The sequence below is a fragment of the Myotis daubentonii genome, chromosome 12 (assembly GCF_963259705.1).
Source record: "Myotis daubentonii chromosome 12, mMyoDau2.1, whole genome shotgun sequence".
Taxonomy (NCBI): domain Eukaryota; kingdom Metazoa; phylum Chordata; class Mammalia; order Chiroptera; family Vespertilionidae; genus Myotis; species Myotis daubentonii.
The window spans coordinates 35,480,085-35,744,961 of NC_081851.1; the positions used below are offsets into that span (position 1 = coordinate 35,480,085).

The 264,877-nt window shown below is 42.5% G+C and overlaps 4 protein-coding genes, 1 long non-coding RNA gene and 1 other non-coding gene across 17 annotated transcripts in view; 3 read left to right on the forward strand and 3 right to left on the reverse strand.

Moving 5' to 3' along the window:
* Positions 1–14,776, forward strand: part of DUSP11 (dual specificity phosphatase 11) — a 20,585-nt gene extending 5,809 nt beyond the window's left edge. The window contains exons 3-9 of one of the 3 annotated variants that reach the window (XM_059659408.1): positions 824–955; positions 5,277–5,400; positions 7,969–8,029; positions 9,889–9,935; positions 10,190–10,265; positions 11,023–11,205; positions 14,304–14,776. In XM_059659408.1, coding sequence (XP_059515391.1) covers positions 824–955; positions 5,277–5,400; positions 7,969–8,029; positions 9,889–9,935; positions 10,190–10,265; positions 11,023–11,205; positions 14,304–14,502 — 822 coding nt within the window. In that variant the 3' untranslated portion in view covers positions 14,503–14,776. Of the gene's footprint in view, positions 1–823; positions 956–5,276; positions 5,401–7,968; positions 8,030–9,888; positions 9,936–10,173; positions 10,266–11,022; positions 11,206–14,303 lie in introns of those variants that run through there. The other 2 variants (XM_059659409.1, XM_059659410.1) reach the window with 2 other exon arrangements.
* Positions 14,777–24,186: 9,410 nt separating this feature from the next.
* On the forward strand, positions 24,187–40,270 carry TPRKB (TP53RK binding protein). 8 transcript variants are annotated; one of them, XM_059659411.1, is made up of 5 exons: positions 24,187–24,629; positions 29,636–29,795; positions 31,831–31,953; positions 33,506–33,682; positions 39,270–40,270. In XM_059659411.1, exons 2-5 carry the CDS (start codon positions 29,655–29,657, stop codon positions 40,041–40,043), a joined length of 1,215 nt encoding a protein of 404 aa, XP_059515394.1. In that variant the 5' UTR covers positions 24,187–24,629; positions 29,636–29,654; the 3' UTR covers positions 40,044–40,270. The 8 variants fall into 8 exon arrangements, with proteins under 8 accessions (XP_059515394.1, XP_059515397.1, XP_059515401.1 ...); XM_059659418.1 differs by lacking the exon at positions 39,270–40,270 and adding an exon at positions 34,400–34,526 and having other exon boundaries at positions 24,204–24,629; XM_059659413.1 differs by lacking the exon at positions 24,187–24,629 and adding an exon at positions 24,666–24,960.
* A 7,114-nt stretch (positions 40,271–47,384) lies between these two features.
* On the forward strand, positions 47,385–49,404 carry LOC132213209 (putative N-acetyltransferase 8B). The gene is made up of 2 exons (XM_059659419.1): positions 47,385–47,511; positions 48,115–49,404. Exon 2 carries the CDS (start codon positions 48,177–48,179, stop codon positions 48,879–48,881), a length of 705 nt encoding a protein of 234 aa, XP_059515402.1. The 5' UTR covers positions 47,385–47,511; positions 48,115–48,176; the 3' UTR covers positions 48,882–49,404.
* A 16,668-nt stretch (positions 49,405–66,072) lies between these two features.
* Positions 66,073–227,043, reverse strand: ALMS1 (ALMS1 centrosome and basal body associated protein). 3 transcript variants are annotated; one of them, XM_059659421.1, is made up of 25 exons: positions 226,632–227,043; positions 210,182–210,307; positions 193,353–193,548; positions 186,000–186,117; positions 184,370–184,845; positions 183,068–183,190; positions 182,697–182,812; positions 182,456–182,590; positions 179,055–179,196; positions 162,326–166,495; positions 159,703–159,833; positions 143,480–145,065; positions 132,832–133,070; positions 128,106–128,288; positions 123,180–123,350; positions 117,703–117,831; positions 115,686–115,856; positions 104,648–105,774; positions 79,565–79,685; positions 77,953–78,156; positions 77,487–77,713; positions 73,510–73,693; positions 72,250–72,313; positions 67,392–67,491; positions 66,073–66,420 (listed from the first exon to the last, which is right to left on the reverse strand). In XM_059659421.1, exons 1-25 carry the CDS (start codon positions 226,983–226,985, stop codon positions 66,376–66,378), a joined length of 10,638 nt encoding a protein of 3,545 aa, XP_059515404.1. In that variant the 5' UTR covers positions 226,986–227,043; the 3' UTR covers positions 66,073–66,375. The 3 variants fall into 3 exon arrangements, with proteins under 3 accessions (XP_059515404.1, XP_059515403.1, XP_059515405.1); XM_059659420.1 differs by lacking the exon at positions 117,703–117,831 and having other exon boundaries at positions 184,223–184,845; XM_059659422.1 differs by lacking the exons at positions 117,703–117,831; positions 123,180–123,350 and having other exon boundaries at positions 184,223–184,845.
* LOC132214115 (small nucleolar RNA SNORA81) lies at positions 114,513–114,663 on the reverse strand. The gene has a single exon (XR_009448208.1). It is a non-coding gene; the product is annotated as a small nucleolar RNA SNORA81 (small nucleolar RNA).
* Positions 227,044–237,562: 10,519 nt separating the features above from the next.
* LOC132213803 (uncharacterized) lies at positions 237,563–243,571 on the reverse strand. Its single transcript, XR_009448065.1, has 3 exons — positions 243,527–243,571; positions 241,902–241,962; positions 237,563–237,748 (listed from the first exon to the last, which is right to left on the reverse strand). It is a non-coding gene; the product is annotated as an uncharacterized LOC132213803 (long non-coding RNA).
* Positions 243,572–264,877: the final 21,306 nt, after the last annotated feature.

Below are 264,877 nucleotides of genomic sequence, written 5' to 3' on the forward strand. Positions count from 1 at the left end.
GGGCACGTACAGAAGGCAACTGATCCATGTTTCTCTAACATCAATCTTTCTCTCTCTTCTTCCCCTTTCCCCCCTTCTCTCTAAAAATATATTTGGGTGAGTATTTTTTAAAAAATGGGTTAAAACCCATAGAATTACAATGCAAAGAGTGACTCAATGGAAAATATACACATTAATTGGTAATGATGTGTCTGTATTGATTCATTGACTCTAACAAATATACTACACTGATATGGAATGTTGATGTTTGGGAAGGCTGTGTGGAGTGATGGAGAGAGTGTTTAAGTGAGAACTCTTTACTTTCTGCTCAGTTTTACTGCACCGAAGCGTGCTCGTGTATTTATTTAAAACACACACATACACACACACACCCCTTTATTGTTGTCATTTGAATAACCAATAAGATCTGTGGAACAGAAGACACAAATAAGCCAAATACATAAAGACCATTTAGCAATTAAAGTCTTTTTTCACGTATATACACATTTAAGAACTATTATAAGTGTCTCTTTATAGGCACTTCACTTGGAGCTGAGATACATGGGACAAAATTGATGTGGTCCCTGCCTTCTGGGAGTTCTATGGTCTGGTTAGGAGACCAACATGAAACAAACACAGAAGTAAATATATAGATACCAGCTTATTTTCTTACCTCTAGTCTGTCTGGAAGAAAGGATTGTAATATTGCTTCTAAATTGCAGAAACCTGAAAACTTTCCCTTGAATCTTATTGTATATCAGCAGCACAGGGCTTGAATAAATGGGTAATATAATGAAGAATTTTTAACACCCTTTGCTGTTTGTTGTTTTATTCTCTCTGACAGAGTTTTGAAGAGAAACTTGCTCCAGAAGAACGCTTTTCCCCCTTGGACCTTTTTAACAAAATCCAAGAACAAAATGAAGAACTTGGACTGATTATTGATTTAACATATACTCAGCGCTATTATAAACCAGAGGTAAATTGAAAAGAATCTTCTTTTCTGATACTATAATAGTTCATAGTAATTAGTAGTTATCACCTTATGCCAAGGTGAATCCATGCCTTCTTTCATGGGTAGTAATTGAAAAAGGGAACCAACTGGTTTCCTTAATTAAACATTTCTAATTGCGGTCTCAAAATGAGATGAAAGACATGAATTAAACTAATATTTGGCAGTAGGTTTTGTATGTGATTAAGAAATTCTATAAGCGCCCATGTTCTGTATTTTGAAAAGGAAGTAAACTTTTCGAAGAACAGTAGAAGCCTAAAAGAAAAGAAAGGAACGTTCATCATGTCTTTAGCCTTTATTTTAAGCAGTTGCCTAAGCATGTGTAAGCATCACAGTACAAGACAAGTTGTTCTCAAGGTTGTGTACTTTCCTTCCTACAATCTTTTGATGTAATACAGAAACTCAGATATTCTGTTGGTCCATTTGGCATATCAGTGAGAAAGACTTATGCTCCTTTTGACCAGTTCCATGGCCTTGGGAAGCAATAGCACCTAATGTTTGTCAATGCTTGTGTAGCACTTAGCCATTGGAAAAGTACTTTCACATACCTTAACCCATAGTTGATCCGCACAACAGTCCTCAGCTAATGTAGTAGTAGTACTGATATTTCCTATTGAGAACTTACTCTTCACTAAGCTCAGAAGATAAGTGATTACAATTACGAATTTTACAGATATTGAAACAGGCTCAGAAAAAAAAAAGAAAAATGAACTCAAATTATTCCTTTTTCTTACCAATGTGTAAATAATATTTATTTTAACCATTCACAAGTGTACAAATTCAGTAGCACTAAGTACATTCACAATGTGTATAACCATCACCACGGTCAATAACCAAAACTTTCATCCTCCTCAACAAAAGCACTTGTTACTAGAGAATCATGCTTCCAGGTCACTCGTGGGAGCGAGGTTCTTGTGATAGCGTCAGAAACTGAATTTTCTAAGATCTGCATGGGAGGATGGGATGTGGAGAAGGCATTTGCATGAGGTTACATTTCTTGGGTTCCAAAGTCTCTGCCCCCTTAAGCCAGCCCTGGAACGGGTGCCGCTGGGTTCCAGCAGAGCCAAAAACAAGAGCAGTGTCTAGAGTTTTCATTCCATGTTGCAGCCAGATGGGGCTCAGCGTTCAAGTTAATTCAAGTCCATTAGTCCATGTGTGTGGAGCAGGAGCCCCTGCAGCAGGAGTCCCAAGAGGACCTGCATGTGAGAGAGAGAGCACACGCTTCCTTTGGAAGTTTAAATATTTAGGTATTTTGTGCTTGCAAGTGGCCACACCCATCTTGGCCATTAATTTGTTCCGAGGTATGACTGGCAGACAGGTAGGCACCTTCCCACGTCATTCAGACCTTACTAAGCTTGCATCTAAACTGCTCTGTCCAGTCCCTCCCCCCATCGATCAGCAGGGAACAGACTTGGAGAATGTTAAATGTAGCTTTATGGCAAAGCTGTGCAAATGGCATGCCTATATCTAGTCTTCCCTTTCCTCCTTTCTGTTAAATACTAACCAGGCTTTTACAATGACATCACACTGAACCATTAAACAATAACTACCTCCTTTCCCCTCTCCTCAGTCCTTAGTAACCTCTTCTATTTTCTGTCTCTATGAATTCGCCTATTCTAGGTATTTCATATAAGTGTTCATACATTTGTCTTTCTGTGTCTGGATTACTTCACTAAACAGTGTTTTCAAGGTTCATCCACGGTATAACATGTAACAAAATGGCATTCCTTTTTGATGGTGGAATAATCCATGTGTGTATATACCATATTTTGTTTATCTGTTCTTCTGTGATGGACCCTTGTATTGTTTCCACCTTTGGCTATTGTGAATCATGCTTCTATGAACATGGTGTACAAGTATTTGTTCAAATCCCTGCTGCCAATTCTTCTAGATGGATAGATAGGAGTGGAATTAGTAGTCTGTTTATCCTTTGACAATCTGCCAGACTGTTTTCCACAGTGTCTTCTTGTTTTTAAATAATTATAAATTTTAAACATATATAGTAGTAAACATAATACTGTGGGTGTTCGTTGTCCACTGATAAACTCATCCAGCTTTCATATTTGTCAGCAGATACTGTGTTTCATCTGTGCTTCTACCTGTTTCTCTCCATTCCATATTATTTTGAAGTAGATCCCAGATATCATAGTGTTTTACCTTGTACATTTTTGGTATGTATATTTAAAATAGAAGAATTTATTCCTTAATATCATTCTTTAATATTAAATATCCAATCTGCATACAGATTTGCAGTTATCTTCTCAATCTCATTAAAAAATTGTTTTTAAGAATTTGAGTTGGATCCAAATAAGGTCCACACTTTACATTCAATTTTTACATCTCTGCAATCTTATTTAATCTCTAGGTTCTCCCTCCATGTCTCTCACTTTCCTTTATTTCCCTCCTTGAATTTTATTTTTTGGAGAAACTCGTAGTTTGTCTCACAGGATTTTAATGATTCTGTCCCTAGGTATTGTTAAAATATTCTCCAGTGCTTTTATTTTAAACTAGAGGCCCGGTGCACAAAATTCACGCACTCAGAAGGGTCCCTCAGCCCAGTCTGCACCATCTCGCAGTCTGGGAGCCCTCGGAGGATGTCCAGCTGATGGCTTAGGCCCACTCCCTGTGCAGTTGGACATGCTTAGCACTGCCACGGAGGCAGGAGAGGCTCCCGCCACTGCCACTGCACTCGCCAGCCATAAGCCCGGCTTCTGGCTGAGCGGGACTCTCCCTGTGGGAGCACACTGACCACCAGGGGGCAGCTCCTGGTGTTGAGCATCTGCCCCCTGGTGGTCAATGCATGTCATAACGATCGGTCATTCCGCCATTCGGTTCATTTGCATATTAGCCTTTTATTATATAGGAGGATTAGTAGTTGGACCTAGAGGCTTAATCGGATTCAGGCTTGGTTTTTTTGTTTTTGCTTTTATTCTTTGTAAGAGAATTTCATAGGTGATGATGTGTTCTTCTGTAGAGCCATATAAGTGATGGCCTCTTTCTGTAATAGTAGCAGTCACTGATGATTGATACCTACGTCCAGTAATTCATTTGGGGCTTCAAAAATGGTGAATTCTTTTGTTCTTTTTTCACTTATTAGCTGGGTATGTTTCTGTCAAAAGCAGCTTTCCTTCATCAGCAATTTGGTTGCCCAGTTGTAGAGCCACGATTCTTTCCTTCTTTAACAGTTTTTAAAATAATGAGTTGATTCACTAATATCCTCCAGTGATGACCAGTTAGATTTATTTTATTTGTTTGTTTGTTTTGTTTCATTAGGAACTTCATTGCAATTATTCCTATTGAGGCACAAATCGAGGTCCTGTCTTTGGCAGTTGGAGCTTCTCAGTGTGGCCCCTGACATGTCATGATGCCATGACATCAGTTGTTCCTTTACTTTTCAGTTGGTCACAGTTAGGATATGTGTTTGTATGGTTTTGTTTTTAATGTTTTTATTGATTTTGGAGAGAGAGAGAGAAACATAGATTGGCTGCCTCCTACACCCCCCCCCCCTACTGGGCATTGAGCCCAAAGCCCAGACAAGTGCCCTGCTCAGGAATGGAACCTGAGACCCCTTGGTGCACAGGACGGTGCTCAACCAACTGAGCCACACTGTCCAGGGATGTATGGTATTTCTTTTAAAAAATAGTTTTTATTGATTTTAGAGAGAGAAGAGGGAGGGAGAGAGAGAGAGAAATATTGATGTGTGAGAGAAACATCTTAGATTGGCTCCCTCGTGCATGTCCCCTACCAGGGATCAAGCCCGCAACCCCAGCATGTGACCTGACCAGGAATCGAAACGGTGACCTTTATGTAAAATACATCACAGGCTCATACTGATATTTTTTCTTTTAAGTTCAGAAGTACAGAATTTTCATTTAACTTTCTCTGGGTTTTAATCAGTATCACTTTCTCCTACCCAGTTCTCAACAGTGTCTGAAATTACCTCAACCTAACAATTTAATTTCAAGTATTCTGATTCTTTTATACTTAAATCACAGTTGCTTTATGATCCTTGAAATGTAAAATATTAGGTAGAATTATTTATATAAATTTTAGTTACATATGCATTCATTCACATGAATTTTGCTTTCAGTGTTGTATACCTATTGACTAATGAAAATCTAGTGATACTTCTTGGTTGAAGCAGCTTTGGAAAAAATGGTTCTTTCATCAGAATTACTGGCATACTGTTTATTATAATCTCTTGATTAATATTTTGGTTCTTCTAATTACTTTTTAATTCTTTCCCTGCAAATAAAATAATATACATTTTAATGGTTTTGCCTTATAGGACTTACCAGAAACTATTCCTTACTTAAAAATTTATACGATTGGTCATCAGGTGCCTGATGATGACACTGTTTTAAAATTCAAGTGTGCTGTTAATGGGTTTTTGAAAGAAAATAAAGATAATGGTGAGTTGTGTTTTGTTTTGTTTTTTCCTTACCTAACTTTGGTATTTATTTTTAATTAGGTAGGGAATTTTAAATATTTTTAACAATTCCTATATTAGGCCTATTGTATTTGATAATGTGGACCTACCAGGTGGTGGTAATAGGATAAGATGTTTGTTCTTTTAAATTTTTTTTTGTAAGAATGCGGAATTCTTTGTTTTTTCTTTCCTTTATTGTTTTTTAGAAGAAAAGAAGGGAGAGAGATAGAAACATTGATTAGAGAGAAACATTATTGATGAGCTGCCTCCTGCATGCCACCTACTGGGGATTGAGCCTGAATCCCGGGCATGTGCCCTGACTAGAAATCAAATGATAATGACCTCTTGGTTCCTGGGTCAATGCTTAACCACTGAGCCACACCAGCTGGGCAAGATGTTTGTTCTTTCATGGTTAAAAATAAACAATTTAGTTTGGAAAGTGGTTTTAGTGAGAAATGAGCTGAACCAGCTTATCTTTATTTTTTTAGATATTTGAATGGGAAATATATAATAAAACTAAAATGTTCTTTTGTGTTATTTATTAAGAGGTGAGTGGTGGGTGGAAGAAAACATAGAATCTTGCCATATTAGAATGGGTAAAAGAGAAAATAAAAGGTAAAGGTTTAGAGTGAGACAGACCCTAAGAAGCAAAATAAAACGGAATGGACTAGTGCAGTGGTCGGCAAACTGTGGCTCACAAGCCACATGCAGCTCTTTGGCCCCTTGAGTGTGGCTCTTCCACAAAATACCGACTTCTGCACATGGGCCACGAAGTTTCAATCTCACTGTACGTGCGCATCCGCACGTGGTATTTTGTGGAAGAGCCACACTCAAGGGGCCAAAGAGCTGCATGTGGCTCGCGGGCCACAGGTTGCTGACCACTGGACTAGTGGAATTGCATCCTTATCATTTGTATTTAAAATATTTCTGCTGTTTTTCCAATTTGGGCACAAGTAAGGAAGGTCACGGTCACCTCGTATTGTTAGTTTTCAGATGGAAAGAACTTAAAAAGGCTGGTTTTCTTGTTCCTGCTTTAAGATCTACTTTCCTGTGTTTGAAAGCAGATCTCAGTAGCTTTTGAATTTTAAAGAATCAGTTTACTTCTAATGGCATGTAGTTATCAGAAGGAACATGGTGTCTGCCACATTTTAAGACCGAGGAATCTTTTTTCCTTTGGAAAGCCACACATCCACAGGACAAAGTTTTCACTTTGTCCGTTTTCTAAATTTAGCATAGGGAGTGTACACTTTATGAAGTAAATCTGACGTATTTTAAATATATATTTATATATATAAACAGGGAGTAGGGGAGGAAGAATAGAGATAGATATGGGAAGGTAGGGGGTAAGAGGAAAGAGATAGATGGGATCAGTGGGTTTTAAGATAAATTTTCGCTTAATGTAGGCACTAGTTCTTAAACATCTTAAGCCCTGTCACAGATCTCTGTGCTTTAAATCTTGAGAGGCTGGGCTTTGCCTGTGATAAGCACAGCATCTTCAGAGGAGGCAAATGATCTTATTTGTATAAACTGTAGTCACAGAAACATCACCTCTTTTTTTTTTTTTTTAAATATATTTTATTGATTTTTTACAGAGAGGAAGGGAGAGAGATAGAGAGAAACATCGATCAGCTGCCTCCTGCACATCTCCTACTGGGGATGTGCCCGCAACCCAGGTATATGCCCTTGACCGGAATCGAACCTGGGAACTTTCAGTCCGCAGGCCGACGCTCTATCCACTGAGCCAAACCGGTTTCGGCGAAACATCACCTCTTAAATGTTAGGGTGGCACTGCTGGTCTGCTCACTGCTTCCAGGCTTGTGTGCGTGGAACTGGTATGCAGTGTTCCATCTGTTTCCGTGAGGCCTAGAAGGTCCATATGAATGCGTGAGACCGTGTTTGTAAGTCTTGGTGCACATGTTACACCATGTGTAGTGTGCTGCATAGACTGACCCCATGTTGGTCTGCTTGCATTGTGCTGACTTCACTGTGTCTTGCAGTGCTCCCTGCCTAGTGATCTCAGGACCTGGCATACAATCCATTCTTCTACCCCTGCTCTAAGCCCCTCCCACAGATACCAGACTCACTGATGGAGAGGTGCACCCTATACAGTCCACTCCCTAGACCTGGTAGACTCAGAAAACCAGTTGATTCAGTAAACACTTGAGAGCCTATTGGGTTTATTGTTAGGGTATTGGTATTTAGAGGTGAATAGCAGTTTTTGTTTTTCGCCAACTCTCCTTTTCTATAATTAAATCAGTTAAGACAAAAGAATTTTGTCTCAGCGGAGTTTTACTGTATCTAACCAGGCCTTCCACAGTCTATGCTACTACATCTAATTGGGGACTGTGAAAAATTTCCTAGGACAATGAATTTTGACTTTATAGTAGATCATTCTTTATAGTATATTCCTAAAAAAACTACGTTTCTCTTCAGTCATTTATTTTCAGGTAGTGGTACTGCTGTGTAACTAATAAATGTTACTCTTCACAAAATTGTATAACTTGTTTCTAGGACATTTCATTTGTTTAACGCTACATTCCCTGTTTTATAGATAGACTTATTGGTGTCCACTGTACCCATGGTTTAAACAGGACTGGCTACCTCATCTGCAGGTGAGTTGCCAACCCCAAGCGGCAGATCGTGTCTAAGTTGTTTTATTTAAATAATATAAATTATTTGCAAAAATGCAATCAGTATAGAAATGTATGATGTAGAAAGCAATCTTGTCCCCCACCCAGAGATTACCACCAGTAATAATTTAGTACATATTTTTTCAGACTTTAAAAATGCAGATCTAAGCATATACGTGTAATTTAATGGTATCATATTTAGACATTCTATTTTATAATTTAATATATGGTGGACATATTCCTGTGCAAGTATTTGGAGACCTCATTTTTTTTAAGGCTGCATTGTTCCTTTGCTTACTGATGAACATAAGAACAGAAGATTTTCATATTATAAAACATTAAAATAATGAACATTCTTCTATGAGCATCTTTGAATATATATGTTGTCTCATTTCACTCAGAATGGAATTTCTGAATCAAAAAGTTTATTATGCTATTTTGTCGATGTTGCTACAGTGTATTGATTTGTGTTTGTTCATTCAGAAAATATTTATTGAGCATCTGTTATATGTAAGCATTGTGCTGGGTGCTATAGCAAAAAGACTTGTGAGACTTTGTGAGCAAAGAGTCTTGACCTGCCCTTTGTGGATCCTAACAGTCTAGAGGGGGAATATCTATTCAAGAATCACACATATGCATATAGAATTACAACTTTGGCAAGTGCCAAGAAGGAGAGGGGCATGCATATTAAGAGAGCATATTAATAGGAGAATTTGACCCATCATGGAGGTCAAAGAAGGTTTTATTGGGAGGTTTGATCTGGTATATGAAGGAATAGTAGGTATTATCTTAATAAGATAGGGACACTGGGGAGAGAATTCTAGGCATGAGGAAAAGTAAAGACTTGTAACAGGAAAGCATATGCTTTGTTGGAGGAACTGGCCAGGGAAGCTGGGCCATTGAGGAAGTATGGCATTAAAATAGACTAGAAGAATAGGTAGGACCTAGGTTGTGCAGGCCTATGTTTAAGAGTTTAGACTTGCCGAAACCGGTTTGGCTCAGTGGATAGAGCGTTGGCTTGTGGACTGAAAGGTCCCAGGTTCGATTCCGGTCAAGGGCATGTACCTGGGTTGCGGGCACATCTCCAGTAGGAGATGTGCAGCAGGCAGCTGATCGATGTTTCTCTCTCATCGATGTTTCTGACTCTCTATCTCTCTCCCTTCCTCTCTGTAAAATATCAATAAAATATATTTAAAAAAAAAAAAAAAGAGTTTAGACTTTATCTTAAAAGAAATAGAAAATCATTGAACTCTCTTCTTTGAAGGTGAGTTAGTATAGAACATAATCAATTTGCCTTTTCAGCCTATTTTGATACTGAGTGGAGAATACACTACGGGGGCACAAGCATGGAAGCAAGTAGACACATTAGGAGGCTTTTGTAGAAATTGAGGCCTAATGTTGGCTTCACCCAGGGTGTGATGGTCCTTTTGGTGGACAGATGTGAACATATTCTAGAGAAATGCAGGTAATAGATTGTTAGGATTGGTGGTGGATTGAAAATGAGGACAGGGAAGAAATGGCTGGCAGTGAAGGCGACTTCTAAGTTTCTGGCCCATACAGTTGATTAAATAATATTTTTTAGATAATACTTTTTAGATATGATGTTAATTTTTCCCCCCAATTTGTTTTTTGCTGTTTGTTAATTGGCTCATTCCTGCATCCTTGGAATAAAGCCTTTTGTGACCATAATATATCATTCTTTAATAATCATTGGATTAGATGTGCTGATATTTTCTTAGGGTTTTTATATCTATTTTTGTAAGTGAAATTGGACCTTTTCTGGAAAAACTTGATTTTTAAACTTTTATATATAAATGACTCAAATTATATTGTTTTGTTAGATATTTGATTGATGTAGAAGGCATGAGGCCAGATGATGCAATTGAATGTAAGTATGAAGGTTATCTTTGTTTTCCTCTTTTAATAAAAGTTGGAGGTGGGAATGTAGATGAGTTTCTCAAATTGTGGAAAAAGAAAAGTTAGTAATTCATTTGTTTTGACATAAAATAATCTTTTGCCAAAAGTTTATGCAGGGATATATTTGGAAGTAATGCGGTATAGCAGCCTGAATAATTAGTCAATGGATTTCAGCTCTGATTGCTTTTTGTACAATTAATTTCTAACAGTTCTTCCACTCCCCAGTATTCAATAGATGCCGGGGGCATTGCATAGAAAGACAAAACTACATTGAAGACCTTCAGAATGGTGCCATCAGAAGGTGAGTTGCATTTTACATGTGAGTTTAGGGAGATTTGTTTTTATGTCATTAAGTTGCACATACCCATTCTTTTTGTAGCTTGTTTACTTGATCAGGGAAACCCAAATAAATAGAGATTGGGGGAGGATGGGATGGTTACTTTCATGGGCCGAAATATCCTATATAATAAAAGCCTAGTATGCAAATTGTCCCCTCGGGCGGTTGTTCAACTGGGAGTTCGGCTGCTCGCTGTGATGTGTGCTGACCACCAGGGGGTGGTGTGGAACATGGCAGATGTCAGCAACACAGTGCTGGCAGTGGGCAGCAGTGGAGGCACTGCCGGCCCCGATGGGCTCCAACGAGAGCAGGACTGCGGAGGGATGGTGGAGCAGGTGAGCGGGCAGCACCAGGCCAGGGTGGGTGTGAACAGGGGCCCAATCGCCCCTCTGATCACCCTGCAGACAGTGACCAGCAGCAGGGAGGGCGGGGCTGTCACCCGGCCCTCAGGCGCTGAAGGAGCCAGGCAGGGGGCCTAGCCCGATCCATCGCCCTGCAGGCAGGATGGTGGAGTATGTGAGGGGGCAGTGCCAGGCAGGGCTATGAGGCTGGTGGCACAAGCTGGGGCTGTAAGTCTGGGGGCATGAGCTCCGGCCCAATCTCCACACCCAAGGGACCCCACCCATGCACGAATTCGTGCACCTGGCCTCTAGTAGACACAATATTGGCTACTAAATTTGGAAGGTAGTAATATTGTATGTAAAAAAACATTCTCTTTAAGGGATCGGAATTCCCGTATATCCAGATCGAGTGGTTTTGAATACTCACCATATATGATGGAACCAGCCCACACCACTAATAACGCTGTTCACCAAGGACCTAGGAATAACGTACATTGGACCCAAGGTTACCCAACACCTCGCCATTTCCACACCCAGACCCAAGATTTACAGCAGTCAGTAAGGTATTTTTGCTTTCCCTTTTTCTAGAATTGAAATAGAAATGAATAGTATTGCCCTAGCCAGTTTGGCTCAGTGGGTAGAGAATCAACCTGTGGACTAAAGAGTCCCAGGTTCGATTCCGGTCAAGGGCACATGCCCAGGTTTCCGGCTCGTTCCCCAGCGGAGAGCGTGCAGGAGGCAACCAGTCAGTGATTCTTTCTCATTATTGATGTTTCTCTCTCTCTCCCTCTTCCTTCCTCTCTCAAATTAATAAAAATATATATTTTTTAAAAAGTGAATAGTATTGCCGAAACCGGTTTGGCTCAGTGGATAGAGCGTCGGCCTGTGGACTGAAAGGTCCCGGGTTCGATTCCGGTCAAGGGCATGTACCTGGGTTGCGGGCACATCCCCAGTAGGAGATGTGCAGGAAGCGGCTGATCGATGTTTCTCTCTCATCGATGTTTCTGACTCTCTTATCTCTCTCCCTTTCTCTCTGTAAAAAATCAATAAAATGTATTTTTAAAAAAAAGTGAATAGTATTATAAATTAGTGCAAACATATCTATATATATACTAATAAAAGACAAAGATGCTAATTGACCATACCTTTGCCACGCCCTAAGCCATGCCCACCAACCAGTCAGAGCAACTATATGCAAATTAACCCAACCAAGATGGCAGCTGGCAGCCATGGAGCTGGAGCAAGCAGGAGGCTTGGTTGCCCAGGCGATGGAGGAAGCCAAGCTTCCCTCCTGCCAAGAGCTGGCTGTGGCCTCCGCTCATGGCAACAAAGTTTCAATTATAGAAGATAAATAAATCCCAGATACCTGCTTCCAGCCAGCCTCCACTGGGAGCTTGGGTGGCTGGGGGTTGTGGCCAGCCTGCAAACAGCCATCAGTCCCTCACCCAGGCTGGCCAGGCACCACAACAGGACCCCCACACTGAAGGCGCTGTGGCCAGCCTGCAAACAGCCATCAGTCCCTCACCCAGGCTGGCCAGGCACCACAACAGGACCCCCACACTGAAGGCGCTGTGGCCAGCCTGCAAACAGCCATCAGCCCCTCACCCAGGCTGGCCAGGCACTCCTATATAATAAAAGGGTAATATGCAAATTGACCCTAACAGCAGAACGACTGGGAATGACTGGTCACTGTGACACACACGGACCACCAGGGGGCAGATGCTTAATGCAGGAGCTGCCCCCTGGTGGTCAGTGCACTCCCACAGGGTGAGCTCTGCTCAGCCACAAGCCAGGCTGATGGCTGCCAGTACAGCGGTGGTGGTAGGAGCCTCTCCCACCTCCTCAACAGCGCTAAGGATGTCCGACTGCAGCTTAGGCCTGCTCCCCGCTGGCAAGTGGACATCCCCCGAGGGTTCCCGGGCTGCCAGAAGGATGTCTGACTGCCAGCTTAGGCCCAGTCCCCCACGGAGCAGGCCTAAGCCAGCAGGTGGTCATCCCCCAAGGGGTCCCAGACTGTGAGAGGGCACAGGCCGGGCTGAGGAACCCCCCCCCCCCAAGTGCACAAATTTTTGTGCACTGGGCCTCTAGTCTTATCTAATAAAAGAGAAACATGCAAATTGACCATACCTCTGCTACACTAACAAGCCACACCCACAAAGCCAATCAGGAGCAAGTATGCAAACAAACCCAACCAAGATGGCGGCGACCATGGAGCTGGAGCGAGCAGGAGGCTTGGGTTACCCCTGGCAATGGAGGAAGCCAAGCTTCCCGCCTGCCCTAGCCAGGTGTGGGCTCCACTCAAGGCTATGAAGTTTCAATTATAGAAGATAAATAAATCCCAGATACCTGCTTCCAGCCGCTGTGGCCTCCTCTCAAGGAAGTGCTGGGAGCCTGGGTTGCCCGGGGCATGGCCAGCATGTAAACAGCCTTCAGCCCCTCACCCAGGCTGGCCACATCCTCATGGGGCGAGGGTTCCTGCTGGGGGGCTTGACTAGCTTGCAAACAGCCATCAGCCTCTCACTCAGGCTGGCCAGGCACCCCAGCAGGGACCCCCACCGGGAAGGGGGTGTGACCAGATCATGCACTGGTGGGGTCCCTCCCTCTCCCTCTTCCCCTTCCCCTCCCCTCCTCCCTCCCCCTCTCCGTCTCTAAAAATCAACTTTAAAAACACAACACATTTAAAATGTTACTTGTGTTGCCAATGGCACTGAAAATTGGTACGGTCCTTTTGAACCATAACTTGATAGCTGTAAAAAATGCTCATACTTGGTAATTCCACATTGAGACTAAGGAAATACTTCAAAATATGGAAGAAGTTACGTTTATTTAATCATTCAGCACATTTCTCAAACCTCCCTACTACATATCAGGTACATCTAGGTACTCAGGATACAGTAGTATATGTTTTGAGATGTTAAACCCAGAGTTATTTAATGGTGAAAAAGTAGGTAACATCTTACATTTCTAACAGTGAAGAATAGCTGGGTAAATTATGGCCATACTGTGACATTTTATAAAGCCATGAGGAGTGTTAGCTCACTTATGCTAAGTAAAGATAATAGGTTATGATTTAACAGTAAAAAAAAAATTCTAGGGGAAAAGGATCAAAAAGGAATTATTAATCTAACTAGGTTAGGTAGGATTGAGAGTTAGGGGGCAGAGAGCATTATTTTTCTTTTCTCAGATTTTAAATTTCTTTTGTATGATTATATTCGATTTACTGATCTTTTGAGACAGATTTAAATCTTAATTTTCTAAATTTGTTGCATGTGCCATAGTTAGAGTTTCTATGCTTTATAATTAATTTATATATCTATTTCTTTATAAAGTGAAAGCAGCTTTATGTTTTCAGAAGTAAATAGCTTGTTCTGTCTCGTGCCAACCTGCCAGTCTTGGAAAGAAAGTATCTGATTAGAACAGTCGGGCACTTACCTCTGTAGTAAAAGGTGGAAAGGCTCCTTATGGTAGGTAATTTAACCGCATTGCTTTTAATGTACCTTCTAAATAACTCAAAGACGGATTTCTTAACTAAAAATCCAAAGATTAAGCAGTTCATTTGCTAAGGTCACTCATGTAGAAAACAGTAGATCAATGCATTATTTTACAAAGCTCATTATATAGTTTATTAAAACTAATAATAATTTATTACGTTTTGTTTAAGAAAATTTTCACAGAATCAGAATGTTTACCCGAGAGGCCAAAACCCTCCTCCGCCTGGTCCCCCCGGAGAGGACTATTCACAAGGAAGGTATTTTTGGAATGTACAGCCAAATGCCAGTCCAGCAGTCCAGAATCAAAGGTGGTATCCTGGCAGTTACTGTGGACTACCCTACCCAGCCTATTATGGATGGACCCAGTGACACAAACCTGTCCTGGAAATCTATCGGGAGACAGCAGGACTGAAGATAGTTGGAGGGACTTTTTATACAATCAGGTCAAATGAGGTTTATAGTCTATTTTTTTCTACCTTAAGTTCAAACCTAAGGCAAAATTATATTAATATTTAACTCTTTGCCATTAAATTTGCAGTATTTGAAATACTGAAGGAAATAATCTGTTGTTCCAGTCTTAATATTTTCAAAAGTAACGTATTTTAGAACTGATAAAGTAATAAAGAACATCCATTGTACATAATTTTTACAGATTCTATCTTTTCTATTCTATATTTTCTGAAATTGACTAAATTTGTGTTATGAATGTGTGTATACAAAAATTTCTAGTCATTTTCTATTATTGACCAATCATTAACAGTATTTTTGTTTTTGTTTTTGTCCTTACCCCTAACTGTTCAAGATTTCTATTACCATCTACCTAAGGAGACAATCTCTTTGAAACCTAATCACTATTGGTAATTAGTGGTGGTATTTTTGTGATTAGGCATTTCCTTCTTGGGTAATCTCTTGTGGGATTTGACCAACTTCCTTTCACTGAATTGTCAGGTCTGCCATCTAACACCGGAGTGGATAAACATTTAGGGATTGATTGTCAGTTGGACAAGAGACTGATAAACCAGAATGCTGGGTAATTTACCAACATTTGTAATTGTTACCAACTGGGTAGAACTACTCAGGAAGCTTGAAAGCTTATGTAGACTATAAAGGTTGCTCAGTGAACAGAAGAGTAAACAACACAAAGCCTGGGATATCTGGGAAGACTTGTATGGCTCCTTGCATTTTTGCTTCTCTGTTGAATGTAACTTGCTGGGGCCTCTCTGCACTTGCCGCTCACAGTGCAGTAGTGCCTCGACCTCAATGCTTTCTAAGTGTTCTCTTATGCTGCTCTACCTCAAGACCACACAGATGGATCACGTGGGAGATGTTCATTATTTTTGGTTGCAGAGGAAACCGAAAACCTTGGTTTGCCTAAGAAGATGTCTCAGCATCATGACAACAAATGCCTTGGTAGATAGTTGATGAAACTTGTGTCACTTGGCTTCCTTTTCTTAAAGCCTCTTGCTTTGAAAACGTGTATCAGAATGTCTTATACTGCATGTGAGAGTTATTTTATCTGCTCTCTTTTATATGTGAACAACATATTGAACCTGACCTTAATGAAATTAGCTCAGCCAAGTTGCTACCCTTCATTTAAGTGACGGCTCCAAAGTTTTTCTTTGCCTGCCACATTTAACAGATGCAAGAGTTGTGGCTGCTAAAAGGTTGGTCCAGGGGGATTGTTCCCAGGATACATCACGAAGGCCCACTTGGAAAGCAATTGGAGCAAGAAAGCTGGTGAGGCAAAAAAGAACAAGTCGGGGCAGGTACGGGGATCCAGCTGGTCTAACAGTTCTAAGGAGTTCTTTGGCAAGCAGTTTCTCAGGGGGACATTGCCCGCAGAAGTGCCATCATATAAACATTGCCACCTTCAAAATGCTTTCTTTACCCTATTGTTCCCTCTGTCCTTTTCCCCTTTTATTTCAGTTGTTGGCATGGCTTGTTAAAATCTAGACTACATTTGTTATCTTGTGTCTCACTTATTCTTCAACACACTGTATGCCTGGCTTCTGCTTGCACCCACCATTGAACATTTTCTGGCTCAAGGAATCAGCAACTCCCTTTTTAAAAGTTCTTCAGTGTTCTGTTTAAACTTAAAATTTATTTATTTTTTTTTAAATATATTTTATTGATTTTTTACAGAGAGGAAGGGAGAGGGACAGAGAGTTAGAAACATCGATGAGAGAGATCAATCAGCCGCCTCCTGCACACCCCCCACTGGGGATGTGCCCGCAACCAAGGTACATGCCCTTGACCAGAATCGAACCTGGGACCCTTGAGTCTGCAGGCCAACACTCTACTGAGCCAAACCAGTTTGGCTTAAAATTTTTATTAAAAACACATAGGAGCAGTTTAAAATTCAAATAGTTCTACCAAGTTTACCATGAAGAATAGTCCCAGCCACCACCCCTGCTTACCCGATGATAACTCCCCAAAGGCAGTCACTAAGTAATTTTTACATTATCTTCCAGTATTTGCTTCCTTATCTATATATATAAAAGGCTAATATGCTAAGTGTCCCTCCGCCCATCCGACCAGTCGCTATGACACGCACTGGCCACCAGGAGGCAGATGCTGTACACAGGAGCTGCCATGATGCACACTGGCCATTTACAGAGAAACGGCAGCATGGACCTGGCACTGATAAAACAACACTCGGCTTCCCCCAAGTGGTACACAGGCCCCGCCATCACCCCGGAGTGACAGCCCACCAAATTGCAGCTGACGCTGCCAAGACTCCATGGAGCAAAATGCGGCCCACAGCCCAGCCCAGCCTGGAAATGGTGGCTGTGGACGCTGGGTAATGATGTCCTGTCGCAGCTCCCGGCTTCCTCTCCCGAGCCACGGGCCATCTATATATATAAAAGGCTAATATGCTAAGTATCTGTAAGTGTCCGTCTGGGTAATGACGTCAGGTAGCAACGCTCGGCTTCCTCGCCCTAGCCCAGGGGTGGGCAAACTTTTTGACTCGAGGGCCACAATGGGTTCTTAAACTGGACCGGAGGGCCGGAACAAAAGCATGGACGGAGTGTTTGTGTGAACTAATACATGTTAACACTGCTGCTGGTGAAGGAGCGGAGGGGAGAGCAAGAGAACCCTCCGCTCTTTCGGCTCCGCGGGCCGGATAGAACAGCTGAATGGGCCGGATCCGGCCCGCGGGCCGTAGTTTGCCCACGGCTGCCCTAGTGACAGCTCGCCTCCTTGCAGTTTCTTCAGCCCAGGAACACAACTTGCTTTATAGCCAGTTGCTGTGTTGCTGACAATTACCTGATAAAGAAGTTGGGGTGCTTCACTGAGCTGGAAAAAGTTTAGCTAAATCAGAAAGCAGGTCTACCATAATTAAGTTTATTCTATATAAAAGGCTAAGTTGACTTGCCCATGTGCAATACATAGAAAGCTCTCGCTGGCTCCAATCGCACGCATGTGTTTCCATCTGTCATTGTCAATCGTGAATTTGGTTGACACTTCTATATAGAGAGGGCGAATAGCGATATTAAAATATTTCTTCTAATTAATTTCCTTTCAATGTGCATGAATTCATGCACCGGGTCACTAGTTTAAATATATGCTTATGTCACCAGTTCTTGATTTTTCAATTTCTGATATTATCTGTTGACTTCTTAAAGTGGGAAGATAAGGATTTAGCTTTTTCACCTCATCTACCCATACATAGAATCTACTTTTAACTCTTGGTCGAGGCCTTCAGTAATCAGACTCCCAGCTGGTTCTTCTTTTAATTTTTATTTATTCAAAATATCTTTAATTTTAAAACACCCAGCATTCAATACCAACTTAGAATCCAGATTTGTTTAAATCTCCCTGCCGGCTGCCCTCAGAGTGCTCGTAATCAGGGACAAGGCCACTTTGAGAGTGGCATGGAGATGGGAAGCCAAGGGGAAGTAGGGGCTGCCAAAGACCCGGACACAGGTCCCGTTTTTGGGGAGCCACTTGGGGTGCCTGAAGGGCTGGCAAGAACCTAGTGCTGTCTTGGTTGCTGGTTGGCCCCCTGGCCTCCCCTCAGCATCCTGTCCCTCCTGAGGCACCATTACACAGATGCCAGGGGGGGGGGGGGGCTGTGTCCAGGTGATGCCACGTGGGTCCTCAGCCCAGGAAAGGCAAATGGGCCGCTTGCCTTGGGGTCCAGCGGACCAGAGGGTAGGTTTGCGTGCTTGAGCACATTCCCACAGGACAGGCTGCCAGCATGCTAACTGCCCAGGTAGGGTGGTCGCAGTCCATTTGTCTCGCCCAGGGGCTGTCGGGTGGTAGGGTAGCTACTGTGCCAGCCGGTAGGTGATGTGCCTCCCGTGATTTCCCTGGGCCTGATGATCTTTACCACTTGCGTCAGGGTGAGAGCAGGGCTGGGTGAGGACTCCCCAGGCACCCAGGTGTGTGGTGGTGGTAGGGGGGCAGGGGGACAGCAAGACAGGTGGCCCCAGGATCCTGACCTTGGGTGAGAGGAGACCTGGGGGCACCCCTGACTTCAGCTGCTTTTTCTTTTCTTTTTTGTTTATATTGAATTTGTTGGGGTGATACTGGTTAACAAAATCATGGTTAACAAAACCTGTTAAGAAAACAGGTTTCAGCCGAAACCGGTTTGGCTCGGTGGATAGAGCGTCTGCCTGCGGACTGAAAGGTCCCAGGTTCGATTCCGGCCAAGGGCATGTACCTGGGTTGCGCGCACTTCCCCAGTGGGGGATGTGCAGGAGGCAGCTGATCGATGTTTCTCTCTCATCGATCTTTCTAACTCTCTATCTCTCTCCCTTCCTCTCTGTAAAAAATCAATAAAATATATTTAAAAAAAAAAAAAAAGAAAGAAAAAAAAAGAAAACAGGTTTCAGATACACAATTTCATGTCCAGCTGATTTTTCAAAGCCTCCGCGATGTAACACTCCACTCTTCAGTGAGCCGCCATTTCCCAAACACTGTGTTGTACATATTTATGCCACTCTGTCTTTCAGATGGTGCACAGCTGTGAGGGCTCTCCTGTGGTCTCTGAGCAAAACGTTCTCGCTTTGGAAGCCCCATCCCCTTAGTGAAGCCTCCTCTCCCAGCTGTACTTCCCTACTGGTTCATTTCTTCTTGTACAACATACCTTATGTCGCTGTTTGGCATTTATTTCATTTATATCTCCTGTCACATGAAACAAGTTCTAAGCCCCCTCTCAGATTCCTTCAACCCTCTCCCTCTTCCCTGAAGCCATCATCCGCCACTTGGACCCCAGTCTTTTTTTTTTTTTTTTTTTTTTTTTTGCATTGCCAGCTAACCTTCTTCGCTCCCTGAGCTGACTAGAGCCCGGGTTAAACTGGACCGGCATGGCCCTTACGACCTCCACATCAAGCCCACTGTCTTCTCAGTCACCCTTCCACTTTAGAGATAGAGGAAATGTCACACTACAGGCCACAGGGCCTGGCTTCTGAGCTGCTACTGAAGGATGAGATGATCAGAAGTGTGGAGGCATCAGTTCCCAAGTGGGGAGCCTTGGTTAATGGAACAAAATACAGGAGGAGCCTGGCAGGCTGACTCCCCCTTTCCGTCCCCCTGCAGTGGACGACTCTCAGGCACGGTTTTTCCTTTCAAGCCGTCCAGAGAAAGGCAAGCCTGCTGAGCGCGCACACATGCCAAACCACCGGGTGTCTCGGCTCTGGCTCCTTGTGAAGTCTCCAGGGAGGTAATCCCTGGTGCCATCTTGCTTTGCCTCTTTCCTTGCTTGCCTTTCCCGATTTCCTCACCCTCACCTTGCTTCAGGCTCTGCTTTCCAGAGTGTTTATTCATCAACTTGGCAGAGTCATAGTTTTGAGTGTTCAACCATGCATATGAGAACGGAAACCACCAGAGCGCTTCCCTGATTTGACATTGAGATCCTACATATATTTATACCTTCGAGGCATATCGAAATGTCACTTACATCTGAGGTAACAGTTTTTCAAGAAGTACACATTATTTTCACAACAGGGCAGTAGTTTTTGGAGTCTGGGTGTCTTCCATGACCCATTTGTTCAGGTAACACTTCCATGGTTAGATTCACTTCAACAGATGGTGACAGTTATGCGTATGTATGCAAGTCAATGTATTGCAGAGAAGGTTGATATTCTTAGGGAAGTTCTCAGTTAACTCTTCATCAGATCAGTTTTTTAATTAATTTTATAATGCATAATGATCTCTATTCCTCTGCAGCTGTAGATAAAGGATCATGTTCACCTCTGAGATGACTTTTTGAAAAACAATAAAATTTATGTTTTTTTAGTGTACAATTCTGTGAGTTTTGACAAATGCATTCAATTTTGTGGCAACAATTAAAAACAGTTTTATTACCCCCACAGCCCGAAAATTCCCTCATGTCACTTTGTAACCAATTGCTCCCACCAAGGCAGACCCTGGCAACAACTGATCTGTTTTCTGTCCATGCAGTTTTGGCTCTTCTGGAATGTCAAGTGAGTAGAATCAGACAATATATGTAGCCTGTTGAATGTGACTCTTTTCATTTACCATAATGCTTTTGAGATTTATCCATGTTGCCAAGTGGATCACTCGCTCATTCCCTTTAATGCTGCTAGTATTCTATTATATGGATACTAGATGCCTGATGCACGAAATTCTTGCAAGGGGCTTGGCCTCGCAGCCCCGGCTTCGTCCAAAAGGTCATCCAGAAGGTCGTTCAGCTGTCCGGTCTAATTAGCATATTATGCTTTTATTATTATAGATACCCCAATTTGTTTATCCATCTACCAGTTGAAGGATTGGATTGTTTCCAGTTTTTTATTTTGAACAAAGATGCTATAAACATTTGTGTACAGATTTTTATGAACATACATGTTTATTTTCCTTGGAGTAGGATTGCTGCTGTGGGATAAATGTGTGTCTAATTCTATAAGAAACTGCCAAACTTTTCCAAATGGCTGTACATCTCCATCAACAACGTATGAGTTCCAGCTAACTCTCACCAGTACTGTACTGTCAGTTTTTTTCTTTTATTCTAGCTAATCTAATACAGATGTTGTGCGGTCTCATATTTTTAAAACGACTTAGATATAATTGGCACACAATATGCTGTACGTTTTTTAAGTAAGCATTTTGATATATTTGACACGTATACATCCATGAAAGCATTACCACAATTAAGATAGAACATATGTATTACTCCAAAGTTTCCTTGTGCCCCTTTGTAATTCCTTATTTCCACCCTAGGCCCCTTAACCAAGCAACCGCTGACCTGCTGTCACTATAGAGTCATTTTATATAAGTGGAGTCATACAGCATGTACTATTTTCATGTCTGGGTTTTTTCATTCGGCATAATTATTTTGAGATCCATCCATGTTGTTGTATGTAGCAACAACTGATCCTTTTGACTGCCCAGTTAGTCCATTGTATGTATATACCATTTGCTTATCCATTTACTAGATGAATATTCGGGTTTCCAGCTTTTGGCGCTTATAACAGCTGCTATGAACAGACAACTTTTTTAAATGTCTATTTTTAATCAACTTTATTGAGGCACAATGTATAGTCTATCAAATTTACTCTTTTAAAGTGCATAATTTGATGATTTTTAAAAATATTTTTACTGATTCCAGAGGAAGGGAAAGAGGGAGAGATAGAAACATCAATGATAAGAATCATTGATGGGTTGCCTCCTGCACGCCCCCCACTGGGGGGCCCACAACACGGGCATGTCCTCTGACCAGTAGAACAGGAATCGAACTGTGACCTCCTGGTTCAAAGGTCCATGCTCAACCACGGAGCCACGCTGTCTGGGTTAATTTGATGGGTTTTGACAAATTCATACTCCCTGATAGCTAACACTACATCAGGATATGGAACACTGGTTCACTGCAGAGGTCAACCTTGGGGTCCTTTCCAGTCCATGTCCCACTTCCCCATCCCTAGCAACCACTGGTTTTCTTTTAGTCTCTCTAGAATAAATTTGTATTTTCTAAAGTTTTGTAGAAATGGGACCATACAGTAACATAATTTTAGATTTTTGTGCTTTTTTTTTTTGCTGAGCATGTTTTTAGATTTATCTATGTTGCAAGTATTGCAAATACCAGTAGTTCATTCTTTTCTATTACTGAGTAGCATTTCATTGTATGAATTTACTCTAAGTTGTTTATCCATTGATGTGTTGTTGGGCATTGGGTTAATTTTTGGCTGTCATGAGTATATTTGTTATAAACAGTTATGTGTAAACCTTTGTGTGGACACATATTTTCACTTCTGGATAAATTTCAGGAGTGAAATTTCTAGGTACAGTACATTTTATAAATAACTTTTATTATTAAATATATATTTTAAAGAAACTGCCAAATTCTTTTCTAAAGTAGTTACATTCAGACCAGCAATATGAGGGTTCTATATTCTGCATGTTGTTCAACACTTGATATTATCAGTCCTTTAAACTTTCGTCATCATATAGGTGTATAGTAGTATCTCATTGTATTTTTAACTTGCACTTCCCTGGTGGCTAATGATATTGAGCATCTTTTCATGTGTTTATTGATCTTTCATATATCTTTTGTGAAGTGTCTGTTTAAATGTCACCCATTCTTGGTTGTTTTGCTTAGTTGTAAGAGTTCTTTATACCAGACTTGGCAGAATTATTTTTTCTAATTAACTTCATTCCCACAGTTCCACAGTTCTCTTTGCTACTAGTATTCCTTAAATAGGCTAAGGCCTTATGTGCCTTAGAGCCTTTGAATTCTCTTTGTTGCCTGGACTGCTGCTCTCTCAGATACACAACTTGCTTCCAGACTTCCTCCAGTCACTGTTCAAATGGCCCTTTTTGTGAGACATTTCTTAAACATCCTATTTAAAAGAGGCACACCCCACCCCACCCCACCCCACCTGCCCTAGCTGGTTTGGCTCAGTGGATAGAGTATGGGTCTGGGGCTGAAGGGTCCTGGGTTCCATTCCGGCCAAGGGCACATGCCAAGATTGCAGGCTTGATCCCCAGCAGGGAGCGTGCAGGTGGCAGCTGATCAATGATTCTCTCTTATCATTGATGTTTCTATACTCATTCCCTCTCCCTTCCTCTCTGAAATCAATAAAAATATATTTTTTAAAAACCTATTTCCTCTGCATAGCACATATGCATAGGACAGCTATATTTGTTGTTTGCGTGTCTTCCTGTGTAAAGAATAGTACTGGATAAGATGAGCCCCGACCATAAAAAAAAAAACATGTAAAATACAGCCTGTTGCCCTAGCCCTGTGGTCGGCAACCTCATTAGTCAACAGAGCCAAATATCAACAGTACAACGATAGAAATTTCTTTTGAGAGCCAAATTTTTTAAACTTAAACTATATAGGTAGATACACTGTTATTAACTTAATTAGGGTACTCCTAAGCTGGCCTTTGCTAAAAAGTCCTCAGTCTGATTGAGGTACGTTCGCTGAGGTCCACCCCTTCCAACTCTCCCATCCACACTCGTCTTGTGTACTTGTTTCGTCTATCTCCTTTCGTTCATCCTCTCTATATGTCCAAGCCATCTCAACATACCTTTCTCAATCCTCGACACTACAGCTTCTTTCACTCCACAACGTTCCCTAAAATTAACTTAATAAACTTTACTTAAAGTTTTAAGTCAACTTCTCACTGTACGTGCGGCCGGCTCGTGGTATTTTGTGAAAGAGCCACACCCAAGGGGCCAAAGAGCCGCATGTGGCTCGTGAGCCCCAGTTTGCCGACCGCTGCCCTAGCTGGTTTGGCTCAGTGAGAGAGCCTTGGCCTTGATTCGTCAAGAGCACCTGCACTTCTCTCGGTTGCAGGCTCCTCCCGCCTGTGCCCTGGTCAGCGCACCTGCAGGAGGCAACACAACACACGGATATTTCTGTCCCTCTCCCACTCGCTCTAAAAATCAATGGAAAAAATATCCTCGGGTGAGAATTAAAAAAAAAAAAAAAAGGATAAGAAAATCACTACCCCGATTCAATTTTTAAAAAACAATAAAATAAAATACAGCCGGTGTAGGCGATTGCCTCCTCTCTTGGAGGCTGATACATTCAGGGATGATTTCATTAATTTGTCACGATCTCTTCTTATCCAAAGCAAATCTGAGAGCTGACCCCTAGGAGATCCTCCCTAAATGGCCCGCCCAGAGCAAGAAGGAAACCGAGTCCCGCTTGCCCCCAGGAAGAACTGTTGAAGCTCGACCGGCGGAGGCGTGTGGAGTTCATCTTGGCCAGTGCTTTGCACAAGAAGTGGTGACAGCTCGTCCAAGACCCAACCAGGGTTAGGGACGAGGCTGAGACTCGCACCCAGGCTTCAGCTGCCCACCCGCGGGTCCTTGCAGCCCCCTCGCCGGAAGTGACGGACGGAACCCGGCTGTCTGCGTCTGGGGACCGCCTTGGGGAGAAAGATCTGCGGAAGGGCGGGTGGGACCGGAGGCCGGAACCTTCCTTCCGTGGGGACCCGGAGAGAAGCTGACCGGAGGAGGGCGGGGAGAAGGCGCCGCTTTGTTTCCGAGGGGACGATCTTCCGAGACGGACGCGGGAGGCGGCGGTGAGTCCCCGCGGGAGCGGGTCGGGCGGACTGGAAGGAGGCGGGCTGGGGGTGGGCCGGTGCTGGGCCGCTGGGACCCGGGACCTTTGAGGCGACGCCTGGCGTTCCCCGCGCCTCGTTTATGAAGCGCCTCCCGAAGCCGGGCCCTGGGATGCAGCCCGGAAGTGACGGACTCGGTCCCCCTTCAGGGAGCGCACAGCCCGGGACGCGAGACGCCCCCGCTCACTGCCAAGTGTGACGAGGGCCGAGAAGGAGCCCGTGTAATAGAGTCCAGCTCGGGGTCGCTGCTAAATGGACTCCTGACGGCGGGCTGAAGGGAGGGAGGAACTGGGTCGGTGGCCCCTGTCCCAGAGGCAGAGCGGGGGGCGGCTCGGGGACGGCCATCGGCCCGGAGGGGAGTGCGGTTCTCTCTCAAATCAATAAGTAGACATATCCTCAGGTGAGAATATTTTTTAATTACTTTTATTTTTAAAAATATATTTTTATTGATTTCAGAGAGGAAGGGAGAGGGAGAGACACATCAATGATGAGAGTCATTGATCGGCTGCCTCCTGCACGCCCCCCGCTGGGGACCCGGCGGAGCCCAGGCACGTGCCCTTGAGCGGAATCGAACCTGCGACCCCTCAGTCCGCAGGCCGAGGCCCCATCCACTGAGACAACCCAGCCAGGGCGAGAAAAGAAAAGAAAATCACTACCCCTGCTTCAATTTTTTAAAAAATAATAAAATAAAATAGAGCCTGTGTGGGGATTACCTCCTCTCTTGGAGGCTGATGCGTTCAGGGATGATTTCATTAATGTCGTCCCGATGGTACGATGGTACCTGAGGCTGAGCGCGGTCCCAGGGGCCAGGAGGTCCCGGTGGGGTTCCCTGCTGGACCCTGATGGGGCGTGTGCAAGAGGCAGGCAATCGGTGATTTTCTCATCATGGATGTTTCTCCCTCTCCCTTCCTCTCTGAAATCAATAAAAATGCATTTTTCAAAAGAGGTAAAATTGGCAAGACTTTATGGATTAGATATGCTGTTTAAGTGATAGGATTCTAAGTTTCTGGCCTAAGTGAGTGAATTCAAAGCAATTTCCTTTTCCTCTAGTGTAAACACTGAAACCACAGGAAGTATTTTTCCCTCCATGATTATATGTACTTAATAAATTTTGTGTGCTCTCTGTAGAAAACTCAGAACATACACATGTAGGACAGTAAAAAATGTATAATCCAACTACCCAAGATGGCCATTTTTGGTGTATTTCCTTCATGTTTTTGTCTTCTGCATCTTTTTGTGTAACTGGGAATATATTCATTATGTCTTTTTGTATCTACTTTTTCCCCATTGGACATTATGACAATAAAGATTGAACTGGTATGTGCCAGAACATTATTTACAGATTTTTCTTTTCCTGATTGTAACAGAAAAAGTCAGATGTAATTCCATCAAGTTAGAGATAGCTTTTTGGTGTATTTTCCTTTAAATTTGTGTGTGTGCACCTTTTATAAAAACCCATGATTTATGCTGAATTCTATGTTTTGTTTTCCAATCAGAGGTTTTTATTTAATGTTATTTATTACTATTTTTGTCTTTACTCTTTAAGACTATAGGCGTTTTTTAAAAAAATATTTTATTGATTTTTTACAGAGAGGAAGGGAGAGAGATAGAGAGTTAGAAACATCGACCAGCTGCCTCCTGCACACTCCCCACCGGGGATGTGCCCGCAACCCAGGCACATGCCCTTGACCGGAATCGAACCTGGGACCCTTCAGTCCGCAGGCCGACACTCTAGCCACTGAGCCAAACCGGTTAGGGCAAGACTATAGGTTTTAATGGTTGTTTCGTCATAACCAATCCCCTGTTACTAGCTAATAGATTTCAACTTTTTAAAAAATATATATTTCTTTATTGATTTCAGAGATGAGGGAAGAGGGAGAGAGAAACATCAATGATGAGAGAGAATCATCGATCGGCTGTCTCCTGCACACCCGCCGCTGGGGATCGAGCCCGCAACCCAGGCATGTGCCTTTGGCCGAAATCAAACCTGGGACCCTTCAGTCCACAGTCTGACGTTCTATCCACTGAGCCAGACCGGCTAGAGCAGGTTTCAACTTTTTACAGTTAGAATGAGAGGGACCTCTTATTACATAAATTCTCAGATGTCCAATTTATTCCTTGAGAAAGAGTTCTAGAAATGGAACCTACCAGATGGAGAGAGAACGTGAACCTATCAAATTGCCTCACCCAAATATCTAATTAAGGCTTTGATTGAAATTGTTTTAACACATTGTTCGCAGGTAGTTTTTATCTCGCGCTAACAGGTGGCGAGGGCCATTTTTGCAGTTGAATAGATTGATTACCGTTATACCTGGAAGTACATACATAATTCACCATTGTATGTGTTAGAGACCCAAATTTTGTCCTTTGGAATTCATATATCTGCATGTTAGCATCCCTTTAGAGCAATAAAAAAGTATAAAAATAAACGTATTTATACGTTACCTGCATTCTACCGCTAGTCTATAAAAAATGTATTAATACGTGTCCCGCGCCCTACTACCAGTCAACGTAAAACGTATAAATACGTTTCCCGCATACAATGTGTTAAAGATCAAATTTTTGCAAGACTTTGTTTTTCCATCTAGGTTATAGTTATGTCTTTCTCATTATTCAAACTGTCTCATGCTTCTTTCATGTCTTTGTATATACCCTTCCCTTTCCTTGTTAAATTATGTCTAAGAAAGGGCCAATATTACTGATTATTTAATAACTAGAGGCCCGGTGCACAAAAATTTGTGCACTGGGGGGGGTGGTCCCTCAGCCTGCCCTGTGCCCTCTCGCAGTCTGGGACCCCTCGGGAGATAACGACCTGCTGGCTTAGGCCTGCTCCCGGGTGGCAGAGGGCAGGCCCAATCCCTAGGTGCAGCCCCTGGTCGGGCTTAGAGCAGGGCTGATTGAGGAGTTGGGGCGCCGCCCCCTGTCACACTCAAGGCAGGGTCGATGGGGAGGTTGTGGAGCAACCCCCTGTCACACACAGAGCAGGGCCCATCAGGGGGGTTGGGGCTCTGTACCCTGTCACGCACAGAGCAGGGCCCATCAGGGGGTTGGGGTGCTGCCCTCTATCACCCACAGAGCAGGGCGGATCAGGGGGTTGGGGCGCCGCCACTCTCACACTCAGGGCAGGGCTGATGGGGAGGTTATGGCTCTACCCCGTCACACACAGAGCAGGGCCCGTGGGGGGGGAGCTCCCCCCTATCAGGCACAGAGCAGGGTGGATAGGGAGGTTGTGGCTCCGCGCCCTGTCACACACAGAGCCGCAGGGCGATCAGGGGGTTTGGGCGCTGCCCCCTGTCATGCTGATCCTGGTGCTGGGAGGCATATTACCCTTTTACTATATAGGGTAGAGGCCTGGTGCACGGGTGGGGCCGGCTGGTTTGCCCTGAAGGGTGTCCTGGATCAGGGTGGGGGTCCCCACTGGGGTGCCTGGCCAGTCTGGGTGAGGGGCTGAGGGCTGTTTTCAGGCTGGGGGTGACTGAACTCCCAAACGCTCCTTTTTTCCTTTTTTTTTTTTTTTTTTTTTATTCTGGGCCAGCTTTAGCTTGAGGCTTGGCTCCAGCTCTTAGGCCTCCGGCTGAAAGTAGGTTTCTGGCCTTTGCTTACAATGTTTCCAATCTGCTGGCTGAAGTTGGGCGTATTTGTTACAGAGTTTCTTAAACTGCCAGCTCAGAGGCAGCGGCAGGCGGGGAACGTTGGTTTCCTCCGTCACTGAGGCAACCAAGCCTCATGTTAGTTTCAAGCTGCCTGGCTGCCGGCCGCCATCTTGGCTGACAGTTAATTTGCATATCTCGCTGATTAGCCAATGAAAAGGGTATCGGTCGTATGCCAATTACCATGTTTCTCTTTTATTAGATAGGATGTGCCTTCTCTGCTGAAATTCCATGTGTGAAATGACTTTGAGTCATGTCACACTTTTATTTACAAAATTATTTTCTCCCTTAATATGTGTTTAGGTTTTGCTAAAATACAAATAAGAAGGTGAGATCAGAAAGTTTTAAAAGGCCGTGTAGAAGACAGGCTTTGAAACCGGACACAATGGGTCCGAGGCCACCTGTCACTGCTTGAGCCAAATTATGCAGAGACAGGGTTGGATTACATATGAGCGTTCATTCCTTAATGCTGGCTGTATGGGGAGACCAGTCCGTCACCCTGGAAATTCTGCTCTGACCCCCCCTTGTCAGGTGGCTGTTTATATACACACAAGGAAGAAGATAGCTAGCAACATGCAGCCGTGAGCTGCACGTGTAGCATGAAGAGGGGAGGATAAAGTCTGCTGTCCGGCCTTCAGGAGCTCAGAGTCCGGTAACAGGGTGGCTAATCTTTTATGATGTTACAAACAGCTCAGCCTGTCCTTGGGGCTGGAAAATGGTCAGCGTTCCTGAGATAAACTCCCAGAGGGGGTCAGGGTCTGGGCACAGCAACCAAATCGAAGCATGTCCTGTCCTTGGTCTGTTCTCAAAATGTATTTCTTTTCTGAGTAGTGGGCCCATCGAGGCAGCTCATCTCTTTATAGCCTTGTTTCATCCTCCAGTTTCCCAGGGTCTGTAAGAAACCTTATGTATAGTTAGTAAGTGATTAACTTTTAGACAGCTGTGGCTCTATTATTACATGCCCTTCCCCACTCTCAGTTTGGTTAACACTGTCGGTAACTTACAGCCTACAGAGTTCCTGATATTCTGCTCCTCATCAGCTGCTGGGGAAGCTGCCCTCAGCCACCCCTCTGAGCTTCCTCACCTGCACAACAGGGCGTCGGGCCGCAGCCACGATCCTTTCCCAGTAAAGGCAACTACAGAGAGCTCAGCAGGGGAGGAAGAGAAGATCCCATGAGGAAGCCAGATGTGCTTTTGGGGTGGATTTTTCTAGTTTAGCAGTTGTATCATTAAATTTATTAGCAAGGATGTTTGTTATGAATGCTAATGTTAACTTTTAAACAAAAGTTTTTTGGTCTTTTTGGTTTTATGCAATAGAATCCTGTTTATCTATGAAATGCAGTTAACACATCAGCTGGACCTATTTCCGGAATGCAGGGTGACCCTTCTGTTATTTAAAGATGTAAAAAATGCTGGAGACTTGAGAAAAAAGGCCATGGAAGGTGCTATTGATAGTTCATTGATAAACCCTACAGTGGTAAGTACAAGTGAGAATGAATGAGACATACGGGCATTTAAGAGTATGTTAATTTTTCATGATGTAATAGGCTAGCCTAAAATCGCCATCTTCGGGTAAAAAGTTCTTGTCCAGGCTGTGGAGTGGAGTCAGACTTGGGCAGCCTTGAGTTTAATAGTGAATAGAAGCTGAAGTTTCAGGCCCTGCACTAGGAGGTGGGAAAGGTGTGGTCTGGCTTCATAAGGCAGATGCCTGGATCTCCGTTTCTCACCTGAACCGGAAAATCTCTGCAAAGAGGCATCGTATAGCGCTGACGAGCACACGCTGTGGAATCATGTTGCAGGACTTCATCCCAACTCTGCCAGTGGTTAGGACTTGGCACAAATGGTAGCCAACGTCTATATAGTGTTTACTCTGTTCTGGCATCATTCTAAGTGCTTTACATATACTAACTCACTTCACAACAACTCTGTGAAGTAAGTACTATGATTACCTCCACCTAACAAAACACTAAGGAATTTGCCTGAGTCGTTGGTGACACAGCTGGCATTCAAACCCAGAGATTCGCTACTTTTGTTTCATCTACTGCAGGTGAATAAGTATACTGATTTCATAGGGTAGTTTTAAGAATTAAAGGATAATCCTATATAATAAAAGAGAAACGTAAATTGGCCATCCCTCTGCTGTGCTCACCAGCCCATCAGGAGTGAGTATGCAAATTAACCCAACAAAGATGGCAGGTTAATTTGCATACACAGGCGCCAAGTGGAGAGCAGTACAGGAGAGCCGGAGGCTTGTGGGGGGGGGGGGGGCGGGACATGGCTCCCTTGGTCGCTCCCAGTAACTGAGGGAGCCACGCCCCCCCAAGCCACCAGGCAGAGAGCAGAGAGGGAGAGCTGGCGGCTTGGAGGACTTGGCAGAGAGGGAGGCCAGGGATGGAGACAGCAGGAAGGGGAAACCAAGACCGCGGGGAGCACCAGGAATTCTGGGAATAATAGTTCTGTTGGCAGCCCCAGGACCGGAAGCGAAAGCACAGAGTGCGGGGAGCACCAGGAATGCTGGGAATTGTAGTTATGGTGGCAGATGGATCTCCTAGACACTAGAGCAGCGGTTCTCAACCTGTGGGTCGTGACCCCTTTGGGGGTCAAACAACCCTTTCACAGGAGTCACCTAAGACCATCGGAAAACACATATATAATTACATATTGTTTTTGTGATTAATCACTATGCTTTAATTATGTTCAATTTGTAACAATGAAAATACATCCTGCATATCAGATATTTACATTTCGATTTATAACAGTAGCAAAATTACAGTTATGAAATAGCAACGAAAATAATTTTATAGTTGGAGGTCACCACAACATGAGGAACTGTATTAAAGGGTCGCAGCATTAGGAAGGTTGAGAACCACTGCACTAGAACAAAGTGAGCCTGGAGCAAGTTACTGTTGCTGTGGGTGATGGAGGGAAAGCAAAAGTAAGAGACATAAGTAAAATCAGAGTGTCTGGGAAAAATTAAAGGGAAGATATCCTAAAACTTCCAGGAAATCTCCACCAATGAAGCAAAGAAAAAAAAATGCCTCTATTATTCTGTGAGCAACAAACCAAACTAAGTTGGGGTCTCAGACAGTTCGCTCATATGATTGGAAAGATAGACAGAAACTCCCAGATTGGAGAGGGTGCAGGTCGGGCTGAGGGACCCCCACACCCTCCAGTACACGAATGTCGTGCACCAGGCCTCTAGTAGAAGTATAAAATGTTTAGAATATGACCTTCCCCATAATATTAGCCCTTGATAAATGTTATTTTTAATTTGTTTTACTATTTAAGTTCATTGCAACTTTAAAATTCTATGATTTTCTGAACACCCAGGTCCTTGAGATAGCAATTTTGAAAGTATAGTTTATAGGAATTATGATGAAGTAAAACAGCCTGACCTTGGAGTTATCATGAGATAGGGCATGTGACTTCAGAGTACTCCAGATTCTCTGTGTGTAATTCTTTTTGGTTTGTTTGTGTTGTGTTGTGTTGTTTGTTTGTTTTTTTTTTGGTAGATTGTCGATCCATTTCAGATACTTGTGGCAGCAAACAAAGCAGTTCATCTCTACAAACTAGGAAAAATGAAGACGAGAACTCTATCTACTGAAATTATTTTCAACCTGTCCCCAAATAACAATGTAATTAATATGGATTTACTTAACTTTATTTCTGCTCACCTTGTCATGATAATATGAGTGTTCCCCAGAATTCCTGTAAGTCTATTGTTAGTAGCAAACCAAAGGAGTAGTGAAGAGAGGTCTGGACAGAGAGTTGAGGTTTAGCTCTGCCTTTTGCTAGAAAAATAAGCTTTGGACTCACTTTGCATTTGAGCAAACAAAAGTTTTGCTAATTTTTTTTTAAAAATATATTTTTATTAATTTTTTACAGAGAGGAAGGGAGAGAGATAGAGAGTCAGAAACATCGATGAGAGAGAAACATCGATCAGCCACCTCCTGCACATCCCCCACCGGGGATGTGCCCGCAACCCAAGTACATGCCCTTGACCGGAATCGAACCTGGGACCTTTCAGTCTGCAGGCCGACGCTCTATCCACTGAGCCAAACCAGTTTCGGCAAGTTTTGCTAAATTAAGTGAGCATAGTTTTATCTGTATAGGATCAGGAAGATCCCTGTAAGTGACATCTGAATCTACATGATAAAACAATAGGCATGGATATTTGAGTGCTATCGTATGCATTTTTAATTCTTCCTGTAAACTTGAGGGTAGAACCCATGTCTTTTCCATTTACAAGAAGCCTGCCTGCTACCTAGAACAGCCCTTAGCACATGCTCATTCCCACACTCAGTGTGTAGAAAGAGTTTGTGATTTGAGATACTAATAGTAACTCAAAAGTTTTGAGCTAAAGACATTCCACATGTGGCACATAAAAATAAAAAATAGCTGAAATTTTGCTGATGAAGTTTTAGTATTACCACTACTATTAATAACACAGCCAGGTACTAATGTCATCAAAAGAAAACTTAGGAAACCTGTGGTATGGTTTAAAATACAGATGTTTGAAATATTCATGAAATGCATGATAATAGAATCCCCCAGTACCTGGAGGAAAAATTACCAGGTAATTATTGTTTCTTTGAGAACATTTGAAATAATTCAAGAAACTATTCCATTCAGTGGACACCTGTTTGTCCCTGTGCCATTCAGTTCTAGGAACAGAAGGAACAGATACGTCCTGAGGAAGGCAGGTGAACAAGACGGAAATCCGAATGCCCCAAGATCAATGATACGATGGGGATGATAATTCACATCTGTGGGAACAGCAAAGAACAGTTTTTCTATAAGGAGGAGGGTGCAGGAGGGAATGACATTTAAACTGCACCTTGCGGGTGAGGGCACTCCAGGCAGAGCACAGTGAGCACACAGGCAATGAAGTGTGACATGATGGGATCTCCAAACAGTCTAGCCTGGTTGGTCGGCAGGAGTGCAGGACTGAGGGTCACCAGCCGGAGGAGGGGTGATTGGTGTGCCTTGCAAAGAAGTTTGAGCTTGATTCCACAGGATGAGCAGAGAGTGCTGTAGAGGCAGAACTGGTAGATGTTGGGAAGGGATTATTGAAGATAAAAACTAGGCAGAGAGAACTCCCAGGATATGAAAATACCCTGAGCAGGAAGAAAGATGGTGAGGTGCTTCAGACATAGAAACTATTGCTTTATTGTCTTTTCCCCCCAGATTTCAGAGGCTTTGAAAAAATTCGGTATCTCAGCAAATGACACTTCAGTTCTAATTGTTTACATTGAAGATGGAGAAAAACAAATAGATAAAGAAGACCTAATAGCTAAGGTAGAAGGTCAGCAAGTTTCCCTGAAAAATCTTCCTGAAATAACAAATATTACAGAAGTCAAAAAGGTTTGTAAATCCAAAAAGGTGATAGATAAGGAATGATACCAATGCTGTTTGCTATTGCTAACCTATGCTGCTTTTTTCTTTTTCGAACTTTTTTTTCAATCCATTTATTATTTTTTTAGACAAAGGAAGGGAGAGAGAGAAACATTAATCCCTTGCCTCCCATATGCTCCCTGACTGGGGATAGAACCCCCAACCTAGGTATGTGCCCTGCCCGGGAATCGACGCTCCAACCAACTGAGCCACCCAGCGTGGCATTTTTTTGAACTTTTAAGAAAGGTTAACATAATTTAAAATTACTTGAAAAATTATTATAGATGCGAAGAATTGGAAGAGGCAGGTTTGTGTAAAATATAATTAGAAACTTGGTTGATAAAAGCATTTTCTAATTAAGAAAGAATAGACAACTTTAGATGTCAAGCTTACATAGTTATATTACATTTGTAATATAACATAAATTTAGTATGAAGCTAGTGTGTATGCCTTTAAAACTGGTACAAATTTAGTTTCTATGTTTAGAGAGCTACTACCATAATTTCAATTTAAAGGGCACTTTTGACATATGTGATGCATCTACTTTGCATATTTTAGTCACGTTTTAATTTCATACTGTTATCCCAATAATTGAATGATAAATGATTTCACTTACAGGTTTGTGTAATAAAAGTTAGTAGTGCATGAATATATTAGAATGCCATAATTTGTATTTTATTTTAATAGATATATAAACTATCTTCACAAGAAGAAAGGATTGGGACATTATTGGATGCTGTCATTTGTAGAATGTCAACAAAAGATGTTTTGTGAAATGTCAGAAACATTAAAAATGTTCAGCATTTATAAAAAACGTTGCTTTTTCTTTTCTTATAATAAAACTAGAGGCCTGGTGCACGAAATTCATGTGGGGGTGGGGGATGTTCTCAGCCAGACCTGTGCCCTCTCACAATCCGGGACCCCTCAGGGCATGTCCAACCGCCGGTTTACAGGCCTAAACCAGCAGTCAGACATCCCTCGCTATCTGGGATGCTGCATGCACCAGTGACCATAATTTCATACAGGTGAAAGGCATCTTGCCGCCCTAGCTGGTTTGTCTCCATGGATAGAGGACATGATAGAGGACAAAGGGTTCCCAGTTCGATTCCAGTCAAGGGCACATGCCTGGGGTTGCGGCTTGATCCCCAATAGGGAGCATGCAGGAGGCAGCCAATCAATGAGTCTCATCATTGATGTTTCTATCTCTCCCTCTCCCTCCCTCTCTGAAATCAATAGAAATATATATATTTTTTAAGAAGGCATCTTGCTGTTGTATGGGCAGCTACATTTTTTGCCCTGATTATAAAAAGTGGTACATAACATGATCCTTCTGAGGCAGTAGTACCATTTTCCCCATCTTATGGGTGGAAAAAACTGAAGCAGAGAGAAGTTAATTGGCTTTGTCACACAGTTATAAGTGTCAGAATCAGGGCTGACCACAAAATGTGTACGCCAGAGTCCATGCATGTCATCGCTGCATCATCCTGTTTTTTCAGTGTTAGAGTGGCCTTGCCAGGTTTTAATTTTTAAATATAAGGCTGTACCCAATACATAGGGTAGGGTCCCTAGGCCCGGCCGGTGATCAGGGCCAATCTGTGGGGTGACTGGTGGGGTGAGCCCCCGCTGGCACCTGCCTTGGCTGGTGGTACTGCTGCTGCCTGCTGGCTGGCCCCGCTCCCTGCTGCCGCCACCGGTTGCCTCCTTCTATGGCCCCGACTGAGGGCAGCTCCTCCATTGAGCATCTGCCCCCTGGTGGTCAGTGTATGTCATAGTGGCCGGTCGTTCCATCATTCAATCAATTTGCATATTAGGGTTTTATTATATAGGATTTATATGTGTTTATTATAGAAAATTTTAAAACAATGTTATAACGGGGGGAAACCTTCTATTTCTACCTGTTAATATTTTCAAAGATAATCACTGTTAGTGTTATTTGTTATTCTAGTCTTCTATTTCCATTCAGATATATTTTATCTATATATATAAAAGCCTAAGCAACCGGTCGACCATTTGACCAGTCAACCGATTAACAGTAGCTATGATGCACACTGACCATCAGGGGACAGACGATCCAACCTGTAGGTTACCTTGCTGCTTGGGTTCGGCTGATCGGGACTGGGCAAGACGGGCCACACACGCCTTGGAACCCTCCCTCAATCCCTCCCCAGCTGGCCAACCTCCTGTGGCCCCTCCCCAACTGGCCAGCCCCATTGGCCCCAATTGGGACTGGGTGAGACGGGCCAGATACGCCCTGGAGCCCTACCTGGCCCCAATCTTGCACTGATGGGGTCCCGGATTGCAAAAGGGTGCAGGGCAGGCCAAGGGACCCCACAGGTGAATGAATCCAGCACCGGGCCTCTAGTTTTTATGTAATTGGAATAGTAATTGCAAATATTTGTTGGATGTCTACAAGGTACTAGGTTTTTGCCTTAGTGATTTTTTTTTAAAATATATATTTTATTGATTTTTTTTACAGAGAGGAAGGGAGAGGGATAGAGAGTTAGAAACATCTATCAGCTGCCTCCTACACACCCCCTACTGGGGATGTGCCTGCAACCAACGTACATGTCCTTGACCGGAATGGAACCTGGGACCCTTGAGACCACAGGCTGATGCTCTATCCACTGAGCCAAACTGGTCAGGGCTGCCTTAGTGATTTTATAAACACTAGCTCATAACACTTTTTGGGATAGATGCTGTTATTACCCTCATTTTACACTCGGCCACTAAAACATGGTAACTTGCCCAAGGTCCTACCGCTAATGTAAAATCATGTTTTATAAGTGATTTGGGTTTTTTTCTCATTTTGATTGTATCAGTCAAGGTAGACTAGGTCATGGTTGGCAAACCTTTCTGTGAAGGGCCAGATAGTAAATATTTACAGCGTTGCAGGCCGAATGGTCTCTGTTGCATCTACTCAGCTCTCACTGTTGTAGTGCAGGGGCATCCACAGTCCGTACGTGAATGACGAATGTGGTGGTTTTCCAGTAAAACTGGAAATAAGTGATGGGCAGGATGACCGAGGACTGTGGTTTGAGGAGTTCTGGGTTAGATTGGGCTGCAATTCCGATCCCTAAAGCCCATTGGCTTCACATGACACAGCTCCTTGCTCACTCTGTGTAGCCAGCGTGAATCGGCAGGAAGACTTGCAGTGACTCTGGGACCCGGCCGGCTGACGGCCTCGTCTCAGCGTGCGCTCTGTGGGTCACTGCGCAGCTGGAAGGAACACCCTCAGGGCGGCTCCTCAAGTGCAGAAGCACACAGCTAACGTTCCCTGCGTGCACTCTGCTCAGCACTTTAATGCACTCCCTCACTTAGTCTTCATTGCAACCCCAGGGGATTTTGCCAGCGAAAAACCAGACTTGGTCTCTCAAGTCTATTTCAAAAAATTTCAAGTGTACAAAACCATTGCAAATATTATTTGAAAGTAAGTTGCATTCCTTGAGGCACTCACCCTGCATTGTGCTTGTCGTGGCTCTTCGTCTCCTTTAGAACAATTCTTTTAAAAAAAGTAATGTTGAGATTGTTTTAAGAGTACTCCAGATGTCTTTCAGAATTCCACAATCTGGAATTGTTTGTGATTTGAATCAGTTTAAATATTTTTGGGCATAATAGATCGATTTTGTGTCCTTCCTGTGTATTTTAAATAAATAAGTAACTGCATGTTTCCCCTGAAGCTGAGAGATGCTGCTCCCCTCAAAGCTCAGAATGCTGTGGTCGGGGTTAAGTTTCAGATCTGTGGGACCCCAGGTGCTGTGCTCCTCTTCCCGTGCCCCCACAAACACGTTCGTTTTATTGATGTGTAACATTTCGCATATGTAGCTCCTTTATTACACATTTGTGTTGCTTTCAAATTTTTGCCTCCCCTTTTCAAGTAAATCTTGGTACATGTTTCTCCTTTATTTTTTAAAATGTATTCTTACTGATTTCAGAAAGAGGAAAGGAGGGGGAGAGAGAGGAAGAAACATCAGTGATGAGCGAGAATCATTGATTGGCTGCCTCCTCCACGCCCCACAATGGGGATCAAACCCACAACTCGGCCATATGCCCTGACCAGGAATCCAACGTGACGTTTTGATTCATAGGTCAACACTCAATCACTAGCCGCGCTGGCCAGACTGTTTCTCTTTAGAACAGCTTCCCGGAAGTGGAATTACTGGGGATGAGGATATGCATTCATTAAAGGCTTTTAATACAAGACAGGAGCTATGTGCAGTTTGGTAGGTCACATGATTTGCCTCCTTCATCAAGGGTTACATATTAAAGCTACAAACTGGCTGTCTGCCCTGCGCACTGGAATAAGGTGGGGAACGGACTCTGTTACCCAGGAGGTCATTGTCCCACGTCTCCCCATCCTGAACTGAGCCATCTCAGGGGAAGGGTCTTTAATCACCCATCACTACCCCACACACACTCAGAACTACAGGGACTGCTTATAAGCCTGCTGCCCCTTCAGGCTGTCCCGGACCCTTTCCCCGCTCCCAGATGATGACCCGTATTCCAAAAATGAAAGGAGAACAGGCTCGCTGCCCAGCTCCCTGACACGGGTTGATAATTAACATGGCCAGGAGCCAGCCAATGAGTGGCCTCCAGGGCCTGGTCCCAGAGCTAGAGCCAGCCCTGCACAGTCTTCCCAGATGCCAGTCAGAGGCTGAGGGAAGAGGCCGGGCTGAGGCCACCCTGGACATTCGAGGCTTTTGTGGTGACAGGTGAGAGGACGTGGGTGGAAGGACGGGGCTCTGAGTGTGGCCTGCAGCTCCGGACCCTCCTCTGGCCCTCAAGGCAGGGCCAGGTTGGGTGTTGGGCTCTCGGGCAGGCTCAGCAGCCTCCACCTTGGCAATCGGGGGAAGGAGCCTTTGCGGAGACCTGTGCTTGGGGACACAGGCTTCCCTCAAAGTGCGGACCCTGGCAGAGGCACCAAGGGTGAGGGGCACATGCTCTGGCTGCTGCACGGTGGCACCAATGTAGCAAGGGGCTGAGAGGAGAGGCAGGAAGGGGGGGAAGAGGCCCAAGCCGGTTTGGCTCAGTGGATAGAGCATCAGCCTGCAGACTGAAGGGTCCCAGGTTTGATTCCAGTCAAGGGCACGTACCTCAGGCCCAGGCCCTGGTTGGAGCACATGCAGGAGGCAACCAATCGATGTGTTTCTCTCACATTGGTATTTCTGGCTTTCCCTCTCCCATGCTCTCTAAAAATCAGTGGAAAAATATCCTCAGGTGAGGATTTTTAAAAAAAGAGTGGGAGGGGAAGTGGTGGAGGGGAGGGCACATGTATCTGTTGTTTTATCAAATTCTCAGAACAACCTCAGAGGCAGGCTTTGGTTTTACACTGTTGTACAGATGAAGAGGCTCAGAGAGGTTAGGCAACATGCCCAAGGTCACACAGCTAGAAAAGAATGGAGCCAGGTCAAATGCAAGTCTTTCTGACCCTGCACCTTCTCCCAGTGGCTGTGTCCTACTTCCTGGGGCAGCAGCAGAAAGACAAGCCCTTGACAGGGGCTCTGTGGTTCCCGGGAGGTGGGAGATGGGGGTCTCACTTGGCTTCCTCTCTCTTCCCCAGGGCTGTGGGAAGGGTGCAGGGACGCCTAGCTCTCTCTGCTGGACTTCGAGGCTCAGACCCACCAGTCCCATGGCTCCTTGTCACATCCGCAAATACCAGGAGAGCGACCGCCCATGGGTCTTGGACTTGTTCGCCCGGGGCATGGCTGAGCACGCCCCCACCACCTTGCGCCACATCCTGAAGCTGCCACGAACTCTTGTGCTCTTGCTTGGGGGGCCCCTCGCCCTGTTTGTGGTCTCTGGGTCCTGGCTGCTGGCCCTCATGGCCGGCCTCACCCTCCTGGCTGCCCTGAGGTTCCTGGCCAAATACCCCTGGACCCAGTATGTGTCCAACTGTTTGCGCACAGACATGCGTGACATCAGCAAAACCTACCTGAGTGAGCCAGGCTCCTGCTTCTGGGTGGCTGAGTGTGAGGGGCGGGTGGTGGGCACGGTGGGAGCTCTGCCCGTTGGGGAGCCCACCCTGCGGAAGGAGCAGGTGGAGCTGCTTCACTTAAGCGTGGCCTGGGAGCACCGGGGCCAGGGGATAGCGAAAGCCCTGGTCAGGACCGTCCTGCGGTTTGCACGGGACCAGGGCTGCCGTGAGGTCGTCCTCAGCACCAGCATGCTGCAGTGCTCCGCCCTGGCCCTCTACCAGCGCCTCGGCTTCCGCAAGACCGGCCAGTATTTCCCCTCCATGATTAACAGGCTATCTGCTGTTCATATAGTTCATTTAACCTACTGGCTCCCCTCTGCTCATGTGTCTCAGGCACCAGGGCAGAGACAGGGCCTGTGATCTGTGTCCTTGTGGATTAGTCAGGACAGGACAGGCTCTGCCGCAGTAACAAGCTCACCCGAGCCTCCTGTGACAGCACAGTAAAGCTTCTGTTTGTGAACGTCTGAGCCCCACGGGATGGTGGTGGATCTGCTCCATTTAGTCTTTTTCAGATGCCACTGTTCCGTTTATCTACTGACACAGATAAAATCAATCACAAAAGAATAATAAACATTTCCTTAGCTGAATTCTGTGAGTCAGCAATGCCGATGGGGCTTGGCTGGGCAGCTCTTTGGTCTCGGCTTTGTCCACACGTCCTGGGTGGCTGGTTCCCGAGCCGTGGGGTTGGCTGAGTGACGGGGTGCCTGGGCTTTCCTAGGTTCCCGCAGGCTCGCTCAGGCATGGCTTCCAGGTGATTGAATGAGCCCAAGAGAAGCAAAAACAAGCAAATGCATTTTCAAGCCTCTGCAGGTGTCACACCTGCTAACATCCCAGGCTCAGCGGGAAGAAAGGGACCCACCTCTTTAGCGCTGCAGGGACTCCTGGCAAAGGGACTTGGAGAGGAGTGGGGTGAGTCCAGGTGAGAAGTTGGGGTGAGTCCAGGTGAGAAAGTTGGGGTGAGTCCAGTTGAGAAGTTGGGGTGAGTCCAGGTGAGAAAGTTGGGGTGAGTCCAGGTGAGAACTTGGGGTGAGTCCAGGTGAGAAGGTTGGGGTCAGGGAGGCTCTGCTGACGGGGAAGAAGTCAGCCAGGGACAGAGTGTGGGATGTTGACCTCCAGGCTAGACCTGCCAGTCATGGGACCCTGGTCGCACTGGCTGGGACCAGTCACATGGCCCCACAGGTCTGAAGGGCGGCTGGGAAAGTGGTGTCCTGGAAGGGAAGTGGGCCTGGCCAGTTCCTCAGATCTGCCACCCCTGGGACCCCGCCTTTGTCCCCGGATGCCCAGAGGCTCCAGATTCTCACAGGTGCCTTAGACTGAACTGCCTCATCTGGTGAGACTGATCCCTTGTGAGGTGGGCCCGGGCCCAGGACGGGTGGGTGCAGCCCCCTGCACCCTTCCCAGCTGGCGCATCACCGGCATGGGTGGCTCACAGGTGATCTGGAGCCTCTCACTGGGTCCCCCCAACCCAGAGGCTGCTGTTCAGGAGCTGGTGAGTCCCTGATGACCCAGGAAATCCAGGTGCCCTTTCAGGTGTGCCTTGTGACACACAGGCCTCCATCCCTGCAGTGTGCTCTGCTCCTGGCTGATCTCTGATGGTTAGCCAAGGCCACAAACCTGCTCACTCCTGCCAGCTCCCTTTGTAACAAGCACATCACCTCGAAATGGGGACCAGGAGCAAAGTGGCTCCAACATGCATGTTCTTGCCCAAAACCCTGGGCCCCAACCTTGTCCCTTTATTTAGGTCTCTTCTCCCTAGTCTGGGGTCCCACACAGGCCCCTCTGTCAGCCCATCCTCCTCCTGCAGGCCTGCGCCCTACAACTTCCCCGTGATGCTCAGAAGACTTGACCACTGTTTAACTGGCCCCTGATTCTGGGTCTTAAACCAAACGTCTGTGCCCCCTCATGTGTTCCAGCTTCAATAGGTACCGGCAGGGACTGGGGTCCATCTCCGGGAGGGGGCAGGAAGAGGCAGGGACCTGCTCCCCTCAGCTCCCCTGGGCCCAGGCAGGTGGCCCCGCAGGAGGAGTTCCCGTGTGGGCACTGGTGCTCGAGACCAGGGAGCTGAGGAGGGACCAAGGAGGGGCAAGGGCAGATCCGTGGTCATGAGTGGAGGGATGAGGGAGTTACTGACAACATGGTAGGACATCAGAGGGGCACTTAACCCCTAGTTGGTGAGGGCTTCCCAGAGCGGCCAGGGCTTCTGCTCCTAAAAAACAAAGCCAGGAATGTGTCACCCAGCCAGTGTGGCTCAGTGGTTGAGCATCGACCTATGACCCAGGAGGTCACCATTCAATTCCTGGTCAGGGCACGTGCCTGAGTTGGGTGCTCAGTCCCCAGTGAGGGGCATGCAGAATTCTCATCATTGATGTTTCTCTCTCTCTCTCCCTCTCTCTTCCTCTCTGAGATAAACTAACATACATATACATGTACATATACTTATACATATACATATACATATACATATACATATACATATGAACGTGTCCATCACCCGCTCCAGTCCCCTGCACGCGTTGCCCATCTCCCGGTCTTTCAGTGAATGGAAGCTCTTGCCCTGGCCTGGTGGCTCAGCTGGTGGAGTGTCGTCCGTGCACTGAAAGGTGTGGTTTCAGTCCTGGTCAGGGCACATACTGGGTTGTGGGTTGGGTCAGGAAGCAACAGGAGGCAACAGATCGATGTTGCTTGCTCGCTCTCTCACACCCTCCCTCTCTCTCTAAAACAGCGGTTCTCAGCCTGTGGGTCGCGACCCCTTTGGCGGTCGAAAGACCCTTTCACAGGGGTCGCCTCAGACCATCCTGCGTATCAGATATTTACATTACGATTCATGACAGTAGCAACATTACAGTTATGAAGTAGCAACAAAAAGAATTTTATGGTTGGGTCACAACATGAGGAACTGTATTTAAAGGGCCAGAAGGTTGAGAAGCACTGATCTAAAATCAATAAACATCATCCGGTGAGGAAAATAAACAACAATTGGAAGCTCTCTTTCTGCTTGAGGCCTTCGCACATACTGTTCCCTCTTCTGGAACGCTCTCGTTCAACCTCTCCTCTACCCATCATCCTCTATGTCTGTTCAATTCCTACACTTTTCAGCGAGGGGCAGGGATAATGGGCTGAGGAGGCAACCCTTGAGGAAGCAGTTCGTCCTGCTGTCATGCTGGCAGATACAGCTGTTTATTCTTGCTAATCAAAGGGTGGTTCTCAGCCACAGTAGGACATTGCCTGGATGCTTGTGAAAAATAAGTGGAAAAAACAAGCGTGGTTGAAACCAAGATGGCGGCATAGGTAAACACCTGAAATTGCTGCTGCACACAGCAAATTCAAAACTACAACTAAAAGACAAAATGGACATCACCCAGAACCACCGGAAGGCTGGCCGAGTGGAAATTCTGCAACCAGAAGGAAAGAGAAAAGCACACTGAGACCCAGAGGAGGTACGGAAGTAAAGTGCAGAGGTACGGAGGCGCACGGGGGAAGGGCTGGCAATGGAGGACGTGGTTGTCTTTTTCAATCGGGAGGGAGACACAAGCTCCCGATGGCCCTGAACTCCAGTTCCGGGCGAGTCTCTGGGGACCCAGACTCATACAGGGAGAAACAGGACTGTCTGGCAGTGGGCGGAACTTGAGGGCGGCTTTCTCTCAGAGGTGCTTGTAGAGATTACCTGGACACTGAGACGCGGGGCCTCTTAGGGCAGGGCTGAGGATCAGCCATAGCTGTTTGCTCCATCCTGTTGATTCCCTGAGACCCCACCCCATCCAAGCTGTGGCAGAGGCTTTTGCATATGAATGGCCTGGCCTTTTGCAATCTAAAATTACCTAACTAACTGCAGCTGGGCCAGAGAGACCCACAACATCCAAAAGAAGGTCCAAGGCCCCACCCACAGCCACTTGCCTGCGGACTGAAGCGGCCCCAGGTTCAATTTCGGTCAGGGGCACATGCGCGGGTTGTGGGCTACGTTCCCAGTAGAGGGCGTGCAGGAGGCGGCCGATCGATGATTCTCTCTCATCATTGATGTTTCTATCTCTTTCCCTTCCCCTCTGAAATCAATAAAAATATTTTAAAAAAAGAAGTCCAGATTGGTAGTCACAAAATAGTCCCAGGACTGTAAGTACAGCATAGGGAATATAGTCAGTGACGCTATAAAATACAGTGTAGCTATGTCTGGTGCCGGGTGGGTACTGGAAATAGCAGGGGTGGGGGAGCATCAATTTGTAAAGTATGTGATTGTTTAACCACTATGCTGTATGCCTGAAACTAATACAAAATCATGAACGTGAACGTGAACTGTACCAGAACAATAAAATAACATAAAAAGACTCCATTGGCAGGGAGTGTGGATTTGATCTGGGGAAGATGGGCCAAGGAGTAAGCAGCCTGGGTGGCCTGGCCTCGGTCCCGCTGTTCGGCCACATCAGCCCCCTCGCCAGGGAGCAGGGAGCTTGGATCCAAGACGGAGCAGCGGCCCCTGGGAGGCCAGTGCCATGCTGCATTGAGAAGAAAACTGCCCAGGATTAATGCTAATGTGTGAGATTAACCAGTGGGCGCAAGAAGCTTCGTAACCACGCTTGTTTTTTTATTTTATTTTATTAATTAAATCTTTATTGTTCAGATTATTACAGTTGTTCCTCTTTTTCCCCCCATAGCTCCCCTCCACTACGTTCCCACCCCACCCTCTGCCCTTACCCCACTCCCCACACACACACACTGTCCTCATCCATAGGTGTACGATTTTTGTCCAGTCTCTTCCCGCACCCCCACACCCCTTTCCCCCGAGAATTGTCAGTCAGGGGGAACTGGATTGTCAGTGCACTCCCTTGCTCAGGGTAAAAACTCTCAAACAAGCTGCAGCTGGGTCAGGGGTTATAAACTGAGTGAGTGAGGCAGGGTCTTACGGAATCACCAGGGCGGAGCGAACAGAAATGGCTGCCAGTCAGCCCTGCGACCAGGGAGGTCCCAGCATAGGACCAATGATCCCTGCAAGCCGCCCCCGAGTTCCTGTCCTGATGCCAGACAATCCAGTTCCTCCTGGTATGTGAAGGTGTCTCCCAGAGCCTCGCCCGGCACTGGAGCTCAGAGGACGCCGAGCTTGTAAGTTCAGTTGGTGGTGCCGACCTTTTAAGAGGAACCGCTGGGTCTCTGGCAGCTTCTGTGCCTCTGCGCCCCAGTCCACACTGGTTTTTACAGCCCGTAGCTCTTTTCCCAGCTCTGGGACCCTGGGCTGGGGGCCTGGTGTGGGGGTGGGACCACTTGCTCCTCTGGGTCACACGTGGGTGCCGGCCCAGCCTCTTCCGAGCCACCGCACCTCCTCCCAGCCTCAGTGAGCTTTCCTCTTTACGTCTCTAGTTGTAGGACTTCCATTCAGCCAGCTTTCCAGCGGTTTTGGATGATGGTTGCTCTGTATTTTAGCTGTAATTTTGATGTGGTTGAGGGAGGCAGTGAGTACAGACACACCTACGCCGCCATCTTCTGAGCTCCTGTACCATGGCTTTTTATTTTAAATTCGTTACTGTTTAAAGTATTACATAAACCTCCTTCCCCCGCCTTGAACTCTCCCTCCATGGCTTGGTAAGAAGGGGTGCAAAGTCAGGCGGATGCATCTGTGTCTGAACTGGAGGAGGACGGACACTTGCATCCGGCTAGTGGCCTGTGGGTAACGAATTAAACTGCAGCTCAGATTGATGCACCAGATGTGATAGATAAGCAATGTACTGTGAGGTCGGAGACCACAACAGAAGATTATCAAGAGCGTTTAGGGGCAGAGGTTCTCAGCCTTGGCTGCACATTAGAATCACCTGGGAACCTTTTAAAAATCCTGATTTCTGGGCCTCGTCCTCCTGAAATTCTGTTTCTTTGTTTACTAATGTTGTGGCCCCACCCCATAACAAAGAAACAGAATTTCCTGAGGACGAGGCCCAGAAATCAGGATTATAAAAAGGTTCCCAGGTGATTCTAATGTGCAGCCAAGGCTGAGAACCCCTGGCTTAGGGGGTTTGCCAAGTGCTGTCAAGGGGGGAGGGGAATGGGAACTGGTGATTGACCGTGTGCCTGTTTCCCTTGGGGGCGATTAGCATGTTCTGAGACATAATGTAGGTGGTTGTACAACAGAATGAATGTGCTAAATGCCACGGGACATTTTAAATAATTTTATGCTGTTTTTTAAAAATCCGGTAAAAAAGGGTGAGTTAGATCAACGGTCGCCAACCTTTCGGACCTCACGGACCATCAGTGGTCCAAGGACCACCGGCTGGCTCCTTAATTCAAAAGGAGGATAGAAAAGTTTGGGGAGAGCAAAGATGATGAGAGGCTTTCACGGGAGAGGGGCTACTGGGCTGTGTCTGCCCTTAGCAAGGCGGGGGGTGCGGGGGGGGGGGAGGTGCCGTGTTTAAGCCCAAGCCCCTGACAGGGGAGGCCTTGAGGGCACTGTGCCTCGTCCTGCAGTGGAGCAGGAGCACCCACCTGGGGATCTGGGTGAGAGTCGGGGCCCATGGCCTGGGCTCTGGCAGAGGGAGGATGTTGGTGTGTGTATGTGTGTGCGTGTGTGTGCGTGTGTGTGTGCGCGCGCGCTGGGGGGAGCGCTTCTTCTGAACGCAGGCCCGTGGGATGCAGACAAAGGTGAGGCCGGGGACCCAGGGAAGGCAACGGACAGAGCTGGGCAGGGACCCCCTCGGGCAGGTGCAGGAGACTGACTTTTCCAGAAAGTAGAAGCAGGGAGGGCATGGTCCGTGGGAATTTTAGAGCTCAGTGACTGAACCCAGCAGGAAGAAAACCTGGAATGCTGACTCCAAATGTCCCTTCACCTGTCTTTAGCTAATAGTTTGTTTAATTTGATGGATGAGGTTTTATGTAACAGCAAGAGTCTCCCTTCTCCTCGGCTGTTGCTTGCGTTTGGCGGGCAGGCTGGCAGGGGGTGGGAACACGACAAGGTAACTAAAAGGAAGGAACAGACTGGTGACGTGTGCCAGATGAATGAATCCCAAAATAATAACAATGTCTGCGTTCTTACCGACTTTGGTCAGGTCTGTGGACAACAGAAAGATGAGTGAAACCGTTTGTCAGGGGACTTGCCCCTGCCGACGTGAGTGAATCAGTTGTAGGAAGTTAGCAGTTGCTTGTTAAGAAATAGCAATTTGACAGCAAGTCTTCAGGAGGGAAGGGGCACCGGGAGCATGTGGCTGGGAGCGGCCGGGAGTCTCTGTGGAGCCGAGGGCCCACACCGGTCCCGAGGGAAGAAGAGAGCCCGTCACACATTGGAATTTGGCCAGGTGTGGCCTGCCCTCTGGGGGGAGGGGCTCGAGGGGCTCGAAGGATGAAGACGCACCAGACAGAGCTGGCTTTCCTCACAGGGAGCCTCCCACTCCTGGGTGTAGAAAGCAGGTGTTCACATAACGACTTGTCCGTGAGCGTGCTCACCGCAGCAGCATCCACAGGAGCCCCGAGGGGAGCCACCCGTACGTCCACCAGCGGATGAGGGGATAAAACCCCCTCGCCCGGCCGTGTGGCTTGTGGGTGAGCGACGACCTGTAAACCAGGAGGAGGAGGTGTAGACAGACCCCAAATGGGAAGACCACTGAGATGTCCCAGACCCTTTCCCCGCTCCCAGATAATGACCCGTAATTACAAGAGTGAATGGAGAACAGGCTCGCTGCCGAGCTCCCTGACACGGGTTGATGATTAACATGGCCAGGAGCCAGCCAATGAGCGGCCTCCAGGGCCTGGTCCCAGAGCTAGAGCGAGCCCTGCACAGTCTTCCCAGAGGCCAGTCAGAGGCTGAGGGAAGAGGCCGGGCTGAGGCCACCCTGGACATTCGAGGCTTTTGTGGTGACAGGTGAGAGGATGTGGGTGGAAGGACGGGGCTCTGAGTGTGGCCTGCAGCTCCGGACCCTCCTCTGGCTCTCAAGGCAGGGCCAGGTTGGGTGTTGGGCTCTCGGGCAGGCTCAGCAGCCTCCACCTTGGCAATCGGGGGAAGGAGCCTTTGCGGAGACCTGTGCTTGGGGACACAGGCTTCCCTCAAAGTGCGGACCCTGGCAGAGGCACCAAGGGTGAGGGGCACATGCTCTGGCTGCTGCACGGTGGCACCAATGTAGCAAGGGGCTGAGAGGAGAGGCAGGAAGGGGGGAAGTGGTGGAGGGGAGGGTACATGTATCTGTTGTTTTATCAAATTCTCAGAACAACCTCAGAGGCAGGCTTTGATTTTACACTGTTGTACAGATGAAGAGGCTCAGAGAGGTTAGGCAACATGCCCAAGGTCACACAGCTAGAAAGGAATGGAGCCAGGTCAAATGCAAGTCTTTCTGACCCTGCACCTTCTCCCAGTGGCTGTGTCCTACTTCCTGGGGCAGCAGCAGAAAGACAAGCCCTTGACAGGGGCTCTGTGGTTCCCGGGAGGTGGGAGATGGGGGTCTCACTTGGCTTCCTCTCTCTTCCCTAGGGAAGGGTGCAGGGACGCCTAGCTCTCTCTGCTGGACTTCGAGGCTCAGACCCACCAGTCCCATGGCTCCTTGTCACATCCGCAAATACCAGGAGAGCGACCGCCCGTGGGTCCTGGACTTGTTCTCCAAGGGCGCAGCCGAGCACGCCCCCACCACCTTGCGCCACATCCTGAAGCTGCCACGAACTCTTGTGCTCTTGCTTGGGGGGCCCCTCGCCCTGTTTGTGGTCTCTGGGTCCTGGCTCCTGGCCCTCATGGCTGGCCTCACCCTCCTGGCTGCCCTGAGGTTCCTGGCCAAATACCCCTGGACCCAGTATGTGTCCAACTGTTTGCGCACAGACATGCGTGACATCAGCAAAACCTACTTGAGTGAGCCAGGCTCCTGCTTCTGGGTGGCTGAGTGTGAGGGGCGGGTGGTGGGCACGGTGGGAGCTCTGCCCGTGGGGGAGCCCACCCTGCGGAAGGAGCAGGTGGAGCTGCTTCACTTAAGCGTGGCCTGGGAGCACCGGGGCCAGGGGATAGCGAAAGCCCTGGTCAGGACCGTCCTGCGGTTTGCGCGGGACCAGGGCTGCCATGAGGTCGTCCTCAGCACCAGCATGCTGCAGTGCTCCGCCCTGGCCCTCTACCAGCGCCTCGGCTTCCGCAAGACCGGCCAGCACTTCTTCACCAAAAGCTGGGAGCTAATTGCTGTTCCTGCATTTGAATTAACCTACTGGCTCCCCTCTGCTCATGCGTCTCAGGCGCCAGGGCAGAGACAGGGCCTGTGATCTGTGTCCTTGTGGGTTAGTCAGGACAGGACAGGCTCTGCCGCAGTAACAAGCTCACCCGAGCCTCCTGTGATAGCACAGTAAAGCTTCTGTTTGTGAACATCTGAGCCCCACGGGATGGTGGTGGATCTGCTCCATTTAGTCTTTTTCAGACGCCACTGTTCCGTTTATCTACTGACACAGATAAAATCAATCACAAAAGAATAATAAACATTTCCTTAGCTGAATTCTGTGAGTCAGCAATGCCGATGGGGCTTGGCTGGGCAGCTCTTTGGTCTCGGCTTTGTCCACACGTCCTGGGTGGCTGGTTCCCGAGCCGTGGGGTTGGCTGAGTGACGGGGTGCCTGGGCTTTCCTAGGTTCCCGCAGGCTCGCTCAGGCATGGCTTCCAGGTGATTGAATGAGCCCAAGGGAAGCAGAAACAAGCAAATGCATTTTCAAGCCTCTGCAGGTGTCACACCTGCTAACATTCCAGGCTCAGCGGGAAGAAAGGGACCCACCTCTTTAGCGCTGCAGGGACTCCTGGCGAAGGGACTTGGAGAGGAGTGGGGTGAGTCCAGGTGAGGAGTTGGGGTGAGTCCAGTTGAGAAGTTGGGGTGAGTCCAGGTGAGAAGGTTGGGGTCAGGGAGGCTCTGCTGACGGGGAAGAAATCAGCCAGGGACAGAGTGTGGGATGTTGACCTCCAGGCTAGACCTGCCAGTCATGGGACCCTGGTCGCACTGGCTGGGACCAGTCACATGGCCCCACAGGTCTGAAGGGCGGCTGGGAAAGTGGTGTCCTGGAAGGGACGTGGGCCTGGCCAGTTCCTCAGATCTGCCACCCCTGGGACCCCGCCTTTGTCCCCGGATGCCCAGAGGCTCCAGATTCTCACAGGTGCCTTAGACTGAACTGCCTCATCTGGTGAGACCGTCTGATACATTGTGAGGTGGGCCCGGGCCCAGGGCGGGTGTGTGCAGCCCCCTGCACCCTTCCCAGCTGGCGCATCACCGGGACATCCTCCCGACAGGTATTTTGTTGCTCATGACTACGGGCCTCTCACACGTCTGTGCCCCCTCATGTGTTCCAGCTTCAATAGGTACCGGCAGGGACTGGGGTCCATCTCCGGGAGGGGGCAGGAAGAGGCAGGGACCTGCTCCCCTCAGCTCCCCTGGGCCCAGTCAGGTGGCCCCGCAGGAGGAGTTCCCGCGTGGGCACCACTGGTGGTGGAGGCCAGGGAGCTCACAGTGAAGCTGATGAACTGAAAGGCTCTTCAGGTAACAATTCAATGGCCTTACTGATTCCAGACAGACATGGTCCATGCCCTGCATGAGTTTCCAGACCCAAGGGAGCTGAGGAGGGACCAAGGAGGGGCAAGGGCAGATCCGTGGTCATGAGTGGAGGGATGAGGGTGTTACTGACAACATGGTAGGACATCGGAGGGGCACTTAACCCCCTCGTGGGTGAGGGCTTCCCAGAGCAGCCAGGGCTTCTGCTCCTGCACAAGAAAACCACGGACAAGCGTGTCCATCACCTGCTTGCACTGCCCATTGCACTGCCCAGCCACACTGCGCTGCTCTCGTTCTTTCAGTAAAAGGCGCTGTCCTTCTGCTTGCGGCCTTCGCACATTCTGTTCCCTCTGTCTGGAACCTTCTCCTTCAACCTCTCCTCCACCGACCTCTTTCTTCAGCTGAGTCGCAAGGGTAATTGTTGGAATGATCATCTCTGAGCAGGAAATTGTACATGGTGAATATACTAACTGCCACTGAACTGTACACTTTCAAATAATTTATGTGAAATTAGACTTTAAAAAGCAGAAGAGTTTAGATTGTTCTAAAACCACAAAGAACATACAAAAGGTTAAAAAGAGCAAAGATGATGAGAGGCTTTCACGGGAGAGGGGCTGCTGGGCTGCGTCTGCCCTTAGCAAGGCGGGGGGCGGGGGGGGGGGAGGTGCCGTGTTTCAGCCCAAGCCCCTGACAGGGGAGGCCTTGAGGGCACGGTGCCTCTTCCTGCCGTGGAGCAGGAGCACCCACCTGGGATCTGGGTGAGAGTCGGGGCCCGTGGCCTGGGCTCTGGCAGAGGGAGGATGTTGGTGTGTGTGTGTGTGTGTGTGTGTGTGTGTGTGTGTGTGTGTGTTGGGGGGAGCGCTTCTTCTGAACCAGGGCTGTGGGCAGTGGGTTCCGCAGGCCCGTGGGATGCAGACAAAGGTGAGGCCGGGGACCCAGGGAAGGGAACGTACAGAGCTGTGCAGGGACCCCCTCGGGCAGGTGTGGGAGACTGACTTTTGCAGAAAGTAAGAGAGAGGGCATGGTCCGTGGTAACTCTGAGGTCAGCGACTGAACCCAGCAGGAAGATGCTGAGGCCACACTTCCCCTCGCCCGTCTTTCGGTAATAAGTGATTTTTTCGATTTGAAGGTTGAGGTTTTATTCTGATCTTGGTATAAATCTTAGACATCAAGGTTTCCTTTTCTGTAACAGCATACAGGTGAACTAGACTTCCTTACTTTTTATCTGCGTTGCCTCCTGTGCACCGGCCTCCGCCAGGCACGCTCACAGGTCCCCCTGCCCGCCCGCCCCCTCCTCCTCTCTTCCTCCTTGTGTTTTATGGTGGTAGAATAGACATAACACTATCACTTTAACAGTTTAAACGTGTATAGTCACATGAACTACACTCAGTGCTGTCTCACCATCACCGCTATCCACAGCCAGGACTTTTCAGCCCCCGAAACAAAAACTGGACACATTGAACAGTCTCTCCCCATCCCTCCATCTTCCAGCCCCTGCAACCACCGCTCGCTTCCTGTCTCAGGATTCGTCTGTTCTAGGTCCTCTTCTAGGTGGCGCCAAACACTCCTGGTCCTCTTGTGTGTCTGTCTTATTTCCTTTAGCATCACGTCCTCAAGGTTCATCATGTCCTAGCACGTGTCAGGGTTTCAGTACCCTGTGAGGGGCCGGCAGGACGCTGTGGTGTGGATACAGCACGTGTCGCCCATTGGTTCATCTGACGAGGGACACTTGAGTTGTTTCCCCCTTTTGACAAAAGTTAGTTTTTTTTGTTTGTTTTTTAAAAATATATTTTATTGATTTCAGAGAGGAAAGGAGTGGGGGAGAGAGAAAGATCAATGATGAGAGAGAATCATTGATTGGCTGCCTCCTGCACGCCCCCCACTGGGGATTGAGCCTGCAACCCAGGCATGTGCCCTTGGCTGGAATCGAACCCGGGACCCCTCAGTCCGCAGGCCGATGCTCTATCCACTGAGCCAAACTAGCTAGGGCCAAAAGTTAGTTTTTAAACCATCTAGGAAAACAACAGCTAGGTTAAAATAAGGACAGGGTTAATTTTTAATTAGGAGTCATCATGCCACTGTGGGGGGTGTTCATGAATAACTGTTTTGGCATGGATTACAAACCTCACCGTTACCTTCTGGAAAAAGTCCACGTGGACATGCTCAGCTTCATACACTGAGGATCACAGTGTAGATTTTGTTAAAGATGAGCCTTATTATGAGAAGTTTATTTTAGGAACAGCTGTTCAGGAAGCACAGACTGTGGCCAGGTGGCTGACAGGTTTTCACCCTCGTAGCTGACAGGACAAAATGGTAGGACCTCTATTTTGAGCATCACAGGCACTTTAACAGGGGCAGTGCCTGTGGGCCAACCACCGAAAGCCAGGGTTAAAGGGCCATAGGGAGGAGCAGAACCTGAAGGCTGCTCTCTCCGGCCAACATCTCCCCTCGGGGAATCTTCACTCAGTGGCGTGAAGCAGCGACAGGGACAGGTTGGGTTAGGGATCTGTTGCCTGAAGAGCAGCCCAAGGAAGTAGGGAAGCACCCAGGGACAAAGGTGAAACCCCCCAGGGCTTGTGGGCCTAGGAAACAGGAGGCCAGAGCGCCTGCTGGGGTGCTGGGATGGAGCCCTGAGGCTCCCGGAAGCATGGGCTCAGGGGAACTGAGCTCGGCAGGAAGGCCCGCTCCAGCGGAGCCCTCGCCATGCCGCATTCTGAGACAGGCGGGTGGGACAGAGGGGTCTGTTGTCTGTTGGGTACAACATGGGGGTTCCCTTTCCTCCAACCACTGAAGACATGAGTGGCTTCTCCTTGGAAGCAGCAAGAGGCAGCTGGTGCCTTGATGATGTTTGTAACCTGGAGATCCTTGAACCTGAACCGGGTGGGGAGACAGACAGGAGGGTGAGCAGGACACAGCCTGCCAGGCACATCCTTCCCTTCTCTCCACCCGCTCTTCCAGGCAGCACGACCTTTCATGACCTTCATTTTCTCTCACATCTCACTCTTATTATTTTAATCCTCTCTGGAGGTTATGTTTTTTTAATTGACTTTTAGAGAGAAAGAGAGAGAGATTGATGGGAGAAACAGGTATCAATCTGCTGCCTCCCGTACACGCCCCAACAGGGGATGGAACCTACAGCCCAGGATGTGCCTGATGGAGAATGGAACCGGCCACCTTTGGTGCATAGGATGATGCTCCAGTCTACCCAGCTACCTGGCTGGGACATTGCATCACACACTTAAACTACCTCTTTTTCCCTTTTAAAGACTTAGTTAATTTTTTTAAAAAATATATTTTATTGATTTTTTACAGAGAGGAAGGGAGAGGGATAGAGAGTCAGAAACATTGATGAGAGAGAAACATCAATCAGCTGCCTCCTGCACATCTCCCACTGGGGATGTGCCTGCAACCCAGGTACATGCCCTTGACCCGAATCGAACCCCGGACCCTTCAGTCCGCAGGCCGACGCTCTATCCACTGAGCCAAACCGGTTTCGGCAAGACTTAGTTAATTTTGTCCTCACTATTGACAGATTGTAGTTTGTCTTTTGAATTGTTTTAGCCTAACCTACCTTCTCTTAGGCTTCCTGATCTAGTATTTTTATCTTTCCCTTTTTTTTTTAATTAAATCTTTATTGTTCAGATTATTACATTTGTTCCTCTTTTTTTTCCCCCCATAACTCCCCTCCTCCCAGTTCCGGCCCCACCCTCCGCCCTCACTCCCCACCCACTGTCCTCATCCATAGGTGCACGATTTTTGTCCAGTCTCTTCCCACATCTCCCACACCCCTTTCCCCCCCAAGAATAGTCAGTCCATTCCCTTTCTATGTCCCTGATTCTATTATAATCAACAGTTCATTCTGTTCATCAGATTATTTATTCACTTGATTCTTAGATTCACTTGTTGATAGATGCATATTTGTTGTTCATAATTTGTATCTTTACCTTTTTCTTCCTCTTCCTCTTCTTAAAGGATACCTTTCAGCATTTCATATAATCCTGCTTTGGTGGTGATGAACTCCTTTAGCTTTTCCTTATCTGGGAAGCTCTTTATCTGACCTTCAATTATGAATGATAGCTTTGCTGGATAAAGTAATCTTGGTTGTAGGTTCTTGCTATTCATCACTTTGAATATTTCTTGCCACTCCCTTCTGGCCTGCAAAGTTTCTGTTGAGAAATCAGCTGACAGTCGTATGGGTATTCCCTTGTAGGTAACTGAGTTACTTTCTCTTACTGTTTTTAAGATTCTCTCTTTATCTTTTGCTCTTGGCATTTTAATTATGATGTGTCTTGGTGTGGTCCTCTTTGGATTCCTTTTGTTTGGGGTTCTCCGCGCTTCTTGGACCTGTAAGTCCATTTCTTTCACCAGGTGGGGGAAGTTTTCTGTCATTATTTCTTCAAATAGGTTTTCAATATCTTGCTCTCTCTCATCTTCTGGCACCCCTATAATTCTGATGTTGGTATGCTTGAAGCTGTCCCAGAGGCTCCTTACACTATCCTCGCATTTTTGGATTCTTTTTTCATTTTGCTTTTCCGGTTGGATGTTTTTTGCTTCCTCGCATTTCAAATCATTGACTTGATTCTTGCGCTCCTCTGGTCTGCTGTCGGGCGTCTGTATAATATTCGTTATTTCAGTCCGTGTATGCTTAATTTCTCGTTGGTTCCCCAATATAAGATCGAGGGTCTTATTAGTTTTCGTGTAGATCTCATTAAGTTTATCGGCAGCTTCTAAACAGTTCTTGAGAGACCTTAAAAGTGTGGTTCTGAACTCTATATCTTCCATTGACAATTTTGTCCTGTTTCTTTGTCTCCGCATTTTGTTATGCTTCCTTGGTGCACCCCCTAGTGGTCTTTGTTCGCAGTCTTATAGTTAAATCTTGATTGTTGTAGCTAATTCCAGGGAGGGTTTGACCTCCAGGCCAAGTGGCTATGAGAATCAGCTGTGTCAGCAGTGAGAGAACTTCTGTCCTCTAGGGAGGTGCTAATCTAGCCTTTGCCTGAGGCTATCTGGCAAATGCCTCTGTGCAGGGCTTGGGCGGGGCGGGTCGCACAGGATCAACAGGGTGGGCCGGAGAGAGCAGTTATGGCGGCTCTCAGTCCTGTCCCAAGGGGCTCTGCCTGAGTCCCAGCACCCGCTGCAAAGCTCGGAGAGAAAGCTGCACTCGCTCTGACCGAAGCCAGACAGTCCCGCTTCTCCCGTTTGAGTCTGGGTCCCTAAAGACTCACCTGTATCTGGAGCTCAGAGTCTGCGACTCCCTCCCGATTGAAAACGCCAACCGCGCCCTCCGCCGCCAGCCCGCTCTGCGCACTCCGCACCTCAGAATTTGACTTCAGCACTGCGCCTCCTCTGAGTGTCCGTAAGCGTTTCTCTTTCCTCCTAGTTGTAGGACTTCCACTCAGCCAGCGTCCTGTGGTTCTGGGTGATGTCCCTTCCGTTTTTTGGTTTCACTTTTGAAGTAGTTGTTCAAAGCAGCAAACTCCGGCGTTAACCTATGCCGCCATCTTGGTTCTCCCGATTTCACCTCCTCTTTCCCTTTTTTTGTTGTTGTTTTATCTTCCCTTTTTAAAAAGTTTAATTCATAAACTCTTAGTTTCATTATATATTTAAAAATTATTTTGTTACTTAAAAAATCATGCACTAAATTTTTTTTTTTAGCTGAGAAATTCTTTTATATTAGTTTTAGGTGTACAGCACAGTGGACATTATATAATTTACAGAGTGAGCCCCCTGATATTTCCAGTGCCCACCTGGCACCATACATGGTTATTACAATATTATTGACTATACTAGAGGCCCGGTGCACAAAAATTTGTGCACTTGGGGGGGGGTCCCTAAGCCCGGCCTGTGCCCTCTCGCAGTCTGGGACCCCTCGGGAGATAACGACCTGCTGGCTTAGGCCTGCTCCCGGGTGACAGAGGGCAGGCCCAATCCCTAGGTGCAGCCCCTGGTCGGGCTCAGAGCAGGGCCGATTGGGGAGTTGGGGCGCGTTCCCCTGTCATGCACAGAGCAGGGCAGATTGGGAGGTTGCGATGCCACCCTCAGTCACAGTCAGAGTAGGGCCAATAGGGGAGTTGGCACACCGCCCCCTGTCACACTCAAGGCAGAGTAGATGAGGAGGTTGTGGCGCCACCCCGTCACACACAGAGCAGGGCCAATCAGGGGGTTGGGGCGCTGCCCCCTGTCACGCACAGAGCAGGGCCCATCAGGGGGTTGGGGAGCTACCCCCTGTCACGCACAGAGCAGGGCCCATCAGGGGGTTGGGGAGCTACCCCCTGTCACGCACAGAGCAGGGCCCATCAGGGGGTTGGGGAGCTACCCCCTGTCACGCACAGAGCAGGGCCCATCAGGGGGTTGGGGAGCTCCCCCCTGTCACTCACAGAGTAGGGCCGATAGGGGAGTTGGCACACCGCCCCCTGTCACACACAGAGCAGGGCGAACCAGGGCGTTGGGGCGCTGCCTTCTATCACCCACAGAGCAGGGCTGATCAGGGGGTCGGGGCGCCTTCCCCTGTCATGAACAGAGCAGGGCAGATAGGGAGGTTGTGGCCCCACCCCCTGTCACACACAGAGCCGCAGGGCGATCAGGGGGTTTGGGCGCTGCCCCCTGTCACGCTGATCCCAGTGCCAGGAGGCCATGCGGCTCCGCTGATCCCAGAGCTGGGAGGCATATTACCCTTTTACTATATAGAATAGAGGCCTGGTGCATGGGTGGGGGCTGGCTGGTTTGCCCTGAAGGGTGTCCTGGATCAGGGTGGGGGTCCCTACTGGGGTGCCTGGCCAGTCTGGGTGAGGGGCTGAGGGCTGTTTTCAGGCTGGGACTGAAGCTCCCAACTGCTCCTTTTTTTCTTTCTTTTTTTTTATTCTGGGCCAGCTTTAGCTCTGAGGCTCCAGCTCTTAGGCCTCCGCTCCTGAAAGCAGGTATCTGGTTTGTTTCGGTTCTCGAAACTGTATCAACTCCAGCTCTGAGATCCCAGCCGGCTGAAAGCTGGTTTCTGGGGTTTTGTTTAGTGTCTGTATTTATTACAATGTTTGAAACTGCAGGCTCAGAGGCCTGCAGCGGCAGGCGGGGAACGTTGGAGTCCTCCGTCACTGAAGCAAGCAAGCCTCATGTTAGTTTCAAGCTGCCTGGCGGCCAGCCGCCATCTTGGCTGACAGTTAATTTGCATATTGCCCTGATTAGCCAATGGGAAGGGTAGCGGTTGTACGCCAATTACCATGTTTCTCTTTTATTAGTGTAGATTCCCCACCCTATACTTTACATCCCTGTGACTATTTTGTAACTACCAATTTGTACTTTTTTTGAGGATATCTTTTCCATTGATTTTTAGTTTTTTAGAGAGAGTGGGAGGGAGGGAAGGAGAGAGCAGGGAGTGGGGGGAGGGGAAAGAGAGAGAGGGAACAAGAGAGAAAGAGAGGGGGGAAAACATTAAGGTGAGAGAGATACATCAATTGGTTGCCTCCCTCATGCGCCTGAGACCTGGGCTGGGATGGAACCTGCAAACCGAGGTATGTGCCCTTGGCTGGGTATTGAACCCAGGAACCTTTGGTATGTGGGCCAATGCTCTAACCACTGAGCACACTGACTAGGGCACCAATTTGTACTTCTTTTTAAAAAAATATTTTTATTGATTTCAGAGAGGAAGGGAGAGGGAGAGAGAGAAACATCAATGATGAGAGAGAATCACTGATCGGCTTCTTCCTGAATGCCCCTCTGGGGACCCAGTCTGCAACCTGGACATGTGCCCTGACCAGGAATTGAACCGTGACTTCCTGGTTCATGGATCAACATTCAAACCACACCAGCCGGGAAATTTATCATATTTTTACAAGCCAGTTCTCTTCTTCTTTGAAGTTGCCTGCCTATGTATTTTGAGCCCATCTTCCTATAGATTGAGCCTTTTTTTAAAAAATGGACTTGCCCGGCCAGTGTGGCAGACTTGGCTGCACATCGTCCCCTGCCTCCAAAGGGTGCTGGTTTGATTCCCAGGCAGGGCATATGCTCGTGTTACAGGCTCAATCGCAGGTAATGGGCATGCAGAAGGCATCTGATCAGTGTTTCTTTCTCCCTTCCTCTCTGTAAAAATCAATAAACGAGCCCTAGCTGGTTTGGCTCAGTGGATAGAGCATCAGCCCTCGGACCAGGTTTGATTCCGGTCAAGGGCGCGTTACCTCAGTTGCAGACTCATCCCCAGTCCCAGGTCAGACACATGCGGGAGGCAACCAATGGATGTGTCTCCCTCACATTGATGTTTCTGTCTCCCCTTCCCTTCCACTCTTTAAAAATCAATGGGAAAATATCATTAGGTGAGGATTTAAAAAAATCAATAAACTATTCTTTAAAAACATAAACTTAAAAAAATAGACTCACAGGAGTTCTTTATATATTTTGGCTACAAATACATTGTTGGTGACATATGCTGCAATTATCTTCTCCCATTTGTGCCTTATATTTTCAGTCTTTATGATGTCCTTTGGTAAACAAAATTTTTACATTTTATCAATTGAATTTATCAATCTATTTTTTTTAAATCCTCACTTGAGGATATTTTTTCCATTGATGATGTTTAGAGAATGGAAGGGAGGCAAGAGAGAGACATCGATTGGTTGCCTCCCAATTGGGGCTGGGGATCAAACCTGCAACTGAGGTATGTGCCCTTGACCAGGAATCAAATGTAAGACCCTGCCCTAACCGGTTTGGCTCAGTGGATAGAGAGTCAGCCTTCGGACTCACGGGTCCCAGGTTCGATTCTGGTCAGGGGCATGTACCTTGGTTGTGGGCACATAACAGAGGGGAGTGTGCAGGAGGCAGCTGATCGATGTTTCTCTCTCATTGATGTTTCTGGCTCTCTATCCCTCTCCCTTCCTTTCTGTGGAAAGTCAGTAAAATATATTAAAAAAAAAAAATCTAAGACCCTTCGGTCTGCAGGCTGATGCTCTAACCACTGAGCAAACAGCCAGAGCTACCGATCTTTTGTTTATGCTTTGTACTTTTTCGTGTGCCTTAAAAGTTTTAAAAAATTTAAATTCTTTATTGTTGAAAGTATTACATATGTCTCTTTTTTCCCCCATTGACCTCTCCCCAGCACATGCCCCCACCCCCTAGTGTCTGTGACCATTGGTTATGCTCTTATGCCTGCATACAGGTCCTTTGATTGATCCCTTAACTCCCCTCCCCCCGCCAACTACCCTATTAGGATGGGCAGTCTGTTCCATGCTTCTGGCTCTATTTTTATTCATGAGTTTATGTTGTTCATTATATTCCACAAATGAGTGAAATCATGTGATATTTATCTTTCTCTGATCCGCTTATGTCGCTTAGCATAATGCTCTCCATGCTGTTGCAAATGGTAAGAATTCCTCCTTTAAAAAAAAAAAAATTCTTCTTTTTTACAGCAGTGTAGTATTCCATTGTGTAGATGTACCAGTTTTTTAATCCACTCATCTGCTAATGGGCACTTAGGCTGTTTCCAAATCTTAGCTATTGTAAATTGTGCTGCTATGAACATAGGGGTGCATATATCCTTTCTGATTGGTGTTTCTGGTTTCTTGGGATATATTCCTAGAAGTGGGATCACTGGGTCAAATGGGAGTTCCATTTTTAACTTATTGAGGAAACTCCATACTGTTTTCCACAGTGGCTGCACCAGTCTGCATTCCCACCAGCAGTGCAAGAGGGTTCCTTTTTCTCCGCATCCTCGCCAGCACTTGTCGTTTGTTGATTTGTTGATGATAGCCATTCTGCCAGGTGTGAGATGGTACCTCATTGTTGTTTTGATTTGCATTTCTCAGATGATTTGTGACTTTGAGCATGTTTTCATGTCTCTTGGCCTTCTGTATATCCTCTTTCGAAAAGTGTCTATTTAGGTCCTTTGCCCATTTAAGAAAATATATATTTTTATTGATTTCAGAGAGGAAGGGAGAGGGGGAGAGATAGAAACATCAATGATGAGAATCATTGATCGGCTGCCTCCTGGATGCCCCCTACTGGGGATCGAGCCCTTAACCAGGACGTGTGCCCAAATGGAATTGAACCTGGGACCCTTCAGTCAGCAGGCTGACACTCCAAACTAGCTAAGGCTGCCCATTTTTTATTAGATTATCTTCCTTTTGTTAAGTTGTATAAGTTTCCTGTAAATTTTGGAGAGTAAATGCTTATTGGAGATAACATTGGCAAATATGTTCTCCCATGCAGTGGGCTTTCTTGTTTTGTTGATGGTTTCTTTTGCTGTGCAGAAGCTTTTTATTTTGATGCAGTCCCATTTGTTTATTTTCTCCTTAGTTTCCATTGTCCTAGGAGCTGCATCGGTAAAGATATTGCTATGACATATGCCTGATATATTGCTGCTTATGGATTCTTCTAAGATTTTTATGGTGTCCCATCTTCTGTTTAAGTCCTTTATCCATTTTGAGTTTATTTTTGTGTATGGTGTGTGTTGGTGGTCTAGTTTCATTTTCTTTGCATATATTTGTACAATTTTCCCAACACCATTTATTGAAGAGACTGTCTTGACTCCATTGTATGTTCTTGCCTCTTTTGTCAAATATTAATTGAGCATAATGGCTTGGGTCAATTTCTGGGTTCTCTGTTCTGTTCCATTGATCTATATGTCTGTTCTTGTGCCAGTACTGGGCTGTTTTGAGAACAGTGGCTTTGTAATATAGCTTGATATCTAGTATTGTGATCCCTCCCTCCAACTTTGTTCTTTCTCAGGACTGCTACAGTTATTCGGGGTCTTTTTTATCCCAGATGAATTTTTGGAGAGTTTGTTCTAGGTCTGTGAAATATGCCATTGGTATTTTAATGGGGATTGCATTGAATCTATAGACTTCTTTGGGTAATATGGACATTTGAATGATGTTGATTCTACTGACCCATGAACATGGTATGTTCTTCCATCTGTTTATGTCTTCCTCTATCTTTTTCAATGTCCTGTAGTTTTCTGAATGCAGGTCTTTTCCCTCCTTAGTTTATTCCTAGGTATCTTAATTTTGTTGCAATGGTAAATGGGATTTTTTTTTTAGTTTTTCTGAGTTCATTATTGGTGTATAAAAAAGCCATAGGTATCTGGGTGTTACTTTTGTATCCTGCTACATTGTCGAATTCATTTATTGTCTAGTAGTTTTTTTTTTTTTTAAGTTTTAAGTTCTTAGAGATACTCTCCTATATTTATTTCTAATGTTCTGTTTTGCCTTTCACACTAAAGTCTTTAATTTTTTAAAGTTATATATATATATATATATATATATATATATATATATATATATATATATATATATATATATATTTTCAGAGTTCTATGGATTTGTGGTGGGAAAGAGCAGCCCTTACACTTCCCCTTATGCACTCACTTCCACCTCTTTAATGGGCTCGTGTGGCTCCTTCTTGATTGTCTGGTTTTGCCACCTCCTTCTTGATTGTCTGGTTTTGCCATCAGGAGGTTGATGCTGTGTCTCCACCACGCATATGCACCCTTCCTGTTCCCCAGCTTCTCAAAGTGGTTTGTCACCGTTTGGGGTACATCAATATTCTGTGTTTAAGCTAAGCTACATGGCAAAACATTAGTTATCTTCTCTTACAGATGTTTGTTTTGTCTCCTTTTTCTTGGAACTTTTAATGATCTCTTACTTTATTTTTCTATTTATTTAACACTTATTCAACTCCAAACTCTATCAGATGTTTCTATATATCATAACACTCAGGTGCTTCATGTAACCAACCAATTAGATGTCCCTGAAGTCTTTCCACAGCCTCTGCCTCCAATCTGGACTGACCACACTGTGCCAGTCGACAAATCCATACTGAGTTAACCTGTGACCAGTGTGCGAAGCCCTAGCAAAGAAAGCGACCAAGAGAGCTTACTATCTCATGGTAGATCCAGGAAACGTTTTTGTTACTATTTTCTGGGGTCTGGAATTGATGCCTGTTTTTCGTTAAGATGGCACCAGGTGTGTGTCTCCTGAGAGGGCTGCTACAAGTCACCTCCCTGGCCAAGTCGACAGTGGCAACTATATGAACATCTTCCCACTTTTCCTCAGTTAGCCCCTATCTCGTGAAATGAAGTCAGAGTAGGCAGTTTTTTTAGGCAGCCCCATTTGCTCCATGGTTAGTTGAGGTTCTGGACTTAGATTCTGACATCAGGCTGTCTTGTGTGGGGAGCAATGGTGAGGTTGGATGAACACTGTGCTGAGAATGGGTCAGGGATTCTAGAAATGTGTGAATCTGGCCATGCCTCTTTGAGGACATGCTGGACCCAAACCTTGGGCAGAAGTCTAGAAAGCTGGGATGACCTCTGAAGGGCTCTGTTTTCTCTAAGTCAGTGATGGTGAACCTTCTGAGCTCGGCGTGCCAGCATTTTGAAAAACCCTAACTTAACTCTGGTGCCGTGTCACATAAATTTTTTGATATTTGCAATCATAGTAAGACAAAGACATATTTTTGATATTTATTTTATATATTTAAATGCCATTTAACAAAGAAAAATCAACCAAAAAAATGAGTTTGCGTGTCACCTCTGACACGCATGTCATAGGTTCGCCATCACTGCTCTAAGTCCAGAACAGAGCCTCAGATTTTACCTGTGCAACAAGACCACCCAGAGTAATGGTACCTGCAACAGAGGAAATGGAGAGAACAAGGAGGAAAAAAAGGAAAGGAAGATAATTTACTCCAAAGTCTAAGGGAAGCTGTGAGATGACCCAAGAGTGCCCCCTAAAGGCCAATAGTTAGTTTTGCTATTATTCAGCCTAGACCTCCACCCAACCAGAATTCATGAGTGTTTAGTGAGAAATTGGGACAGGACTATAAGCAAGGGTTCACAGCCAGTCAAAATAAAACTAACATTATAAGTTAAAATCATCCAGCTCCAAAACAGGTAAAGATGAAGACATCAACCATTCAGCTTGGTCTAGCTTTCTTTTTTTAAAAAAATCTATTTTTATTGGTTTCAGAGAAGAAGGGAGAGAGATAGAAACATCAATGAGAATCATTGATGGCTGCCTCCTGCTAGATCCCCAGCTGGGAATTGAATCATGATCTCCTAGGTCAGTGGTTGGCAAACTGTGGCTCGTGAGCCACAGGCGGCTCTTTGGCCCCTTGAGTGTGGCTCCTCCACAAAATACTGACTTCTGCGCATGGGCCACAAAGTTTCAATCACACTGTACGTGCGCTCCCGCATGTGGTATTTTGTGGAAGAGCCACACTCAAGGGGCCAAAGAGCCGCATGTGGCTCGCGAGCTGCAGCTTGCTGACCACAGTCCTAGGTCCACACTCAACCAGTAAGCCACCACGGCCGGGGCTGGCCTAGCTTTCTAACTACTGGCCAACACAATCATTTGGGACACAAAATGCTTTGTGATTTATAGTGAAAACACTGTGCCTTCCCCATACACTCCCTCAGCCCACAGAGCATGTGCTGACGGTCACTGGAGGCCTTTGTCTGGGGGGTGTGGGCAGAAACAGAAGCTGCCCTCAGGGAAGAGGAGTGGCCAAGGAGGCTGGAGCCTAACCTCCCAGGAAAAAGCGGGCAGTGAATTCTCAGATTAGGTGAGAACTAGATCTAGGACAAAGAAATTAGAGTGAATCCCCAAGGTCAGAACCAGGTGCCAGGGCCTGGGCTTTTTCATCTGTGCAAGAACAAAACATAGAACAAGATCCTGGTGGAGATGGAGAGTGGGGCAGAGCAGCCTCATGGCCACAGGAGTGACAGCAGAGGTGGTGACTTTGCGGCTTCTGCCAGGTGCTCAGTGGAGTCGATGTGGGCGGAGTGGGGAAACTGTCCTGAGCTCTGGGGGCAGAAGAGATTTTGATGCCAATACTTAGATCCAGCAAGCAGCAGACTCGGCCATGGAAAACGGCATGGTGAGAGCCCTCAGCACCCCTCCCCCAGGCTGTGCTTTGATCTGCTCCCTCACTCTGCACCTGGGGCTGGGGAAATACCATTCTAGTGCGAAAGCAAGTCTATCTACTGTTTAAATAAATCTTCCCCAGGGCACCCCCAAGGTGTATTCTGGCTGGGCTCGGAGGAGGAGGGGCTGCCCGCTGCCACCTGTGGCTTCCCAGGCCCTGAACCTAGTCAATGCTCTGGGAAGGTGCCTGGTGGACACTGCCAGGTGTGGAGAATCACACTCATTGCTCCTAAGAGGACTCCATCCTGCCTGTGTCCTTGCACACCCAAGTTTCCAGACAATGATCACTTTCCGTCTGAATTCTAATAACTTCCCACATGTAAACAGCCACAGCATGACAACCAAAAGGGGCATCACATATTAATGCTCTCATTTTACAGATAAACTGGCCCAACGTGGTTACCCTGCACAGCACGACAGGGAAGAGCGAGGTAGTTCCCCCACACGCACCGTCAAAGGCTTCTTCACAGCCTCCTTGTAGGTTAGGCAGGTAGTTTAGGTGGCACCACCTGAAAGCCCTGAGCAGTGCTTGGTGGCAGGGCCTGCTCTTTGCCACAGCCTCTCAGGAAACAACTGGCCCCTACAGCCCTGATGGAGCTTCGCAGAACTTAGAATAAGGCTGCTGAGCATCTTCCCTGCTCAACTTTGGGCCTTAGCTTTAATTCCAGGTCACAAGATTAAGTGCTTTATGTGCATTATCATATATATATATACCGAGTGGCCAGATTATTATGACCACCTGACGTTTGTAGGCACATTAGCCGTACACTGCATCGTATGGGATATGGAAGCCGAAGGCCTGTTTGAACGCCTTTGCTGTCTGTAGTTACCAAGATAAAACGTCTCCAATTCGCACAGGAACACAAGAATTGGACAGTCGAGCATTGGAAAAAAGTCATGTGATCTGATGAATCACGTTTCCACTTGCATCATGCAGATGGCAGAATGAGAATTTGGCGGAAACAGCATGAAAGCATGCACCCCACATGCATGAGTACAACCCTTCAAGCTGGTGGGGGCAGTGTTATGGTTTGGGGCATGTTTTCCTGGCATGATTTGGGCGCTTTAATTCGTGTGCAACAACATCTGAATAGCACAACATACCTAAGTATCGTTGCTGATCAAGTTCATCCTATCATGTTGATGGCGTATCCCAATAGAGATGGCTTCTTCCAACAAGACAGTGCGCCACGCCACGGTGCTCGTATTGTGCAGGAGTGGTTTCAAGAACATGTGGGAGACATTACCTTCTTAGGTGGCCCCCACAATCACCAGATCTCAATCCAATTGAGCATTTGTGGGACGAAGTTAAAAGAGCCATCAGGCAGCTGGTTCCACAACCATCAAATCTCACAGAACTGGACAGTGCTATTCATCAGGCACGGTGTCAGATTCCTCACATCACCTTTCAACATCTCGTGGAGTCAATGCCAAGAATCACCGCAGTATTGAAGGCAAAAGGTGGCCCAATGAAGTACTGATGGGGTGGTCATAATAATATGGCCACTCAGTGTGTGTGTGTGTGTGTGTGTGTGTGTGTGTGTATAATTTTTTTTTTCATTATCACATATATTAACTCCTGCTTTTCAGAAGTGGTTTTCCAGATTATAAGCACTGGTTCCATGTGAGACGATAAATGCTCTGAGGCTTTAATCCTGCAAACAAGGGGGCAGGTGGAGGAAAATTCACCAAGATAGTGGCCTTTCTTCCCGGCCTATAGCTCCCAGGGCAGCTGCGATGAGACTAAGGGGAGTTCTAGACCTGAGATGCCTATGTCTGCTGGAGTCTCTGGGTCTGCCCGGAGGGTACAGACACCCTCTCCACAAAGCCCATGACAGGGCTCTTGGCCTGTCCCCTGTGTTTCCAAAAAAAGGGCCACATTTCAGCCTCACAGCCCATTTCCCTTGACTGACCATTTTAGATTGCGGCTCCCCATGCACTTCAGGGGAGACACGGCACAGCTCCAGATGGGAAAGAAATGACCCTCTATGGCTTGTTTTACGCAGAGTCAATAAGAATATAAAAAAAAAGAAGTTATTTATTTCCTAAAAGTATAAAAACACAAACAAAAAGGGACTCTTATCTAGAATAAGAAATAATAACGTTATAACAAACACTCCTGTGGGCAAGGCCACTGTAAAGAAAGTATTGCTCCCAAAACATTAATAATCTTACCACTGTGCCCCGGACTCCTTAGAAGGTTACTACTTCTAAATTACACATGGACAAAGAGTTTGTTTTATTGAACCAGACTCAAAAAGTAAGGGTTACGCTTCTTCAGGTTGATAAAATAAAATTCCACGGCTCTGAAGAAAATAATCTTATGTCAGTCCCAGGGAACTTTTCTCCCCAAGAGTTGATTGGTCACTTTCTGTGGAAGAAAAGACAGGCAGGAAAGAAGTTAGCAACCCTTGTGACCAGGCAGACAGGCACTCCTTCCCGCGGACATGGCACTGAACACCAGTGGGTTCTGCCCAAACCTTGTTCACCTTCCCCAGCCAGAAACTATGGTAACTATATGAAAAATACTTCCTGCATTGTTTAGGAAAGATGATCTATAATCAATATCTATTATTTCTGTATCAATGCAGATACTCTATAATCCTGATAGACTAATCCTTCCATCAGTTCGCAAACACACAAGCACAGTGAGAGCCTGAGCAGGCCCAGCCCGGACTCTGGATGTGCTCCAGAGGCATTTTCCACCCCAGCGGTCTGGGATGAATGGTCTTTTGGTTTCTGACTTGCAGCGTCCTCTTGGGTGAAGTAAGGGGGTTGGGAAGGAAACCAGGACAATGAAGGATGTGGGCCTTTAGGCACTGTAGCCCATTTCATTTCTCAAGGAGTAAATTGCTAGCAAGTGTCCTTGCCTGTGAGGTTCTGGGACCCACAGCACCACTGATTCCAGGGGAGCGATGGGCAGGACACGGTGCTGGCGTCGAGGCTCTGGCAACTCTTAAGCTACACAGACGTTTATTTTCCAGCCTTTTAAAGGAGTTCTAAAGTGTAAAACTACCATCTGCGACATTGGAATAAAAACACAATTCTACTGGATTTGACCATTTCTCCCATAACGTACATCTAAACTGACCCCTAAGGATGAAATCTGGTTTCCTTCCAAATGTATGCCTGGAAGGGGCCTTTTTTAGGTTTGGTTTTTTTTTTTTTAGATTTGAAATCTAGTCATAGGTGCCTCTATCTTACAAATTTCAGCAGCGGTACAACGCATCATGAGCTTAAGTTCACCCCCCAAATGCAGTTAATTCAAACAGGTCAGGTGTGTTTCACTCAGTCTTTTCTTCCTTGATAAACCTGACCAACCCCGCTCTGGGACTGACTGACCTTTTTATACAGCTGGGCTCGCAACCGGTACGACTTATATTCCAGTCTCCTCCTTTCCTCTTCTCTCCTTTTCTGTACTTCTGGAAGCTGCTCATAAATCCTTAGGAAAGACAGGAAGCAGTGAGGTTACCAGACCATAGAGGCACATGATGTCTTCTCGCCGGTCTCCCTACATCCTACCCTCTCAAGGCATCCAGTCCCTCAGACAAGCCTGGCCCATAATGAGCCCAGCTTCCTGTCAGACACTTGAACACAAAGAACTCTGGCCCGGGGTGTTTATGATCTGGAAGGGGAGGCAGATAAGGAAAAATACATTAGCCCGGCAGCGTGGCTCAGTGATTGAGCGTCGACCTATGAACCAGGAGGTCAGGGTTCAATTCTTGGTCAGGGCACATACCCCGGGTTGCAGGCTCAATCCCCAGTGTGGGGCAGCCTAAACATAAGGGAAATGATAGGGGGAAAGTACAATCATGGTCACATCTCCAAAAGGTGACACAATATTACGGGAAAAGAAGAAACTTATTCTGAGTGAAGTAGGTCAGGGAGGGCCAGAGAAGACATTAAACTTGAGGTGGGTCGTGAAAAATAGGAGCAGAAAGGGGATGGAAGGAGAAGGGAGCACGGGCAAGTCAAAGCTGCTCAGAGTGTGGGGAGCAGGTGGGACGCAGGTGGGGAGGGAGGTGGGTACGGAGGGCCTCACTGCAATGTGCAAGCCTGGGCTCTGTCCTCTCAGGGATGGGGAGGAACATGGTCAAACATGCACTTGATGAATGTACTCTAATTAGAAATAATCTAAATTTCTAATAAAAACAGCTACACAGATGATGGACTATAATGGAATTATCACAAAGCATAAAAAAGGAACAAGTATACACTTTAAAAGTCACTGTTCATTAAAATACAATAAAATATCACCTCACACCTGTTAGAATGGCTATTCTTAAAACAACAACTGAGAGGTAACAAATGCTGGTGAGGATGCAGAGAAAAGGGAACCCTGTGCACTGTCAGTGAAACGTAGGTTGGTGTGGCTACTCTGGAAAACAGTACACACAGAACTACCCTATGACCCAGCAATGCCACCGCTGGGTGTTTATCCAAAGGAGAGGAAATCACAATCTCAAAGAGATAGCTGCACCTTCATATTCGCTGCAGGATTATTACCGAAGTGAAGACACGGAAATAACCCAAGCATCCATCAATGGATGGATGAATAAACGACATACATGTATACACACACACACATATTTATAAAAATATAAAATGGGGTATTATTCAGCCTCAAAAAAGGTAATCCTTCCATTTACAACAGCATGGATGGACCTGGACAGCAATATACTAAGTTAAATAAGTCAGAAACTGTGTGATCTCACCTATGTGTTGAATCTAAAAACATCAGACTCAGAAACAGAGACCAGCATGATGGTTGCCAAGGGCTGAGGGGATGGGACAATGGGGAGATGTTGGTCAAAGGGCACAAACTTCCAGTTCTAAGATGAAAAAGTTCCTGGGACCTATGCACAGCAAAGTGCCTCTAGTTAACAATACGGTGCTGTGTACTTGAGAGTTGTTCTGAGAACAGAGCTTTAATGCTCTCAGCATAACAACAACAAAATGGTAATTATGTTAACTAATCTTATTGTGGTAACATTTTCATATATGACATTTTCAGCTGCCTCCTGTACACCCCCTACTGAGGATGTGCCTGCAACCAAGGTACATGCCCTTGACCGGAATCGAACCCGGGACTCTTCAGTCCCTAGGCTGACGCTCTATCCAGTGTGCCAAGCTGGCTAGGGCCCCTTTATACTCGTAAAGCTTGAGGCCAATATTGGTCAATGTGAATTTTATCTATTGAGATCTACTGTATTAGAAATTAAAACTGAACATTTTAAAAGTATTTATTTATTTTTAATCCTCACCTGAGCATATTTTTCCACTGATTTTTAGAGAGTGGAAGACAGAGGGAGAGACAGAGAGAAATATCGATGCGAGAGAAACACATCGATTGGTTGCCTCCTGCACGAGCCCCGACCAGGGCCCAGTCCAGGGAGGAGCCTGCAACCGAAGTATGTGCCCTTGACCAGAATGGAACCAGGGACCCCTCAGTCCTCAGGCCGACACTCTATCCATTGAGTCAAACCAGCTAGGGCAAAAGTACTTATTAATTCACTTAAAAATAAAAATAATAAGCCTGTTGCATGCTAACACATATAATAAATATGTTTTCCAAAACTAAAATGTTTAGTAAGAGTGGTACTGTTTTACATATTTTGTAAATCTATTATTTTATAAATATTTAATGTCTGGTTTAATAAAAGACAGCTAGATTTTTACATCTGCTTCTGTATTACATTTGTTGTAATATACTGTTCTAGTTAAAAGATACATTTTTAAAAATCCAGTTTACACACATATGTAGTTGGACAAGAGAGAAGTATTTTAATATTCTTTTCAGATAATTGCTGATTTTCTTGATACTGCACCAAAACTTGACAAGTGGTAGTTTCTTAAAAAGTAGTTGCAATGTGGAATCTAAAACCATATCAATGAACTTTTTGTACTCTCATATAAAGAGAGGTCACCAGCCTACCTTGCACTTTGAATGTATCGTCTATCCATGCCTGATTTTGTAACACAATGCAACAGTCATTGGGAGAATACTGGCCCAGTGACTTATGCAGAGCTTCCAAATGCTGACATATTTACTTATATAACAACATCTTACTTGTTAATATCATTGCTGATATCAGAAAAGTCTCAGTACTGGGAGGTAGTCAACCATATAGTGGTAGACCAAGTTTTCTAGAATTTGATTCTTTGCTTGAAAGCTCAAATTTTCTCTTTGGCAGTAAATACTGTCAGCTGTTTTCCTTGAAGTGACAGACTCCCTTCTTCATTTTCAAGAAAAAGTCTGTCATAGGCCCAAGTCGGAATAATCAGTTTACCCACCATTCCTTCAGGTAAAAGCTGTGTTCTACCTCAGCTCGCTCCACAAACCTCGGTGTGAGTGCTCTTCCTCGAACCAGTCATTGGTCTTGCACGCAGCCAGTGCTCTGCGTGTACTTCTCTTACACTGCTGGCATGTGGCTGTAAAAATACAAAGCTTTCTGCCCTGGCCAGTATTGCTCAGACGTTAGAGCGTCTGTTGGCACCTTTCTTGGTTGCAGTCTTGATCTCGATCCCTGGCCCCGGTCAGGGCAAGTGCAGTAGGAAACCAACTGATGTGATTCACATCGGTATTTCTCTCTTTCCACCCCTCTATCTCCCTTCCACTCTACTCTCTCTATAGATATCAATGGAAAAAATATCCTTGGGTGAGGATTAAAAGAAAAGAAAACAAAACAAAACCTTCTAGACCAGCACAGTCTCAAATAGTGTTAAGGCATCAGCAGTTTTATTCCTCCCCCATTACTTTTGCATCATCAGTGCAAATGTCAACACACCGAAAAAGGCAGTAACATTCTAGTATTATTTTGAGATTCATTTTGACCTGGCAAATCCCCTGAAAGGGTCTCAGCAAATCCCAGAGGTCTACAACCACACTTCAAGAACTCCGTGACTAAAGCATCCCTTTGAAGTACCTATAAGGAAAGGGTTTACTAAATGGAGAGTAAAAACAAAATTTTAGGAGGAATGCTTTAAACATCTAAGATAAACTGTTTTCAAGCATTCTACTGGCTATAAAACTGTTCTTATTTAAGGAGGTAGCTAATGAACCCCTAAATCAGTGATGGCGAACACGCGAACTCATTTTTTTGGTTGATTTTTCTTTGTTAAATGGCATTTAAATATATAAAATAAATATCAAAAATATAAATCTTTGTTTTACTATGGTTGCAAATATCAAAAAATTTCTATATGTGACACAGCACCAGAGTTAAGTTAGGGTTTTTCAAAATGCTGACACGCCGAGCTCAAAAGATTCGCCATCACTGGCCTAAATGGTAACTCTTAATTTAGTTATTCCATGGCATTCTCATGATCAATATATGCATATCTCTAATGAGTGGCTAACACACACAATGACACAAAATTTAAAAAGTATATAAAGGCAAAAAATTAGTCTTTTTCCTACCCAGTCACTCAGTTCTTTTTCCCAAAGGCAACCACTATTATCAGTTTTTTGTGGTCCCTTCCAGAGATATCCTATGCATATAAAAGCCCGGATACTTAAAGACTATAAATAGTGGCATGTACACGTGCTTCTGAAACCTAACTTTTTTTCAAGCTTAACTTAATGTGTATTGACAATACTCCATTATTTCTTACTGAACTGAATAGATTTCTAGAAACAGGATGGCCTGGATAAAAGGTAAGGCCCCAAATAAATATTTCAAAATACTCTATATTTAAGTTTCTAATAAGGATGAGCTTGACTAAGGCACACAAATTAGTGGGAATTCTTTCTATCTTTTTTTTAAAAAATGTATTTTATTGATTTTTTACAGAGAAGAAGGGAGAGGGAAGAGAGAGGGATAGAGTCAGAAACATCGATGAGAGAGAAACATCGATCAGCCGCCTCCTGCACACTCCCCACTGGGGATGTGCCCGCAAGCAAGGTACATGCCCTTGACCGGAATCGAACCTGGGACCCTTGAGTCCGCAGGCTGATGCTCCATCCACTGAGCCAAACCGGCCAGGGCTCTTTCTATCTTTGGTAGATGAATCATTCATACCATGATCTGCTACCTATTCTTCTCTTTTTTAGTGTCATACATGAGGAACTACTTTCACAACTAATTTTTTATGTTTTAACTTGAGCAGAATGCCTTTATTCTGAAGGCAAGCTAGAGCTCTTGAGTACTTGCTGGCCTGATTTGTACTTCTCTAATTACTCTTATTCTTTTGGCCTTACCGTTTAGACCTCTGAATCATTTCCTTCTTTCCAACAGGCTTATACTTCTGGGCAGCCAGGAAACCTAAGCAAGAGAAAAAGGGGTTTACAGTGAATAGTGACATAACAAGGAAGGGTGTGGTATGCAAGAGCTGTGTGACAGAGTTGCTAGGACTCTGAGGTCCTACTATGAGCTGACAGTGCTAGGTGGTCACCAACGGTGAAGGCCAAGGCCAAGGTTAAACTGTGATAACTGTGACAGCAGCCTAAGTCTCCTGAAGGCACAACACTGTGGCACAGACTAGACTAGGAATTGATACACTGCCCCGTTTACAGGTAATGTGATGAAAGTGTTGGGTACTTTATAGAGTTTTCACAGCTTTCAAATATTACTTTCATCTTACACCTGAGCATAACTGTGAAGAGCACTGATTCTGGAGCCAGCCCACCTGGGTTCAAACCTCAGCTTAGTAGGTACTTAATCTCTTAGCCTTTGTTTTCTCATCTCTAAAATAGGGATATTAATAGGATCTACCTCAGGAAGTATTGTAAATATTAAATGCCAACAATGTCTGAGTAAAACATAAGGGCTACATAATTATTACTTTTTATTTTTTAATATATTTTTATTGATTTCAGAGGGGAAAGGAGAGGGAGAGAGAGATAGAAACATCAATGATGAAAGAGAATTATTGATCAGCTGCCTCTTGCACGCCCCACACTGGGCCTGCAACCCAGGCATGTGTCCTGACCAGGAATTGAACCGTGATCTCCTGGTTCATAGGTTGACGCTCAACCACTGATCCATGCTGGCCAGGCCATAACTATTATTTTAATTACTAACACTGCTACTTCTATTATTATTATTATTTTTATTATTATTATTATTGCCACCCTATGAAGTAGACAAGCCTGAAATCAGCCCCCTCTTTAACGTAAGAAACGAACAAACATAATACTACTTTTGGAACTAACTTGCTCACAGACACAGAGATTGTTTATAAAAACACCTTCTTACTGTACACTCTCGTTTTTAAGATGCAGTGATAGGGCAAGAGTAACTGGGTTCATTTGGATCATGAAAGTACTGAGAGCTAAACTGGGTTCTGTGACCTCAGGAGATGTAAGTCTCAGCAAGCAAAGAAGTCTGTCTGTCTGTCTGTCCATGTAACTGGCCTGGCATTGAGCAGTGCTTCTCCCAGCAAGAAGCAGACCTTAGAAAAAAGAAAACAAAAGCAGACCTTGACCTCTGTACCCAGGAAAGGAAAGTGCAGCATGTACCTCTCTTAGAAAACAGGTGCACGGCGTCCCCCTGGCCCTGACATTCGCGCCCAGTGTTGAACAGCGTCTCCCGCTCACTTTGTAACACGTTCTGTAGCTTCCTCTCCTGGACTATTAACTTCAGGCGTTTTATTCGTTCCCCAGAGCGGGAGATGAAGTCAGGTCTGTGAAACAGAAGTGATTCCTGAGGAGAAAAAGCCCCCATCCTCACATTAATGATGCAGTCTGCTCTCTAAGGGCATAGAAAAACAGGACCTGACCAACAGATTTAAAGAGTCTATTTCTAAAGCTACTTTCTATTCTATTCTATTATTGAAAACTAGAGGCCTGGTGCACAAGATTCGTGCAGGGGGGGCCCTCAACCCAGCCACGCCCTCTTGCAATCCGGGAACCCTTGGGGGATGTCCAACTGATGGCTTAGGTCTGCGCCCAAGCAGTCAGTCAGACAGCCTTAGCGCTGTCATGGAGGTGGGAGAGGCTCCCGCCACCGCTGCACTTGCCAGCCATGAGCTGGCTTCTGGCTGAGTGGCGTTCCCGCTGTGGGAGCGCACTGACCACCAGGGGGCAGCTCCAGTGTTGAGTGTCTGCCTCCTGGTGGTCGGTGTGCATCATAGTGACTGATTGTTCTGCTATTAGGTCGATTTGCATATTACCTTTTTATTATACAGTGGGGCCTTGACTTACGAGTGTCCAGACTAACGAGTTTTTCGAGATAAGAGCCGTCTCTCAGCTGATTTTTTGCTTTGAGTTGCGAGCTAAAATTCGGGTTATGAGCCAGCTTCAGATACCCCACTGCTAGTTGGCGCAGCGAACGTCACAGTGAACGCCACAACATCAGCCCAGCATCACGTGTCTCACTCGTTCACTGTTTTTTTTTTAAATATGTTTTATTGATTTTCTACAGAGAGGAAGGGAGAGGGATAGAAAGTTAGAAACATCGATGAGAGAGAAACACCGATCAGCCGCCTCCTGCACACCCCCCACTGGGGATGTGCTCGCAACCAAGGTACATGCCCTTGACCGTAATCGAACTCGGGACCCTTGAGTCCACAAGCTGACGCTCTATCCACTGAGCCAAACTGGTTCTGGCAATCACTGTGGATTTGACATACGAGTAATTTGAGTTACGAGCTCCATTACGGAATGAATTAAACTCTTAAGTCAAGGCCCCACTGTACAGGACTAGAGGCCCATGCACAAATTTGTGCACCAATGGCCTGCGGGATTGGGCTGAAACCAGCTCTCCGACATCCCCTGAGGGGTCCCGGATTGCGAGAGGGTGCAAGCCAGGCCGAGGGACCCTACTGGTGTATGATCGGGGCTGGGGAGGGACACGGGAGGTTGGCCAGCGAGGGAGGGGTCATGGGAGGGCTCCAGGGCGTGTCCGGCCCATCTTGCTCAGTCCTGATCGGCTGGACCCCAGAAGCAAGGTAACCTACCAGTTGGTGCATCTGCCCCCTGGTGGTCAGTGCATGTCATAGCGACTGGTCGACTGTTGTCCCCTGGTGGTCAGTACACGTCATAGAGTGGTTGAGTGGCCTTAGCATATCATTAGCGTATTACACTTTGGTTGAACAGATGATCAGACACTTAGTATATAAGGCTTTTATTATATAGAATAATCTAACAAACTCTGTGCAGGAGAGTTCCAGTAGGGAAATCAGAGGGATCACAGAAATGCCTTAGGAATAAGCCAAGAGCTAAGATGTGGCATTTACAATTCTCCCAGATAGGATGGAGCTTGGCCCATTGTGCTATATTAAATTTCCCTTCAAATACAGGGTGGGGCAAAAGTAGGTTTACAGTTGTTGGTACACGACAGTTAATTTTTGTATTGTTATTTGTTAACTATTTATTGTATTATTTGACATAGGAACAACTGTAAACCTACTTTTGCCTCACCGTGTACACCATTAAATAACATTTCCTGTAGCTCCCAAACGACAAATAAAGAGACTTAGTGCCCTTTAAACCTCGTGTTATATAGCAGTAGGAGTTCTGGAGGAACAAATATAAGGCTGAGCCAACATGAGACTTCCAGGCCAACATCCTATCTAATAAAAGAGAAACATGGTAATTAGCGTACGACCGCTACCCTTCCCATTGGCTAATCAGAGCGATATGCAAATTAACTGCCAGCCAAGATGGCGGCCGGCAGCCAGGCAGCTTGAAACTAACATGAGGCTTGCTTGCTTCAGTGACGGAGGACTCCAACGTTCCCCGCCTGCCGCTGCAGGCCTCTGAGCTGCAACTCTAAGCAACTACGTTACAAATATAGAAGCTAAACAAAACCCCAGAAACCTGCTTTAGTCCACCGGGCTTCAGCCAGCAGGATCGCAACATTGTTTCAAATACAGAAGGTAAACAAAGGCCAGAAACCTGCTTTCAGCAGCGGAGGCCTAAGAGCTGGAGCCAAGCCTCAGAGCTAAAGCTGGCCCAGAATAAAAAAAAAGAAAGAAAAAAAGGAGCGGTTGGGAGCTTCAGTCACCCACCAGCCTGAAAACAGCCCTCAGCCCCTCACCCAGACTGGCCAGGCACCTCAGTGGGGACCCCCACCTTGAAGGGTGTGTGACCAGCTGCAAAAAGCCATCATCCCCTCACCCAGGCTGGCCAGGCACCCCAGTGGGGACCCCCACCCTGATCCAGGACACCCTTCAGGGCAAACCAGCTGGCACCTACCCGTGCACCAGGCCTCTATCCTATATAGTAAAAGGGTAATATGCCTCCCCGCACCGGGATCAGCGGAGCCGCGAGGCCTCCCGGCACCGGGATCAGTGTGACAGGGGGCAGCGCCCAAACCCCCTGATCGCCCTGCAGCTCTGTGTGTGACAGGGGGCGGGGCCACAACCTCCCTATCTGCCCTGCTCTGTTCGTGACAGGGGAAGGCGCCCCAACCCCCTGATCAGCCCTGCTCTGTGCCTGATAGGGGGGAGCTCCCCAACCCCCTGATCGCCCTGCGGTTCTGTGTGTGACAGGGTGCGGCGCCCCAACCCTCTGATCGGCCCTGCTCTGTGTGTGACAGGGGGCAGCGCCCCAACCCCCTGATCAGCCCTGCTCTGTGTGTGACTGGGTAGAGCCATAACCTCCCCATCAGCCCTGCCCTGAGTGTGAGAGTGGCGGCGCCCCAACCCCCTGATTGGCCCTGCTCTGTGGATGACAGAGGGCGGTGCCTCAACCCCCACCCCACGGGCCCTGCTCCGTGTGTGACCGGGTAGAGCCATAACCTCCCCATCGGCCCTGCCCTGAGTGTGACAGTGGCAGTGCCCCAACCCCCTGATCCGCCCTGCTCTGTGCGTGACAGGGGGCAGCACCCCAACCCCGATTGGCCCTGCTCTGTGCGTGACAGGGGGTGGCGCCGCAACCTCCCCATCGACCCTGCCTTGAGTGTGACAGGGGGTGGTGCCCCAACCCCCCAATCGGCCCTACCCTGAGCGTGACTGAGGGTGGCATCGCAACCTCCCAATCCACCCTGCTCTGTGCATGACAGGGGGCGGCGCCCCAACTCCCCAATCGGCCCTGCTCTGAGCCCGACCAGGGGCTGCACCTAGGGATTGGGCCTGCCCTCTGTCACCCGGGAGCAGGCCTAAGCCAGCAGGTCGTTATCTCCTGAGGGGTCCCAGACTGTGAGAGGGCACAGGCCAGGCTGAGGGACCCCCCCTTCCCCACCGAGTGCACAAATTTTTGTCCACTGGGCCTCTAGTGTGTCTATAAACCCAATGAGCAGTGGTGTCATGACATCCTTCCTTCTACTGCCTTGTCTCCAGATGCTGAGGGTGATGCATGATTTAAAATGGTTAACAGAGTAAGGCAGCCTTTGATTAATGATGACAGTGAGAACAGATGAACTCTGGTGGTGCTAGAAATGAGGGTCACATGACTGTGCTTCTGAAGGCCAAGTCACAGATTTAATTTCTTTGTACTTCACCCCCTTTTCCCCCCTGAAACACAGGGCTAAAATGCACTCGATGTCCCTGTACCTGTAAGGTTGCTTTCACCAGTGGCTTCAGTGGGCTTCTGCCTGGGCCTGCTAGTGACGTGTGGCTGGCCGTGTGCTGGCCCTGCGAGTTCTGCTCCCGCAGTGGTTCCCTCCAGGGTTTGGTGTTGGTTATCGGTGCAAACCAGGCGATACCAGGGCCACGATGATTGAAGTTTTCCTTCTTAGGACCAGACTTCACATTTTCCACAGGAACAAACCATGAAACTTCTACAGGAAATATTTTTAAGAAAGGAGATTTTTCATATTTCTCAGAGACATGTGCATAAAATAGACTCTCAGCAGATTGAGCTGTTAGAGGCCATCATGATGCCCAGGAGTCAGCTTAACTGCAGGAATGACTCTGTAACTGTAGTGCAGGGGGTGGAGATGGGGTCAACACAGGGTCATTTAGAAAAAATAATCCAAGCATAGCTTTTCTGCTATAAAACCGGGAATTAGAAACTGACCTTCACAGCAACTCTGCTTGTTCTTCTTTAACTTTTTGTCTCCAAGATTTCTGGTAAGGAGCTTTTTTTCTTCTACTTTTTCTTCTGACCAAGAAGTCACATCACTGTCCTCTTCCATATTAACCTCACTAAGACTTGGAGTTGGGAAAATCACCCCAACATCTCGAGTGTTTTTTTTGACACCATTCACAATCTCCAAGTTTCCTGAGGGGAAAGATCACAGATGTCTCTGGGAGCAGCCTTGAGACTTAGTTGGCAGGTAATATATTCAAATAAGTAAATGAAAAGTTTTTAAGGCTTCAAAAATGCAGGCTATGGCCTTTGTTGGGTGGGTTGGAGTGTGTAAGGGGGAAGAGAGGAAGGGAGGAAAGGTGGTAGGGGGAGAAAGGGAGGGAAAAGAGAAGAAGAAAAAGGGAAGGGAGAGGAAGAGAAGGGGAGAGGAAAGGAAGGGGGGACAAGAGAAGGGTTTTTATCTCAGTCAGTTTAGATATTAGAGGGAAAGAACTACTAATATAGATTCAGTTCTGCTCCCAAGTAAGAAAGACAGAAAATGCTTCTAGTCCTCCTGGAAGTCACCTAGGTAAGGAAGAGGTTGACAGATGTAAAGGCATGACTTGGGAAAGAAAAAGCCAATGCAGAAGTTTATTTTTGTTTTATAAAATCAAAAGATATAAAAAGGCATAAAATGAAAAGTATCCTTCCCACTCCTATTCTCCATTCACCCAGTTCATAACCCCATTATTCCAGAGAATTTTCTGTGTACATTCAAACAATTATCTTATTTATTTATTTATTTATTTATTTATTTATGTAATCCTCACCAGAGGGTATTTTTCCATTGATTTTTAGAGAGAGTGGGGGGAGGGGATGAGAGAGAAAGAGAGAAATACTGATGTGAGAGATACCCATTGGTTGCCTGCCATACACTGGATTGAGCCTGCAACCCAGGTATGTGCCCTTGACCAGGAGTCGAACATGAGACATTTGGTGCTTGGGCTGATGCTCTAACCACTGAACACACCAGCCAGGGCTCTTCCTTATTTTTTAAATACATGTAGTAGCATGCTATACACTGTTCTGTACATTATCTTTTCTTTTTAATTATATGTCATGGAGATTTTACCATATTGGTAGAGAGACCTTTGTCATCCTAAGTAGGCTTTCATTATATAGATATACAGTAATTTATTTAACCATTTGGCTATTGGTGAACATATAAGTCGCATTTTATTTTCTGCTAAACAATACTTCAATTAACTATATGGTTAATTCTACACACTTGTCATTTTGCACATATAATGCACAGTATATCTAAAGGCTAAATTCCAAAAGTCAAAGTGAGGGTGAAATAAATTTTGATAGAAATTGCCAAATTGCCTGTCATAGGGGTTATACTTCCAACTTATACTCCCACTAGAATGTATGAGAGCACTTATTTCTTTAGACTTTTGCCCACATACTTGCTATGAAGCTTAGATTTTTGCCAATCTGATAGGTGAGTAATGACATTTGAGTATAGTATTAATCTTCATTTAGTATCATTCCGAGTATCTTATATTTAAGAGCTACTTGTATTTTAGTAGAAAGAAATGTTTAAATTCAAGTAATTTACCTGCTTGCACGCCCTTGTTTAACATATGTACATTTTGTTTGTCGCAAAGGGTAGAGTTTGAGCTCCAGAAATTACCGGTAGAAGATGAAACAGAGTCAGAAGAAATCATATGGTTTACCACCTAGAAAAAATAAGAGACCCTGTTGTCATTACCTGCAGTCAATGGCACAATTACCCACAGAATAAGAAAATAGTCACCAACCAAAGAAAGCCCTTTCTTATCCAATTCAAACTGCTGAGATGAAGCTTGTGACAGTGTGAGCATGCTACCACAGGATTTATGACAGGGAGGAGAATGCTGCTGTGGTTGAATAAGGGCTTGAGCTGTTTCCTGAAGGTGAGACAACACACAGACAAACAGACAAACTGGGTATATTCCTAGGACTTGAGAAAATGGAAGAAGGTGTTAGCCAAAAATCAGCCTGGTCAGTCTTCAGAATGAAATTTTGACTGGACACCTGCCTAAGTTTTGATGAGAGAGGAGAGGGCCAGGGGCAATTACAGAGAGCGATGAGCAGCAGAGTGACTTCTAAGATCAGGCTCAGATACTCGCAGGAGGGTAAACGCTGCAGAGCTGAAAGGCCCCCGAGAAGTCACTAACTGACAGACAAAATGAATGAGTGCTGCAAAAAGCATTAAAAAGCCCAAAAGGCCTTTTTAGTTAAGTTCAGAGCAAGGAGAGCAATGAAGGTTGGAAAAATTCATGGATTTAAGGTGATGGTGGAATATTAGTGGATGACAAAAATATTATCAAACTGTAGTTGAATAAATACAGTATAAAATAGTCTTTCTTAAGCTTGCCTATCGCAACAACCCCCTTGGGGAGTGGCCCTGACACAGAACGATGAGCTGAATCTCACTGGGAGGGAAGGAACATCTTGCTCATCTCCTTAAGCAGGTTTGGTAGAGGTAAACTGAAGACCCAGTCAGGAAAGGAAACTGCAGGTACTTGCTCCCCTGAGCTAGATAAACTAAACTACATTCCAGGGACTTCAGGAAACTTAGCAACAGAATCCTGGAGGAGGGAGCTATGTTAGATGTCCCGGGCCAGGAAATGTTGTAATTGGTGGGTTTAAAACTAATGACCTGAAATATTTTAGAATGGATCACCAATCTGATAACTTCAATGAGGGCTCGTAAGGCAGGCAGAGCAAGCCCTGCCAGGTTAGCCTCGTTTCCCCTAGCAGACATCGTCACTAACTGGCAGACAAAAGAATTGTAGTAAGTACTTGATTTGAACAAATGACAGAAATTCTCCTGACATCTTTGAGGGAAAAATGGAGTAATATGGGCTGAATGGTAATATAATATTCTTATCAACACAGCAAGAGGCCATTACTGAGCGACAGATCTCGCATTCAACACAAACATTTCCTCAGCGCTTTCTGAGCGGCAGTCACTTGGTTTACTCTGGCTATTCCTTAACATTTTACATATCAGTGTCTTAGAGATATGGGAAGCAGATCTCCCCTACAATGCACATCTGGGAGGGCCTAAAGGGTTGCCACAATCCCAAATAACAGGAACAATAGGCCAAATCAAACAAAGGTGAACTGCAAAGTCCCACACGTTAGGCAGGAGGAATGGCAGAAACTTGGATGCAGTAGAAAAAGCTCTGGGTCTGAAGCCCAAGACCTACGCCAGTCTCAGATCTTCCCTGCACTGTTTTTACTCGAGTAAGCCATAACCTCTCTACACCAGTTTCCCATCTAGAAAGGGAAACTACATATCTGAAATTATCAAAGTGTTAGAAATAACAAATGATTTACATTCTAAACAGTAAATATATATATATATATATATATATATATATATATATATATATATATATATATAACTATGAGATTATTAAAAAAAAAAAAGTATAAGCTCAGAAAGGGTGGTGAAGATGTGACTGACCAACAAACACTACACCTTTTCTGCAACTGTAAAAGAAAAAAGAAAAAGCAGCAGCAACACTTTAGGTACTGAAACAGACTGATTCTCAAGATAGATTATATACTTTACAAAATGTAAAGTATGCTGCCATTTTTGTGAAAAAGGGTATAAAACATATGTAGGTATTTGCTTTTTAATATATAAAATATCTATGAAAGAAAAGAAACCGGGTTGGAAAGGGAGAGATAAAACTTTTTATTTGCAGATGGCATGATCCTATCTGTAGAAAATATGAAGGAATCCATAAGGAGGTACTAGAATTAAAAAAAGTTTAGCTAGAGTACAGAATATAAGATCAATAGAAAAAAATCCATTGTATTTTTATATCTAGCAATGAGCAACTGGAAATAAAATCAAGGAAACAATTCCATTCATAATATCATCAAAAAGAATAAAATATTTAGGAATAAATTTAGCAGAAGGGCAAGCTTTGTACTCTGAAAACTATAAACCATTGATGGGAGAAACTAACAATCTAAATAAATAGTGAGATATTCCACATATATAATTTAAATGTGGGTAAAAGACAGACATTTCACCAAAGAGATATGAGTGACCAATAAGCATATGAAAAGATGTTCAACATCGTCAGTCATTAGGAAAATGCAAATTAAAAATCACAATGATATCACTTTATATCCACTAGAATAGTTACGATAAAAAAAAAAGATGGATAATACTAAGTGTTGAGAAGGAAGCAGAGAAACTGGAACCTTCACATATTGCTGATGGGAATGTAAAATGGTACAGCCACTTTGGAAAATGCTTTGGCATTTTCTTAAAAATTAAACATAAACTTAACATATTACCCAGCAATTCCAATCATAGATACATACCCCAAAATAAATGAAAGCCTGTCTACACAAAAACATTTACACAAATGTTCACAGCACATTATTTATATTATCCCCTCAAATTAAATAATCCAAATGTCTAACAACTGGTAACTGGATAAACAAAATGTGGCCTCTATCATATAATGGAATACTAATCACCAATAAAAAGAAACTACTGACACAAATTACAACATGGGTGAACTTTGAAAATATGCTAAGCAAAAGAAGCCAATGCAAAACACTACATATTACATGACTGTATTTGTATGAAATGTCCAGAAAAGGCAGGGGTGGGGTAAAAGGTGTCTGGGGTTGTAATGCAGATTGATTGTAAACAGTTGTACAAGGGACCTTTTTGGGGTGACAGAAATGTTCTAAAATGGAATTGTGGTAATAATTGCACAACTCTGTAAACTTACTAAAAATAATTGACTTGTACACTTTAAATAGATAAATTTTATGTTATGTAAATTATACTTCAATAAATCTGTTTACAAAACAGGAGTGGGAATGTCACTATCAAATACTCTTTTACACATTTTAAATTTTGTATCATGTGTTTGTATAACTAGTTTAAGAAGTGAAAATAAAATAAAACCTTACAGAGAAGAGTATAGCAATAAAGGTCTAATGGCTCTGGAAGAGTTCAACGGGAGTAAAATGTTAGGTCATAGAACTGTTCTGGCCACAGAGAGGAAGGTGATCGATCTGTCAACATGCTCTATCTGAAGTACATGCAGCATGCTTAGTTCAGAGACGTTTACAAATAGGATACCGACAAACTTCATAGACCCAGGAAAGCTGCCATCTTGGAAAAGGGGAGTAGAAAGCATGACCTGGGAGGAATAGTTCAAAGAGTGAAGATCAGAAAGAAAACAAAAGAAAATAAAAATACTTCAGGGAAGGAAGAGGGGACCCAAGAGGTAGAAAATTAGATCTATTTTCTGTGCCTTTGGAGTGCAAAACTGGGAACAGAGCCAGGATATCAATGCAGGCTGATCTTGGATCTTTGTAAGTTATATCCTTTAAAAACTGGAGCCTTAGACAAATGGGATGAGCTGCCCATGAGCAGTGAGTGGAGGAGCTGTTGAAGCAGAGGCTGGAGCACCTTCTGGTACAGGTAAGGCAGAAGTGTTAATGATGGTCCCTTCCAACCCTGAGTCTGAACCTCCTGGTTCCGAAGCACACACCCAGTCGTGATATGCTCTGCTGGTGTGAAAGCACATTTACATCTGATTACATGAGAAGACTTGGTGTGTGTGTTTCCATTTCTAGGGTAAGTCCCTGCCTAGAAAAAGGTTAATATTTAAAAATAGAAAGTAATCTAAAATAAATTTCCTTTCAACAAAACATACTTAGTTAGCCCTCTAGAATGGTGAAAATAAAAACATACAAAAGCAAGTGTTTTCAAGGATGTGGAGAAATTGGAACTCTCATACATTGCTGTGGAAATGCAAAATGGGGACAATACTTTGGATAACGGTTTAGTAGTTCCTCAAATGGTTAAACATAAAGTTATATATAATCCAGCAGATATCCACTCCTAAGCATATGCACAAAACAAAACACATGTCCACACAAAAACTTGCCCATGAAAGTCCACAGAAGTTTTGTTAATAGCCAAAAAGTTAAAGAAATACAAATGTCCATTAACTGGTGGCTGGATAAATAAAATGTGGTGTATTCATATAATGGAATGGTAGTATCCTATATAATAAAAGAGTAATATGCAAACTGGCCCTAACAGCAGGGCAACTGGGAATGACTGGTCACTATGACACACACTGACCACCAGGGGGCAGACACTCAATGCAGGAGCTGCTCCCTGGTGGTCAGTGCACTCCCACAGAGGGAGCTCTGCTCAGCCACAAGCCAGGCTGATGGCTGCCAGTACAGCGGTGGTGGTGGGAGCCTCTCCTACCTCCTTAGCAGCACTAAGGATGTCTGACTGCAGCTTAGGCCTACTCTCCGCTGGCAAGTAGACATCCCCCGAGGGCTCCCGGGCTGCCAGAGGGATGTCTGACTGCCAGGTTAGGCCCAATCCCCCGGGGAGCGGGCCTAAGCCAGCAGGTAGTCATCCCCCGAGGGGTCCCAGGCTGTGAGAGGGCACAGGCCGGGGTGAGGGATTCCCCCCCCCCCAGTGCACAAATTTTTGTGCACTGGGCCTCTAGTCTCTGTATATAAAACCCTAATATGCTAATAGACCAAATGATAGAACAGAACCGGTTGCTATGATGTGCACTGACCACCAGGGGGCGCATGTGGAACATGGTGGGCGTTGGCAGCAGGTGGCAGAGCGCGGAACATGGTGGTCATCAGCCATGGATGGGATGGCGGAGCAGGTGAGCGGGGTCGCCAGACCAAGGTGGGGCACCGGTTGCTGTCATTGGGTGAACCTTGGGTGGTTACTGAAAATTCTTTGTTCCTGCATGCCACATTCCCACCCAACCCTCGCACCTGTTGCCAGTGCCGGCTCCAATTGCTCAGCGCCATCAGTGGGTATGAGTGGCGGGTGCCAGCCCTGATCGCCCCTGAAGGTTTCCCCACCTCCCCCTGCTCCTAAGGGGCAATCAGGGCAGCAGCCACTGCTCGTTCCCGCTGCTGGAGCCAGCCCCAATTGCTCTGTGCCATCAGCAGGTGCAAGCAGGGTCAGTGCCATCAGCACATGGGAGCAGCAATGGTGGGAGTGGGGCTGCTGGCGGATAGGGGACTGGGGGCCATGGCGGGAGGGGCTGGGTGGGGGCTTGGAGAATGGGCCGAGACTTGCCCCTGTGCCCACTGCAGCCTCGTTCCTTTCAAGGTGCAGGAATTCATGCACTGGGCCCCTAGTTTGGTAATACAAAGGAACACATGCTACAATGTAGATGAACCTAGAGAACATTAAGTGAAAGAAGCCTGTCTCAAAAGATCACATATTGTATGATCCCATTTATAGAAAATGTCCAGAATAAGAAAATCTATAGGCAGGAAGTAGATTAGTAACCACAGCCAGGAGCTGGAGTGGGGGTGGGAGAAATGAGAAATGACTGCTAATGTATATAGGGTGTTTTTGGGTGTATCGGAAATGTTTTAAAATTAGAGGGATGGTGCACAACTCTGTGCATACACTGAGACCCAATGAATTGTATACTTAAATATGAATTTTATGGCCTGTGAAGGATTCAATAAAGCTGTAAAAATATATTTATTCATGTGTGGCCAACTGAAGTACACGTAGATTACAAAGCCTTATTTAGAGGAAAAGCATCTCATGCTTTATGGTTCTGCATCTCCTGTTACTGAATCAGAGATGAGAACAATGGAAGGTTATCAACAGTATCATTTTCACATAATAACGAATAGACATTCCTAACAAAAATGTAGGTGCTAGATGTTGTAGATACACTGAAACACTATACACTCTATGATTAGGGCCAAGTGCAAACTATCAGAATCATGCAACCATGCCATGTTGACTTTCAGTTTCACAATAATCGCAACATACAGGCCTGCACTGTGTATGACAATTTGTGCCGAGAACCCACTATGGGGTAGAACATTTTTTGCTAAAGTCATTTACTGATGCTGTTGGTAAACCACAACACTCCACTTTCCTTGGTCCATGGGAAAGGCTAATGATTCATCATCTATCCCTCAGGGCCTGGGATTAGCCAGGTGTGATCAACCCATTCAGTTCTCTGTAATGGGGCTTATATATAAAGATTTAGGTGACTACAAGTCAATGACATTATCAGCTATCATGGTCTTAGCTTGCTGTTGTAGAGTCTTGGAAGGAGATAATGGCTTTTTAAAAAATATATTTTTATTGATTTTAGAGAGGAAGGGAGAGATAGAAACATCAATGATGAGAGAGAATCATTGATTGGCTGCCTCCTGCATGCTCCACACTGGGGACCGAGCCCACAACCTAGGCATGTGCCCTTGACCAGAATTGAACCTGGGACCCTTCAGTCCACAGGCTGACGCTCTTTCCACTGAGCCAAACTGGTTAGGGCTACATGGCTGTTTTTGTTTTAATTTCTATTATTATGAGCAAACTCACCTGCTGATGCCTTACTCTACACTGGGAAAAGGAAGTAACTGCCACCATTTCAGAGATGTTTCAGGCCTTTGTATGTTTTAGTTTAACTAAAATCTAGGTGAGACTCATTCTCATATTTGATCAGAGACACCATCAGATCCAGAAAAAGAAAAAAAGCTTTTCAACTAAAAATTTACTTTTTAGGTGGAAATAGGAAAACATATCTAATATAGGAAAAAAGGTCATGTTTCCTTATATGACCCTATATGGCTATTCTTCATGTAGATTGTTATTGCTGACCTTCAGGTAGTCAGGTACCTGCAAGATGTTTTGCTTTCCCCCCAGAGGAATGGGTTTATGTTAATTCATTTATAACCATTCAAGTCTAGGAACAGAGATACACAATGATAAGTCAGAGTCAAAATTTGAAATATATTCAACGTCATCAAAATAACATTTTTTGTTGTTGTGAAAAGTTTTTAGTTATGTGGAATTGTAGTTTCAATAATAAAACTTACTAACCAGTAAAGGGTGACACAATCACAAAGTACCTGTCCCAAAAAGAATACTTTAACATAGTTTCAATTCCTAGAGACAAGATTAAAGCTTAAATAAAAAGCAGGAACTCAGGTGATAATTATTATTCAGAACTGGTCCTTTATTTCTGCAGGTATGGTAGATAATTATGGAAAATCTTCCCCAGAAAATTAAAAATGCAGTAGCTCCTCAGAAATTTTGTTACATGAATGAGGAAATACTACAGAGATGGAATGATTTTGAATGATGCCAAAATTCAAAGTATGGTCACAAGACTGGATGGTTAAAATGATTAACTGAGGTCAAGAAACTAACAACAGGATAGTAAAGTTTCCCAGATAATGACAGGGCTTGGGGTAGGAAAAAAAACAAAAAACAAAAAACAAAGTCCTCAATTAATACATGGGAAATACCAGGTTAACAAATAATCATGAAAATCTTGTAAAGGGTGGTCAAGCTAGACGACAAGGGTCCCAAAAGATTTTCTATCAGGTTTTTAATTATGTTTTGGAAGTGCCTCCTCTTTCCCTCTCCACTTTCTCTGCATTCTCTCAAGTCTTTCCTCTTGGTTTTAACATTTATGAAGGAAGATGACTCTACATGATGACTCGAAAATCTTTATTTCATTTATGATACACTCATGAAATCATATATCTATGTCTGTTAGATATTTTCATTTGTATATTCTGATCTAACTTCAAGGGCATGTACCTTGGTTGCGGGCACATCCCCAGTGGGGAGTGTGCAGGAGGCAGCTGATTGATGTTTCTCTCTCATCGATGTTTCTAACTCTCTATCCCTCTCCCTTCCTCTCTGTAAAAAATCAATAAAATATATTTAAAAAAATAAATGAAATGGCTTCATATTTTGGTCAGAATTAGTTTTCTCTTTAGATCTCTCCAATTCTGTTAAGGTGTTCACATATTATTTCAGTTATTTTGAGTAGAAATTTTAAAAGAACCATGGCTATTAATTACCAAGTACAATTGATTAGAGTCCAGTTTAACCAAAGAATATTAGATTTTTCTAATAATTTAGGAATATCACTTTATTTAAAAATCTCTATTGGCAATTAGTTGAACATAAAAATAAAATCACACCAATGCACACAAAAATAAATTCCATGTGAATTAAGTGTTTAAGAGTGTTGCCTCCTACCCTTAGAACGATGCTTTTAAGTTTTCATCTGTTTAGTGAAAAATAGTAGCTGTTAAGGTTGCAATGTTACTATATTGTGGTTAGAAAGTAAGAGCTTATAAATCTTCCACTTTTGGGATTTATCAACATCTTGTCTAAATGTACAATTACTTTTTAAAAATATGCCAAGTGGGCATTTGGAACAACTGTAGATGCTGTGTTTTGGAAATGAAGTTTTATATAGATATTTTAAATCATGCTTGTAAATATGGGTATTAAAATCTTCTACATCTTTTATCTGTTATTATGTAAAAATCAAAGAAAAGCAATTCAAGTATCCCACTCTTATAATGTTATCACATTCTATATTATAATTATGTCTAGATGAATGAACAAATGTTTGTAGCCTGGTTCAAAGGACAGTAGTAGACGAGATTAATCAAAGTACCTGTATGCATATGTGCATAACCCATGGACACAGACAATAGTGTGGTGAAGGCCTGGGGTGGGGGCAGGTGAGGGCTAGAAGGGGTCAATGGGGAAAGAAAAGGGGACACCTGTAATACTTTCAACAATAAGGATTTTTTTTAAAAAAACCACCAGAGTAAACAGGAAAAAAAAAAAAGGACAGCAGTAATTTTGGAAGTCTCTAAAAGACTCTCTCCTCTCTTGGAAATTACAAAGTGGGGGAAAGATAGATTCTCAACACAAGTAACATTTAATAAAAACAACACACAAAAAACCACCAACAAAGATAACCCCTACCTTCGCATAGTATATGAACTTGTATTTCTAATCTTCCAGCAAAACTAGAAATGGAAATATAGGAATTTTCATGCATTGTAGGTAGGAATAGAGACTGGAAAAGTAAGTATACATCTAGCTTATGATCCATGATTCCACTTCTGGATATATATGCCAAAGACAGTCTCACACAGGTCCATTAGGGGATATGCACAAGGGTGTGCACTGTGGTGTTTTGTGGTACCGGGAGTTGACAGCAACCTAGGTATCCATTACAGGGAATATACATAAAAGAGGCCATGAACCTAGGAGCACATTTAACTCAACCCTTAGCACATGGAGTTAAAAGAAAATCCCACTTTACTTTGGCATAGAAACTGTGTATAATACTCCTCTAATCCTAATATTTTACTCTGCTTCTAGAAGGATTTATTATGACATTCCAATAGAAATTTCAGGCAGAAACTAGAATGTAATGAAAAACCTGAAGATTCTCCTTTCTAACTCAAAACTAACATTTTGTGTGTGTTTGATCTGTTTGGCTTACCTCACTTTTTAAATGAATGTCAAACAAAAACAACCATAATAGCTTATTAGAAAACACATGCTTTTTGTAATATGACATAGAAATTTATAAAGAATCCCATAATTTTAAGATAATGTCAATATTTATTTTGATTCAGTTGTGTGTGAATATGTATAGGTAAAATGTTTAGAGAATATAAATACAGTTTTACATCTTGCTTTATATTTCTTAATATATCATGAAATGTATTCTTTGGGTTCCAAGATATTGCTTTTTACTTGTTTCTCTCCATATATGATCATAATTGTAAAGACTAATATGAAATCAGCCAATATTATGAAAATATGTAAGAAATACTGGTAAACATTTGATTTGACATTGAGATAAAAAATAGAGAAATAATTGATCTCCAACTTTTTTCCCTGAACAAAAACTGAAAAAACCTGACCTTTTTTTTTGTACTGACAATAGTACACTATCCCCCTTCTTCAACTCCAATATACAGCCAGAAACTGAGAAAAAGAGATAAGGAATGTTGGGAGAAGGAGTAAGAGAGAAAACACAGAGAGCATGAGGCAAACACAGCAAGAACATGAGAGAAAGGGAGGAGAGAAGGAGTAACCAGAAAAACAAGACACAGTGAGACAAGACAGTAGGGTGGGAAGGGCAAGAGCGCAGTGCACAGAGTATGGGTGTACAGAGGCATAGAGGAAAGCAGAAAGCATGAAAAGATACAGTAGTGAGAGAAAAGCATGGCCTGTAGAGACTGCATAAATACAGAGAGAGAGGCACAGAAAGACTGAGTCAAAGAAAGAGTAGGTGTCATCAAAGGAAGGAGGGGAGGATGAACAGCAGCTGCAGCTATTCCTACTGACTCTTAAACCTTCAAGTAACAGGTAAAAAATGTGCTGGACATACAGGTTCAGGACAAAGAAGCATGAGCATATCTGAGGAAATCCAGGTTAAAGACAAGATAGGCAGCTCAAAAAAGAAATAGAAATGGTCAATAAACATACAAAAGAAAATAAAAATCTCAGTGGATGTGATTTAAAAAATGTAAAGCAGAATAGATACCATATTTCAGACCTATCTGCTTGGCAAATGCTAACAAGAATGCCATTGTCAGGTACTGACCAAGTTATTATTATTATTATACATTGCTAGTGAAAAAATAATTTATTTCAGGAGGACAACTTAATAGTGTAGACTAAAATTTAAAAAAAAAAAATCCTCACCCAAGGATATGTTATTGATTTTTAGAAAGAAAGGAAGGGGGGAGAGAGGGAAAGAGAAACATCTATGTGAGAAACATCCATAGGTTGCCTCCAGTATGTGCCATGATCAGAGATGGAACCCACAACCTTTTGGCACACAGGATGATGCTGGATTAAACATTTTGAATGTGCATACTTAATAATCCAGAAATTTTATGTTAGAAATGTATCTCAAGGAAACAGAAAAAATCCATAGAGATGTAACACGATAATTCATCAAACTGCAGATAATGATAAAAATTTCAAAACAATTTAAATATCTGTCATTAGGTAACTAATTAGATAAATTTTATCTAATTTTATCTTGTATATTTATACAATGAAACCCATAAAGCCAGTAAAAATGACTACATTAATCTGCATCTGACATAGAAAGATGTCTATGATATATTAAGTGTAAAGTTTCAGAACAATATACATGATTTCTTTTACTTGTTTCTCTTCATATATGAACATGAGTGTACAGACTATTGAAATCTGTTTTGTAAAAATGTAAGAAGCACTGATAAATACTTAATCTTATTCTCTCATTAAAGTCTCTTCATTAGGTATTTAGCTACATTAGAACATGGACATAATGAAATAGATTCAACATAAGAAGATATGTGAATCATAAAATACAAACCTGGAAGCTTATTTATGAAAATGTTAATCGATTTTGACTATTTCAGGACAGTGAGAATTTGGGTGATTTCCAAGTTTTTTATATCTTTTGTATTATCTGAACTCTTTACATTTAGTTATCTTTTACCTTTATGCTCAGAGGAAATAAAGAGAAATCTTTTTTTGATAAAATATTTGGTAATAAAGAGGGACAAAAAATAAAGTGGTAGAAGCACCAGGTCAAATCATTCATAGTCTATGAGGAACAAAGATATAAGCACAGTTCTAGTTGAGAAGAAGCCTAAAGAAAAGACAGAAATCCAAAATAAAAGATAGAGAAACACAGAGAAAACAGATGAATGAATTTTAGAAAATATGACAGCATAAAGGCAGGCTTAATGAACCTCTTCTTCAATAACCGAAAGACAAACAAAAAGCAACAAAAAGTGAAAAGAATATTCAGAATCTAGGGAAAGGACTCAACTTAGACCAAAAAAATTCCAGAAATACTGTCTAGAGCAGCCGTGGGCAAACTACAGCCCGCGGGCCGGATGCGGCCCGTTTGAAATGAATAAAACTAAAAAAAAAAAAAAAAAAAAAAAAAAAAAGACCGTACCCTTTTATGTAATGATGTTTACTTTGAATTTATATTAGTTCACACAAACACTCCATCCATGCTTTTGTTCCGGCCCTCCGGTCCAGCTTAAGAACCCATTGTGGCCCTCGAGTCAAAAAGTTTGCCCACCCCTGGTCTAGAGAAACTGTTACAAAGGCAGCTATGAGGTAACAAAAGAGAAGGATAAAAAACAAAGAAAAAAAATAAAAAAGAGAGGGGAAAAAAACAAAAACAAAACAAAACAAAAAAACAAAAGAGAAGGGAACTAGACTGGCTGGGCCTGATTGAGTCTGGAAATTATACGTAATCAGGTTTAAGTCTCAAAGTTACAACTTCAGACACCCCAGGGGATAGCCAAATCCCTGCAAAGGGTATTAACCCTTTGCGGTCGTTTGTCTACTCTCAGCCACCACAGCAAGGAACCGTACGAATCTTAACTCTATTCATTCATGTATCAGTTCATAATTTCTCTGAAAGCTCTTAAGTGTCTAAGCGACCTTGTCACGAACCAAAACATTGCCCCGACAAATAGGAGATATCGAAACTCAATATAATCAAACGCAGTCGTTCCACACTCGCCATGCAAAACACCATGGCGAGTCAGCCACCTTTTGAGGGTGAAGAAATCGACAAGCTTCGGAGATACTTCACAGAATTTCAAATAAAGCTTTACAAATTATGTTTAACTGTAATTAGGCATTCTCGCTTGTTTAGCTATTTCAAAATAATACTCCAAAATGGCAAAAAGAAAGTTACCGAAAGAAGTGTACTGCGAATCTGAAAGTAACGATGAAGAGTTTTATTTTGGCACCTTGAATACTGACTCTGACGTAGAAAGTGATAACGTTTGCAGTGATTCTACTAGTAGTGACGTAGTTCCAAAAAAGAATTAATAAATCCTGTTTATCCTTCATAATCTTGCATGTTATGTATCACTGCTCTTTCAATGGAAATTAATTCCAACTAGTACGACACCCATGTCCAAATTTAATACGACTGCAAAGGGTTAACACCCCTCTGCCCTCCATATAGGGATGAAGGAATGCTTTTCCAATCTCCCAGGGGGACAACCAGTCCACAGAGATTATGACCTGGGTGAGAGGTGTAGTTGGGGGAGGAATCTTACCTAATAATAGGCAAACGTAAATTGACCGTACATTCGCTACACTAACCAGCCAATCAGGCAAGTATGCAAATTAACCCAACAAAGATGGCGGTTAATTTGCATACATAGGCTCCAAGTGGTGGAGCGATGACTGAAGGCGAGCTGGAGCAGCAAAGACGGAAGACTGAAGGCGGCTCCGGCCGGAATGAAGGCCTGGGTCCCGGGTGCCGGAGGAAAACCGGTGCTGGCAGCCAGGAGAAGGGAAGGCCTATTGCATGAATCTCTTCGTGCAACAGGCCTCTAGTCTATATATATAAAAGTCTAAGTGGCCATTACGACCGGTTGATCACTTGACCAGTTGTTATGATGCAGTGACCACCAGAGAGCAGAGGCTCAACGCAGGAGCTTCCCCCTGGTGGTCAGAGTGCTCCCACAGCCAACCTCCTGTGGCGGGCCAACCTCCCGCGGTTCCTCCCCCTGGCCGGCCAGCCCTGATTGGCTCAATTGCAGGCCAGGCTGAGGGACCCCACCCGTGCACGAATTTGTGCACCAGGCCTCTAGTAAACAATAAAGGGGAAATTCTTTTGCTAGATACTGGGCAGTAGAAGCCAAGATGGCACAGGGGGAGGTCCTTCTACTTTGAGGCATGTGCAGCAGGAGCCAAATGGTGACCATAATGGGGAGATGTCTAGCCTGGGAAAAGGATAAGATTGGATGAGGGCATGAAACCCCAGAAGATCTAAGAAAGAGACTGAATAGGGGCAGGACCCAGCACAAGCCCAGGAAGGATTAGGAAAGAGAAGTTAGTTTGAAAGAAAGCCTGCTTTCTCTTAAGCCCAAGGTCATATAATCAAAGCTTAACAAAGGCCAATCTGAGTAACACACATGTACCAGTCAGTTCAAATGTGTTCTCTCTCTGTAGCAGCTGTGAGGCTCTAAGCATGGGCCTAGGTGCAGCAGTGCAGTGCCTGCTGAGTACAGTCAGGGACAGAGACCAAGATAGCTAGATGGGGACAGAGACTGAACTGAACTAAGCTTTAGCATGGACTGAACAGAACTACGAAGTTTCAGACACCTCTTGGCCAATGGCATAGAATTTCTGGGCCCTGGTCCTCCTGGGCTCAGTGAGGACAAGTGTGGTCTTGCTGCCCCAGAGGTTGGACTTCCCCCATAGCGAGGCAGAACTTAGCCATCTGCTTGTGGATGAGACACTGGGCACCTGGAAACAGTCTATTGCTTCTACTCCAATAAATCTTACCACTACACCTCATCTTCCTATGCATAGGTCCCCGAAATGCTTTCCTCATGACTCTGTGGAAGAACCCTATTTCCGCTGGCAACAAAACAACTGGGCCCAAATTTAAGGAGCCTTCACAAAGCTCTTCCTACACAAAGAATATACTTAACACTAAATTGTACACTTAAATGGTTAAGACGATAAATTTTATGTATTGTGTTTGTTTTAACACAATAAAAAGGTCATTTCCCCAGTCTGAAATGGAATTTTGTATAATAAACACATAGAACAGGAAAAAAAGATGATAAAATTTAAACCAAACATACTTGTTATAATTTTGAACTTAAGCAAAATAAATTCACTTCAAAAGAAAACCCTCACATTGCGGGTGGAGGGGCAGTTAAATTCAACTAGATGCTAGTAACACTGGAGCAAAATGACTTAGAAGAGCCAAGAATAAAAAGATGAGCAAAGATCAATTATGCAAATGTACATTTTAAAATTGCATTGGATGAAACAATCAAAGACAAAATATGTTAAAAATGGAAAATGAACTTACATTGGACAATTTACAGTGTAATTTATAGTGATTAAAAACTGTTATCTATATTGTATGTGCCAGACATAAACTTATACATAAACCTTCAATTACCACAAAGATAAATCAACTTTCAATTATATTCTTTGAAATCCTTAATGGATCAAGGCAACCAATATTTGGGAAGAATATAATAAATATAACTAACAAAGATGATATGCTACACAAATTCATATAATTAGAATGTTATACTCTGTATGAAGACTCCACCTCCTTTATAACACCCTCGGAGTACTTAGTCATACATTAAGTTACAAGTCTCTATATATCCTTAAAACAGAAATAGAACTGAGCACAATCTCTAGTCACGATACAGCAAAATTAATATGCAGTGAGATAATAAATCTAAGCAATGGAATTAAAAAAAAATTCTCTCCTAAACTCCTCTTGGGTCAAACAGGAAATCCAAAGCTATATTATAAAACATCTAAAAGGTACTACTTATAAAAATACCATGGGTCAAAATCTACCAGTTATATACATTTTTTCCCCTCTTGGATATCAACAGAGTTGAATAAAGCAGTGCTCCCATCCTTATAACCACTACCACCATCAACAACAACAAAAATATACCAACTTTAATTTCATGAATTTTCTTGAAGCCTCAGAAAGTCGAGGTCAGAGGCCAACTCTGGTCCTAAATCTAAGAAGAGACTGCTGGTTACCTGGAAGAGATATAACTGGATAGGATTAAGAAGGTTTGAGATTGGATTAAGTGCTGGAGACCAAGTGTGCCCTGACAAGACTGTGAAGCCCTTGGGGGCTATAGAAATTGAGGGAGTCTGCACCTCTTTGCTGACTATTTTTTTATGAACTCCACCAGGAAAACGATTGAAGAGTTTTATGAAAGTGTCCATTATAGTGCAGACCCAGGAAAGTGAAACAGCAGCTGTTGCGGGAAGGGCACAAAACTACCTGGGAGGGATGTCAGCAAAACTGGCAGAATAGGGAGCTCCAGGAACCTGCCCCTTTACTAGGACCAAGAATCTGACAGAAACTGTCAAAATCAACCTTATCAAAACTCTGAAATACAGTCAAAGGTACATGGCAACTAAAGAAAAGCAAGAGCAAGGCCAAATAAAGAAAGTAGGAGAGCGCTTTGTGGCTTTTTACTTAGCGTTGCTTGCCCCACTCCTATTCCCCCTTCCCTGGCAAAGTATTTCTGGAATGCAAGGATGGTTTAACAGTGGTTCTCAACCTGTGGGTCGCGACCCCTTTGGTGGTCCAAAGACCCTTTCACAGGGATCGCCTAAGACCATCCTGCATATCAGATATTTACATTATGATTCATAACATAGCAACATTATAGTTAGAAGTAGCAATGAAAATAATTTTATGTTTGGGTCACAACATGAGGAACTGTATTTAAAGGGTCAGAAGGTTGAGAAACAATGGTTTAACACATGATTATCAATATACACCGTATTAATAGAACTTAAAAAAACCCACCCATATGATCATCTCAATAGGTGCTGAAATATTTGGCAAACACCAAAATCCTTTCATGGTAAAAACACTCACCAAAATAGGAAAAAAAGGTAACTTCCTCAGCACAATAAAGGTCATATGTGGAAATACACAGCAAAACCATTCTCAGTGGCAACAGACTGAATGCTTTCCTAAGATCATAAACAAACAATGGTGCCTTGCTTTTACCACTTCTATTTGACACTCTACTGGAAGTTCTAGCCAGACCAATTAGGCAAGAAAAATAAAGGGCACCCAAATCGAAAAAGAGGAAGTAAGACTATCTCTATTCACAGATAATATAGCTTTATATATAGAAAATCCTAAAAAATCTGCAAGAAGTCCTAGCCGGTTTTGTTTAGTGGTTAGAGCATCAGTCCATGAACTGAAGGATCACGGGTTCGATTCTGGTCAAGGGCACATACCTCAGTTGCAAGCTCAATTTCTGGCCCGGTTGGGGCGTGTGCAAGAGGCAACCAGACAATGTTTCTCTCTCACATCGATGTTTCTGCCCCTCCCTTCCACTCTCTCTAAAAATCAATGGAAAAAATACCCTTGGGTGAGGATTAACAATAACAACAACAACAAAAACCTGCAAAAAAAACTATTAAAATTAATAAATAGTCAGGTTGCGTAATACAAGACCAACATGCAAAAATCAGCTGAGTATCTATAACACTAACAATGAACAATGCAAAAATGAACAATTACATTTAAAATCGTATCAAAAATAAAAATAAAAATCATATGGCATACCAAAGGACCCCAAATAGCCAAAATAGTCTTGAAAAAGAGTAAGGTTGGAGGTCTTATACTTCCTGATATCAAAATTTATTTTAAAAGATAGAGTAAACCCAAACAATGTGTACTGGCATACTGTAGACAGACACATAGACCAATGGAATAGAATAGAGAGCCCAGAAATAAACCCTTACATATATGGTCAAATGATTTTTGACAAGGGTGCCAAGCACATTCAACAGGGAAAAGACTGTCTTTTTTCAACAACTAGTGCTGGGACAATAAAATATCCATGTGCAAAAAGATAAAGTTAAAGCCTTACCTTAACACCATATACAAAAATTACTGTGGCTCATGGATTGGTAGACTTAATATTGTTAAGATGGCAATAAATCCCAAAGCCAACACAGACTTAATACAATTAATATCAAAATCATAATGACCTTTTCAGCAAAAACTGAAAAGCTGATCTTAATATTCACATGGAGATACAAGGGATTTAAATAGCCAAAACAGTGTTGGAAAAGAACAAAGTTGGAGGAATCACCTTCTCAGTTCTTTCCACAAAGCTACAGTAATCAAAATAGTGCAGTAATGGCATACAAATAGGAATACAGATAAAAAGAATAAAACTGAAAGCCTAGAAATAAACCCTCAATTATATGGTCAACTGAGTTTTGACAATGAAGCCTAGATCATTCAAGGGAGAAAGAATAGTTTCTTCAATAACTGGTGCTGAGACAATTGAATATCCATGTGGAAAAGAATGAAGTTTTGACCCTTACCTCATATTATATACAAAAATTAACTCAATATATGTCAAAAATGCAAATGAAAGAGCTAAAAGTATAAAAAATTTAAAATAAAAGGACAAATCTTTATGACTTTGGACTTAGCAATGGTTTCTTAGATATGACACCAAAAGCACAAGCAACAAAAGATAGGGATACTGGGCTCTTCATCAAACTGTAAACTGTTGTGGCCTAGCCAACATGGCTCAGTGACTGGGCACTGACCAATAAAGCAGGAGTTCACGGTTTGATTCCTGGTCAGGGCACATGCCAGGTTGCGGGCTTCATCCCTAGTAGAGGCGTGCAGGAGGCAGCCAATGAATGATTCTCTCTCATCATTGATGTTTCTATCTCTCTCTTCCTCTCCCTTCCTCTCTGAATAAAATATATATATAAATTTTTTTAAAGTAAACTGTTTTGCCTTGGACAGTAACAAGTGAAAAGACACCCAGACAATGGGAACAAATATTTGCAAATTATACATCTGATAATAGTAATCAATCCAGAATATATAAATAAATCTTACAACTCAAAAACAAAAAGCAAACAGTAATTAAAAAGTAGGTAAAGACTTGAATAGACATTTCCCCAAAGAAGATACAAATGACCAACAAGCACATGAAAAGATGCTTAAATGTCATTAGTCATGCAGGACAGGGAAAGGCAAATCATAACCACCATCAAAATGACAATAAGTATAAAATACCATCTCATTTATACTAGGATGCCCCACCCGCCCCCCAAAAAAGGGTGAATAAAGATAGTTGGTGAACCTAGGGACATAGTAATCCTCAAACATTGCTAATGGAATGTAAAAAGTGTAGCCACTGTGGAAAACAGTTTGACAATTCCTCAATAAGCTAAACATAGAATTACCACATGGCTCAGTATTTCCACTCCTAGGTATATTCTCAAAAGAAATGTTTACAGCTATTCAAATAAAAACCTGTAGCCTGGCTGACATGGCTTAGTGATTGAGTGTCTACCTATGAACCAGGAAGTCACGGTTCGATTCCTGGTCAGGGCACATGTCTGGGTTGCGGGATCGACTTCCAGTAGGGGGTGTGCAGGAAGCAATCAGTGATTTTTTCTTATCAGTGATGTTTCTCTTTCGCTCCCTCTTTCTAAATAAAAAATACTTTTAAAAACAGAAAAAGAAAACTTGTACAAAAATGTTCATATCAGCTCTACTCATAATAGCTAAAAGGTGGACACACACTCAAATATCTATGAGTGGATGAATGGATAAAATGTGGTATATACATGCAATGAAGCACTGATTCATGCTACAACATGGAGGAACCCCAAAACATTAAGCTAAAGGAGCCTGACCCATAGGTCATATATTGTATGATTCCATTTATATGAAACAACCGGAGCAGGCAAGTTCATAAAAATAAGCAAGTTAAGTGGTTCTGAGAGGCTGTTGGGAAGAGAGAATAGAGTTTGCTTAATGGGTGTGTGCCGGGAGCCGGTCCATCCTTGCTGTTTCAAGGGACCTGGCATATATGGCATACGGTTCTTAATATGTTTGCTCACCTTCTTGGCACTATGTGTTTTAACCAAGGTCTCTGAGAAAGGTTGTTTCCCCAGGTAGGGATTTTCCCCTGAAGTTAGGGAGGGAATAAAACCTCTTAACTAAGTGCCAGGCGGGTAATTAATCACTTTACGAACAATCATCCTTAAGCTACATAATCTTTACTCCCTGGAATGGAGATAAGAAACGCCCTAACCTTTGGAATAGAGATTGATAGGATTGGAATCAACTGGTATAAATACAGATGTAACAAGACAGAACTGAGAAGAGAGAACCTACAGACATAACCTACACAGAACCTACAGACAGAAGAACTTCGCTGGAGAGAACATGGCAAAAGATCCTGGACTGAACCTGGCTGGAGAACCTGGAGAACCTAGCAAGAGAACATAGACACAGAACCTGGCTGGAGGTCCGAAGCAGACCCTCTCTGGAGATCCAGACCAGAACTTGGCTGGAGATCTGGGCTAGAGATCCTGGCTAGGCTGCTGATCAACTGAACGCTGTCTCCGTGTCATTCCTTCTTCGCCGACTCCGTCCACACCTTTGGGGACCCCTGGACCTGCTGGGGTTGGACCCCAGCAGGTGTGAGATTTCCCCTGGGTGATGAAAAGCTGTTGAACTAGATCAGCCGTGAGCAAACTATGGCCCGCGGGCCTTGAAATGAATAAAACTAAAAAAAAAAAAAAAAAAAGACCGTACCCTTTTATGTAATGATGTTTACTTTGAATTTATATTAGTTCACACAAACACTCCATCCATGCTTTTGTTCTGGCCCTCCGGTCCAGCTTAAGAACCCATTGTGGCCCTCGAGTCAAAAAGTTTGCCCACCCCTGAACTAGATAGTGGTGATGATTATAAAACATTGTGAATGACCCTAGCTGGTTTGGCTCAGTGGATGGAGCGTTGGCCTGTGGACTGAGGGGTCCTGGGTTCGATTCCAGTCAAGAGCACATGCGTGGGTTGCGGGCTCTATCCCTGGGGCACGTGCAGGAGGCAGCCGATCAATGATTCTCTCTCATCATTGATGTTTCTCTCTCTCTCTCACTCCCTCTCCTTTCTTCTCTGAAATCAATAAAAATATTTTTTAAAAAACCTCAAAAAATCATTGTGAATATACTCATTGCCACTAAACTGTGCACTTTAAAATCATTAAAATGATAAACTTTATTTTTTAAAATATATTTCTATTGATTTCAGAGAGGAAGGGAAAGGAAGAGAGATAGAAACATCAATGATGAGAGGGAAGAATCATTGATCAACTGCCTCCTGCACGCCCCCTACTGGGGATCGAGCCCGCAATTGGGCATGTGCTGTAGACCAGAATCAAACTCGGGACTCTTCATTCCACAGGCCAATGCTCTATTCACTTAGCCAAACCAGCTAGGGCAAAATGATAAATTTTATGTTATGTGTATGTCTTTTACCACACACAAAAATCCCTCCTTAGAGCCTTTTCCCTTATCTCTTCTATGGAACAAAAAGCCTTAATCTGTGCCATTTCCAATTCTTTTTTTACTTAAAAAAAGTCATATTGTACTATTTATATATGTAATCACTATCATTTAATACCTACCAAACCTCAATTATAATATTTATGATAAACTATCTGGACGTCTTATGCCTTCTTTTGTCTAGACTAGCAGTCTCTAAATTATTTAATTATGCAGTCCTACAGGAAAAAAAAAACATGTATTTTAATCTTTACCCAAGAGTATTTTTATTTATTTATTTATTTAAATATATTTTATTGATTTTTTTCAGAGGGGAAGGGAGAGGAATAAGAGTTAGAAACATCGATGAGAGAGAAACATTGATCAGCTGCCTCCTGCACACTCCTTACTGGAGATGTGCCCGCAACCAAGGTACATGCCCTTGACCGGAATCAAACCTGGGACCCTTGAGTCCGCAGACCGATGCTCTCTATCCACTGAGCCAAACCGGTTAGGGTTACCCAAGGGTATTTTTAAAAAATGATTCGAGAGAGAAAGCATCAACTTGTCTTCACATTTCTTCATTTATTTTTAAAAGTCATGTTGTAGCTCACTTCTCTCTGGCTTCCATAATTTTCTTTCACTCTCTATTTCCTTTAAAAAAAATAATATTTTTTATTTTATGTGTGTGTGTTTAAAAGCACACACCTGAACTAGATAGTGGTGATGAAAGACATGGGAGAATGTCTTGAAAGACAGGGAGAAATGAATCAACAAAAAAACGAAACAAAAAACCCCAGGCAATATTGGTTAGAATGGAGGTCATTCTAAACTAAAAGCTCCCTGATGGCAGGGATGCCGGGAGCCGGTCCATCCTTGCTGTTTCAAGGGACCTGGCATATATGGCATACGGCTCTTAATATGTTTGCTCACCTTCTTGGTGCTGTGTTTTAACCAAAGTCACCTCTCCGAGAAAGGTTGAATCCCCAGGTAGGGATTTTCCCCTGAAGTTAGGGAGGGAATAAAACCCCTCAACTAAGTGCCAGGCGGGTAATTAATCCCTTTAACTACGAACAATCATGCTTAAACTACATAATCTTTTCTCCCTGGAATGGAGATAAGAAACGCCCTAACCTTTGTAATAGAGATTGATAGGATTGAATCAACTGGTATAAATACAGTTGTAACAAGACAGAAACACACAGAACTCAGAACAAGACAGCAAGAGACAGAACTCAGACAGGGCTTGGAAGACAGGACCAAGAGAGACAGAGCCTAGGCACAGAACCTACACAGAACGTTCTCTAGAGACAGAAGAACTTCGCTGGAGAGAGCATGCCGGAGGATCCTGGAGAGGGACTGGCCTCGGAGCCTAGAGACAGAGCCTAGCGGGAGAACATGGCAAGGGATCCTGGACTGAACCTGACTACAGAGATTGGCAGGAGAACCTGACTGGAACCTGGACACTGAACCTGACTGGAGAGCCTGGACAGAACCTGGCTGGAGAACCTAGCGAGGGAACATGGCTACAGAACCTCTCTGGAGAGCCTAAGCAGAACCTCTCTGGAGATCAAGACCAGAACTTGGCTGGAGATCCTGGCTAGGCTGCTGATCAACTGAACGCTGTCTTCGAGACCATTCCTTCTTCACCGACTCCGTCCACACCTTTGGGGACCCCTGGACCTGCTGGGGTTGGACCCCGGCACAGGGATATACTTTGCAGATTCTGAAGCAGTTAGAGCAGCGGTTCTCAACCTATGGGTCACGACCCCTTTGGGGGTCAAACTACCCTTTCACAGGGGTCACCCTAAGATCATCAGAAAACGCATATATAATTACATATTGTTTTTGTGATTAATCACTATGCTTTATGTTCAATTTGTAACTGAAAATACATCCTGATATCAGGTATTTACATTATAATTCATAACAGTAGCAAAATTACAGTTATGAAGTAGCAATGAAAATAATTTTATGGTTGGGGATCACCACAACATGAGGAATTGTATTAAAGGCTCGCGGCATTAGGAAGGTTGAGAACCACTGAGTTAGAGAGAAACATTGATGTACAAGAGGAACATCAATCAATAGGTTGCCTCCCTTATGTGCCCTAACTGGGGAACTAATTAGCAACCTAGGTATCTGCCCTGATGGGGAACTGAACCCGCAACCTTTTTAGTATATGGGATGACACTCAACTAACTGGCCAGGCAATATTTTTGAGCATAAATTACCAAAGTAGATATTTGCAGTGTGGGGCAAAAGTAAATTTACAGTTGTTTATACAGAAAATGCAATAATTAGAATAACAATACAGGAGTAAATTTTCACATACAACTGTAAACCTACTTTTGCCTCACCCTGTATTTATAAATTACTAGAGTCGCAGTGCACCTTCTCGCAGTCTGGGACCCCTTGGGGGATGTCTGCCTGCCAGTTTAGGCCCGATCTCTAAGCTGGCAGGCAGACATCCCTCTCGCAGTATGGGACCCCTCGCTCTTTACTGCCTGCCTGCAGCGGAGACAGGAGAGGCTCCCACCACTGTCGCTGGGCTAGCCAGCTGTCTGGATGAGTAGTGCTCCCCCTGTGGGAGCACACTGACCACCAGGGAGCAGCTCCTGTGTTTAGTGTCTGCCTCCTGGTGGTCAGTGCGCATCATAGCGACCATCTGTTCTGCCCCTTTGGTCAATTTGCATATTACACTTTTATTATATAGGATGTTATTACTGTACTCATCTATGTATATAAAAGCCTAAGTGACTGAATGACCACCTGGGGGCAAACACTCAACACAGGAGTTGCTCCCTGATGGTCAGTGCGCTTCCATAGCCAACCTCCCGCGGTCCCTCCCCACCAGCCGGCTGGCTCTTGATTGCCTGCAGGCCAAGGGACCCCACCTGTGCATGAATTCATGCACTGGGCCTCTAGTATAATATAAACATCTATAAAATGTAAATTCTAAAAGTTTGAGAAAAAATAAATCTAATATTTTTCTTTCTATACTCCAAAGAACAAGCATCACTCTTTATAAAGCACTTCTCTGGGCACACTAAATTTTATTCTTGGGTTAAATTGTGTGTTGACCCTTTGTGAGATGTCTTTGCTGAACACTATAGTAAGGTCATATTAGCCTTATAGGCATTATTACTGAACCTACTGTAAGGATGCTGCTGAGGACTCTATTACACTGTGGTTCCTTCTTTATGAGGACAGATGAGTAAATTTCTTCTAGGTTTTAGTACCAGAAATATGTAATGCTTTTGAGAATTCGGTTTGTTTTTATATTATAGACTTGTGATTAATCACAAAATTCTAGCAATACTAACTGGTAGAAAACAAAGCAAAATTTGTGACTCACAACCATATCTATAAGGTACATTTTATCTCTCTCTAGCATCAACTTGTCTTCCCATAACTCACAAATCTTCATTTATTTATTCTTAAAAGTCATGTTGTAGCTCACCCCTCTCTGGCTTCGATAATTTTTTTTCATTTGAGTTTTTTTTTTCCTTTTAAAAAATCATATTACAGTGTGTGTGTGTGTGTGGTGTGTGTGTGTGTTTTAAAGCAACTCAAAATGTCTTGAAAGACAGGGAGAAATGAATCAACAAAAAACAAATTTACAAAAAAGCTCGGCAATATTCTTCAGAATGGAGGTCATTCTAAACTAAAAGCTCACCGGTGCCAGGGATATACTTTGTAGATTCTGAAGCAGTTAGCAGCAAAGCCCTTCATCCAAAGGATAATTTGTAAATGAGTGTTGATGAAAAGAATGACAACTCACAATAGCACTGTACTACACTTTCTCACTCTTTTCCAGTTGGTAAGGAATATTATAGTGAGGAAAGGGCAAATGGCTTTTTTCCACCTGTGTGCAAAGCTTAACTAAAAAGTCCATGAAAAAGGCAGTCACATTGCCAGATGCAATTTGTAGCCATGTACCTGGATGTGTTTCCTTCTGGTGTGTTCAGAAGTCATTTGGGGACAACTCAATGCTTTCTTCTTGTTCTTGCTCAGCTTCTCAATGTATCTCCTCTGATGGTCAGTGATACTGCTGTATAATTTAACTCTCCTGGGTGACAGACAAACTCTTTCATGGCCAAAAGCCTGGATCAATCGGGCAGTGTCAATGGTGGAAAGAGAGCTGCTCCTTTCATGCAAAGTCACTTCTTTATCTGTTTGGGTCAATATATCTGATTCCACAGGAGAAGTTGTGGTGGAAATGGCAGTATCTGTGAGCAGCTCACTCTCCTCTGAGGGTCTAGAATCTGAAGAAGTATTGTTTATATAACAAAAATTTGGCTGTTTTCTCAGAATATATTTATCAAATTTAAGCTGTTCAATTTTAATCTGATTGGACCTTCCAGCTTGATGAGTAGAAAGCACCTTGTTTTTAAGATCTCCCATGTTTTTATGGCATTTCCCCACACTTTTATACCGCTTCTTTTTCTGAAGCTTGTTTCTCTGTTGCTGTCTACCATTCCATTCCTTAGTATCTCGCTGCCCTCTGCTATCATCCTGTGTACTTTCTGAAGGCCAAAGGGAATGTGTGATAGGATTCTGAAGAAGTTTAGCCAAACGATCAAGTCGCTCCACCAAGGATAGTTCTTTTCCACCCCTGAACTCGTGAGATTTTTGTTGCTTCTGCCGCTCCTGATACTTGTTCCAGAGTTCATTCAAACTTGTAATGTGCTGAGTTGTGGGCTCTGGGATGACCTTACGATTCTTTTTTTGATCATTAATCTGTTTGTCACATTTTGTATGATCTCCAGCCTGACTTTTAGTAGAATGTATCTTTTCTTTGTTTCCCAAATTTACATTGATATGGAGGCTTTCTATTCTAGTACATTCTGTCTTTTCCTCAGTTTGATAAGAGGGAGGAAGACTAATATGGTGTTTGTCTGGATGATGCTGGAAGAAATCTTTCCAAGAATGCCCCATGAAAACACTTCTCCCTAAGGATTCATGGCAAAAATCTCGATCACTTGGTAGGTGCACTGGATGATGAAAGTAAAACTTGGCTGACCTGAATACAGAATGGGTAGTATTTTCAAATTCCGAACTGGACTCTGAAAAGGAGAAAAAAAAGATTTTGAAGTTCTTTCAAAATATTTTCATTTCCTTTAGAAATAGTATTCAAACTTAATTCTTAGGAAACAGAAGAAAAAGAAAGAACAGTTTATATAAAGTTTCAGAAAATTCACTGCCTGAACAAAGGATTTATGCCTTGTGCCTAGTGGCTAGAGTGGCACGGTAAACATTTAAGAGACGCAGGGTCAGAAGACCTGGATTCTGGGTAGAATTCTGTCACAAACTGGCTGGGTGAGCTTGAGAAAGGAGCTTTAGTCCTCGGGACTGTAACAGCAGCTGCTTTGTACTAACTGCTTGCTATGTGTGGGGTACTATGATCAGTGCTCTATGCTTTTCCCCTTTTTATTCAATCATGTTGAGAAAACTGAGAGATATGCCTTACTAATCCCTTTTTCAGCTAAGAAACCTGAGAATTCATTATCAGAAATTAAATGCGTGGGATAAAAAAGAAAAACTCTTTACATGTTCTAGAACCTCTTAAAATTTCTTTCTGTGGGCCACCTTCACATTTTTTCCTCCAATTATTTTTTAACTGTGGTAAAATATACCTAATACAAAATTTACCATCCTCCAAATCACTTTTTGACAGTCATTCTATGTAAAAATGGGCATTTTTAGATGTAATAATATCTAATAATCATAACCCCCAGATGGAAATAGTAATATAGGATCAATATATATTTTGGTGTTTCAAGTTATAGGTAGAAACAAAGAAATATATATGTATGCAACAAAATAACACTTGTAACTACAGGATCCTTTTCACCTACACCATAGATTACTGACAACTAAGGTTTTTATTAAATACTCTTATAATCCCTAAGGCAATTTCCCCAGAACATAGTAAGACACATGAAATCTGCTTTTATGTCTAAAGTAAAATCTGCCCTGGGTAGGTAGCTAAGTTGGTTAGAACATCATCCCAATATAAAAAGGTTGTGGGTTTGATCCCTGTTCAGAGCACTTATAAGAATCAACCAATGAGTGCATAAATAAGTGAGACAACAGCCGTAGCTGGTTTGGCTCAGTGGACAGAGTGTCGGCCTGCGAACTGAAGGGTCCCAGGTTCGATTCTGGTCAAGGGCACATGCCCGGGTGCGGGCTCTATCCCCAGTGGGAGGCATGCAGGAGGCAGCTGATCAATGATTCTCTCTCATCAATGATGTTTCTATCTCTTTCTCTTTCTCCCTCTCCCTTCCTCTCTGAAGTCAATAAAAAATTTTTTTAAAAGAACAACAAAAAAATAAGAGACAACAAATCAATGTTTCTCTCTCTCTCCCCCTTCCTCTCTCTAAAATTAATTTTAAAAAAATAGCCGGGAAGGAGAGGAAAAAGGGAGCTATCTGTAATACTATCAATAATAAAAAATATATATTAAAAAAAAGGAAATCTTGACAATACATGCTCAATGTAGATGAGCCTTGAAGACATTGTGCTGAGAGAAATAAGCCAGACACAAAAGTATAACACTGTATGATTCCACTTATGTGAATTAGATAGAAGAGGCAGATTCACTGGAACAGAGACTTGAATGGTGATGTTAGGGGCCAGGAGGAAGTGAGTAGAGGAAGTTAGTGTTTGATGGGGTAGAGGTTCAGTTTGAGAAGATGAAGTAATTCTGGAGATGGATGGAGGTGATGGTTGTACAACTATGCGAATGTACTTAATGTCACTGAACTGTATACTACAAAATGGTCAAACCCGTAAATTTTGTTATGTATATTTCACCACAATAAAAAAAAGTGTAACAACTTCAAAAAAATAATAATAACCCAGATAGTATGGCTTGGTGGTTGATTGTTGACCTATGAACTATTTGATAAGACAAAATATCCATTTATGATCAAACCCTCAATAAAATGAGTATAGAAGGAAAAGTACCTTAACATAATAAATACCATATATCACAAACCCTCAGCCAATATCATACTCAATGGTGAAAACGGAAAGCTTTCCTCTAAAATCAGGAACAAGAAAAGGATGCCCACTCTTATACAACACAGTTCTGGAAGTCCTATTCAGAGCAATCAGGCAAGAGAATAAACTTAAAAGGATAGAAATAATAACAAAATCTGCTCCCCAACCGCAACAGAATGCAATTAGAAATCAATAGCAGAATAAAATTTGGAAAACTCAAATATGTGAAAATTAAATAAAACATTCCTAAGTAACCTATGAGTTAAAGAAGAAATCAAAAGAGAACCAGAAAATACTTTGTAATAAATGGCAATAAACCTATTAGATGCACCTAAAGCTAAAAGGGAAATTTATAATAGAATATGCCTGTATCAAGAAAGAAGAAAGATCAAGAAGCCTAAACTTTATCTTAAGACATTGGGAGAAGAAACCAGAGGAGGAGAAACTAAGATGGCGGCATAGATAAACACCGGAAAATTGCTGCCTCCCACAACAATTGAAAATTACATCAAAAACACAAAACGGACATCATCCAGAACTTCAGGAAGGCTGGCTGAGTGTAAATTCTACAACTAGAAGGAAAGAAAAGCACACTGAGAGCCAGAGGAGCTGCAGAGGTGGAGTGCAGAGGTACAGGGGCCCGTGCCCGCGTGGAAAGGGTCTGGCACCTGAGGACGCGGCTGTCTTTTTGAATCCCCAGGGAGACACAAGCTCCCGACGGCTCTGAAATCCGGTTCCGGGAAGTCTCTGGCGACCCAGGACTCATACGGGGAGAAACTGGTCTGTCTGGCAGCAGGCGATCTTGAGGGCGGCTTTCCCTCAGAGGTGCTTGCAGCCATTGCCGGGACACTGGGACTCTCGACTCCTTAGGGCGGGGCTGAGGCTCCTCCATAGCTGCTTGCTCCGCCCTTTGATTCCTTGAGACCCCGCCCCACCCAGGCTGTGGCAGAGGCTTTTGCATGTGAATGCCCCGGCCATTTGCAACCTGTAATTACCTAACTGCAGCCGGGCTAGATAGACCCAGAGCTTCCAAGAGAAGGGCCAAGGCCCCACAGCGGCTTGCATTGCTACACAGCTGAGCAGCATCAGGGTACTTCCAAACTCCAAAAAAAGGGGAAGGGGAATCTGCAGTTCTCTTCGTAGTTCCTGCTGTGTAACCTCAGGCAGAGGCTAAATTAGCACCTCCTTAGATCCAAGAGCCACTGTACCCAGTGGTCAGAGGGGGACCATCCAGATCACAACTCCTCAGATCCATAAGGGACACACTCAGGGTGCAGTCTCAGTGAGCACCAAAGCCCCACTGAAGCAAGTCTTGCCCCAGAAGGGTGTCTCCAGCACAGAAGTTCTCCCACTGCAGACACAGCTGATTCTCACTGCCAATTGGCCTGGAGGTCAATTCCTCCCAGTGATCCTACAACAACCAAGGCATAGCTACAACAAGACTGTGCACAAAGCCCACAAGGTGGTGCACCAAGAGTGTCCACCTCAGGTAACTGGGGAGGCTGAGCCACTGGGCCCTACAGGACACCTAGCACACAAAGCCACTCTACCAACACAGGGAAGCAGCCAAAATGCGGAGACAAAGAAACAGGTCACAAATGGCAGAAACGGAGGAAAGCAAACAACTGGATATAGAGTTCAAGGCCACGTTTATAAGGTTTTTCAAGAATTTTATGGAAACCGCCGATAAATTTAATGAGTCCCTCAATAAGTATAGTGAGACCATGGAGGACATGAAAAAGGACCAACTAGAAATTAAGCATACACTGACTGAAATAAAGAATAATTTACAGAGATCCAACAGCAGACAAGAGGATCCCAAGAATCAAGTCAAAGATTTGAAATACAAAGAAACAAAAAATACCCAACCGAAAAAGAAAAAAGAAAAGAGATTCCAAAAATATGAAGATAGTGTAAGGAGCCTTTGGTACAACTTCAAGCGTACCAACATCAGAATTATAGGGGTACCAGAAGAAGAGAGAGGGCAAGATATTGAAAACCTATTTGAAGAAATAATGACAGAAAACTTCCCCTACCTGGTGAAAGAAATAGACTTACAAGTCCAGGAAGCGCAGAGAACCCCAAACAAAAGGAATCCAAAGAGGACCACACCAAGACACATCATCATTAAAATGCCAAGAGCAAAAGACAAAGAGAGAATCTTAAAAGCAGCAAGAGAAAGACAGTCAGTTACCTACAAGGGAGTACCCATACGACTGTCAGCTGATTTCTCAACAGAAACCATGCAGGCCAGAAGAGAGTGGCAAGAAATATTCAAAGTGATGAATAGCAAGAACCTGCAACCAAGATTACTTTATCCAGCAAAGCTATCATTCAGAATAGAAGGTCAGATAAAGAGCTTCACGGATAAGAAAAAGCTAAAGGAGTTCATCACCACCAAACCAGCATTATATGAAATGCTGAAAGGGATTCTTTAAGAAGAGGAAGAAGAAAAAGGAACTCTTACCATTTGCCACAGCATGGATGGAACTGGAGAGCGGATAAATACCACAGGATCTCACTCATTTGTGGAATATAATGAACAACATAAACTGATGAACAAGGACTGATCCAGAGATGGAGAGGCATTGATTGGACTGTCGGGCTTTGGAGGGAGGGTAGGGGAGGGTGGGGGTAAGGGGGAAAGATCAACCAAAGGACTTACATGCAGGCATATAGGCCTAACCAATGGACACGGACAACGGGGGAGGGGGGGGTGAGGGCATGAGCGGGGGGGGGGGGGGGTAGAGGGTAACATGGGGACAAGGACACATATGTAATATCTTAATCAATAAAAAATATATTAATAAAAAAAGAAAACAAACAAACAAACAACAACAAAAAGACATTGGGAAAAGATTAAACTAAAACTAAAGCAAACGGAAGGCAATCATAAAAATTAAGGTGAAAATTCATGAAATAGAGAATTTTAAAAAGAAAAAAATAATAGAAAACAAAGGCTGGTTCTCTGAAAAGATTAAAAAAAAAATCAACAAACTTTTAGTTAGACTGACCGAGAAAAAAATAAGACATATCCAAAATGAAAGAGGGACCATTATTACCAATAAATAAATCTTATTTATTTACTGAACTAAAAAGGATTATAAAGGAATACTATGAACTAAATTAGATAATTTAGATATAATGAACACATCCCATTCCTAGGAAGCCACAAACTATTGAAACTGACTCAAGAAGTAATACACAATCTGAAAAGACCTAAAGCAAGTGAAGAATTTGAATTAGTAATAATAAAAAAATTACCTACAAAGAAAAGTCCAGGCGCAGATGGTTTCACCCCTGAATTTTATTAAACATTTAAAGAATACTGATTTTTCAAATTCATTTTATGAGGCCAGGGGTACCCTGATAATAAAACCCAACAAAGACATCACCAGAAAACTACAAGTCAACAGCTCTTACAAACATAAACAAAAAAAAGTCCTCATCAAAATATTAGCAAATGAAATCTAGCAACATATAAAAAGAATTATACAGCATGACCAAGTGGGATTTACCCCATGAGTGCAAGTTTGGCTTAACACAATACAATATACACATGATGTATTATAGAATTGTACTTCTGAAACCTATATAATTTTATTAACCAAAGTCACCCCAATACGTTCAATTTAAAGATTAAAAAAAACCCCACTCATTTGATCATCTGAGACACAGAAAAAGCATTTGACAAAATCTAACCCCTTCCTTGATAAGAACACTCAACAAACTAGGAATAGAGGGAACTTCCTCAATCTGATAAAGGGCTTCCATGAAAAAAACACAGCTAAAATCATACTCACTTATGAAAGACAGAATGTCTGTCTCCTAGACAGGAATATATAAAGATGTCTGCTTTTGCCACTTCTACTTAACATTATACTTGAGGTGTTAGCCATAGCAATTAGGGAGGTGGGGGGAAGGCATTTGGATTACAAAGAAAGAAGTAAAACTATATTCACAGATATCAAGATCTTGTATCTAGAAAATTCTAAGAATACATTAAAAACCTATTAGAACTAATAAATGAGTTCAGCATGATTTCATGATAAAAAATATTTTAAAAATCAACTGTATTGTCATACACTGCAGTTAAACTAAAAACAAAATTAAAAACACCATTTAATTCACAATAGCATAAAAAATAAAATATTTAGAAATAAACAAAAGAAGTGTAAAACTTCTACTCTGAAAACTACAAAACACCGTGGAAAGAAATTAAAGAAGATCTAAATCAGGGGTCCTCAAACTTTTTAAACAGGGGGCCAGTTCACTGTCCCTCAGACCATTGGAGGGCCGGACTATAGTTTAAAAAAAAACTAGTCGGCTGCTAAGCAACAGGCAGTAGCGGCAAAAACACCCGGCGGGCCGGATAAATGTTTTCGGCGGGCCGCATGTGGCCCGCGGGCCATAGTTTGAGGACCCCTGATCTAAATGAATAGAAAACATCCCATGTTCATGGACTGGAAGATAATATTGCTAAGAAGGCAATATCCCCACACTGATCATAGGTTCAACACAATCCCTATCAGAACCTAGCTGGTTTCTTTGTAGTAATTGCCAAGCTGATTCCAAAATTCATGTGCAAGGGTAAGAGATCCAGAATAGCACCATAAAATAGACAAAGTTGAAGGATTCACACTTTCAATTTCAAAACTTAATACTACAAAGCAGCAGTCAGCAAGGATAGACATGTAAAGCAACAGAACAGAATTGAGAGTCCATAAACAAACCCATACATCTATGGTCAATTGATTTTCAATAAGGGTGCCAAGCCCATTCAATGAGAAAGGAACAGTCCTTTTTAACAAATGGTCCTGGGGAAAAAAAACAAAAAACAAACAAAAAAAACAAACGGTGCGGGGATAACTGGATATCCACATGGAAAATAATGAAGTTTTACTCTTACCTCACACCACATATACAAAAAAATTAACAAAAATAGATCAAAGAGCTAAATGTAAAGCTAAAACTAGAAAATATTAGAAGAAAACATAGAAGTAAATCTTCATTACCTTGAATTTGTAGGACTGGTAGATAAGACACCAAGAACACAAGCAACAAGAGAAAAAGTAAATCAGGCTTCATCAAAGCATACAAACATTTACACATATCTATTAAATCAACCTCATTATTTGCAATATTCCCAGGTGATTTTTTTAACTTTGCTTTTTAAAAATTTCAGCCTAGCCGGCATGGCTCAGTGATTGAGCGTCAACCTCTGAACCAAGAGTTCAGGGTTCGATTCCCAGTTGGGGCACATGCCTGGGTTGTGGGCTTGATCCCCTGTAGGAGGCATGCAGGAGGTAGCCAACTTAATAATTCTCTCTCATCATTGATGTTTCTATCTCTCTCTCCCCCTCTACCTTCCTCTCTGAAATAAAAATATATATATTTTTTAAAAATAAAATAAAAATAATTTCATTTCAATGATCTAGTATGAGATAAGTATGTATGTTCAAACTCCTTACTACTATTCTGTCTTGTCCATTTCCTTCTGAAGGTCCTCCAGGGTTTAGGACAGTTTGTGGACTGTTTTGCATTTTCCCCCTAGCACCTTTTACCTAAACAATATATCATAAGAGTTATTTTCATATAATTCTACAACTTCATTTTTTTGTAAGGCAACATAAACTTCCTTACTGATGATGCTCCCAGTTTTGTTTTATATATTTTATGCTATTTCCTGTTTAAAGATTTATATTATGACCTCATTGTGGATTGCAAATCAGTATAAAAACATCACTCCTTAATTCCTGTAACACTTTTGGAGTTTAATTTAATCTCACCTATATTAATATGTCTCCATATTTTTCATCTCTACTTTTCCTTTTATTTTTCAACCCTTCTGAGTTATTTTATTTTCAATATGTCTGCTATATAGCATGGGTTTATTTTCTTTTCTTTTATGACTGGCTTGTTTCACTTAGCACAATTTCATTGAGGTTCATCTATGGCTTCTATGCTGTAGCTTGTGATAGGATTTCCTTCCTTTTTAAGGCTGTATAAAATTTAACTATGTTTTTAACACACTTTCTGTTTTAAAGAAAATCTCAAGAGATTTTTTTATTATTAAATTTACTGGGCTGGCATTGGTCAACATGAACAGGTTTCAGGTATGTGTTTCTATGTTACAAGATCTATATATTGCACCATGTTAGCACTTTCTTTATCTGTTGATGGACATTTGGATTGTCTTCGTATCTTGATTAATGTGGATAATGCTGAGCTGAACATAGGTGTGCAGATATCTGTAAGATCGGCTTTGATTTTTTTTTTAGACATATACCCAGAAGTGGGATTGCTGTATTATATGCCAATTCTATTTTTAATTTTTCGAGGAACCTCCGTACTATTTTCCACAGTGGCTGCACCCTTCTATATTCCACCAACAGTGCACAACAGTCCCAATCTCTCTGCATGCTTGCCTATAAAATAATCTTATAATTATCACCTGTTCTGATAGTGGCCACCGTAATTGGTGTGAAGTAGTATCTCATTGTGATTTTAATTGGTATTTCTCTGATTAGTGATATTGAGCATCTCTTCATGTATGTATTAGTCATTCATATGTCTTCTTGGGAGAACTATTTAAATCCTTTGCGCCCTTTTAAAAACTGGCTTTCTCTGTTGTTGTTGAATTAAAGAAGTTCCATATATAACCTGGATATTAAGCACTTACCATGATTTACAAATATTTCCTCCCATTTCATAGGTTGCCTTTTTACTCTATTGATTGTGTCCTTTGATGCAGTTTTTAATTTGGTGTAAGTATAATTTATTTTTTTGCCTTTTTTTTACACACTGCACCAAATTTTAAGACAAAGGACATTGGACATTAAGAAAGAGGTCCACTTTAGTATTTATCATCTAGTGCAGTTACTTTTCTTCTTGCGTGTATATTTTTTTGCTTTTGTTGCCTGTGCTTTTGGGGTCATATCCAAGAAATCACTGCCATATCAAGGCCATGGAGCTTTTCCCCTATGCTTTCTGCTAATAGTTTTATAATTTTAGCTCTTATGTTTAGATCTTTGATTCATTTTGAATTAGTTTTTATAAGTGGTAAAAGGTAAGTATCCAAATTTGTTCTTTTGCATATGGATATCAGCTTTCCAATACCATTTGCTGAAGAGAATATTTCTTCACCACTATGTAGTCTTGGCACCCTTGTGGAAAATCATTTATCTTATACACTTGTGATGTGAGCAGCTATACCTGTACTATTTTTGAAATGTAATATGGATTATAGCTCATTGACTCCTTTCTTTCCTTATCTGGGTACTGTTCTATCTTCCTCTAAGAGGTAAAGTTTGACAGCCAGGTAGTAATGGCTGTGTCCTCTATGCTTTTCTTTTGTTAGACTCAAAAGAAGGCAATGAGTCTTTATTGTAATTTTTGGCTCTTTATTGTAATTTTTAAAAAGTTTGTACTGAGGTTTTCCTGTCTTTGTTACAATCTTCTGGAATAAGTTTTTCCCTGTGTCAGTACTAACACATGATACTTCACAGGTTAATACTATCAGCCTTAGGTATTTATGTATAATCTTGTTCCCAAGTTGCCAATATTGTTTCCCAAAAGTAACAGTTATATTACAGATAGACACACACACACACACACACACACACACACACACACACAGTGGCCAGATTATTATGACCACCCTATCAGTACAATGAAGTGAATTAGTTATGCAAATAATAATGATAATAAAACCTTGGGAGCATTTGCTTCGGAAGTTTTCAATATTCAGTATTTTTGAAAGTGTCAATGAAGTACTGATGGGGTGGTCATAATAATCTGGCCACTCAGTGTATATCCGCATAGACAAAGTAGCACTGAAGTAATTTTACAAAAAAGAAAAAAGGTAAAAAAAAATGGATGTTTAAATTATGAGGCTATATTCTCATCAAGATGAAAGGAAACAGACATAGCATCTCCCTCTCCCGACACACATAAATCCCAATCCCATTACCTTCAATATCTATCTGCAAGGATTCCTTACTTTCTGAGCAGGCTTCCTTAGGAAATGTCCTCTTGCTAGGGATCGCCTCTTGCTGCGTAATGGCTTTAGTGTCTGGTAGGCTTTCAGTCTTTGTGTCTTGTAGTTGAGCTGCGAGCTCTGCAGCAACAGCATCACTGGAATCTAAGAGAGGGCAATTAACACCCTATCCAGACAGGATTGACAAAAAAATATTTAAAATACCTCTCCAGCATCTACTATGAAAGGCATTATTGTTGGTGTTGAAGAAAAAATAAAAAGATCAATCAGGAATGTGATTAGAAACTGTTGTTCTAAATTGGAGTTAAAAAACACACATAGATATCATACGAAGTAAAAGAATTACACCATAGAAAAAGACAGATAAAGAAGTGTAAGTACTCAAAGGAAGAAAAACTAATTCCAGCTAGGAGGATCATGCAAGGGCTCTGGAGTAAAGTTAACTAAGCTTGGTGTTAAAAGTTAGGTGAGCTGGAGTACACACAGAAATGGAAAGAGAGGCCATTTAGGCAGAGGTGACTACATAAGAAAGAATGAAGTCAGCAACGCAAATTAACAAATAAGAAATAGATCAAGGATATTGTTTATTTGACTACAGAATTTATAAGGAAAACAGGTGAAAATTAGCATTTGAAAAGTTGTTTGGTAGCTGATTCTATTGTTCTGAAAGACTATGCTAAAAGTTAAGATTTTATTCTTAAGGGCAATGAAAACTTTTTTTTATATATATATATATTTTTATTGATTTTTTACAGAGAGGAAGGGAGAGAGACAGAGAGTTAGAAACATCGATCAGCTGCCTCCTGCACATCTCCTACTGGGGATGTGCCCGCAACCCAGGTACATGCCCTTGACCGGAATCGAACCTGGGACCTTTCAATCCGCAGGCCGACGCTCTATTCACTGAGCCAAACCGGTTTCGGCGCAATGAAAACTTTTTGATTAGGAGATTAACATGATCGAAACATTCAAAAAGGAGATAAATTTTTGAAATGTTGACCAGAATACAATACAAATTTGAAAAACAAAAACAAAAAACAACTATTACACAATTAAAGACAAGTGGCTAATTATGCTCCAAAATATGTTTCTGTTTACATTGTGGCAGACTGTCAGCTGTCCTCTGAAATCCATTTTCCTCTAAAATAGAACCCCAACTTAGCTTGGCATAAAGTTACCAGAATAAAGATTATTTCCCAGCTTCAGTGGCAACATAGCTTGGTGTGACCATGAGACTAAGTCTGTCCAATAGGATGGAAGGGAAATAATACATATAACTATTGAGAAGTATTTTAAAGAAGGAATATGCTTTTTTCTTTTCCTTTCTTTCTTTCTGCTGGCTGGAATATGAGCCAGATGGTTACTGCACGAGAATGAAAGCTAAAAACGTGAGAGCAACAGAGAGAAAGAGTTTTGTTCCCTGACACTCTGAAGTACCATGTCATGCCTGGATGTCTATCTCTGGATTTTTACAAGAAAGAAACAATTTCCTGCCTTCTTTAAACCAATGTTATTATATTTTGTTTTTCCATCTCAGAGCCAAAACTAATCCTAACTTAAACACACTATTATAGGCGTTTTTAATCAGCATAGTCCCATTAAAGTAAATTAACTAGATAGTTAAGAAAGTAAACAAGGTAAATTCCTAAAACACAAGACTTATGTATAAGAATGGTATTAGAAAGTCAGCATTTCATGGCACTGAATTTTTTTAAAAGTCCATTATTTGAATTTATGCCAATGAAATTAATTTGTGTACTACATTCACAAAGTTCTCCAGCAATGTCTCAAAGAGCTTTAAAAATGATTAAACATTTGGTTTTATACCTGTCAATGTATAACAAAAATTACAGCTAATATCTTATTTCACATGTGAGCAACACAAAGGAAGGCTGAAGAGAGCAAAGTAGAGAACAGAGCATACTGTTCTGTCTTTTCTCATTTTAGAAGGCCAGAAGGAAATAACATGCAGATAACCCAGCTCATCTACCTCCAGTGTCTTTCTGCAAGAACTCTATTTTTTCAGGTTGGGCAGGCTTAGTCACTGACTTTTTAGTGTAGATCTTTTTCTGTTTTTTGTCTGAGTGGTTCTCATTTCCAGTGATAAGACCTTGAACATCTGAAATAATGACATCATTTAACACCACAGAGAAAGAAAAGATAATAAACACAAATGTCATGTAACCCAACCTGTCCTCCTCCCCACCAAAAAACTCAAAACCCAAAACCTCTTTATATATCTCTCTCAGGAAAAAAGCACCTCTTAGGCCAGCGGTGGGCAAACTTTTTGACTGGAGGGCCACAATGGGTTCTTAAACTGGACCGGAGGGCCAGAACAAAAGCATGGATGGAGTGTTTGTGTGAACTAATATAAATTCAAAGTAAACATCAACACTAATAAAAGAGAAAAATGGTAATTGGCGTACGAGGATACCCTTTTCATTGGCTAATCAGGGCTATATGCAAATTAACTGCCAAGATTGGCAGTTAACTGCCAACTAAGATTGGCAGTTAACTGTCAACAAGATGGGGGTTAATTTGCATATGTAGGCACAATGGCCCCAGGGCCGCCTTTGCCCTGCCCCCCAGCCATGATCGGAGAATCAGGTGACTTTTCCGCCCTGGCCAGTGATAGCAGGAAGTAGGGGTGGAGCCAGCAATGGGAGCTGGGCACGGGCGAAGCTGGCAGTCCCAGGAGCTAGGGGTCCCTTGCCTGGGCCTAAAGCGAAGCCCACGATCGCGGGGCCGCTGCCGCTGCGGGTCCCCGCTGCCCGGGCTGGACGCCTCAGCCAGAGGAATCCTGCAGGGGCAGGGGCGGAGCCCGCGCGATCGCGGCGCCCCCCGCTGCCACTGCAGGTCCCCGCTGCCCGGGCCGGACGCCTAGGCCAGAGGCGTCAGGCCTGGGCAAGGGGCCGATCCTGCGATTGGAGGGTGATGGGGGTCAACGCCTGAGGGCTCCCAGTATGTGAGAGGGGGCAGGCTGGGCTGAGGGACACTCCCCCCCACCCACACACACACCCAGTGCACGAATTTCATGCACCGGGCCCCTAGTCATTACATAAAAGGGTACGGTCTTTTTTTTTTTTTAGTTTTATTCATTTCAAACGGGCCGAATCCGGCCCGCGGGCCATAGTTTGCCCATGGCTGTCTTAGGCCCTATCATGTAAAAGCTGTGACAGTAATGGTGGGTTTATGACACGAATTTTCAGGAAAGCTTTCTGTATTTTTCTTTGTACAACAATGGGTTAAATAAAGTGTCACTTTAAATAACATCTGTTCCTTGTGGTTTGATACAACAGTAAAGAAAAAAAGTCTAGATCAGGTGTCTTTCTCAAAGTAGCAAAGTATAGTTGAGCAATCCTTTCAAGTTCTTTGGCTTACTCAAAGTTTATGTTACTTATAGAGCCAATTCTGATATTTCATATAATCCTAGAAACGCACTTATGTCATGTACATTTTATATAGAGTATCTTTTTTATAATTTTTAAAGTCTTACATTACATCCTTTTAAACTTGTCTAATATTTCTATTTCTGTTTTTCTTGGTAATACTTGATAGAAATTTACCTACCTTTTTGGTCTTTTAAAATCAGCTCTATTTTTTTTTATCATATAATAAAATGTAAGTGCAAACTGGTATGTTAGTAAATACATTTAAAAAGTCACCAATACAACTAAGATAACAGTCAACAGTTAATAATGGTTACATGTTTTTACAATGGGTTGACAAAAAATTCATTTGCTATTTCTAAGTATAAGTATTTTTCAACAAAGAAATCAGAAAGGCAATAGATTACTAAAGCATAACATAATGAACACCAATATGTCTACCACAGAGCTTAAAAAATAAAGCATTATAAAATCTACACTAATAAAAGAGAAAGATGTAAATTGACCATACCTTCATGACCCCCAACATCCAAGCAGGAGTGAGTGTGCAATTTAACCCAACAAAGATGGTGGATTAATTTGCATAGCAGGCCACGAGCAGCCAGGGGCGGGGTGGGACGCAGGCATTCCGTACAGCCCCAACCGCTCTGGGCAGTGTGGGAAGGCAGAAAGGCGGCTCCGGGCCTCTGGGCAGCGTGGGAAGGCAGAAAGGCAGCCAGGGGAAGGAAGGCCCACTCTTGCACGAATCTTCATGCATCGACTACTAGTAATGATTATAATGATTCTGTGTATAAAGCCTCAATGATGCCATTCTCTTTCTTTTTAATAGCAACATTTATACTGAATTTAGAGTTTATCAATCTTAAGAATTTTTTTTTTACTATATTGTATGAATTAATCAACAATGTAAGGATTGTTTTGCATGTCTTTAAACTTTATATAAGTAGTATAATACTCTATGTCCTTTAAGCAACATGCCTTTTTTACTCAATATTATGACTTGGGGATTTATTCACATTAATATATATGGCTCTAACTGATTCTTTATTGTCGCTTCGGAACACCTGTTTTTTTGATGTTGAATCTTTTAAGCCAATCTTGAATTTTCTGATCTTTTTTTTTTTTAATTTCATATATATATATATATATATATATATATATTTTTTTTTTTTTAATTAAATCTTTATTGTTCAGATTATTACATTTGTTCCTCTTTTTTCCCCCCCATATCTCCCCTCCTCCCAGTTCCCACCCCACCCTCGGCCCTCACTCCCCACCCACTGTCCTCATCCATAGGTGCACGATTTTTGTCCAGTCTCTTCCCGCATCTCCCACACCCCTTTCCCCCCCAAGAATAGTCAGTCCATTCCCTTTCTATGTCCCTGATTCTATTATAATCAACAGTTCATTCTGTTCATCAGATTATTTGTTCACTTGATTCTTAGATTCACTTGTTGATAGATGCATATTTGTTGTTCATAATTTGTATCTTTACCTTTTTCTTCCTCTTCCTCTTCTTAAAGGATACCTTTCAGCATTTCATATAATCCTGCTTTGGTGGTGATGAACTCCTTTAGCTTTTCCTTATCTGGGAAGCTCTTTATCTGACCTTCAATTCTGAATGATAGCTTTGCTGGATAAAGTAATCTTGGTTGTAGGTTCTTGCTATTCATCACTTTGAATATTTCTTGCCACTCCCTTCTGGCCTGCAAAGTTTCTGTTGAGAAATCAGGTGACAGTCGTATGGGTATTCCCTTGTAGGTAACTGAGTTCCTTTCTCTTGCTGTTTTTAAGATTCTCTCTTTATCTTTTGCTCTTGGCATTTTAATTATGATGTGTCTTGGTGTGGTCCTCTTTGGATTCCTTTTGTTTGGGGTTCTCCGCGCTTCTTGGACCTGTAAGTCCATTTCTTTCACCAGGTGGGGGAAGTTTTCTGTCATTATTTCTTCGAATAGGTTTTCAATATCTTGCTCTCTCTCATCTTCTGGCACCCCTATAATTCTGATGTTGGTACGCTTGAAGCTGTCCCAGAGGCTCCTTACACTATCCTCGCATTTTTGGATTCTTTTTTCATTTTGCTTTTCCGGTTGGATGTTTTTTGCTTCCTCGCATTTCAAATCATTGACTTGATTCTTGCGCTCCTCTGGTCTGCTGTCGGGAGTCTGTATAATATTCGTTATTTCAGTCCGTGTATGCTTAATTTCTAGTTGGTTCCCCAACATAACATCGAGGGTCTCGTTAGTTTTCTTGTAGATCTCATTAAGTTTATCGGCGGCTTCTAAACAGTTCTTGAGAGACCTTAAAAGTGTGGTTCTGAACTCTATATCTTCCATTGACAATTTTGTCCTGTTTCTTTGTCTCCGCATTTTGTTATGCTTCCTTGGTGCACCCCCTAGTGGTCTTTGTTCGCAGTCTTATAGTTAAACCTTGATTGTTGTAGCTAATACTAGGGAGGGTTTGACCTCCAGGCCAAGTGGCTATGAGAATCAGCTGTGTCAGCAGTGAGAGAACTTCTGTCCTCTAGGGAGGTGCTAATCTAGCCTTTGCCTGAGGCTATCCGGCAAATGCCTCTGTGCAGGGCTTGGGCGGGGTGGGTCGAACAGGATCAACAGGGTGGGCCGGAGAGAGCAGTTATGGCGGCTCTCAGTCCTGTCCCCAGGGGCTCTGCCTCTCTGAGTTCCAGCACCCGCTGCAAAGCTCGGAGAGAAAGCTGCACTCGCTCTGACCGAAGCCAGACAGTCCCACTTCTCCCGTTTGAGTCTGGGTCCCTAAAGACTCGCCTTTATCTGGAGCTCAGAGTCTGCGACACCCTCCCGATTGAAAACGCCAACCGTGCCCTCCGACGCCAGCCTGTTCCGCGCACTCCGCACCTCAGAATTTGACTTCAGCACTGCGCCTCCTCTGAGTGTCCGTATGCGTTTCTCTTTCCTCCTAGTTGTAGGACTTCCACTCAGCCAGCGTTCCTGTGGTTCTGCGTGATGTCCGTTCCGTCTTTTAGTTTCACTTTTGAAGTAGTTGTTCAAAGCAGCAAACTCCGGCGTTAACCTATGCCGCCATCTTGGTTCTCCTGATCTTTTCTTTCTTTTCTCTTCGTTTTATGTTCTATTTTCTAAGAGATTTTCTCACTCTTATATTCCAACACTTCCACTGAGACTTTTATTTATGGTATAGTTTATGAGCTCACTTAGCTATTATACGTAAGTCACTATTTCTTCAGGCAGACATGTCCCCTTTCCTTTGTAACCCCTTAAGGTAAAAGGTTCTGAGGTTGAACTTTTCCCATGGTGAAATGACTGCATAGGATTAAACCAGGAGAAGGATTTTTCCGTAGGATGCAAAGTTTAAAAGCAGACCAACAATATTATTAACAGACCCCTAGAATAGGTGGGATGTTTGGAGCCAAACTTTATTTCTAACACATCATTTTTATTAAATGTAGCCTGAGTGGATGATGGTTGGCAAGTACTTTGTGCAGACTTTTGAAAAAATTCCCTTAATTCTATAACTTTGATTTCTGCCAAATTTTCCATATCTTCCCCATCCTCAACTGTTTGTCAGTAGAATCACTGAGTTATCTACCAAATTACCACTAGTTTGAATTATTTGACAGATAAACTCATCAGACAATTTAATCAAGATTTTCTATGGTTTCTAGTCTCTAAAACATACTTGATTAAATATTATTTCATTTCAAAGTTACAACGTATTTTTTTTTCCATAGTAAAAATAAAGTTTACAGCCTAGCCGGTGTGGCTCAGTTGTTGAGCGTCGACCTATGAACCAGTAGGGGGTGTGCAGGAGGCAACCAATCAATGATTCTCATCATTGATTTTTCTCTCCCCCCCCTCTCCCTTCCTCTCTGAAATCAATAAAAAAATATTTTAAAAAACAGTTTACAGGTTTCAAAAATCTGTGAAGCACTTTAAAATATTTTACGTTTTTCTACATACCCAATAAGATAGCTAAGAAAAAAGTTTACATAACAAAGCAGAACAAGATAAAGACTGAACAATATTCTCATTTAGGATGAACAGGGGTAAAAGAGAGGCCATAAAATATACAAAGCCAATCCAGTTACCTGTATTATCTTTCTGAATGTTTTTTTTTTCCTTTGATGAGGGTGGCTTAGTTACTGCCCTCTTACTATAGATCCCCTCTTTATGTTTAATATGAACAGAGAATTTCAGGTCATCATCTCTTGTGCCTAGCACCTGAGCCGGGAAATCTGGAGCAATGGCATCATTGGATCCTAAAAAAAATGGGACAGTAGTACAATTAACACAAATATAGCCATTAAGTTGAAGAAAGACAAAAATTTACCTCTTAAAACACTTTTTTAAAAAAAGCACTACAGTGGGAGGGTAGTACAGTAATCAGGAGATGTCAAACAGAAGGTGTCAGACACGTAAACTAAATTGTAACAATACAAGGTGGAGAAACAAATGACAGAAGACAAGACATATAAGGTAGACTAATAGTTCAGAAAGGAGACAATTTCCAGCTCAGGAAGGTTTTCAGAGGAAGGTGAAACTAGATTTTACCTTGGAAAATAAGTAGGCTGTTTGAAAAACACAGAGGAAGGAATAAAGACATTTTAGGCAGAGGTTACAGCATTAGTAGACAAGGAGGCAGGAAAGCAGAGAGTATATAAGAAGCAAACACAGTTGTGCTCACGCTGGGTTATAAAATACATTAAAGAGAGTGATGGGAAATATTAAAAAATAATTGTCTGAAACGAAACTGAGCAGGGCATGGAATCCCAAGCTAAAAATCCCGAATTTTTTTGTACATAAAATGTAACATCAAGATTTTTTAAATAAAGGGAAATATAATTATCTACATTTTAGGAAGATTAACGGGACAATATAAGGGACAAAACATTGAAAGGAACCTCTTATGTAATAAGAAATACAAAACTTGAAACTAATTTTATTAAAAATGTTTAATGTTCCTATATCTCTTGATAAAGAGAAGCTTATCTATGCCAAATATAAGTGGTGAAAGAATATCTCTGGACATACAGGAGAGTTTGTAGTAACTTTAGAATTATCTTCTATAAAAATGTGTTTTCTTTCTAATCTGGAATTCTGTACTTCATGCATTTTCTGAGCACTTAAAATGTAAATGCAATAAATGCTGGGTATTAGTATCATCAGAACAATACAAATGTTAATAAGCCATGAAGCCATTTTTCGAGACAGATTGCAAGGATCCTACGAAGCCTTATTGGCTACAGTACTGATTGTATTTGGATCTTCTCAGTTTCTGTGGCATCACTTTCCCGGGTTTGCTCCCTACCTCTCTGGGAAAGCCCTTGTATCTATTCTTCTACCAAATCTCTCATTGTCAGAGTTCTTCAAAGGGTCAGAACTGAGCTTTCTTCAAATCCTGAGTGAAATCACAGATTACCAATGTATGGAATACTATATATATGCTGATGGCCAACAAATATATATTTATATCTAACTGGGACCTTTCTTCTGAGCTTCAGATTCTAGCATTCAGGACAAAGCTAGTCCTTGAAGAAATCAGAAGAACAATTCCTTCCTTAATTACAAAAAATATGTTATTGTATATTATGGTATAATACAAACTACTATACATGGGGGTCACTCTTCTCACAACTACTTCTAGATGAACAGAGCACACATATTGCCTGCAGCACACAATTGCACACTTGGCACTACCACCTTTCATTCTTGAACTCTTCATTTTGATCCATTTCTTCAGCTGGATAAATCTCCAAGTGAATTTTTCAAGATGGGATGGAAATAGAATATATTTTGTACTTCCTGCATATTTGTGAAAATGTCTTCTCATTGCCATACTGCTTAATGAATATGCACTTGGGTTCATATAGCCCTGAATTATGTAATTATATAAATACATATTTTGCTCCATTTATCTGTTACATTTTAGCATTGTAAATTTGATATGACTAAATTCAGTTCCCTTAACTATACAACCTTTTATTAAAAACACAACTGTGTATGTTTATGTAATTTTTTTTTCCCTTCTAAGTCAAAATCTTTTCCTAGTATGTATGTCAGTCTCTTTTACTCATTTTTGCCTGGATCTGTATAACTTTCAATCTGCATACTGTGTTCCCTTTTTCAGGAGAGGGAAGTTTTCCTCTATTAAGTCTTTGATATTACTTTTGTTCACATTGTTCTGCTTTCTTCTTCAGCTACAGATATAATTCTTGGTTTGGTTTACTTAGCTGTGATTCTTATGACTCTAGTCTTCTTTTTCATCATCTTCATTTATTCTCTCTGTATTTTTAGAGAATTTCTCAAGTTTGTCCTCATCACCAATTTAATTTCCTTCACATTGATTTTCTTCTTCATTGCTTGCAAAATGTATTCTAAATCTACTACCAAATCTTTACATTTTCAGGTAGTCTTTTCATTTGTTCATTTCTGCTCCTCCCTTTTTTTTAAAATTGAGAATTCACATAACATTTAAATAATTATACAATTCAGAAATTCTTAGGATAATCGCAACCAACGCTGCTATCTAATTACAGAACATTTTTGTCATCCCAAAAAGAAACCCTGTACACATCAGCAAATAATTCCCATTTCCCCCTCTCCCACAACTCCTGGCTACCAGTAATCTATTTTCTGTCTATACAAACTTCCTCATTCTGCATATTTCATATAATGGAATTAAAAAATATATGACTTTTTGCAACTGATTTGAAATATTTCTTGTGGGTTTATTTTTCTTTTTAATTCTGTCTGTGTTTCTTTTTGTATTTAGGACTCTGTTGCTAGGTGCATATACACTTATAACTGTTTTACCTTCTTGTTTATGGATTGACTCTATTATCACAATAAAGTGACCTTTTCTGTCTCTAATAATTTTTTTTAAAGTCTTTTACTGTTTATGAATGTTACTAGTCCTAATAAGTAAATTTCTAACACCTGCCTCTTTCTTTGGGATGTTACCTTTGCCTTATCTGTATTTTTTTTTAAATATTTATAGATGTACAACGCATTAATAAACAATGGCTATTAGCACAATTCCTAGGCTTTCATCTAGAGTAACTCTACTGGTCTAAGAAAGGATTGTTTTCTATTCTCAACTCCCTCACACTCAGACTAGATGGAGAACAACATTTCTCAGGATATAATGCACCATCCCACCTGAGTCATTCTCCTCCCACCACTGTCCAATTTTTCTCAAAGTTAATGTCTCCAACTAGATGGAATAGTTATGGATGTGAATGAATAGCAGGACACTAGAGGCCTCAAAAAGTATTGGGAAAACTGATCAGATTTCTGCTGATACAGACATCCTGTCTTCTGAAGTAGGGGGCTTAAAGTGATAGAGAAATCAAAGATTTTCCTACCTACAATCAATTAAGTCAGCTTGTTTTATTTCTGGTAGCCATTAAATGTGTTTTGAAAACCAAAGACTTGCAAATAATGGACATTTCTTCCAGTTTCTGATGAAAGGCTTATTAATCAAGTCTAGTATTTGATGAGTATTTATGTGGTTCTTTTTTCAGTGGCACCAGGGTTTTTTTTAACTCAATTACCATTGGATACTATTTTTGTCCTCTCGAAATTAACCAAAAAGAAGTGTGCTTAAGCCCAGGAGGTCACCAGTTGATTCCAAGCCAGGGAACGTGCTGGGGCTGCCCACTGAATCCCCAGTAGGGGGCGTGTAGGAGGCAGCCAATTGACGTTTCTATCTCTCTCCCTCTCCCTTTCTCTCTCAGAATCAGTATTTTTTTAAAAAAATAAGACCAGAACAATTTATCCTTTCTGTGTAATTTCTGCACATTTAAAGATGTCTACTGAAAAATCATGAAAAAAACCCCAAAACAATTTATATTTAAACTGAACCAAGTCATCTCCTGTGTACCATTCAAAATGTTATTCCATCAATCAAAATCCCACAGCACAGCAACTAAGTATCATTACTTTGAAGTCACGATAGGAAAATTTTCTAAATCTGCAGATGCCCTAGGGTGATCTCAAAGGAGTGATGCAGGATATTTAAAAACTCTAGGGAAACAACAATGATATTTGCTACCTGGTATACACTACACAAACTACTACCTCAAGGTAAAGTTTCAATACTAGATAGTGCTACATTCATTTCAATGCTGTTGTATCTTTACAAACGTGAATTACAGTTTCTGTAATAAAAGCAGGAAACAGGATGTTGTGTTCAATTTTATCAAAAGGTTTGAGATGGTGTGTAGTGCCTTAGCAGTTGCACGTATCTCATTAGTAAGTAACTGTGGTTATTTATGAACAAAATATTTTCTTTCAAAAAGCAAAACCGCAAAGAAATGCCTAACATTTTTGTTTATACTTAATATTTTTGTTTATTAAGTTAGGTCAAAACAACAAGTATATGTGCCCTAATAACTTACTCCCTATTTGAAAAAATACTTATTTTATGTGTTTCACATAATGATGAGGAAAAAAATCACCGAAACATTAAGGGCTCTGTGAATAGAGAAAACTTGGAAAACTCTGACCTAAACAGAGTATACTAACTCAAACAAACAATTGTTCATACAATTTTCTTCATCAAATATTTATTAAATGTTTAAGTACACATAATATATCTGACCAAATAACGCATCTATCTGAACCAAAGATGGAGGCATGAAACACCCATATTTCACTGAAAGATTAAATACCACTGAGCTTTCATGTCATTCCAGAATTAACTAGCCAGTCACAAATAAAATTTCAAAATATAAAATTTTATTTATTTTCTTAATCCTCACCTGAGGATATTTTTCCATTGATTTTTAGAGAGAGTGGAAGGGAGAGTGAAACATCGATGTGAGAGAGACACATCAATTGGTTGTTTCCTGTATGCATCCCAACCAGGGCCAGGGAACCTGCTTATGTGCCAACTTATGTGCCCTTGACTAGAATTGAACCCGGGACCCTTCAGTCTGCGGGCTGCGCTCTATCCACTGAGCCAAACCAGTTAGGGAGCAAAAAATAAAATTTTAAATAATTCTGAATAATACCTGAGTGTGAGCTCTCAATGGTGGTGTCTGATTTGGAATCCATAGGTGAAGGAATTTGACCTAATTGTGGAACATAGGTCCTCTTCGATTTGGAATCCATAGATGAAGGACTTTGACTTAATTGTGGAACATAGTACATCTTCGTACTACCAGAAGGCTTATATGGCAACACTGAAGGCTGAGCTAAGGAGATAAAGATCAGAACAATTAAAAAGAAAATATTAATTCAATGAACAAATACTGAGTGCCTTCAAGTGCCAGGCAGTGTTCAAGATTCTTGGGAAATATCAGTGAACTACAAAGAAAAGTACCTCTGCCTTAAGAGGAGGAAGATATATAGTAAGTAAGCAGCATACTAAATACATTATCTAATATTTTAACAAATTATAAGTGAAATGAAGGAAATAATTAGAAAATAATGAGGGAGATTAGGGTAGGATGCATGCCTAATAAAGTCTCAGATTGTTTAGAAATACTTATACAACTCCATCAGGCAAAAGCAAAAAACAAAACAAAGCCCCCAAAACAAAAATAAAACCTAAAACAAAACCACCACACACACACACACACACACACACACACACACACACACTCACTCTCTCTCTCTCTCTCTCTCTCTCTCTCTCTCTCTCTCTCTCTCTCCCTCTCTCCGCCCCCCCCCCCCCCCCCCACACACACACACACAGAAACCGAGACAATTTTATAGAGGGAAGAATTTAAACAACAGAAAAATAAGCTGTAGCCTCCACTTCTATATGGTCATTGCTGTAATCGTTTATTGCTAGAATATTAACTTATTAATTTTCTTCTTCATGTATATAAAGTTTGATAGTGATGGTTAAATTTACCATTAACAAGGTTGCAGAAAATGAATAACAATAATTGGGCAGAATTACAGTGGACCCAGATCAAGAATAATTATGATCTGGAGATGGAGAATTCTTAGAAAGATTAAGTGGCTTTTTAAATTTTTCATCAAACTTATGTTTGGCTGCAACAGTCTTTTTTAAAAAAATATTTTTATTGATTTCAGAGAGGAAGGAAGAGGGGGAGAGAGCTAGAAACATCAATGATGAGAGAGAATCATTGATCGGCTGCCTCCTGCACACCCCACACTGGGGATCGAGCCCACAACCCTGGCATGTGCCCTTGACCAGAATTGAACCTGGGACCCTTCAGTCTGAAGGCCGATGCTTTATCCACCAAGCCAAACCGGCTAGGGCTGAATGCAACAGTCTTAAGGTTACTTTGTACTGCCTGCCAATGGGGGAAGTAAGTACACAGCAAATAATGTTTGCTTTTGGGAAAGAAACGACTGAAAGGGGTTAAAGAAAGTTCAACTAACTAAATATTTCTTCAAAAAATTTTAAAAATAGAACCAAATATAAACATACAGTAAATTATTCTGAATTTATTAATTCAGATTAGTGGGCAGATAGTCATGTGTTGAGCATAAAGTATAAATTCTATGTACTTTAAAATATTTTCATATAAAAGAAATAATAAAAATTTTACTTTTAAATTCACAATTTCAAAACTATTTAAATCAAATAATATTAATAATTTAAAGTAGTCCTTTCTCCCAGGTACCTGTATGTAAAGGTAAAACCAGAAATTGTGACCTCTCTATATAGACTGATCTACTTGATGTGAGTAGAGGTTTAAAGCACAGTTTCACAGTTGGATTTCCCCTCTTGTGCTTCTACTACCACCTGAGGACAACAGACTGCGGGTAGCTATTGTCCCATTAGCCTCAGTTTCAGAACAAGGCAAGTGAACAGAACGAAACTATTTCTGCTGCCTGCAGCCACATCCCAACTGACACACAAACCAGTGAGTGAGATAAATGTCTGTTATAAAGCACTGAGACTTTTAAAGCTCTTGTTACATAACTGACACATTAAGATGTTCTTTGTGGTATTTATTAAACTCTACAATTTCAGAGTTTTATTTTATTTCACAGTAAAAATGTATAACTATCTTAACATATAAATGTACTTACTTAAATCCAATGCAATTTAAGTGTTGAACCAAGAAATCTTCTTTTATACATTTAGGCATAGCCTCTTTATATCTACAGATAGGTAAACTTTTTGTATACATAGAAAAATTTTAAATAGATTTGTGCAAACTATTAAATACTTTAAAATCAGTAATCTAAAGTTTCCATTCTCATATGGGAGAAGAATGGAAACTTAATTGTTAATTTTCCTGTTATAAAAATAACTTACTCTAATTTTGAATATTATATAGTACCAGAGGCCCAGTGCACAAATTCATGCACAGGTGGGGTCTGGCCAGCCAGGTCCCAATCGGAGTGGATCGGGGCTGGGCCTGTTGTGAGGAGGAGACCATAGGAGGTTGGCTGGCTGACCCACCCTGATTGGGGCCCAATTAGGGCCGGGTCGGCTTAGGGAAGGAGGTGAGGGCGATTTACTGGCGGGCCCCGCCCCCAATTGGGGTAGGTGGCCGATTGGGGGCAGGGCCAGCTGTGGGGAGGGGCTGTGGGCCGGCTGGCCTCACCCCCAAATGGGATGGGGAGGCCACCAGGAGCGGGCCTGGGCGGGGGAAGGGGACACAGGTGGTTGGCTGGCCAGCCCTGCCCTAATTAGAGTGGGGGGCCCAATCTGGGGTGGGGCCGGTCAGGAGCGGGGGCTGCAGGAGGTTGACCGGCCGGCCCCGCCCCCTATTGGGGTAGGAGGAGTGATCGGGGCGGGGCCGGTGGGGGAGAGGGGCTGGGGGGGCCATTCTGGGTGGGGCAGTCCAATCAGGGGCAGTGCCACAGTTGGTTGGCCAGCCAGCCCCACCTACGATTGGGCAGGTTTGCTGGCCTCAGTGGGCGTCATAGCGACCAGTCATTTGGGTTGTTCTGATGTTATGGTTGCTGGCTTTTTATATATATAGACTAGAGGCCCAGTGCACAAAAATTTGTGCACTCAGAGGAGAGGGGGGGGGTCCCCTCACCCCGGCCTGTACCCTCTCGCAGTCTGGGAACCCTCAGGGGATGACCACCTGCTGGCTGAGGCCCGCTCCCCGGGGGATTGGGCCTAACCTGGCAGTCAGACATCCCTCTGGCAGCCCGGCAGCCCTCGGGGGATGTCCACTTGCCAGCAGGGAGCAGGCCTAAACTGCAGTCGGACATCCTTAGCGCTGCTGAGGAGGCAGGAGAGGCTCCCACCACCACCGCTGTACTGGCAGCCATCAGCCTGGCTTGTGGCAGAGCAGAGCTCATCCCATGTGAGAGTTCCCTGACCACCAGAGGGCAGCTCCTGCATTGAGCGTCTGCCCCCGGGTGGTCAGTGTGTGTCATAGTGACCGGTCATTCCCAGTCTTTCTGCTGTTAGGGTCAGTTTGCATACTGCCCTTTTACTATATAGAATAGAGGCCTGGTGCATGGGTGGGGGCTGGCTGGTTTGCCTTGAAGGGTGTCCTGGATCAGGGTGGGGGTCCCGCTTGGGTGCCTTGCCAGCCTTGGTGAGGGGATTATGGCTGTTTGCAGCTGGTTGCACCTCCTTCAGGGTGGGGGTCCCCACTGGGGTGCCTGGCCAGTCTGGGTGAGGGGCTGAGGGCCGTTTTCAGGCTGGCGGGTAACTGAAGCTCCCAACCTCTCCTTTTTTTCTTTTTTTTTTTATTCTGGGATTTATTTACCTTCTATGGCTGTCACTGGAACTGAGAGCCGGCTTTAGCTCTGAGGCTCGGCTCCAGCTCTGAGACCTAGGCTGCTGAGAGCAGGTATCTGGTTTGTTTGGGTTCTATAATTGTAACACTGTTGCTGTCCTGCTCACTCCAGCTCTGATGGCTGAAAGCAGGTTTCTGGAGTTTGTTTAGGTTCTATAATTGCAACATAGTTGCTTAGAGTGCAAGCTCAGAGGCCAGCAGCGGCAGGCGGGGAACCTTGGCTTCCTCCATCACTGGAGCAAGCAAGCCTCCTGTTCGCTTCAGCTGCCTGGCTGCCGGCTGCCATCTTGGTTGGCAGTTAATTTGCATATCTCACTGATTGGCCAATGGGAAGGGTAGCGAAGTTACAGTTAATTACCATGTTTCTCTATTATTAGATAGGATAAGCACTATTAAAGTACTGTCTCAATAATAGCATAGCACTCTAAATAAGATGACTAGTTGCATACCAAAATCCATCTCTTCACTGTGGAAAACACAGCTAAACTATTCTTAGCCTATAAAAAATAATTTTGGACACTTTCAGGCCTATCCCATAAAAACTTTCAGACACTTGCTTCCAGTTGACTGTGACAGTGAATTCAAGGTAATCGTGAATTCCATGTTTCAAAGGCAGCAGAGCCACAGCCAGCCTGGGTCCATGGTCATTGTTTTATGATATTGTATTTGTATTGTTATATATATTTGTATCTATTTATTATAGTGCGTAACATTTACTATAAGACAAAATGCCAATAATTCACCTGCCCACCTAAAATCAAACCTCTATAGTTTTCAAGTTTTTCTGAAATATTTGCTTTCTTATTACAAGTAATAAGCAGCATGTCAACCATAAGCAACATGAGTTCCATATATGTTAACTCTACTGGAAATTAAGATAAAAACATAATAATCACATTCTTTTTATAAAAGATGGATATAAACATGTGGCTCTAATGTTTACAAGTAAAATTAGGTTTTCTGACTAAAAAGACACAATCACAAATTTCTAAGATAATTACACATAAAAGTAGGTAATCTGACCTAAAATGCAATCACATTCTCTTACCTCCGTTAGTGTCACGAGGAACAGCAATCTGTTGGACTGAAGATGATGAAGCAAACTTGTTAGGAGCTTTGTCCATCTGGGAACTAGGCTCTGGAATTTCACGTTGACCATCGTCAGCATTAATAAAAATCTGAGATGAAAACATAGCTTTTCCTGGACTTTCTGTTGTAATCTGAGTGACTGCATCAGATAATAATTTTCTAGAGGCAGAAAGTGGAATCTTAACCTTCTCCAGTGATCTGAACAAATAAGAGAAAGGACACAGCAGGTCATATCCTTGGCTTATAAAATGCCATAATATCTTTCCAAAAGTGGCTTCAAGGTATATTTAAGTAGTTTCAGGGAATGTTTTGCGCAGACACAAGAAATGGTTATTTCTGTAGTTGCCTTCACTTTCTTGGATACTTACAATGCAAACACACGTGAGTTTACTTTTAAAATCTTTTAATTTCAATTTAGAATGCTATTATGTAATTTAGCTGAGGAAAGAGTACTTTTCAGTTCAAGTGAAAATACATTCATTTTTTAAAAAATTACCAGAGGTGCCAAAACCGGTTTGGCTCAGTGGATAGAGCGTCGGCCTGCGGACTGAAAGGTCCCAGGGTCGATTCCAGTCAAGGGCATGTACCTTGGTTGCGGGCACATCCCCAGTGGGAGGTGTGCAGGAGGCAGCTGATCGATGTTTCTCTCCCATCGATGTTTCTAACTCTCTATCTCTCTCCCTTCCTCTCTGTAAAAAATTAATAAAATATATTTTTAAAAAAATTACCAGAGGTTCACTATAAGTTAGGGGACTGTACTAAATGTATAGATACAAAGATAAATAAGAAACAAAGTCTTCCCTCAAGAAGTTTATGTCATATGGGGAACCAGAAGTTTTCAATGTTATAATAACTAGTGTTATAATAATGTTTTAAGATTATAGAGCATTCATATTCAAACAGAATGGAGTAAATGACTGAATCCTACCCTATATAATAAAAGGCTAATATGCAAATTGACCCAATGGCAGAATGACTGATCGTTATGACAAGCACTGACCACCAGGGGGCAGACGCTCAATGCAGGAGCTTCCCCCTGACGGTCAGTGCGCTCCCACAAGGGGAGCACTGCTTAGCCAGAAGCTGGGCTCACGGCTGGCCAGCGCAGCAGCGGTGGCAGGAGCCTCTCCCACCTCCGCAGCAGCACTAAGGATGTCCAACTGCTGTCCAACCCATGGGGAGTGGGCCTAAGCCATCAGTCAGACATCCCCTGAGGGCTCCCGAACTGCAAAAGGGCACAGGCCAAGCTGAGGGACAACCCCCCCAACACACACACACACACACACCCAGCTGTGAGTGCATGAATTTCATGCACTGGGCCTCTAGTAAATAATAGGAGAGAAAAGACAAATACAAATCTTATTTACTGAAGAGTTCCAAATAATATATGTAGATACCACTACCCCCTCACCCTAGCCCAAGGGGTAAAGTGTAATCTCTCCTTCCTTGAGTATAGATTGAATTTAGTGACTGAATTCCAAACAAAATATAAAAAGGGAGAAAGAGTAACTTACAATGGAGAAACCTGGCAAACACCATGTTATTTACCCAAGTAATAAAGGTATACATCACCAGTGATGTAATGTGGATGTCACATACTCTACTATGATGTGATGAGAAGGGTACTTCCCTTCTGTGGCATTCTTTGCTCCAGTCTAATCATGAGAAAAGCACCAGTCAAACCCAGATTGAGGGTCATTCTACAAAATATCTGACCAGTATTCCTCAAGACAAGCAATGATGAACGATCATAGACCAGAGGAGACTAAGAAGAAATAAGACAACTAACTAAATTGAAAGTGATATACTGAATTGGGTTCAAGAACCAAAAAAAGGTCATTAATGGAAAAATAGGTAAAATCCAAATAAAGTCTGGAGTTTAGTGAATAGTAATGTACAAATGTATGCTTCTTAATTTTGACAACGATACTATGCTAGTGTAAGATATTAACAATAGAAAAAACTTAGGGAGGGGTACAGAGACTTCTATTATATTTATATATTTTCTGTAAACCTAAAATTATTCAAAAATAGTTTACTTTAAAAAATGGAGTAATAGTATATTATATTCGATTAACATCTATATCACAAGAACAGAAGAACTTTTGAACTTATACCCTCTGCCTACTATTCAATAATTGAAAAAACAATCACGAGAAAAGAAAGTAATAGGCCAATAACTCTTATAAATATAAAAGCAAAAATCCTAAACAAGCCCCAGCTGGTTTGGCTCAGCGTCAGCCTGTGGACTGAAGGGTCCCGGGTTCGATTCTGGTCAAGGGCACATGCCTGGGTTGTGGGCTCGATCCCCAGTAGGAGGCGTGCAGGAGACAGCCAATCAGTGATTCTCATCATTGATATTTCTATCCTTCTCTCCTCTCCCCTCCTCTGTGAAATCAATAAAAATATATTTAAAAAAAAAAAATCCTAAACAAAATGTTAGAAAACCAAATGTGTGTGTATGAGAGAGAGAGAGAATTCCTACCAAGAAGGTTTACTCCAGGAATGCAAGATAAGTTAACATTCAAAAATCAATCAATATGATTCACCACCACCAATAAAATAAGGATAAAATGCATACAATTACATCAATATGGTCAGATTAAACATTTGATAAAATTTAATAATCAGGTATAAAATTTGTTGCAAAGGGAAACTACAAAAAAAACTTTAGAGAAACTATCCTAATTATTGTGAAATGTAGTAACTGTTCATTGTGAGATTAGGAACAAAATAAGAATGCTAACTCTTACCATTTCTATTGAACATTTTAGTAAAGGTCTTAAACGATATCAGCAGTTAAAACAGGAAAAAGAAGAGATATCAAGATAAGAGAAGAAGAAATAATACTGTCACTTTTCATATTTGATATAATTTTGATAGAAAATCAAAAATAATCTACAGATAAGGTATTAGAATATAAGCTTTTAAAAAAGTTGCCAGAGCCCTAGCCAGCGTGGCTCAGTGGATAGTGTTGGCCTGCGGACTGAAGGGTTGCAGGTTTGATTCCGGTCAAGAGTATATGCCTGGGTTGCGGGCTTGGTCCCCAGTGGGGGGCGTGCAGAAGACAGCTGACCAATGCTTCTCTCTCATCATTGATGTTTCTATCTCTCCCCCTTCCTCTCTGAAATCAATAAAAATATATTTTAAAAAAAGTTGCCAGGTATGAAATCAAATTTTTAAAAATACACATTTTTTAGTATCAGAAGTTATAAAATTGTGGGTGGGTGGGAAGAAATCAACCAAAGAACTTGTATACATATATGCATAACCCATGAACACAGACAATAGGGTGGTGAAAGCTGGGGTGGGCTAGAAGGGGTCAATGGGGGGAGGAGGGGAAGGAAGGGACATGTAATACTTTCAACAATAAAGGTTTAATTTTAAAAAAAGTTATAAAATTGAAAGAAAAATCATACCATACATAATATTATCAAAAACATAAAAGACCTAATAATAAGTACAGTAAAAGATACAAGCACTCTAGGTAAGGTACTATTAATGTATCACAGAGAGAACCTAAAGATGATCTAAAATTGGATCCACTTCTAGGTAAGATGTTGTAGGTAGCTATAGGCCATCATTCCTGATGTAATAAGCAAAGTTGAATAAGTTATAGAAATCATACTAAAAAAATTAGAGAGCTATGGGAGCAATCAAGGAACAATATCAACTAACTAGAGGCCGAGTGCCCGAATTTGTACACCAGTGGGGTCCCTTGGCCTGGCCTGCGGGATTGGGCCAAAACGGGCTCTCTGACATCCCCTGAGGGGTCCTGGATTGCGAGAGGGCACAGGCCAGGCCGAGGGACCCCAACTGTGCATGACTGACGCCAGGGAGGGACGTGGGAGGCTGGCCAGCTGGGGAGGGACTGTGGGAAGAGTCCAGGGCGTGTCTGACCTATCTTGCACAGTCCTGATGGTCAGAGCTAAACTACTGGAGCAAGCTAACCTACCAGTCATAGAGTCTGCCCCCTGGTGGTCAGTGCACGTCATAGTGAGTGGTTGAGCAGACTTAGCATATCATTAGCATACTAGAGGCCTGGTGCACAAAATTCGAGTACTGGAAGGGGGGAGGTCCCTCAGCCCGGCCTGCACCGTCTCGCAGTTCAGGACCCCTCAGGGGATGTCCACCTGCTGGCTTAGGCCCAACTCCCCCCCCGAACCCCCAGAGATTGGGCAGTCAGACATCCCTCTCACAGTCCGGGTCTCTCGTAGTCCAGGACTCCTTGCTCCTTACCTCCTGCCTGCGAACTTTCCCACCACCACCTCTGCACTCGCCAGCCGTGAACCTGGCTTCTGGCTGAGTAGCGCTCCCCTGTGGGAGAGCACTGACCGTCAGGGGGAAGCTCCTGCATTGAGCGTCTGCCCCCTGGTGGTCAGTGCACATCATAACGACCAGTCGTTCTGCCATTCGGTCAATTTGCATATTAGGGTTTTATTATATAGGATTATGCTTTGATTGAATGGCCAACCTGACACTTAGCATATTAGGCTTTTATTATATAGGATATGGTAGAGGGGCATCTTAGAAATTATGGGCAGGAGCTTGGTATAGGTCAGGGGTAGGGAACCATGGGCTGCAAAAGACCTGTGAAATCATTTGGTCTGGCCCTGCCAAAGCATTAGTGACGAGTTAGTTAAATGTGTGACCAAATATAGCAGGCTGATTTTTTATGATAATTTTGTATGGCCCAAGAATGATGTTACAAATATCCAAATGGCCCTTGGCAGATAAAAGGTTCCCCACCCTGGTACAGGTAGATATACTCCACTGGCAAGAGAAACCACCATAGGTTTGATGAACCCATGGGCTAGCATGAAAGAATGAAATCTAGCAGAATGCCAAGCTGATTTCCACCACAGGACATTTCCTTAGTGTCAGGGTGGTATGGGAGGATGGGGACTGAGCCAGAAAAGCAGAGTGAAGTTCTCTTGCACAGTGAAGGCACTAACAAACCAAATCCCATTAGATAGAGGGACCTATGATAAACATCAGGCCTCCTCCTCACGTTTGCCAGATTTTGAACCTGGATAAGGCAGGAAGCTAAATAACTTATGCCTGAGAGGGGAGAACTTTCAGGGTGAGGAATTCAGACATATAAAACTAGCAATAAAAAAAAAATCCACAGTGCCACCCTCAAGAAGGGGGCTGAGTAAGAAAACAGTGCAATCACTTGTCATCTTTTGAGCGCTTATGAGACGTTTCCATTGAGAAAATGTAACCACAAAAATACATAGCTGGTTTCTCCTTATATTTGCCACTGTAAAGCTGCGAGGGCTGAGAATTTGAAGAGCTGAATTCAAACATCTGAAAGACTGAACTATGGTATCTCACTATATTTAATTATTGAAGAATCAAAGACTTGTCAGCTTTAAACAAAAATCCAAACAAATTAACAATCATAGGTAGTCCAACCCAGCTCTGACCTAGTAAAATTCCTGAAATGATTAAAAGGGAAAATCCTCTTTGTTGCAAAGTAATAGCATTTTCAGTCTCTATAATTTTTTTTATTCACAATGTCCAGCGTACAAGCAAAAATTGTAAAATTCGTGAAGCAGGAAAAAGTAAAAATTGAGAGGACGAAAAAAAGAAAAATTGATTTACAGGAGATTGAGATAATGAAGTTAGCACAGAAGGATTTTAAAATGATTATTAATATATTAAAATAGCAAAAGATGGGGATAATAGGTAAAAATATGAAGAAATTTCAAGAGAAAATTGGAATCTATTTTAAAAATAAAATACAAACAAATAAAAGAGAAGAGCACTGATCTCCAGGAGACCTCAGGAAATACCAAAAGAAATTTTTTTAGGCTGAAGTAAAACGATCCAACAAAAGTACAGAAATGCAGGAAATAATGAAGAGCACTTAATAATGTGTAGCATGTGCATATACATATGGAGACATACATACACACACCTTTTTATATATACATTTATGTTGTTCTATATTTCACATAATGAAATAAACCAAGCAACAATAACAGCTGTTGGGAATTTATAAATATGTAGAACAGTGGAGAATATTGGTAGACACTACTTTAGCTAGGTGATCAAGGTTAACATCACACACACACATAAAAAGTTTAACATCACCAGTAATGCATGTTAATATAATGTGTTCCCTGATGAGATGCTTTAAAAATGCCTAACCTCAATCTAATCTTGAGACAAGAAACAGCCAAACTGAAAAACTTTCTCAAAAATAACTAATTCGGAAAAAAAAAATAAATAACTAATTCTCTTCAAAGTGTCAAGTTGATGAAAAATAAGGAAAGACTGAGAAACTGCCACAGATTGAAGGAAACTAAGAAGATATGAAACCTACAATGCAAGGTGGGATCTTAGATTGGATCTGAAACAGAGAAGGTTCATTTGTGGAAAAACCAGGTAAAATCCCAAACAATCTATATTTTAGTTACAATTTTATATGAAGGATAATTTCTTAGTTTTAGTAAATGTTTTATGGTTATGATGTTAACATAAGGGGAAATTTTTGTAAAGGGCATATTGCCAACCTCTAAGATATCCCCCAATGATCTCTGCCTCCTGGTATTTATAATCTTGTGTAATACCTAACCCTTCAGGATGGGCTTAAAATAGTGATTTATTTCTACCAAATAATGTGGCAGAGTGGTGAAATTCACTTCCAAGGTTAGGTTACATAAAGACTGTGGCTTTTGTCCTGAAGCCCTCTCTTGCACTCTTACTTGCTTTGCTCACTCTGAAGGAAATTTAGCTATGATATTGGAGCTGCCCATATAGAAGTAACTGATGCCTCTAGCCAACAGCTATGTGAGCAAGCTTGGAAGCATATCCTCTCAGTCAAACACAGCTGAGATTAGACCATAGCTACAGCCAATACCTTGTTTGCAACCTTGTGAGGGACCCTGCGCCAGAAGCACCGAGCTAAGCCATGCCTAGATTTCAGACCCACAGAAACTTGGGGATAATATTCATTGTTTTAAGCTGCTATATTTCAGGGTAGTATGTTACACATCAATAAAGAAACTACTATTTTTTGCAACTCCTCTTTAAGTTGAAAATTATCCCAGAATAAAAAAGTTTAAAAATATTTAGTACTTGCACATGTTCTATGCAAACACAGTCATGCCTTGCCTAATGACGGAGACACATTCTGAGAAATGCATCCTTAGACGATTTTGTCGTACAAATATCACAGAATGCACTTACACAAACCTAGATGGTATAGCCCAGTGGATGGCAAACTCATTAGTCAACAGAGCCAAATACCAACAGTATGACGATTGAAATTTCTTTTGAGAGCCAAATTTTTTAAACTTAAACTATATAGGTAGGTACATTGTTATTAACTTAATTAGGGTACTCCTAAGACTTAGGAAGAGCCATACTCAAGGGACCAAAGAGCCGAATGTGGCTCCCGAGCCGCAGTTTGCCGACCACTGGTAGCCTAATACACACCTACGCTCTATGATACAGCCCATTGCTCCTGGGCTATAAGACTATATAGTGTCTTACTGTATTAAATACTGTAGGCAACTGTAACAAAATGCTAAATATTTGTGTGGCTAAACATATCTAAATATGGAAAAGGTACAGGAAGCCTAACCCGTTTGGCTAAGTGGATAGAAGGTCGACCTGTGGACTGAAAGGTCCCAGGTTCGATTCCGGTCAGGGGCATGTACCTTGGTTGCGGGCACATCCCCAGTAGGAGGTGTGCAGAAGGCAGCTGATCAATGTATCTCTCTCATCTATGTTTCTAACTCTCTATCTCTCTCCCTTCCTCTCTGTAAAAAAAAAAATCAAAAAAAATCAATCAATTAAAAAAGAAAAAAAGAAAGAAAAGGTACAGTAAAAATATGCTGTAAATGATTTAATATGGTACACCTGTACAGGACACGTACCATGAATGTGACTAGAACAAGTTATGAGTGAGTCAGTGAGTGAGTGGTAAGTGAATGTGGAGGCCCAGAATATTATTGTAAGTACTGTACACTTTATACACACTGTAAACCTAAACTACACTAAATTTATTTTTAAAACACCTTTTTTCAATAATAAATTAACAGCTTACTGTAACATTTTTTTACTTTAACATTTTTAACACAGCTTAAAAAACACATTGTATGGCTGCACAAAAATAGTTTTTCTCCATATTCTTATTCTATAACCTTCTATTTAAAACTTTAAAAATATTTTTTACTTTTTAAAACTTTTTGTTAAAAAACTAAGACATAAACACACACATTAGCCTGGGCCTCCACAGGGTCAGAATCATCAATATCATTGTCTTCCACCTTTACATCTTGTCCCACTGGAAGGTCTTTAGAGGTAATGACACACGTGGAGCTGTCATCTCTTATGATAAGAATGCCTTCTTTTGAAATACCTCATGAAGGACCTGCCTGAAATATGTCCATGGTGGTTCGCTTGGGTGATTATTTTTATCATAGATTTGCTTGTAGGTAGATAATGCACCATGAACATTCCTCTCAACTGATGAAAACCCTTCAGTGTTGAGGCCCATGTTTTCAAAAGTTTTAAGGAGCTTGTTGAAGTCTGCAAAGGCTTCTGCTAAACCCTTTACTGTGCATTTTCTTGGGGGTTCCTCTTCTTTTTCTTCTGCAGTTTCCTTTTCTCTTGGCCTCTTCTTCAGCTATGTATTCCTGCTCTAGTTCCAACCACTCCACACTAGTCAATTCCTCAAGAACCACATCTAGGAACTCTCCAACGTCATCCTTATCCAAACCCAGGTTACAGCTGTTTGTCATCTCAACTACAACCTTGTTGATTTTTGCAACCTCTTTATCTTTGGCAAATCCTTTGGAGTCATAGACGTCATTAGGCAATAAGAATTTTTTTAATGAAAAAATTAGTAAAATGCCACCTCCAGCACTTAATGGTCATTATAATCTTATAGGACCACTGTCATATATGTAATCCATCACTGACCTAAATATTGTTATGTGGTAGATGACTGTATATACACACAAATAAATGTGTTATGTATATATAGTTTGAACTATTTATGGACACTGGAGTCAGACACACCTAGGTTCAAATGCCACCTCCAACACTTAATGGTCATGTGGTCTGAGGCAAAACATTTAAGCATTAGGCTTTTAAAAATCTATAAATTGAGATAATACTATCTGATTATACTGAAAAAAATAATATAGGCCACCACTAACATTTAGTACATTCTGAACAAATGGCATTATTAATTCATATTTATAATCATCTGTAATTTTCTCATTCAAGGAAATCAGCTCCAATAACTAAGCATTTTATCATTTTGATGAGTTTAAATATTGTACATAAACTTGTCAATCTTTTAATTTTTAAACATTTTTCAAAAATAATTATCAATATTGATTTCTCCAATACCCTACTATTTGTAACACTGAAACTAGAGATTCACCTTGTTTGTTGTTTGTTTTGCCCCAATTCAATTCTCAATCACTAATTTTTAGACATTTCATTTGGACATATGAGTGCAAAAATATGAAATGACTTATCCAAGAAGATAGTAGAAGAGCTAGAAGTATAGCTCAAGGTTTGGAGAAACAATATCATGTGATAAACAAACTCTTGCTTTGATTAAAAAGTCTGTATGTGAATGCCCCATCTGCTGCTTACAATCAGCATTATTTGAGAAAATGCTGTTTGCTGACAAAGTAGCAATGTCCGTGTCTCAGTTTCCCGAAGGGTAAATATGGATACCACCATCAACGCATAGGATTATCATGAGTATTAAATGCGATAACATATACAAGTCCCTCACTGCCAAGAATACCATATGCGGATGTTGAAAAAACATTTTCTCCCCTTTCTCCTTTCCAAGGCCAGTGCTCTCCACTATGACATGTTGCCTACTCAACTATAAGATGGAAACATTAAATACAAAGGGTAGTTCTGTTTAGCCATAACAGAATGTTAGGAGTCTCTTGTGAGACTAATGTAAAACTGAATTAATGACAGTCTTAAATTTAGGCTGAATAATATCAATCTAATGCATTTATCCCTGAGCTGGTTTTTCTTTCCTATAATACACTGTGAAGTAGGGCATCACATCAGGGAGTACAGTATTTTGATTTGCATTACTGGTGAGGTTAAACCTTGATTACTTGGATAAAGTGATGTTTGCCAGAATTTTCCACTGAAAAGTTACCTTTTTACATTGTAAATACTAAATATTTGAGGGGAATCATAAAATGGAAACGAAGAGAGGGGGGAAAAAAAGGAGAGAGCGCACATGCAGGAGAGGGAGCGTGTGCATGCATCCTTTCCCAAAGCCTGGTCTTCAGCATATCTTCAACACAATAAGTAAGGAACTAGTAATTTGTACCACTGCAGGATCAAAGAGTCTTCTCAAAATAATTCAATGCTTTAAATACTTGAAGCCAAGTCTTATCAAAAGCCCTTTGAAAGTATAAACACATTACTTTCAGATGTCTTTACTTTAATATTTATCTCTTGAAAGACTTCCAGCAGAATCATTAGATACAATCTGCCCTAAGAGAATCATACTGCTCCCCCCAAAAAAACTTACATTTGCTTAAATATTTAAAACCCGTTATGACAAATTCCATCAGCTTGCTTGTTATCACAAAGAGACTCACCGATCTGCAGATACTGGAGTCCTTTCTGGATTGGAATATTCTTCCAAATCTGAAAAGTTCACTTGTGTTTGCTTTGAGGTTACTATCTGGCTATTCTGAAAAGGTATGGTTTTCAAGTCCTGAGAAATAATATTACTATCTGGAAGAGACTGTATGACTTGAAAGTCCGGTGAAGATTTAGGTCCTAGAGAACCTAAAGATTCTTGATCATGTACTATAAGTTTACCGGTCAGTAATTTGGAGGTTGGTTCCAATGATCTTGAAGATATAGTTTGTAGGTCAGAGTTAAACTCACTATTCATCCTTGTTTTAGAAGCTGAATCCAATGAAAGAAACCTTTTATCTAAGGTTCCACTATCCAACTTGGAGGAAGTCTTGGGAGAAAGAGTTATACGAACAAAAGAAAGTACCTTTTTGTTTGAAGGTGGAGTAGATGGAGTAGTTACTAATGTATATTGATTTGGCGATGATTGGGAAACCACATCATTGATTTTACTAGTTTCAACGTTTATATTAGAAATGTATGATTTAGGCTCTTGTTGATCCTTGTTTTCTACTACATAATCCTGACCTTGAGGAAGGGGGGAATATTGTTTTCTCATTTGGTGATCTATATCAGGGCCCCTGCTTTGTTCAAAGAGCTGACGCTGTTCAAGAAATATAGAAGAAGGAAGGTCTGGAGCTATATAACTCTGACCTTGAGGAAGGGGAGAGTGGTTTATTCTCATCTGATGATCTACCTGTGGGGTTTTGCTTTGTTCAAAGAGTTCTCGGTTTTCAAGAAAAATGTGACAAGGAAGATTTGGAGCTACATAATGCTGATGTGAAGGAGGAGGAGGAGGAGGAGGGGGAGGAGGAGGGGGAGGGGGAGGGGGAGGGGGAGGAAGAGGAGGAGAGGTACGAGGAGGAGGAGGAGGAGAGGTACGAGGAGGAGGAGGAGGTTTTCTTATATAGTGATCTGCATGTGGGACTTTGCAGAACTCAGGTTGTTCAAAAAATATGGATGGAGAATTTGGAGTTACAGATGCTCTAGTATACTGGCTATCTTCAGTAACACCAACCTTAAGAACAGAGGAATCTGAAAAGCATTTAGAATGTCGGTGAGATGAAAAAGTGATGGAGGTAGTAAACTTTTTCATGGATTCTGGGGACAGCATTTGTGATGAAGAATGACAATCCATTTCTTCAGGTAGCACATAAGTAGGTTCTACTAATTCTGACAGCCAAGGGTCCATATTTTCACGGAATGGCATTTGAAAACCCTTGCTAATTTTGAAGTCATCAGTTGTAAAGTTCTGAATTGGGGAACGACTTTGTAACTGCAAGGAATTCCAAACTTTGAAACGGGTGTTGCTCTGGTCTAGTGATTTGGAAAGGTTGATGTGCCTGCTTCTCCATGATGATGGGCTCCGGTGTCCTCTGATAATTTCTAAGGGTTCAGGTGATCTGAAGATACAAGGATGGCTGTCCAACTGTGATTGTTTAGGAGTTAGAGTCCTGAAACATCCTTTTTCATGGCTCTCAATAATAATATGACCACAGACAGCTTCTGGATGGCATCTTATTCCCTGTGGACTCCGTAAACCCTAGAAAATATAAAGATCTTACTTGAAGTAGTCCAAATAGTTATACAAAAATCACTTTGCTGATATTTTACAATAAAACAGGTAAGAACATAAGAATAAGACAATTAATTATAGAATAAAATGGCCCATGACCATGCAGTTAATTTCTTTTAAAAATTTTTCACTTAAGTAACAAAAGCAAAGACTACTATTGCCTCCCAGTAGTCTCACTTTTTTTCTTTTAGTAACAGAATATCCCAACATTAACTAATCATAAGGCTACCAAGCCACAGATAAAGAGTGTCCCAAAATTCACACAAGAAGTAATTTTGATAGAAAACACAGGTTTAAATTAAAAATTGTAAATTTTTTATTGATTCATAAAGTATACAGTATAGGGTTATGTATGGAATGGCATATCGGGTAAATGGATTATCATGTCGCAATAGCGAGCACCATTAACTGTTATTGCCTGAGTAGCCGCATTTTCGAAGAATGGTCCGTTGATGCCTCCAGCCCAAAATCTCACTCGTGCCTGAGGCTCATTTTCATCTTGATGGCTTGGTTAATCGACAAAATTGTCGCATTTGGCGTTCAGAAAATCCACGAGTGATTTTTGAGAAACAAATGCATCCACAACATGTCACTGTTTGGTGCGAATTTTGGGCTGGAGGCATCATCCAACCATTCTTCTTCGAAAATGCGGCTACTCAGGCAATAACAGTTAATGGTGCTCAACAGTTAACGGTGCTCGCTATCGCGACATGATAATCCATTTACCCGATATGCTATTCCATACATAACCCTATACCAGGGGTCCTCAAACTACGGCCCACGGGCCACATGCAGCCCGCCGAAAACATTTATCCGGCCCGTTGGGTGTTTTTGCCGCCGCTGTGTGCATAGGAATTTGTTCATAGTTTTTTTTTAAACTATAGTCCGGCCCTCCAACGGTCTAAGGGACAGTGAACTGACCCCCTGTTTAAAAAGTTTGAGGACCCTGCCTACACTATATACTTTATGAATCAATAAAAAATTTACAATTTTTAATTATAAACCTATGTTTTCTATCAAAATTACTTCTTGCGTGAATTTTGGGACACCCTTTATTTCCAGCTTCCTTTGAAGCTAGTTGTGAACATAAGACTAAGTTTAGGCCAATGGAATATGAGCAAAAGAATTAAGTACAAATTTTGCTTTCTTTCCTTAAAAAATCAAGTTCTCAACCTCTACATTCACCTATCACTACTATTACCATTACTATTGCCAACTGAAATAGGTGCCATATAAAAGGATGGCTCAGCTGCCCACACAGCTTGGGTCCTTGGATAACCTCAAGCAGCTTGTTCTTGTTCCTACCCTGGACTATCACATAAAAGAAAAATAAAATTCTACCTTATTTGAGCCACTGTATTTTGGGGTTTCTTTGTTACAGAAGCTTAGACTACACCCTAATATTTTACCACTTAGAATAGAAAAAAGAACTAATACTTCTTCCTGGTTAAGATCAGTGCATAATGCTACCATAAACATAAATTTTCTTTGAGATGTCTGAATTTTACCTGTGAAGTCATAACTTGCCATTCTACTTGATGATATAGGCACATTTGGCTTCATATAAAAATACTTTAGCCCGGCCGACATGGTTCAGTGGTTGAACATTGACTTATGAATCATGAGATCATGGTTTGATTCCCAGTCAAGGCACATGCCCAGTTGCAGGCTCAATCCCCAGTAGGGAGATTGTAGGGGGCAGTCGATTGATAATTCTCTCTCATCATTGATGTTTCTATCTCTCCCTCTCCCTTCCTCTCTGAAATCAATAAAAATATATTAAAAAAAAACATTTTAAAATATGCTGCCACTTCCGACATAGTGGAGTGGATGTGCTTTGCCCTATTCTACCTGCTAAGTCCACAACTAAAAATCCTGGACATTATACATAAAACAAACTTAAGAAGAATCTGAAAACTACAGAAAAGAAGGCAGACTGGCTAGGCAGCCGTGGGCAAACTACCGGATCCGGCCCGTTTGAAATGAATAAAACTATTGAAAAAAAGACCGTACCCTTTTATGTAATGATGTTTACTTTGAATTTATATTAGTTCACACAAACACTCCATCCATGCTTTTGTTCCGGCCCTCCGGTCCAGTTTAAGAACCCATTGTGGCCCTCGAGTCAAAAAGTTTGGCCACCCCTGGGCTAGGGACATTGGGACGTGAGGAATGAGATGGTAGTGAAATCCCTGGGTTTTCTTTTTACCTGATTTATCCCAGATTTGGATCTGAAGAAGCCAGCAACACATGAACAAAGGGCACATACAAAAGACCTAACAAAAACCTACTCTCATTAGCTAAAAACAAACAAACTGTAAAAGTGAAGTCTAACAAGACAGAAAACTTTGCCCTGATTGGGTGGCTCAGTTGGTTGAGTGTCATTCCATACACCAAAAAGACTGTGGGTTTGATTCCCGGCAGAAGCACATATGGAGGCAACCGATCCATGTTTCTCTCTCAAACTGATGTGCTCTTTCTCTGTCCCACCCCCAACCCCCGCCTTCCATTCTTCCCTCCTTCCCACCCTTCTTCCATTTCTCTCTCCCAAATCAATTAAAAAACACACATATCCTTGAGTGGCAATTTAAAAAACTTTTAGACAAAAACTGATCTATTTCAGCCAAACACTACAGAAAAAAAAGGGGGAGGGGGGAGTCTAAGTGAGGAGCATAGACTTCTACCATTCCAAAACAATAATGAAGCACCACCAAGCCAAGTTGGTATTAGAGATGGCCAAGTAGGAGTCCTGCTGGCTGGTAATAAGCTACCCCTCCCTGTGGTGTCAGTGGAGACCACACAGGAAGACTGAATTTTCATTTCCACTCAGCAGTAATGAGGTGCCCCCCTCTCTCCCAGCTACCAACTGGAAGAAAGTATTTGAAAATCTCATATCCAACTGAAGACTTGTATCTAACATATACAAAGAACTCTCAAAACTTAACAATTACAAAACCCACACACAATTCAATCAGACAAATGGGCCAAATAACCATATACATTTCAACTAACAAAAGAGCATGAAAAGATGTTAAACATCACTAATCATTAAGAAACACAAATTAAAACCACAATGAGATATCACTACAAACCTATCAGAATGGCTAAAATAAAAAAAATAAGAAATGCAGGTGAGGCTGTGGACTAATGGACTCACCACATTACTGGTAGGAATGTAAAATGGTACAATCACCCTAGAAAATGGTGTGGCAGTTTCTCAAAAAACTAAACATACAACTACTATATGACCAAGCAATAGCACTTCTGGACATTCATCCCACAGAAACAAAGACTTACATCCACCAAAAACCTGTGCATGTTTATAGCAGCTTTACTTATAATAACCCCAAATTGAAAACAACCAATATGTCATTCAATCTATACAAATAAAAGCCTAGGTGGCCCTCGGGCCCTCACAAGATGGCCGCCCCCACGTCGTCACAAGATGGCCAGCAGTTGGGGAGGGCAGTTGGGGGGTGACCTGGCCTGCAGGGGAGGGCAGTTGGCAGGGGACCCAGCCAGCAGGGAAGCAGTTAGGCGCCAATTAGGCTGGCAGGGGAGCGGTTAGGTTCTCAACCTTCTGACCCTTTAAATGCAGTTCCTCATGTTGTGACCCAACCATAAAATTATTTTTGTTGCTACTTCATAACTGTAATGTTGCTACTGTTATGAATTGTCATGTAAATATCTGATATGCAGGATGGTCTTAGGCAACCCCTGTGAAAGGGTTGTTCGACCGCCAAAGGCAGGTGTCCTCAAACTACGGCCTGCGGGCCACATGCAAATACAAATATTATATTTGTTCCTGTTTTGTTTTTTTACTTCAAAATAAGATATGTGCAGTGTGCATAGGAATTTGTTCATAGTTTTTTTTTTTTTTCAAACTATAGTCCGGCCCTCCAACGGTCTGAGGGACAGTGAACTGGCCCCCTGTTTAAAAAGTTTAAGGACCCCTGGCCAAAGGGGTCACGACCCACAGGTTGAGAACCGCTGAGTTAGGGGGTGATCAGGTTGGCAGGTAGAAGCGGTTAGGGGCAATCAGGCAGGCGAGTGGTTAGGAGCCAGCAGTCCCAGATTGTGAGAGGGATGTCCAATGCTGGTTTAGGAGAGGGTACAGGCTAGGCAAAGGGACACCCCTCCAGTGCACGAATTTCATGCACGGGGCCTCCAGTGGGTGAATATTTAAACAATTACATCCATAACATGGAACACTACACAGCAAGAACAAGGAATAGACTACTGATATACTCAACAACCTAAATATTCTCCAGAGAATTATGCCTAGTGAAAAATGCTAATACCAAAATGCTAATACATATTATATGATTTCACATATATGACATTCTTGAAATGACAAAATTATAAAAATAGAGACAAGATTAATGACTGCCAGAGGTTAAGAAATGGGTAAGAGCAAGGGAGAAGTGGATGTAATTATTTGAGGGCAACATAAAGGTCACTTTATGTTGATATAAATGTTAGGTATCTCGATTATATCAATGCCAATATCCTGATTGTAATATGTTATTACAGATTTGCAAGATGTTACCATTGGTGGAAACTGGGTAAAAGGTAAAAGTGATCTTTCCATACTACTTCTTACTACTGCATGTGAATCTAAAGATATTTCAAAATGTTGAATTTTTTAGAAAACCAATAAATTAATTAAACACCAACTGGACAAAAGTAACATGTTATATAAGTTGTAAGATGGTGGTAGAATAGGTAGAAGCTACTCTCACCTTCTCCCAGGACCAAATCAGAATTACAATTTAATTATAGAAAAATCAACCTGAATAACCAACTGAAGACTAGATGAACAGAAGTTTTATAAGCAAGGATTTACAGAGAAGCCACATTAAGACTAGTAGGAAGGGCAGAGACATGAAAATGACTGGCCCTGCATCCACATGTAGCAGTTGAGAATCCAGAGGGATATCTCAGCTGCAAAGATCCTTCCGCAAGGAGCAAGGGGTCTCAAGAGCATACCAGGTTCCCCAGCCTGGAGGACCAGAGGCTCAAAGAGGAGCCCACATAACACCTGGCAATGAAAACCAGTGGGGATTACAGGGAGAGACAGAAGTCTGCTAAAATCCCAGACACCCTTTTAAGGGCCAATGCACAAATCTCATTCACAGACACAGAAGTCTTACAGAGAGACACTGGGTTGTGTGGCTTCAGGGAGAGGGCTGAAAGAAGAGCCGCCAAGGTCCCTGCGACGAGTCCCTCTCCCACACTGTCCACAGATGCCATCCTTACCAAGCAGAGGACTAGACATGCCATCCAACTCCTTGTGGCCTTCTCCTGCTCCACTGGCGCCCTGCACAAGCATCAGCTGGCTGCAACCAGCCTGGGCCCATAGCATGCGCTTTCTCAGAGGTCCAGGCAGATTCAGGGGCTAGGAGAAACTGGAGTTGTGTGGCTTTAGGGCAAAGGCTTTTTTCCCCTAAAACACCTGAATGGCACCTCAGCTCTATGCAGAGCTCTCCTCCCACATGGCCAAACCTTGGCTTGGTTTATTTACCCTGATGAACTCAGCTGGCCTCACACTAATGACTCCCTGTGGCCCCACCCCACCGTAAAGAACCGTAGGGCCCAGGCTGGTGGCAACTGGCCTTGCGGTACACTGACTGAAATTTCTGCTGAGTGGCCTCATACTCAGCACTATCACCAACTCTGAATCTGTATCAACCCAATCTATATCTCTGGTGACTCACTGAGAACCTACCTCACGGAACTCACATACCACCAGAGGCTCTTTCAGTGGCTGAGCCTAACAGGCAGCCAAAGGCAGATCTCAGGGTGGTTCAGGACTTTTGCTGACCTGCCCCCGGGCTCAGTGCTGGTGGAAGCCAGTCCTGGTACATAGGTTGGCACTTCCTACGTAACTGTGACCACCTGACCATAGATTGTAGTTAGTGTATGTACCCCCAAGCCCTGCAGAGGCAGCCACAAACTGTGGACTGCTTTGTAGCTCCAAACAAGTAGCCCAAGCTGGTCACAAGCAAGCATCTGACATTGACATTCATTAAAGTCCCTCCTGTAAGGACCGAAAACCAGCACGCTCTGGTGGCAGGCTACAGGCCACATCAGGGCATGGCCAAATTAGCTTCACAAGCGGCACAACAAAGGGAGATCTCAGCAGGCACCACATCCTGTACGGGTGAATTCTGCTTTACGGGGTCAGCCCCTGCACAGCAACTTATACACTGCGGTTGGAGTAAACCTCACAGCCAGCCAGCCAGAGACAAGCTAACAGCAATCGAGATTCAACTACAACAGGAGGCCTCACATAATACACCCAAGAAACATTCCCAGAGCACCTAGCTCAGGTGATCAGGGAGACTGCACTACTGAGCCCCACGACACCCACTGCATAAGGTCACCATACCAAGAGTGGGAGTCATAGCAGACCTTCCTAATACACAAAAACAAACACAGAGAGCCAGCCAAAACGGGAAGACAGAGAAACATGCCCCAAATGAAAGAACAGAAGAAATCCCAATGAACTAAATGAAATGAAGGCCGGTAATCTACCAGATACAGAGTTCAAAACAATAGTTACAAGGATGCTCAAGGATCTTAGGGGAAGAATAAATAAGCTAGGTAAGAACCTTAACAATGAGATAGTAAACAAACAAAAAAAAAAGAGATGGAAACCATGAAAAAAAAGTCAGAAATGAAGAACATAATATCTGAAATGAATACACAAGAAGGAATCAACAACAGATTAGATGAAGCGAGGATCAAAGGAGCAATTTGGAAGGCAAGGTGGCAGAAAGCACCCAGAGCATTAAAAAAAAGTTTTTCTTTTAAATAAGGCTAGTTTAAGAGAACACACAGTAGTTAAAGTATAAAAACTTTTGGCATCATAAGGATATGAGAAGGAGAAATGAGAAAGCAAGGGATTGTGACTTATTCTAAGAAATAATGATGGAAAACTTCCCTAACCTTGTGAAAACACACACACACACACACACACACACACACACACACACACATCCAGAATCACAAAGTCCAAATAAGAACCCCAAAAGGCCCACACAAAGACACATCATAATTAAAATGGCGATGGTTAAAGACAAAAAGAGAATCTTATAAGCAAGCAAGTGCAAAACAATTAATTACCTACAAGGAGGTTACCAAAAGACTGTCAGCTGATTTCTCAACAGAAACTTTTTAAACCAGGAGGGACTGGCACAAAATATTCAAAGTGATGAAAAGCAAGGTCCTACAACCAACACTATTCTAACCAGCAAGGTTATAATTTAAAATTGAGAGAGAAATAAAGACCTTCCCAGACAAGACCTATTCCAGTAGGAGGTAACCATTCAATGATTCTCATCATTGATACTTCTCTCTCTCTCTCTCTCTCTCTCTCTCTCTCTCTCTCTCTCTCTCTCTCTCTTCCCTCCTCCCTGTTTTTCTCCCTCCCTCCATCTCTGAAATCAATAAAAATATATTAAATAAACTATATACATACACATATATATCTCCTTGCTCATTAAGTTACAGTGCAATAATGGACTCCTAAATGGACTTCCTTGCTACTAGGGGCATTAACCACTTTAAACTCTAGACCACATGGTCACCACTCTCCTCACCTCAACTGCCAAGTCATGCTTCCTATGATTGTTATCACAGGAAAATATCATGCCTTCATCTTACCAGACAATATTATTTATATCTTTCCCAAGAAAATTGAGTCCCCTTACAGATCTAAAATGTTGATGGTCTCACCTTCCAATATTCATTGGCAAACCAATCAGGGAGAGGTAAGTAACTATGACCCCCTGACCATGGATAGTCTTGGTCCATTAAAAGAAAACAAACCCACTATGCTGCTCCTGGACCACACTTACCTGCTGGATATGCAAATTCCAGCTGAAATTCCAATGTGTAGAAGCTTTAATAAATGGCTCACATCTCTCCACAGGAAGTAGAAATAATTGCACTCAGACCCACCAAAAGAAAAGAACAATGTGGAACTCTAGAAACTGTGGTTAATCCTAACAACATTAGAAGATGACATCAAGTCAATACAATCACAACACTTAATTCTACTCCACTTTGGAGGAGGCCACCAATGAGCTGCTGACCCACAGTCGTCCCATAAATTTTCACATGGGATACTCATTGGGTAGTCACAACACTATAAAATGCACATGCTTGCTACTGTTGGCCTTACTCTGTGCCTTCTGTGCCATTTGGGTCATGGGACTTCTCAATCCAAGAGAGGCAACACTGAAAAGTTGCTGGAAGCACACGGCTCTTGCCCACAATTGCACCCAGAATGGGGAGGTAATGTAAGTCAGGCACTAACTTACATAGAAAGGCTGTACCTAAAATGCCACCAGGTGTGAATACTTGCTGGGCGATTCAAGCCCTATCTTAAATGGGACTGATGGCACAAATGCTTACAGGCCACCAGCCATTACACTGCCCTAATTTCAACCCTAACTGGCTGACAGGCTTATGCAGTTCACACCCATCTCTGGTAATAGAGGGCCAAACATTAAATTGTCAGAAGCATATAACTAAATTTTCTTTAAGCCAAAGCTACACATGTGCCCCTGATCTTTACTATTTACGGATGGAAACCTCCTATGCCTTGGAGAAAAGCACTACCCAATTATTTGCAAGGTGCACCCCAAAATGTACTGAGAATTTGTGAGACTAGTAGATACTCCCAATGGTGCAAGAAAACCCCAATTAGAGCATCCCAAATCTATGCAACTCTGTTAGGCCCCTTGGGCCCTCAGTTCCCCTCCTTGGTGGTTACCTGGGGGAGCCACCCCCCTGGGATAGCTCCCTGCACTTGCAACAACACTGATAATGACAATGCCCCAGCACACGACAGTGTAGGACATGACAGACAATCTGAGAGATGACAACATCCAAGCCCACAACACCACAGGAAAAAACTTCATCCTGAATGCTATCTCCACAACCTTCCACTATAGCATAGATGACACCCAGGAACACATAGCAGCTGGGATGGCAAGGACTGAAAAAGACTTGCTGAACTAAATGCTGTTTATCTAAATTCCCTGCTCACAACCCCTTTAAGTGGCATTCTGCAGAATTAAGTATATGTTTACTTCAAGGCCTGCTTGCTTATCACTATATGCATGCTGCTTGAATGTGAGGTGGTACTATGACTGCTAGGCTGCTCTTCACTGAATCTTTTAGTTTTAGAAGATCAAGATATGTGTTGAGTCTCAGAACCTTACTGGGTTCCTTTAAAGCAGTTCACTTAGTTGTTCACCCTCACCAAACTCATTAGATTGGTCCACATTATACATCCTACTGGGGGTGGGGTTAATGAATTTCTGTTGGGAGGAACCATCCCCAGCTGCAGATGCTACCATCAACACAGCACCCAGACAAGTATCCTCCAGGCTCATATCCATAGGGTCACCTGACTACCACCCCAAGGAAACGCTTTCCCACTGTCACCATTCAGAGCTCTACAATCCTCCCATTCAAGCCCCCAAATAGTCCTAATTTTTTTTCTTTTACTCGTCAAACCTTGTGTCAAAGTATGACTTCAGTAGATCACAGTGAGCCTAATATTTTAATACAATGGGCTAAAACCAGAGCTCATTTTTGGGGGGCCGCTGTAATTGCTGGGGATGTTATCAGGGTCAACAAAATCTTTTCCCCCAGTCAGTGGCTTACTTGACTGATTTTTTTAACATTGCCCCCATTTGCCCAACAGAAGACACCCCATGTAACCTTGCAACTTGTACAAATACTCAACTGCTTCCATGCAGTACACTTGCCATACAGTATGTGGCACTTGGCAGGAGCCCCCACATGCCCTTTATAATCCTCCATATCTGCCCAGGCACCAACACAAGAAAGAATATGATCTATAACTTGTCCCAAGGAGCACAACCCCTACAGCAATGGACCTCGCAGCCCAATCACCCAGGGGGAACCCCAAATTATATCAGCTCCCCAATCACACAGTTAGTGACCACTGTGTCTAGTACCCTGGGTCCATTATACATTCATGGTTCTTCACATGTGTACTTATCTTCCCCTCAAGTTTTTTGCCAACCCCACAGAGTTCTATATGTACTTTACTCTCTCTAGGGCTACCCTTACATAAATCACTAAACAGGACCCTCAGTCCATCTCTTTTTCTGCCCCTCACATAAAGATGAATACATGTGGTATTCATCCCCATTGTTTGGAAGTAGGTCTGCTACTATCCCTCATAGGAACTGGATTACACACCACCAGAACAGACACATAACAAGTTATTAAGGCAAACACCAACCTGTCAAACACATTGTCTGAAAATATTAAGCTGTACACCAAACCATAATGCAACAACATGATTACATGATTCCTTTTTTCACATATCCCCACCCAAGGACATTTTTTCACTGATTTTTAGAGAAAGGGGCAGGAAGGTAGGGATGGAGGGAGATGGGGGGCGGGGGGAGAGATGAGAGAAATGAGAAACATTAATTGGCTGCCTCCCGCACAAACTATGACCAGGGCCAGGGATTGAACTCACAACCTAGGGTATGTGCCCTGACTGGAAATCAAGCCTGTGACCTTTCAGTGTATGAGACAATGCTCCTACCAACTAAGCCACACCAGCCAGGGCAACATGATTTTTTAGTGCAGATGGTTTTGGATAACCGTTTAGCTTTAAATTATTTATTGGCCAAGGAACGAAGTATATGTACTATGAGTATATCACCTGCTGCATATATATTAATAATACTGGACAAAATAAATCTACAAAAGATGACCCAACAGGTACCAATATTCCATAATCTCACCCAAGTTTTAATCAAATACCTACCTTATCCATGGGCCTTGATTTATTTTCTTGGCTGCACCCCAACAAATGAGGGGATGGTTATGAACAGGATTTCAAACTATCATTTATCTATTGATGTTCTTTTTGGCATTTTTGCTTTACTCAAATGTTTCATATGCTAGGTGACCAAAATCCTGCCAGTGGCTGTTGATATCTGCACCATCTAGACAGTGCCCTTGATTTCCCCTAAACACTAATGCCTAGGCATCATAGGGTCAATTGTGATGAGAAAACAGCTATTTTGAGTTGCTGCCTAGATATTTTACAGTATGACAATCCTGTTCACACTCAGAGCATAGACAGTTAGATAAGGCCCTGAATTTAGGATTCCTGCCAGAAGTTCCCTCTTTGCTTTTCCCACGCCACCTTTAAAAATAACCACTTAGAACTGAGTCTGTGAAAAGTCACTGACCGCCACTTCAACCATCTTATAAGTAGTTAGTGCTTGCTACCCTGCTCTTTATCTCCTGCTCATGAGGAGGACTGTCCATCCCTCAGCCTGCCCACTCACCCAGGCTACTGAGATTTGTAAGTAATAACTCTTGTGACTTTACTTCCTTTGTGTAAGTGTATTAAAACTATGCCTTTAATCAAAATGACCCTGGAGGTTTTTCAGTTCCTCACAGTGGAAGCTCTGATGCTGAGAAAGCTACCTGCCTAGCCCATGTGGGTAGTATGTGCCTACATTCAAGAGATTATAATCTGAATTTTTTAATTTAATACACCAGCTACAGGCTCCACAACACAGCATACTACAAAGAAAAAAAAGAGCAAGCATATAACTAGATATAGTAGGAATATTGTGATTACCAGACAAGGCATTTAAAATAACTATGATTAATATGCTAAGGGCTCTAATGGATAAAGTGAATAGCATGCAAGAACACAAACACAATGTAAGCAGAGAGATGAAAATCCTAAGAAAGAATGAAAAAAGAAATGCTAGAGATAAAAAACACTGTAACAGAAATGAAGAATGCTTTGATAGGTTCTTTAGTAGACTGCACATGGCCAAGGCTAGAATCTTGAGCTTCAGGAGAGTTCAACAGAAACCTCCAAAACTAAAATGTAAAAGAAGGAAAAACCCCAGACCAAAACATCAAAGGACTCCAGGACAAGATATTAATACGTTAACAACAAAAATACCAAAAAGAGAAGAAAACCAAAAAGAATACCCCCCACAAAACCAGAAATACTACACCTAGACATAACATTTTCAAAGTAAAGAAAAGCAAACATAAAGAAAAAAAATCTTGAAATAAGGCAAGGGGACAAAACACCTTATCCACAGAAAAGCAAAGAATTACACCTGACTTTTCTGCAGAAATCATGCAAACAAGAAGAGAATAGAGTGAAGTATTTAAAATGTTGAGAGAAAAAAATCGAACCCACTTAGCATTCTATACCCTTCAAACTGAACAAGAAATAAGACTTTCTCAGACAAATTAAAATAGAGGGAATTTATGCCAGTAGATGCAACAAATGTTAACAGAAAAACTTAACAGAGTAAAATACTGGTCAAAAACTCAGATCTACATTAAGAAAGAAAGAACATCAAAGAAAGAAACAGTGAAGGTAAAAAAAACAAATACAACCTTTTTCTTATACCAAACTGATCTAAAAAAATAGTTTGAAACATTGCTATGTATCCATGTATGTACATGTACGTGTGCGTGCGTGCTTGTGTGTGTGTATAAACTGAATGACAGGAATGACAGGCAGGAAGAATTAGGATTATTTTATTAGAAGATACCACGCTACCTGTGAAGTGAGTGGTACAGTGTTATTTGAAATTGATGTAGTCATAAGTATATGATACAAATTCTAGGGCAATCATTGAAAACGTAGAAAATGTATGTATAACTGGCATCCTAAAAAATGAGAGAAAATGTAATCATAAAATGCTCAATTAAAGCCACAAAGGGCCCTAGCCAGTTTAGTTCACTTGATAGAGCATTGGCCTGCAGACTGAAGGATCCCAGGTTCGATTCTGGTCAAGAACACATGCCCAGGTTGCAGGCCCGATCTCTAATAGGGAATGTACAGGAGGCAGCTGATCAATAATTCTCTCTCATCATTGATGTTTACATCATTCTCTCCCTCTCCCTTCCTCTCTGAAATCAATAAAAATATAAATATATTTAAAAAAATAAAGAGTGGAAGACAAAACCGGAAACAAAGAACAAGGGCAACAAGTAGAAAACAGTAACGAATGTGGAAGATACTAACCAACTATATCAATAATTGTTTTAAAAGTAAATTGTCTAAGCCTTGGCTGGGTGGCTCAGTTGGTTGGAGTGTTATCCCATCCACCAAAAGATTGCAAGTTTAATTCCCAATCAGGGCACATACCTAGGTTGTGGGTTCAATCCCCCAGGGCACATACAGGAGGCAACAGATCAATGTTTCTCTCTCACATCAACGTTCCCTTCTCTCTCTAAAATCAATGAAAACATATCTTTGGGTGAGGATTTTTAAAAAAAGTCTACACATACGATAGCTATATTGACTTTTGCAGATTTAATAATAATAAGAGCTGACAATTACTGAACACTAATTAGATATCACACAGTCTACTAAGTATTTTATAGACATTATTTCCTGTAAGCCATACCCAAACTCTCTAAGACAGGTATTATTACACCCTATTACTACTCATAATAGCAGACCAAATGCCCCATCAACAAGAGAATAAACTGATAATTTCACACACTGAAATACTTACAAAAATAAAAAATAAACTATAGCTACATAGAAAAATCTCAAAAAACCTAAGATTATATGAAAAACAATTCTCATAAGAATATATATCATGTTAATTCCATATATTATAGAATTAAAAACCATACTGAACAGCAAGAAAATCAACACATGTTATGATAAGTAGTAAAAGAGATATGACTGGAGAAGGGTACACACAGGACTTCAGTGTCATTGGTGACATTCTATTTCTCAAGCTGAACAGCTGATATATAGGAATTTCACTTTATTCCTTACATACATGTTTCATATCTATTTTGTAATCATGAAACAGCAGGAGGAAAATAAGTACTATTAAAAAGGAAGTGGTTTATACATAGACTATTTTAGGTCCGTGTTCCCAAGCAGAGGATATACATCTGAAAATAGCTGGACTTTATCAGCATCTCAAGGTATCACCTTCAAGAGAAATAAGAGTGACAACAATCTATACTAATAAAAGGGTAATATGCTAATTAGACCAGACGCCTTCGGACCACCTTCCAGACAAAGCCATGGTGGCAGGGCCGAAGCAAAGGCAGTTAGGGGTGATCAGGCCGGCAGGAGAGAACAGTTAGGAGGATCAGGCTGGCAGGGGAGAGCAGTTAGGGGGGTCAGGCCAGCAGGCAGGTGAGCAGTTAGAAGCCAGTGGCCTGGGATTACAAGAGGGATTTCCAACTGCCGGACATCCCCCGGGGGGAGTCCTGGATTGGAGATGGTGCAGGCCGGGCTGAGTGACACTACCCCACTCCCCCGTGCATGAATTTCATGCACCGGGCCCATAGAATATTGATAAAAGTAATCCTCTTATTTCTCAAAGGAGGTAAATTTTTTCAACAGATTAATTTGGAATAAATCAAAACCTATAGAATCTAATCCTCAATCTTTTGAAGAAGACTCTGAACACTTTAAGCCAAAGACTATCAGTTACTCAGCTAGAGTCATCAACACCCAAATAAGAGATCCAAATTCTACTACTATTTCTTTCACATTTTCTTTTCATTTCTAGATTTTTTTTGTACCTTGGACAAGTCAGTTCTCTCATGGCCAAACAACTTTGCTTTGATCTCTTCTACTTTTCTTCTGTCATCTTCATTTAATTCTGAAATGGAGTAGCCACACTCACGAGCCATATTAAACTTCAGATTCCAGGCTAAAGAGAAAGCATAAAAACACTTGAGATAATACAATGCAAAAGTGAGAATTTTTCAATGATTATAAGAGCACAAAAATCATCATTATACCTAATTTAATGGCTCCCACATGCTTAGCAAAAAATGTGTGCTCTAAATTATATGACAAACTATTAGAAGTTCTAGAGAGAGATCATTTCATTGAAGAGTCTGATTTTTTTAAACACACATTCTACAGATTTTTCTCCAACAAGGCCATTTTAATTAAATATGGTATTCAATCATTTTTATTCCAATCTTCCTTTTAATCAGAACAGTCCCTTTGTCTTCCCCATTTGCCCCTGCTACAATTTCTGCCACTTCCACAAGAGCTGATATTTTAAAATAAATAAAACTTGGGGAGTTTTTTTTAGCAAATCAAAATATGCTTAAGTGATAAAAGGAATGGCTTAGGCAGTTCATCTCAAGGAGATTCCCAGGTAGGTCTGGATTGCTTATAAGTTATCCTTCCAAATATATTCCCCACATTGTCCTGAATATTTTTTAATGAAATTCTACTATTAGCAATTAAAAGGATTAATAAATATTCTTTCAACCTCTAAGCCAAGTTCTAGTGTGAAATACCTTGGTTTTTTCCAATGTCTACCTAAAATCTGCTCCTAGAACTTTATTATCAAAGGGGATGAGAAAGTTTATGCAGTTTTATTATTATACAGTGGTTTAGAGCAGAGCAAATTGGGTGGTTTTTTTCTGCCTCCAAAATAAGGACACTATCATGGGAGGATTAGGGAAAACATGAGCGCTTTGGGAGTTAGGAAACTTCAAGCTCTCTACTTACTCTCCTCTCCTTCTGACATCAGAACTAACTTTTCCTAAGTCCCTAAACTCAGACTAGCACTATTAATCCTGTGAGTTAGCTGCATTATTGGTTAAATGGGCTTATTCTGGATGCAGAAAATGCAATCATCCTAACAGTTCTATAAGAAAATAAATTTAGAATGCCAAATACTTAACTTTAAATAAATTACTAAACTACAATGTTTATAAGCTTCATCTGCCTTTATAACAAACTAGGAGCCCGGTGCACAAAATTCGTGCACTGGGTGGGGGGCGGGGGGGGGGGAGTGTCCCTCAGCCCAGCCTGCCCCCTCTCACATACTGGGAGCCCTCAGGCGTTGACCCCCATCACCCTCCAATCGTAGGATCAGCCCCTTGCCCAGGCCTGACGCCTCTGACAGAGGTGTCAGGCCTGGGCAGGGGACCCTCATTTCCCCCCATCACTGGTTCTGCCCCCAGCCCACGCCTGATGCCTCTGGCCCAGGCATCAGGCCTGGGCAGGGGACCCCCAGACCCCTCCGATTGCTGGCTCTGCCCCTTGCCCAGGCCTGATGCCTCAGCCAGAGGCGTAGACCCCCATCACCCTCCGATCGCCTGATCGGCCCCTTGCCCAGGCCTGACGCCTCCGCCAGAGGCGTAGACCCCCATCACCCTCTGATCGCCTGATCGGCCCCTTGCCCAGGCCTGATGCCTCCGCTAGAGGCGTAGACCCCCATCACCCTCCGATCGCCTGATCGGCCCCTTGCCCAGGCCTGACGCCTCCGCCAGAGGTGTCAGGCTTGGACAGGGGACCCCCATCTCCCCCCGATCACTGGCTCTGGCCCCCGCCCAGGCCTGAGGCCTCTGGCCCAGGAATCATGCCTGGGCAGGGAACCCCCATCTCCCTCTGATCGCTTGCTCCACCCCCCGCCCAAGCCTGACGCCTCTGACCCAGGCTTCAGGCCTGGGCAAAGGGACCATCATATCCCCCCAATCCCCGGCTCAGCCCCCCGCCCAGGCCTGATGCCTCGGCCAGAGGAGTTGACCCTCATCACCCTCCGATCACCAATCACCAGATCGGCCCCTTGACCAGGCCTGAGGCCTCCGGCAGAGGTGTCAGGCCTGGGCAGGGGACCCCCAGCTCCCCGCGGTTGCAGGCTCCGCCCCTGCCCCGGCCTAACGCCTCTGGCTGAGGCGTCCGGCTCGGGCAGCGGGGACCCACAGCTGCAGCGGCCCCGCGATCGTGGGCTCTGCTTTAGGCCCAGGCAAGGGGCCCCTAGCTCCCGGGACTGCCAGCTTCGACCGTGTCCAGCTCCCATTGCTGGCTACACCCCTACTTCCTGCTATCACTGGCCAGGGCGGCAAAGGCGCCTGATTCTCCTATCATGGCTGGGGGGCAGGGCAAAGGCGGCCCCAGGGCCCTGCCCCCCAGCTCTTAGCTCCCCCCTGGGTTTCCGATCACTGTCAGTGGCAGGGGGCTTCTTCCTGCTTTCCCTTTTGCCTCCCTGCATTGTGCCTACATATGCAAATTAGCCGCCATCTTGTTGGCAGTTAACTGCCAATCTTAGTTGGCAGTTAACTGCCAATCTTAGTTGGCAGTTAATTTGCATATAGCCCTGATTAGCCAATGAAAAGGGTATCGTCGTACGCCAATTACCATTTTTCTCTTTTATTAGTGTAGATAATCAGTTCCTACCTCGTGCTCGTACCCGGTATTCCTCTTCCTCTGCATTTCTGAGAATTTGTTTAGCATGATTCAATGAGGATTCACATTTCAGAAGGTTTTTCACGTGTGCAGCCAGTGAATCCACACTACTACCACGCCCTTCATCACTCTCTGACACACACTCTTCCTCTCTACAATCTGTCATACTTGTCTTCGGTGAAGTACATGGAAACAAGTTTAGAAGAACATCAGAAACTGATTCAACGGAATTACTGTCCCATGAGCAGGAACTTGCATTACTACTTGAATCACTTTTTATGATAGTCATCATAGGGATAAGAATTTTATTCCCAAGGGTTCCACTACACCCTTCAGGTTCAGATCTCATTACAGGTCTGGCTGCTTTATATTGCCTAAGAGTTTCATCTAATGTCATTCTGGCTTCGATTTCTGATTCCTGTAGAGGACTTCTAACTGTAGATGACCTAACAAACTCCCAATTTTCAATGTCTCCCTGGCATTTCAGATTTGTCTGTGTACTAATATCCTTCTGTAGGTACTTGTTTGGATTCTCTTTTGTGAATGACTGTCTCTGAGGCAAATCAATGTTAGATTTATCAGTTGTAGGGGGTTCTTTGAAGCAAACAACCTTCTTAGATTGAATAAATGAAATGTCATTAACATCTCTGAATGGCACAAGGGGAGCAGGAAAATTGCATCGTTTCAGTGCTATATTTTCTGCCTCCATTAAAAGTGTCCGAATCTCTTTAAGAGTTTTAGAACCATTATCTGTACCCTGGAATTCCTCAGAGCCAGTATCTTCAAAACCTGAAGGTTCTGGCTTATTTATTACAACTCTACCATCAGCTTGAGAATTTAAGGGCATATTGTTTGACATAATACTAGAGTTAGAAGAGTCCAAATGATCTTTTGGCCTTTGGACATGGTCTGAAGCTAACTTGTGCTTCTCACTATGTGAATAAGTATCAGGGTAAACTGCTGATAACCCAGTAATCTGATCAGCTTGCCTAAGACCACTTGAGAACTTCAGGGCATCTTTAGTTAGATGTCCATTTGGCAAATTCTGTTCACAGAATTTATTTTGTTTTTCTCTCTGTGAAAAAAAATGAGGAGCTGTTGGTAACACAGTTTTTTGGTCTGCTGGTTTAGGAATTGTTGATACTGTCAGTACATCTTCAGTTAGATGTTTGTCTGACAATTCCTGCGGACAGACAATATTAGATTTTTCTCTATTTGAATAGGAACTAGGAAGAGGTATTGGTACCCTAGAATTCACGTCAGTTGATTCAGGAACAGATGAGATCTTCTGAATATCTTCACTATGTTGTCTAGTTGGCAAATGCTGTTTAAAGAAAATACTGGGCGTTACTCTCTGAGAGTGAGAATTACGAAAAACTGTCAGTAACGGAGTCTGCTGGCCGTTTGGTTCAATCACAGCTAAATTCTTGGGTTTCTCTATCTGTGCATAGGAAATGAGGGGAGCTGTTGGAAACTCAGTTTTCTGGTCATCCGGTAAAATCACAGTTGAAATCCTGGGTTTTTCTTTATGTGAATAAGAACTAGAAGATCCTTCTGGTATCTCAGTCTTCTGGTCAACTGGTCCAGGAAGAGCAAAAACTTTTAAAGCTTCCTCAGTAATATCTGGCAACTTCTGCTGGTAAAAAATATTGCCCTTCTCTCTATATGAGGAGGAACCTGAGGGGATTATTCGTATCCCAGTCTTCTGGTCAGTTGGTCCAGGAACAGCTGAAACTTCCAAAGTTTTTTCAGTAATATCTGGCAACTCCTGGTAAGAAATGATGGGGCCCTCTCTATATGAGTAGGAAGAAGAGGGCACAATTCGTACACCAGTCTTCTGGTCAACTGATCCAGGAATTGCTAAAAGTTTTGAAGCATCTTCACTATGATCTGGCAATTCTTGCTGATAAGAAATGATAGGCTTCTCTCCAGGAGAGTAGGAAATAGAGGTTACTACTGGTATCCCAGTTTTCTGCTCAGCTGGTCCAGAAACCCCTAAAATTTCTAAAGCCTCTTTAGTAAGATCTTGCTGGTAAGAAATGATGGGCTTCTCTCTGTGAGAGTAGGAAGTAGAGGATACTGTAGGTAACCCAGTCTTCTGGTCAGCTGGTCCAGAAGTAGAAACATTCAGAGCCTCTTCTGTGAGATGGGTATCTGGTAAGGCCTGTTGGTAAAAAATAATGGACTTCCCTCCAGGTGAATAGGAACTTGGAGGTACTGTTGGTATCCCAGGCTTCTGATCACCTGTGCCAGGAATAGCTGAGACTTTCAGAGTCTTTTCAGCTGGCTGACTATCTGGCAACCCTTGTTGGTAGAAAATACTGGACTCTTCTCCGGGTGAGTAGAAACTAGAAGGTTCTGATGGCAACCCAGTCTTCTGGTCAGCTGGTCCAGAAACAGCTGAAACTTTCAGAGCCTCTTCAAACAAATGACTCTCTGTCAAGCCCTGTGGGTAGAAAATGGGCTTTTCTCTATGTGAGTAGGAAGTAGGAGGTTCTGCTGGCAACCCAGTTTTCTGGTCCGCTGGTCTGGAAACAGTTGAAACTTTCAGAGCCTCTTCAAGTAGGTGATTATCTGGCAAGGCCTGTGGTGAGATAATAATATGCTTCTCTCTATGTGGATAGGAAATAGAGGGTAATGTTTGTATCCCAGGCTTCTGGTCAGATGGTCCAGAAATGGTGGAAACTTTCAGGGCCTCTTCAGTCGGATGACTATCTGCTAATGCCTGTTGGTAGAAAGTACTGGACTTCTCTTCAAATGAGTAGAACCCAGAGGAACCTGGTGGTATCCCAGTGTTCTGCTCACCTGGTCCTGGAACAGATGAAACTTTTAGAGCCTCTTCAGTGAGATGACTATCGGGAAACTCCTGCTGGTAAAAAATGATGGGTTTCTCTCTATGTGAGTAGGCACTAGATGGTCCTGTTTGTATCCCAGTGTTCTGGTCAGTTTGTCCAGGAATAGATGAAATTTTCTGAGCCTGTTCAGTTAGTTGACTAGCTGGCAACTTCTGCTGATAGAAAAAACTGGTCTCTCCATGTGAATAAGTAGAGGTTCCTGTTGGTATCCTAGCCTTCTGGTCAGCAAATCTATAAACAGCTGCAGCTTGTTGAGACTGCTCAGTTAGATGACCCCCTGGCAAAGTCTGTTGGTACAAAATATGGGGCTTCTCTCCATGTGAGTAAGAAGCTGAGGTTCCAGTCTTCTGGTCAGCAAATCCAGAGAGAGCTGCAGCTTGTTGAGACTGTTCAGCTGGATGACTGACTGGCAACTCTTGCTGGTAGAAAATACTGGGCTCCTCTCTATGTGAGTAAGCAGAGGAAACTATTGGTATGCCTGTTTTCTGCTCTGTAGACCCAGGAGCAACAGAAACTTTCACAGCCTGCTCCGTTAGATGATTTTCTGGAAATGTCTGTTGATAGAAAATATGGGGCTTCTCTCTATGTGAGTAAGAAGCTGAGGTTCCTGTTGGTATCCCAGTCTTCTGGCCAGCAAATCCAGAGATGGCAGCAACTTGTTGAGACTGCTCAGTTAAATGACTCTCAGGCAATGGCTGTTGATAGAAAATATGGGGCTTCTCTCCATGTGAGTGTAAAGTAGAGGAAACTGTTGGTATCACCGTCACTTGATCAACTGGTCCAGGAACAAATGAACCGTTCAGAGCCTGTTCAGTTAGAACATTGTCAGGTAGCAGTGGCTGAGAAAAAACATTGTGCTTCTCTCTATGTGTATAGGAACTAGAAGGTACTGTTGTTTTCTCGCTCTTCTGGTCAACAGGTCCAATAACAGCTGAAACTCTTAGAGCCTCTTCAATTTGATGACTGTCTCTCAAGGCCTGTGGGTAGAAAATGTTGGGCTTCTCTCTTAGTGAGTAGGAACTAAAGGGTACTGTTGAAATTCCAGCCTTCTGGTCAGCTAGTTTTGGAACAGGTAAGGCTTGTAGAGTCTCTTCAGTTACATGACCATTTGCCAATCTCTGTTGGTTGAGAGAAATAGTATGTATACCAATAGTATTCTCCACAGAAGATCTTACAGCCAACTGAGAAAAGTCCTCAGAAGACAAGGGTAAATGAGATCCAATGCCTGAATCTCCAGAAGTGGTAGTGATGTCGGCTTTCAAGTTGGATTGGGTAATTTCACTTATGCCTCCTTTAGAAATATCTCCTAAAGAAAAAGAAATTTGTTAATAGTATATACTGCTTTAATTAAAAAATATTTCTTTCCCTGGCTGCTTTAGTTCAATTGGTTGGAATGTTATTCCATACACTGAAAGGTCACAGGTTTGAGTCCCAGTTAGGACACATAAACAGGTTGTGGTTTCAATCATTGGTTGGGATACATACGACAGGCAACCTATCGATGTTTTTCTTCTCTCTCTCTCCATCCTTCCTCCCCTACCCCTTTCTCTCTAAGAAAACAACCAAACCCGGTTCCTGGACCCCCATCAGAAAATGAGATTCCATTTGTCTGGGGTAGACCCTATACATTAGTATAAAAGGAAAAAAAGAAAGCTTTTCTTCCTTGGGACTTTATATTCTAGAAAGGAACCCTAAAGAAATCCTATATAATAAAAGCCTAATATGCTAAGTGTCCAGTTGGCCGTTCAACCAATCAAAGTGTAATATGCTAAAGATATGCTAAGGCTGCTCAACCTCTCACTATGATGTGCACTGACCACCAGGGGGCAGACAGTCGATCAATAGACCAATTGCTATAATGTGCACTGACCACCAGGGAGCAGATGCTCCTACTGGTAGGTTAGCTTGCTGCAATGGTCCCGCAGATTGGGGCTGAGCGAAACGGGCCAGACATACCCTGGAGCCCTCCCGTGGTCCCTCCCTGGCTGGCCAACCTCCTGTGTCCCTCTCTGGCCCTGATCATGCACCAGTGGGGTCCCTCACCATGGCCTGTGCCTCTCGCAATCCAGGACCCCTCGGGATGTCAGAGAGCTGATTTCAGCCCGATCCCACAGGCCAGGCCAACGGACCCCACTGGTGCACGAGTTCGTGCACTGGGCCTCTAGGACAGCGGCTGCCTACCTTTCAGACCTCAAGGACCACCAGTAGTCTGTGGACCACCAGTTGGAGACCCCTGCTCAAAGGTTTCCTTAAACTAGCGGCACCAACCTTTCAGACCTTTTGGACCACCAGTGGTCTGTGGACCACCGGTTGGCGACCGCTGCTCTAGTAGTCAATTAAAGACACCAATATTTACACTCAAATATAATTATTACAAAGTCATTTAAACCAGCAATCTAATGCATAAATAATTTAAATACTCAACAACAGAACTACAGATTAAAAATGTCAGTATAGACATTTGATGAAATATGCAGATCTTTTGGTGATTTTTAAAGAATTTTCAAAGTGATGTGAAAATGCTGTCTACTCTGGGATTTGATTTCACACTCCTTATAAGCTAACAAGTTAGCCTTTTACTGTGTCATGTATGCTAGCAGAAGATATGACACTCCTCAATTGCAACAAAATATTTTATTCCATGGCATAGCAAAGGATCATCAGCTTATTTTCATGAGTTTCTCTTTTCCCCTACAAGGGCAATGCAATATGGCTCAGACAAATGCTATACATGCAGTGGGTTTAAGTAGCTCAGCTGATAAGTGTACCCATTATAAAATATGTATTTTTAACTATATGAAACTGTAAACTCTAAAGATTACACTAAGAAGTTTGAACTTAATTCTATATGGCATAGGGAATTATTGACAGACATAAACAGACATGTATTGTAGAAATACAAGTTCTGGATTGGAAAGGGAATACAAAAGTGTAAGCAGTGCTGTCTCATCAAACTTTCTGCAACAATGGAAATTCAGTATATTTGTATTGTCCAAAGAAAGTAAATAATTCTAAATAAAAATAGTTCTAAATGGCAGAGGAAAATAAATGAATGCAATAGAAATGGCAAGATTTAACAAGAAATGCATTCATGTATTTGTTCATTCAAAAAAAACAGAGTATTACCTACAACAATCAAGGCTTAACTACAACAAGACTGCGCACAAAGACCACCAGGGGGTGCACCAAGAAAGCACAAAAAATGCAAAGACAAAGAAACAGGACACAAATGACAGAAATGGAGGATATAGAGTTCAAAACCACACTTCTAGACAAACAAGAACTGTCTAGAAGCTGCCGATAAACTTAGTAAGGCCCTCGAAAAGACTGGTGAGACCGCTGATAAATATAGTGAGATCCTCAAGAAATCTAATGAGACCCTCGATGTTGTGATAAAGAACCAACTAGAAATTAAGTATACACTGACTGAAATAAAAAATATTATACAGACTCCCAACAGCAGACCAGAGGAGCACAAGAATCAAGTTAAAGATTTGAAATATGAAGAAGCAAAAAACACCCAACCGGAAAAGCAAAATGAAAAAAGAATCCGAAAATACGAAGATAGTGTAAGGAGCCTCTGGGACAGCTTCAAGCGTACCAACATCAGAATTATAGGGGTGCCAGAAGATGAGAGAGAGCAAGATATTGAAAACCTATTTGAAGAAATAATGACAGAAAACTTCCCCTACCTGGTGAAAGAAATAGACTTACAAGTCCAGGAAGTGCAGAGAACCCCAAACAAAAGGAATTCAAAGAGGACCACACCAAGACACATCATCATTAAAATGCCAAGAGCAAAAGACAAAGAGAGAATCTTAAAAGCAGCAAGAGAAAGAAACTCAGTTACCTACAAGGGAGTACCCATACGACTGTCAGCTGATTTCTCAACAGAAACTTTGCAGGCCAGAAGGGAATGGCAAGAAATATTCAAAGTGATGAATAGCAAGAACCTACAACCAAGATTACTTTATCCAACAAAGCTATCATTCAGAATTGAAGGTCAGATAAAGAGCTTCACAGATAAGGAAAAGCTAAAGGAGTTCATCACCACCAAACCAGTATTATATGAAATGCTGAAAGGTATCCTTTAAGAAGAGGAAGGTAAAGATACAAATTATGAACAACAAATACGCATCTATCAACAAGTGAATCTAAGAATCAAGTGAATAAATAATCTGATGAACAGAATGAACTGGTGATTATAATAGAATCAGGGACATAGAAAGGGAATGGACTGACTATTCTTGGGGGGGAAAGGAGTGTGGGGGATGCGGGAAGAGATTGGACAAAAATCGTGCATCTATGGATGGGGACAGTGGGTGGGGAGTGAGGGCGGAGGGTGGGGTGGGAACTGGGAGGAGGGGAGTTATGGGGGGGAAAAAGAGGAACAAATGTAATAATCTGAACAATAAAAATTTAATTTAAAAAAATTGTTTACTATGGGCCAATCGCTGTTCTAGATGTAGAAAATAGGAGCAATAAATAAACAGACAAAGTTTAATTTAAAAAAACAAACAGACAGTAAGTAAATTGGCAAAACATATGGTAGCAAAATGACTGATACATCCAGCAAATATTAGCTGTACTTTACAAATAAAAAAATTAAGTTTCAAGATAACGACTTAACAGTGTTGGTCAGTGTAAAGATCTTAGATTCTAATTCAGCAGGTCTGGGGTGGAATCTCAAATTCTGCATTTCTAACAAACTACCAGGTAATACTCAATATTATTGGTCCTTAGATGACATTTTGAGTAACAAACATATTTTCCTAGAGTTGTACAGTGAGTAAATGACAGAAACAGACACTTTAGCTGTCTAATTCTAACTAAATATTCTGAACTCTTTTTACTACAACTGACTGCCATTCTAAACCCACTGGTTAGCTTCAAATAAGGAGCTGGAGATAGAATGGAATGAGAACTGAACTATAAAGTAAAAAAGTAGAAATACCAAGTAATAACTTCAAGAAAACTAAAAGAAAATAATGTACACTGCATAGTAACTTTAGAAGGATATGAGTTATGAAATTTTGTGAGAAAAAAAAGGCTCAAGAAATTAATAAATCGCCGAAACCGGTTTGGCTCAGTGGATGGAGCGTCAGCCTGCGGACTGAAAGGTCCCAAGTTCGATTCCGGTCAAGGGCATGTACCTGGGTTGCGGGCATATCTCCAGTGGGAGATGTGCAGGAGGCAGCTGATCGATGTTTCTCTCTCATCGATGTTTCTAACTCTCTATCTCTCTCCCTTCCTCTCTGTAAAAAATCAATAAAAATATATTTTAAAAAAAAAGAAATTAATAAATCAAAACATAATAATGAGCTGAACAACTAATGGGTCAAAGAAGAAATAAAAAGAGGAAAAAGTACCCCCAAGACAACTGAAAATGGAAATACAACATCCCAAAACTTATGGAATGTGATAAAAGCAGTTCTAGGAGGGAAGTTTATAGGGACAAGTGCCTATATCAAGAAACAACAAAAGTCTCCAATAGCCTAACTTTATATCTCAAAGAACTAGAAAAAAAGATAAAGCCCAAAGTTAGCAGAAGGAAGGAAATAAAAAAGATCAGGGCAGAAATAAATGCCAAACAAAGACTGAAAAGGTCAACAAAATTAAGATACGATTCTTTTAAAAGATAAACAATTGACACACCTTTAGCTAGACTTACCAAGAAAAAAAGAGACAGGATTCAATTAAAATCAGAAATAAAAGAGAAGAGATTCAAAATAGTGGCGGAGTAGGTAGAAGGTACACTCATCCCCTCCCAGAACCAAATTGAAATTACAACTAAAATAAAGAATAATCAAACTACATAACCAACTGAAGATTAGATGAAGAGAAGTCTTATAATCAAGGATTTACAGAAGAAACAACACCGAGACTGGTAGAAAGAGTGGAGACAGAAAAAGGGCTGGTCCCATTCCCTTTTTGTGGTGCCTGAGATTCTAGAGCAGGGGTGGGCAAACTTTTTGATTCGAGGGCCACAATGGGTTCTTAAGCTGGACCGGAGGGCCGGAACAAAAGCATGGATGGAGTGTTTGTATGAACTAATATAAATTCAAAGTAAACATCATTACATAAAAGGGTACGGTCTTTTTTTTCAATAGTTTTATTTATTTCAAACGGGCCGGATCCGGTCCGTGAGCCGTAGTTTGCCCACGGCTGTTCTAGAGGGTATCTCAGCTACAAAGGCTCCCCCTCAGGAGTGTGGGGTTCTGACCCCACACCAAGCATAGCAGCCCAGAGCACCAGAGCTGGAAAGAGGCGCCCATATAACATCTGGCTGTGAAAATCAGAATGAAAAAAAAACACACACATAGAAAACATTAAAAAAAAAAATGAAGAGCCTGGCCCACATGGCTCAGTGATTGTGTATCGACCTATGAACCAAGAGGTCATGGTTCAATTCCCAGTTGGTGCACATGCCCGGGTTGCAGGCTTGATCCCCAGTATGGGATGTACAGGAGGCAGCCAATCTATGATTCTCTCTCATCATTAATGTTTCTATCTCTCTTTCCCTCTAGCATCCTCTCTGAAATCAATAAAAATAAATTTTTTAAAATTAAGAATACAATAACTGAAATGAAGAACATACTAGAAGGAATAAATCATAGGTTAAATGAAGCAGAGGATGGAATCAGCCATTTGGAAGACAAGGTAACAAAAAAACTCCCTTCCACTCTCTAAAAAAAAAAAAATCAATGGAAAAAATATCCTCAGGTGAGGATGAATAACAACAAAACAAAACAACAAAAAAATTGGGATAATTTAAAGGACCTGTGGGAAAACATGAAGCATGATAACATCTTCATCACAGGGATACAAGAAGGAGAGGACAGAGAGCAAAGAATAGACGCCATATTTGAAACATTACTGGCTGAAAACTTCCCTAATCTGGTAAAAGGAAAAGATACAAAAGTCTAGGAAGCACAGAGAGTCCCAAACAACATGAACCTAAAGAGATGCACACCAAGATATATCGCAATTAAAATGGCAAAGTTTAAAGACAAAGAGAATCTTAAAAGCAGGAAGTGAAAAAACAGTTGTCTACAAGGAAGCACCTATACTGTCAAGTTGATTTCTCAACAGAAACATTTCTGGCCAGAAGCAATTGGCATGAAATATTCAAAGTGATAAAAAGCACCCTAGCCAGTCTGACTCAGATGTCCAACTGTTGGCCTACAGACTGAAAGGTCTGGGGTTCGATTCCGGTCACAGGCATGTACCTCAGCTGCAGGCTTGATCCCTGGCCCTAGTCAGGGAGGCAACCAATTGATGTGTCTTTCTCACATTGATGTTTCTCTCTCTGTGTCTCTCCCACCTTCCCACTCTCTCTAAAAATCAATGGAAAAATATTCTTGGGGGAGGATTAACAAGTGATGAAAAGCAGAAACCTACATTTTACCTAGAAAGATTATTATTTAAAATTGAGGGAGAGCCCTAACCGGTTTGGCTCAGTGGATAGAGCGTCGGCCTTCGGACTGAAAGGTCCCAGGTTCGATTCCGGTCAAGGGCATGTACCTTGGTTGCAGGCACATCCCCAGTAGGAGGTGTGCAGGAGGCGGCTGGTCGATGTTTCTCTCTCATCGATGTTTCTAACTCTCTATCTCTCTCCCTTCCTCTCTGTAAAAAATCAATAAATTTATTTTTAAAAATAAAATAAATAAATAAAATAAAATAAAATTGAGGGAGAAATAAAGAACTTCCAGACAAGAAAAGAAGTGCATCACCACCAAACCAGTATTACAAGAAATGTTAAAGAGTCTTCTGTAAGAACAAAAATAACCAGAGAAACATAGTTATAAAGAATAAAATGACAATAAATACAAACCTACCAATAATCACTTTAATTGTAAATGGCTTAAATGCTCCAATTAAAACACATAGGTTAGCTAAATGGATAAGAAAACACAACCAATATATATACTAATACTAGAGGCCTGTTGCAGGAAGATTCCTGCAAGAATAGGGCTTCTTGTGGCCAGAGCAAAGCAGAGAAGGGAGCAAAACCCGCCGAGGAGGCCTTCGCTCCCGCCTCCAACACCCCTCTTGCTTCCCTCCCACCTTTGCCACTCGCTTGCTTCTCTGCAGTTTCGCACCCTTCTGCAGTGCTTGGCTTCCTTCTACGTTGTCGTCTTCTGTCTTCGCTCCATGCCTGCGTATGCAAATTAACCACCATCTTTGTTGGGTTAATTTGCATACTCATCTGATTGGCTGGTGGGCATAGCAGAATGACACCAATTTGCATGTTTCTCTTTTATTAGTGTAGATATACTGTCTACAAGAGACCCACCTCAGAATGAAAGATGCACACAGACTAAAAGTAAAGAAATGGAGTCCTAGCTGGTTTGGCTCGGTGGATAGAGTGTTGGCCTGCAGACTGATGAGTACCAGGGTTGATCCTGGTCAAGGGCACATGCCCAGGTTACATGCTTGATCCTCAGTGGGGGCCAAGCAGGAGGCAACTAATCAATAATTCTCATCACTGATGTTCCAATCTCTCTCTCTTCCTCTCCCTTCCTCTCTGAAATAAGTATGAATATATTTGAAATAAAAATAATGAGAGTAAAGAAAAGATATTTCAGGCAAATGGAAATGAAAAAAACAGCTTGGGTAGCAATACTTATATCAGACAAAATAGACTTGAAAACAAAAGAGAACACTAGGCCCTAATCGGTTTTGGCTCAGTGGATAGAGCATCAGCCCATGGACTGAAGGGTCCAAGGTTCAATTCCAGTCAACGGCACTTACCACAGTTGCAGGCTCAATCCCCCGGCCCTGGTTGGGGCATGTGTTAAAGGCAACCAATCATGTATCTCTCCATCAATGTTTCTCCCTCCCTTCCATCTCTCTCTAAAAATCAATGGAAAAATATCTTCAGGTGAGGATTAACACACACACACACACACAAACAAACAAACATTACATAACTAGAAGCCTGGTGCATGAAATTTGGGGACGGGGGGTCCCCCCCTCAGCCCAGCCTGTGCATTCTCGCAATCCAGGACCCCTCGGGGGATGTCCAACTGCCGGTTTAGGCCCAATCCGGCAGTCGGTCATCCCTCTTGCAAACCAGCAATGCTGGCTCCTAACCACTCACTTGCCTGCCTGCCTGACTGCATGATTGCCTCTCCTAACCACTCTGCCTGCCTGCATGATCACCCCTAACCACTCGCCTGCCTGCCTGATTGCCCCTAACCACCCTGCCTGCCTGCCCAATCATCCCTAACCATTCTGCCTGCCTGCCAGATTGCCCCTAACCACTCACCTGCCTGCCTGCCTGATAGCCCCTAACTGCTCTGCCTTCCTGCCTGATCGCCCCTACCTGCTCTTCCTGCCTGCTTGCCTGATTGCCCCTAACTACCTGCTTGTCTGTCTGTTCAGTGCACGTCATAGTGACCGGTCGTTCCGCCGTTCAGTCAATTTGCATATTACCCTTTTATTATATAGGATGATAAAGGGAACTATCCAAAAAGAGACTATAACACTTATAAACATTTATGCATTCAACATAAGGAGCACCTAAATACTAGTACAAAAAACAAGTCTTGCTGGACATGAAGAAAAAGATTGACAGTGATCTACATATATAAAAGCCTAAGCAACCAAATGACCGGTTATTATGATCACCAGGGGGCAGACGCTCAACGCAGGAGCTGCCCCCTGGTGGTCAGTGTGCTCCCACAGTGGAAGCATTGCTCAACTGACAGTAGGGGGCCAGATGCAGGGCCTCATGACTGGTGAGCACTGCTGTGGCAGCGCGAGTCTCTCCCAATTAGGACTGACTGGGCACATGCCCGTGGCAGGTGCAGCGGAGTGGGGATGAGCGGGAGTGGCAGGCAGGAGCAACAGGCGGCGTTGGACTCCCAGTTTCAGCCCAATCCCCACAGGCCATGCCAAGGGACCCCACCAGTGTCCGAATCTGTGCACCAGGCCTCTAGTACAGTCATAGTAGGGAATTTTAAGATGTTCAAAATCAGTGGATAGATCTTCCAGACAGAAAATCAACAAGAAAACACAATGGTCTTAAATGACACACTACATAAAATGGATTTAATTGATATCTTCAGAGCATATCACCCCAAAGCAGCAGAATGTACATTCTTTACAAGTGCACATGGAACACATGTTAGGAAACAAAATAAGTCTCAATAAATTTAAAAAGATTAAAATCATATCTAGCATCTTCTAGGACTATAATGGTATGAAACAAGAAACCAATCACAAGAAAACTGAAAAACACACAAAGACATGTAGGTTAAATAACATGTTACTAAATAATGAATGAGTTGACAATGAGATCAAGGAAGAAATCAAAAGATACCTTGAAACAAATGAAAATGATAACACAACAACCCAAAATCTATGGGACATAGCAAAAGCAGTCCTAAGAGGAAAATTTATAGCATTACAGGCCAAACTCAAGAAATAAGAAAAATCAGCCCTGCTGGATAGCTCAGTTGGTTAGAACATCATGCCAATAGGCCAAAATTGTGGGTTTGATCTCTAGTCAGGGCACATACAAGCAGCAACAAATGATGCATAAATACGTCAGACTACAAATCAGTGTTTCTCTCTGGCTCTCTTTCCCTCTTACCCACTCTAAAAGTCAGATGAGGATTAAGAAAAATAAACAAATAAATAAATAGCACACAAATAAGTAAATAAATAATACTGGAATATCACCAAAGAACCTAAAATATCACATTAGAAAATATTCATTCAATTCAATAAAAAGCATTAAAGTAGGAAAAGAAAAACAAAAAAGACATGAGACATATGGGAAACAAAAAGTAAACCAGCCCTGACCAGTTTGGCTCAGTGGATAGAGCGTCAGCCTGTGGACTCAAGGGTCCCAGGTTGATTCCGGTCAAGGGCATGTACCTTGGTTGCGGGCACATCCCCAATAGAGGGTGTGCAGGAGGCAGCTGATCGATGTTTCTCTCTCATAGATGTTTCTAACTTTCTATCCCTTTCCCTTCCTCTCTGTAAAAAAATCAATAAAATATATTTAAAAAAAAAATAAAGTAAACCAGAAAATGTAAACCCAATCTTATCAATAATGGCATTAAATGTAAATGGCTTAAACAATTACATCAAAAGGCAGAGATTATTATTCTGCATTTAAAAGGATCCAACTATACACTATTTACTAAAGATGTATTTTAGGTTAAAAATACAGCGAGGCCCTAACCGGTTTGGCTTAGTGGATAGAGCGTCGGCCTGCGGACTCAAGGGTCCCGGGTTCGATTCTGGTCAAGGGCATGTACCTTGGTTGCAGGCACATCCCCAGTGGGGGGTGTGCAGGAGGCAGCTGGTCGATGTTTCTCTCTCATCGATGTTTCTAACTCTCCCTCTCCCTTCCTCTCTGTAAAAAATCAATAAAATATATTTTTTTAAAAATAAAAATTAAAATACAGCTAGGTTCAAAGTAAAAGGATAAAAAAAGATGTCATACAGACAGCAACCATAAGAGCTAGAGCAAGTATAGTGATAAAGACAAAATAAAGCTTTAAGACAAAATATGTTACTAGAATTAAAGGTCAATTTATAACCACACAAAGAAAGTTAATTCATCAAGGCATATGACATTATAAATTATAAAATATAAGCATAAATGCATGTAATATCATATCTCAAAATGTTTGAAGCAAATCTAACAGAAAAGAAGGGAGAAACAAATAATAATATTTGGAGACTTCAATACCTTACTTTCAGAAATGGAGAAAACAACTAGGCAAAGGATCAACAAGGATACAGAAGACTGGAACACCATAAATCGACTAGAACTAGCAGCTAAGTATGTATAGAACACACCACCTAACAACAGCAGAATGCACATTCTTCTCAAGTGCAAACTACATTCTATAGGATAAACTATATGTTAAGACATAAAACAAGTCTCAATAAAATTTAAAAACTGAAATCATACAAAGTATATATTCTCCAAAAAATGGAATGACATCTCAATAACAAAAGGAAATTCGTAAGTATGTGAAATTAAACAACACACCTCCAGATAACCAGTGTCAACAACAAAGAAATATTACAATGAAAATTAGGCAATATTTAGGTGAATTAAAACAAAAGCATGACAAACCAAAACTTAAGGCATGCAGCTAAAGCAGTGTTTTGAAATTTATCTACGTAAACACCTGAATTAGCAAGATCTCAGATCAGTAACTTAACCTTTCACCTTAAGAAACAGTAAAAAGCTCAAACCAAAACTGAAGCAAGTGAAAGCATGAAAATAATAAAGCCTAAAATGGTAGTAAATGAAATAGAGATTTAAAAGGTAGAAGGAAAAATTAGGAAAAGTAGAGAAACCAATTTCTTTGAAAAGTTCAACAAAAAATTGACAAAATTAAGCTAGACTTAAAAAAAATTGGAGTAACTCTCCAATTACTAAAATCAGTAATAGAAGGACATTACTACCAACCTCACAATTTATTCCTTCCCATTATTCTCTATCTTTCTCAAATAAACAAAAAACATACATATAAAACCTCCTTTCTTGAGGTTTAGGCCACACATAGCTTTAATACCATCCTCTATCTATCATGTTCTTACAACTCCCAGTTGCTCCCATTCACTTTTTGAAGACTTCATGTCTGGTGCACAGGCTTTCCTAAACCCAAAACCCCACAAAAATCAGAAAATATTTAAACGTAGTTAATCCAAAAAGCTAGCCTCAAAATCTCAATTTACTTTATCCCAGTGGTCTTTTATTCAACTTCTAACCAATCCCCTCAGGGCCAAGCAATGGATCTTATCACCCTTCAAAATGATACAAATTTAAATGTACTAACTCACTCTGACCAAAATTACCCATTCTACCAGCTCTCTCAGTAACTCATACCCACCTCAGGTATTCAACTTCGTAAATAAACCTGTTCCTTCATTTTCATCCAGACTAACAATTCTCCTGACTTCTTTTCTTTCTCAATGCAGGCTGAAACAAATAGCTGATAAACTCTTCCCTCACTTATTCCCTTCCACTGCTATCCTTCCACCACACACAAATCCTTCTACCAAGGATCAATCCTGTAATTAACCTTCTCCATTCCTGAGTTTCAGTAGAGAAAAATGAGAGATGCTATACAGGCTGACATTATAAAATTATTTCTGACCTCAACTGACTTCTCAGAAATACCTTCAAATCCTTTAGCTTATCTTTAGTCAGTTCCATCTCCTATTCACTTCAACATAAATTCTGAGCCTTCACCCAAGTCACTCTCCTCAGTCCTTAAAACCTCTCCTCCTGTCCCCAGCACCCATAGCAGATAAGATTACCTTGCTTTCTGTCTTAGAACTGAGCTCTCAATTTCCTCTCTACAAATTTATTGTCCTCTCATGCTCAATTAATTTTTTCCCTTCAAATCACAGAAAGGAATATGGAAACCAACTGACACTAATTCAGACTTGTCCATGTAATTCAGTTCTAAACACTGTCATGAAGAAAGCAATTAAATCAAAAGGTTCATCTAATGAAAGAGACCTGTGCCTTTATAAATACACTTAATCCAAAGTTAATATTACCACAGGAGTTCAAATATAAAAAAATAGCCATAGCAAGGTATTTTTTTAAAAATATATTTTATTGATTTTTTACAGAGAGGAAGGGAGAGAGATAGAGAGTCAGAAACATTGATGAGAGAGAAACATCAATCAGCCGCCTCCTGCACATCCCCCACTGGGGATGTGCCCGCAACCCAGGTACATGCCCTTGACCGGAATCGAACCTGGGACCTTTCAGTCCGCAGGCCGATGCTCTATCCACTGAGCTAAACCGGTTTCGGCCATAGCAAGGTATTTTTAACAAGCTAGTCATAAGGACATTTCATATAACCTTTTCCACATACCTGGTAAATGTTTGAGAGTCTTTGGCATAATCTCAGGAGATACCCTCAACATCCTGAGATCTGAAGAGTGATATTCCAACTCTCTGGTTGGCTCATGAGGAACAAATGAAGGCAATATAGATGAAAAAGACCGACTAATGTCCTATGAAGAGAGATTTAAAAAAAAAAGATTAATATTAGACATCATCTGTTAAAATACAGACCTCACTTTATGAAAATAAATACTAAACAGTTACACCAGTTCCTTAAGATTCTATTTCCAATCCTCCTGAATACATATATAGGTCATATCTTGTTTGGTCAATTCCAAAAAGGCTCTATAAATTATTCTGAGGTTCTGGAAGTCTACCTGTATAGGAGACCTAGAAGTGTTTTTCTCCTTATGAAAAGTATGATCATTGCAGAATCTGAACTATGGCACAAGGATTTTTTTAAAAGGGAGAAGTGTGTTGTAGAAAGGAAAAAAGAAAAGGAAGTAGGAGAAAACAAAGATTTTTAAGAAATCCACAAATATTTAGAATAATAAAAGCATGGGAAAACTGTATCTGTGATCAGTTCCTAAAAAAATAAAAGTACTGCCCTGGTCAGTGTGGCTCAGTGGATAGAGGGTCAACCCACAGACTCAAGGGTCCTGGGTTCGATTCTGCTCAAGGGCACATACCTCAGTTGCAGGCTCAATCCCAGACCCTGGTCAGGGCGTGCGGAAGGCAACCATTCGATATATCTCTCTCACATCAATGTTTCTCTCTCTGTCTCTCCCTCTCCCTTCCACTCTCTAAAAATCAATGGAAAAATATCCTCGGTTGAGGCTTAACCAAAAAAAGAAAAAAAAGTCCTCCAATTTCTTGAAACAAAAGTTGTGGGAAATTTAAACTGATAGTGAAGTAAAGGTTAAATGCTGGCAACCGCTGTATTAGAGGACATAAATAGGCACTTTTACCCCTATTTTTCAACTGAAATATTTCTTGTTTTTAATTAAAACTTTATTGTTCAGATTATTACAGTTGTTCCTCTTCCCCCCCCCCCACCATGGCTTCCCTCCACCCGGTTCCCACCCCACCCTCTGCCCTTAACCCCCTGCCCCCGCACTGTCCTCATCCATAGGTGTATGATTTTTGTCCAGTCTCTTCCCGCACCCCCAACACCCCTTCCCCCCGAGAATTGTCAGTCCACTCCCTTTCTATGCCCCTGATTCTATTATATTCACCAGTTCATTCTGTTCATCAGATTATCACTTGATTCTTAGATTCACTTGTTGATAGATGCGTATTTGTTGTTCATAATTTGTATCTTTACCTTTTTCTTCTTCTTCCTCTTCTTAAAGGATACCTTTCAGCATTTCATATAATACTGATTTGGTAATGATGAGTTCCTTTAGCTTTTTCTTATCTGTCAAGCTCTTTTCTGACCTTCAATTCTGAATGATAGCTTTGCTGGATAAAGTAATCTTGGTTGTAGATTCTTGGCATTCATCACTTTGAATATTTCTTGCCACTCCCTTCTGCCCTTCGAAGTTTCTGTTGAGAAATCAGCTGACAGTCGTATGGGTACTCCCTTGTAGGTAACTGTTTTTCTCTTGCTGCTTTTAAGATTCTCTCTTTGTCTTTTGCTCTTGGCATTTTAATTATGATGTGTCTTGGTGTGGTCCCCTTTGAATTCCTTTTGTTTGGGGTTTTCCGAACTTCCTGGACTTGTAAGTCTATTTCTTTCACCAGGTAGGGGAAGTTTTCTGTCATTACTTCTTCAAATAGGTTTTCAATATCTTGCCCTCTCTCTTCTTCTGGCACCCCTATAATTCAGATGTTGGTACGCTTGAAGTTGTCCCAGAGGCTCCTTACACTTTCTTCATGTTTTTGGATATTTTTTCTTTTTGTTTTTCCGGTTGGGTGTTTTTTGCTTCTTCGTATTTCAAATCTTTGACTTGATTCTTGGGATCCTCTAGTCTGCTATTGGGTCTCTGTATAATATTTTTTATTTCAGTCAATGTATGCTTAATTTCTAGTTGGTCCTTTTTCATATCCTCGAGGGTCTCACTAGACTTATTGAGGGTCTTACTAAATTTATCGGCAGTCTCATAGATTTATTTAATCTCACTAAATTTATCGGCAGTTTCTAAAAAATTCTTGAAAAACCTTATAAGCGTGGTTTTGAACTCTATATCCAGTCGTTTGCTTTCCTCCATTTCTGTCATTTGTGATCTGTTTCTTTGTCTCCGCATTTTTTATGCTTCCCTGTGTTGATAGAGTGGCTTTGTGTGCTAGGTGTCCTATAAGGCCCAGTGGCTCAGCCTCCCCAGTTACCTGAGGTGGACACTCTTGGTGCACCCCTTTGTGGGCTGTGTGCACAATCTTGTTGTAGTTAAGCCTTGATTGTAGTTGGTATCACTGGGAGGAATTGACCTCCAGGCCAATTGGCTGTGAGAATCAGCTGTGTCTGCAGTGGGAGAACTTCTGTGCTGAAGACACCCTTCTGGGGCAAGACTTGCTTCAGTGGGGCTTTGGTGCTCACTGAGACTGCACCCTGAGTGTGTCCCTTATGGATCTGAGGAGTTGTAATCTGGAAAGTCCACTCTGACCACTGGGTATACTGACTCTTGGATCTCTAAGGAGGTGCTAATTTAGCCTCTGCCTGAGGCTACCCAGCAGGAGCTACAGAGAGATCTGCAGATTCCTCTTCTTTGTTTGGAGGTGCCCAGATGAGGCCCAGCTGTGAAGCAATGCAAGCTGCTGTGGGGCCTTGGGCCTTCTTTTGGATATTCTGGGTCTCTGTGACCCAGCTGCTGTTAGTTAGGTAATTTTAGATTGCAAAGGGCCAGGTCATTCATATGCAAAAGCCTCTGCACACAGCTTGGGTGGGGTGGGGTCTCAGGGAATCGACAGGGTGGAGCAAACAGCTGTGGCTGATCCTCAGCCCTGCCCTAAGATGTCCCAGTTCTCACTGTTCTGCGGTAATCGCTGCAAGCACCTCTGAAAGCCACCCTCAAGTTCTGCCTGCTGCCAGACAGTCCAGTTTCTCCCTGTATGAGTATGGGTCCCCAGAGACTCGCCCGGAACTGGCGTTCAGAGTAGTCGGGAGCTTGTGTCTCCCTCCCAACTGAAGAAGACAGTCGTGTCCTTAGTTGCCAGCCCTTTCCACGTGCGCCTTCATACCTCTGCACTTTACTTCCGCACCTCCTCTGAGTCTCAGTGTGCTTTTCTCTTTCCTTCTGGTTGTAGAATTTCCACTCAGCCAGCCTTCCTGTAGTTCTGGATGATGTCCGTTTTGTCTTTTCGTTGTATTTTTGAAGTGGTTGTGCGAGGCAGCAATTTCCGGTGTTTACCTATGCTGCCATCTTGGTTTCTCTCCTCAACTGAAATATTTCTTTCCCTTCCCCATAAGAAATGTCAAATAGAAAAACTTACAGGCTCTTCCTCCGATGGTAGTTGTAAAGCAGATTGCCAAGGAAGGGAGACATCACAAATTTCTAGATCATCAAGCATACTTTCTAAACCTGCTAGCTCAATGCACTTCCCAGTCAAGTCACCTTGGTCACATATCTGGGAAATAGTAACAAGTAAAATAAAAACAAGTAACAATGCCATTTCCTGAAACAAAACTGGAAAAGACCATGTTTTCCCCAACTATCATTTTATTGTGTCTCACCTCTCTTTGTAGTTCAGATCTTTCATTGCATACAACAGCATTTTCATCTAGGCTACAGCATTCAATATCATCATCCAGAGAATAGATGTCAGATTCAGCCTTCCTCTGCAGGCCCTCTACAAAACAGGAGTCATTTTGCATAATTGTATATATCGTAAAACTGGATTTGACAAACATAGGCCAAGGAATTTCAGCTAGGCCTATGTCCGCTTTCAGCAATGTCTCCTGACCAACTGTAATTAATAATGCAGCACTCATCATTGGTAAAGTACCTTATTACTTTGCATCATATGTCATCAAGTTTGCTGAAAAGCTGCTTCCTATATCTGCAGATGGACCTTCAATGACATGACTAGAATTTACATTCTTACCCAAAATATCGTTTGAGGAATCTGCAACTTCTTCAAAGGTTTGCTGCTTTAAATCTTGCGAAAACAAAGAATCTGAAGTAGATACTTCCAGTGGGTAAATAATGTTTGAAGATCCTGCCTTCTCTGCAAGGTCAAGAGCAGAAAAATACTTAATCTTCCCAATGGGAAGAAACGGTTCATTGTCTACATCACCCTGAAATAAAGCTGACTGTGTTTTGCAAAGACCAACAATCTAACTGTGAGATTTTTCACTTAAAGACACATATGACTTAATCTCTGGAATAAAAGAAAGTGGCTTAATGAACATTTCCTGAGGAGCACTGGGGAATGATTTTATATTAGGAAACCAGTACAGGGAGCTAACATCATCATCACTTTTATGCAACAACGGCTTTGAAGCTTCTGGTTCAAACATGCTGAGAGTAGGATGATAGCATGAATGACTAAGTTTATCAACGAAACAATTTTCATCTTTGTAATTTAATAGGAAAATATCTGAATGGTTTGGTTCACCTTCTTGGCTATCATTTGTCACAGATTTATTGATGTCAGTTTGGATTTCATTTACTGTACTCTCTTCCTTGGAAATCTCAATAGAGGCAATAACTGCCTCAAAGGCTACCTTTGCAGTAGCATCAACATTTCTACCTCCAAAAGCAGCACTTGCCTTTTGGTTTCTTCCCTCTTGAAAATACAGTTGTTCTGTATCTCATCCAAGCTGGATGTAATAGTCTGAAGAGGAACACCAAAGAGCACATGATATCTACATAGAGATATCATGTCCTCTGGAGAGAGTATGTGTTTCTGAAACTTTTAAGGAATTATCAGGAACTATAACATTCTCAATATATTCTACTTCTGTAGATCTGGGACACACCTCTGAAAATAATAAAGTACTGCTATTCTCCTTTAGTTCAAAACATTGAGATCATTCTTTTCCCAGACCTTCATTTCTTTCATAACACTCCAAAGAAACCATCTTTTGTTTCATCTCATTCTCATCTGGAGCCCTTAAATACACATTCTCAAAATGACTACCAGACATCAAGGGAACCCTTTTCCCACTCTTTTCTAACAAGCAATGCAAGAAAGAATATGACATTTTATTATTAAAATGAGGAGCAATTTCAAGTGGAAAAGAAACATGATCCTTACTGACTAGACATGTTTCTGGATGGTGTGAAGCTCCCTGCTTGGTCCATGGCATAAATAAAAAGGGGGCATTAAAATTGTCACTCCCCTCAAGACTTTTATTTTTATCAACTGTATCAGATGAATCTGAGCAGGAATCATGGTCCTTACTGGTTAAGTATTTTTCTGACTGCTGTAAAGCTTCCCGTTTCCAATAGTGCACATCTGAACAAGAAGCATCAAAACTGTCACTTTCTTTAGGAGTTACATATTTATCACTTGTATCAGATGAAGTTGAAAAAGAAAATTGATCTTTATCAGCTAAATTGGTTTCTGGCTTCTGTGTAACTTCTTGTATCTTCCATGACATATATGAACAAAGAGAACCATAACTATCAGAGTCTTTGGGCTTTTTCAGTTCATCAACTGTATAGGTTAAAACAGTCTCTTCTGTGGTTTCTTGCTCAGGATGTAAAAAAGAGCCCTGAGACTCAACATCTGTACTCCCTATAAGTGTGTGCTGAGATACATTAAAGCGACTGTTAACTAAGTCTGAAGCTACTTCTGAGGTTGCCTGGAATAAAGCTTCACTAACTTCCGCCGGTCGAGAAAACCCTTCAATGTCTTCGGACTTACCAGGAATTCCCCTGAAAATATACAATTAAAAAAAAAAAAAAAGGTTACATATTTAAAACATTTATTTTTTTAAATACCAACATGAAAAAATACAAAATTGTTATGTCACTGATATCAAGGTTATTTCCACAATGTGTTGAAAAACAAAGTTATAATTTCAAATTTTTTTAAGATGACTAATGACTAAACAAGGCAAATTTTTATATAAACAGAAAAGTGCACTACCATCTGTGACCCTGATATTTTCTCAGACTTCTCTAAAACAATATTGTCAAATATATGAGTAATTTCATATTGGCAAAAAAATATTCTTTAAATGAAAATTTAAAATTAATTTAACCTGTGTTAGCTCTTTTGCTAGTCATTTATTATGTTCTTGAAAACCACTTAAGAAGTTATCTACTCCCCCGATCCCCACCCCCAAAAAAACTACAACAGTAATCTAATCATTGGCTGACTATTGTGTACAAAACACTTTTCATACAAGTAATTTAAAAGTAATATATAGCAGGAGGGCACATCAGTAAACACCTAGTTTTTATTTTAAGGTGCTTTTTTTTTTTTTAAGTTCTAAAGAAGGAAAACTTATATTTTTGGATAATTCCAAAAGTTTGAGAACTCCAAACATGTCTCCCATCATGACTATTCTTAAAGGATATTAATTTGGAATAATTATTAATTTGGACATGTTTGTTAGAAAAAATCTTATTACTTCATATTCACAGCTATAAGGTAAGGAAAGATAAGAAGGCTCATTCAGTATCAGCTGACCAAAATGAGAGTGCCAAAAAAGTTAGTGACCATGAAATAAATGCTTTTTACAAAATGGGATTGGGTGATGAAAAGCAAAGGGGGAGATTTATAAAAAGAAAAATCCAGTGTGCCTTCTAAATTAAAATATGCCTGAAAAGCTAGAATATATTAGAAATTATTTTTAAATACACTACAGTAAACTGGCTCATTTTTACATCTACATTTTATTATGCCAAACTGATATGCATCATGTCTTAACTTAGGGACATGTTACCTTCAGAGTGTGAGCTGAAACTATCTAACCCCTAACCCAAAGTCTCAACTTAGGCTGAAGTCATTAATATTAGTAACAACTAAGAACAAGAAAAGAGTAGAATGGTTACATGAAAATAAAAATAAAAAATCATACTACCTCAGAGGTGCAAAATCTAGTCCACTTTGGTGAAATATGGAATCAGGCCCAATCTCTTGGCCTTGTGTCAAACATGTCAGCAAAGGCAAATCAGGAGAAGCAAAGTTGTCTTGTATGACTGCAAAGTTTCAAATATAAATATGTTGGAAATACTAAAAATAACTGCTTAGCACTCACATAATACTTTAAAGAACCTAAACATGCTGCCATCTGAAAATTTCTACAAACTTTACTATAACAACATAACAGCAGCAGCAACTACCTGACAAGGTCCACGCACTAAACATACAGTATTTCACTTAACCCTCATGACAACCTTGAAGGATGGGTATCATTATATCCATTTTATAGGTAAGGAAACATGATTACATAACTTAAGAAATATTAAGTAATTTGTCCACATTTAAAAAGCCTAAGTGGCAGAGTGAGATCTGAGCCTAAGCACTAAATTTTTTACAAGTGCTCTTAACCATTATGAGTGCTTCTTTCCATTGTATATCAAAGTGTTTTCCATGGGCTCCTGGGCATCCCTAAGACAATCTCAGGAAGTGCCAAGGGTCAAACTTATATTCAAAATAATATTAAGGCCCTGGTAGGGTAACTCAGTTGGTTGGTGCGTCATCTCATGCACCAAAAGGTTGTGGGTTCGATTCCAGGGCAGGGCACATACCTGGGTTTCAGGTTCAATCCCTGGTCGGGGTGCATACGGGAGGCAACTGACTAAATCCACATTAAACAAAAAGTCTTTAGAATCTTCAGTAACTTTAAAGTGTGTAAAATAGTCCTGTGACCAAAAAGTTTGAGAATTACTGATTTAAGGGGGAAAAGAACTGTTGTGAATTCCTGAATGCCAACCTAAGTAATTATTAGAATGCCCTTGAATGTATACTAAATATAAAGTCAGTATTCTCTTATAGTATTTACACAACTACAAAACAAAAAATTAAGCATTAATAGAAACAAATCTGTACAACCAACAGGATCTGTACAGCATCCTATTTAATATTAATTTAACTGGATGGGTGATATTTTGCTAAAACTAAATGGTTCTGTCAATATGCATATAATTCTGTTGCTATAGTTTAATTTCAGAATGCTTATAATACTGTACACCTTCCCTATCATAACTACCACACTCTTGTTTTAATCTTTAGTCTGTCTGCTTTACACCTGGATTGAAAACTCCATGTCTGCTGTATTCACAGCGGTATCTTCAGTGCCTAGCAAAATACCTGCTATACTTAGTAGGCATTCAAAATAGAATTATTACTTATTTACTGAATGATTTAATTAAAAATGAGAAACCTTTACCACCAAGGACTAACTGGCATGATTCCTCTTTGGCCTTTGCTTAGAGACTCAGTCTTAATCCTTCAAAATCTAATTTCATAACCTTCATAAGTCCTCCAACCCTCTAAGAATCCTAAGGTCTTTTAACAAAGACCCCACATTTCCTCACATTTGGACACTGTAATAGCTTGGACCACTCTTTTTTGAGATATCTGTCTTGGCACTGGTTTTCAATATGACATTTGCCATTGGTGAGACTAATATACTCCACAATGACTATAGTATTCATGCATAACAAAACAGCAATTATAAAATTTCCTCGGCCATCAGATCCAGGGATCTGCTCTAATAATTTAAAATGTAAATGAGAAGCTAGAGCTATACAACTAAATGTTAGCAAAAGTTTTAGAAGCCAGACACACAATTCCCTACCCAAAGCTGAAATTATTTTATTAAAGAATTTTGCTTGACATTTTGCCATGACATAAGCTCACTTCTTTAAAAAAACATTTTGTTATTAATCTTTTTTTAGAGAGAAACAAACGGAGAGGGAGGGAGGGAGGGGGGAGGGGAGCGAGAGAGGAGGGGAGAGAGAGAGGGGGAGAGAGGGCAAGAGAGGGTTCCATGTGAGAACGAAACATTGATGGGCTGCCTCTCTAATGTCCCTTACCAGGGATTGAGCCCACAACATAGGCATCGTGCCCACAACTGGGAATGGAACCAGCAACCTTTCAGTGCAAGGGATGATGCCCAACCAACTGAGATACATGGACCAGGGCTAAGCTCACCTTTTTACTGTTATACTAGAGGCCCGGTTCACGAATTTGTGCATGGGTGGGGTCCCAATAGGGGCTGTCTTGCCCAGTCAGGGGGAAGGAACCACAGGCGGTTGGCCGGCCGGGGGAGGTAGGCTGTGGGAGCACACTAACCACCAGGGGGCAGCTCCTGCATTGAGTGTCGCCCCCTGGTGGTCAGTGTGTGTCATAGCTACCGGCCAGTCATCCAGTTATAACAGTCGCTTAGGCTTTTATATAGATAGACTACAGGCCCCAGGCACGAAAATTTGTGCAAGAGTAGGCCTTCCCCCAGCTGCCGGCACCAGCTTCCGTCCAGCACCCAGGGCCCAGACTTCCCATCTCCAGCCACTGGCAAGCACCCAAGACCGGGGCTGCTTCCCTCCTCCGGCCACCCGCAGGCAGGCACCCAGGACCCGGGCTGGCTTCCCTCAGGCTGCCCACAGGCACCCGGGATGTGGGCTGGCTTCCCTCCAGCCGGGCTTTGTCAGGAATGATGTTCAAAAGATGTCTGGTCTAATTAGCATATTACCCTTTTATTATTATAGACTAGTAGCCCAGTGCCCAAAAATTTGTGCACTTGGGGGTGCGGGTGAGGGGAGGGGCCAGACCCCTCAGCCCGACCTGCACCCTCTGTCATGTTCTTAGACCCCGACCTCTCCTGGCCTAGGCACAGGCCTACAGGCTTGGGGTGGCCTGGCTCCCGAGGCCCCATTTTATCAAGAGAACAAAGTTGGCGTTAGTTACAGCCCTCACCAAACCCAGTACAGTGTATCTGTGCATACAACTGCCTCTTTCATGTGCCTGCTTTGCCCTACTGAATTACTAACATTTTGAGGACATAGCTCTGTCTTATCCTGCTTCAACTTCCGTGCCTGGCCTGGTGCCAGGGACCTGAGAGGGTTTGCTGAGGGAATGAATGAGTGAATGAATGAGCGAGTGAATGAGTCAATGAATGAGCAAGTAAGTGAATGAGCAAGCAGCTACCTGTTGGGATAGTTTGCACTCCACTCTGGGCTGCCTGACGTGAACCCTGGTCAGTTCCCACCCTGCTCCCAGCGGCCCCACTCCCCTCTCCCAGCTGCATAGTATGCACAGGGCAAAGGCGGCCCGGGTGTGCGTGTTAGCAGATCGGTGCATTAGCACCTAGCAACCCAGAATCCCCACAGGAGGGCCGTTTGTGGTTGTGGCCAGTGGCTGATCGGTTCATTAGCACCTGCCAACCCGGGATCCCCGCGGGAGAGCCATTTGTGGGCTAAGCCGGTGGCGGATGGGTGCATTATCACCTGCCAGCCATGAATCCCCATTGAGGGCCGTTTGTGGGCGTGTCCGGTGACATATCACTGTGGTCCCGCCAGCCAGCTCTGGGTCGGGTCCTGTATGGGCTACCTGCTGCCCCGGTCGCAGATAGCAGGCCCGGATGGAAGGGGGGCAGGCAGGATGGCACTATCCTGCCCTGCCTGTAGTATGCAAATTAGCCGCCATCTTTGTTGGCGGTTAACCGCCATCTTGGTTGGCAGTTAATTTGCATATCACCCTGATTAGCCAATGGGAAGCATGTTGGAGGAACAGTTAATTACCATGTTTGTCTATTATTAGATAGGACTAGAGGCCCGGTGCACAAAAATTTCTGCACTCTGGGGGGGGGGAGGGGGGTCCCTCAGCCCGGCCTGTGCCCTCTCACAGTCTGGGACCCCTCAGAAGATAACGACCTGCTGGCTTAGGCCTGCTCCCAGGTGGCAGAGGGCAGGCCTAATCCCTAGGTGCAGCCCCTGGTCGGGCTCAGAGCAGGGCCAATTGGGGAATTGGGGCGCTGCCCCCTGTCATGCACAGAGCAGGGAGATTGGGAGGTTGCGATGCCACCCTCAGTCACGCTCAGGGTAGGGCCGATTGGGGGGTTGGGGCACCGCACCCTGTCACACTCAAGGCAGGGTCGATGGGGAGGTTGCGGCGCGACCCCGTCACGCACAGAGCAGGGCCAATCAGGGGGTTGGGGAGCTCCCCCCTGTCATGCACAGAGCAGGGCCGATCAGGGGGTTGGGGCGCCGCCCTCTATCACCCACAGAGCAGGGCCGATCAGGGGGTTTGGGCGCTGCCCCCTGTCATGCTGATCCCAGTGCTGGGAGACCTCGCGGCTCCGCTGATCCTGGTGCTGGGAGGCATATTACCCTTTTACTATATAGCATAGAGGCCTGGTGCATTGGGGGGGGGGCTGGTTTGCCCTGAAGGGTGTCCCGGATCCCCACTGGGGTGCCTGGCCAGTCTGGGTGAGGGGCTGAGAGCTGTTTTCAGGCTGGGACTGAAGCTCCCAACTGCTCCTTTTTTTCTTTTTTTTTTTTTATTCTGAGCCAGCTTTAGCTCTGAGGCTCCAGCTCTTAGGCCTCTGCTCCTGAAAGCAGTTATCTGCTTTGTTTAGGTTCTACAATCGAAACTCTGTATCATCTCCAGGTCTGAGATCCCGGCTAGCTGAAAGCTGGTTTCTGGGGTTTTGTTTAGCTTCTATTTTTGTAACTGTGTTTCAAACTGCCAGCTCACAGGCCTGTGGCGGCAGGCGGGGAACGTTGGAGTCCTCCGTCACAGAAGCAAGCAAGCCTCATGTTAGTTTCAAGCTGCCTGGCTGCCGGCCGCCATCTTGGCTGACAGTTAATTTGCATATTGCCCTGATTAGCCAATGGGAAGGGTAGCAGTCGTACGCCAATTACCATGTTTCTCTTTTATTAGATAGGATAGCCTTTCCATTATTAAATGGCTCTAGTTCAGTGGTTCTCAACCTTCCTAATGCCGCGACTCTTTAATACAGTTCCTCATGTTGTAGTGACCCCCAACCATAAAATTATTTTCGTTGCTACTTCATAACTGTAATTTTGCTACTGTTATGAATCATAATGTAAATATCTGATATGCAGGATGTATTTTCATTATTACAATTTGAACATAATTAAAGCATAGTAATTAATCACAAAAACAATATGGAATTATATGTGTTTTCCGATGGTCTTAGGCGACCCCTGTGAAAGGGTCGTTCGACCCCCAAAGAGGTCATGACCCACAGGTTGAGAACCACTGCTCTAGTTGAACGTTCTTTCTTATATCAATATCAAGTTTAAAACAACCCTATATATTCTCATTTTAACCTCCAGATTAGGATTAGCAAATCCTATATAACTAGAGGCCTGTTGCACGAAGAGATTCGTGCAATAGGCCTTCCCTTCCCCGGGCTGCCGGCACCCGGGACCCAGGCCTTCAGTCTTCGCTGCTCTGGCCCGGAGCCTTGTCTTTGCTGCCTCGGCCCGGAGCCTTCAGTCTTCACTTTGCGCCTTCGTATGCAAATTAACCACCATCTTTGTTGGGTTAATTTGCATACTCTCCTGATTGACTGGTGATAGTGGAGGGACAGTCAATTTACATGTTTGTCTATTGTTAGATAAGATAAGAATATGCTAATTATCCATTGTGCTGTAACGTCACGACCAATCTACAAGTGGTGGAGAGCTACAGGAGGGCGGGGCAGCGAGCTATGAGCAGCGACAGGGCTACCAGCGGCGGCGGGCAGGTGGCCAGCTGAGGCAAGTGGCAGTGAGCTACTCACACATGGATTCGTGCGCAGGGCTACTAGTACTTTTATAAAAGGCCAGGTAGTAGATATTTTAGACTTTATTAGTCATATATGGTTTCTATTGCATATGCTTTTTTTGTTGTTTTTACAATCCTTTTAAAAATGCATAAAGCATTCTTAGTTCATAAAAAATAAGGCCTTGACCTGTGGTCTGTAATTTGCACGCTCCTGCTGTACTCCATTAAAATACTCATACATGATAATGTTCATTTCTGTTTACTGGATTGTCTTCCCAAAAGAAGAGTTAGCTTTCATCTATATATTCCTCGCCTCAAAAACATACAATAGACACTTAGATATTTGTTAAATAAGTGAATGAAAATAAGCTGCTTCCACTTTAGCATGATAACCTTTCGAAAACATGATCATAGCAAAGCCTTCTTTCATCTACTGTCATAGCCATTTCCTCCCACAAAGAAACACTAATGTTATCAACATATTTCTTAAAATGTGAAACTAAAATTGAGTTTGATGATCCACATCACAGAATTCATTGGCATTAATAGTTTGATTTGGATAGCATTAGTTTATGTTTGAAAAGAACTTAAATTAACTCCTATTCATACTCCTTTAAAAAACTCTTAACTACACAGCTGAACCCATTTCTTTGACAAAAGCGAATTCTTAAAACTGTGGAGCTGTATTTTTTTTTTCAACGTTTGAAAACAAAATCTGAAGAAAGGAAGAACAAAGAAATATCTGTCTGAATTATAATTTAGGCATGAAAAAAAGTTTAAATTACCATATTTGTTTAGCATTTTTATATATCTGTAATAATCCAAAGTAGTAAAAGTACAATTTATTCTATCTCCTACTTTGATGATTTGAGAGGTAAAGTATTCCTTTTGTAAAGAGCTAATAAATCAGTTCCATATACAACAAAGCAATAAGATCTACCTCAAGTCATTTAACCTCTGTATCCAAATTTTTGGTTCTGGAAACTGAGAATACTAACATATGCCATAATCAATTCTAAGAATCTGATGAGGTAAACATGAACATTTGCTTTTTTGGGTTGTATTTTAAGGAGTATGGGTCTCCACTGCCAAGTAGTCAAAGGATAACACAGGCTCTAGTGAGTTTGGCTCGGTGGATAGAGCGTCGGCCTGTAGACCAAAGGGTCCCAGGTTCGATTCCGGTCAAGGGCATGTACCTCAGTTGCAGGTTCCTCCCTGACCTGGGACCTGGTTGGGACTCATGTAGGAAGCAACCAACTGATGTGTCTCTCTCACATCGATGTTTCTTTCTGTCTTCCCCTCCCTCTTGCATTCTCACTAAACATCAATCAAAAAATATCCTCAGGTGAGGATTAAAAATAAAAAATAATAATAATAGTAATAAAGGATAACATGGTTTACCCCAAGAAAAAAATCCACAAATTCAGGACTGAGAAGGTGTACCTACTAGAGAGAAAGTTATCAACTTTCTGCCTTCTGTAGGCAATAGAGTATGATAAAATGAGGGGCAGCTGCACATTTAACATAACTACACAAGCTATGGAAACCAGAAATAAGCTAATATCTTTGAATATATCTTTACAGAACTCCTTAACTCAAGAAAGGATTTAAATGAAGGACTTGCAATCTGCCAAAAGTAAATTTTTTATAAATGTGAGGTATTAATACTAGTTTAAAGGAAAAAAAGAGGCCTTACCTAGCAATGGAGAACAAAAGAGACCTCTGTTGTGTTTCTTTACTTGATTTTCTGATTGGGTCAATATACTCTCCTCCACAGAGAGGAAGTCTGCTGCATCTGTCTCTTCCTCTCTCACATTAAACCTGGTCTGAGATGTATCCGAGGTGTGGGAAGAGTCGATTTCTTGAGGAAGAAAATGCCAAGATTCTGTTCTCTAAAACAATAATTTTGAAGGAAAATGTACTAAGTTATTAACTGAATTAACATACTTATTAACATTTGTATTAAAATGTCCACTCACATAGCTCCCCATTTGATAACAATCTCATCAAAGTTTATAAAAAGTAAAGCTTTCCTTTCTATTTTTCCCAAAATTAGCTATATTTTAGACCTCTTTCCCATTACTACTACTTATCTCTTAATTTGAATCTGCCAGTGAATCTTGAACAGTTAGTTCTCATCATTAAAAGAGTAAATTTGGGCCCTGACTGGTTTGGCTCAGTGGATAGAGCGTCAGCCTGCGGACTCAAGGGTCCCGGGTTTGATTCCGGTCAAGGGTATGTACCTTGGTTGCGGGCACATCCCCAGTAGGGGGTGTGCAGGAGGCAGCTGATCGATGTTTCTCTCTCATCGATGTTTCTAACTCTCTATCCCTCTCCCTTCCTCTCTGTAAAAAATCAATAAAATATATATATTTTTTAAAAAAGAGTAAATTTGGGCCTGACCCCGTGTGCCTCAGTGGTTGAGCATCGACCTATGAATCAGAAGGTCAGGGTTCAATTCCTGGTCAGGCCATATGCCCAGACTGTATACTCCATCCCCAGTAGGTCAATTCTTCTGAGTGACACCAACAGCAATCAAGGCTCAACTACAACAAGACTGTGCATAAGCCCACAAAGGGATGCACCAAGAGTGTCCACCTCAGGTGATTGGGGAGGCTAAGCCACTGAGCCCTATAGAACACCTACTACACAAGGCCACTCTATCAACTCAAGGAGACTTAGCAGCTACCCAATATATAGAAACAAACACAGGGAAGCAGCCAAAATGCAGAGACAAAGAAACATGTCACAAATGAAAGAAATGGAAGAAAACAAACTACTAGATATAGAGTTCAAAACCACAGTTATAAGGTTACTCAAGAATCTTCTAAAAACCTCCAGGGAACTTAGTGAGACCTTCAAAGACCTTTGTGAGAATGCCAAAAAATGGAAAAGGACCAGTCATAAATTAAGCATACACTGACTGAAATAAAGAATAATATACAGGAACGGGTTGAGTGAACTGTGACTCTTCCAGTCTCAGCGATCTATAGAAAAGCTGGAGTCTCTGATATCAATGTAGGGAATGTAATATATTCATTAGAGATAAATTATGATCTGGCTGGGATTGGCTACATGGGGGTCACTGACCCAACGATGTCTCTGAACACACCATACTTTGTGGCCAGGTGTGTTTTGTGTGCGTGCGTGAATCCTCACCGGAGGATATGTTTTACTGATTTTAGAGAGAGAAGGGAGAGGGAGAGAGAGAGAAACATCGATATATGAGAGAAATATCCATTGACTGCCTCCCGAATGTGCCTCCACCAGGACGGAACCCATAACCTAGGTAAGTGCCCTGACGGGGATCGAAACTGCAACCCTTCAGTGTACAGGAGGATGCTCCACCGAGTGAGCCACACCAGCCAGAGCAGCAGGTTCATTCATCACATAACCCACAGCTTATGGCTGCAGCTGCTGAAGGACGGGAGTGTGACCTGCATCCTTCCAAGTTCTCTGTCACTAGCCAGGTAGTCAGGCCAGCAGAATGAGAACCAGGAAAAGAACCATGGTTCACCAAGGAGCAATGGGATTCTCCAGGGACCAGCAGGGGCCAACGCACCTGCATCCTATGCACATGAGACCAGCCTGATGATGGGCTCCCTGGCTGGAGCAGACCCTCAAGCTCGCCCAGATCCCAGGAGACAGAAAACCAAGTGGCATCTCCAGGACCCATGCCTGGCAGCCCGGAGCAGCCCGAGGGAAACACGCCACCTATTCCTTACGTACAAGGATCATTCCCATCTTGGAAATCCAAAAGACCCTGCCGGTGGCATCCCACATCGGGATCGGGACCTGCCAAGACCCCGGGCGGAAGCTTCCACGGCCCCTGCCCCTGCCCATGCGCGCTGGGCTGGAGCCTCGGGGCACCAGGAAGACGCCTGCGGGGAAGACCTCGCTGACCCGGGACATCCCGGCAGCTGCACTCCCACCCCGGTCCTCAGGGGGAAGAGGCCTTGGGACACGTAGCCCACTCTGGTTGGATGCTCCAAGGCCAGGAAGCGGCGCCTCACCCAGGAAAGTGGGGAGACTAGAGGTGCATGAGGGCCGATTCCCATCCTGGGGTCTCACAACCCGGCCTGGGACTCGCTGGATGCCCGAACTTTAATCGTTCCGGGGAGCCGGGAAGGCCCGGCCCCAGAGGTGGTGCAGGAAGGAAGCAGGAGGGAACCGTGGCTCGCTGGGTGCTTGGGCCCCAATGACCGTGCGCCCAGAGAGGCCCTCCGCCCCACTTGCATCTGCGCCCCTCTTCAGAGGAGCCAGACCCAAGTGAGGTCACTCCTGACCCAGGGGGCTCTGCTCGCCCAGGAGGTGACATGGCGTCGCATGAGGACACGGTCCTGGTCCTGACGCTGGGGGTGGACGGGCTCCTGGCGGACGGCGGGCAGCACCGGCCTGGCCACCCACTCCCTCGCGCTCTGCGTGGCGTGCAGCGCCGACCGCACTCCTGGGGACAGGCCGCGGCGCAGACAGACAGATCTGGGAGGGAGGTGGAAGCCACGCGAAAGGGGAATCTGTTGCTGAAGACCAGGTGTGAGGCCTCCACGGGAAGGTCACAGGCGGGTGTGAGGGTATCTGTGCCAGGGGACGCAGGAGGCTCAGACACAGAAGGATCGTGCCACAGCCGGAATCCAGAGAGTGAAAGGAGAAGGTCTGCAGACCTGAACTCCATGGGAAAATCGTTCTCTAACCACTTCGTGCAGCTTGGTCATTAGGATGAGGTGATAGGAAGCTACCGCACAGTGGAGAATCAACTAAGTGTGCTGAGGATCATGTGGTGAAAACTGAGGAGGAGGACCAAGATCCCAGGCACTGAGCGCCCACCGTGGAAGAGAAGCTTAAGCCAGCAAAGGAGGAGATGGCTGAGGCCCGAGCAAGGCCCAGGGGGGGGCCTTGGCCATTCATGGAGCCGGCGGAAGGGGCACGTGCACATCCACTCGCTGGAGAAGACCACCGAGCAGAGGACTAAAGAAAACTATGAACTGATCAGACTCTGGGATGACCTCATTTCCAAACTGGAGAAGATCTGATGTGTGCGCCCCTGACCAGTGCGGGCCCTCTCTCCTGTCCATCTGTCTGACGCTGTTAGGTTTCATGCTTTCTTCTCTCTCATTACCTCAACTGGTTTTGAGATTACTTTGCTTTAAAAAGAAGACCAAAATTTCCCTTAAGTTAAAAAGAGACCAAAATGGTGGTTGGGATATTGGACATTGGCTCTGGATATCCAAAGCCTTTATGATACAATTTGAGGCCCGATGCATGAAAATTCGTGCAAGAGTAGGCCTTCCTTCCCTGGGCTTCCAGCACCGGCTTTCCTCTGGCACCTGGGTCCCAGGATTCCCTCCTCTGGCCGCCAGCAGGCACCTGGGACCCAGGCTGGCTTCCCTTGCATGCCTGCAGGCACCTGGACTGGGCTGCTTCCCTCCCACCCTGGCTTCATCAGGAAGGACGACTGGAATAACGTCTGGTCTAATTAGCATATTATGCTTTTATTATTATAGACTAGGGGCCCGGTGCACGAAATTCGTGCACTGGGTGTGTGTGGGGGGGAGTGTCCCTCAGCCCAGCCTGCCCCCTCTCACATACTGGGAGCCCTCAGGCGTTGACCCCCATCACCCTCCAATCGCAGGATCGGCCCCTTGACCAGGCCTGAGGCCTCCGGCAGAGGTGTCAGGCCTGGGCAGGGGACCCCCAGCTCCCCGCGGTTGCAGGCTCCGCCCCTGCCCAAGCCTAACGCCTCTGGCTGAGGCGTCCGGCTCGGGCAGCGGGGACCCGCAGCTGCAGCGGCCCTGCGATCGTGGGCTCCGCTTTAGGCCCAGGCAAGGGACCCTTAGCTCCCGGGACTGCCAGCTTCGACCGTGCCCAGCTCCCATCGCTGGCTCCACCCCTACTTCCTGCTATCACTGGCCAGGGCGGCAAAGGCGCCTGATTCTCCGATCATGGCCGGGGGGCAGGGCAAAGGCGGCCTCAGGACCGCCTTTGCCCTGCCCCCCAGCTCTTAGCTCCCCCCTGGGTTTCCGATCACAGTCAGTGGCAGGGGGCTTCTTCCTGCTTTCCCTTTCGCCTCCCTGCATTGTGCCTACATATGCAAATTAACCGCCATCTTGTTGGCAGTTAACTGCCAATCTTAGTTGGCAGTTAACTGCCAATCATAGTTGGCAGTTAATTTGCATATAGACCTGATTAGCCAATGAAAAGGGTATCGTCGTACGCCAATTACCATTTTTCTCTTTTATTAGTGTAGATTAGCCTAATATGCTGCTCTGATCCTTAGTCTGTATCCATTCTTTTTTTTTTTTTTTTTTTTTAAATAGATTTTTGTTGATTTCAGAGAGGAAGGGAGAGGGAAAGAGATGGGAACATCAGTGGTGAGCGAGAATCATTGATTGGCTGCCTTCCGCAGGCCTCCCACTTGGGATCGAGCCCGCACCCGAGGCATGTGCCCTTGATCAGAATCGAACCTGGGACCCTTCAGTCCGCAGGCTGACGCTCTGTCCACTGAGCCAAACCAGCTAGGGCTGTAGCCATTCTTAAACTGAAGTAAACCTCATGACTGGTAAGCCTGTAAAAAAAAAAAAAAAGAAGAAGAAGAAGAATATAGAGGGCTTCAACAGTAGACTAGAGCAGTGATGGCGAACCTATGACACACGTGTCAGAGGTGACATGTGAACTCATTTTTTAGGTTGATTTTTCTTTGTTAAATAGCATTTAAATATATAAAATAAATATCAAAAATATAAGTCTTTGTTTTATTATGATTACAGATATAAAAAAATTTCTATATGTGGCATGGCACCAGAGTTAAGTTAGGGTTTTTCAAAATGCTGACACACTGAGCTCAAAAGGTTCACCATCACTGGACTAGAGGATCCCGAGAATCAGGTCAATGATTTGAAATATGAGGAAGCAAAAATCACCCAACCGGAAAAACAAAAAGAAAAAAGAATCCAAAAATATGAAGATAGTGTAAGGAGCCTCTGGGACAACTTCAAGCGTACCAACATCCAAATTATGGGTGTGAAAGAAGAAGAAGAGAGAGTGCAAGATATTGAAAACCTACTTGAAGAAATAATGACAGAAAACGTCCCCTACCTGGTGAAAGAAATACACTTACAAGTACATGTAGCTCAAAGAACCCCAAACAAAAGGAATCCAAAGAGGACCACATCAAGACATATCATAATTAAAATGCCCAGGGCAAAAGAAAAAGAGAAAATCTTAAAAGAAGTAAGAGAAAAACAGTTAGTTACCTACAACGAAGTACCCATACGACTCTTAGCTGTTTCTCAACAGAAACTATGCAAGCCAGAAGGGACTGGCAAGAAATATTCAAAGTGATGAATAGCAAGAACCTACAACCAAGATTACCCAGCAAAGCTATCATTTAGAATTAAAGGTCAGATAAAGAGATTCACAGACAAGAAAAAGCTAAAGTAGTTCATCACCAATAAACCACTATTATATGAAACTAGAGGCCCGGTGCACAAAAATTTGTGCACTCGGTGGGGAAGGGGGGGTCCCTCAGCCTGGCCTGTGCCCTCTAGCAGTCTGGGACCCCTCGGGAGATAACGACCTGCTGGCTTAGGCCTGCTCCCGGGTGGCAGAGGGCAGGCCCAATCCCTAGGTGCAGCCCCTGGTCAGAGCAGGGCCGACTGGGGGGTTGGGGCACCACCCTGTCTCACTCAAGGCAGGGTCGATGGGGAGGTTGCGGCGCGACCCCGTCACGCACAGAGCAGGGCCAATCCGGGGGTTGGGGCACTGCCCCCTATCACACACAGAGCAGGGCCCATCAGGGGGTTGAGGAGCTCCCCCCTGTCACTCACAGAGTAGGTCCGATAGGGGAGTTGGGGCACTGTCCCCTGTCACACACAGAGCAGGGCGGATCAGTGGGTTGGGGTGCCGCCCTCTATCACCTACAGAGCAGGGCCAATCAGGGGATTGGGGCGCCGCCACTGTCACACTCAGGGCAGGGCCGATGGGGAGGTTATGGCTCTACCCCGTCACACACAGAGCAGGGCCCGGGGGGGGGGGGGGGGGTTGGGGCGCCGCACCCTGTCACACACAGAGCCGCAGGGCGATCAGGGGGTTTTGGCGCTGCCCCCTATCATGCTGATCCCAGTGCCGGGAGGCCTCTCGGTCCGCTGATCCCGGTGCTGAGAGGCATATTACCCTTTTACTATATAGGATAGAGGCCTGGTGCATGGGTGGGGCCAGTTCGTTTGCCCTGAAGGGTGTTCTGGATCAGGGTGGGGGTCCCCACTGGGCTGCCTGGCCAGCCTGGGTGAGGGGATGATGGCTGTTTGCAACTGGTCACACACCCTTCAGGGTGGGGGTCCCCACTGGGGTGCCTGGCCAGTCTGGGTGAGGGGCTGAGGGCTGTTTTCAGGCTGGGGGTGACTGAACTCCCAACCGCTCCTTTTTTCCTTTTTTTTTTTTATTCTGGGCCGCCTTTAGCTTGAGGCTTGGCTCCAGCTCTTAGGCCTCCGCTCCTGAAAGTAGGTTTCTGGCCTTTGCTTACAATGTTGTGAATCTGCTGGCTGAAGTCCGGCAGTATTTGCTACAATGTTTGAAACTGCAGGCTCAGAGACCTGCAGCCTCAGGCGGGGAACATTGGTTTCCTCCGTCACTGAGGCAAGCAAGCCTCGTGTTAGTTTCAAGCTGCCTGGCCCCGGCTGCCATCTTGGCTGTCAGTTAATTTGCATATCTCGCTGATTAGCCAATGAAAAGGGTAACAGTTGTCGCCAATTACCATGTTTCTCTTTTATTAGTGTAGACTAGAGGCCTGGTGCATGAAATTCATGCACTGGGGGTGGGGAGGAGCCCCTCAGCCTGGCCTGCGCTCTCTCGCAGTCCGGGACCACTCGTGGGACAGCAGGCAGTCAGACATCCCTCTCGCAGTCCAGGGCTCTTGCAGTCTGGGACCCCTCACTTCTTACCTCCCGCCTGCAATGGAGGTGGAAGAGGATCCCGTCACTGCTGCTGCGCTTGCCTGCGGTGAGCCCGGCTTCTGGCTGAGCAGCACTCCCCCTGTGTGAGTGCACTGACCACCAGGGGGCAGCTCCTGCATTGGGCGTCTGTCCCCTGCTGGTCAGTGCATGTCATAGTGACCAGTCGTTCCGCTGTTCAGTCGATTTGCATATTAGCCTTTTATTATATAGGAAACTCTCGCTCACCACTGATGTTCCCATCTCTCTTTCCCTCTCCCTTCCTCTCTGAAATCCGCTTCTTTAAAAAGCAGAAGAAGATAAAGGTAAAGATAAAAAATTATGAACAACAAAGTGACAACAAATACGTATCTATCAACAAGTGAATCTAAAAATCAACTGAATAACAACTCTGATGAACAGAATAAACTGGTGAATGGAACAGAATCAGCGGCATGGAAATGGAACAGACTGATGATTCTCAGAAGGAAGAGGGTCTGGGGGGGTGTGGGAAGAGATTAGACAAAGATCTTATATGTATGTATGCATTACCTATGGACACAGACAATAGGGTGGCGAGGGCCTGGGGTGGGGTGGGAACCAGGTGGAGGGGAGCTATGAGGGGAAAAAGAGGGACATCTGTAATAATCTACACTAATAAAAAAGAAACATGCAAATTGGTGTCACTCTGCTACGCCCACCAGCCAATCAGAGCAACTATGCAAATTTACCCAACAAAGGTGGCAGTTAATTTGCATACGCAGGCACGGAGCGAAGACTGAAGGCTCCAGCCAGAGTGAAGATTGAAGACTGAAGAGGCTTGGCTTCTCTGCTGCAGCCACAGCAGAGAAGCCAAGCCTCGCTGCGGCCGGACCAAAGTACTGGGCCCTGGGTGCTGGAGGAAAACTGGTGCTGGCAGCCAGGGGAAGGAAGGCCTATTGCATGAATCTCTTCATGCAATAGGCCTCTAGTCAACAATAAAGATTAAAAAACAAACAAAAAAACAAATGTTTTACATGATGAAATCTTATAATTATAATATAACTGAAAAAGAAATTCCAAACCTAAAGCCACAATATTCTCTATATGTGACTACTTTACTGAGTTCTTATTAGCTGTGTCAGTTTCTAGTGTACTCTACTTCTCTCAATAACATATCCATGAAGAGTGACACATTTGTCTCTTTCAAATGGCATGATTCAGCAATGCTTCTAAAAATATCTATGGGAAGAATCGATCTTTCCTACTTTGAATTCATCATAGGAAGATATTAAAATACTAATAAACATTAATAAGTAAATAAAAATAATACATAATAAAAATTAGTAAAAATAACTAGAAAAAAATGAAATTTAAACGATATGAGGCCAAAATAGAAGCCCAAATATTTCTAGTTCTAAAAAACATAAAATCACCCTATCAAAATGCTATAAAAGTTTCTAAACACTTCATGTCAATTCTTTACTTATCTCTTGAGAAACTAGTAATAAGATTTTCATGGACTGGCACCAATCCATAGACCTTAGTAATAACTTTTTTAAAGTTTTAATAAAAGTACTTATTTATTTATTTTTGTTTGTTAATCCTCTCACAGGGATTTTTTTTTTTATCCTCACTTGAGAATATTTTTCCACTCATTTTAGAGGGAGTGGAAGTGAGAGGGAAAGACAGAGAAACATCAATGTGCAAGAAACTGACTTGTTGCCTCCTGCACACTGAGATCCCTGCCCTTGACTGGAATAGGTACAGACTTTTTTTTTTGAAGCCATAAGATAAAAATTTGGGTACATAATGGGGTTATAGTTTTAGTGGTAGGAAGACACTGAAGTTTCATCTTTTGCTCTTCACTTATGCAGTAGGAGATGAAATCATCAGCTGAAAAGGAGGAAGGCGAGTTCAGTAGTTCTGAGAAGGAATAAGGAGTCATTTTATCAAGTCAACTCACCAGGAAAATATAGTAGGATTTCCAGGCAATGCCTAGTGCCCTTGTGGTTTAATGTCATCAATTTAAAGGAAAACCTGCCTGGATATATGCTTTCTTCAGCAATGCCCTGCTGCTTAGATTCAGAACAGAAGATTCAACCAGAACTGAGCTTTTGCAAAGCAAATAGGATAGTGGGAGAAAAGGACAAGAAAGTTAAAGATGTTTGCAAGGTAGTGATTATAAGGACAACTATGAACTCTCAGAGCAGTAAAGAGGGAAATATAAGAAAGGAATTATAAAAAAATTTAAGTGTGATAGGGTAGTTGTTTTCATGAAGTTAACGAAATTATTGCAGTCGAGGATCTAGAGTAGAGTAAGTGATCTGTAGAGGACACAGGATGGGCAGGGGAACAAATAGATACATCTCTTAGCAGTAATGAGAAATAAAACTGGGACCAGGCTCAAACCATGGTCAAGGGATGAGAGATGTGTCAAGCACTAGAGATGTTGTAGAGAGAATCACAATATGACTGGAATGCCCCTGCTTTAAATCCCTTTATTAGACTATTCCTTGTAGAATGGAGTGCTTTCAAAAGAAAAAAAATTAAAATTAATCATTCTCATATTTCTTTTATTTTCAGGTATTAAAATGTAAAAAACATGTTTCTAATAGCAATTTGATGCTATATATTTGACTAATTTATTCAGCATAGAAGGGAATGAGATATTTTGGGATATCAAAGGTTTATGTTCCATAATCCCCTAACCAGTGGTCAGCAAACTCATTAGTCAACAGAGCCAAATATCAACAGTACAACGATTGAAATTTCTTTTGAGAGCCAAATTTTTTAAACTTAAACTATAAAGGTAGGTACATTGTTATTAACTTAATTAGGGTATTCCTAAGGCTTAGGAAGAGCCACACTCAAGGGGCCAAAGAGCCGCATGTGGCTCGAGAGCTGCAGTTTGCCGACCACTGCTCTAAGCTATAGATAAGTAATGTTAATATTTTAGAATATTTCTCTCCATTCTTTTCTCAGTATATAGTTGTAACACTGATATAAGGTATTGGAGAGTTGTTTATCTCTTTCTTTTTTTCAGAGAGGATGGGAGAGGGAGAGAGAGAGATAGAAACATCAGTGGTGAGAGAGAATCTTTGACTGGGCACCTCCTGTACACCCCACCCCCTACTGGGTATCGAGCCTGCAACCCAGGTATGTGCCCTTGACCAGAATCAATCCCAGGACCCTTCAGCCCACAGGCCGACACTCTATCCACTGAGCCAAACTGGATAGAGCATGAGGATATTTTTTCCATTTATTTTTACAGAGAGTGGAAGGGAGGGAGAGAGAGAGAGAGACAAAAACATCGATGTGAGAGACACACATTGACTGACTGCCTCCAGCACAAACCCTGACCCAGGCCAGGGACTGAACCTGCAACCCAGATAAGTGCCAGTGAATAGGAATCAAACTTGAGACCCTCAGTGCACAGGCCCACGCTCTAACCGCTGAACAACGCTGGCTAGGCCTATTTTATTTCTTTTTTAATTGTTGACACTACTACAATAAATTTATATTATAACATCACCTTTCTTATTTGGCAGTGGTAGATCAAATTTTTAATCATATTTGCAAGCAGTCTTAACATATTGTCATATATAGTTGTATTAAGATTAATGAGCATCTGTGCCATCTAGGGCAGGACTGGTGGTGGTGGTTAGAGCATCAGCCTGTGTACCTGAGGTTCTCGGGTTCAATTCCCAGTCAAGGGCAGGTACCTGGGTTGCAGATTCGATCCCATTTGGGAGTGTACAGGGGATGGGGAGTAGGGCGCAACCAACTGAAGTGTCTCTCTCATATCAATGTTTCTCTGTCTCCACCTCCCTCCCTCCTTTCCTTTCACTCTTTCTAAAGCAGTGGGGTTCTCAACCTTCCTAATGCCTCGACCCTTTAATATAGTTCTTCATGTTGTGGTGATCCCCAACTTCATTGTTACAAATTGAACATAATTAAAGCATAGTGATTGCCCTAACCGGTTTGGCTCAGTGGATAGAGCGTTGACCTGCGGACTCAAAGTTCCCAGGTTCGATTCCGTTCAAGGGCATGTACGTTGGTTGCGGGCACATCCCCAGTAGGGGGTGTGCAGGAGGCAGCTGATCGATGTTTCTCTCTCATCAATGTTTCTAACTCTCTATTCCTCTCCCTTCCTCTCTATACAAAAATCAATAAAAAATATTTAAAAAAAAAAAAAGCATAGTGATTAATCACAAAAACAATATGCAATTATATATGTGTTTTCCGATGGTCTTAGGAAACCCCTGTGAAAGGGTCGTTCGACCCCCAAAGGGGTCGCAACTCACAGATTGAGAACCACTGCTTAAAGCAACCAATGAAAAAAATATCATTGGGTGAGGAATAACAAAACAAAACAAAAATAGATTAATCAGCCCTAGCTAGTTTGGCTCAGTAAATAGAGTGTTGGCCCTCGGACTTTAGGGTCCCGGGTTCAATTCCAGTCAAGGGCACATTCCCCAGTTGCAGGCTCGATCCCCAGTAGGGGGTATGCAGGAGGTGGCCAATCAATAATTCTCTCTAATCACTGATGTTTCTCTCTCTCCCCCTCTCCCTTGCTCTCTGAAATAAAAAAAGATATATTAAAAAAGGCATTCCCAATTCATGCCAATTTTTTTAATTTCCTTCCTATATGTTATCCTCCCACTTTCGTTCTCTATGAATCATTTCTCTCCCCATGCAAAGACACTTGCATAATTTCCTATTATAAAATACTACAGGCCCAAAATTCGTGCCTGGGGGCCGAGGGGGAGGGCCCTCAGCTCAGATTGCGAGACGGCGCAGGCCAGGCGGAGGGACCCCACCGGTGCATGATCTGGGCTGGGGAGAGACACGGGAGGTTGGCCGGCCAAGGAGGGACTGCAGGAGGGATCCAGGGTGTGTCTAGCCATCTTGCGTCTTGTTCAGTCCCAATCGGCCAGAACCCAGCAAGCTAACCTACTGGTCAAGTGTCTGCCCCCTGGTGGTCAATGCATGTCATAGCAAGTGTTTGAATGGCCTTAGCATATCATTAGCATATTCTGCTTTGATTGGATGAAAGGCAGACCGGACACTTAGCATATTAGGCTTTTATTATATAGGATTTTTTTTAAAATCTCTGTTCAGCATTACTTTTATTTCTATATATTTTGTTGCTATGTCTCTATCACACAATGAGTCCTGTATAATACCTTTTCAATCAGTACCAAAAGGCTTTTCAATCTCTAAATATTTTGACATTTGTGTGCAGGAAGGGCACATAAGCAGTTGAGTAAAACTGGACATATAAATTTGGGATTTTTAAGTATAAAGCCCTGGATTTAGGTGAGAACCAAAACATCCCAACACTTCAAGCAGAAGGAAAAAAACTCAAATGTGTACTGGGCAGGGAGGTAAACAGAATTCAGTAAATCTGCCTGAAACTAGAGCGTGATGGGACTTGTAGTCAACTATGCACTGCACACACACCTTAAGTGTTCTATTTCAAAAATTTTAAAACATTGTGCCAAAACAATGTTTCTGCAAACTACATTTGGGTCATATTCAGTTCCACAGCTTACAATCTTTGATTCTGGGGTTTAAAGGGGAAGATATAAAGCAGCAAAGAAAGCTGAAAAAGAATAGGCAGAGGAGTAGAAAGAAAACCAGGAGGAGCCAAGAAATTATTTTTAAAAACATATGCAATGGTTAACAGTATCAAATGCTAGCTATTGCATGCACCTAAGATAAAGACAGAAAAGTGTTCACTCTATTCAGCTATATAAACGTTGTTGGTAACACTTGCTTTCACAGAGTTGAGATCAAAACACAAAGTATATCAAATAGAAGAACAAGTTGATCCTAGCCAGTAATATAGAGCATATGAAGTTGACCCTTAAACAATACCCGAGGATTAGAGGCACCAACCCCTCTGTCCAGTCGAAAATCTGCTATGACTTCTGACTCCCCCAAAACTTAACTAACTTCAGTACCCACAGGGAATTAGGTTCAGGATCCCTGTGGATACCAAAATCCATAGATGGTCAAGTCTCTATACAAAATGGCATAGGTCAATGCATACACTCAGCCTTTTGCATCGGAGAACTCTCAACCACGGGTTAAAAACAGTACAGATATTTATGAAAAAATTTTGCCCAGCTGGTGTGTGCCCAGTGGTTGAGCATCAACCCATGAACCAAAAGGTCACTGGCTCAATTCCCTGTCAGGGCACATGCCCAGGTTGCAGGCTCGATCCCCAGTGTGGGGCATGCAGGAGGTAGCTGATCAACGACTCTCCCTCATTATTGATGTTTCTATCTCTCTATCCCTCTCCCTTCTTCTCTGAAATCAATAAAAATATAATTTTTTTAAAATTCCATGTATAAGTGAACCCACACAGTTCAAACCTGTGTTTTTCAACAGTAATCTGTATATTAAAAAAAGAAAAAATACAGTTTATATGATTGTCAACATAGAATATTCTAAAGAATGTACAAAAAAGCTACTACTAGAACTAGTAAATGAGATTATCAAGGTCATAGGATATAAGGTCAACATAGAAAGTCAATAATAGCCCAACCAGCATGGCTCAGTGGTTGAGCACTGACCTATGAATTTGGAGGTCACAGTTCGATTCCTGTCAGGCCACAAAATAACACTCTAACCGAGCCACCCAGCCAGGACAGAAAATTGAAATCTTAAAAAATACCAGTAAGTCTAACAAAATGTGGGCTAAGTTTGGCACACTAAAAACAATAAAACACTAATGAAGAAATTAAAGATCTAACCCTGGCTGGTGTGGCTCAGTTGGTTGGGTACTGTCTCTTGCACCAAAAGGTTGCTGTTGGGTTCCTGGTCAGGGCTTATACCTAGATTGCGAGTTCGATCTCCAGTAGGGGGAATGCAGGAGGCAGCAGATTGATGTTTTGCTCTAGCGTCAATGTTTTTCTCTCTCTCCCAACCACTCTCTCTAAAAATAAACAAAAACATTTTTTTTAAGAAATCACAAATTCCTCTAAAAAAAAAAAAAAAGAAAGAAATTAAAGACCTAAATAAAATTATTGTGTTTGTGGATTAGTGAACTAAATATTAAGATGTCAAGTCTCTGTAAATTAATGTATAGACTCAAGGCAATTTAATCAAAATCGCAGCAAGCTATTTTAATAGAAATGGTCAAGCTTATTCTAAAATTTATATAGACATTCAAATATCTAGCATAAACAAAACCATTTTTAAAAAGAGAAACAAAGTGGGAGCACTCACACTACCTAATTTCAAGACAGTTCAGTAATTAAGAGGGTGGTATTGGCATGAGGAAAAGACAAATAAACCAAGAGAAAGAGACCTGCACATATATGTCAAACATGAGTATTACTGCTATCTAGTGGGAAGAGACCAAGGATGCTGCTAATAAACATCTTACAATACCCGGGACAGCCCACACAATAAAATATTATCTGGCCTAAAATGTCAAAAGCAGCAAGGTTGAGAAACCCTGTTCTAACAAAAAATATAGGAGAAAATCTTTGTGACCTATGATTAGGCCAAAATTTCTCAGGTAGGATACAAGAAGTATAAACCACCAAAAAACAAAAATCAATAAACCAACTCCATCAAAATTAAAATTTCTGCTCTTTGAAAGAGAGATAGGAAAATACAAAGAAAAAACACAGACTGGGGGAAAATATTTGCAAAACACATATCTGATAAAGGACTTGCATCTAGAATATATAAAGAACTCTCCACATTCAATAAATGGAACACATCGGCAAGAAAAAAAATGGGGAACAGACTTACACAGATACTTCACTGCAGAGGAAAGATGGAGGGAGCCCTGGTGCTCTGGCTCAGCTGGTTGGGTGCCCTTCCATGAACTGAGAGGGTACCAGTTCAATTCCCAGCCAGGGCACATGCCTGGGTTCTGGGCTCAATCCCCAGAGGGGGCATGCAGTAGGCAGCTGATGTTGCCCTCTCATCTCTCTCTCTCTCTCTCTCTCTCTCTCTCTCTCTCTCTCTCTCTCTCTCCCCCTTTCCCTTTCCCTTTCTCTCTAAAAATCAATTTAAAAAATCTTAAAAAGAAACAAGAAACATGGATGGCAAATAAGTACACAAAAAGTGCACAGTATTATTAGTCATTAGGAAAATGCATATTAAAACCACAATGACACACCATAATACACCTAGAATGGATAAAATTTTAAAAACTGGTAATATCAAGAGCTCAAAGAATGCAAAGCAACTAGAACTCTCATACACTATGGAGTATGTAAAATGGTAGTCACTTAGAAAAACAGTTTTGACACTTTCTTATAACGTTAATCACCTGTAAATATTTAACCATTGAGTAAGGGTTTATTTTTCCTCCAATATATACAAGTTCTTTTCCTATCTGCTCATAATTTTTCCATTTCTTCTAAGTTTACGATTATGTTCTAAATTAATGGTTCTCAAAATGGGGTCTGAGGCTCTCTGGGGGCTACTGACATCTTTTAGTGACCACTGTTCAGTGATCCCCTTTTCTAACTACATTTCTATGTAAGGCCAGATTTTCTTGCTCTTTCGTTTTTTTAATTTTTTTAAATATATTTTTACTGATTCAAGGAGGAAGGGAGAGGGAGAGGGAGATAGAAACATTAATGATGAGAGAGAATCACTGACTGGCTGCCTCCTGCACGCCCCCTACTGGGGATCGAACCCACAACCAGCTATATGCCCTTGACCGGAGTCAAACCAGGGACCCTTCAGTCCGAGGCCGACGCTTTAGGCACTGTGCCAAACCAACTAGGGCAAGGCTAGATTTTCTTTACAAAATTCAACCAAAACAATAGAACCCAAAGGAATAAATGCAGAAGCAGATATGAGAATCTAGTTGTGAAGGTTAATTGTATGTGTCACTTGACTGGACCACAGGGTGCCCAGATATTTGGCTAAACATTACAGTAGGTGTATCTGGATGAGATTACCATTTGATCCATAGACTGAGTAAAGCAGCTTGCCATTCCAAATGTGGGCAGGCCTCATCCAATCCTTTAAAGGCCTGAATAGAACAAAAAGCTGAATAAGAGAGAATTCCTTCTCTCTGCCTAATGGTCTTTGAGCTGGGACATTGGTCTCCCCCTGTCTTTGGACTTGGGCTCAGAATGGAACATCAACCATCAGCTGGCCTGGTCCTCAGGCCTTTAGACTCAAGCTGTTACTATACTATCAGCTCGCCTGAGTCACCAGGTCACAGATATTGGGAATTCTCCATGATTACATGAGCATATATATATGTGGTGTATATATGTCTCCCACTGGTTTTATTTTTCTAATAGACCAACTGTGTTCTATGAAGCCTGACATTAAAGAAATATGCAAAAATGTAAAGCAATGCCACTCTTCCAACTAATTTTTTTATTGTTTGGAAAAATAGTCATTTTTTACTTTAAAATACATCATTTATGTTAATATATATAGGTTTGGCATTTTAAATATTTTTAAATGTTTTAATATTTAGTAAGCTAAATAGCAATATAGATAACCCATATAAACAATAGAGAAATGGAATATTAAAGTAATTCACCTCTTTCCATTCTTCATAGGTAAAAAAGAATTTCTCATGCTGCTTACCAAAAGTAAGATAGTTTGCCAGTTATATAAGACATACCTGATCATCCCCAGAACCCTTCTGAGCTGTTTCTTCCGAAGAGGCCACATTAGAATCAGAAATCTGTGTTCTACTATTTTCTTGAGATGATGACTGTTGCCATACATGACTGGTCAATGGAACAACCTGAAAATCAAAAGCAGATTTAAACATAGTACTAACAAAATCTAACAAATTTATTTCTCAATTTATAAACATTTTCATATATATGACATTTCAACTTCACAACCACTATTCAAGTTATAATCCATACTGAACTTATGGTTATCCTGTTAACTCAATATACTTTCCAATAAACTACAGCAGTTCTTTAATTTTCTATACCCCCAGAGGTAGAAGGAGCAAGCAGAGACAGGCAAATTATGTAAAAATCTTAATGTTTGAGATTTCTAAGAAATTAGCTCTAATAATAAGTACTAAAATAAAAGCTAGGCTCATTTTATGAAACTGGTTGAAACAGGGCTCTCCCAGTTGTTGAAGACAGCAATAAAAGCTGTGACTGCTGCCCAAGGCTGAAACAATGCAAATGAAAAATATCAGATGCAATCAAACAAAAATGAACTAGGTCAAGTCACTCTCTGGCTCAGGGACTGATTCTCAAGATTTTACCCGATATCCCTGGAGAATAAAAACCCAAAGCTTCCAATATTAAACTTCTTCCTAAAAAAGCAGATACTCCGAAACCGGTTTGGCTCAGTGGATAGAGCGTCGGCCTGCGGACTGAAAGGTCCCAGGTTCGATTCCGGTCAAGGGCATGTACCTGGGTTGCGCGCACTTCCCCAGTGGGGTATGTGCAGGAGGCAGCTGATCGATGTTTCTAACTCTCTATCTCTCTCCCTTCCTCTCTGTAAAAAATCAATAAAATAAATAAATAAATAAGCAGATACAAGGGACAGGCAGAGACAACCATAAAACACAAAGGTAGAGAAGGATGCACCAAAAATCAAAATAAAACAATGCTCCTACTAAAAAAGGTGATTACAAACTACACCTTCAAAAGACATTTTAAAAATAAGAATATCTCAGATTCTCAAAGAGATAAAGAAAAAAGACACAATAGTCATAAAAAAGAAAGCTGTTACAAAACAGGCAGCTATGAGTCAAAAAAAAGGGTGAGTGCTGCCTGGCCAATGTGCTCAGTGGTTGAGCATCAAACCATGAACCAGGAGGTCACAGTTCAATTCCCGGTCAGTGCACATGCCCTGGTTGCAGGCTTGATCCACATCGGGGGCATGCAGGAGACAGCTGATCCATGATGCTCTCTTATCATTGATGTTTCTGTCTCTCTCTCCTTTTCCCTTCCTATCTGAAATCAATAAAAAAAATATTTTTTAAAAAGATGAATGCTAATAAAATATTAATAACAACAAATGTAAAAGCCTCTGAAGAAAACCCAAGGTCATCAAACTTTTCCCCAGAATTACTGCTACTACACTAACAAAACATTTTTACAGAGCACATACAACAAGGTGTTTTTGGTCATAGAAAGGCCAGCTTAACTGAAAATCTATTCAATAACTAAAGAGAAAAAGGAGAGAGAGATTTCTAAGATATAAAGTGTTCCAAGAGGTTTTTCTCAAAATATAGACCACCATGGGACACACCCACGTTGCTTCAATGGCAATTTTTAAAGGATAAAGAAAAACAAAGAAAGCTGTTATGCAAATTCATTTTGGCAATCTGAAATACCTAAATATATAACAATTCAGCCAATGTTTTGGCATAGCTAATCTTCTATAAGCCCTTAGGAAAGAAGAATGAAAAAATGAAAGTTCAAAATGGCTATTCACTGCAGCTAAATAATGCTGGGGGTGGAGCATGAGGGGTCTTGCCTTTGAAAACAGCTGATTCATAACAGCTTACAAAGAGAGGATTCAATTCATTATAATATTTGTAGAAAACTAATGCTACACAATATGAAGAAACTAGCAATTTGACAATTAACACAATGTGGGAGAAAAAGAACACTCCCCTTCACTTTATCAGTTGAAAGAAAACCTGAAAGTTAAAATTAAATGTTTGATGTTCTTACTTAAAAACCCATTTCCCAGAATTCCTGATTTTTATTGTCTACCTGATTGTTTTGACTTTATCAAATAATTAATTTCTAATACATGTTTCCCACAGTTGCCTCTGGATAGTAGGGTAACCCAAATACTTGATGGAGGATTCTTAAAATAAGTGCTTCAAAACTAAACAGGTGTCATCAGCAATTCTCTGATCTGAGATGAAATGCCTTTTCATATAAATTAATTTCTAAAGCGTACTTTCCTAAGTCAATTTTTAATATTAAAAGTTAATGGGCTTCTGCCCTGGTCCGGTTGCTGAGTTGGTTGGAGCATCATCCAGTACACCAAAAGGTTGTGGGTTTGATTCCTGGTCAGGACATGTGCAGGAGGCAACTGATTGATGTTTCTCTCCCTCTCCCTCTCTCTCTCTCTCTCTCTCTCTCTCTCTCTCTCTCTCTAAAAATCGATATAAACATATTCTCGGGTGAGGATTAAATAAATAAAAAGTTAATGGACTCCAACTAGATGCTGTCTAGAAAAAAAGTAGTTTGATCTAAAGACACACATAGGCTGAAAGTAAAAGAATGTGAAAATTTTCATGCACAATGGAAACTGAAAGGGTGAGGGCTATGCCCTCCATCTTGTCCAGGATCCTCCATTTTTGGGCAGCAGCCATTAGCCATGTGCTCAGCAAGGAGCTTCTTCCTGGAAGCCCAAGCCTCTGCTAACCACACCTAGGATTTCTTTAAACTAACCAATGATAATCAAGGGAAGTGCACGCCATAGATACGACCACATCCTGTGTAACAAGACACTGACTTGCGCCCGGCCAATCGGCAGGGCCCACGGTCCTCTCTCCTTCCCTTACTCCAACCTCCCTATAAAACCCCTCTCCACACAGAACTCCCTCTCTCTCTGCCTCCTGCCACTGCGTCGGTGAGTGTGGTGGACGGGGAGCTCGAGCTAGCTCGAATAAAGACTCTTTGCTTTTGCTTCGGACTCGGCTGGCTCCCTGGTGGTCTTTTGGGGATCCTGAAATCTGGGCATAACAGAAACCAACAGAGGACAGAAGTGTCTATGCTAGTATCGGACAAGAAGACTTTAAATCAATAACTGTTACAAGAGACAGAGGAGGACATTTTATAATGACAAAAGGATCAATTCACCAAAAACATATAACAAGTAGTTATGCACCAAACTGAAGTATGGTACTTATTTGCTTTGTTTAACAATAGAAAAGTTACTTTGATTTTCTGAATTATATAAATCATCCCATTCGATTGAATGCCTTATTGATTGTAACGTGACTATCCCATTGAGTGTTATCTTACTGGTTTTAGAAAGCATTCTTCTGTACCTGGAAACAGGACAGCACAATTAGTGGCCACAGGTGGTGCATTCCAGCTGACTCAGTGGTCCCGAGACCAGGACAGCACAGTTACTCTAAATTGTCCTGACAACTCAGTGGTCGGGAGACCCAAGGGCTCTAGATAATGTGTTTCTATCAACTCAGTGATTTGGAGACCCAAAACTGTAATTTAGATAACATGCCTAAGTTTAACCCAGGTTACCCAAGGGCTCTAGATAATGTATTTCTGTCAATTCAGTGACCCTAAGACCCGAAACTGTAATTAACATGCTTAATTCTGCTTCTGTAATCTGCTTTTTTGCAAGCCAGGTGCCTCATTCCAAACCCTGGGATGTAATCAATACCTTTGTGATTTATGCCTATATAAGTCTGGTTTTGTCACCATCTTATTGCTATGAGATTTGGGAATGGCCCCTCATAGTTCCAGATTGCAATAAACGTGACTCTTTAATTCGACTTCTTGAGGCGTCCTTCTGTGATTCACGGGGTACATTACAACAAAACCTCAGAGCTCATAAATTAATGAGGCAAAGTTTGATATTTCAATGATATTAAGAGACTTCAATACCTCACTTTCAATAATGGATAGAACAATCAGATAGAAGAACAAGGAGATAGAGGAACTGAACTCTATAGACACTGGACCTAATAGAAATATACAGAACACTCCACTCAACAACAGAGAATATGCATTTCTCAAGTACACATGAAATATCCTTCAGGATTGAACACATTAAGCACAAAACAAGTCTTAACCAATTCAAGAAGATTGAACTCACACGCATTTATCTTTTTCAGTCACAACGGGATGAAACTAGGTATTAACAGCACTAGAAAAACTGAAATTCCACAAATATATAAAAATTAAACAATATACTCCTAGAAAAACAACGGATCAAACCAGAAGTCACAAGGGAGGAGCACTGTCCATACACCAGAAGGTAGAAGGTTTGATTCCCAATCAGGGCATATACCCAGGCTGTGGGTTTGATCCCCAGTTGGGGTGCGTGTGGGAGGCAGCCGATTACTAATTCTCTCTCGTCATTGACGTTTCTACCTCCCTCTCCCTTCCTCTCTGAAATCAATAAAAAATATATATTAAAAAAACAAAACTACATTATAAAGCTATGTAATTAAAACAGTATGGTAGTGACCTAAAAACAGACAAATACCCAAGAAACCTGAAACACCAATCAGAAAGAATGTGTCACTCCTATGTTTATAGCAGCACAATTTACAACAACTAAGATCTGGAAACAGTGCAAGTGCCCATCAGTGGGAAAATGGATAAAAAACTGTGGTACATTTACACCATGGAATACTATGCAGCAGTAAAAAAGAAGGATCTCTTACCCTTTGACACAGCATGGAGGGATCTGGAGAGTATTATGCTAAGCTAAATAAGACAGTCAGAGAAAGACAAGTATCACATGCTCTCACTCATATGTGGAATCTAATAAAATAAATTGATGAACAAAATAGATCTAGAGACACAGAAACATGGAAGAGATGGTCAAATCAAAGAGGCAAGGCGGGGAGGGCATGGGAGAGATCAACCAAAGAACTCATATGCATATATGCATAACCCATGGACACAGACAACAGGGTGGTGAAGGCCTGGGGTGGGAGGACAGGCTAGAAGGAGTCAATGTGCCGGGAGCCGGTCCATCCTTGCTGTTTCAAGGGACCTGGCATATATGGCATACGGTTCTTAATATGTTTGCTCACCTTCTTGGCGCTGTGTTTTAACCAAGGTCACCTCTCTGAGAAAGGTTGTTTCCCCAGCTAGGGATTTTCCCCTGAAGTTAGGGAGGGAATAAAACCCCTCAACTAAGTGCCAGGCGGGTAATTAATCACTTTAACTACGAACAATCATGCTTAAGCTACATAATCTTTACTCCCTGGAATGGAGATAAGAAACACCCTAACCTTTGTAATAGAGATTGATAGGATTGAATCAACTGGTATAAATACAGATGCAGCAAGACACAGAACTCAGGAGACAGAATTCAGAACACAGAACCTACACAGAACGTTCTCTAGAGACAGAAGAACTTCGCTGGAGAGAACAGGGCAAAAGATCCTGGACTGAACCTGACTACAGAAATTGGAAAGAGAACCTGACTAGAACCTGGTGACTGAACCTGGCTGGAGATCTCAGACAGAACCTGGCTGGAGAACCTAGCGAGGGACCATGGCTACAGAACCTCGCTGGAGATCCGAAGCAGAACCTCTCTGGAGATCCAGACCAGAACTTGGCTAGAGATCCTGGCTAGGCTGCTGATCAACTGAACGCTGTCTCCGTGTCCTTCCTTCTTCGCCGACTCCGTCTACACCTTTGGGAATCCCTGGACCTGCTGGGGTTGGACCCCGGCATCAATGGGGCAAAAAAGGGAACATAGGTAATATTGTCAACAACAAAGATTTTTTAAAAATAGCCCAGCCAGTTGTGGCTCAGTGTTTGAGAATGAACCATGTAGAAGGCAGCTGATCAATGATTCTCTCTCATCATTGATGTTTCTATCTTTCTCTCCCTTTCCCTTCTTCTCTGAAATCAATTAATATATATATATTTTAAACTACAATGAGAAATCACCTCACACTAATCAGGATGGCTATTATTAAAAGTAATAATTATTATTATTGGCCAGGATATTGAAAAACTGGAACCCTTGTTGGTAGGATATAAAATGGTACAATTATCACACCAAAAACAAAAACAAAAAACAGAACAGAGGTCCCTCAGGAAATTAAAACCAAAACTACCATATGACCCATATGATCCTACAATCCCACTTCTGGGTATATATCCAAAAGAAGTGAAGGCAAGTCACTTTGCAAGAAAGTTTGTCAGTTTCTCACAAAATTAAACATACTCTTATTACACTATTACTAAAATTGGAAATTAAAGAGGGGACTTACTACTGACACTACAAATATACAAAGAATTATAAAGGATACAGACAATCCCCAATTTATGGTTCAGCTTACAAATTTTGGACCTTACGATGGTGGCTATCTTATACATTCAGTAGAAACCATACTTCAAATTTTGAATTTTGGTCTTTTCCCAGGCTAGCAATATGCAATATGATACTCTTGTGATGCTGGGCAGCAACAGCAAGCCTCAGCTCCAAATCAGCCACAAGATTATGAGGCTAAATAACCAATAATCTACAATGTACTGTGTTGCCAGCATTTTTAAATACTGTGTTTTATGCTTTCACATCCCATCATGCCAACAAAATGCCCATCTGTGCCTCTTGTTCTGGTGAGAAGAGGAAGGCAATTAAAACTCATGATGGCCCTACATCCCAATAATGTAAGTGTTCTCAGCACATTTAAGGTAGCCTAGGCTAAGCTATGATGTTCAGTACGTTAGGTGTATTAAATGCATTTTCAACTTATACTCAACTTACAATGGGTTTACTGGGACTGAACCCCATTTAAAGTCAAGGAGCATCTGTACTATGATAACATACATAACTGTATGTTAAGAAATTTGTTAAGTTAGAGGAAATGGACAAACACCTGAAAAATCACAAATTACTGAAACTGACTCAAGAAGGAATAGGTGATCTGAGTAGACCTGTATAGCAACAAAACAGTATAAATTTATAATTAAAATACTTTCCAAAAAGAAAAGCCCAAACACATATGATAGAATCTACCAAGCAGTCAAAAAATTATTAATTCTGATCCTTCAAACTCTAAAACAAAAGGAACACTTGCAACGCATTTTATAAAGTCAACATTACCCTGATACTAAACCAAACAAAAACATCACAAGAAAACTGTGGGCCAGTATTTTGGAAATACATATGCAAAAAATTAAAAAGAAAATACTAGGTAAATTAGTATATTTGTGTTCCTATAATCAGCAACATATAAAGTATTTATATATCATGATGCAGTAAATTATCCTCAGAATGCACAAATGGCTTAACAACCAATATCAATTAATATAATACACCAATTAATAGCATAATTTGACAAAATCTAACACCCATTTCATCGTAAAGCATTCAACAAACCAGCAATAAAAGAAAACTTCATCAACCTGGTAAAGCCATCTATGAAAAACCTACAACTAACATCATACTTTTGGTGAAAAGACTGGGTGTTTCCCCATTACAATCAGGAATAAGACAAGGATATCCTCTCTCATCACTTCTATTCAACGTTATACTGGAGGTTCTAGTCAGGGAAGTTAGGCAAAAAAAAATAAAAAGGCATCCAAATTGAAAAAGAAGAATAAAACTATACGTACTTGCATTTTACATGTATCCTAGGGATTCTATTAATAATCTCTTAGAACTAATAAATTCAGCAGTTGTAGAATACAAGATCAATACACAAAAATCAACTGTTTTATACACGTGCAATGAACAATCCAAAAATGGGAGGAAAAATTTCACTTACAATAGCACCAAAAAGAATAAAATATTCAGAGTAACCTAAGTATAAAACCTACACTGAAAACTATGAGACATTATTCAACAGATTTACAGAAGATCTAAATAAATAAAAAGATAACGCATGATGCTAGATCAGAAGACCTAATGTTAAGATGACAATACTTCCAAATTTTGAATTCCTATCAAAATACCAGCTGACTTCTTTTTAACAAGCTGATCCTGAAATTCATATGTAATTACAAAGAATCAAGAATAGCCACACACTACCATTTGCAACAGCATGGATGGAACTGGAGAGCATTATGCTAAGTGAAATAACCCAGTCAGAGAAAGATAAATATCACATGATCTCACTCATTTGTGGAATATAATGAACAACATAAACTGACGACCAAAAACAGATCCAGAGACAGAGAAGCATCAATCAGATGGTCAAACCTCAGAGGGAAGGTAGGGGAGGGGAGAGGTAAGGGGGAGAGATCAACCAAACGACTTAATATGCATGCATATAAGCCTAACCAATGGACACAGGCAACAGGGGGGTGAGGGCATGAGCGGGGGGGATGGGGGATAAGGACACATGTAATAACTTAATCAATAAAAAAAATTTTTTTAAAGAGAGAAAAATAAAAATAAAGTAAAAAAAAAAAAAAGAATAGCCACACACAAAAAAATGACTTGAAAAAAAGAATGAGGTTAGAGGACTCATACATCTTCATTTCAAAACTAACTACAAAGCAATAGTAATCGAAAAAGTGTGGCATGGCATAAAGGAGGACATACAGAATGGAACTGAATTAAGAATCTAGAAATAAACTCAGACATCTATGATCAACTGATTTTCAACAAGGATGCTAGACTTATCAGTTGGGAAAGAATAGCCTCTTCAACAAATGGTGTTGGGACAACTGGTAGCCACATACAAAAGCATGAAATTGAACTCTTTTCTCACACTACATACAATAATTAACTCAAAGTGGTGAACACATAATACAACATGCAGATGATGTATTGTAGAATTGTACACCTGAAACCTATATAACTTTATTAACCAACTAGAGGCCCAGTGCACAAAATTCGTGCACTGGTGTGTGTGTGTGTGGGGGGGGGGGGGGTGACACCCTCAGCCTGACCTGCACCCTAGTAGTCCAGGAGCCCTTGGGGGATGTCCGACTAATGGCTTAGGCCTGCTCCCCAGGAGGAGTGGGGTTAAGCCAGCAGTGGGACATCCCACCACCACCGCTGCACTCGCCAGTCGAGAGCCTAGCTAAGGGCTTCTGGCTGAGTGGCACTCCCCCTGTGGAAGCACGCTGACCACCAGGGGGCAGTTCCTGTGTTGGGCGTCTGCCCCCTGGTGGTCAGTGTGTGTCATAGCGACTGGTTGTTTGGCTGTTCGGTCAATTTGCATATTAGCCTTTTATATAGGATTTCACCTCAACAAATCCTATCTAATAAAAGAGAAAAATGGTAATTGGCGTACGACGATACCCTTTTCATTGGCTAATCAGGGCTATATGCAAATTAACTGCCAACTAAGATTGGCAGTTAACTGCCAACTAAGATTGGCAGTTAACTGCCAACAAGATGGCGGTTAATTTGCATATGTAGGCACAATGCAGGGAGGCGAAAGGGAAAGCAGGAAGAAGCCCCCTGCCACTGACTGTGATCGGAAACCCAGGGGGGAGCTAAGAGCTGGGGGGCAAGGGCAAAGGCGGCCCCAGGGCCAGGGCCGCCTTTGCCCTGCCCCCCAGCCATGATCGGAGAATCAGGCGCCTTTGCCACCCTGGCCAGTGATAGCAGGAAGTAGGGGTGGAGCCAGCGATGGGAGCTGGGCACGGTCGAAGCTGGCAGTCCCAGGAGCTAGGGGCCCCTTGCCTGGGCCTAAAGCGGAGCCCACGATCGCGGGGCCACTGCAGCTGCGGGTCCTCGCTGCCCGGGCCGGACACCTAGGCCAGAGGCGTTAGGCCTGGGCAGGGGCAGAGCCTGCAACTACGGGGAGCTGGGGGTCCCCTGCCCAGGCCTGACACCTCTGCCGGAGGCATCAGGCCTGGTCAAGGGGCCGATCTGGTGATTGGTGATTGGAGGGTGATGAGGGTCAACTCCTCTGGCCGAGGCCTCAGGCCTGGGCGGGGGCCAGAGCCAGTGATCAGGGGGAGATGGGGGTCCCCTGTCCACGCCTGACACCTCTGGCCGAGGCATCAGGCCTGGGCTGGGGGCAGAACCAGTGATGGGGGGAAATGAGGGTCCCCTGCCCAGGCCTGACGCCTCTGTCAGAGGCGTCAGGCCTGGGCAAGGGGCCGATCCATCCTGCAATTGGAGGGTGATGGGCGTCAACGCCTGAGGGTTCCCAGTATGTGAGAGGGGGCAGGCTGGGCTGAGGGACACTCCCCCCCCCCCCACACACACACACACACCCAGTGCACGAATTTCGTGCACCGGGCCCCTAGTTCAATAAATAAATAAGTAAATAAAATTGTTAACAAAAAATTAACTCAAGCTCGGCCAGTGTGGGTCAGTGGTTGCGCATCGAACTATGAACCAGGATGTCACAGTTCAATTCCAGCAAGGGCACATTCCCAAGTTGCAGGCTCAATCCCAGTAGGGGGCATGGAGGAGGCAGCTGATCGATGATTCTCTCTCATCATTAATGTTTCTCTTTCTCTCCTTCTCCCTTCCTCTCTGAAATTAATAAATATATATGTATATATAATTAACTCAAAATTGATCAAAGACCTATTTAGAGCAATAACTTTGTTAAACTCTTAGAAAAAAACATAGGGTAACAGGTTTACATTTGGCAATAGGTTCTAAGATATGATACCAAAAATATGAACAACAAAAGGAAAAAAAAACACTGAACTTCACATTCTTGAACACTATCAAGAATATGAAACAACCTAGACTGGGAGAAAATACTGCAAATCATACACCTTATAAAGGGAATCTGAAGATTCACGACATGGAAAATATGAATATATAAGCAATTCATACAATTCAATAATAAGCAGACAAATGATCCAATTAAAAATGGGCAAAGGATGTGAAATGGACATTTCACCAAAGATATATAAATGGCCAATAAATACATGAAAAGATTCTCAATATCATGAGCCATCAGGGAAATGCAAATCAAAACCACAATAAGAGCGAGCCCTGGCCAAATGGCTCAGTTGGTTGGAGTGTTGTCCCATACACTAAAAGGTTACAGGTTAAATTCCTAGTCAGGGCACATACTCAGGTTTCAGATTTGATACTGGGTCTGGGCAAGTAAGGGAGGTAACTAATCAATATTTCTCACAGCAATGTTTCTCTCTCTCTCTCTCTCTCTCTCTCTCTCAAAAATAAATAAATAAATAAATGAAAGCATACCCTCGGGTGATAATTTTAAAAATAACAATAATGCCACAATAAGGGTATCATTTTACACTCTGAGGATGGCTATAATCAAAAAGTCAAATAATAAGTGCTGGAGAGGATGTGGAGAAACTGGAATTTTCATACATTATGGGAATATAAAATGGTGCCACTTTGGAAAACAGTCTGGCAGTTCCTCAAAAGGTTAAAATAGAGTTACCATATGTTCCAGCAATTCCATTCATATATATCCAAAACAAATAAAAACTTATGTCCACCCAAAAACTTATACACAAATGTTTACAGCAGCATTCCTCATAACAGCCAAATGATTAAAATAAAATAAAAAAGCCCATCAACTAATGAATGGGTAAACAAAATATAGTATATCCATATAGAATATTATTCAGCCACAAAAAGGAATGACGCATGCTATATATATATATTTCCTGAAAACATCATGCTAAATTAAATAAACCAATCACAAAATACCACATAATATATGATTCTATTTATACTGAGTACCCACAATAGGCAAATCTATAGAGAAAGTAGACTAATGGTTACTTAGAGGAATGGAAGATAGGGAACTGATAGCTAAAGTGTACATTCTTTTTTTGAGGTGATGATAATGTTCTAAAATTGACTGTGGCAATGGTTGCACATATCTATGAATATACGAAAAACCACTGAATTGTGCACTTTAAGGGTATATTGTACGGTACATGTGTAATAGCTCAATAAAGTTATTAAAAATGTTTTTAAATAAGCCAATTAAACATTCAATACATTAAGTTAAAAAAAATCAAAACAGCCTTAGGCGGTTTGGCTCAGTGGACAGAGCTGGTCTGGGGACTGAAGGGTCCCAGGTTCAATTCTGGTCAAGGGCACATGCCCGGGTTGCAGACTCATCCCCAGGGGGGCATGCAGAAGGCAGCCAATCAATGATTCTCTCTCATCATTGATGTTTCCATCTCTCTCTCCCTCTTCCTTCCTCTCTGAAATCAATAAAAATATATTTTATAAAAATAAATCTAGGGAAACAGTAACCGATAAAAACTGAAATAATGAATTATGATGAAAAGAAATAGAATTAAATTTAAATCCAAGAGCTGTTTCCTTGGATAAAAAAATAAGTAAACCTCTAGCTATCAGATCAGGGGAAAATAAAGCATAATTACACAAAACAGGAATGAGGAATGGAAATAACCACAGATGCAATTAAAAAAATTAAAAAAGAAATACTATATAGTACTCTATTACAATTAACTAGAAAATCTTACTGAAATTATTTTCTAGAAAAATCAGAAATTACCAAAATTAACCCGAGAAAAGCAAGTCTATATAGTCTTATCACCCTGAAAGAAATCCAGACTCAAAGTAGTTTCATGATTATTTTTTCAAACATGCAAGAAATATTCATGTATTACTTAAACTATCCCAGGGCATAGAAAAATAAAAATCTTCCCAATTCCTTGTATGAAAATGGCATAATAATGAGGTCAAATTTGACAAAAGCAGGTCAAGGAAAAAAAAATTTTTAAACTTAAAACCATTACCACGTATAAAATATCTGCAAATAAAATGCAGTAGTTCCTTAAGAGAAAAGCACACTATAACTAATAGTTTTTATCCTAGGAGCACATGAAAAGATTAAGAACAAAGTATAGGAGAGAAACCAAGATGGCGGCATAGGTAAACACCGATATTGCTGCCTCCTACAGCTTCAAAAATACAACAAAAAGACAAAACGGGCATCATCCAGAACTACAGGAAGGCTGGCTGAGTGGAAATTCTACAACTAGAAGGAAAGAGAAAAGCACACTGAGAGTCAGGAACTGCGGAAGTAAAGTGCAAAGGTACCGAGGCTTGAGCGCGCACGGCGCGGAAAGGGGCTGGCACCTGAGGACGCGGCTGTCTTTTTGAATTGGGAGGGAGTCACAAGCTCCCGACTACTCTGAACTCCAATTCCGGGAAGTCTCTGGGGACCCAGGACTCATTCGGGGAGAAACTGGACTGTCTGGCAGCGGGCAGAACTCAGAACTCCAGGGTGGCTTTCTCTCAGAGGTGCTTGCGGCAATTAAATTACCCGGACACTGAGACCTGCGGCCCCTTAGGGCAGGGCTGAAGATCCACCATAGCTGCTTGCTCCGCCCTTTGATTCCCTGAGACCCCGCCCCACCCAGGCTGCGCAGAGGCTTTTGCATATGAATGCCCTGGCCCTTTGCAATCTAAAATTACCTAACAAATTACAGCTGGGCCAGACAGACCCAGAACCTCCAAGAGAAGGCCCAAGGCCCCACAGCAGCTTGCATGGCTTCACAGCTGGGCCTCATCTGGGCACCTCCAAACTCCAAAAAAGGAAGGGGAATCTGCAGTTCTTTTCGTAACTCCTGCTGGGTAACCTCAGGCAGAGACTAAATTAGCACCTCCTTAGGTCCAAGAGCCAGTGTACCCAGTGGTCAGTGTGGGACCATCCAGATTACAACTCCTCAGATCCATAAGGGACACACTCAGGGGGCAGACTCAGTGATCACCAAAGCCCCACTGAAGCAAGTCTTGCCCCAGAAGGGTGTCTTCAGCACAGAAGTTCTCCCACTGCAGACACAGCTGATTCTCACAGCCAATTGGCCTGGAGGTCAATTCCTCCCAGTGATACCTACAACAATCAAGGCATAACTACAACAAGACTGTGCACAAAGCCCACAAGGGGATGCACCAAGAGTGTCCACCTCAGGTAACTGGGGAGGCTGAGCCACTGGGCCCTATAGGACACCTAGCACACAAAGCCACTCTATCAACACAGGGAAGCATAAAAAATGCGGAGACAAAGAAACAGGACACAAATGACAGAAATGGAGGAAAGCAAACGACTGGATATAGAGTTCAAAACCACGTTTATAAGGTTTTTCAAGAATTTTATGGAAACCGCCAATAAATTTAATGAGACCCTGGAGGATATGAAAAAAGACCAACTAGAAATTAAGCATACACTGACTGAAATAAAGAATAATTTACAAAGATCCAACAGCAGACAAGAGGATCCCAAGAATCAAGTCAAAGATTTGAAATACGAAGAAACAAAAAAGACCCAACCAAAGAAGCAAAAAGAAAAGAGAATCCAAAAATATGAAGATAGTGTAAGGAGCCTCTGGGACAGCTTCAAGCATACCAACATCCGAATTATAGGGGTGCCAGAAGAAGAGAGAGGGCAAGATACTGAAAACCTATTTGAAGAAATAATGACAGAAAACTTCCCCTACCTGGTGAAAGAAATAGACTTACAAGTCCAGGAAGTGCAGAGAACCCCAAACAAAAGGAATCCAAAGAGGACCACACCAAGTCACATCATAATTAAAATGCCAAGAGCAAAAGACAAAGAGAGAATCTTAAAAACAGCAAGAGAAAAAAAGTCAGTTACCTACAAGGGAATACCCATACGACTGTCAGCTGATTTCTCAACAGAAACCATGCAGGCCAGAAGAGAGTGGCAAGAAATATTCAGTGATGAATAGCAAGAACCTACAACCAAGATTACTTTATCCAGCAAAGCTATCATTCAGAATTGAACGTCAGATAAAGAGCTTCACAGATAAGAAAAAGCTAAAGGAGTTCATCACCACCAAACCAGCATTGTATGAAATGCTGAAAGGTATTCTTTAAGAAGAGGAAGAAGAAAAAGGAACTCTTACCATTTGCCACAGCATGGATGGAACTGGAGATCATTATGCTAAGTGAAATAAGCCAGTCAGAGAAGGATAAATACCACATGATCTCACTCATTTGTGGAATATAATAAATAACATAAACTGATGAACAAGGACTGATCCAGAGACGGAGAGGCATTGATTAGACTGTCGGGCCTTGGAGGGAAGGTAGGGGAGGGTGGGGTTAAGGGGGAAAGATCAACCAAAGGACTTATATGCAAGGATATAGGCCTAACCAATGGACACGGACAAGGGGGCGGGGGGAGGGTAAGGGCATGAGCAGGGGGGTGGGGGGGTAGGGGGTAACGTGGAGATAAGGACACATATGTAATATCTTAATCGATAAAAAATATATTAAAAAAAAGAACAAAGTATATATTAGTAGGTCAGAAAAGATGAAGAACTGTGCAGTGTAAATGAATCTGGAGATAGGGGACAGGTTCCCCAAGGTTCCCTAGCATCCAGCACAGTGCATAGCCAGTGGGGAGTGCTCAGTAATATATATGCTCAATGAATTGAAGACCCGCTGGAATACTTACTGGGCAACACAACTATTCCTCTTTAATGATCGACAGTCCATAGCATCACTAACCAACACAACTTTCTGTGATGATGAAACTATTTTACATCTGCACTGTCCAATAGGGTAGCCACTCGTCAAGTGTGGTTACTGAGCCCTTGAAAAGCGGATAGTACGTATTTTTAATTTTTTTTTTTTTTTGGCTTTTAACTAATTAAGATGTAAAGAGCCACACGTGGCTAGTGACTACTGAATTGAACACAGACAGCACAGGTCTAATCTCTTCCACGGTTGTACTTTGTTTCCCTCTGCAGTTTACATCTCGTCCAAGGGCAGCTCTAAACAATAACCCCTAGGCTTCTGTTTTGTTCCCATAATGGACGTTGCACAGAACAGAAACTTAATAAACGATGTCAGAACTGTATAGCCAACTTGTTTTCTCCCTTAAAAAGCCATCAGTTCAACGCAAGTATTTCCAAAATCTTCAAGATCGTCAGGACCATAAAAACAGCTCTTTCTCCATTGCATATTATCTTGTGCTTCAGTTTTCTAGACTGTTTGGGGTTGCGGGGGCAAAAGCCTCATGCGTTTGTTTCTAAGTCGCTCCTGCTTGCTGGGGACCCCTTTACCGCTACAAACCGGGGTGCAGAGAAGCACCATCTGCGAGGAGCCTCCGGAGACGAACTATTCACGCCGTGCACACCTAATCCACCCGGCTCCCTCGGGAGTGCCCTTCACGCGGGCAAACTAATCCCCTAACTGCCTGCCCAGAGAGATCGCCCCTGGGCAACCACCCCTCTTCCCCTCCTTCGGGGCACGACACGCCCCACCTCCTCCCCAAAGCTCTCCTTAACCACAAGCGCTGGGAACACCGGCTCCTCCGAACACCTGGTCTCATTCAAAAAGCCCGGGAACTGCCGAGAGAAACGGGAGGGGGCTCTGCCAGGAAGCACGGGAGACGGCAGCCGTCGGCCAGGACCCGGGCAGGAGCCGCGGCAGCCCCGGCCGAGCGCTCAGGGACGACCCGTCCCGCTGCCCCACCGCGCGCGGCGCCGCCGCCCCGCCAGACCCACCTTCTCCGGGCCGCGCCACTCGCCCTCGGAGTAGCGGTGCTTCGGCGGCGACGGCAGAGGCAGCGTCCCGCTGGGGTGCGCCTGCAGCCAGGCCTTGGCCTCGTCGTCCTCCTCGTAGTCGTCCGAACTCTCCTCCGGCTGGCTCTCGTAGTTGAAGTCCGTGTCCAGTTCCCGCGGCTCCTCGTCCTCCACGTCCTCCACCATCACCACCTCGTCCTCATCCAAGCTCTTCACCTCCTCGTCCTCATCCAAGCTCTTCACCTCCTCCTCCTCCTTTTTTGCCTCCTCCTCCTCCTCCTTCTCCTCCTCCTCCTCCTCGAGCTCGCCGGGCCAAGGTAGGTCCTCAGGCTCCATCTTGGCGTCTCGCTGTCGGAGACTGAGGAGGAGGGGGAGAGGGGAGAGGGGAGGGAGGGGAGGGGAAGAGAGCCGACTGGCGGTTGCGGCCTCACGCAGGCGCAAAGACCGCCGCCGCCTCCCGCCCCCCGCGGCGCCGCGCGGACGGGGCGGGGCTGGGAGTGAGGGCGCGTGTTGCTAAGGACGCGCCGCGGGGGCCGGCGGGAAGGCCCGGGGAGGGGGCGGAGGGAGCGGCAGGTGACGCCACGCCCTGGCCGCGTCACGGACCGGGATCTGGATCACAGTACTGTAAGCTCACAATCAAGCCCGGCCCGGCGCCTCTCGCGGGAGGGGGGAGTGCGGTCCTCGGCCAGAACTGAATGTTGACCCTGCACCCGGGGGAGATCAGACCCGAGGGCAACACATGAGAGTCAGACTTGCGCATTAGTAGTTTTCACAGGCTGCGTGCCTAAGGGGTGACAGGCTATTACGATGGGCACTTGTCACTAACAAGGGCGGTAGAGGCGTTAAGTAAGGAGTGGGAGCTAGAATCAGAAAGATGGGAGTGTGAGTCCTGACATCGCCACTTAAAAGTGGTGTGACTGAGCCTCTGTCAAATGAGGATAATGGGCCATTGAATAGGATGGTCGTGATAATCAAAGGGAGTAAGGAGTTAGTGCAGTGGTTCTCAACCTTGGCTGCACATTAGAATCACCTGGGAATCTCTTTTAAAATCCTGATTTCTGGGCCTCGTCCTCCGGAAATTCTGTTTCTTTGTTATGGGGTGGGGCCACAGCATTAGTTACAAAGAAACAGAATTTCTAGAGGACGAGGCCCAGAAATCAGGATTTTAAAAGAGATTCCCAGGTGATTCTAATGTGCAGCCAAGGTTGAGAACCACTGGTTTAGTGGTAGGTACTGTTCGTTGACTATTATACCAGTACAGTAACTCAAGTAACTCATTAAATGCTTGCAGTTCTATGAGACAAGTGTCATTTTATATTTGAAGAATCTAAGGCCCAAAGCCTCTTACCTAGTAAATGGCTGGCTGAGTCAATACCATCTCTGTAAGTCCAGTAATTGCCCAGATCTATAAGCTAATAAAGTATAAAGGAGCAACTATGTATTCTGATAGTACATATGTCTTAGTATAGTCAACGACTTTGAAATGCTTTAGAAATAACGATTTTCTGAGCACTTCAGGAACCCCTATAAAATGGCAAATTAAAGAATCTTTGGGTGCTTTGCCATTACTAAGAAGATGGCCATAGTCAAAGTGGACTCCAGCCAATATTCTTCATGGTATTACCCACAATAGCAGAGATAAATTGGCAATGGTACTGAATCAACATTGGTGGCGTAAGTTTTAGGGGTATTGCCAAGGATGTATATCCTATCCACCAAAGACTAGATCCTGGCAAAATTATAAAGGTAGATTGTGGACTGGAGCCCAAAGTGTCGGGGCTCTTTTGAACACCTTTCAATGGAATATGAGTACAGTTGATCCTTGAACAACAAGGGTTTGAACTGTGCAGGTCCACTTATAGGCTGATTTTTTTCAATAAATACTATAAATGTATTTTCTCTTATAATTTTAACAGTTTCTTTTATGTAGCTTACTTTAGTGTAAGTATACAGCATATAATACATATAACATACAAAATATGTGTTAATCCTGCTTATATTATTGGTCAGGCTCTTGTCAGTAGTTGGCTATTAGCAGTAAAGTTTTGGGGAAGTTAAAAATTATGCAGGGAACTCCGCCAGTGTTGCTCAGTGTTTGAACATCAACCTATGACCCAGGAGGTCATGGTTCAATTCTGGTTAGGGCCCATGCCAGGGTTGCGGGCTCCATCCCCAGTGTGGGGCTTGCAGGAGGCAGCTGATCAATGATTCTCTCTCATCATTGATGTTTCTCTCTCTCTCTCTCTCTCTCTCTCAAATCAATACAAAACATTAAATATATATATTTTAAATTATACAGGGATTTTCAACTGGGCGGGGTGGGTAGGGAGGTCTTCTGCTCTTTGCCTTATGGTTAAAATTCAAAAACCCAATTAAGATCTCCTTCCTCTATAATAGACAGCTTTTTGCTCTCCTCACCATATGTCTAATTTGACACAGGCCTGAGAGACGGTTTAGACTGGACCTGCCCACTAATGGGGCAGAGAAGATTGACCCAAAAGAAGGGAAGACATTGAATCTAGAAAACAAAACCAAAAGAGAACTGATAAAATGAGAGAGGATAATGGATGATTCAGGTGCAGGGATTACCCTCAGACAGGAGAAACATGGGGATTTCTCATGGAGCAGAGGAAAGATAGGTACCAACAAAGATCCTTTATTCAGGTGAGTGGGTTAAATTGATTGAATTAACAAGTTGATTCAATTCAGGTTTCCTGGTTTTCATTTATGTTAATCAAAGTGTGGTCCACAGACTACCTTTATCAGAATAACCTGAGGTATATGTTTTATGAAGAATCCCAGCTCCCATTGCCCATCGAATAAGATTTAGGAAGTCTGGGTTGGCACCCAGGATCTGATTTTTAAGACCATACCACCCCCAAGTAATGCTGATGCACAATAATGACTGAGAACCACTCCTTTCTTTTCCCTGTCAAATATCAAGGACAATACAGTTCTTCCCCACCTACTACAGAAAATCATCCTTCTCCCTGCCACCCAGCAGCCAGGGCATGGACTTGTGACCTAGGTTCACACATTTGGATGCTCCCATCTGTGACTTTTACTCTTTTTGTTGTTGTTGTTCATCCTCACCTGAGGATATTTTTCTATTAATTTTTAAGAGAGAGTGGAAGAGAGGAGAGACAGAGAGAGAGAAACATCAATGTGAGAGAGACACATCGATTGGTTAGGGCCAGGGATTGAGCCTGCAACCGAGGTACATGCCCTTGACTGGAATCAAATCCAGGACCCTTCAGTCCATGGGTTGACACTCTAACCACTGAGAAAAACTGGCCAGGGCTGTGACTTTACTCTGAAGGTTTAAAGCAGGAACAGTTCAGAACTTTGTTACTCGAAGCATATTCTGGGTAGCATCACCCCAGGGCTTATTAGAAATGCAGAATCTTAGGCCCCACTCAGACCTAACTAATCTGCATTTTTAATTGATTTTTACAGAGAGTATGGAGAAAGAAACATCAATGTGAGAGAGAAACATCAATTGATTGCCCAAGCAGGGATCAAACTCAAAACCTGGGTATGTTCACTGACTGGGAATCGATCCACCACCTTTTGGTGTACAGGATGGTGCTCCAACCAACGGAGCCATACCAGTCAGGGCCTGCAGTTTAACAAAATCCCAGGTGTTTCATAGGCACATTAAAGTACTGGCTTAGAACACTAGAACACATTCATAGTGGTGGAGTTGAGAGTTCAGCAGTAGCAATGGCCAATGGAACAAGCAGATACAGTCTCACGGACTGATTCTTTTTGTTGTCAAGTTTTTTAGAGAGAGAGAGAAGAAATAGAGAGAAATATTGATTTGTTGTTCCACTTATTTATGCACTCATTGGTTGATTCTAGTATGTGCCCTGACCAGGGATCAAACCCCCAACTTTGGCATATTGTGATGATGTTCTAACCAACTGAGTTACCTGGCCAGGTCACCAACTGGTTTTTATGGCATGACCTGAGTCATGGGTCCTGCTCCCCAGCCTTCCTTGGTTCTTGCCTTTCTTGGTCAGCTAGTCACACTTAATGCTGTGTAATAAGCAATCACAAAATCTCAGAGACCTATAATAAAAAGCACTACTTCTTGCCTTTGTACCAGCTGGTTGCCTGGGGATAGCTGTTTCAGGCTACAGTGTATGAGTTGGCTGTGGTGCCTTGACTCCACTCTGTCTTTCATTATTTTGGGACCAGGTTACCTTAAGAATGCTTTTTCCAGCCCTAACTGGTTTGGCTCAGTGGATATATCATCAGCCTTTGGACTGAAGGGTCCCAGGTTCAATTCCAGTGAAGGGCATGTACCTTGGTTGTGGGCACATCCCCAGTAGGGGGGAGGGGGAGTGCAGGAGGCAGCTGACCGATGTTTCTAACTCTCTATCCCTCTCCTTTCCTCTCTGTAAAAAAATCAATAAAATATATTTAAGAAGCTCCATGAGTAGAAACTTCCTCCCACAATTCATTGGCCAAAGCAAATCACATGGGCCAGTCAGCCATTAAATAAAAAAATGAAACTTTACCATTTGCGACAGCATGGATAAACCTAGAGGGTATTATGCTACATGAATAAGTTAGCCAGATGAAGATGAATACCATATGTTTTACTTGTATGTGGAATCTAAAGAATAAAATAAATGAATAAAATTGAAACAGGCTCAGATACAGGAAGTGTCTGATAGTTGAGGGGAGGAGGATTCAGGGACTAGGTGAAAAAGTGAAGCAATTAAGATGTACAAATTAGTAGTTACAATTTGGTCTTGCGGATATAAAATACAGCATAGGGAATACAGTCAATAATACTGTAATAACTATGTTTGGTGCCAGGTGGGTACTGGAAATACCGGGGTGAACACTTTGTAAAGTATATAGCTGTCTAACCACTGTGTTGTACACCTGAAACTAATACAAAATAATATTGAATGTAAACTATAATTGAAAAAAAAGACTAAAAAGTGATATAATCCTTTTCTGATTGAGAAGGTAAAAAATAAGTCAGATGAGCCAATTCAACATATTTCCCCCATGAAGGTTGATAGAGGAGAGGAAATAAATTTACTGGATGAGCCAAGCCGGCGTGGCTCAGTGGTTGCATGTCTACCTATGAACCAGAAGGTCAAGGTTTAATTCCCTGTCAGGGCACATGCCTAGGTTACAGGCATGATCCCCAGTGTGGGGTGTGCAGGAGTCAGCCAATCAATGACTCTCTTTCATCATTGGTGTTTCTCTCTTTCCCTCCATCTCCCTTCCTCTCTGAAATCAATAAAATATATATTTTTAAAAATTTACTGAATGATAAGCGTAACATAAGATACCACCCCTTTTCCAAGCCTGGTATCCAGCTTTCCCACTGGTTCTAGGAGCCCTACAATATCTCTCTAGTTACTAGTACAGTGGGGCCTTGACTTATGAGTTTAATTCGTTCCAAGACGGAGCTCGTTAAGGAGCTCGTTAATTCAAATTACTCTGTCAACTGAATGCAAAAAATCAGCTGAGAGACAGCTGGTATCTCAAAAAACTCCTTAGTCGGGACACTCTTAAGTCAAGGCCCCACTGTACAATATTGCTGAAGCTAGCAAGAGTCAGTTTCTGTTGACTGAAACCAAAATCCCTCACTGATCCATAGGAGGAAGTCTAAGCCAAAAGGGAGAAAAGGTGTAGCCCTGGGATACAGCTGTCAGACTTGGAGAGGCACTCAGACTAAGTGCACAAAATGGTTAGATGGCATAAGGGATAGATAAAGAAACAGGAGGTTTTAACTGGAGACCAAAATATTGAAGTTTAAAAGGCCCCAGGTGTGGTTATAAGAGTGAGTTTCTGAAACAGGTTTTCTTGTGTGGATATTAAAAACCCCTAGGATGGAGGGAGCATTTAAGATTTTGCTCCCCTACATATGTCAGTTTGACTCAAACTAATAATTTAAAAAAAAAAATCTAGGATGGAGACAAATGCTGAATTATAGAGAAGGTGGGTCAGATACCACATTTTCCCAGCACACCATTCAGGTAAGTGACAAGGAGTGCCATATGGACATCAAAGGGACCGAATGATGTTTCTCTCTCACATATCAATGTTTATTTCTTTTTTTAAAATGTATTTTTATTGATTTGAGAGAGGAAGGGAGAGGGAGAGCTGGAAACATCAATGATGAGAGAGAACCATCGACTGGCTGCCTCCTGCACACCCCCTACTCGGCATAGAGCCCACAACCCGGGCATGTGTCCTTGCCGAAATTGAACATGGGACCTTTTAGTCCGCAGGTCGACTCTATCCACTGAGCCAAACAGGCTAGGACCGATGTTTCTTTCTCTCCCCGCCCCCCCCCCCCGCCCCACTTTGTCTCTCAAAATCAATTAAAAACGCACACACATATATCCTTGGTTGAGAATCAAAAAAAGAAGAGAAAGTGCAATACAGCTTCAAGCCAGATCTGTCTTGTTACACAGTCTATGCTACTTCCCATCGAACCCTACAGTGTAGAAGCTCCCAATGGAACAGGAGGAGCAGGCACAGCCCAAGTCCTCAACCTGTTGTAAGTGGAACATGAGAAACTGTCAACATCTGCAGATGCTGCAAGACAGCTGTGCCCTCAGTTGCAAACAGAGTGTCAGTTAAGGATAGGATGAGGTAAGAGACTATGAGGGCAGGGAAGGTTGTCTACAATTGTAGGACAGCTTTGAAGGAAGGAGGACCGCAGTGTAGGACTAGCCAAAGACTGGCAAAAATATGCAAATGAAAGCCCTGCAATGAGAGGAAAGGAGAGGAGCTTGCATTTTTTGACATGGCTGAAAATAAAAAAACTTAGGTATGAAACTAGTTGCCATCATAGACGACTCTCTACAGGAGAACAAGAATGACCCCCTTAAATCATTAATCTGAGCATTTCATATCTCTATTCAAAACCCCGAAAGGGCTTTCAACCTCATTCAGAATGAAATCGGAAGTCCTAACCATGGCCTATAAGAGCCTACACGATCAGGCTCCAGTGCTAAATCCCTGCCCATTCCTCTTGCTCACCTCACTCCAGCCACCCTGACCTCCTCACATTTCCAAAAGATAGAAAGCCTCCCCACCTTAGGGTCTTGCCCCTGCTGTTCCCACTGCCTGGAACACACTTCACAGGGTCTGCTCACATGTCAGAGAGGCCTTCTCTGACAACCAGATACACCCACACCCTTACCCATGCTTTATTTTTCTTCTTAGTACTTATCACCACCCAACATTTGTTTATTGTCTATCTCCCCCCCACCCCCACCCCAAGATGCAAGCTCCATGAAAGAAGTGGGGTTTTTTTGTTGTTTGTTTTGCATACCACTGCATGCCTAGTGCCTAAAACCGTGCTGGGCATATAAGGAGGTGCTTGGGGAACATTATTGAATGAAATTGGCTGGGCCAAAGATTCTGAATAGAACTTCAAAATAAATATGGTTTCACCAGGGCTGATAAAGATGTCTCCTACTGGGGAACCTTTAATCTCCTTTCCCAGCTGGCTGCTGGGGGCCGTAGGTGAGCTGAAAGTGAAGTGTACTCCAGGTGCTTGAGTGGGTGGAGGGAAAGCTGATTAGAACCTGCAGTTGAATCCTGGTGGCAAACTTTCCCTTAGAATGAGTCATTTCTACCGATGGTTAATAGCTTCATTTTGACAGTGCTTTTATAATCAGAAAAAGAAATGATTGACGTTAATGTGTGGCATACGAAGAAAGAAATTTTGTCTTGTGTGTGTGTGTGTATGTGTGTGTGTATACAATATATAATAAATTCAGTATATGATACACCAGTAAGGACAACATGAAATATGCAATAAGCTTCTATTCCTGTGAGTACAAAATTACTGTGTCAACTTACTGATCCACTTACTGAGCCATATTACTGGTTCACAGCTGGATGCTGTTATCAGCAATTGGGTACTTAAAAGTGGTGGTAGTTGGGTCAAATTCAGTGAAAGGAAGACCATATGATTGAGTTCATACGTAGTACCCATCTCTGCCACTAGGACTGCTTTGTTCAAGCATCCAGCATGCTCTGGAGTGTATTCTAGGCCCCTGCTACCCAGTTCCATAGGACTTTGCTATTTCTCCATTGGGTGCCATGAGGTATTAGTTTTCTCTCCCCCAATATTAATTGGAGTCTCACTGCCTTATCTTGGCCTGATGATCAATTCCATATACCCCATAATTCTTCAAGGGTATTTTACTTGGGACATATTCTTAGGGAACAATTTCTGTCCCAATTGGTGTGTTTGATAATAAGCAATAGAAATTACTCTGGAAACCAAGATGGCGGCATAGGTTAACGCTGGAGTTTGCTGCTTTGAACAACTACTTCAAAAGTGAAACTAAAAGACGGAACGGACATCACCCAGAACCACAGGAACGCTGGCTGAGTGGAAGTCCTACAACTAGGAGGAAAGAGAAACGCATACGGACACTCAGAGGAGGCGCAGTGCTGAAGTCAAATTCTGAGGTGCGGAGTGCGCGGAGCGGGCTGGCGGCGGAGGGCGCGGTTGGCGTTTTCAATCGGGAGGGAGTCGCAGACTCTGAGCTCCAGATACAGGCGAGTCTTTAGGGACCCAGACTCAAACGGGAGAAGCGGGACTATCTGGCTTCGGTCAGAGCGAGTGCAGCTTTCTCTCCGAGCTTTGCAGCGGGTGCTGGGACTCAGAGAGGCAGAGCCCCTGGGGACAGGACTGAGAGCCGCCATAACTGCTCTCTCCGGCCCACCCTGTTGATCCTGTGCGACTCACCCCGCCCAAGCCCTGCACAGAGGCATTTGCTGGATAGCCTCAGGCAAAGGCTAGATTAGCACCTCCCTAGAGGACAGAAGTTCTCTCACTGCTGACACAGCTGATTCTCATAGCCACTTGGCCTGGAGGTCAAACCCTCCCTGGTATTAGCTACAACGATCAAGGTTTAACTATAAGACTGCACACAAAGACCACTAGGGGGAGCACCAAGGAAGCATAACAAAATGCGGAGACAAAGAAACAGGACAAAATTGTCAATGAAAGATATAGAGTTCAGAACCACACTTTTAAGGTCTCTCAAGAACTGTTTAGAAGCTGCCGATAAACTTAATGAGATCTACAAGAAAACTAATGAGACCCTCGATGTTATATTGGGGAACCAACTAGAAATTAAGCATACACGGACTGAAATAACGAATATTATACAGACTCCCGACAGCAGACCAGAGGAGCGCAAGAATCAAGTCAATGATTTGAAATGCGAGGAAGCAAAAAACACCCAACCGGAAAAGCAAAATGAAAAAAGAATCCAAAAATGCGAGGATAGTGTAAGGAGCCTCTGGGACAGCTTCAAGCGTACCAACATCAGAATTATAGGGGTGCCAGAAGATGAGAGAGAGCAAGATATTGAAAACCCATTTGAAGAAATAATGACAGAAAACTTCCCCCACCTGGTGAAAGAAATGGACTTACAGGTCCAAGAAGCGCGGAGAACCCCAAACAAAAGGAATCCAAAGAGGACCACACCAAGACACATCATCATTAAAATGCCAAGAGCAAAAGACAAAGAGAGAATCTTAAAAGCAGCAAGAGAAAGAAACCCAGTTACCTACAAGGGAATACCCATACGACTGTCAGCTGATTTCTCAACAGAAACTTTGCAGGCCAGAAGGGAATGGCAAGAAATATTCAAAGTGATGAATAGCAAGAACCTACAACCAAGATTACTTTATCCAGCAAAGCTATCATTCAGAATTGAAGGTCAGATAAAGAGCTTCACAGATAAGGAAAAGCTAAAGGAGTTCATCACCACCAAACCAGGATTATATGAAATGCTGAAAGGTATCCTTTAAGAAGAGGAAGAGGAAGAAAAAGGTAAAGATACAAATTATGAACAACAAATATGCATCTATCAACAAGTGAATCTAAGAATCAAGTGAATAAATAATCTGATGAACAGAATGAACTGTTGATTATAATAGAATCAGGGACATAGAAAGGGAATGGACTGACTATTCTTGGGGGGGAAAGGGGTGTGGGAGATGTAGGAAGAGACTGGACAAAAATCGTGCACCTATGGATGAGGACAGTGGGTGGGGAGTGAGGGCGGAGGGTGGGGTGGGAACTGGGAGGAGGGGAGTTATGGGGGGGGGGGGAAGAGGAACAAATGTTATAATCTGAACAATAAAGATTTAATTTAAAAAAATAAAAAAAAATAAAAATAACCAGCTTGAAATAAAAAAAAAAAAGAAATTACTCTGGTCAACTTAATTTTAAAAATAAACTTATTGGAGCCCTGTTCGGGTAGCTCAGTGGGTTATAGCATCATCCTGATATGCCAAGGTTGTGGGTCCAATTCTTGGTCAGGACATATACAAGAATCAATTAATGAATGCATAAATAAGTGGAACAACAAATCCATGTTTCTTTCTCTCCTTCTAAAATCAATCAATAAAAATTTAAAAGACAATACAAAGTATTAGCAAGGATGTGGAACAACTGTAAATTTCATATTTTAAAAGATTAAAAATAAATAAAAACAAATTTGTTGATAAATGGGATAAATGGTGACATAAGGAGAGCAGACTTTGGATGGTGAGCACACAGTGCAATATGCAGATGATGTCTTGTAGAATTGTACACTTGAAACCTATATAATTTTATTGACCAATGTAACCCCAATAAATTCAATAAAAAAGAAATTTATTGGGAAAATATGGTCTTCCATACATGTGAATCAGAATTACCCAGTCACTCACAGAATTGTGAAAGTTAATAAGTTGTTGTTGTTGTTGTTATTGTTGTTGTTTTGTCATTACATTTTGAGATGGTTTGTTATACCATATCAGCTAACCAAAACAATCCACCTTATATAGAATAGAAGAAAGATACAAGAAAAATGAAAATATACATTTCTAAATAGAAATTTAATTATATGTATGTAATTAATTACATATGCATAATGTGAGGAAAAATAAGGTGGCTCCATTTCTGCAACTGGGCACAAGTTACACAACATTACTGTAACACTTTATAATGTCTAGTTCACGTATAATGTCTAGTTCACGTTCTCTTTCAGCCTGTATCTCAGCCAGTTCTCAGCATCTCTTCTATTAACTTTTTCTTCTTTTGATTGCTTTGTTTGAGAGAGCGAGAGAAGAGAAATATCAGTTTATTATTTTACTTATTTATTATGTATTTATTGGTTGCTTCTTGTGTGTGCCCTGATCAGAGATCAAAACCCCAACCTTGCATATTGGGATGACACTCTAACCAACTGAGCTACCCAGCCAGGGTCATCTATTAACTTTTATTACCAGATATGTCATTCTTTTTTTTTCTTTTTTTTGGGGGGGGGGGTAATCCTCACCTGAGGATATTTTTTCCATTGATTTTTTTAGAGCGAAGGGAAGGGAGGAGGGAAGAGAGAGAGAAACATCAATGTGAGAGAGGCACATCGATTGGTTATCTCCCCCATGAGCCCCAACAGGGGCTGGGGATCAAGCCTGCAGAGTTATGTGCCCTTGACTGGAATCAAACCTGAGACTTTTCAATCTGAGGGCTGATGCTTCAACCACTGAGCCAACCCGGCCAGGACAGAGATATATCATTCTTAAGTGTTCCAGAAGATCCCTTATATTCCAGACATATTCTTCTCTCGCTTTGTTTTTTAAGCAGTGTTCCTGTATCTCTCTGATAATTTTCCCTTTGATAATCCCCAGCCAAACAGTAACCTCTTTTTTGTCCTGTTAATCCAGGTGCATACGGAGCACAAAACGACTAGGTGACAGTTTCAACTTTCAATTCAGTGAAACCCTTGTTTTGTCCAATAGTGGAAACATAATTCCTTGGGTGCTAAAACCTCTAAACAAATAGAACCAAAGATTGGAAGAATAAGGAGCAAACATTTTACAGGTGGGTCATTGGATGTAATCTTGAGAACTAACACTACCACTTTCAACCCTTTGATTCTCAGAACCATGTATTCTGACAGTAGGAGAAAGAGCACTGTTTATTAGTTACTACTTCAGAGCATGTATAGCACCCATCCCTCTCCCCCGACTTCTCCCCATTGTCTCCCAATTGGCCATTTAATCATTCTACAGTACAAACTCAGCTATTGCTGGGTGTTAATTCAACAATCCACATATGGGACTACATGAAGATATTTTAGGGCAGTTTTAGGAACTCCCTGGTTCTCTAACCAGGCCATGAGGCAGGAATTTAAAACCTGAAGACTTTCATTGTCTTTAAGCACAGTTAGAAATAGCCAGCCCAAGCCTGGTGGGTGTGGCTCAGTGGTTGAAGCATCAGTGGTTCAACCCCCGGGTTTCAGTATCAATCCCCAGTGTGGGGCGTGCCAATCAATGATTCTCTCTCATCATTGATGTTTCTCTCTCTCTCCCCCTCTCCCTTCTTCTCTGAAATCAATAAAAACATATATTTAAAAAATAATTCTATGAGGTGATTTAGAGAGATTTCCTCTGAGAAAAGCAAGATGATGGGAAATGTATATATGATCCTATTTTTTAAAAAAATTAAAAGAAAACTATATACATATAATGCATATGTGTATGTCATTCTATAAACATAACAAAAACTATAGAAAAGCGACATGCTGGTTTAGGAGATATGTGGTAATATATGTGTGAGGGAAGGGAGGACTGTACCAAGGAGGAAAGACTACATTTGAAAATTACACGATGGATTCTAGGAAGGTAGCAGCATAGTTTTTCAGTCTCTACAAATCTCCACATAACAACAGCAGAACAATTAGACAGCAAAACCAGAGCCCATGGAAAATATTTACAACAAGGGTTGCCATATTTAACAAATAAAAATGTAGGATTCCAAGTTACATTTGAATTTCAGATAAACAATGAATAACTTTTTAGTATAAGTAAATATTGCATGAAAATAGAAAGGCTAGACTTAAATGGGAGCGGAGAACAAGGTCAGAAAACCCCAGAAAGCAAACCACCATATTTTTTAACACTACACCAAAACAACAGAAGAGGGAGCTCTATGAAATTAGAAAAGCTTTCCTAAACTCCATCTTATTTCTAAATAAAAAACCAATTTCACACAAAACTCAAAAATTGAATGATATCAAGGTCAAATCCCACAAAAGAAAAAAAATAATAAGAATAACATCCCAAAGGACAATGAAAGCATGCCAAAAAGACGTGTCCACAAAACCGATCAAAATTATAAACTGCTATTTCAAAATGAATGTCATTTTTAAAAGTGATAGGAAATAAAACATAAAATAGACTTGGAAAAACTCAGAAATGAGGTGATAGAACTCAATAATAACAAGAATCAAGTGGAAGAAATAATTTCACAAATAAAGGCTAAACTAGAAAAGGTACAAGAGCAAGTAAATGCAACAGATAATACCTGAAGAGAAATAAAAAGTGAAAAAGAGGGGAGTTTTTTTAAATAAAAAAGAAATGAAGAGCCTGAAAATGAAAAAGATTTGAAACTGCATATTGAAAGAGCATACCACATAGTTGAGATTATGACCCAGAGCAACCAATACCACACATATTATATTAAAATCATTGGTCTTTAAAGAAAGAGAAAATTTCTCTGTATTTGTAGAAAAAAGAGCCTGTGATTTTTAAGGGGAAAAATCAGATTATAATCAGAATTTTTTACAACAATGCTTTATGCCAGGAAAAAAGAAAAAAAGGAGTAATATTAGAAAGCATGAAACAAAGATTTTAGACCACTCAAAATTAACTTTCAGTTATAAAGTACATGGACAAACTATTACCAGCAGAGATTGGTCATCTTCAGAAGATGATAGGGAACAAAGCCACAAAATATTATTCTCATGAACCCTTCCTGAAAAATCTATCAGAGAAAAAGCTTCAGACCACCAAATAACTAGAGACATTGACATAAAAATGGGTGTTAGGCATTTAATATATAATTACCTGTAAAACTATGAATAAATGAGAGCAAAGAGGTAGAATATTATATCTAACTAGAGGCCTGGTGCATGAAAATTCATGCACTGGCAGGGGCAGGGTGTTCCTCAGCCCGCCTGCCTCTCCTCACAGTCTGGGAGGCCTGAGGGGCGGGAGGCAACTCGGCAATCTAGGGAAGGCGACACCCCCATCACACCTCTGCTGCTGCCACTGCCGGCAGTGCAAGACTTGGCGGGCCCTGGTTACCTGAGCCTCAGGCCGGCCCTGGGCGGCTGGGCAGCCACCATCTGCAGCTTGCCTGAGATTCAGTCAGTGGCGAGGTGCAGGAGGACCTGAGGCCCCCAGTGGGGCTGGGGATTGGAGGATACTCTCAATGACATGAGGTATAACTTTCAATTTGTTGGACACCACAGTTAGGCTTCAGCTTTGGGGGAGGGAGGAAGAGAAGGATGGGCAGCTCGTTGGAGGAGCCTGGGCGAGTTGTCAGTCAGTGGGGGGTGCAGGAGGACCCAAGGCCCCCGGCGGGGCTGAGGAGACTCCTGTGGCAGGCACATGGAGCGGCCGGCCCTGCCCCTGCTGTGGGTGCCTCCATCTTGTGATTGTGTGACAGTCAATTTGCATATTGCCTTTTTATTATATAGGATGGATATGTACTGCAACAATGCTAATGTGGTTCAACTATCTTCTTTATTTTTACTTTTTAAAAACAGCTTTGAGATATAATTCATAGGCCAAATAGTTTATTTATTTATTTAGTCCCCATAGAGACCATCACAAATTTTTTGTTTCATTTTTAATTTATAGAATATAGTGTTTGTTCATGCCTTTGATCTTCTCTATCTTTTTCTCTCTTCATTTCTTTTTTATTTAAAAAACTTTCCTTTTTTTCACTTTCTGTTTCTCTTTGAGTATTACCTGTTGCATTTACTTGCTCTTGTATGTTTTCTAGTTCAGCCTTTATTTATGAAGTTATTTCTAACTAAAAGAAATTGGAATTTTTAAAGAAATGTCTGATTCCAAGTGTGGAGCAAAAAAAAAAAAAAATAGGGGATAAGCCTGTAGCATCTTGTAATACCATATTGCATGGCAGCTACTAACTACTAGGATTATGTCAGAAGGACTCAGGAGCCAACTTGAGGAGGCTCCCACTCCCCGTAGGACTTTTTGAGCTTCAATAATGATAATAATTGCAATAGTTTGAAACTCATAAATGTGTTTAAATCTAAGAGTGTGTAAGAGGAATGGCATTTCATCGTGCTCTGTATCAGGGACTTGAGTTCTAATTTTCACTTCACCACCAATACAGCTGTGTGACCTGGAAATGGATTTTACATGGTGAAACAGTGTACTTACCCAAAACTGGGATTTGACAAGTTGGTTTTTAAAGTTCCTATGAGTTCTAGAGCCTGATAATCTACTAGTAAATAAAAAGAAATAGAAATTGTATTAGAATGATTTAATTGCATAAGCCTATTAACAGTTGTATGTATGATCTGAGCACATTTATGTATTCATACAAAAAATTTGTGTGCGTGTGTGTGTGTGTGTATGTCATTCACAATCTGGCATGAAAAAGAATTCACCATCTGTGTTTTAATGAAGGTATTTAATGGAAGAGCTATGTATAGAGGTGTGGGCAGGATTACTGTACTCACAGACTCACCTCCCTCTTCCCCCCTCCTCAAGCCTGAAAAACAAGAGGAAGGAATGTGTTACTGGAGCCCAGCAAGAGCTGGAACTCTGGAGGAGCCACACAACAGGAGCTGTAGTTGTATAAGGACACAGCCACTCACACTAGATCCATTCATTCGTATGGCTGGGTAGATGACTATACCACAGTGCATTAATCCATTCTATTGTGGATGGATGCTTAAGTTATTTCCAGATTTTTGTCCACATAAAGAACATTGTGAAAATATTCTTGGACCTGCTTCTTGGTGAACATATACACACTTTTCTGTTTGGTCTATATGTAGGAGTGGAAATGCTGTGTCATAATATATGAATCTTCAGTGTGGACTGCCCAAACTCTTTTCAAATTGTGTGTACCAATCTACATCTCACTAACAGTATACAAGAATTCCTCTTCCTACATAGTCTCATCAACCCTTGCTGAAAAAGAAAGACAAGTGGGAGAACCTATACAATCAGGTATAAACAGTTATTAAAAAACTACTAGAGGCCTGGTGCATGAAATTCATGTGTGTGGGGGGGGTCCCCTCAGCCCAGCCTGCACCCTCTCCAATCTGGGGATCGGGCCTAAACTGGCAGTCAGACATCCCTCTTACAATCCTGGACCGCTGGCTCCTAATCGCTCACCTGCCTGCCTGCCTGGTTGCCCCCAACTTCCACCCTGCTGGCCTAGTCGCCCCTAACTGCACCCCCTCCCCGCCGGCCTAGTCACCTCTTACTGCACCCCCGCCAGCCTGGTCGCCCCCAACTGCACCCCCCTCCGCCAGCCTGGTTGCCTCTTACTGCCCCCCCGCTGGCCTGGTCGCCCCCAACTGCATCCCCCCCGCCAGCCTGGTCGCCCCTTACTGACCCCCTGCTGGCCTCGTTGCCCCCAATGGCCCCCCTCTGCCAGCCTGGTTGCCCCTAACTGCCCCACCCCCGCTGGCCTGGTCACCCCTCATGGCCCCTCATGGCCCCCCTGCTGGCCTGGTTGCCCCATGCAGCCTGCTGTTCAGTCCTTTGGTTGTCCCTCACTAACCCCCTTGCCAGCCTGGTCGTAGGCAGCCATCTTATGAGGGCATGAGGGTCAATTTACATATTACCTCTTTATTATATAGGCTAGTAACCAAGACAGAGTGATCTGGGGGGAAAGATAGATAAATTAAGCCAATGGAGAAGAATAGAGTCCAGAAACAAAGCCACACGTATATGGATACTAAATTAATCACAAAAGGTAGCATTGCAGAGCCATAGGAAAAAAGATAATCTTTTCAGTAGATGGTGTTGAGTCAATTGAATTTACCTACCCCCAAAAAGAAACTTGATTCCACTTCCCACCATACCCAGGAATCATTTCCAGGTGGATTGCAGATCTAAATTTGAAAGGTAAAACAATAAAGATTTAGAAGAGAGGATGGGAGAATATTTTCATGACCTGGGGGTGGGGTAAAAATTGCTTTTTTTTTTTTAATATATTTTATTGATTTCTTACAGAGAGGAAGGAAGAGAGACAGAGAGTTAGAAACATCAATGAGAGAGAAACATCGATCAGCTGCCTCCTGCACACCCCCTGGGGATGTGCCCGCAACCCAGGCACATGCCCCCGACCGGAATCGAACCCGGGACCCCTCAGCCCGCAGGCCGACGCTCCATCCACTGAGCCAAACCGGTTTCGGCAAAAAATTTCTTTAACAGGACACAAAAAGCATTTAGCTAAGAAAGATTAATAAATTGGATTCCGTTAAGATTAGGAATTGTCACCCTAGCTGGTTTGGCTCAGTGGATAGAGTGTCAGCCTATGGACTGAAGGGTCCCAGGTTCGATTCTGGTCAAGGGCACATACCTCAGTTGCAGGCTCAATCCCCAGCCCTGGTTGAGGCGCCTGCAGGAGGCAACCAATGGATGTGTCTCTCTCACATTGATGTTTCTCTCTGTCTCTCCTCCTCCCTTATACTCTCTCTAAAAATCAATAGAAAAATATCCTCAGTTGAGGATTAACAACAACAAAAAGGAGTAGGGACTGTCATTCACTAAAGGACACCATAAAAGGTACCATAGTATACACTGCTTGGCCAGATTATTATGACCACCTGACGTTTGTAGGCAAATTAGCTATAATTTCGCACTGAAGTTGCTAGAGGGCCAGACCATTATATATAGGGAAGCAGGTTGTTTAGCATGACAGCAGAAGTGATTTTTTCCCTGAAGATATGGGTAAACAACGCAATTTAACAGCCTTTGAATGTGGGATATACGTATAAGCCATAGACTGGCAAGGATATTTGTAACGCATCATCTTAGTTCAGATTGCAATAACGAAAATGCCATAGATTGGGTGGCTCAAACAGTAAACATTTATTTCTCACAGCTCCGGAGAGTAGGAAGCCCACAATCGAGGCACCTGAGAGTCCGCTTCCTGGTTCATGCACGGCGACCTTCTCTCTGAGGCCTCACGTGGCAGAAGGGAAAAGAGAGCTCTCTGGGGTCTTTTTTTAAGAGCATTAATCCCATTCATGAAAGCTCCCCTCTCAAAACCTTATCACCTCCTGGAGTCCCTGCTTCCTAATACCATCACACTGAGGGTTCAGATGTCAACATATGAATTGGGGGAACATAAACATTCAGGCATAACACACATATAACTGACAAGGGGCGATTATTCAGATTATGGAAAGAACTCTTAGAATAAAAAATATAGCAACTCAAAGGAAAAATGATCAATAGACTTGAATAGGCACTCCACAAAATAGGATATCCAAATTGTTAATAAACATAATAAGGGCACAACCACATGCAAAATATGAGATATTATCTCACACCCACCAGAACAGCTAAAATTAAAGTGACTGACAACATAGTGTTGAAGAGAATAGCAAAGAGAACTCTCACACATATAAATTGATACAATCCCTTTGGAAGTGAAAATAAATTTAAGTTGAAAATATGCTATGACTCAGCAATTCTACTCCTACTCCTATACTCCAGAAATGTGTGTATATATATATATGTATGTGTGTATATATATATACATATATATATGCTCTAAAAGACATGTAGAAAAATATTCACTAACAGTATGTTTCTTAATAGACAAGAATAGAAACAACCCAAATGTCCATTAATAAGATCAATCAATGAATTAGGGTATACTCGTGCAATGTAACAGGATGCAGCAATGAATGTGAACCAAGGCCACAACAACATGAATCAATCTCAGACCTACAATGTTGAGTAAAAAAAGCCATACACAAAATAATACATACAGTAGGATTCCAAGTATATATGGTGCTAAAACAGGCAATAATAATCTATGGTGCTAGGTATCAGGATGGTGGTTAAAATTGAGGAAGAGGAAAAGGGTAATTACTGGGAGGTACGCAGAGGGACTTCTGGGATGCTGGTATTATTCTATTTTGTGAGCTGGGAGGTGCTTCCTGGAGATATATTTTTTCTTTTTTTTTAAATCCTCACCCGAGGATATTTTTCCAATGGGAGAGGGAAATCAGAAACAAACATGGATGTGAGAGAAACACATCCATTGGTTGCCTCCTGCACATGCCCTGACCAGGGCCCAGGGTTGGGGAGGAGCCTGCAACCGAGTTGTGCCCTTGATTGGAATCGAACCCAGGACCCTTTAGTTCATAGGCCAATGCTCTATCCACTGAGCAAAACCCGCTAGGGTAGATATATTTATTTATTTTTAATATATTTTATTGATTTTTACAGAGAGGAAAGGAGAGAGATAGAGAGTTAGAAACATCGATGAGAGAGAAACATCGATCAGCTGCCTCCTGCACATCCCCCACTGGGGAAGTGCCTGCAACCCAGGTACATGCCCTTGACCAGAATCGAACCTGGGACCCTTCAGTCCGCAGGCCGACGCTCTATCCACTGAGCCAAACCGGTTTCGGCGATATATTTATTTTTGATGGTTTATCAAGCTATGCACTTTCTGAATTTTTGTATGTATGTTATACCTCAACTAGAGGCCTGATGCATAAAATTCATGCAAGAGTAGGCCTTCCTTCCCCTGGCTGCTGGCATTGGCTTCCCTTGCAGCCCTGGCTTTGTCTGGAAGGTCGTCTGGAAGGACGCCGGGCCTAATTAGCATATTATGCTTTTATTATTGTAGATTATAATTTTATTAATGAAAAATATGTATATACAATAATGTTCATAATTGCCCATAAAGTCATTGGATCCATTCATCCTTGTACTTAGCTACATAAATTGGGATATATTCATGAAATTAAATACTTTGTTGTCATTTAAAGAAATGTCTATGTACATGGCAGGTGTGGCTCAGTTTGTTGGGCGTTGTCCCAGGCACTGAAAGATTGCCAGTTCAATTCCCTGTCAGGGCACATGCCGGGGCGTGCAAGCGGCAGCCAATTAATGTTTCTCTCTCATCGATGTTTCTATCTCTCTATCGTTCTCCCTTTCTCTCTCTCTAAAATAAATAAAAACTTTTTTTTTTTAAGTAACGTCTCTGGAAAACTTTCAGAACATTTTGCTAAGTGGAAAAAGCAGTTTACAAAAGAGTATACTCAGTACAAGTACATTTGTTTTTAAAATGTATGGTATGTGTATGTGTTTTGGGGGGGTATGTGTGTGTTCAAATAAATTAACTGGAAGGATTCACTTCAAAATATTAACAATGGCTGCCTCTGAGTGGTGTTTTTACAGGTTTTGTTTTTTGCCTTTCTGAATTCTTTGATTTTGCTACAATAAATATGTTCTACTTATGTTTAAAAAGTGTTCTTTATAAAGAAAATCTATTCAGAGCTTTGTTAGCATTTCATTAAGTATTCTTTTATACATTCCCTGATTCTATCAAAGTAATCCTTTTTTCTCCCCATGGTATCTGAATTAGGCAAAATGGAAAAATCAATCTGCTAAGTAAAGCATTAAACTAAACATCTGAAGTGGCTTCAGCTCGAGCTTTCCTGTTGTGTGATACTGTTTCTCCCATCTGAACTCTCGGAACCTAATATTCCCTTCCCAGTATCCTGCTGGAATTTGGACTTAAAATATTCTGTTTCTCTGCATGTTTTCTCAGTGTTTGGATTTTTTTTCTATCTACAAGATACACAGCCACAAAATCTCCAGACATAAACCATAGTAGGTGGTTTATTTTTAAAAAGTAGTAATAATCCTACTAGATGCCATGTATGAAGTGCCTACTATTTGTCAAACACAGTACTAAATGCTCAACATTAAGGAATCCTTACAACTCTAAAATGTAAGTGTCTTTATATCTATTTTTCAGATGAAGAAACTGAAGCTCAAATAGGTTCAGCAACTTGGTCAAGGTCACCTGTTTAGAAAGAAGCAAAGGCAAGATCCAAAAGCAGGGAAGGGCCATGAAGGAAGGTGACCTGTAAAGCTATCCATAGAGACTTGTGCAATAAGAAGTACCTTAAATCTTCCGTGCCCAAGGTCACTTTCCTACAGAAATCTAATATTGGGACAATACGAGTGAAAATGTCAGAAATGAATCACTCAGAGAATGTGGCAATCTCCAGGGGTCTCCCATTGTCATTGACACTGGAGGCCCCATTCCACATCAAGGCTTCTTTTTTGAAAAGTGTGCCCACCTCCTGCCTGGGCAGAACAAGTTCCTGAAAACTCTACCTTCAACTGCCAGGCCCCCACCTCCCTGGGTTGGTCCAAGGCAAGCACTTAGCAGGCAGTGAGAACTATCTGGAATACATGACCACTGAGGTGTCGGTTTTGGTAGATGCATCAGGGAATCATCCAGAATACCATGGACACTCAACATGTTGACTATAAAATGCCAGGAAATGTCCAAGGCTGTGCCTAAATAGCTAGGCATCATGGCAAAGCCAAAATGGCGATGGTCGTCTTCCAATCATTGCTTTCCCGGCTACCAGTTGGAAGCACCCCCGGAGATGTAGCCACGTAAATGAAGACATTTTAATTGGAGGTGGAGATGAAGAGCCAGGAATCAGAGGCCTAAGGTAGTGGTTCCCAAACTTGATCTTGCATCAGAAGCACATGGAGAACTTGATAAAGCACAGTTTGCTAAACTCTATAAGCAGAATTTCTGATTCCGTAGATCTGGAGTGGGGCCCAATCCTTTGCATTTTAACAATTCCCAGGTAATGCTGAGGCAGCTGGTCCAGGACCACACTTTGAGTATCATTGGCCTAAGAAGTTGGTACGACAGATAAATTATGTTGTAATAGCAGCCCTTTCCTTGATAGTCAGAATGAGGGGAGATGTTTTAGGGGTGCTAGCCTTGATCAGAGAAGGCAAAGAAATGCCAGGGCAGTGTGGTATCATCAAAACCAAGTAACCACCGAATTTCAATGAGGAATAAAGTGAGAAGTCACATGAGGAGAAAAGGCAAAGTCCATTGGATTTGGTATCCTGGAGGTCATCATCAGTGACCTCGGGGAGAAGAGTTGCACTGGAGTGGTGGGACAGAAGCATGGCTACCACGGTTTCTGAATGAAATAACTGGCAACATACTGGTAGATCTCTCTTTCAAATCACCTGGCTATAGAATAAGGGTAAGTTTTCAAATGTTAACCAGAGAGGATTTGACTTGAATGAGTACTGAAGAAAACGTGGTATGAGTGAAGAAGACATTGCAGATACAGGGAAAAAAAGAGCTGGTCAGTGAACAATTCCTAAGAAACTGAGAGCGATTCCAAGCCTCATGGAGGGAGAAACCCTTTTCACTGAGGCAAGAGGGAAGGAAACAGGACAGGTCAAAAGAGGATTTTAGTTTTTAGGTGGTTGGGAAAGAAGTTGAGAGAGTTCTTGCCTGATGGCCTCAATTTTCACCATGGAAGAGACGAACAGATAAGTCCTTAGCTGAGAGATCCCAATAGTTCAAAGAACTATTGCCTCAATGTGTGTGTGTGTGGGGTGATAACTAGAATTAGCAGACTAAAAAGATGGGTGGTGATCAGGGGGAAAGATGCTTGAAATTGAGATTTTTTTAAAGGCAACCTATTGATTGCTAATGATAGCTATTTGGATACTTGTTCTTTAGCTTTATCAACCATCTGAACCCTTGAAATCAAGCTCTCATGATTCACACAGACCACAGCTTGTAATTATTTAAGCTCATTCATTCTCTTATTCCCAAGATTGTGGAATCACATCATTCATATTTTTAACTAATTTAAATGTGGTTCTATAGGCTGGGGGGGGGGGCGGGCAGGCGGGGAATTGAATAAAGGAAAGAATGAACCATTTATTAAATAGCACAGTTGTTCACGGCCTTTCCTTTCAATGAGTGTGCACCCAAGAAAGAGGATGAGATGGAAGTCATGACTCTGCTCTCACAGGTTGACCTAGGTTCCCTTGTACTGTAAGAGCATCTCACTGCCCTCACTGTGATTCCATATTCAGAGCACGCCCTCTTTTTGTCAATAGGGCCTCTAAACACATGCCAACCAGTTCACATGCTGCTCAACCAAAGAGAGTTGTAGGCAAATGTTGGCTATGCAGTTCTTACTGAAAAGCAATATGTAGGATGTCAATGCAAACTATATTTTAAGGATGATTTAAGGCATTTCAAAAAGGCAAATTTGACCTCATGAAATGAACACCTAAAGTGCTGTCTTTAGAATCTGGTCCCGCCTGTGATGCAGCACCATTATATTCCCAGCTAGGCCACAATCTGACCCTGGATCCCTTGTCCACTCCATTTTCTCATCTTTATACCATCACTTATGTCCTATTGATTTCCAGTCATAGTTTTAAGTTTCATCTGGGCCCTCATCCCTGCTCATTAAGCCTCCTGTATGTCAGAAGTTATGGCCTTTTCCCGTTTTTCCAGCAGTTAACCTAACCTCTTTGCTCAACTATCTGCCTACTCATGTACCCAAGGGCTTGAACACTGTTCAACCTGTTTCTTCCTAGTGCTTCCTGTCTTAGCATTTGGACTGGTTTCACTTTAAGTCATGATTGCAAGTCTAAAATGGGATTGCAAATCCATAAACCTGGCAATCCTACATTTCACTACTGAGATGGTGCGCTTCTCATAGAGAAGTCTGTTTTAAAGCTGCTCCTCTTTCCTTAAACTTCTGGCACCCTTACCACCCCGTTTCCCAGCTGAAGACCTCACATCAAATGTCACTAATAACTGTAACAGTCAAGGACATGTACTTGAGTTGCAGGTTCAATCCCCAGCCCTGGTCGGGGCCCACACAGGAGGCAACCAATCAAGGTATCTCTTCCACATTCCATGTCCCTCTCTCTCCCTCTCCCTCTTTTCCCCTTCCTCCCTCCTTTCCTTGCACTTTCTCTGAAAATCAACGGGAAAAATATCCTCAGGTGAAGATTAGCAAAGAAAAAAAGAAAGAGAAAGAAAAGAAAGGTTGCAGGTTCGATTTCTGGTCAGGGCACCCAAGTCTGGGTTTCAGGCTTAATCCCAGGCAGGGGGTGTGAAAGAGGCAGCTAATCCATGTTTTGTTCTCACATCAAAGTTTCTCTCTCTCCCTCTCTCTTCTTCTCTCTCTAAAAATCAATAAACTGTTCTTCGAATAAAACAAAATAAAATAAAAAAAGAAAGGGATACCTGAAATCCAGATATTGGAGGTGTGCAGAAACTAATGGTGACAAATGTTTAGACACTTGACCTTTGACCTGTCATTGGTTACTAACTTTTACCATTCTTGTGGCACAGGAAATTTCCCAAACTTTTGGTTTTACTGATTATCTTCATTTTGTTGCAGATACATTGATGACCAAGGCAACTTTCTCTGGGATGTGCGCTTCAAAGGAAAGCCTTCAAAGAAAGCGTCTATGGGGGGATCTTTGGGTCTTCCTGGCTAACCTTTCCAAGAGGAAGGAATTTGGATGCAGGCCTAAGAGTCATGCAGTTGCACCGTGCAACTTCCCACTTCCCACACATCAGCTCTGTCGTAGTGCTGTCACTGACAATGTTTAGAACCATTATCATGGTTTCATGGGCAATGCTTATTGGTTCCCATTGGACAATTCAGGAGAAAGTGCCTGGAGGAAAATTAGAGCTCTAATTATGGATTGGCCTGCTGAGATAATGTTTGCAGACACACTTGCCATGATTAAATCCGAGGTGCACCATGGAAAGGAGATATTTCTGTTTTGCTCCTTTAAAAGTGGCTTTTCTGTCAGTAAATTATCTGTCCCAACAGATCCTCTTTGAGTTCAGTGAAACTGCATCGTGAGGAGTGTTTTATCTGAAAATTACACAGCTTAGGAGAACATAAAAATGAAATGATGGTACTAATTGTAATCATACTAATGAAGTTTGCATTTCTTCAGCACAGGCACAAGCAGATAGCCCCTGGAAACAAGATTTTTCTCCCCAAAATCTACTCCCCTTACCACTGAAAAATCACTCTCCTTCTTTTAGTTCTGAGCCCTACATGGTCTGGATTGACTTGCCCCATTACTTCTTTGAAAGCTATGGCTTATTTTTATAAAAATGAATTGCTGTTCCTTATTTTTAAATCCAAGTGATATATAAAAGCAACAAATCACCTAAAGTTGCACACATTTGGTGAACAATGCTCTAAATACATTTCTATACATATGGGCAGGTTTTAAATAATAGTTTTATGAGATATAATTCACAGGCCTTATAATGTACTCTTTAAAGTATACAAATTCAGCCCTGACCAGTTTGGCTCAGTAGACAGAGCGTCAGGCTGTGGACTGAAAGGTCCCAGGTTTGATTCCGGTCGAGGGCATGTACCTTGGTTGCAGGCTCGATCCCCAGTAGGGGGCATGCAGGAGACAGCTGATCGATGTTTCTAATTCTCTATCCCTCTCCCTTCTTCTCTGTAAAAAAAAATAAAAAAATCAAAAAAAGATTTTTTAAAAAGTATACAAGTTCTGTCTTTTTTAGTATTTTAACAGAATTGTGCAATCATCAGCACTACCAAATTTGAGGACATTTTCATCACTCCAAAAAGAATGTCAATAGCAGGGGGTGTTGAGGAAGCTGGAGGAGGGTATAGGGAAGATCAATGGCGATGGAAGGAGGCTTGACTTGGGGTGGTGAACACACAATACAATATACAAATGTTGTATTATAGAATTGCCTGAAATCTATATATTATTAGCCATTTTATTAGCCAATGTCACCCCAATACATTCAATAAAAATAAATAAATAAATAAATAAATAAATAAATAAATAAATAAGTAAATAAAAAGAAACCCAATACCCATTAGCAGTCACTTCCCATTTCCTTACATCCCCAGCCCTTGGCAATCATTAATCTACTTTCTGTCTCTAAGAATTTGCCTATTATGAATATATCATATAAATGAAATCATACAATATACATTCTTTTATGACTTTCTTTTCACTAGTCTATCATGAATTGATAGGTAACTATGTTTAATTTTTTCTAATTATGATAAAATGCATACCATTTATCATTTTAATCATTTTTAAGTGTACAATTGAAAGTTAACCTTGTACCACTTCATATAAAATATAGAAAACTTGTAGTGATATAGGTCCATTTCGTACCCCCTCACCACTGATCTGTGTGATATAGGGAGAGTACAGTCAACCCTAAGATAACCTAGATGGTAGAATTATCAAGCCCCAATGACCTAGAAATTTCACTTACAGGTTCTACCCAAGAAAAATGAAAACACATGTACACACAAAAACCTGTATATGAATATTTATAGCAGCTACATTCATATAGCCAAAAAGTAGAAACAGCTTGAATGTCCCAAAACTGATGAATGGTTAAACAAAATTTGGTATATCTACACATTGGAATATTGCTTGGCAGCAAAAAGAAATGAAGTATTGATACATGGTAAACATGGACAAACCTTAAAAACATTATGCTAAGTGAAAAGAAATAAGTCACAAAAGATCACATATTGTATGATATTAATATACTATATTCATGATGTTTAGGCACATCTAGTCTCTTGCTTCTACATGCTACATAGTCTTTCCTGGGGTTTATCCACTACGTCTTACTTATCCACTTCCCCAGAGATCATTAGATTGCCCCCAAATCCCTGCAAAGAGCATTGAAATCTCCAGCTATGCCCTCTGTATGGGTCTGTGAGAGAATTTCTTTGAAATATATATGCAGGGTAGGATCACTAAACTACAAATTATACTATTACTCTCTAAAATGTCCATATTAATTTATATTAGGAGTCAACAAACTACAGTCTATGCTTCAAATTCACCCAGCCCCATTATTTTTTGTAAATAAAGTTACTGGAACACATTTATTCATTTATGTATTGTCTATGGCTGTTTTTGTGCTACAGCTGTAGAGCTGAGTAGTTAAGACAGACACCATCTGGCCTGCAAAGCCAAAAATATTTAGTATCTGGTTCTTTACAAAAAATAGTCTGTATGATATTGATACTATAGAATTTTTTAAGACTTCCTTTGTTGTCTAGTATATAATAAACTTTTGTAAATATTACATTATACTAAAAGATATATTCTATTTGGTATAGAATTCAATATATATTGAGCAGCTGGATATTATTTTTATAAATATATTTGTATTGACTTCAGAGAGGGAGGAGAGGGAGAGAGAGATAGAAACATCAATGATGAGAGAGAGTCATTGATCAGCTGCCTCCTGCATGCCCCACACTGGAGATTGAGCCTGCAACCTGGGTATGTGCCCTGACCGGGATCGAACCATGACCTCCTGGTTCATAGGTTGACACTCAACCACTGAGCCACACTGACTGGGCAAGCAGCTGGATATTATTAATAATATTCATATTTTCCATATCTGGGCTTATTTTTTGCTTGCTGATCTATCAATTTGTAGTTAATATCTCCTACAGAAATTGATAATCTATTACAGCATTCTCTCAATGGTCATTTTATATATTCTGAGGCTATGTTACTGGGTATATGTTCATGGTGGCTATATGTTGTGTATGTTTGTTTTCCCCATGTCCCACGTGGTTTAGGGTTCAGCATCTGGAAGAGGAGCCGCAAACAAATGAAAGAGAAGAGACAAGAGATAATTTGGAAATATTGGGGGGCCAGGCAGGCAAGTCCAACTCAAGGGGAAGGACTTCCACCGGTGCCCAGGCCTCGCCAGCCTTTTATTCAACTTTGGTTAAGCATAAAACCCTTAGGCAGGTTAATTGCAGCAACAGACAGGCTATCTTAAAGGTCAGTAAATATTAGAAGGATTTACTCTAAGACTATTTGATCAGGAAATAGCTTGAGCCCCCATTGTCAGGACTAGACAATCAGTGCATAACTCAGGCCCTTGCCGTGGGTTCAAGGGTCACCAGCCTTCCGGGATCCTTGTTTGCACTTCTCTGCTAGTGAAGACCATGGGCGGCCTCCTGCAATATGTCTTTGTTCTTTGGTTCCTTTTCCCAGCATATGACTACGCTCTTTGTCTCTGATTATTTTTTCAGACAGAAAGATTGCTACTCAACTTTCTTTTCATTCATTCTGTTTTTAGTCTTTAATTTTCAACCCATTATTTTACTTTGTTGTCAGAGTGTCTCATGTGCACAGCATATTGTTGGATCTTATTTTATTTGAGCATTTCTAGATTTTAATTGATAATTTTACACACTTATCTTTATTGAACTGTCTTGGACTCATTTAGTTTCACTTTTCTCCTTTCTTCTTTTCTGCCGAATAGATGAAATTTAATGCTTTTTATTTTTATGCTATTTTGTTTGACACTTAAGCTTGTTTAATTCTATTAATGTATTTAATTTATCAATGTATTACCCTCAAAAAAAGCAATAGCTTTTATGTCCCTCATAACTATGACAAATTTAATATTGTCATATTGAGCAGCTATATTGTCTAGAAAATATGTTGCCAGTGCTTATAGATGTTTAATATTGTCTAGAAAATATGTTCCCAGTGCTTATAGATATACTTTTCTCTTTTTTTCTTTGGTCTTTAAGGTTTTGGACAATGATAACGTTTGCTAAGTCATTTAATCGCCCTTCCATGTCCCATATAATTGGAAGCATCCTCTTGGTTTATTTCTCTTCTTATTTGAACACTTCTCCTAAGAGCATATTTTAGAGTGTTCTTTATGTGGTAACCTTCTAAGGCCTTTTGTGCCTGAGAACATCTTTATTACAGTCTCACATTTAGATTATAACAGATGCATAAAAAATTGTGGAAATGAAGTTATTTTTCATTAACATTCTAAAATTATTACTCTATTGACTTTTCAGGTCCACTTTTCTGTTAAAAAATGATGTCAATATTGTCCTTGTACCTTTGTAGGTCATCTGCTCTGGAGATTCTTTGTCTTTGATGTTTCTGGAAGATTTTAGAATTTTCTCTTTCTCTTTGATGTTCCTAAATTGTACTATAAAGTGTATAAATGTGATGTTTTTCTTACCTACCTGGTTTGACATAAAATGAGACTTTTCAATTCTGGGAACATTATAATCATTATTTCAAACATAACTTTCCATTAATTTTATTCTCTTGTTCTGAGACTCCTGCTGTTGGGATGTTACTTATATTCTTTATATCTCTTAGCTTGTATTTTATATGTTACACTAGAGGCCCGGTGTACAAAATTCATGTACGGGGGGAGGGGGGGGGTGTCCCTCAGCCTGGCTTGCACCCTCTCTAATCTGGGACTCCTCAGGGGATGTCTGACTGCCTCTCACAATCCGGGACTGCTGGCTCCCAACTGCTCGCCTGCCTGCCTGCCCGACTGCCCTTAACCCCTCTGCCTGCCTGCCTGATCACCCCTAACCACCTATGCCTGCCTGATCGCCCCTAACTACCTCTGCCTGCCTGCCTGATTGCCTCTAACTGCTCCCCTGCTGTCCTGATTGTCCCTAACCACCTCTGCCTCGTCCTGCACCCGGGACCCAGGATTCCCTCCTCTGGCCGGTCGCAGGCACCCAGGACCTGGGACCTGGGCTTCCCTCCCTCTGGCTGGCCACAGGCACCCAGGACCTGGGCCGGCTTCACCTGGGCCGACCGCAGCCGCAGGGGACCGTGGGCAGGTGGCTTTGCCCAGGCCACAGCCGCAGGCACCCAGGACCACAGGGTGGGCTGCTTGTCTCTCTCCCAGGCCACAGCCACAGGCGCTGGCGCCCCGGACCATGGGGCAGGCGGCTTGTCTCTCCTGGACCACAGGTGCAGGTGCAGCCGCTGGCACCCAGGACCACGGGGCGGGCAGATTGCTCTTCTCCTGGGCCGCAGCCTGGCTGGTCCCCATCCCTCTCTCCCCAGTGTTGAGTGTCTGAGCCATTATGGCATGAAGGTGTGAGGGTGTGATGACCATTTGCATATTAACTCTATTATATAGGATTTCCTACCTTTTGAAAGAATTTCTTAATGTGATCTTCTGACTCACTAATTTATTCTTTTGATGAATTCATCCTGCTATTTATCCCATCTATTATTTCAAGTTTTATTTTTAGACCTAGTATTTTCATCTTATTCTTTTTAATGGTTTCTTTTTATTCATATTATTCAATAACCTCTCTTTTTTCAGTCTTTCTTCATCTCTTCTCCTTCTTTCATTGAGAATAATAATTTTATTGTCATTAAAAAAATGACTTCACCTCAACTTTTAAAAAATTTTTTTTCACCTCAACTTTTTAAATGAGGTTAGTGAAGAATCACAAAAGCCTCAAGGAAAATAAGTATGATCTTTTATCGCAAGCCAAACTGTCATTCAAGTACATAGGCAACAAACAGCTTTGAACATAAAAAAATTCTGAGAATTCCTATGAGTTCAAATGGCAGATATTTTAGAGAATAAACCCAGGCCTACCAGGAGATGACTGGAAAAGCTGCAATAGAAGAGCTGGCAGAAAACATTGGATTTATATTATTATAGACCAAGATAAAACATATGCAGGGACTATAATGGAAGAACAAATTAGAAGTGATCCAGAAATTATATAACTTACAAAAATTCAGATGGGAAGGGAGTATAAAAGTAGGATAAGTTGTAAAGACATTGTGGTATTTTTAAATATATTTTATTGATTTTTTTTTATAGAGAGGAAGGGAGAGGGATAGAGAGTTAGAAACATCGATGAGAGAGAAACATCGATCAGCTGCCTCCTGCACACCCCCTACTGGGGATGTGCCCGCAACCAAGGTACACACCCTTGACCGGAATCGAACCTGGGACCCCTCAGTCCACAGGCCGACGCTCTATCCACTGAGCCAAACCGATTAGGGCAATAAAAAAATATTTTTTAAAAAAGAATATATAGCCAAAGCCGGTTTGGCTCAGTGGATAGAGTGTCGGCCTGCGGACTGAAAGGTCCCGGGTTCGATTCTGGTCAAGGGCGTGTACCTGGGTTGCGGGCACATCCCCAGTAGGAGGTGTGCAGGAGGCAGCTGATCGATATTTCTCTCTCATCGATGTTTCTAACTCTCTATCTCTCTCCCTTCCTCTCTGTAAAAAATCAATAAAATACATTTTTTTAAAAAAAGAATATAAATTGGTGCAGCCACTATGGAAAACAATATGGAAGTTCCTCAACAATTAAAAATAGAACCACCATATGACCCAGCAATCCCACTTAACGGAATACATCCAAATGAAATAAAATTACTATCTCAAGGCGATAGCTGCACCCTCGTGTTTATTGCACCATTATTTACAAAAGCCAAGACATGGAAACAACCTAAGTGTCCATCAATGGATGAGTGGATAGAGAAAATGACTGGATAAAGAAAATGCATATATATATGCAACAGAATATTATTTAACCATAAAAAAGGAGAAAGTCTGCCATTTGTGACAACATAGATGGAACTTGAGGGAATTGTGCTAAGTGAAGTCAAATACAGAAGAACACTTACATGTGGAATCTATAAAACTTAAACTCATAGATACAGAAAACAGATTGATAATTGCCAGAAGCAGGAGCATAGGGGGTGAGCGAAATGGATGAAGGTGGCCAAAAGGTAAAAACTTTCAGTTATAAGATGAAGAAGTCCTGGGGATATACTATACATCATGGTGACTATAGTTAACAATACTGTATTGTATATTTGAAAGTCGCTAACAGAATAGATCTTAAACGTTCTTATCACAAGAAAAAAGTGTAATTATGTAGTGAGGGATGTTAACTAAACTTATTCTGGAGATATATATATATATATATATATATATATATATATATATATATATACCTAGAAGTAATACAATATTATATGTCAATATATCTCAATTTTTAAAAAAGACAGCTCCATAAAATTACAAATCCAAAAACTAGAATAAGGTATAAAATTTTCAAGTTATTAAAAGAACACACACTCAAAACAAAGCTAACAACTGGGAACAATCTGAATAATACTGGTGATTGTATAGTGACAATATCCTGGTCGTAATAATGGACTAGAGTTTTGTAAAACGTGACACGAGATTTACTCATAAAGGGTACATGAGATTTCTCTGTTTTCTTTCTTACAAGTGCATGTGAACCTATAGTTATCATAATGAAATTGCAATGAAAAAGGAAACAAAGCAAACACCTAGCAAAATGCTTTTTTAAAGGTTGATCATTCTTTTTTTTTAAAAAAAAAAAAATTATTTCAGAGAGAGGAAGGGAGAGTGAGAGAGAGATAGAAACATCAATGATGAGAAAGAGACATCTATCAGCTGCCTCACGCATGCCCCCTCTGGGGATCAAGCCCACAACCCAAGCATATGCCCTGACCACTGACCTCCTGATTCATGGGTCGATGCTCAACCACTGAACTACACTGATCAGTCCATAGCAAAATATTTTAAGGCTAAAAAAACCAGAAAGTATAAAACAAAATATTATAGGAACAAAGCCGAACACATCGTATTAATTAATGTAAATAAGCAAATTTTAGATATTAAGACAAAAAGACTTTCAATAGGTTCACAAAGCAAAAGTCAACTGTATGTTATATTCTAGAAACACACCTAAAACAAGTTGCATTCATACTTCTTCCCATTCTCTGATTTTTAGTACATTATTTTCTTTTTCATTGCCCAAGTTTATAACATATACATTTTGTTCTATAACATTAGCTTCCTTAGTTCCCAGTTCTATGTTTAAAATGGTATTACAAGTAACACCTCCAAAAATCTTTTATAGTTTTTATTTTGATTCTCTTCTTAATTCTGTTTCTATCATTAGCATATTTTTTCAAGAAAGGCTTATATAACAGCAACAACAAAATGGTAGCAGTGCAAAACCTTTTAACATTGGTTCAGCCCTTGCTATGTGCTAAGAACTGTGCCCAGATACTTCAATTTATCTCGGTCAGCCCTCAATACAAACCTAACCTTGAAGCTATTATTATCTCTATTTTATAGTTCCTTATTCCTTAAATACAGTAATTTTGCTCTCTTCTAGCTTTTGTATCCAAAATTACATACCTACAGCGCACCCCCCTCCCCATCCCAGCATTTAAATTCTGTCCTCAAAAATGTAGAAGCTAGCCAGCCCAGCAGGCGTGGCTTAGTGGTTGAGCATCAACCTATGAACCAGGAGGTCATGGTTCGATTCCCAGTCCGGCCATATGCCCGGGTTGTGGCTCAATCCCCAGTGTGGGGCATGCAGGAGGCAGCCAATCAATGATTCTCTCTCATCATTGATGTTTCTATCTCTCTCTCCCTCTCCTTTCTTCTCTGAAATCAATAAAAATATATTTTAAAAAAAGAATGTAGAAGCTTATTATACTAGAGACAATGATGTCATTTGAACTTAGCAAACAAAAGACCCCACAATCCTTGGAGGGCAGTGTGAGATTAAAAATAATAGCAAAATGTGTTCTATCACATTTAGGAGTTCCACAAAATAAGCCCTCAAATGGGACCCTCCATTTATTGACAGTGAAAGGAGAGGTTGGGGAGATGGCTCAGGATTGGGAGAAAGGTGTTTTACTACATGGGTGGGATGTAAATGTAGAATGGAAGAATCATACCAGAACTCAAGGGTGTGTGAGAAATGAACAGGAGGGATTGCTTTATCTGAAGTTATAATTCTGAAGGAAAATGCTGAAAAAACATTGTTTTAAAAGGTGCTGCTTATTGGTGCCCTGGCCCATGTGGCTCAGTTGGTTGAGCAGCATTTCTTGCACTGAGAGGCTGTCCGTCTGATTGTGATGGGACACATGCCTGAGTTTTGGGCTCAGTCCCCAGTGGGGGTAATGCAGGAGGCAGCCAATGGATGTTTATCTCTCTCTCTCTCCTTTTTCTCTAAAAAAAAAAAAGTTGTTGGTTATTGGAATAATCCCCAAATCCTAGAGGTTATATACATCCATAGTTGTGGTAGTAAAGAAAAAGGATAAAATTCATATGTGTAAATTACCATATTCTCAATTAATTGTATATTTCTGTACTGTTTCCAGAGTATTTGAAGACTGAATAATTACCTTCTCCTTTCCTTTTCTTTAAAATGCTAAGTATGGCAAATTTCTTCCTCTTATTCATCTCCACCTCTCACTATTAAGTGGGTGTTTAGGCAGTATTTAAATGTATTATTCACCCCATAGGTTGAAGACTACTGGAATTATGATAGACTAGATGAAGAATGGACATCATGCCCTAGCTGGTTTGGCTCAGTGGATAGAGTGCCGGCCTGCAGACTGAAAGGTCTCGGGTTTGACTCCAGTCAAGGGCATATTGCCCAGGTTGTGGGCTAGATCCCCAGTCGGGGGGGTGGGGGGGCGTGCAGGAGGCAGCCAATCGATGATTCTCTCTCATCATTGATGTTTCTGTCTCTTTCTCCCTCTCCCTTCCTCTCTGAAATAAATAAAACTATGTAAAAAAAAAATAGAATGGACATCTGGAAATTGCAGTCTCCAAAATTAACTGACAGCTCTAAAAATGAAAGCATTAAAGCATGGTGATTAAGAACAATGGGCTTGGGAGCCACATGTTTAGGATCAAATGCTAGCTCTGCATACAACCCATGTGCCTTAGGAGGTTCAAATGAGTTAATTCACATCAAGTACTTAGAAAAATGCCTGACATGCTGCAACATATGCCCAAGAAAAAATTCAGTGATCCCATGCTTTCATCTCAAGAGGCTGATCATGACTTTGTATTGGTTCCCAGGGAGCAATTAGTGTTATCCAATGAGGGGTGTGGGGCAGACACTTAAATATGTAACCATGCTGCCTCCAACATTCAAGGGTGTCCTTACAGCAGCCGTTCTCAACCTTTCACAGGGGTCACCTAAGACCATCAGAAAACACATATATAATTACATATTGTTTTTGTGATTAATCACTGTGCTTTAATTATGTTCAATTTGTAACAATGAAAATACATCCTGCATATCAGATATTTACATTATGATTCACAACAGTAGCAAAACTACAGTTATGAAGTAGCAACGAAAATAATTTTATGGTTGGGGGTCACCACAGCATGAGGAACTGTATGAAAGGGTCGCGGCATTAGGAAGGTTGAGAACCACTGCCTTACAGCATTGGTCTTCTTCTCAGTGCTAAGGCACAAGGGGAAGCAACTTGCTTTTCATTTTGGATGGAATATTCCAACATATGCCAGATTTCTGCATACTCCATCCATCCAAAAAATTCTCTAAAGTGGAAGATGTATTTTCACAGGATTATCCCTTTGCTTTACTCCCTTCACACAAGTCTTGACAAAATACCCCATGTATTTGTGGCTTTTAGTTCTCCAAAGCCTTTGGTATGATGCCACCATTCTTGCAAAGCATTCTACTGACCTTTGGGATGAAGATGAGTGGGGGACATTGCAGAGTTCCAGCGCCCCATTAGGTTTTGGGGGCTTCCAGTCTCTGTTCCTGACTGATCAGCCATCTAACCTTTCCACCTCAGGTTTAATTGTTCTGTTTCTGACATTGAGCAAGGTTGGTAGCTGGTAGGGCGAGAGAAAGGATGGGGGAAGACCTGGAAAGGGAGTAGAATCATAACCATATGGATATCAGTGGTGGCAAAGAATGACAAAAGTCTTAAGGCGACAGCTATGGCATTAACAGGGTCCATGCTGTACTTAAAAACCTGTGTTCCCAGCAGATTGAATCTGTTTTTCATTCCATTTTTAAAAGTGGCAGTGGGGGTGGGGGAGGTAAGGAACAACCAAACAGACTAAAAAAGAAATCATCTTATTCCCTTTTGTATGCAGCTTCTAGAACTCACTCAAGTGGCAAGACATCCTATTTCAAGGAAGAGAAATGCTTTTCATTACTTGGCAATCAGCTGGGTTGGCAATTTATTAGCAACTATTTTCAGCATCCCAGGCACCTCATGTAATGACAGGAGAGGCTGGTCAACCTTGACGGAGAAGCATTTAAGAACTTCCATGAACGTGTGTATTCCGTGCAGAGCACTGACAATCAGGAGACACAATGACGATTTTGAAATCTGGGTTTAGGAATTCCTTTGAAATCGGTCCAGGCTTGTCAGTGCCTTTGAAAAGCATATGGCTAAAGGCAGCAACGATAATAGAAACCCAAGGAAGCACAGCTCAATCACTCGGTTGCTTTCTGTCCCCCTTGCTGCCTTTGCTATCAGTCCATTATGCACTCTCCGGGCCGTTGGCAAGAAATCTGCAAATGTCCCTGTGAGGAGTTTCTGGTGCATTATTATAGCAGGCACATTATTGTTTTTTCCTCCTTGGAAAAATATTTTGGCAAGATACCTGAGACTCTCGAATGGGCCGCCAAATTTCACTAGGATTCCAGATGGTTGCGATTCCGGCTCCTGATGCCCTGATGTCTCCCCCTCCCTCCTCTCTTAGATATTTTCATTCGTGTTCGCCTCAGAAATAAATATTTTTATGTCAACCAGCCTCCAAGGTGGTCAACACTGAGCACTCCTGAATTAACCTTGAGGTGAAGGAACTCAATATACATACTTATGAAGTTCGGCCTTCACATCACCCCTTTCCATACTACTCTTGCCCCTTTCAGCATCCTCCTCCCCTCCCTCTCCCACTGAGGCATCCTGTGCAGACCTGACCTACTAATGCTCCCTCTTTCTTCCCCCATTTAGCTGGCTGGCTGTGAGAGCTTTTCTGTGATCCTCCCCTGACCTCTGAATCCGGGCGACTGCTCTTCTCAGGGCACCTGCAGCACCTTGTGTTGTCCTCTACTGTAGGACTATAATGTCATGGTCACACACGAAGACTTCTGTCAGAACTCGTGCAGGTCCTGGCTCTGCCTCTTGCTATCTGTGTGACTTTGAGCAAGCTACTGACCCTCTCTAGGCCTCACTCCCTCATCTGAAAACTGGGCACGCTAACATTACCTTAGTAGGATTGTTATGAGGACTAAACAAGATAAATATGTAATGTGGTTAGCAAATACCTGTTCCTGGTCATTGTTTCATGGACATTTCGCTATTGCCGTTGTTATTACTATCGAACTTTACGTCCACTATTAGGTGGGTGTCTGTCTCCCATTTTGGTTCATAAGCTCCTTACAAGCAGGGTCTGCATCTTTGTCATCTCTGGTTTCCAGTTCCTAAGACAGTAGGTATCAACATATTCTACTTAGCCTGGCTGGCGTGGCTCAGTGGTCAAGCATCGACCTATGAATGTGGAGATCATGGTTTGATTCCCTGCCAGGGCACATATCCGGGTTGTGGGCTCGGCCCGAGTGGGGGACGTGCAGGAGGCAGCTGATCAGTGATTCCCTCTCATCATTAATGTTTCTATCTCTCTCTCCTTCTCCCTCTCCCTTCCTCCTTGAAATCAATGAAAACATATTTAAAAAAATAACATATTCTGCTCAAGGGTATTTGCTTGTTCAAGTGGGTCTGTTGGAAGGATTGTGCCCTAAATCAAAGGTGTTGCTTTAGCAGGGGAAACTTAGTTATGTGTAATGCAGAGATATTTCCATGACTTTACTAATATGTCCATTTTTTGCCCTTAAGGAAGGGAATACCACATCATTAGTCCTTTCTGAGAGAGGAGGAGTTGCTCAAGGCCAAGGCATTCCTAGGCCATGTTTTACTGGTGGGGACAGTGACTATATTTTATAACAGGTGAGAGTTTGAGCTCCACTCTTTCTTTCACTCCCTGCCCCCATGCAGCACAGGTTTGACTGTTCTGGTCAACAACTCTGCTCTGTCTTCTCTGATGGACCTGAGGAGGAAGAGGGCTCTGCAGGCTCGATTATCCCCAGCTCAGAAGAAAGGGTATAGGAAGCCCCGCCAGACTTCCAGAAATAAGCCTTGTGCTTCAGCCCAGAGGAGCCCTCCTTCTGGCAGGTGACATCTACCCGCCCCATTAGTAACGCAATGCTGCGCTTCCCACCGCTGTGCATCGCTGAAGGAAGCCTAAAATGGACACGGGACAGGAGCTATGACCCAGGCACCCAAATCCCACACCGAATCGAAATAGGGAATATGTGGGATAGACCCGGGCATCCTCATAAGCATTTCGAGAGAACATGACTCACGCCAGGGACCACGGAAAGGATGGCAACACCAATCCAGGCACTCGTGAGACATTCTGAGGAAGTTCTTGAGCTGGGCCAAAGCAGAGGGGTTTTTCATGTCACCTTCTACTCTTTTGTTCTGATTAAATCATGGGGTGAGCCCATGTAGCTTCTACAGAAAGCCGGCATGGCTTTCTTTCCATCGAAAAGTCAGTGATTAACAGAAAACAGAGTACTATGCCTGGCTTGGCAGCAGTGAAGAGGAACCAGGCCCAGAAACCACCTTGTTCTTCCTTCTCCTTT

Bases quoted from the DNA above. Each gene is read 5' to 3' on its own strand.
- LOC132213209 (XM_059659419.1), top strand. From the start codon at position 48,177: ATGGCTCCTTGTCACATCCGCAAATACCAGGAGAGCGACCGCCCGTGG.
- TPRKB (XM_059659411.1), top strand. From the start codon at position 29,655: ATGCAGTTAACACATCAGCTGGACCTATTTCCGGAATGCAGGGTGACC. The intron at 29,796-31,830 runs GTAAGTACAAGT...TTTTTTTGGTAG, and splicing joins CATTGATAAACCCTACAGTG to ATTGTCGATCCATTTCAGAT. The intron at 31,954-33,505 runs GTAATTAATATG...TTTTCCCCCCAG, and splicing joins ACCTGTCCCCAAATAACAAT to ATTTCAGAGGCTTTGAAAAA.
- ALMS1 (XM_059659420.1), bottom strand. From the start codon at position 226,985: ATGGAGCCTGAGGACCTACCTTGGCCCGGCGAGCTCGAGGAGGAGGAG. The intron at 184,846-185,999 runs GTAGTATGATTT...GTATATTTTCAG, and splicing joins CTAGATTTTGCACCTCTGAG to GGGAATTCCTGGTAAGTCCG. The intron at 166,496-179,054 runs GTATGTGGAAAA...CTTTTTCTTTAG, and splicing joins GACTCTCAAACATTTACCAG to GAGATATTTCTAAAGGAGGC.